The 258,661-nt window shown below is 47.6% G+C and overlaps 2 protein-coding genes across 5 annotated transcripts; one reads left to right on the forward strand and one right to left on the reverse strand.

Annotated features, from left to right (window-relative positions):
* Window positions 1-2,369: 2,369 nt before the first annotated feature.
* DERL1 (derlin 1) lies at window positions 2,370-68,912 on the forward strand. 2 transcript variants are annotated; one of them, XM_079901874.1, is made up of 8 exons: window positions 2,370-2,774; window positions 12,484-12,595; window positions 15,989-16,053; window positions 17,123-17,149; window positions 17,693-17,788; window positions 20,106-20,158; window positions 21,645-21,755; window positions 68,531-68,912. In XM_079901874.1, exons 1-8 carry the CDS (start codon window positions 2,622-2,624, stop codon window positions 68,772-68,774), a joined length of 861 nt encoding a protein of 286 aa, XP_079758000.1. In that variant the 5' UTR covers window positions 2,370-2,621; the 3' UTR covers window positions 68,775-68,912. The 2 variants fall into 2 exon arrangements, with proteins under 2 accessions (XP_079758000.1, XP_079758001.1); XM_079901875.1 differs by lacking the exon at window positions 68,531-68,912 and adding an exon at window positions 25,173-35,200 and having other exon boundaries at window positions 2,377-2,774.
* On the reverse strand, window positions 64,503-236,870 carry ZHX2 (zinc fingers and homeoboxes 2). 3 transcript variants are annotated; one of them, XM_079901871.1, is made up of 5 exons: window positions 236,466-236,870; window positions 185,151-185,287; window positions 162,443-162,513; window positions 77,949-80,694; window positions 64,503-66,007 (listed from the first exon to the last, which is right to left on the reverse strand). In XM_079901871.1, the coding sequence occupies exon 4, from the start codon at window positions 80,467-80,469 to the stop codon at window positions 77,953-77,955; it is 2,517 nt and encodes an 838-aa protein (XP_079757997.1). In that variant the 5' UTR covers window positions 80,470-80,694; window positions 162,443-162,513; window positions 185,151-185,287; window positions 236,466-236,870; the 3' UTR covers window positions 64,503-66,007; window positions 77,949-77,952. The 3 variants fall into 3 exon arrangements, with proteins under 3 accessions (XP_079757997.1, XP_079757999.1, XP_079757998.1); XM_079901873.1 differs by lacking the exon at window positions 185,151-185,287; XM_079901872.1 differs by lacking the exon at window positions 162,443-162,513.
* Window positions 236,871-258,661: the final 21,791 nt, after the last annotated feature.

Genomic DNA, 258,661 nt, shown 5'->3' on the forward strand with positions numbered 1-258,661 from the left:
GTGTGCAGGCTTCTCATTGCGGTGGCTTCTCTTGTTGTGGAGCACAGGCTCTAGGCACGTGGGCTTCAGTAGTTGTGGCTCATGGGCTTCAGTAGTTGTGGCTCGTGGGCTTCAGTAGTTGTGGCTCGTGGGCCCTAGAGCGCAGGCTCAGTAGTTGTGGCACATGGGCTTAGTTGTTCCACGGCATGTGGGATCTTCTGGGACCAGGGCTCGAACCCGTGTCTCCTGCATTATTGGCAGGTGGATTCTTAACCATTGCGCCACCAGGGAAGCCCCACACTTATCTTAATTTTGAGATTTCTAAGGAAAGAGGACCCTGGGTCTGCTTTTCAGCTCAGGCTTAGACCTGATGTTAACACTTTTACAGACAGCTCTGCTCTGTTTTGAGCCTATCAAAACACTGCTTCATTTAAATTATACCACAACTCAACCCTTCCTTATAATCCAATAATGACCCTATTCTCTTTAGTTTGGTGAGATGTTTCAGTTTCCTCTGGAGTGCAGTCTCCCTCCTAGCAAGTTAAGAAATCTAACCTTCTGGACTATAGGTGTGTTCCTAGTGGTCTCTACTGGATGGCCTCATCAGTCTTAAACTGTAGGTCCTTATATGATCAGGCCAATCAAGATGACTGTTCTCTTGTCTCTGTACATCCCCTGCTGGACCAGTACGTACGTACTTCACCTACACCCTACTCACATGACTGACCTTCCTACCCCATGACCCAGCTAGTGACTGTTCTAATCTTTAGATCAGAACATTTCCCCCAGGATAGTTTATCAAAGGGGCGGTGAGGGGCATGCTCTTCCAATAGTTTCCCTGGTAACCGATAACCCAACCTGAAGTCAATTCCCCCTATAACTGGTAACCTCTCTCTCCCCCAGGTAGCAAAGACCGCTGCCACATCCTGCCCACTGTCTGCCACACATGGTGAGGTGTCGCTCCAGGACCTTGCTTCAGATGTGTAAGCTCCCCCTATCCATTAAACCTTTGATGTCTCTGTGGCTGACTCTGGGCTCTTTCTTTGGTCTTGAAGCTGGGCAAGTGCAGGGCTTGCAGGCCTGCAGGGTGCAGCCCAACAGTCCTATATCTAAAGACAACAGGAAAAGTTCTACTCTGTATCCTTTGATAGATTCTTTTAAAAACAAGAGGGATTTTCGTCTACTTGTAATTTAGGTCGTACCCAGCAAACTAGATTAAGAGTCATGATCATTTCTGCTTTCAGTTCCTCCAAATTGCAAGCCAGTTGGAGTTGTTGACTGAAGAAAAATCACGTAACCTAAAAGTTGTGAGCTAAATTTTATTCGAGGAATTTACTGAGGACTATAGCCCAGGACATAGCCTCTCAGATAGCTCTGAGGAACTGCTCCAAAGAGGTAAGGGAGAAGCCAAGATATATAGGAGTTTTTGCTGAAACAAACAAAAAAACCATGTAGTCAAATGTCAAAAGATTACTGCTAATTGCAAAAATCAGACATCTCAAGGTAAAGATTTTAGTGCTTTTCTTTGTATGGGAAGGTGCAATAATCTGGCTCATTGAAATTATTCCTTAGATATGCACCTTAACTATTTAGGGCCAGTATCCTGTTTTTCTCCACCCTGAATTCTCCTCAGGGCACACCATCTGGGTGGCTGCAGTGGCTAAGGGCCTGATGGCAGGCAACATTCCCTGTTTACTGGAATAGAAGTCAACATTCTTTGTTTACTGAAATGGCAGGCAACATTTTGTGTGTGCAGAGTGGCTGTTTTCTCTGTGTGGAAAACTCTCCAGATGTGTGTGTGTGTGTGTGTGTGTGTGTGTGTGTGTATGTGTGTGTGCTCAGCTCAAAAATCACCTCCTCCAGCTTCTCCCTGACCTTTCTCATCGAAAGCGGCCATCTCTCCCCACACTTCTGCACTCCCACTCCCTCACTCTATCCCCACTATCCTAACTTATCTTCCTTATTTTTCTTACCACTCTCTTGAAATTATCTTATTCAATTATTTGTTCATTACCTCCCTACCTTTGTATGGAAGCTCCAGGAGAGAAGGTACCACAACAGCTCTGATAGCTGCAGCACCTCCAGAGTCTAAAACCCTATCTCGCACTTACTAAGCCCTCAATAAACATTTGTGGAAAGGATGGACAATTGAGGGGCTACATTGTACTTTATTTTCCTCCTTCCCCTTTAAACACCCTCCAAGTGGAGCCACCTGGGCTATAAATCCGGCAGGAACTGGGTAGAGGGCGTTCAGCCTTGCTATTGGCTGGAGTATCTGTCGTTGCTCCTGGCAACCACTGTTCCCCACCAGTCGTGAGGTCGGCCCCTCCTGGACCCGTCCCTCGCCCTCCCGCCTTCGAACCACCGAGCTTCTGCCCAGTGGTAAAAACGGTGCTCGCCCTTTAAGCGGCGGGACTTCTGGTTAACGTCGTCGTCGGCCGCCGGAAGGGGAAGTTTCCCTGCCGAATTCTCCCTCGCTCGTCCGAATTCGGTGGCGCCACGTCTGACGGTCTCCGCGTTCTGCAACGGGGCTGGGGCGGCTTCCGCCTCGACACTTCCCACTCGCCCAGCGGGCCGTGTCGTGAGGGGGCCGGGACAGGAGTCGGGCGGCTTTGCACATCCCGGCCACCGAAGAGGCGAAGATGTCGGACATCGGGGACTGGTTCAGGAGCATCCCGGCCATCACGCGCTATTGGTTCGCCGCCACCGTCGCGGTGCCCTTAGTCGGCAAACTCGGTCTCATCAGCCCGGCCTATTTCTTCCTCTGGCCCGAAGCCTTCCTCTATCGCTTCCAGGTACTGACTGGCGACTGGGGAAGTGGAGACTACAGGCCCCAGGTGGCCCCGCAGCGGCGGAGCGTAGACCGGCTGGTTACGGACGCGCGGTGCCTGGTGGGACTTGTAGTGCGGTGGCTCCAGCGGTTTAGGGCGAGGTCCTGTGGCCAGGGGGTAGGGTGGAGGCCAAGGGGTTTGAGCGTGGGCCTGGGTAGCTGGAGACGTGGAGGGAGACCACACGGTTTGGCCCGGTGGGAAAGGATTGATTTTGTCCTTCATTAAAATTGTGTTCCTCGCCCTCTGTACTCAGAGAAGGCGGCAGTGGGAAGGTAAGTCTGATAGTTGTCAATCTATTGGACGCCAGTGAGTAGCAACCTGGGGCCACCTGGAGCAGCTGCCCTCTGACCTCCCTCTGCCACCCAAGTGGATGGCATGTGGACGTCGCCTTGCTCAACTACCAGCTGAGTTCTTTTTATGTTAATGGAGTTTCTTCCCAGTAGGAGTGATTTGAAGCCCGAGGTGCAAAGAGGGAGTTTATTTGTGTGCATCCCAGATCCTGATCTAGTATCTGGCAGGTAGTAGTTGTATTTATGAAGGAGTGAGTAAAGAGTAAATTGCTCCTGAAATGGAAGTCTTTATTTTTTGAAGCATGAAGGAAACAGCCCAGAGTAACATTCCTGGCAAGAGAATATTAGTTTTCTGGAAGTTATCTTTATTCACTGGATTCTGTGATTTAAATCTTTAATCAGTGGCAGGTCGGATACTAAGATCTGACATTAATTTCGACACGTTGTTTGGACTGTGGGTAACACACTCTTGTCTTCTCTCTCCTCACTGGCTGTTTCTTAGTTTTCTTTGCTGGTTCCCCATCTTCCTGATCCTTAAATATTGTGATGTACCCCAGGACCTCTTTTCCATATTCTCCCTAGCTGTGGGTGATCTCATGTAGCTTCATGGCTTTATATAATTTCTACAAACTGAAGATTCTCAAATACAAATATACATATTTTCAGTCCAGATCTATCTCACTTCCAGACTTGTATACTTGAAATTACCACTTAGATGACTAATAGACATCTCAGACGTAATGTGTCCAAAACAATACCCTTTTCCCTAGAAGTAAATAGCAATTCCATTATTACAGGAGCTCACCCTAAAAGTCATGGACTCATCCTTGACTTCTTATCTCACATCCCACAGTCTGTTAGCAAATTCTGTTTATTTTAGACAGATGTCCAGAATGCAATCCCTTTTCATTCTCTACTGCAAGCCATTATCATAGCAGCCTTGTTCCTTTCAATCTTTTCTCTAGACAGCTAGAGTGACCCTTTTAAAACATAAATCACATCCTGGCAGCCTCTGCCCAGAACCTTTTAATGTCTTCTCAACTGGATGAGTAAAGCTCAAGTCCTTTCAGTGGCCTGCAAGGCCCCTACTGCCTCTCTGACCTCATCTCCTACCGCTTTCCACCTTGTATATTAGGCTCCACAGTGGAATCCTTTCTGTTTCTTCAGCACCTAACTCCATCCCTGCTCAGGCCCTTAGCACATGTTATTTCTCTGCTTGAGGACGATAACTGTGGTTTATCTCATTACCTCCTTCAAGTCTGCCCAAATGCCACCTTATTGGCAAGGCCTTATTTGATTGCCCTATGTAAAATAGTACCTCTCCTTCACTCTGTCTCCCTTATCCTTAATTTTTCTTGGTTACATATCACCCCTTGATGTTTGTTAGCCTGCTTCCCTTCAGAGAATAAAGCTCCGTGAGAGCCACTTGTCTGTTTACCACTGTCTTTGTTACCTAGATTAGTGTTTGGCATATAGCAGGTGCTTATATATGGGTTGAATGCGTGGAAATAATTGGGTACTTGCCAGTGCTGGGCACTAGGGGTACAATAGTGAATAGTACAGAAAAAGTCCCAGCTCACATGAAGAAAATAAGAGAGGGGTGTGTGACGGAGAGTGACTTTGATGAAGTGTTCCAGAAAGGCCTCAGAGAAGGTATTTGAACTGAAATCTGAATGACGAGGAGCCAGCTTTGGGAAGATCTGGCTCTGGGGACAATCTTCCAAGAAGAAGGAGTAATAAGGGAAAGGCTTAGAAGCAGGAATTAGAAACAGAAAGAAGACTGGATAGTTAGTACAGAGTCAGCTGTAGGGACGAGGATTGGTAGTTGAGGACAGAGAGATAGCCAGGGGTGAGTGCAATAAAGTGAAAGAGGAAAGGTAGGCTGGGGCTAGACTGTGTAGGGCTTTGTGGTTTGAACTTTAATTTGAAGGCACTAGAAAGGCTTCAGAGCCTTTTGAACAAAGGACTGAAAAATTGCCTTGGCTACTCTGTGGGATGGACTTGGTATGTGAATGGGGGAAAGGGTGGGCTAGGTAACAGGATCAGAGAGGTGAGTCAAGTTAGAGGGCAAGAGAGATGGTGGTTTGGACCAGAGTGGCTGTGAAGATAGAAGTGGATAGATTTGGGAGTTGGAGTGGACTACATTGCAGCTTAATGGATGTGAAGGGGCAGGACTTGAAGATGTCACTGTTTTCACAGGAGCAATGGAGTGCCTGGTGCAGCTCTTTTCTGAGATTGGGAATGTTTAGGGAGGCTTAGGTTTGGGGGTGGAGGAAGGTATCAATAAAGAGTTATATTTTGACCATATTAAGTCCAGAGAGGCTTTTTAGGCATCCAGGTGGAGAAGTTAAGGAGGCAGTTGAGTATTAGAATATGATCTGGGTGTGCAGCCAGAATGGCAGACTCTTTTCTATTTGCTTTGGTAAAATATTTGTTGCAGTGAATGTTGTGCACTTTGTGCCCTGTGGCATGTTAGGTAATGCGGCGCCTGAGGAGCAGTGGTCATAAATGATTGTAAATCATCAATGGTCGTCAATGAGAAGGACCTGGTCAAAACTGGCTCTTTGGCCCTACTTGCAAAATCTTGCTTGTTTCTGTAGTCAGCTTAGTAAAAGTAAGTCTTTCTAATAGCCTACATGTGTATAATATTAAAAGTGGTGAACTGATTAGAAAGGTCATCTTTCATGTCACACCTTCCATAATGTTCCCATCTTCCTTGCATTGCTTCTTGTGGGCTTGTTATCCTGAAACGGGGGAGAAGCTGCTGGTAGAAGGCAGGGCTTGTTTTCCTGAAACGGGGGAGAAGCTGCTGGTAGAAGGCAGGACAGTGTGCTCACTGCCCGGGTGTGGAGAGACCAGTATCTATACTTTCTTTCTGCTACTCTGACTCCTACTCTTTCTGGACAGGTTTAGCTTTCAGAAGCTGGAAGAACTCATTTGCAAATGAAGCAGTTAAAGGAAAAACTGCATCTGAGAGGCTGATGGGTGAGGACACACAGCCTGTGGTGTGCTTTCTGCTAGAGGCTCCTCTTTTCCTTAAAAGCTGCATCTTTGGACAACTTGGAAGTGATCAATTTAGAATTGTGGATTCATGCTGGAAGTGACAAAAGTTACTTTTCCTCCTTATCTGTGGGTTTCCTCTGAGTAGCTTGTTGGTTTGGAACTCTAAAGTTTAAAATGTTATTTCCTTAGTTTGGGTAAGTGGAAAGGCGTAGGTGTATGTTAAGACTCACTCCACTATTGCCTAAAGTTCCTCATCTCTTACATTTAAGACTCATTGATCAGATAGTACACAGTGATGAAATGCCTCCATATTGGTCCCTGATTAACGAGAAGAGAGGCTGCACTTTGCTGCTGCCCTCGTGGTTTCTGAGATTATGTCTCCCAGGGCTGCCCACACGGGAGATTTCGTTTCTTTGGACAAAATAACATCACTGCCTTACATCTGTGTTGGGCTTCTCCATGTGATACCTCACTTAACCCCCATAAACGTCCCGAGGTCCGCGTTACCCCAGTTGATAGACAGCTGCAGTTTCAGTTTCTATTTTGGTGAGTTCAAGATAGTTCTAAGCGCTCTTGTTTCACTCTTTTGCATCCTGTCTACCCAAACACATAGTTAAGTGTTTAACGAAACATTCTTGAGGGTGATTTCTTTCAAACCAGTCGTAGCAAATTATTGTTCCTTTTCTATTAGAGTAGAAAGACTGTGGGATTTCAGGTAGTTGAGTCGTGGTCTCCAGGCCTGGCTTAGCCCCCTTGCAAGCTGTAAGCCCTCAGGCAAGCTGTTTATCCTTTCTGAGCCTCAGTTTCCCCACCTAAAAGTGGGGAGAATTTAATACCATATTAACTCTGTTCTAAGAGTTAACTGTGTTGTAACTCCATTGGTTATAAGATGCTCCTTTAATTTAATACAATTTTTTGGAAGGGGAGGAGAGTACAGATTACATTAAATGAATATATTGACGGTAAGGCACGTCCGAATTTCAGGAACACGAAAATGAGTATCTTCAAATTGAGGAGAAATGTTACCCACTTCGTGCCTCTATTATATAAAAACATAAAGAATGTAAGGTGCCCAGTAAATAATCTGGTAGATAATCTATTAAAAAAATAGTGCCTATTTTTACTTATTAGTCAATAATAATTCCTGCCATTGCTGCCTTCTCTCCTTGGGCAGTAATATTCTAATTTTAATTTGTAATTGAAATTAAAACGTAACTGCTGGATTATTATCCTTCTTTTTGTCCCACTAAAGGCGTCCTGACTGGAAATGGGAAGATATGTACTCTCAATTTCTCTGATTTGTTTCCGGGAACAAAAAGAAATAGCACCAACCGAGTCTGTGACCAGGCCTGGTGCTGATATTTATTTGCCAAGCTTTTGCTCATGTTCTCACATTTAGCCTGATGACAGCAGCCCTAGCAGGCTCATCTGAGTGTGTTGGGAAAGAGAGTCATATAGCCCCGTAACTGGAAGGGGAATGAACTTGGTCTGTGGGCTGAGCATAGAAGTAGCCTCAGGGTTTGGATTTAGAACTTTATGGCAAGTGTTCTGGTATGTACAGCTTTAAAATCTTTCCTTTGCAATCCTGTCCACATAAGACAGTTCTGCTGTGGTCTGTAGCTAAGGGTGAGCTCATAGCTTCATTTCTAAACTTTTTGTTGAGTTGCAGTATTCAAGCAGGAAAGTGTATGTATTATATATTTATAGCTTGTTGAATTTTCAAAAATTGAACATCAGTATATAACCAGCCACCAGATCAAGACACAGCCAGCATCCCCCAAAACCTCCCTGCTGCTCCCTTCTGGTCACTACCCACTGCAAGGGTAACTACTGTCTTGACTTTTAATACCATAGATGGTTTTTGCCAGTTTTCTTACTGTTCTATAAATGAAATTATACAATATGTATTTTTTTGTGTCTAGCCTCTTTTCAACAGTTTGAGAGTCACCCACATTGTTGCATGTGGTTATAGATTGCTCATCCTTATATTGTTCCCTTGTGTGAACAGACCACCATTTATTTACCCTTTCTGCTGGTAACGGGCTTTTTGGGTAGTTCTAGTTTTGGCTAGAATGAGTAGTGCTGCTGTGAACATTCTGGAACACGTCTTGGTGAACATAGGTATGCATACGTACCTAGGAGTAGAATTGATGGCTCCTAATAGCTGGTTTAACGTCCTCAGTTGAGACTGAGTGCCTTTCATTTGATTTTCTTGCCTGTCTAGTGTCCCCCCAGCCCCACCCCCGGCTCCTCTCCCCCACACCGCCACCTCCTGCCAAAAAAAAAAAAAAAAGAGAGAGAAAAGCCAGAGTTTGCTAACATCAGCGTTTGGCACATGGGTTCTCTTCATTCTTACTTGCTTGATGACCCAGGCAGACTTTCTTTAACTCCAAATCAACCAGTCTGTATTGTTGCAGAAAAATCTTTGTTTTTGATAGTTAAAAAAACCTGCCCTAGACTCTGGGTGGCGTTTGTAATGATTTCAGTAGCACATTGTTTGGGAGATTTTTGTTGAAGGATGGTTGAACTAAACACTCAACAGAAGTTGTCGGACTAGCAGCTGACGACGAGCAGTGTCTGATGTTTCTTTGAAGGCCTCTACGCCGGGGAGCACGTGGGCTTCTTGCTCTTGCTCAGTGAGGAACTCTGGGAGGGTTACCTCAACTCTAATGAGGGCCCAGCTTTCCTCGTGAAAAGGTGGGTGATTATGCTTCCGGCCTTGGGATTGCTGTGGGGTTAAAGTGAGATGCTTGCCTGCAAGTCCCAGGCTCTTTGCACTGCCCCTGGCTGCTTCTTACGGGTCAGTGCAGGCTTTCTAGGCTCGAAAGTTGCCTTCACCACTCCCAGCCCTGAAAATAAAGCCATTTCCTTATCGTAACTATCTACATATCAGAGGAGAGGAGGGGATTTAGTTGGTTACCTACAAGGGGGATTTCAGAAATATATTACACTGTGTCCCTCTGAAGAGATGAGCTATCTCCTGGTGTTTTCAGATTATAATTTTAAAGTGATGTAAAAATAATACTAAGTCCCTTAGATCAGTGAGAGCAAGTGTACCTCAAGGGTAAGCATAATGAACTGGGAAAAGAAGTGTGCGGTATTTTGACAGACACTGATTTCCAAAGCACAGGTGCACACAGTGGCTAAAAATAACATCATGGCATCAAGCGTTAGTGAAAAATGTAGTCAGAAAACCCCTGAGGTTTCTTTTCCAAAATCAGGCCTGGAGTAACTGAGAGGAATCCGGGGGGAGTTTAAAATGTGAATTTGTAAAAACCAGGTCAGCACGTGTCTCCTAAAAGATTGTAATAATTGTATGCCCACACAAATTTTTTTTACAAAGCACCTTCTTAATCTGCTTTCTTAATTCCAACCTTTTACAAAATCTGTGAGATGAGGAAGGCGGGAGTCAAAGGACAGATGTTACTGGGTAGATGAAGATGCAAACTCACAGGTCCAGACTCTTCCAAGGCCCCGAGCCAAGGCCACAGCTTGCTTGCTTCTGGTCTTTTACCCCCAATGCTTTTTCTTAAAGCGGGGAGAGTGAATTTGTGAGCTTACGCTCTGTTCATTTCAGGATTATACAAGTAGTATAGTGGTACCAGAAGTTTTTACTGATTTTAATTATATCTCATAGTAATGATGTCACTTGTGAGAGGCATTGTAGAAATAGGGGCTTATTAGTACTATAAACTCTGGAGTCAGGCTGTCTGGGACAAAATTCTAGCTCAGCCACTTACTGGCTATTATTTGGCCTTTTCTCATTCTGCTTCCTCATCTATACAATCTACCCCCTGAGTTAGGACATGTAAATGAGCATAATAGTACACTATTTTTTTTTTTTTAAACCATTAACCAAAATGGAGCAAGTATTAGTATACCACTCCTCTTTTACAAATGGAAATTGAGACTCAGGACTGCTGACTTGTAAGCCCCTACTGAAGTCTCTGTCTTCTCAAATCCTTTCCGGTGCTCTTTCCATCAGACTCAACTGTTTCTGAGATAAAATTGTGAATAAACCAAAATGAATTTTAACCTATTTTGTTTTACTGGTTTAGTTCAAGGTTGTTGGAAGTGACTTTTGGGATATGTGAAGTGCATTCTCCTCCACAGGGAGTTAAGCTCTGAGGGTTACAGTTCTGTACTTGGAGAACCTGACTTGTCAGCTGTGCCTGGCCAGCCCCACAGCTAATGCCCTCCATTCTAGCCACACCCAAATCGTGAGCAATACCCATTCATTATTGTGCTCTTGCAGTTCTTTGGGACTTTGTACTCATTTTTCCAAGACCACAAGTTCCCCTTCCTGTCCCTACTCTGCTTCTTTGGACAGACTCCCCATTATCGAGACCTCCTTGATGTAGGGACCGTATCTTTCACACTCATGCGATAAGACACAGCTCTCAAGACAAAAGCCAGCATTATGTTGGCATTTCCAAGTCTGGGAAGGCCATCTTCTTCAACCTCTATAACTTAACATGATTCTGGAGGTGTTAGCCAGTAAATTAGGCAAGAAGAAGATACAAAATTTTATTTACAGATAGAGTTGTATACTTGGAAAGTGCAAGAGGCTGAGTTTTCAAATATCATAAACAATTAGATAATTCAGCTTTGGTGGTTGAGTATAAAAAAGATAGAAATCGAAAGCTCAATAGGAAGGTATGAAAGACTTTCTGGCTGGAAACTGTCTTTATCACAGTGAAATAAGAAAGGTGTTGGTTCTCGTTCATTTAGAAAAGTAATATGGAGACTAGCCAAGAAGATTGTGACATATGTGGAAGAAAAACAGGAGGGGGATTATTTAATTTTATAACTTTGCCAGGTAAGAAAATACATTATAAAACTAGAAATCAAAATAGCTTGGTATTGGTATTGGCATTCGATTCCAAGCAGAATAGTCTAGAAGTAGACTTTCCTATAAAAGGGAATCAATATATGATGAAAGTAGTTTTTCAAATCATTGGAGAGAAGATGGGTCACTCTGTAAATAGTATTGGGAAAACTAGTGACCGTCTAGAAAAATAAGTTGACTCTCTTTCTCACTTCTTACATAAACCACAGTACAACTGGGAGCACTGTTGTATTCTTGGAGGGGAGAAGTACTTGTAAACGTGATACATGATGGATACATTTGCCTATATAAAAATTAAACTTTTACATTTCATTTTATATGGCAAAAATACCACAAAAGCATAAGACTAATGACAGACCAGAAAATAATTGCAACAATGAGAAAGGGCAATTTCCATAATGTGTAAAGAAATGCAAATTGAGTAGAAAAATGAAGAAAGAAAATGCTAAAGCTTTAGAAACATGATTGGTGACTGAAATACACTAAATGTTGAAGCTGTGGAGAGAAGACAGACATTAATCTCCATTTTAGGAGGAAGTATAAATTGGTTAAACATTTTTGTAGGCAGTTGGCAATATCTGCTGAAATTAAATGCAAATGTTTGATCTAGCAGGTTGACTCACAGGAATTTATCCTATATGTACATGAGTAAAGAGGATATTCATTGTAGCATTGTAATAGTTTCAGTGAAGTTTGGACATCCACACAGAAGGACTATTATGAAGCCTATAAAAATATTTTTTCAAGGGAGTGAAACAAGGTATAGAACAGTGTAAGGTAAGTTAGGGTGAAAAGGGAGGAATAATAGTAATAGAAATGATTGTTTCTCGAAAGAAGTACAGTAAATGGATCTGTTCTCGCTGGAAAAGGAGCTGGGAGACTGAGGGTCAGGAGGGAGGCTTACTTCTCACTGTAGACCTTCTGTAGTTTTTTGGGGGGAAGGGAATATTTTTAAGTTATGTATTCATATTGCCTAAATAGCACATTGATTTGAATGGAAAGTTCCTGTTTTACTTCTATCTTTTGAATATGACATTATTTTGACAAGGTTTGTCATCCCAGTGTATTCTTTTCCTAAATAGAGATAATTACTATACTGTTGGAAATTATCTTTATAAATCTTTTTTCTTTTTCTTTTTTTTTCCCACTGTAGCTGATTTACAATGTTTCAGGTGTTACAGCAAAGTGATTCAGTTATACTGTAATTCGTTTTTGATAGGCATAACTATAAGCCTGATCCCAGTAAAGATTAACCATATATGTCTTTAGTATTGATTTTTTTCAACTTGTTTAGAAATATTTCTTGTTTATTTTATGATGCCATCTCATTCCATTGACTTGCACATTGAAGTCATTGTAGCTAATATGAACTTTTCTTCAGTTTTCTTGAATTATATTGGTGATGTCCATTTGGTAGCTCTCATCACTGAGGAGAATGCTTTTCAAGGGTTAATTTTGTTTAGTTAAAAGAAAAAAAAAAAACCACCCAGCTTAGAGAAACTAACAGCCGTGTTTATTTTGATCTGGACAGATTTGGAGGCCGATTACTGCCACCTTTTATTTCCCTGTGGGTCCAGGAACTGGATTTCTTTATTTGGTCAATTTGTATTTCTTATATCAGTACTCTACACGACTCGAAACAGGTATGTTATCTGTGGTTGTTTTAAGTATTGTTTCTGTCTAATTTACTAATCCATGTATTTACTTACTGGAGGAATTTTGAGGGCAGATGGCGTATATAAAGAAACGACATAATGCTGTAAATGCGCAGTAAGTAGTGACTGTGCCAGGAGTCTACAGGCGCTTAGAGTATTCGTGTTTTAATCCTCACAGCGTCATCATGAGATGTAAGCAGCAGTGTCACCACTTTATAGGTGACAAAAATACAAGAGCAGAGGTTTACACATCTTGTCCATCTCCTGTGTGTGCCTCTTACTTCATGTGACGTCTCCCTCATTTGTCACACAGCAGTCCCTGTTTTTTAAAGCACAGTTGGGCTGAAGTGTATATATCTCCTAAATTGGGGTTGAAAAACACTACTTTATGCAAGTAAAAGCCTAGACTTGGTCTCTGTAATTGAAACATGCAAGTTTAAAAAAAAATTTTTTTTAATAAATAAATTTATTTATTTAGTTTTGTTTGCGTTGGGTCTTTGTTGCTGCGCGTGGGCTTTCTCTAGTTGCGGTGAGTGGGGGCTACTCTTTGTTGAGGTGTGTGGGCTTCTCATTGTGGCGGCTTCTCTTGTTGCGGAGCATGGGCTCTAGGTGCGCGGGCCTCAGTAGTTGTGGCACACAGGCTCAGTAGTTGTGTCTCGTGGGCTCTAGAGCACAGGCTCAGTGGTTGTGGTGCACAGGCTTAGTTGCTCTGTGGCATGTGGGGTCTTCCTGGACGAGGGATCGAACCTGTGTCCCCTGCATTAGCAGGCGGATTCTTAACCACTGCGCCACCAGGGGAGTCCCTCTTTTTTTTTTTTTTTAATTATTATTCATTGTGTTAGAGCATTTATACTCAATATGAAGCACTCAAGTTTTAAAAAATATATAGCCAGGATTTTAATAGCATGGTAGTTTTTCAGATATGACTACCTATATGGATAAGCTATAAAACTCTTTTCTTAAAACTTTCTTACTGAATTGTTATTTATTTTCTACAATACCTTATATGCTTTTCTGAGTTACTTATACTGAGAAGCAATAACTCGATAGACTGCTGTGTCAAAATATAATTTGGCAAAGCCTAAATGATTTTGAAAATGTGGTCTGACTTCAGAGACTAGAAACCTGATGGCTGTTAGCTCAGGTTAGAAAATTCTGAGCTACCCTTAAATCTAAGTCAGTGCTCATATGCTTGAGAATTGTGAATCAGTCTCACAACTGCAGGGATATAGAAGGTTGGACATTCGGTGTCAAATATCATTTTTCCTTAAATTGGCATTTGCTGTTAGGTGCTTTTTAAGAAGAGGGAAATCACCGTGTTAATACAAAGTTTTGGGTAATAGACTGTTACTTCTGGAAGGGACCTAGCCCATTCCCTCAGTTTTATAAAGGAAGAACAGGAGATTCAAGCAAGTGAAGTGACTTGGCTGAGGTGAAACTGACAACCAGGACTCTGACCGCCATATCAGGGATTGGATCCTTAAATCTACCAGAATATATGATATTCATTCTCCCTTGCCAACTTGCTTAGCATTCTACCCCTCTGATATGATTTCATTGAGGTTTAAACTGTGGGAGGAATTTTCTTTTTATATCAATAGTAAACTCTAGATTAAATACGGATGATCCGTGACCACTTGTTAAAAATTGTATTATGGGGCATTTTCAAACATATACAAAAGTAGAGAGAAAGGTTAATGAACCTCTATTTTTTTTTCCTTTTCATTTAGAGAAAACTCACCTAACATAAAGTTCCTCATTTTAACCATTTTAAAGTGTACAACCCAGTGGTCTTTAGTATCTTCACAAAGTTGTGCAGCCATCACCACTAATTCCAGACATTTTCATCACCCCCCAAAAAATCCAAGCCAGCAGTCTCCATCCCTCCCCCTCCTCCCAGCCTCTGGCAACCACTCATCTACTTTGTGTATGGATGTGCCCATTTCGGACATTTTATGTGTCCTTCTGTGACTGGCTTCTTTCACTTAGCATAATATTTTGGAGGTTCATCATGTTGTAGCATGTGTCAGTATGAGCCCCTTTTAATCATCACTCATCTTTAACAGTTATCCCATAGCCATTCTTTTTTTTTTTTTTTTTTGCGGTACACGTGCCTCACTGTTGTGGCCTCTCCCGTTGCGGAGCACAGGCTCCGGACGTGCAGGCTCGGCGGCCATGGTTCACGGGCCCAGCCGCTCCGCGGCATGTGGGATCTTCCTGGACCGGGGCATGAACCCGCGTCCCCTGCCTCGGCAGGCGGACTCTCAACCACTGCGCCACCAGGGAAGCCCAGGATTATTTTTTTTAAATGGACTATATATATCATGTAATTGTGATGGGGTGTGTGGGGGGGAGGTAACCGTTCGAGATAGAGGGAACTTACAGTCATTTGTTCTTTTCTCCGCCCCTCTCCTAGTCTTGCAGCTGGAGGCATGAGGCTCATCCTTAGAAGGGAGAGCTGGGCCCATGTTGATTGTTCTGCCCAGTAATAAGACAAAGCCCAGTATGTGGCGTAGCAGAAAGAACACTAGACTAGTAGTTCGACTTCACTCTGCTTCTAAAAGCCATGTGACTTTGGTCATGTAACTGTACTTCCTCATCTGCCAAAAGAGGGTGTAGGTCTTTCCTTTGTCCCTCACAGATATGGTAGGAAGAGTCAGGGCCATGGAAAGGTGTGGCTGCCCCCTACTCCCCCACCATTGTTTTCCTTTGCTAGAATGTGAGGTCCTGGAAGACGGAGACCGAATCCTCTTGGTGAGCCCAGTGCCGGACTGTGCGGTAGTGCGCGTGCGTGTGTGTGTGCACGTGCGTGTGTGTGTGCACGTGCGTGTGTGTGTGCGCGTACGTGTGCGCGTGTCTCCAGTCATAACAACAGTAAGTGCTTCCCAGCCTAGTTGTGTGGAGGAGCCACAGTGGTAGGCAGAACGGACATGGTTCCTCCCCTGACGGAGCTTATGGTCTAGTGGAGGGAGAAGGGATTAACCAGGTAATCACGAATAGGTCTCCGTCTCATGATGAGAGCCAAGAAGGAAAGGCCAGCAGGCTGTGAGGGGCTTCAGCGGATGGGGTCTCAGTAGCTGTGGACCTGACTGTCCTCCCTTTGGGTTTCTTTTGGCTCGTGCTAGTTGAGCAGAGCATTTTACGGACTGGAATTCAGTTAGGGGAACACAGATTATTAGCCTTGACACCCGGGCAACTTTACTTTAGGGCTTAATTGTGGACACGGTTTTATATATTAAAATTTTCTTTTACTTCCGAGGAGTGGTTTTAAAATATTCTCATTTTGTGTTTTCTCTACAATTTTTTGAAGTATTTCTCAACATAGAAGTCTCTTTGTTCCGAAATTCTGAACCATGACATTTGGCTTATTTTTGTTTCCAGGAGCTTTTGATGGGAGGCCAGCAGACTATTTATTCATGCTCCTCTTCAACTGGATTTGCATCGTGGTATCCTTCCGTCTGTCATTTTGGGCCAGAAATAACCAGGTTTTTTTTCAGGTTTGGGGAAATGGGCAGTAATCTGCATAATATTTTAAATGATAGTATTTGCATCTTTGTTTACTATAGTTAATAGTTAAGAATCATGAAAGTTCTTGTCAAAAGCAGTAGTAAATCACATAGCCGTGGAGTGATGCATTCCCCTACCATTGCCTTTGCGGGGTTTTTCCACATTTGGTTGAGTTTTATTACTGTTCCCTCTTCTTGTTCCCAGTTCTCTGTGTTCTGGTGTGTGGCAGCTTGTTGACTGCAGCTCAGAGAGATTCCGTGCCATGAGATAGCTTTTGAAAGCTGTGGTCCTTATCAGAAAATTAATTTACAACCAGCATCCTTTCTGACTTTAGTGCTGTCTTTGTCTCGAGGTCCTAAATGGTAATTTGGTCCCTCTGTAAGTGCCTGGCTCTGGGAAAGGACACAGCATGCCTCTCTGCTTGGTGTGTGTCAACCACAGCTGTCAGCAGCCTTCCGGCCGCAGACCTTTACAGATAGTGAGAGCAGCAGAAGGGGCTTGGTGGCTCAAGTCCTGTGCACAGTTGGTGAGCTCAGAATGGCTTTGGGGTTTAGTGTCCATTGAAACCTGGCCAAGAGCCAGAAAACTGTGGCACTCTGGATGCCCTTTCCCTCCTTTAAGGGAAGATAAAAAGATTGTTTTGGACTTCACCTGTGCTGTGGAGCCCTGAATGTGAACAGACGCATTAGTTGTTTCAGAGGCATGTTTCACATGCCCCTCCATCTCCTAATTGAAGGAGAGCTACTGAAATACAGTGGCAGGGCACGGAGGACACAGGCAACCAAACTGAGTCATGTGCCAAAGCAGTTAATTTCTACTATTTCCTCGTCATCGGATAGTTTAATAGCGTGTTCACAGTGAAGATTATTAGATACCTTTGTGTTCCGGGGTGTTTTAAGCAACCTGAACTATAGAAAAGTGTTTTCCTTCAGAAAACTGGAATGAAATGAACTTTTATTAGGTGTAGAATGCTTTATTTGTGTCTGATCTTTAACTTTACAAACCCAGATTACTGGCTTAGCGATGGATATGCAGGTAAGTGTCCCTTGAAACTATTTGGCCTTTCATGTGTTTCAGACTTACTGTTAATGACCTTTGACAGAAGTTTAAATTGCATTAACTGCGTGGTTAATTATATGGTATTTTGAAGCTCTTATATGAGTTACCTAAATCATTACTGTCCTTGCTCATTTCTGGCTTCTGCATTAATGTATGAACATTGAGAACGATGGTTTATCCAGTGTTTTCTGTGCATGTGTGTGGATATGTATTTTTAAAAAATGGAGAATACATGGTAAGTAAAGCTTTATTGCATACTTTTTCCAAGTAACAGAGCTTGACCCTGATATTTCTGAATCCATCCCAAATAATATAATTGTGTTGTATTTTATTAGAGGATTTTAAAGCATGCATTGCATGATTAAGTAATTCTGATGAGTTGAATTTCCTTCTGCTTTTTGAATAACCATGGGAGAATTTATTTGGAGGGGAGAGGTTAAAAAGCAAAAAAAGGTAGGTTTACGCTAAGCCTCTGTTTTAAGTGCCTCTGGGGCCTTTACGTGTTCCTTTCTTTTGCAGTTGCTGATGATTCCTCTGATCATGTCAGTACTTTATGTCTGGGCCCAGCTGAACAGAGACATGATTGTATCATTTTGGTTTGGAACACGATTTAAGGTACTCTAACCTAGCTGGGAAAATTTCCTTTTCATTTGTCTTTGCAGAAATCCCTCTCTTCAGCCCAGAGATGTACTTTCTGACACGTGCAGAAGAGGTCACTACAGAGCAGTAAACCGTAGGCAAGCCCCTTCTCCTCTCCTCAGTCCCCCTGGGTTTCTTTAGCCAACCCTGAGGCCTTTGCTGACTATTACTTCTCACTCCCTCTGGAGCTCAGGCCCTTTAGGCATGTGTCCTGAGTGATCTCATGTATGTGTGTGTGGTAGGGGGAGGGGAGGAAGGACACTCATGTGGAACCCTCTCTTTTTTTTTTTCTGTACGCGGGCCTCTCCCTGTTGTGGCCTCTCCCAGTGCGGAGCACAGGCTCCGGACGCGCAGGCCCAGCGGCCATGGCTCACGGGCCCAGCCGCTCCGCGGCATGTGGGATCTTCCTGGACCGGGGCACGAACCCATGTCCCCTGCATCGGCAGGCGGACTCTCAAGCACTGCGCCACCAGGGAAGCCCGGAACCCTCTCTTTCAGTCTGTTCTTATCATTGCCTGTTATGTATTTTACACTTAAGCTGAAACAGATTGGTCTCCCCCACCCCCAAACACTTCCCTTTGTGCCTTCTCTCACAGCTTTCCACCTGTAACATCTTTTTTATTTTCTTTCTCATGTAAATCCTGCCCATTCTTAATTTGAGTGGGGGACTAAACATATTTCCTGCCTCTCCTCCCTGGAATTGGTCTTGCCTTTGGGCTTCTGCTGTGTTCTTATAGTAGTCACCGCATTCTGCCTTCAAGCTATTGATGTGTAACCCTTTCTTTACCAGTTTGCGATGTTTTTTTGCAACGCCCTTAGCTCTTAGTATGATGTCTTGAAACTGGTAAGGGGTGTTGACCTCAAGTAAATAGGCTGCCAGATACTTCTGCAGCAAAGATGGGTTTACTTGGGATCAGTGGAGAACTGCATTTCGGGGTCTGCAACCATGGTGAGCCACGAGCAAGTCCCTACATGCAAAGGGAAGGAGAGCGCTTTTCTATAAAGAGGAAAAGGAAGTCAAGAGGTGTGGTAAACAAAGCTTTTCATTGGCTGAGTCCTTGCAGGGAAAGAAGTCTGTCTTCTTCCTCTTGGGCTCTGCTGTTGAAACAGGGCGTGAGAGCTCCCCCTTCTGGTCTCCCAACCCTACTTAATGGAGGGTTCTGTTTGCTAATTTTTTTTTTTTACAGGGGCTCAAATGTTGAATTCATCTGGACAGCTGTCTTACTTGGGAGAGTGTTAGTTCAAGAGATCAATGTGTAATGTGATAAAGATTCAAAGTAATTTTGTGAAATATGTAAAAGGAGAACCTAAAAAGATGGCGTGTTTTATAGCTGATTGGTAACAATTTGCTGGCAGGAGTCTTAATGTGACTCTATTATGGACCATGTTTTTATTAGCATCCATACGACACTCATCTGCTTTCTTTTTTTTTTAGTATTTATTTATTTATTTGCTTGCACCAGGTCTTAGTTGCAGCAGGTGGGCTCCTTAGTTGCGGCATGTGGGCTTCTTAGTTGTGGCATGCATGTGGGATCTAGTTCCCCGACCAGAGATCAAACCTGGGCCCCTTGCATTGGGAGCACGGAGTCTTAACCGCTGTGCCACCAGGGAAGTCCCAGACACTCATCTTCTTTCTAAAGCTATTTGTTATAATTCAGCAGGGTATGTATTGGATCTGAAAACTATGGGCAAAGTACTCTGTCTCCAATTGCTAATATCTGAATAAGTATGATGCTAGGGACCTCTCTGGTGGCGCAGTGGTTGGGAGTCTGCCTGCCAGTGCAGGGGCATGGGTTTGAACCCTGGTCCAGGAAGATCCCACATGCTGCGGAGCAACTAAGCCCGTGTGCCACAACTACTGAGCCTGCGCTCTAGAGCCTGCGAGCCAGAACTACTGAGCCTGCATGCCACAACTACTGAAGCCCATGTGCCTAGAGCCCATGCTCTGTAGCAAAAGAAGCCACGACAATGAGAAGCCCTCACACCGCTGCGAAGAGTGGCCTCCGCTTGCCGCAACTGGACAAAGTACAAAGACCCAACGCAGCCATAAATAAATAAATAAATAAATAAGAAGGCTTGAAACAGTAGGAATGATGCTAGATTGTTAAAAGGAACTTTTGCAGTGACTTGCCAAAGGATTTATTTATTTATTTTTTAAACATGTTTATTGGAGTATAATTGCTTTACAGTGGTGTGTTATAAAAGCCCTTCTCAATAGAACCTTCCCCATTTCAGCCCCCTAGCAGCTGTATCCTCTGTAGGTGTATTCATGTTTGTGTGTATTCTTTCCTAGGCCTGTTATTTACCTTGGGTTATCCTTGGATTCAACTATATCATCGGAGGCTCGTAAGTGATATTAGATTTATTTAATTGCAAACTAACCCTTGGAAGACTTCCATTATTCTTTATCTTCCTTCTCTAATCTTTATAACACTTCAAAGAATCTCAACGTTGATACCTTGGTACCTTATACTTTTGAAATAATTTCATTTGGATGTAATTGATTAAAATTGCAGGGCTTTAAGCATATTTAGCACTGAATGGTTTTTTATTATTGTTGTTGTTTGTTGTTATAGTATGCTTCCATATATGTGTTTTTGAATAAATATTTATTTCTGGATTCACTGTCCAGATTGAGCAAATACAGACCTAATTTTATCCAAGCCAACTCTGTGTGTAAAATTCCTGTTTTTTTAATTCTTAAGGCATTTCCAGAATGCCTTGGAAACTGCTCACCAGTCACAGAAATGCACAGATTCTCAGATGGGAAGTTTTGTCAGTGGTTTAATAGTATAGAAGTTTGGGCCAAACAGGGTCAAATTTCTAGTCTGGAATTAGACCTGAGACTTAGGAAAATCTTGAATGCATCCAGTCAGAATTTTGGAAGGAGGATTTCAAGATGCAGTTATTCTAAGAACTCCTGTTTCTTACACCACAAAATATTTTTAACATTTTTAAATGGATTTTGCTAGTGCTAGTTCTTAATGCGATGACCTCTTTGCTCTATATGGTCCTAACTTCTGCTGCATATCCACAGGGAGAAGGGAATGAATCGAGTAAACAGATTCTGTTTAGAGTAGAGCAAGTCTGGGGCTTGGTAAAACTGCCCTGCCGCCCAGAAGGGCAGAATCTGGGAGCAGTTGTAGACGGTGATTTGTCCCTAAGAGGAATCATGTTGCAGGCGGAGGCGGAGAAGGATATGTAACAGTAAGAATTGATCTGTAAAACCTTGAAGTGGCCTGTGTGTCAGCCATGGGAAGATTGAAGAAGGGCAGTGTTTATTTTAGGATTACAAGGTGAAGGTCAGCTTTCCAGAGTGATCTCTGTGATGTCTTACAGTCAGGGACCCAAGAGGTGAGGGAGACGTGATCCATGGTTCCGGGAACGAGGGAGTGGACGTTTTTCATCCCTCCTTTCCTTACTCCCATGCTTCTCTCTTGCCAGCCTTCAGTTTTACCCACGTTTTGCAAATATGGTATTCGTGACTGAAAGCGTTCAAAAGCTTGCTTTGCGGCTTGCCCCAACTCCTGAGGCAGGAAGTAGCAAAAACAACATGTTGAGGATGGGCAGGGGCTTGAAAGAGATGTCAGAGGGGCAGCTGGCCTTGAAGAGCACAGGCCCCATTGGTCCAGCAGGACGGATTTGCTTCTCATTCAGAATGCGTGTGCCTCTCAGACTTTATAAAAGGGCTGACTGTCGAGCTGTCACAGACTCCCAGCGACCAGAAGCAGGCTGCCACGAAGGATCTCTTCCCTCTGCTATTAGCTAAAACTTGCTGTGTCTCACTTCACTGCTTGAATGTCTTTAAACTCATTTGGCTCTCTGTTTGCAGGGTCATCAATGAGCTAATTGGAAATCTTGTTGGACATCTTTATTTCTTCCTCATGTTCAGATACCCAATGGACTTGGGAGGAAGGAATTTTCTATCCACGCCTCAGTTTTTGTAAGTGTTTCTTCCCCCTCTCGTTTGATAATCATCTTATTGTCCGTGTTTGTCAGCATCCTGATAAAAACTCTGTGAGGGGTGAGGTTTCCCTCTCAGTCTGATGGAGCAATGTGAGCCAATCAGGGACTTGCCCAGGTCACTCCAAGCCAAGGCCTGGTCTTCTCCTGGAGCCCTCGTAGCCAGGGGCCGCTGAGCCTAGATTCAGGCGTCCCGGGGAGCCGTGGGCCCTGCAGAGCAGGCGGCACGCCTGTGTGCATCCGGTGTGTGCAGCAGGGGGCCAGGGTGACAGGGTTATCAGTTTTACCTAAGATTTTGCCTGAGGAAGGGGTAAGAGGGTAAGTAGTCTCATTGGTTAGCAGTTTAAAACATCTTTATATTCAATATTATAGACCAGAATGTTTAAAGGACTTTTCAGCGTTAAAATGAGAGATGGGCGGCTTGTATAGTCCCGCCCCCTGGGAGGATGTGCGTGTTCTTTCTCTGTTTGCAGAGTTTACTAAAGTGAGGAGGCCAGGGGCACAGCTTTGGTTTCGAGACAGACTTGGGTTGGAATCCCATTCCCGTCGTCTGCCAGTTCATATATTGTGAAAGTGACTTAGTAAATCCCCCGAGCTCTAGTTTGCGAGTCTGTGTGTTGGGGGGAGGCCCTGTCTCACGGGTCTGCAGGAGGTGGGCTTTACCGTTAGCAGCACAGTAGCGGATGCTCAGCAAATACAAGCTCTCAGCCTTGCTCCTGAAGTTGGGGCGGGGGGCGGGATTCTGATGAGCCCCCAGAGATGCTGACACACTTAAGCGTTCAAGTAGTGTGACCATTCTGTCAGTGAAGCAAAAGGCTGTCGAAGACGGGACAAGTGAAATCACCATCTGGGTGTCACAGCCGGCCTGACAATCACGCTTAATCTCCAGTCGGGCGTATGCAATAATAGCACTTAGAAGCTTAAAAAAAAAAAAAAAAAGCAAAAAACCCTTTTCACATCTTGCTCGTTTTAATGTTTTCCAGTTTGTCATTCTTCCAGGGGGTCAATGAGGGCAGTAAACTTGAGTAGGCACCCCTTCCCTCTACTTTTATAGGTTAGAGGAAGGTTTTTTATGGTGAAATACAGTATACAAACAGAGAAGTACACTATTGTTGTATTTTTTTTTTTTTTGCGGTATGTGGGCCTCTCACTGTTGTGGCCTCTCCCGTTGCGGAGCACAGGCTCTGGACGCGCAGGCTCAACGGCCATGGCTCACGGGCCCAGCCGCTTCGCGGCATGTGGGATCTTCCCGGACTGGGGCACGAACCCGTGTCCCCTGCATCAGCAGGCGGACTCTCAACCACTGCGCCACCAGGGAAGCCCTGTTTTGTTTTGTTCTGTTTTTTTCGTTAAGAGCATAAGAAGAAACTTGTTTCTCGTGTGAGCCTTGAGTTGCCTTCAGGCTAAAAAAAAACCAAATGACCAGTCTGCTTTCTAATTATCAAAGGACGCAGTAACAGCAGGTTTGGATTTTTGATCTAGGTTTATCAAGTCAGATGGCAGATGCATCATTAAAAAAAAAAATTTGTTGCTTTGCGGGGCAGCCAAGAACTATTTTACTTTAAACAGCCATATTCTGACTTAATGGCTTGGAGAGATTTCTCAATTGTGGGCAACAACGTGTATGGGATTCTAGTGGCAAAATCGACATCCCACTGGAGCCTGCCTTCCACTTGAGCTTTCCCTGTTGGTGGAAGCCCTTCTGTTAAATTTTGCATAAAGATCAGATGACAAAATGTAGCTCCTTGCAAAAGCAGTAACTGCTTTGAAATTACCATAAATCTTTGTTGATTATGTATAATTGGGTATCTTTTTATACTAATTACTTGCATTTAATTTCACTATCTGTTTAAGCAGTGGCGATGGCTTCCATATTGTCTCAGAGTAAGAAGCAAAGCAAGACAGCCTTGGTGTTGCCTTTTTTAAGTCTTCCAATTTATTACATACTTTGGAGGAATGTTATTGTGCCAGAACGTCATGAATGTTGGGAAACCAGTGCTTGGAAATACATGTTGATGTAATGATAAAACTGTATTTGTTTAAAAGGGAGGATGCGAGTTATAGAATTCTAAGTCGTATCACTATTTTGCATTCCACTTAGAAAAGTAGACAGATCCTCTTCTGTGCACAGTTATTTTTCTGTTTACAAGGGGTTTAATTGTCTTTGGGGAGGGAGCGTGCAACTAACTGGGTTGATGTAAACACATGAGGACTCCGGTCACTAACTGTTGTCACCTGAATCTCATGCTGTGTGTCCTGCGGAAGTGTGAGGTGTAGGAAGTGGTGTGGGGCACGAGCTCCAGAGTCAGGCTGCCTGGGTTTGAATCCTGTCTGTCACTTTAGAAGAGCTTTGCTCAATTCTGCCTCAGTTTTCCCATCTATAAAATGGGGTAATAGTAGGGCCAACCTCATAGGGCAGTCGTGAAGATGAGAGGCACTTATAAACATGCAGCACCTGGTGTAAAGGAGATGCTTTATGATAAGGTTGAACTCTGCAGGCTTCCTGATGTGGGCAAGTCACCCCTCGTGGTTTGCTCTTGGTGCCATGAGGGGTTTAAAAAGAGGTATCAGATCACGGTCTCTGCCTTCAAGACAGAAATTGAATCATCAGGATCTGATTAGTGGAATAGGTTAAAATACATTCTCAGTTTACTAATAGTCAAGGAAGGGAAGTAGTTAGAAAAACTATTGTGAACATAGAGTCCTGGGTTTACATTTTCTTAGCGGTTCTGGGACTTAATTTGTAAGGTGAGAAATCAGCTAACCTTTTCGGGCCTCAGCTTTCCCACCATCTATGAGAGAAAGATTGCAGTTGGAGGGCAAACTATGAATCAACTTTAAAACACACCCAAATTCCAGGACAGAAAGCTGTCTTCCCTGCTGTCCCTTGATGGACGCCCAAGAACCCAGCAGCATCGTGGTGATGCCGGGCGGTGCTCAAACACGCTGGCTGCAGATTTGTCCTTTGGAACTGAATTTATTTTGTATCCTTTGAGCCAGTTAGAGCCATAGTTACATAAACTAAAATGCTATATAGATGGTTCTTTCTGGTTGTTGGGCTCGTGGGTGTAATATTTTTGTTTCCATACTGTTCCTGCACGAATTGCTTTTATAATCAGGGAAAAAAAAAGTTAGAGTGTGAAGTTAGTGCGAAAGCTTAGTAAATTAAAAAGAAAACATAAAAAGTGAGTGACTTCTGTGGTCAGGGCATTGAGCTACGTGCTGAAAAGGCAAAGTGCAATAAGACATTGTCCTCAGCCTCTCCGTGGCCACAGACGAACGTAATTCAATGTGACAGATGCCGTGGGAACCCCAGGAAGGGAGATGGGATGGACAACTGCGTGGAGAAGTGACTGTGCTTTTCTCTCCTTTTGTTTCTTTCCCCCCCCTGCTCTAGGTACCGCTGGCTGCCCAGCAGGAGAGGAGGGGTGTCAGGGTTTGGTGTGCCCCCCGCTAGCATGAGGCGAGCCGCCGACCAGAACGGCGGAGGCGGGAGACACAACTGGGGACAGGGCTTTAGGCTCGGGGACCAGTGACGGAGTGGCCTCTGGCCTGCCCACCAGCCTCCACTCAGATGACGTTTCCTCCCAGTGCCGGGTGACCTTTACCACCGAGTTCTAGCTAACGCTGTTGGACCTGACCCACACTGAATGTAGTCTTTCAGTACAAGACAACAGTTTTTTAAATCCTGAAGAAAAAATACATGTTCCTCGAGTTTCGTGATTCTCATTCAAGTCCTTACTGCTAAGAAGAACAAATATCAACTGGGCAGATTTCGGAACTGACCTTAGTTTTTGGTGTCTTCTCTTCCTTTTCCATCTGAATCATGGGTTTCGGCAGGTCCCACTCTGCTGGCACCAAGCTGGGTATCCGGTGTTGGGTCACCAGACCCCTGTCCCGGGGGCTCTTAGCTCTTTCTCGCACGCGCGCCTGCCTCCTCCTTCCCCAGCCTCACACTCCCAGCTAGAGGAGATTGCCCATGAATTGGTCCTGCCTCTGACAAGTTCGCTTTATTTGTTGGTTTTTGCCAAGGCTTGGCCACAGAGGCCTTGTTCCCAGCGTTTTACGGTGGCAGAACCGTAACCGTAGTGCAGAAGGCGGACAGCAGATGAAGAGCTTCCTCAGCTTTTGGGATAGTCGTGGCCTGATATCAGTTGCCACCGTTTGCCACCTCTTCAGCTGTTCTGATAAAAAAGCACTGCTGAGTCAGTGAGGACCACAGATCGGTATTAATGAGGCCTGAAGGTCCTTGCTAGGCATTTTTTTATCCTAAGTGATCAAAACCCTAGTGGAGTTGCATCTTACACAGGGGCTGTGTTTAACCGTGGGCATAGTCCCAGTGCATCTCGTGTAGGGCATACTGGCTCTGTGTGTACCCAGAGTAGTGGATTTGTATTGTGCTAGAAAGTTCCAAAGCACATTGGCCACAGGGAGAAGCTCTCTGAGAGGTGCCTGGGCGTTGATTGATTTGACTTCCTTCTCCTTCTGGGTGTATGTTTATTGAGTAGAGTGGAGGGAGAACCTTAAACCCTCTTTAAGTTGTCTTTTTTTTTAAACCGAGCCCCCATTCCCCACCCCCATGGCCATATGCTTCAGTTACTTGTGAGGAGGGTGCAGCTCCTCTGTATGTAGATCTTATTTAGAAGCTGTTGTAAGCACATCTAAGTGAATCACGTGATTTTGGGTGTAATGGCTTTAGAATCATCTGTGTTTGAGGAGCTTTTTTATTTCGAGTCATGAAGGTACATCAGACCATCTTCACCCACAGCTCCTTTTTTTACAGGTGGGCTTTTTCCATCAGAGCTAGGCTTGTCACCGGATAGCTTTTTGAAGGCTGCGACGTTTCACACAGGTTCTTATTTTATATTTTTATTCTGAAAGCAAACTGCTAGGAGCAGTGCTGAGTGGCTGCCATACTTTGAGTCAACTAGAGAAGGCTTTGAACATTTTGACCAGCGGTTCTGTGCAGGAGACACTGTGTGCTAAGAGTATGACTCTTCGCCCCGCTCTGAAGCAGTGACATGTGTTATTCTAGGAAGTGGGGATTTGAAATCCGCTCCTCGTTTTTCATGAAGTTTGCTCGAGTGTACCTCTTCATATTTAATTTATATGGTAAAATAGGCGGCGGGGAGAATCTGAACCCTAACTGTCATATGTTTGCTGTTGACCTGTGGCCAGAATAAAATTTACTCGTAAAATTTTAGAAACCCTTCTTCCTGTTACGTCATGCTTGCACTCACTGTGCAGGAGTGGAGACTCATTGTATGTGTAAGAAGATTCTCACGGTAAGTGAGCTAGTCTCCTACACGCTGTCACAGCAGCTCAACTGCCTGAGAGCAGTAGTCTTTCTGAAGGTTACAAGTATTCCTTAGAATTCTTCAGTTCAAGGCAAAATGTTCATTAAATTCTTCCTCTTAAACACATTTAAGAAGCTGATAATTTTTATTAATTTTGTCTGGATTACCTATCTTTGGGGAATAACTTTAGCTAAGCAAGCTGTTTGAGATTTGATTTGGCAAGGCAAGACATGACAGCAGATTCTCTTTGTGAAAGAAAATAAATCCTAATTTTGTATAGAGAAATTCCCGTTTTGTAACTAATCCTTTTTATTGGTAAGAATTGTAAATTAAAATGCACAGCTTCATGGTTGTGTGTCTTAAGTTCCTCTATCCCTACTCTGCTGCCTCTTTTGGATACGACGTAATTTATGTAGCTAGTCATCTCTTGGTGGGCATTGAGGAGTGTCCAGTGTGTGTTGCTATTATAGCCGCACAGCAAACTTTTTTTTTTTTTAATTTTTTTTTGGCTGCGTTGGGTCTTTGTTGCTGCGCGCAGGCTTTCTCTAGTTGCGGTGAGCGGGACTTCTCTTGTTGTGGAGCACAAGCTCTAGGTGCGTGGGCTTCAGTAGTTGCAGCATGCGGGCTCAATAGTTGTGGCTCACGGGCTGTAGAGCGCAGGCTCAGTAGTTGTGGCGCATGGGCTTAGACGCTCCGTGGCATGTGGGATCTTCCCTGACCAGGGCTCGAACCCATGTCCCCTGCATTGGCAGGCGGATTCTTAACCACTGCGCCACCAGGGAAGTCCCAGCAAACATTTTTGTACCTCCTTCTGTTCACGTGTTGGAAAATACCTGTAGGATTAATTCTTGGAAGCAGGATTTTTAGGTTTTCATTATAAGGAAGCAGGATGCTTCAGAACATTGGGTTAGGGGTTATATCTGATTGTAGTATGCTGTATAGCATTTTTGTCACCTCCACCCATGGGTCTGAGTCTTGGAACTGGACAGAATTAGTTTAATCCCCTTTCTGTATTTTCTTTCTAAGGATCCATGGACTGTGAAAGGCAGGTGCAGTGACACTCCTGAACCATCCAAGTCTAGCCCCGGCCTTAGGCAGGCTCTCTTCCTTCATCGCAAGTTGGGTGATGGGAAGGAACAGGGCTGTGCACCCCTATTCTGGTGCTGGAGAAACACCGAGAAAATAGGAACAGTCCTGCTTGTTTTGGAGGATAGCACATTGCCAGTATCACTGTGTTCTAAGCTACCTTTTGAAGAACACGGATGTAATAGGTGATGCTGCAGCTGCCAACAGCTGCATCTGTTGCCAACTCTTTCTGAGGTCCCGGCCCCTTTGAAATTTTCAACATTCACTTAACAAACCTTAACCTTTGGAAAAATTCACCCCTGTCTGCTTGGACTTCTCACCGTTAGTATCTTGAAAGGCTGGGCTGAGAGAATATGTGTCTCCTGGCAGTTTGCTTGCTTTCCAGAGTGGCTCTGGTGATTCTAATTGGAATTGAGGGGAATATCATGTCATGTAATTCCTTCCATGTACGGTTTATGCCCAGAACGCTTCCCCGTGCTCCTCCTATTTTCCCACCACTGTTCCTTAGGGTAGAATCCCATTTTCTACAGCACACCTGGGTATTGTTTTTTTTTTTTAAATTAATCTCTCCCCTTTCTTTTTTCTTTTTACGTATTTGTTGATTTATTTTGGCTGCACCAGGCCTTCGTTGCAGCACATGTAGGATCTTCGTTGTGGTGTGCAGGATTTTTAGTTGCAGCATGCGAACTCTTAGTTGCGGCATGTAAACTCTTTAGTTGTGGCATGCATGTGGGATCTAGTTCCCCGACCAGGGATGGCCCGGGCCCCCTGCATTGGGAGCACAGAGTCTTACCCACTGGACCACCAGGGAAGTCCCCTCATCTGGGTATTGAGCGTTAATGTGACAGGTACTTCACAAATAATTTAAGCCTCCAATCTCTGGTTTCCAATCTGGCTACACGTGCGAATCACTTGGGGCTTTTGAAAAATGCAGATTTCTTGTTTCGTTTTCATCCTGCATCTTTTTCAAGTTCCCAGTGATTCTGATATTCAGCTGGGTTTGGGAATCAATGTTTAAACCCGCTTGTGAAGTAAGTAGTATTATCCCCATTTCCCAAATAAGGAAACTTGAGAGATTAAGTCATTTAAGAGCAAGCAGCTAGAAGTTACCAAAGATAAGATATGAACTCAACTCTAAGTTAAGACCTCTGCTGCTGCAGTTGAGGAAGCCAACGTTGAGAATCTGGCATTAAGTGACGAAAAAGATTCTTTTCTTGCCAGGCTGAAGGCAGGCCAACATGTTGGGAAACATTAGTTGAAGGTATAAATTGCTATCATCCCTGGGGGGGAATTGCCTTGTAGCCTGGGAAGAAAAAAACATATATTAATATGATATTAATAAATAATATAATATAGTGTAATACAGTGTCTGCTGAGTGGTGCCTGGGCAGATGCAAATAGAACCTAATCTCTGTCTTCACAGCGTGTTCTCTACGAAGGCACACAGCTTGGCCGGTAGTAGGTACTCACGTATTTGTTGAATAGGTGAGCACAAATTATAATACAACTTGATAAGCTGCTAGAGTAGAAATAAGTAAAAAGTTGTATTGGATAGAGGGATTAGGTCTTGAAAAATCGATGGGAAATTCCAGGCTGAGAAGGAGAACGAATGAGCAGTGGGAACCATTGAAAGATTTTCACATTTGTTCCTTAAAAAGTGACTGGCTGAAGCATTGGGAGGCGGGGAGAGGGCTGAGAGGGGCAGCTGAAGATCAGGTGGCTGAGCTTTGAGTTTGTTGCTGCGGCGCAGACACAAGGCCGTGGGTCGGTATGAGGTTGGCCTGAACCAAGGCCGTGGGACTGGGGGCTGGGGGCTGGATTGGAGAGACCTCTGTGAGGGAGCTGCTGGGAGTTAGTGAGGAAAAGGGGGGCTTGGGAGCCCAGGACATCAGGACTCAGCATACGTTTCCCATAGAAACGAGTTTGGTTAAAAAATGCTGTACGTGGTGCAGCACACTATAGATAATTGGGTGCCAATGGACCAGCCTGGAAACCTAGCCACTATTTCTAAGTGTATTTCTGTGGAAAAGTAAAGTTTTATTATTATGAGCCCTAAATCCATGAATGGGAAAATAAACTTTTCGAACGTGACCTCTTCCTGAGTTGGGGACAGCTGTCCAGAAGGCCCCAAGTGAAAGAGAAACAGTTCTCTTGATTCCTGTCGTCCACCCTGTCCCCCTCCTTCAGCTCTCCCCGTCTTTTACATCATTTCATCAAGGAGAGGCCTATCTAGGGTTGTAGGCGAGGTAGAATGTCTCCCCAGAGGGTCCACTGGCACCCTGCTCTCTGATGAGACTCATCCGTCTATAATCATTTTTTTAATGTCTCTCTCCTGTGGTCTGTTAGCATCTTGGGGGCAGTGACTGCACCTGATTCAAGGCTGTGTTCCCAGTCCGTAGCACGGTGCCTGCCGCAGACAGGTGCTTCTGTGTTCGAGGCGCTGAACTAAAATTTGGACCGGGTAAGAGGTTGCGTAGGAATTTGGCCTATTTAGGGAGAGAGCGAATGGCCTGGCCTCCTAGGAGCCTTAATGGGTTGGGGGGTGTGGGGAGGTTGTCGTACAGGGGAATCAAGCCTCCTGAAAGAGGATGTTGGAAGAGGTTGGAGATACTGGGAAGAATGGATTCAAAGTTGAGAAACTTTTTAAAACGGCAGTTAATAGCTTTTGTTTGCAGTTGTGTAATTGCCTGCTAATGGGTGTGGATACTTGGGGTGATTTGGGCAAAAGGAGACTCAGTGTAGACCGAAGGCAGGCAGAAACATTTGGGAAGATTAATGGAAGGTATAAATTTAGCTTTCTGTCCCTTGAGGACTTCTGTGGCCTGTACAAATGCGTATGCATTTAGCGAGAAGGAGAAACCCCTGCCATGGCGTCTGGGCCAGAGAGACCCCCAGGGAGTGCGGGATTGAATTCAGGTGCAAGCCTGCAGGATCACTTAGGAAGTGTTTACTAAGCGCGATGTGTCATTTGAAGCCTCAGCCTGACCCAGATGAACTTGATCCCTCTCTCCTCAGTCAGTGTGTTGGCCTTTTCCTGAGGCCTGGCACTGATAGAGCGAGTATCCTTGTTAACGATGGGCAATCACTGTTAGCTTAAGGGAGACTTTGGGTTTTGATGGAAACTGTCCTGATACAGAAGTTGTAAACCTGGTGCTTAGGATATAAGATGCGTCTGTCCCCATAACCAGGCCCTTGTCCCCTGGAGGTTGCCCCCTTGCGGGGGGAGGAGGGACTGGGACTTTTCATGATCCTTTCCATCAGTTAGGGTTCTTTGATTTCAGGTACCCAAAAAGGACTCTGGTTAACTTAAGCAAAAGGGAATTTATTGGAAGGGTATAGACTTATCTCAGAGATTCCAAGGATCTGCTGAGAAGCCTGACACGGAGAGTGTATCAGGGATCCAGGGATCGGGAACCGATCTTACCTAAAATCAGCTCCACCCTTTATTCTGTGCTTGCATCTCTCCCTTTACGATTGAAGTCCTGGGTCTTAGTGACCTCACTTTGGCCTTAAGTCTCCCTGTTAAGAGGGGAGAGGTAATTTTCCAAAAGCAAAGCAAAGCGCTGTTGCATCATAAGGGGGAAGAGGGTGCCGGATGCCTGAAAAGCCCTGGCTGGCCCACTGGTGCGTGTAAACCACACGTGTGGCCTCCTGGAGGAGCGTCTGGCTTTCCCTCAGGAAGAAGGCGGGTGCCCTGGATGACAACAGTATTCAAAATGCTTTCTATTCACTAGATCATTTAAACCTTACAATTACTCATTTTGAAAGTTATTATTTAAACCATTGCACAGATGAAGAAATGGGGTCCTAAGAAGTTAAATTATCTGTCCAGGGTATGATGGAGCCAGGATTCAGATCCACCCAATTCTGCTTGAATGTAAGTTCTTGCTTGTTTGTTGATATCATACTGAGCTAACAAAGATAAATATAAAATTCATAAAATTTAAATGGAAAGGAGTTTGTGTTTTTTCACACTAAATGCAATATGAAGCCATTAAAGGACTTCAAATCAAAAAGTAAATTACATAAATTACTAATATCAGTCAAAATGGAACCTAGGATGAATTAGGTATTCTATTTTATAGAAAATAATGTTATTTTATTAATATGTGTAATGTAGCTAAATGACCGGAAAGGAATAGGTAAGAGGCATGATGAAAACAAATAGACATTTCTAAATTAACTACCCCCCAAAATTCCCTAATCAGTCTCTAGATAAAGTATCTTTTCCCGGCTTCTTCCTGTCCAATCTTGTGATTCTGTAATACCTCCTGTAAATTATTGTTCTTAACTCAACAGTGATTGCCCAATTCTATATAAAGAGGAAAACACTTGCCGTTCATATTATCCATATTATTGCTTCAGTATCTCCTCCCATCTCCTGTCTCCAGCTCGTCTACAGAGCATAAGCAGTGTAGATTTTGCTGAAGATTTTTGGGGGGATAGGCATGGAACATCTAGGGAAAGTGACTCCCCACATTCTTGAGAGCAGGGACTGTGTCGGTCTGTTCACCACCACATCCCCAGTACCTAGCGCAAAGATTGGCATGCATAGCTTCTTTTCTTTTTTTAAAATTTATTTATTTACTGATTTATTTTTGGCTGCATTGGGTCTTCGTTGCTGCATGCGGGTTTTCTCTACTTGCGGCGAGCGGGGGCTACCCTTCGTTGTGGTGTGCAGGCTTCTCATTGCGGTGGCTTCTCTTGTTGTGGAGCACGGGCTCTAGGCACTCGGGCTCAGTAGTTGCGGCTTGGGGGCTCTAGAGCACAGGCTCAGTAGTTGTGGCGCATGGGCTTAGTTGCTCCGCGGCATGTGGGATCTTCCCGGACCAGGGCTCGAACCCGTGTCCCCTGCACTGGCAGGCAGATTCTTAACCACTGCGCCACCAGGGAAGCCCCAGGCTTCTTGACATAAATATTCGTTGAAGGAGTGAATCCATTTCATAACCTAAATTCCCTTCAGCTATCAACTGGCTCCCTGCCTTTCTCTTCATCCTCTCCTCATGTGGCTTTTCCAGTCCCCTCTAATTCCTTGGTCAGTTTAGCTCTGCCTCCAAAACGCTTTACTCAGCAAAATAAAAGCCTTGCAGTTAATCAGACCTACTCACCTCAGAAAGGCTTACCAAAGTTATTCAGTAGATAAAAAGTAAGACTCTTGGTCAGTGAAGCAGGGGAATTCTGCTGCTAAAAATTTAAGATCATTTCATTACGTACAAACTCCCCAAGTTCTGATACGCACCCTGTAGTGCATTGAATGGTGGCCCCCAAAAGATATGTCCATAGACTAATTTCCAGACCCTGTGAATGTGACCTTATTTGGAAAAAGGGTCTTTGCAGATGTAATTAAGGGTCTTGATGAGGCGATCATCCTGGATTATCTGGATGAACCCTGAATCCCATGGCAAGTGTCCAATAAGAGACACACAGGGGATATTTAACAGACAAAGAAGAGAAGACACAGACACACAGAGGAGAAGGTGATGTGAAGACAGGCAGAGATGGGCGTGATGTGGCCAAAAGCCAAGGAACACCTGAAGCTCCCAGAAGCTGGAAGAGGCAAGGCACAGAATCCTTACAGATTTTGGAGTGAGTGTGGTCCCGCTGACACCTTGATTTTGGATTTCTGGCCTCCTGAACTGTGAGAAAATAAAGCTCTGTTGTTTTACACTATCAAGTTTGTGGTGATTCGTTACAGCAGCCCTCGGAAATGCATACACCTCCTATAAAGTGCTGTAGTGAACTGCCAACTGTCTTCTCTGAATTTCTTAAATGCAGTGTGCCTCTTTCTGCCTTTCACACCTGGAACGCTCTCAGAATCCCTGACCTAGCAAGGTGTCTTGGAAATCATATTTCATCCCTTCAGGTGAACCAGTCAAGCACTGTCTAAGGCAGAAAGTTTGACCACGAGTGTCCCACCAGCTAAGGTCACCTGAATGCATCTCTTTGCTTCCTGAGAAAGCTTTAACTAATTTAGAAGCTGACCACGAGGCTTCTCTCGGCATCCCAGTGTCTGTCTACTTTTGTCATAGGCAAAAATCATTGGCAAAACATTGCAAAAATGCAATTTTGGATTTCTTATATAAGCTCGAAGATCCGTTAGGCTAGGGGTTCCTGAAAAGATTATCTAAATCACAGATTTTTCCAGTGATTTTTAAGCATGGAACTCTGCCTTAATGAAATCCAAATCTTATATGTAAAAGACAAAGGTGAAGCGGATCTAAATTGGGAAGGAAGAGAAGGGTCACAGCTAGTGCTGGCTCAAACCCACCCCCTATCTCAGTCCCTTTTCGCTCCTGCTAAAAAAAAAAAAAAAAAAATCCCTTCAAATATCCCTGACTTCTGTTGTTAAAAAATGATTTGTCTAAATTGGTCTCATTTGTGTACCATGGCTACAGAGAACAGGTCCTTTCCTAGTCTTTGTTGGTTTTTTAGGGACCAGTAAATCTCTCTCCCCTTTTCCTTCTCAGTTTGGAATGACCAAGAGGTAATTACAGTTATTAGATAGAGATAAAAATGTTAGCTTCATTATTGAGAAAAGCTAGGTTGGAAGACATGGTAAGGGGGTGTAGTCATGTGGACATCCTAAAACAGAACCTCAGAATTTGAGAGTCCCTGGTCCCTGGCACAGCATGGCAGGGACAGGACAGCCTACTGCTGACCACAGGGAAGAACAGAGGCCTGATTGGCTTCACACAGGCTGAGGTCAGTTCCTACATCTGCTCACCAATCACATAATTCTTTCCCTTGGGAGAAAAATTAAAGAGTTTCTTGTTTACTTTTCCTTCCTGGGAAATTCCCTCTCCTCTAGGGAAATGTGAGGAGGGAGGAATAAGTATTTCTCCTTGAGCATGTTCACTTGCATCCCCATTGACAAGACAAGAGAAGTTTCCACTTGGAAACCCAGGACCCAAATGGCATCTTTTAGGAAGACGAATTGTGTATTAGAGTCAGGCTAACGGCTGTAACCAACAATCCCCAAGTCTCCATCGCATATCACGACAGAGGCATATTTCCCGTTCACATCACAGCCCACTGCGGGTAGGCAGGTGCGATGGCAGGAATGAGGAGGGGTGTCTGCTCCATGCGCTTATTCAGGGACTCAGTCTCCTTTTGTTTAGTGCCATGACTATCAGTACCCCCGGGCCCTCCTGGGACCTCAGAGCCCTCCACTAAATTCTTTGCAGTGGTGAACAGATTGAGAAACAGAACAAGTGGAGGATCGTGTAGGAGATTTAGGGGCCAGGCTGGAAGTAGGATTCTTCATTTCTGCCCACATTCCATTGGTCAGCACTCAGTCACGTGGTCCCAACTAACCCCAAGGGAAGCTCAGAAACATCAATCTTCCTGGTGGCATAGAAGGTACATCAAAGAGGTTGAGAGAACACAAAGCATTGCCTCAGCACAGTATCACATAAACACAACCCAACCACCAAAGCAATTTCACAGTGATTCCAATCTTGGAGAAGTCCAAAGAACAGACGCGCTACAATGCTACTGCTTCTCAAAACTATTTTATTGTATTTGGTACATTTAGAAAATCGCACACAGCCTAAGCATAGGGCTTGATGAGTTTTTACAAACTGAGCATACCTGTATAACCACCACCTGGATGAGAATGACACCACCAGCCCCCAAGAAGCCGCCTAGAGTTCCCTGTCAGTCAACAAGACCTCCAGGTGAGCCACTGTCCTGACTTGTAACCACGAAGATTACTTTTTGCCTGGTTCCGAATATTCTATAAATGGAATCATGAATTCTTTTGTGTCTGGCCTCTTTTATTTACCGTTACGCTTGCGGGAGCCATTCACCTTGTTGTGTCTAATTGTCCCACTTTCCTTCTTGTTGCTGTAGAGTATTCTGTATAAACACACCATGATTGATTTATTCATGCTACTGTTGATGGGCATTTGGGTAATTTTAGGATAAAGCGAGCTGTGCAGCTGTGAACATTCTAGTGCACATCTTTTGGTGAACGCAGGGACACGTTATCTGCTGCGTAGGCACCTCCTATACCTCGTTCCTAGAAGTGAGACTCCTTGGATCACAGAGTACGTGCAAGTTCAGCTCAGGTAGAAACGACCAGTTTCGCAAAGCGATTGTACCCCCTCTCTACCGTGGTGTGAGGTACGAGGGTGCCAATGTCTTTCTTTCCCCAGAGTTTCTTAAAATCCTCACTCTGCTTTGTTTCATTTTGACCCCTACACCTGTAGTAGAACCCCTGACTCCCCACCTCCCAGAAAACTGCTTCCCAAACCGGAATCTTTGAATCTCAACTTTTCTCCACCCACCCCGCTTTCACTTTCTTGTTTCTAGTTTGGTGCCTCTCGGCCATCATTCTCCGATTCTATACCCCCCAGACGTGGGAATAGGCCTGGCTCAAAGGAAGCAAAGCGGTGGTGGGACGGGGCTGGGGGAGGAACTGAAAATCTAAAGATAAAATTTCCTTTAGAGATGGAGGGGGTGTGTGTGTGGGGGAGCTGGCAACACTCACACATTAATAATTTTTGTATCTGTCACACAGAGAAAGAGAATTAAAGAAAACCCTTCGAAATCATTGAGATGAACAGTCTGCAGGAGTGTGGGCTCTTATTAACATTCACATCCACATGGTGTGTGATGGGCGGGGAGAGTCGGGTGCTAAAGTGAGGAAGTGAACTCCCCTAGATCCCCCCGCCCCAGCCCAGCCCCTTAGGGTAGAGCCGTGGCAGGGTGAGGCAGGGGGCTGGGGGGAGTAGGGCCTGCTGAAGAGGGTGTTGAGCAAAGGCCACTGGAACCTAAGAGCAGCCCTGTGCTGGGAAAGGTCACCGGTTGCGGCTCGAGCTTCTCGGTGGCCTTGATTCATGTCCAAGTCGGGCGGGTGGGCATCGAGGCAGCTGAGCATCCCCTGCTCTCTGGAGAAATGCGTAATCATTCATCAGCATCACCGGGCTCCACTCAGACTAAGTGGCCTCTTGTGATTAGGAATGGGCCCTTGAAAAAGAAAAACGCAGCCTTTTAGCATGTTAAGTGTGTGCATTTGACAATGGCTTTCTTGATAGCGGTGGGGGGTTCGGAGGGGAATCCAAATGCAGGGCCCTGAGTGTCTGTGTTTGTGTGTGTGTGTGTGTGTGTGTGTGTGTGTGTGTACCGGGAGTGCAGGCCTGGCTTCGGGGCCTGAGGAACAAAGCCCATTGGAGGAGTTGTGGGCCTGGCCTTCGTGGTAGGAGATGAGATGGTCCACCCGGCAGGTTGAATTCTGATGGGGCGCCTTTCTCTGGGTAAGAGCTGGAACTTCCAGGAATGGTGAGGGCAGCTGGGGACTGGCTTCTCTGACTTCTGAGTCACGTGGTCGGTCCTGACACCTGGAAGGCCCGAGTTAGAAGGAAATAATCCAACTCCCACCTTGGAAGCCTGTTAAATCAGGTAGGACGTGTAATCATTTAACTCTGCTCAGAAATGTTCATTTAGCTCTGCTCAGAAATGTTAGTTCTCCTTCCCTTCCCAGCCATGAACTCATGTAATCCTCATGGTTACCCTCTGAGGGTAGTACTGTCCTCGTGCTGCAAATGAAGACGCTGGGGCTCAGAGGGAGCCAGAGACCACCGCCCCTTCCCAGTTAGAGGCAGGATCCAACCCCCACCTTCTGTGTATTCAGTGTAGACTGGGGAGTCCAGCCGACCTGGGTACCACTGACACTGCCCTTTACCAGCCCTAGAACCTCGAGCCAGTTATTAAACCTCCTTGAACCTCAGTTTCCTCAGCTTTCTGAAGGATGAGAATCAGGTTCGTGTGAGAATTCAGTGAGCGAATGTTCGGGGAGCATTTGGTGTGGAGACTGTCCACAGCAAACATTAGTTTCCCTGCCTTCAGATCAATCATCAATTTGACCCTCACAACAGCCCGATGAGGTTGATGCTGTTATAGATGTGGAAACTGAGGCTCAGAGAGGTGCTGACCATCACTCTGTCGTGTCCTGCAGTGATGCAGCAGCTGTGGCACTTAGGACTGGCCTGCCACCAAGGGGGTGTTAATTACAGGGGAGACTGTGGGCCCAGGCAGTCACCTTAAATTCCACCTTTGGAAATGATTCTACTTGCTTTAAAGCCAGTTTGGGGAAACGTTTTTTCCAAAAAAAATTACCCTTTATTTTTCCTATAAAAATCTGAGTTGGCCCCAGTTCTGCCTTCCCTCGTATGACTGTCTACACTGCAATGCACATGAAGGTCAGGTGTGAAGAATGCTGAGAACAGCATTATTTATAATAAGCCTCAACTAGAAACCACCCAGTGTCCTCTGGCAATAGAATGGGTCAATTGTGCTCTATGCCTACAATGGAATACTCTACAGCTAGGAACACGAACAAAGCACTGCCATAGGAGCAACGTGGGCCAATCTCAGAAACATGGCGTGAAAGAAGGCAGGTGCAAAAGGTTATACAAAATGATTCCACTCATACAAGACTCAAGAACATGCAAAACGAATCCATGGTCTTAGAAATCGGTACATTTAGAGAGGAGGCAAGTTATTGGGAGGGGCCCTTGCAGGTGCACCTGGGTGTACTGGTAATATACTTATTGATACGGGTGATGGTTCACTTTATAAAAATGTATTGAGCTGTACACTCATGATTGATATACTTTTTGTCAGGACATTATACCTTAGCTTTCATGCTTGTTTAAAAAGATTATCGGGTAACCGGAAGAACCACTGGGAAGGCTGGAGAAACAGGCTTGAGGCTGAGCTCCTGGCAATGACATTCATAACTCTGCTGTAGAATTGATGTGATAAGGAAACTGTCCCCGCTGGGCACCTGCTGTAGCAGTTGCACCACCCCAGCCCCTTCCACACTAGGAACTCGGTCTGACTGTAGTGGGAACGCTGCCCCACTGCCAACGCCCCTCGTCCAGAGCATGGGCGCTGCGTCTCCCTCACTTCCCCCTTGCTTCTGTCCTGTTCGCTCCCGCTGGCTGTACTTGATTTCTGGAGGGGGTGCTTGCTTCCAGCCGCAGGGGAGGCTGGCAAAGTGAGATCGTAACTTCCATGTTGAGGTAGAAGCGGGGAACGCTGCAGAGGTATGGAGACCGCCGAGAGGCGTGGGACGGCCACAAAGCAAGCCAATGTCTACTGTGCTCAAGGCCAGAGCCAGGGCCTTTTGGGAACAGCACCTTAGTCTTGGATGACCCTAGTGATGTACAGGTTTTGTCTGTTGGTGTTCAGCTTGATACCTGCCCTTTGGTACTTTTTCCTGTACTACTATGTCTGAGGGACTGTATTTTCCAGACTCCCTTGCTAGCTGGGTTTCAGTTAATTACTGCAATGAAAGGCACCTGTGTGAGATCAGAAGTTAGACGTTCGTTTTTCCTCTGGCAGCAGCTTTGCAGTGCCTGGGCTCCTGGGCTCTGGGTAACACCACTTTCCTCCATGTGTGTCTTCAGCCCTCCCACACTTGTTATGAATTCTCTGTAGTCACCCCAGCCCTGTGTTCCCGATGGACATGGACCTGTACCCACAGACACCTGAAGAACCGTGAGGCTGGGGGAGAATCAAGCCTTTCCCACCACCCCAAGGGCCCCCCCGTGGAGTCGTGGAGCGGTTAACGTGCCACTGGAGGGGCCTGAGCAGTGTCTGCTCGTCTGGATCTTAGGCTGGTGGGCTCCGCCCGGGGATGCCAGAGCCCAGGACGTGTGACGGGAGAACAAAGGTGCTGGGGACCAGTGCTGATCCGGAGTCAGGTGGACCCGGGAGCCGGTCCTCTCGTCGCCACCTCCCAGTGTCCCTCTCAGGCAGCTCCTGTAGCTGCTCTGGGCCTCAGGTTCCCCACCTATAAAGTGGGTAGACTAATACCTACCCCGAGGGTGGTGGGGAAGCCATGTAGAAAAGTGCACGTGAAAGCCCTTTGCAAGCTGAAAGAAGGGAGTGGCTTTTCATGCGGAGGGAGTGCCCTTAGGCCTCAGAGAAGGACTCTTCAGCTGAGGAGCGACCGGGACCTTCTCGTCCTCCTGATGGGAGTCAGTGGCTCCCGTGAGAGGGTGAACGTGCACATGTCTGTTTGATCCGGCACGTGCATAGGCCTGGCGCTGTGCTGGACTGGGGTCACTAAGGTGGAAGAGACTTGTCTCCACCCTGAAGGAGCCCTACTGGGAGACACACGCAACCCGGCGGATCACAAGCCAGCGTGAGAGATGCATTGAAGGGGTGAGTAGAGGATATGATGGGAGCTCGAAGCAGAGGTAGCTCCCCTGGACCTGGGGGTGGAATCACAGGAATATTCTAGAAGGAGGGCTGAGCTGAGACCTGAAGGAGGAGGGGTTAACCAGCTATAGGAGCACGGCTGGTTGGAGCGGGGAGTCTCAGGTAGAGGGGCAGCGTGTGCAAAGTTCTGAAGGTAAGAAAAGTGGAGGGTTGGGGAGCTGGAGGCCAGTGGAGGCGGAGGTTGAGAACTGGGGGATGATGGGGCTGGAGGGTGAGGCCTATCACATCCTGCTAAGTAAGGGGTTTGGTTTTACTGGGCACATTCTCTGCCCCAGGAGAGACCCAGCTAGCCGTGGGCCCAGCTCCAGGCTGATTTGTCAGCTCCAAGTGCCAAGAGTGGGCACGTCACCTGTTCTGAAATCTTAGGCACGTAAGGCGCCGGGGCAAACGCTCTCTCTACTTTGTCCGGTGTTACCCTGAGCCGCCTCCGGGCCCCGTGGACTCTGGCTGCGGCTCTCCGCAGGAGGAAAGCTGCAGGAGTGGAAGCAGTCCCTCCCAGGACCCGCTCCACCCTCTGTTCACCTCTTGTCCCTGATCTTGATAAAATCTGAGGTCCTCTGTCTTCTCGGTTCGTCAAGCCAAGCAGGAAGGAGCATTGTGATTTCCCACCGGCCCTCCAGACAGGTGATCCTCATGTAGAGGAGACCAGATGGGCTCACACTGGTGTTTTCTAGGTTGTCTTCCCATCGGAGAGTTAAAAACCCCATCAGCTCTGCGAAGGGGAGGCAGATGGAAGCTAAGTAGGAGAGAAAGCGAGAAGCGGGAAAAGCTTGTTATCAGCGTGTTTCTGCCTAACCCTGTCTCCTCCCACCTACGTCTTCCTGTGCCTTATTCTTCTTTGTCTCCAAACTCAGCGTAGGTGGCACCTCCTCCAGGAAGCCCACCATGCCTCTGTTTGAGTTGATGCCCCTCCTCTGTTTTTCCAGCTGTCTCTGGAGGTGTCCAGCTGTGGTTGCTGTTGACTGGTCTGCCTCACCCATTAGACTGAGCTCCCTCAGTGCAACAGAAGTGAAATGAACACCTCCTTTGTGCTGGGCTCTGCCAGGTCCTGGGTGGTCAGGGATGAACTCAAACTCCAGGACTGGACAAGGTCCTGCAGTGGCCTGTGATCTAGTGGCACAGACTAGTGGGGTTCATTTAGGGCAGGGGCCAGCATTTATTCAGCTTTGTTTCCCCAGCAAGTGCAGTGCTTGACACACAGTAAGCACGCAGTAAGTGAATATTGAATGAATGGTTTTGGTATTGTGGAGGTATTTATGAAAGTTCTAAGAAAAGAAATTACAAGAGCACTCTGGAAAGGAACTCATCAGTGAAGCCTTTGCCTAGAGCACTTCTCCTAGCTGCCCTTCCCCAGCCATCTCCCTGCGTTCTTTCCTAACAGCGGGCTCAGGTCCTTGGGCATTTGCTTGCATATTGCCCATAGGCACAGGTGCTGTGGGATGTGGCGTGGAACTGCAGCTGCCTAGGAGGAAAATGAGCAGGTGGCTGGCAGTAGCTGGACCATCACTAGTCTAGGGGACCGGGAAGGCTGAGACCAGAGAGTTGGGGTCCAGGACTGCAAAGCTTAATGGAAGAAATGTTATATTCCCACCAATGGACAGTGGCCAGATGACAGCCACTTACATTATCCGTCATCATAACCAGCATTGCTGGCTGTGACAAAGCACTATCATTTATATCAGTACAGTATAATCTTGTATAATAACCACTAGATTTGTATGGTGGGTATCACCGTCACTTTAGACTGAACAGAAGGTGGCCCAGAGAAGTTAGGGATTTGTTTAAGTCAATACAGCTTCTAAGTGGCAAAATTGGGAGTAGAACCCGGGCCTGTTGACCCCAAGTTTTTTTTCCTACTACACTATGCAACTATTATTATAACCTCTCTGTTAGTATGGCATTATTTTAGGAGATTATCAGGGTAGGTATTATTATTTTAAAAAATGTATTTATTTGGTTGCACCAGGTCGCAGTTGCAGCAGGTGGGCTCCATAGTTGTGGCATGTGAACTCTTAGTTGCGGCATGCGTGCGGGATCTAGTTCCTTGACCAGGGATCGAACCCTGGCCTCCTGCTTTGGGAGCACAGAGTCCTATCCACTGTGCCACCAGGGAAATCCCCAGGGTAGGTATTGTTTTCCTAAAGCCACAAGGAATATAAATATCTTTTAAATTATTTATCCACCCATTCATCCACCAGCTACTCATCCATCTACCCAGCCACCCAACCATCATCACCTACCCATCCATTTGTCTATTCATCCATCTCTCCACCCAACATCCAACCATCCATCCGCCCAAACATCTATCTATCTATCTATCTACTCATCTGCCTACCCATACACTCACTCACCTATAAATTCATATATTCATAATTCATCCATTCATCAATTTATCCATTTACCATTCCATTAATCAATAAATATGTATTAAGCACATACTAGGTATTAGGCACTAGGGTACTGAGCTGCAAAGATGCCTGGGTTTTGACTATTGTCCTTGAGGGACTCTGATGGTGGAGACAGGGTGATACATGCTATAACAGAGGTATATATAAAGGGCCATGGGAAATCAAAGGAAGGGTCATGTCCCTTCCATGGCAGGACAAAGAAACACAGGCTTATGTCTGCAGGTGACAACTCTAAAAATACTTGGTGTGATGTAAACTCATGCCAGTGATCATGTTCTGGGACTGAGGAATGCTTTTGTCATCAATATCAACAACAGAAAGATGTAAAAGTGTGTGGGGTGTGTGTGTGTGTGTGTGTGTGTGTGTGTGTGTGTGTACATGTGTTGGGAGCGGGAGAAAAAAGAAATAGGCAGATAACTACTTTAAGGACAAGAATATTGTCTAATGTATTTTGGTATCCCCAGCATATAGTATGGTGCTGAGTATATAGTAGGTGCTCATTAAATATTGAGAAACTTGCTAGAATCTGCAGTGTGGGAATGAAATGAATGGATCAGTAATGAATCAACGACCAATCACTACCACCTCAGCTTCATTTCTTACCAAGCTTCGGTTTGAATTTGGACTGTTTTGAATTTGAATTTGGAGGAAGATTCGTCCTTCATTATCCTTGAGAACTGAAGAATGTTTGTACTTCTTACTTTCTTGAGCCTATAAAAGAGGAGGTTCCTCTGATTTCTCATAGTTTACAGGGGACAATGGACCTTTTATGGCTCAGAGGCTTTAGGAATAAGTGCATTGATGGCTCTACCAAAGACAACTTTGGTGCATGGCTGTAATAATAATGCTTATAATAAAGGACAGAAAAAGCTGGTTCTGGAGTATAATATTTCGGTTCTGGTCCTGGATGTGTAACTAATTAGAAGATGACCTTAGGCAGATGACTTATGTTGGACTGCTCTCTCCGCATCTCTGAAATAAGGAGGCCTGGGCTAGATGAACTCCACCACCTTGCATCTTGGTGTCTCTGAATCGATGGCTTGTTTACCTGGATTCCTGGCCAGAATCCACTTGAGTCCATTTGAGCGTTCGCCTTTCTCAGTCTGGACCACCTCTGGGTCTGCATCACCCAGAGTCCCTTGTCACTGGCTTCTGGTTGGGCTTGACCCTGGGAAGCAGTGGCAGGAGATTGGAGGGCTCGGGGGAGAGAGGGAACCTGGCATTCCTTCTTCATTTTTCTTTTCCTCTCTCTTTGGTGTTGTGTCACCAGCAGTAGCTGCAACTAGGACTCCAGCTAGTGTCCCCTTCTCCACGGTACTAACAATCACTGGCTTCTGGTAACACTCTTCTTCCGAGGTTTTTTCAGCCCTGCAGGTGGTAATGGCTTCCCACTGTGGCTAGATTCTGGGTGCCTTGCTTGTTCCCTTAGGCCTGCCCACACCTGTCTAAACAGTCCCTGCCATGCAATCTCTTCGGTTGAACCACCTGTGGTGGGTAATGTTTCCTCTTGGGCTTTTGACCATCCAACACTGCACCAGTGTTTCATGTTTGTTATCTAATCAGTCCTCACAAACCTCCACGATGCAGCCATTATCTTCCCATTTTACACCCAAGAAAACCAAGGCTCAGAGAAATTCAGTGACTTGCCCCAAAAGACAGGATTTGGAAGGCCCGGCTTCCAGGTCTGTGTTCCCCCTCCCGCCTGTACTCATCCTCATCTCCTCCCCTGTTTCCAGGCAGAGTGGCTTCTCAACCTTTCCCTTCTTCTTATTTTTCCATTCTGGCATCTTGGGACAGGATATTAGTCTATCTAGGCTCTAACTTTTGTGTCTAAAAAATGTCAGTGTGGGGCTTCCCTGGTGGCGCAGTCGTTGAGAGTCCGCCTGCCGATGCAGGGGACACGGGTTCGTGCCCCGGTCCGGGAAGATCCCACATGCCGCGGAGCGGCTGGGCCCGTGAGCCATGGCTGCTGAGCCTGCGCGTCTGGAGCCTGTGCTCTGCAACGGGAGAGGCCGCAGCAGTGAGAGGCCCGCGTACCGCAAAAAACAAACAAAAAACAACAAAAAAAGTCAGTGTGCCCACCTGGAGTCTTAACTCATATGTGTTGGCAATAATTGGTGAGAGCTGTTAGTGGAAGCCCCGTTTTCATGCTCAGTCCAGAGTCAGCTCAGGCAAGCAAGAGAGGCAGCTTCCTAGGGAGGGGCGTTCTGCTGTGGGGATGACGCATGGATGAAGGAAAACAACGGGCAATCTAGCACGCCTCTTTCCAGCTCCGGCCTTGAACCCTTCAGGTCTGGCTTTGGTCTTGGAAACCAAAAGTCTCTCCCCCATCTATCCTAAGGAAACAATCAGACACAGGAGAAGAAGGATGAACAAAGACTGCAGTAGCAAAAAAGTTGGAAACGGCCTGCCTGCCCATCAGCAGGGCGTTGGGTTAAATAAATCATGGTCTGACACTGGAAATGACTCATTTCAAAATCCACTGAAACTGATCTGCATGTGTTGACATGGAAACAATGTCCAGAGCAAGTTGTGAAAGGAAAGGAGTTGGGTTACAAAAGAGCGCACATGGTGCAATGCCATTTTTATAAAAAATCATCTTGATCTGTTTTGCTCTATCTCCATATCCAACCAGGCCATCCTACAACCTCCAAACTTTAGGCCCATTGACTCCTCAGTGATTCCAAACACACCTGTAAGGCTCATTTCTCCATTTCTACTGGAGAACTATTCTTCCTTCACGATGGTTCCAGTGTATCTCCCCATTCCTTCCTCCCGTGCTCTTTCCTGGAGCACTTGGCTCACCTCTGTGACAGCGCCCATTGCATTGGGATGAAGTTACTCACCTGGCCTCCTGTCTTCCGCACTAGTGAGGACATGGATTCAGTTTGGGGGCTCAGAGCTCGGCCCCTGGTATGCGCTGTATGTGTTTTTTTAAATTTTAATTTCATATTGGGGTATAGTTTTTTTTGCGGTACGCAGGCCTCTCACTGTTATGGCCTCTCCCGTTGCGGAGCACAGGCTCCGGACGCGCAGGCCCAACGGCCATGGCTCATGGGCCCAGCCGCTCCGCGGCATGTGGGATCTTCCCGGACCGGGGCACGAACCCGTGTCCCTTGCATCGGCAGGCGGACTCTCAACCACTGTGCCACCAGGGAAGCCCGGTAATGTTTATATTACAAAAAAACACATGATTTTGAGTCCATTCTGATACTAGCAAATAAACAAATGCTAGGGGGAGAAGGGAAAGCTCTTCTTCTCAGTAGAATGCCAACTAATAAACATAGAAGGAATGATAGAGCTACAAAAATCACCATTTTGCAACCATCAAAGTACTCATTGATTCAAGCGAGAATCAACAGTGGATGCCAAAACCATTGGGTGAAACATTGGAGAACAGGGTGTTTACACAGTCTCAAAGTGTCTGCCACCGATTACAGACTATTTACAGAGGCAAAAATGGCCCCTTTACAGTGGGGACACCTGGCAGACACCACCTTCACCAAATTATCAACATCTGCGTCGCCAGTGAGAGGACAAACTGACATCTGGTACCTCCCGATGCATGGCACTGAGAAGGCCACACCATCTTATGTAGTATTCCTGCTAGAATCCTGTAGTATTCAAGAATCAAATCATGAGGACACACTCAGACACATGCAGCAACACAGTGAGCTTTACTCTTTAAGGGTGTCAGTGCCTTTTTTTTTTTTTTAAAGGAATTCCTTTATTTATTTATTTATGGGTGTGTTGGGTCCTCATTTCTGTGCGAGGGCCTTCTCTAGTTGCGGCAAGCGGGGGCCACTCTTCATCGCGGTGCGTGGGCCTCTCACTATAGCGGCCTCTCTTGTTGTGGAGCACGGGCTCCAGATGCGCGGGCTCAGTAGTTGTGGCTCATGGGCCTAGCTACTCCGCGGCATGTGGGATCTTCCCAGACCAGGGCTCGAACCCGTGTCCCCTGCATCGGCAGGCAGATTCTCAACCACTGTGCCACCAGGGAAGCCCCGATGTCAGTGTCTTTAAATGTAGAAGACAAAGGCTGAGAAATGGTTCCAAATAGAAAGAGAGCAAAGAAGCATGACAAGTAACTGCAAAACGTGATTCAGGATTGGATCCTGGAAACAAAAGTTGGTGTAAAGGGAAGTATTAGGCAATCGGTAAAATTAGAATGTGGATTGTATGTAAGATAGTAGGATTGTAGTAATGATACTTTCCTGAAGTTGGTAATGGCACTGTGGTTATGTTAGAAAACTGCTTTATTGGAATTTTGTGTGATGAAAAATTTTGAATGTACAGAAAACTGGAGAGAATAGTATAATACACATCTGTGTATTCATTATCTTAGAGATGAGTAAGATAAGATCCTTGCCTCAGGGATCTCAGGGCCTAATGAAGGAGGAACAGCCACAGGACTAGATAATTATAAAACAGTGTGTGAGCTCTGCCAGAGACAGGCGCTGCGTATTCCACAAGTCTGCAACCTTCTGTCAAATAACAGAAGAAGAAAAAAAGAAAAATTGGTTCAAGGAGGCAGTTGGAAAAAACAACTAAAGAAAGTTTTACAGGTCATGACGTGGATGTCAAATTCCCTTAAACTCCTGGTCCTTCATTCTTATGAGTCAACAGGGGTTGATAGTTAAAATCATTTGATACCCCAGTCGTTCAGTCTGTTTTTCTCTTCAAAGCTCCTTCAAAGACAGCACCCAATCCATGCGTCCCGTTCCAGCCAGCCTTCCATGACCACAGACATGAAAGCCAGGCTCCCAGCAAGGAGGATGGTCTGCATCCGTGGCCTGGGATAGGATGGAAGAGTCCTCAGGGACTGTGACCCTCGGGGCGTGTATCCCACGTACCAGCCCATTTTGAATGTGTGTGTGCCCACGGGCTGCTTCCAGTGTTGTAATGGGTCCTGAGCCACGAAGAGCACTTGACGAAGGGCTGCAGGCTTGTGGGTAAAAGCATGGGCTTCCCTCTCAGAGAAACCTGGGTTCAAATCCTAGCTCTGACACTTACTAGTTTCTGTGGCCTTGGGCAGATTTCTGAATCCTACCGTGACGAAATCCTTCTGAAGTCTAAACTTTACTCTGATGTGGAAAAGTAAGCAATTTCTCCATGCAGGGGATCAACGTTTTCATGTGCCATGGAAGTCCTTCCTCCTAGGAGCCCTAGTCGTTCTTACACAACATGCTGATGATCTGCCACACCAGGGAGTTGGAAGCAGCATGTAAAACTTCTGGGACATATATATGTGTTAGCGTATGGTATTTATTTTTCTCTTTCTGACTTACTCTGTATGACAGACTCTAGGTCCATCCACCTCACTACAAATAACTCAATTTCATTTCTTTTTATGGCTGAGTAATATTCCATTGCATATATGTGCCACATCTTCTTTATCCATTCATCTGTTGATGGACGCTTAGGTTGCTTCCATGTCCTGCCTATTGTAAATAGAGCTGCAATGAACATTGTGGTACATGACTCTTTTTTTTTTTTTTTTTGCGGTACTCGGGCCTCTCACTGCTTTGGCCTCTCCCGTTGTGGAGCACAGACTCCGGACACGCAGGCTCAGCGGCCATGGCTCACGGGCCTAGCCGCTCCGCGGCATGTGGAAACTTCCCGGACTGGGGCACGAACCCGCGTCCCCTACATCGGCAGGCGGACTCTCAACCACTGCGCCACCAGGGAAGCCCCATGACTCTTTTTGATAGGAATCTAAAAAAAAAAAAAAAAAAAAAAAAAAAAGGTTCTGAAGAACCTAGGGGCAGGACAGGAATAAAGACACAGACGTAGAGAATGGACTTGAGGACACAGGGAGGGGGAAGGGTAAGCTGTGACAAAGCGAGAGAGTGGCATGGACATATATACACTACCAAATGTAAAATAGATAGCTAGTGGGAAGCAGCCGCATAGCACAGGGAGATCAGCTTGGGGCTTTGTGGACCACCTAGAGGGGTGGGATAGGGAGTGTGGGAGGGAGGGAGATGCAAGAGGGAAGAGATATGGGGACATAAGTATATGTATAACTGATTCACTTTGTTATAAAGCAGAAACTAACACACCATTGTAAAGCAATTATACTCCAATAAAGATGTTAAAAAAAAACCAAAACCAAAAACCAAAAAAAAAAAAAAAACTTCTGGGACACCCACGGATTTAAAAATCCCTTATAGAGAACTTCATCCTGCTAAGACCAACCCAATTCCCAGCCTGATTCCCACGTTGGCACCTGGGAGGCTTTTTCACCTCTGCAGGGTAGAGACAGCATCCGGGCAGAGAGCTGGGGCAGCTGTCTTTCCAGGGCAGCTGGTCAAATGACCCCAAACAAAGGTTCTCTGTTTCTCTAACAAAGGCCATTGTGAGTGTATTATGGTTGAGCAGAGATGCAAAGAAATATTCCTGGACAGCCAGCCTACTTTTCAGTTTTCCCTGCTGCTAATTTGCTGCTCTTTAATTAAATGCTGTTTATGGGCACACAAGCTCCTTTAAAGTTCCCTCAGGGCGGTGCTGACAAACCTTGCTCAAAAGCTTTAGAGCTGTTGCCCTAAAGCTTTCGTTAGCTCACTGCTGGCCAAGTGAGCTGGAGTTTGGAGACTTTCGTTTGATTTTTTTTTTTTTTTTGCGGTACGCGGGCCTCTCACTGCTGTGGCCTCTCCCGTTGCAGAGCACAGGCTCCGGACGCGCAGGCTCAGCGGCCATGGCTCACGGGCCCAGCCGCTCCGCGGCACGTGGGATCTTCCCGGACCGGGGCACGAACCCGTGTCCCCTGCGTCGGCAGGCGCCACCAGGGAAGCCCCTGGAGACTTTTAAGAGGAGGTTGGCTCAGATCCCTGTGATCGTAGCATCTCACAGTTGGAATGAATACTTGATGGTTGTCTGCTTTAAACCCCCTCATTTTTCAAACGAGGAAACTGAGGCTTAAAGAGCGGAAATCACTTGTCCAGGGTCGTATAAGCCATTAGTAGTAAAGCAGGGGCTAGAATTCAGGGCCCCTGAATTCTGGGGTGGCCTTGCCATGGATACTCCCTGTCATTGTGGAAAGTCACTTGTCCTCTGCTGCTTAACCGTGTTTCTATTTCTGGTCTCACGAGAATTCCTACCAGACAGAGAACAGTAAGAACAGATGTGAAGATGAGCATGGTCCTTGCATATGGGTAATGAGGCTTATCCTCTTAGTAGCGGGATATGTTTTCAGTTGGTTTTCCAGTTTCATTTCACATTTACTGAAACGACTCCTCATGTAACCCTATTGAAGCTGTGACCCACATGGTCCAGTCCTAGAATTAGTTATGGAAGAATAATCCAAATAAACCAAAACATGATGAAAAGGGAACTTAATTTTTTTTTTTTTTTTTTTTTGCGGTACGCGGGCCTCTCACTGTTGTGGCCTCTCCCGTTGCGGAGCACAGGCTCCGGACGCGCAGGCTCAGCGGCCATGGCTCACCGGCCCAGCCGCTCCACGACATGTGGGATCTTCCTGGACCGGGGTGTGAACCCGTCTCCCCTGCATCGGCAGGCGGACTCTCAACCACTGTGCCACCAGGGAAGCCAGAACTTAATATTTTTAAGAACTTAATATTTTTCTCATCTTTCTCAAAGGACATTCAGCAGGCTTCCAGGTATACCCCATGGCATGTTCTTTGGACCCTTGCCCAGTTTTTTTATATCCCACACTCTGTTTGAAGCTGTTCCCTCCCTAGAACTTTGAAGAACTTTTTCCTTCTCCACCAGCTCCAGTGGCTTCTACTTACTGAACTTCCTCTTTTTTTCTCTTTTCATTCTTTATTACATAGATTGATCTGGCCTGTTTCCTTAAGTCCTTTTGCTTCTGCTTCAAGCCCTCTGCTGCTGTCTTTCTTTGCTGACTCCAGACTCTGCACCAAAAACGTCTAGGAATTGGTCTCTCAGGTGATGGGGGAAGAAGAAGAATTAGGCTGTTAGTTAGGGTTCTCTTGGGCAGGTTGGGTAAAGGGAAGAAGTTTGTGAACATTAATCTATTTTATCCCATCCTGGGTATTTTCCCACAAATGATTATTGTTTTCAAATATCTTACTACCATCCCGAGTCTAATTAAACTTCTGACATTGCCAGTGAAGATTTATTCATACAACACACTATATAATGCATGCTTGCCTCGTCTTGAGCCTGTGTTAGCAAAAAAGTTAAAGAAAACCCAGGTCAAATCATTATGCTGTACACCTTAAATGTGTACAGTGCTGTGTGTCAATTATATCTCAATAAAACTGGAAGGAAAAAAAGAAGTAAAAAAAAAGAAGATAACGTGGATTTTATCCGCAAGGAGGCCACAGGCTTATGTGGTAGACAAACACAGAGACAATTATAATACTGTGTGTCTAGAATTATAATAGAGACATACAGAAGGGGTTTTAGGAGCACAGAGGAAGAAGCACCTGACTTGGCTGGAAGGGGTCAGGAGAGGATTCTTGGAGCACATGATATTATTCATCTGGGCCAGGCAAGAGAGAAGGTGGAGGGTGTGGGACACAGTAGTTGAGGATGGGCTTCAATAGTGTGTGTGTGTGTGTGTGTGAACAGGGGTCGGGAGAGAGGAGATGGGGGATACAGTAGGTTGGAGGTTGGGAGGTACAGGCAGGATGCCAAGAGGAGCTTGGGCTTAATCTGTAGGCAGTGGGAGCCACCGACAGTCAGACGAGAGGCATGATGGGACTTACACTGTAGAAAAGATTACTCTGGCTGCAGCCTGGAACACAGATGGGGCTGGTGGGGAGAGACTGGGGCAGGGAGGCAAGTTAGGAGGCTGTGCAGGGAAATGGGGGCGAGGGACTGAATGATGACAGTAGTTCTGGGGCTGGTGGAGGGGTGATTCGGAGAGAGATTTGGGAGCTAGAGGTGAGAGAACTTGGTGTTTGGTTAAAACCCAGGGTTGTAAAAAATGCCCCCCCTTGTTTCTGGCTTGGGCAGTTGCATTGCTGCTGCCACTCACTCTTCCCCAAGATAGGAAAGATCGGAACAGGTTCTGGGGGAAAAGATAACAATTTTGTAGTAATTTGAGTGTTCCTTAAATCAGCTTTCCCTGTAACTCAAGACTTAACTTTATTCGGTTTCTAGTTTCTATTGTCACATACTCTCTCTCTCTCTCTCTATATATATACATATAAAATTATATGTTAAAAATAAAAATATATAATCATATATATTTATGTTATATAAATATATATAAAAATATAAAATATATGAAAATGAAAATATAAATATATTCTTATGTATATGTAAAATTGAGATACCATACAATTCACCCATTCAATGCGTACAATTCAATGGCTTTTTGTATATTCACAGAGTTGTGTAACCATCACCACAATATCAATCTTGTAACATTTTCATTACCCCACAAAGAAATCTCACATCTCTTAGCCCCCAATCCTCTGTCTAGCCCCCTACCCACTTTCTGTCTCTATAGATCTGCCTATTCTGAACATTTCATATAAATGGAATCATAGCCAGTATATTTTCAAACTATATTCTAATCTGCTCTTGCATTTTTTAACATCTTTAATGGAGTATAATTGCTTTACAATGGTGTGTTAGTTTCTGCTTTATAACAGAGTGAATCAGGTATACATATACATATATCCCCATATCCCCTCCCTCTTGTGTCTCCCTCCCACCCTCCCTATCCCACCCCTCTAGGTGGTCACAAAGCACCGAGCTGACCTCCCTGTGCTATGCGGCTGCTTCACACTAGCTATCTACCTTACGTTTGGTAGTGTATATATGTCCATGCCACTCTCTCACTTCATCCCAGTTTACCCTTCCCACTCCCCGTGTCCTCAAGTCCATTCTCTATCTCTGTGTCTTTATTCCTGCCGTGCCCCTAGGTTCTTCAGAACCTTTTTTTTTTAGATTCCATATATATGTGTTAGCGTATGGTATTTGTTTTTCTCTTTCTGACTTACTTCACTCTGTATGACAGACTCTAGGTCCATCCACCTCACTACAAATAACTCAATTTTGTTTCTTTTTACGGCTGAGTAATATTCCATTGTATATATGTGTCACATCTTCTTTATCCATTCATCTGTCGATGGACACTTAGGTTGCTTCCATGTCCTGGCTATTGTAAATAGTGCTGTAATGAACATTGTGGTACATGACTCTTTTTGAATTATGGTTTTCTTAGGGTATATGCCCAGTAGTGGGATTGCTGGGTCATATGGTAGTTCTATTTTTAGTTTTTTAAGGAACCTCCATACTGTTCTCCATAGTGGCTGTATCAATTTACATTCCCACAAACTGTGCAAAACGGTTTCCTTTTCTCCACACCCTCTCCAGCATTTATTGTTTGTAGATTTTTTGATGATGGCCATTCTGACTGGTGTGTGGTGATATCTCATTGTAGTTTTGACTTGCATTTCTCTAATGATTAGTGACGTTGAGCATCCTTTCGTGTGTTTGTTGGCAATCTGTTTATCTTCTTTGGAGAAGTGTCTATTTAGGTCTTCTGCCCATTTTTTGATTGGGTTGTTTGTTTTTTTGATATTGAGCTGCATGAGCTGCTTGTAAGTTTTGGAGATTAATCCTTTGTCAGTTGCTTCATTTGCAAATATTTTCTCCCATTTTGAGGGTTGTCTTTTCGTCTTATTTATGGTTTCCTTTGCTGTGCAAAAGCTTTGACGTTTCATTAGGTCCCATTTGTTTATTTTTGTTTTTATTTCCATTTCTCTAGGAGGTGGGTCAAAAAGGATCTCGCTGTGATTTATGTCATAGAATGTTCTGCCTATGTTTTCCTCTAAGAGTTTGATAGTGTCTGGCCTCACATTTAGATCTTTAATCCATTTTGAGTTTATTTTTGTGTATGGTGTTAGGAAGTGTTCTAATTTCATTCTTTTACATGTAGCTGTCCAGTTTTCCCAGCACTACTTATTGAAGAGGCTGTCTTTTCTCCATTGTATATTCTTGCCTCCTTTATCAAATATAAGGTGACCATATGTGCATGGGTTTATCTCTGGGCTTTCTATCCTGTTTCAATGATCTATATATCTGTTTTTGTGCCAGTACCATACTATCTTGATTACTGTAGCTTTGTAGTATAGCCTGAAGTCAGGGAGCCTGATTCCTCCAACTTCGTTTTTCTTTCTCAAGATTGCTTTGGCTATTTGGGTCTTTTTTTTTTTTTTTTTTTTTGCGGTATGCGGGCCTCTCACTGCCGCAGCCTCTCCCGCCGCGGAGCACAGCCTCCGGACGCGCAGGCCCAGTGGCCACGGCTCACGAGCCCAGCTGCTCCGTGGCATGTGGGATCTTCCCGGACCGGGGCACGAACCCGTGTCCCCCGCATCGGCAGGCGGACTCTCAACCACTGCGCCACCAGGGAAGCCCTGGGTCTTTTTTGTTTCCATACAAATTGTGAAAATTTTTGTTGTTGTTCTGTGAAAAATGCCATTGGTAGTTTGAAAGGGATTGCCTTGAATCTGTAGATTGCTTTGGGTAGTAGAGTCATTTTCACAATGTTGATTCTTCCAATTCAAGAACATGGTATATCTTTCCATCTGTTTGTATCATTTTTAATTTCTTTCATTAGTGTCCTTTAGTTTTCTGCATACAAATCTTTTATCTCTTTAGGTAGGTTTATTCCTAGGTATTTTATTCTTTTTGTTGCAGTGGTAAATGGGCATGTTTCCTTAATGTCTCTTTCAGATTTTTCATCATTAGTGTATAGGAATGTAAGAGATTTCTGTGCATTAAGTTTGTATCCTGATACTTTACCAAATTCATTGATTAGCTCTAGTAGTTTTGTGATAGCATTTTTAGGATTCTCTATGTATAGTATCATGTCATCTGCAAACAGTGACAGCTTTACTTCTTCTTTTCTAATTTGGATTACTTTTATTTCTTTTTCTTCTCAGATTGCTGTGGCTAAAACTTCCAAAACTATGTTGAATAATAGTGGTAAGAGTGGACAACCTACCCTTGTTCCTGATCTTAGAGGAAATGCTTTCAGTTTTTCACCATTGAGGATGATGTTGGCTGTGGGTTTGTCATATATGGCCTTTATTATGTTGAGCTAAGTTCCCTCTATGCCTACTTTCTGGAGAGTTTTTATCATAAATCGGTGTTGAATTCTGTTGAAAGCTTTTTCTGCATCTATTGAGATAATCATATGGTTTTTCTCCTTCAATTTGTTAATATGGTTTATCACATTGATTGATTTGAGTATACTGAAGAATCCTTGCATTCCTGGGATAAACCCCACTTGATTATGGTGTATGATACTTTTAGTGTGCTGTTTGCTAGTATTGTGTTGAGGATTTTTGCATCTATGTTCATCAGTGATACTGGCCTGTAATTTTCTTTCTTTGTGACATCTTTGTCTGGTTTTGGTATTAGGGTGATGGTGGCCTCGTAGAATGAGTTTGGGAGTATTCCTCCCTCTGCTATATTCTGGAAGAATTTGAGAAGGATAGGTGTTAGCTCTTCTCTAAATGTTTGATAGAATTCGCCTGTGAACACATCTGGTCCTGGGTCCTGGGCTTTTGTTTGTTGTAAGATTTTTTTTTTTTTTTTGCAGTATGCGGGCCTCTCACTGTTGTGGCCTCTCACGTTGCGGAGCACAGGCTCCAGACGCGCAGGCCCAGCGACCATGGCCCACGGGCCCAGCCACTCCGAGGCATGTGGGATCTTCCCGGACCGGGGCACAAACCCGTGTCCCTTGCATCGGCAGGCGGACTCTCAACCACTGCACCACCAGGGAAGCCCCAGTCTCAGTTTCAGTGCTTGCGATTGGTCTGTTTATATTTTCTATTTCTTCCTGGTTTAATCTCAGAAGGTTGTGCTTTTCTAAGAATTTGTCCATTTTTTCCAGGTTGCCCATTTTATTGGCATAGAGTTGCTTGTAGTAATCTCTCATGATCCTTTGTATTTCTGCAGTGTCAGTTGTTACTTCTCCTTTTTCATTTCTAATTCTATTGATCTGAGTCTTCTCCCTTTTTTCCTTGATAAGTCTGGCTAACGGTTTATCAATTTTGTTTATTTTCTCAAAGAGCCAGCTTTTAGTTTTATTGATCTTTGCTATCATTTCCTTCAATTCTTTTTCATTTATTTCTGATCTGATCTTTATGATTTCTTTCCTTCTGCTAACTTTGGGGTTTTTTTGTTCTTCTTTCCCTAATTGCTATAGGTGTAAGGTTAGGTTTTTTATTTGAGATATTTCTTGTTTCTTGAGGTAGGATTGTATTGCTATAAACTTCCCTCTTAGAACTGCTTTTGCCGCATCCCATAGGTTTTGGGTCGTCGTGTTTTCATTGTCATTTGTTTCTAGGTATTTTTTGATTTCCTCTTTGATTCCTTCAGTGAGCACTTGGTTATTTAGCAGTGTATTGTTTAGCCTCCATGTGTTTGTATTTTTTACAGCATAGTGTTGTGGTCAGAAAAGATACTTGATACGATTTCAATTTACTTAAATTTACCAAGGCTTGATTTGTGACCAAGATATGATCTATCCTGCAGAATGTTCCATGAGCACTTGAGAAGAAAGTGTATTCTGTTGTTTTTGGATGGAATGTCCTATAAATATCAATTAAGTCCACCTTGTTTAATGTGTCATTTAAAGCTTGTGTTTCCTTATTTATTTTCATTTTGGATGGTCTTTCCATTGGTGAAAGTGGGGTGTTAAAGTCCCCTACTATGACTTTGTTACTTTCGATTTCCCCTTTTATGGCTGTTATCATTTGCCTTATGTATGTTGGGTGCATAAATATGTACAATTGTTATATCTTCTTCTTGGATTGATCCCTTGATCATTATGTAGTGTCCTTCTTTGTCTCTTGTAATAGTCTTTATTTATTTTATTTTATTTTTTTTTGCAGTATGCAGGCCTCTCACTGTTGTGGCCTCTCCCGTTGCGGAGCATAGGCTTCGGACGTGCAGGCTCAGCAGCCATGGCTCACGGGCCCAGCCGCTCTGCGGCATGTGGGATGTTCCTGGACCGGGGCATGAACCCGTGTCCCCTGCATCGGCAGGCGGACTCTCAACTGCTGCACCACCAGGGAGGCCCTATTTTAAAGTCTATATTGTCTGATATGAGAATTGCTAGTCCAGCTTTCTTTTGTTTTCCACTTGCATGGAATATCTTTTTCCATCCCCTCACTTTCAATCTGTATGTGTCCCTAGGTCTGAGGTGGGCCTCTTGTAGACAGCATATATACGGGTCTTGTTTTTGTATCCATTCAGCCAGTCTATGTCTTTTGGTTGGAGCATTTAATCCATTTACATTTAAGGTAGTTATCGATATGTATATTCCTATTACCATTTTTTAAATTGTTTTGGGTTTGTTTTTGTAGGTCTTTTCCTTCTCTTGTGTTTCCTGCCTAGAGAAGTTCCTTTAGCATTTGTTATAAAGCTGGTTTGGTGGTGCCGAATTCTCTTAGCTTTTGCTTTTCTGTAAAGGTTTTAATTTCTCTGTCGAATCTGAATGAGATCCTTGCTGGGTAATCTTGGTTGTAGGTTTTCCCCTTTCATCACTTTAAATATGTTGTGCCACTCCCTTCTGGCTTGCAGAGTTTCTGCTGAAAGATCAGCTGTTAACCTTATGGGGATTCCCTTGTATGTTATTTGTTGTTTTTCCCTTGCTGCTTTTATTATCTTTTCTTTGTATTTAATTTTTGATAGTTTGATTAATATGTGTCTTGGTGTGTTTCTCCTTGGATTTATCCTGTATGGGACTCTCTGCACTTCCTGGACTTGACTGACTATTTCCTTTCCCAAATTAGGGAAGTTTTCAACTATAATCTCTTCAAATATTTTCTCAGTCCCTTTCTTTATCTCTTCTTCTTCTGGGACCCCTATAATTCGAATGTTGGTGCGTTTAATGTTGTCCCAGAGGTCTCTGAGACTGTCCTCAATTCTTTTCATTCTTTTTTCTTTATTCTACTCTGTGGTAGTTATTTCTACTATTTTATCTTTCAGGTCACTTATCTGTTCTTCTGCCTCAGTTATTCTGGTATTGATTCCTTCTAGAGAATTTTTAATTTCCTTTATTGTGTTGTTCATCATTGTTTGTTTGCTCTTTAGTTCTTCTAGGTCCTTGTTAAACATTTCTTTTATTTTCTCCATTCTATTCCCAAGATTTTGGATCATCTTTACTATCATTACTCTGCATTCTTTTTCAGGTAGACTGCCTATTTCCTCTTCATTTGTTTTCATCTGGTGGGTTTTTTTACCTTTCTCCTTCATCTGCTGTGTATTTCTCTGTCTTCTCATTTTGCTTAACCTACTGTGTTTGGGGTCTCCTCTTTGCAGGCTGCATGTTCATAGTTTCCATTGTTTTTGGTGTCTGACACCAGTGGCTAAGGTTGATTCAGTGGGTTGTGTATGCTTCCTGGTGGATGGGACTGGTACCTGTGTTCTGGTGGATGAGGCTGGATCTTGTCTTTCTGGTGGGCAGGACCACATCCGGTGGTGTGTTTTGGGGTGTCTGTGACCTTATTATGATTTTAGGCAGCCTCTCTCTTAATGGGTGGGTTTGTGTTCCTGTCTTGCTAGTTGTTTGGCATAGGGTATCCAGCACTGTAGCTTGCTGGTCATTGCGTGGAGCTGGGTCTTAGTGTTGAGATGAAGATCTCTGGGAGAGCTTTCACCATTTGATATTACATGGAGCTGGGAGATCTCTGGTGGACCAATGTCCTGAACTTGGCTCTCCCATATCAGAGGCACAGGCCTGACACCTGGCCAGAGCACCAAGACCCTGTCAGCCACATGGCATTAATTGCAGAGAGGTTGACTCCACCTGAAGATATGAAGAGTAAATTCCCTTGAGACAGATGGGCTTTGGAGGGCTCTGGAGGGGGGAGCAGCAGTTCTTCTGTCAAAGTTTCATGACTGTAAGTGCAGAGTCAGGGAACTGTGAGTGAGCTGGTCTTGCTCCAGAGGCTGCTGGCTCACCAGGGTGGTGTGAGACACCAGTCGGCCTGCAGCTTCAATGGCTCCTGTGGCTCCTGCAGGATCCTTACCGGGCCAAGTGCTTAGTTAGCCCTGTGCCAAAGGACACCATGTTCTCCTGGAAGATATTCTTATCATGAAAGGTGAGGCCCCATCAGAGCAGGAGGAGCTGCAGACCAGGCTTCAGTAGGAAATCGCTGCGCAGGAACCGAGGGGACCAGCATGCCCTCAGGCCCGTCTGCAACCTCAGGTTGGGGAGCAGTACACATGAAAGCTGGAGCAGTCCATCTAGCCTGAAATTCCTGCTTGGGTGCAGCCTTTCAGCAGCAGCCTACTCTTCCTTTTCAATCTCTTCTTGCCCTTGCATTTTTACTTGTTATCAGTTCAGCAGACATGTGCTGGGCAGTAGGGTAAGAGTATGGGTTTTAGTCATAACTCATTCATTTTTTTAAAAAAAATTATTTTATTTTTGGCTGCATTGGGTCTTCGTTGCTGCGTGTGGGCTTTCTCTAGTTGCGGCGAATGGGGGCTACTCTTCGTTGCGGTGCGCGGGCTTCTCATTGTGGCAGCTTCTCTTGTTGTGGAGTATGGGCTCTAGGCGCGCTGGCTTCAGTAGTTGTGGCACATGGTCTCAGTAGTTGTGGTGCATGGGCTTAGTTGCTCCACGACATGTGGGATCTTCCTGGACCAGGGATTGAACCCTTGTCCCCTGCATTGGCAGATGGATTCTTAACCACTGTGCCACCAGGGAAGTCTGAATGAAGTAATGCAACTCAAACTAATTTTTAAGCAAAAGGAGGATCTGTTGACACATAAGTGGGGGAAGATGGGATGTATCTAACTTTAAGGTTGACTGGATCTAAATACTAAAATGATGTCATTTCTCTCTCTCTCTCTACTTGCTTCTGTCTTTTTTTCTATCTCTTTCTCTCTCTCTCCCCTCCCCCTGCTTCAATTTCTTTAAACCTCAGGAAAGACTCTGATTGGCCCAGCTTGGGTCATGTGTGTACCCCTTGGGCACTCACTGAGGTCAGAGATAGTGCTACGATTGGTTAGGCCTGAATCACATGACGACCCATGGACAGAAGGATCCTGTCCTGTGCTGGTGCCACACCAATATCTTAGAGTTGACACAGGGAAAGAGCAGGTCTGTAGAGGACTCTCCCAGTGGGAAGGGGTGTGAGTGTTGCTGAAAGAGATGGGGAAGGAACACTGCACAGATGTTCAGTACATTTCCTGGCCAGGAGGAGCATAACACAAAGAGGAGACTGAACAACTAACCCATACGTGGTTAGATCTAGAACTACATCCCATTGATGCAGGAGTTCAGTGCAGCAGGGCTTCCAGAGAGCCAGTTGGGATATGTGTGTCTTCCTTAAATCCAGCCTCTCTGTCACCCAAGATGTACCTTTATTTGGTCTGGTGAACCTTCAACTGGGACTGGAAGAAATGGGGAAGGGGCACATTCTGAGAGGAGAAACTGTGTGGACCCAGGGAGTGCTCACCAATCAGCAAGCAGACCAGAGTGGGCAGAGGAAGAGACTGGGTAAGGAGTTGGGAGATCCTTTGGAGAGACGGACCTGATCCCAAGGTTTGTGACCCAAACTCAGCCATGGGAAGCAAGTCCAAGGTAAAAGACTTCGAATGTATTTTGTTTCACTTTACATCAGTTTTATACAACATTTTACTCATCTTGGTAAATCCCAAACACTTTTTGATTTCCCATCATACAAGCAAATAGCATAATTCTTTGGCAGTTATTCAGGGTCTTTCCAAGTGGACAATCACTTCTGTTTTTTTATGACTGGGTTTGAATCAGTGTGACTTGGTTGCTTTTCAAAGTTGGTTGTTGAAAACTGATGGTTTCTCCTTTTGTTACACGTTATAGCCTCCTCGTTGGATTTCTACTATGTAACACCCTGACATTGTATATATACACTCTCACTTCTGCATCTTGTGCCTTCCTCTGATTTATCCAATTGGCCAACTCCTACTCATCCTTCAAAATATAGATCAAGGGGCTTCCCTGGTGGTGCAGTGGTTGGGAGTCCGCCTGCCGATGCAGCGGACACGGGTTCGTGCCCCGGTCCGGGAAGATCCCACATGCCGTGGAGCGGCTGGGCCCGTGGGCCATGGCTGCTGAGCCTGCATGTCTGGAGCCTGTGCTCTGCAACGGGAGAGGCCACAACAGTGAGAGTCCCGCGTACTGCAAAAAAACCCAAAAAAACAAATATATATATATATATATATATATATATATATATATATATATATATATATATATATATCAAGTTTCCTTGAGGAGGGAGGCTATACATAACTTATCTCTCACCTGGCAATTGGCACAGGTATAAATGAACTCACGCATGAGTGAGAGGATTCATATCTATCCAGTCTAAGGATGGCACAAAAGTTTTGTGTCACTTACGAGCACATTTGAATGCAAGTATCAGACAAATGCAATGAGTGGTGGATTAAACGAATAGATATTTTTCTCACATATCAAGACGTTTGAAAACTTTCAGCTGTGGCACTGGTTCAGGGGCTCAAAGAAGCTATTAAGGATGTAGTCTCAAGATCAGCAGTGCACACAAGGTAAGAACAAGGGAGGAAGAAGACAGGCACCAGCTATGCAAGAGCCTTCTGTGTGCATCTCATTAGCCGCTCCTGGCTGCAAGGGAAATTGAGTTTCTGACCTGGGACTGGGGTATGTCAGTGCCTGGGCAATATCTTGGTTCTATTAGTGAGGAAGAATGAGGGAATGGATACTAGCTAGGCAACCAGGGGCACCCACCCAATGTGTCATCTCATGTTCCAAGGTTAATAGATTCAAGGTGAGGCTCTGTGTTCAGTTTTGTGAAGGCCGTCCAAGCCCAGAGCCAAAGGCGCTTCAGTTGATTATTAATGTTTGCCATGAGTGGGGCATATAGCATCCTTGGTGTGTATTTGTCATGTTTGGTCCAGCCCATAGATTGATGTGTGCGCTGGACCATCTGTTCCCTCCCCCCCACCCTTCCCCCACCTGCTCTGTGTGCTGAGAGGCAGACTCTGATGGACTGGACCAACAGATCCCCTTACACTCTGACTTCTGGTTGGGTTTGGCCATTGGGAGGAAGTGGCAGGAGGGCAGAGGATAGGAGGAGAATGATGTCAGGGTATTTGTTCCCCAGATTCTCCCCCTGCCGGGTCACCATGGTTTATTGAAGGCATGTATCCTTTACAGGTTCCAGTAACTGCTCCATCCCTTACCCCTTCAGGCCAAGATCTCTACATCCTCCCTTGTTGGCTTCCCCAAGCCCTGCCCACACCGTGTGGACATCCATTTAATGCACTTCCCTTAAATTTCCCAGTTTAAGTGTTCTGTCTCTTTTTCTCAAGGATCCAGACTGAGGCAGTCTGTAATGCTTTGGGGGCTGGTTCTGGGAGAGGGTATGCGAGTTACTGATGGAGACCTTTGTCATCTCCCTTCCTCAAAGTCCAGGGCAAAGCGCCTCCTACACTCTACAGGATACCCGACTTGCAACATGTCATGGGATGTACTTGGATGTCTTTTTTACTCATTCTTATTGATCAAGCGCCCAGGGGTAACTATGGTGCCTCTACTGTGGTTTGTAAGTACATCCAGCTGTTAGGCGCTCCAGATGGGAGCTTTCAGGAGTCAGTAGGAGGGAACTGACGTCTCTCCCGGTTCTCTCCAGCTTGTATCGTGGCAGGCCAGTGAGAGCTGTCATTTCCGCATGCTGTTGGCTAGAAGTAGCTGTGCACCAGGTGGTCTGGAAGGACAAGGGCACCCGCACCTGGGGTACCATGTGATCTCCGTCCTGTTGCTGCCTCTGCCTTCCTGCTCCCCAAGGCCTTGGAGTCTACACTCTGAAAACAGGCTCTGTGGTGTATCACATCTCGCCCTCAGCCCTCAGTGTGCTGGAAGAGGCTGGCGAGGAGCCCTTCAAAGCCTTCAGAGCAGAGTTTCTTAAACTTGAATGAACCGTTGAGTCACCTGGGGATGGTGTGAAATTGCAGATTATGATTCAGCAGGTCTGGGGTAGGGGCTGGAGATTCTGCATTTCTAACAAGCACCCTGGTGATGCTGCCACTTCTGGTCCAGGGAACACACTTGAGTAGCAAGGACTTAGAGATGGACATCCAGTATAGTAGCCACCAGCTATATGGGGCTGTTTACACTTACTGTCTTTGCTTTGTTTTTTATCTCATAATCTCATCAAACCATCCGAATGCTGAGTTTCTAGCAACAGAAACCCAATTCAAAAGGTTTTTAGCTTAAGTCAAAAAGAGAAATCTGTTGGTCTTTATGAAACTGGAAAGATAGGGAGCTGGCCTCAGGAATGGCAGGGTCCAGGGACTCAAATGATGTCACCACTGTCATCACCACCACCATCATCACTGCCACCATCATCTTTCTTCTTCCGTTGCTCCTCTGCCTGTTTTCTTGAGTTTTCGGCCTCATTCTTGCTACCTGCAGACTGGCTTCCTCTCTCGGGCAGGAGGTTTGGATGCTGGTGGCTCCAGGCTAAGATTGTCATCTCAATGGAAAAAGGGAGCTCTCTCCCAGCATCTGAGTGCGCCTGCATCACACTGCACCCAGCTCGGTGAACAGGGGGCTGGAGCGCCAGGCTTGTCCTGTGGGAGGGGAGCGGGTCACCGTGATGGGCAGCCCCTCAGAATCAGATGAACAGAAGGGGAGACAAGTGAACCCTAAAGGAAGAGATGTAGTGCAAAGAGGTACGGGGCAGACAAAACCAGCAGGTGTTCACGCCACTCCACGGCTCTCTTCCACCTCACCTGTCCGTGTATTCCCCTTAAGAACCCGTCTCCTAGTTTCTGCCACCCTTTGATCATTCCCAGGGGGGGAGATGTAGCTTGTCATATTTTGCTGGGTGCTTAAAAGAGCACAGCTGTTTTCCCTGTGTATTTTCATTGCAACCAATTAGCAAAGCTTTCTCTTTGGTGCAGAAATTAAAAATAAAAAGACAAAAGTTCTGGCAAGGTTTTCCCTTTGGTTTCTTCAGGCATTTAATAGCATCTCCTGCTGCCTTGCTGGAAGAATTTACTTAAATTGCTTGAGAGTGGCAAGCGGAACGGCAAGGGTGGTAACTAGCAGGAGGGGAAGGCAGCTGCCTGCCAGGGAGAAGCTGGAGGGGGCTGGGATGGGCTGACGTTCATTGATGGTCTGGAAGGACAGGACAGCATGAGGAGATGAGGTCTGCGGATGGTCCACGGCTCGGCGCGCAGACAGGAAAGGCAGCGTAGGCAGGAAGCGGGAGATGAGCCAGCTACAGCCACTTGGCACTTTTGTTTTTGTAATAAGAAAAGCGCAGGTTGGATTTTTGGGTTTTTTTGCAGCGGGGGAGGTGGATGGGGAGAGTTTGGAGGCTGAGGGGTGGATAAACTGCCCAACAGTCTGTAAGTCCCTGTGAAAATGAAACATCTAGACCAGAGATTCCCAATGTTGGGACCCCGAGCTGGCAGTACCAGCCTCACCTGGGAGCAGTGGACGTTCTCTGGTCCACCCAGACCTACTCAGTTAGAAACTCTAACCAGCCTTCCAGGTGATTCTGCTACCTGCTCAAGCTCGAAAGGCACTGGTCTAAACGAGGGTCGCCTTGAACAACGAGGGGCTTTTTAAACCTCACCGGGTCAGAGACACAGAAGCCGGCCTTCTCGGAGAAGTGGCAGTGTCCCAGTCACCAGCAACCCGGGACAGAAGCGACTTGCCTGAGGTCCCCCGAGAGCAAGCGGGGGCCTGCAGGCAGGTCTCATTCCCACGCCTGTGCTCTTCTCTGCAGCATTTTATGAGTCTGTGTGAAGACCCCGGAGGAGCGTGGGCCTATCACTCACTTCTTTTCTATGTCACAGAGATGTGATGAAGGTTCCCACGTCGACACTTACCCCGTTTTTACAGTCCCACCGGCGCTGTCAGGCCTCACCAGGACGGAAGATGGGAAGTGTGGTCATAACGGATTTGAAACAGATGCGTGAGTTGGAAGCCTCAGGCTGTGCCCCGGGAGCCAGACAGCAATGAAGAGCCAGGAGCAGAGGAAAAGGTTATAAAAATGTGTGGTCTTCGCTTTATTGAGTCACAACAAATGAGCAACAAGTTAGAAAAATTGTTTTTTTTTTCCAAACTCCCTAACCTTTGATTTGTGCAGTGTACTCAAATGAGGGGCAGTGTGGGCAGGGGAAGGGACTGCAAAAACAGCTCATACTGCTACGTTACACCAGATACGTCTCCTGGTGTTTCTTCTTGAGAAGTTAGGACTAACTGAGGGAAAAAAAAGTGCACTCAGGAAACTAAAATTGGCCCAAAACAAACACACAAACAAACAAAAAAAGCAATTCGTGGTGAAGCTTCAAGCTGAACTCTTGTCCAATACCACACTGAGAAGAGGCAGCTAGGAACGGAGACGAAAACCAAAGCTGTTCATCTTTGTACCATCTAGACACGAAGATCTCTTTCTCTTTTAATTTCACAAAAGTAATGATGATGCTAGTGCATCCGGGAGAGCCCTTTCTGCTGGTCACTAAAAAGGGGCTCAGAGGGTAGCTGTCCGCCACCCAGTTCTCCGGGTGCTGGCGTGGCCCAAGGTCTGAGCCCAGGCCATCAAAAAAACCAGACCGGCCTGGTGGCAGTTCAGAAGGCCTTGTGTGTGGTTAAACAGGGACCCCCAGAGGAGGCTGGGGAAGAAATAGAAATGGATTTGATTTGGAAGATCTGTCATCTGTAAAACCCTCTCCAAGTTAAGACAGATGCCTGAATCCCAGCCCTTTCCCCTGAAGAAATCTCCCAAATTTCAAACTACCTTGAAAAATGAACTCTCCCTACCTAAAATCCAGCAGATATAATGGCACTAATGCTAACATCCCCCCTCCCCCAAATTAATAAAATAAAAAAAAAAAGAAAGGAAAAAAGAGAAAAGCACGTGTGATCAGCCCTCCCTCCTGGAAAAATACCTTACAATGGTAGTGCTGGAAAAGGAAGTTGCCCTTGGTTAAAAAGGTAACAAAATTTTCCCACATTGTACAAATCGGTTCCAGTATAGCAAGAGGCGGGGGCCTGGGCACAGGAACCAACTATTTACAAGGACCCATGGAAAACGCAGTGGTAGGACTTTGGCACTATGAACAATTCCCACCAGGCCTCAGGGAGGTGTGTACGAGTGAAGGCGTTGCACTTGGAGTCTCTGGCCAGGGTGGCCCACAGCCAGGGACAGAAGTTCTCTTCTCTCTTTGAAGACAGAGTGTCCCCTTCATCAGCACAGCAGTTCTGGTGGACTTCCCTAGAAGGACAACACAAAACCAGAGATGTCAGGGAGGTGACCATCATTCCTTGGGTGCAAGGCATTGGGGGTGGCCTCTCCTTGGCTCTCCTGTGGAGACACTTCCAAAGCCATCCTGGGGCCTGGAGGAGAGACAAACACCCTGTCTTAAAGAAACAAGTGTGTTTCCTGACCACAGTCTAACATTATGGGAAGTGCCTTCAGAATAAGGCCTTTGAAAACAGGATGACTTTCTGGGCAAGTGAAGGAGGTGATTCATTTCATCATTACAAGACCCTTTTCTTATTCCTGGAGAGGCAGCCAGTCACAATGGTTCCTAAAAGGCCCCAGAATCAGACACACCTGGATTTGGGTCGGGAGTTCTCTCTGTACTGGCGATGGGGCCATACACACGTCAAAATCTCTCTAGGGCTTAGTTTTTGCTTCTGTAAAACAGGGATGATAGCAGCATCCACAAAGTAGTTGTGATAAGAAGTTGATATATGCACCAGCATATAAAATAGTGCCAGGCGGGTGGTAAATATTACACGTGCTTTTGTTGTATTTGTTAGATGGAACCCTTTCCAAATAGGATATAAAATAATCATAATAAGATGAGAAATTTTAAGTGTATTTTTTAATTTAATGTTTCTATCAACCCTCAGGTGTAGATAAAATTGTTATTCCCATTTTACAGGTGAGGAAACTGAGCACAGAGAAGCTAAAAACCTTGCCCAAGATCACACAGCTAGAAAATGGCAGAGCCAAAATTCCAACCCAGGCAATTTCCAGAGCCTGTGCCCTTAAACAGTGTTTACTGAGTCAGTATGGAGACGTGTTTAATTCTTATGTACTTTGAAGTAATGAAAATAGTCCAAGGACCTTCTTATGGGTTAAATTGTGCCCTCGCAACCCCCAAAGATATGTTGAAGTCCTACCCCTTAGTACCTCAGAACGTAACCATATTTGGGAATTCCTTCACAGAGGCGATCAATGTTAAAATGAGGTCATTAGGGTGGGACCTAATCCCATAGGGCTGGTGTCCTTATAAAAAGGGGAAATTTGGACACGGAGACAGACACAGGGAGAACATCATGGGGAGACGGAGGCAGAAATTGGGGTGTTGCATCTATAAGGCAAGGATTGCCAGCAACCCGCCAGAAGCTAGCAGAGAAGCAAGGAACACACGTTCCCACGCAGCCCTCAGAAGGAAGCAACCCTGCCAGCACCAGACTTCCAGTCTCCAGACTGGAAGTGGGAGAATAAATTCCTGTCGGTTAAGCCACCCCGTTTGTGGTACTTGATGGCAGCCTCAGGAAACTAAGGCCGACCTCCATTTCCTCTGTGGGTTCCTGGGATCCAAGGATCCTGAGCTCGAATCCAAGGGGAGGGCTCCGGGCTGTAAAGGACGTAGTCAGGATTCCATGACAGGCTGGAAGGTGGTCAAATCTGTAGCTTCCTGAAGACACTGGCTTTTTCTTTGCCTCCCTCCTGGTAAGGCTGCGTTACTGCTCAGTCACTTCTCTAAGTAGCCGAGAAGGCCCTGAGAAGTTCTGGTCTTTTTCTTGTGCAGAGGACCAAGAACAAGAATACCAGACTTCTTAGCTGAAGGCAGCAGCAGATTATCTATATTGTTCGTCATTCTTAACGTCTGGGTGTCAAATGTACCCACATTCCCTAAATGCTCCCGACAATAAGACTGAATATTGGAGTTAAGGAAACAGCTTGCAAAAGAAACGTCTGTGGATGAAACCAGATTCCAGGGTGTCCTTGGGATCTGGTACCATCCAAAAGTGATCCAGCAAATGTCACCGGATCGTAAGAGCTACAGGGATCCTTATAGGTGATGCTGCCAACATCACTCATTTCACGAGGAAAGAAAAAAGGAAGCTCGGGGGAGGAAAAGCGATTGCCCCGGGTCACATGACTGCTCAGCGGCAGAGTCAAAAGCAATAACGATCATGGTTGTGACAACAGTGAGAGCAGCTTAAATATATCTCATGCTTATTATGTGCCAGGCCCAAGGCGAAGTGCAGATGTGGCTCATCTCATTTGGTAACCTGGTAACTCGGGAGGTAGGCCCATCTGCAGTGAAGAGATGGGGGTTTAGCGAGATTAAATGGTGTCAGGCAAGTAGTAAGTGGTGGAACCTGGTTTCTACTGCGGTCAATCCAACTTTCACTGCTTCTCGCCACACCTGACCCTCCTTGCCCTACGTTCACAGCTGCTCGCTGCAGGGAGTCACGTGGCACAGGAGCGCGCAGGTCTGCTTCAAAGACAGGCTGGCGGTCCCGGGCAGCTGAAGAGGACTACGTGCCTTACCACTGATCCCATGCAGAGCCACACGCACCCAGGATGTGCACATGGACCACAGCCGGCCTCCCGCTGTGCTCTCTGAACAGGATTTCCCGCAGCAAACTGGGTCTTTCACCGTCTTCGGAAAGGAGGCTGCCTGTGGGTGGATGTCCATGCGAACAGTTCTTAAGACTCCAGGAAAACAAGGCCAAAGGTGGGTAAAGAGCGATTTTTCCTTCTCCCAACCAGGCTGAGGAACGTCAGTTCAGCACAGGACTGTGGTCTCCGCCGTGGAGCAGGGAGGAAACAGCCATGGAGTCAGAGAAAGCTGGATCCAGGGTCAGCCACTTCGGAGCTGTGTGCCGAGGCCAGTTACCTAACCTCCCTGAGCCTCACTTCCACAATTCATCACCAGCCGGCTGCTGGGAGGGCAACAGGCAAGGTGTGCAAAGCATACATGTGCTCTAGAAATATTGCTTCCTTTTTTCCTTGAGGAAAGCCAGGTGCAAAATTACAGCCTTAGGGGTAAGTCAGCTCACCTGTGTGTGTGAGAATTTACACATTTCCTCTCTCTCCTCTCTCTCATGTACAGAAAACTGAACCCTGTCTCTTTAAGTGATTGGCAAAAATTTGCTTTTTATTTTTATTTATTGATTTCTTTTGTTTTCTGAATTTGAAGATGACTAGTTAATGAGATCAGTCAGGCTGCTTGAATTATCTTGCCTATTAATATTACACTCTTATAACGCATATCAAGTATAAATTATTAGAAGAAAAAGAAGTTGATTTTATCACGGTGATTTTTCTATAACAAATAATTTTTAAACAATCCGATTATTGATGAATTATAAAATATCTTAGCAACTATGCTGTCAGTTTATTTGAAAGTAATAAAAATATGTAAAAATTTGCTTTTTAGATAAACCTCAATATTAAGGTGGTTCTCCATCTGACAGTTTTTTAAAAATTGAAGTATAGTCGATTTACAGTATTGTGTTTCAGGTGTACAGCAAAGTGATTCAGTTATATATATATATATATATATAAATATTTTTTCAGATTATTTTCCATTATAGGTTATTACAAGATATTCAGTATAGTTCCCTGTGCTGTATAGTAAATCCTTCCTGCTTTTCTATTTCCTATTTAGTAGTGTGTATCTGTTAATCCCATACTCCTAATTTATCCCTCTGCCCTCTCTTTCCCCTTTGGTAACCATAAGTTAGTTTTCTCTGTCTGTGAGTCTGTTTCTGTTTTGTATATAGATTCATTTGTATCATTTTTAAGATTCCACATATAAGTGATATCATGTAATATTTGTCTTTCTCTGATTCATTAAGTATAATATTCTCTAGGTCCATCCGTGTTGTTGCAAATGGCAATATTTCATTCTTTTTTATGGCTGAGTAGCATTCTATTACATATATATATATATATATATATATATATGTGTTACATTTTCTTAAGCCAATAGTCTGTTGATGGGCACTTGGGTTGTTACCATGTCTTGGCTATTGTAAATAGCGCTGCTATGAACATTGGGGTGCATGTATCTTTTAGAATTTAGAGTATTCATCTTTTCCAGAGTGGGATTGCTGGAGCGTATAGTAGCTCTATTTTTAGATTTTTAAGGAATGTCTGTACTGTTTTCCATAGTATTTACATACAAATTTATATTGCCACCAACAGTGTAGGAGGGTTCCTTTTTCTCCACACCCGCTCCAGCATTTATTATTTGTAGACTTTTTGACGATGGCCATTCTGACAGGTGTGAGGTGATACCTCATTGTGCTTCTGATTTGCATTTTTCTAATAATTAGCGATGTTGAGCATCTTTTCATGTGCCTGTTGGCCATCTGCATGTCTTCTCTGGAGAAATGTCTATTTAGGTCTTCTGCCCATTTTTTTATTGGGTTGTTTGTTTTCTTGATACTGAGTTGTATGAGCTGTTTGTATGTTTTGGATATTAACTCCTTGTTGGTTGCATCATTTGCAAATATTTTTTCCCACTCAGGTTGTCTTTTGTTGATGGTTTCCTTTGCTGTGCAAGAGCTTTTAAGTTTGATTAAGTCCCATTTATTTATTTTTGCTTTTATTTCTATTGCCTTGGGAGACTGATCTAAGAAAATATTGCTACGATTTTTGTCCAAGAATGTTTTGCCTATATTCTCTTTTAGGAGTTTTATGGTGTCATGTCTTACATTTAGATCTTTAAACCATTTTGAGTTTATTTTTGTGTATGGTGAGAACGTGTGTTCTAACTTCATTGATTTACATGAGGCTGTCCAGCTTTCCCAGCACCACTTGCTGAAGAGACTCTTTTTTCTCCATTGCATATTCTTGCGTCCTTTGTTGAAGATTAATTGACCATAGGTGTGTGGGTTTATTTCTGTGCTCTTCTGTGCCACTGATCTATATGTCTGTTTCTGTGCCAATACCATCATGTTTTGATTACTATAGCTTTGTAGATGGTCTTATCTGGGAGGGTTATGCCTCCAGCTTTGTTTTTGTCCCCTCAGGATTGCTTTGGCAATTCTGGGTCTTTTGTGGTTCCGTGTAAATTTTAGGATTATTTGTTCTAGTTCTGTGAAAAACGTCATGAGTATTTTGATAGGGATTGCATTAAATCTGTGGATTGCTTTGGGTAGTGTGGCCATTTTAACAATATTCTTCCAATCTAGGAGCATGGGATATCTTTCCATTTCTTTGAATCATCTTCAATTTCTTTCATGACAATGTGTTTTTCCCTGTCTTATGGGGATGAACATGTATAATCCTCCAGCCATATGCATTAATAATGAAAAATAAATGCCGAACAAGGCCATTAAAAAAACAAAACAAAAAACCCCACAGAAAACATATTGCAAAGCCAAAGGGTGACCTGGAGAGGGGGAGACAAAGCCACTTCTTTTTGGCTTTTTCAGTGATTCCAGATGTCTGTGGATGGCTCTGGGCCCCAGTAGCACCCTTGGAACTGCTGGACTTCAATTCTCCTCTGACCTCTCCCAGGCTACGTAGCGGTGGGCAGGACTTGGGCTGTGGGAGCTGGTGGCACTCTCAAAGTGAGGCTGGGAAGATGCAGGACACCAAGGGCACACAGCCTGGCCCCATTGCCTTCCCCTTGGGCAGCAGGTCCCAGCTGCAGGTCGCTTCTACAGAAGACCCTGCTCCCAGACACCCTCAGTTCACCTTTTTAAACGTATGTCCACAGAGTTCACTGCTGACCCCCGCCCTGCACTGAGTCTGGCTTACTGAGGAAACTCAAATGTTCATTAGTGAATGAAAAACAAGAAGAGAGCACAGTGCTGTTAGAGGCGGCTGGTTACACAAGACTGATGAAACAGTTCACATTTCAGGTGGTTTTTTTTGTTTGTTTTAAAGAGTATTACAGTGATTTTGACTGTGTGGCCTCTTGCTAAGCCCCTGGGCTTCTACCTGGAATCCTACCACTTGGTCAGGGACATTCCGCATGGTAGAGAACCAACTGCCCGATGGGTCACTTAATCCCAGAGCACTAGTTCTTAGCTTTGGGGGAAACTGCAAAGTCACTGGGCCCCTTTTCTTATGGCCACTGTTCGAACGTTTCCACCAAGTGGATGTCCTGCCTCTCCCTGAACACTGTCCAGGACAGCTCCCACAGCTGTCCCTTTCTATCTTGGTGACACCTTGGAATGTTAAAAAGTACTACCTAATTCTTCAGCAAAATCTGTTTCCCTATTACTTTACCTTTGGGGAAGCATGAAACAATTAGAATTCTTTTCCCATGTGCTAGCTTTCTGTTCCTATTTCTCTTTCCTTTTCCCTGTAGGGATTTCCCTTAGGCCCTGTGGACTTGAGAGAGAATAACACCGCAGTCCATGAGATAGAAAAGCAAGCACTGTGATTGTAATTTATTCAGTCTTATCTCAGTCATATTTCTGAGTCCAACTTTCTTTTATTGGGAAGGGGCATGGTCTAATTTGAATTAGAACTGAGAAAGGAAAGCATGGTGACACGGAGAAAGAATAGGTAATTTCTCAGCGGATGAGGAGAACTTCACACTATCCTACATCATGTCAACTCTGCACATCCGGCACTTCCTTGAAGTGTGAACTCAGACAAGTCATAGCCACGATAGTCACCTTTTAGGTTCCCTGATGCACCAAGTTCCCTCCTGTCTCAGGGTCTTTGGGGATGTGGTTTCTTCTGCCTGGACTGTTTCTCTGCCCAGCCAACTCCTACTTAGCCTTTTGCATTTCAATTCATCCACTGCTTGTTTAGAGAAACCTTGCCCAACCCCCTAAATCAGGTCAAATTGCCCTAATCTATATTCTCACAGTTCCATGCGCCTTTCTTTCAAAAAATCTTGTCACCTGGCAAAATTTCTTTTTTTTAAAGAAGATTTTATTAATTAATTTATTTAATTAGGAAATTTAGGAGTTTATTAATTAATTAATTTTTGCTGTGTTGGGTCTTTGTTTCTGTGCGGGGGCTTTCTCTAGTTGTGGCAAGTGGGGGCCACTCTTCATCGCGGTGCGTGGGCCTGTCACTATCGCGGCCTCTCTTGTTGCAGAGCACAGGCTCCAGACGTGCAGGCTCAGTAGTTGTGGCTCACGGGCCTAGTTGCTCCGCGGCGTGTGGGATCTTCCCGGACCAGGGCTCGAACCCGTGTCCCCTGCATTGGCAGGCAGATTCTCAACAACTGCGCCACCAGGGAAGCCCAACATTTCCTTTTTGTTTGATGGAAGATTATTTGGTCAAAGACTATGGGCTCCATGAGGGCAGGGACAGGCTGGGCACTGCTGCCTTCCAGAGCCTGGCATATTGCAGGCTTTCCACAAATACTGATGGATGAATGAGCCAAGGCACTTACTATGAGCATCTCTGGACTAGCTGCTCCTACTCCTTGGGGCTAGCATCCTTCCTCTGAAAAATGAGGGGCTTCGATTTCATTACGTTCCTAAGTCACTACAAGCTGCCTAAAGCACAATGGAAATTCCTAGTGTGAGAAACTCCAGAATTAGGTAAAAGGAAGTCATAGCAGTTAACCCTCCATGAGGTACCAGGGCAGCGAGGCTAAGGTACAGTCCCTGAGAAGTATCACCCAGTAAATAGCTAGTGATCGATTCTCCAACAGACCTTTCCCTCAAGCTGCCCACACACAGGGAAAGCAGTTTGTCCCCAGTTCCTCTCCCCTGATGGCTGTCATCTGATGGGACTAGTGAGTGATAGAAAAAAAAAAAACGAGGAGAAGCAAAGGACTGAGGTACCATATCCTGGATAACTGGAAGCCAACTATCTTTGTTAATTCTCAGGTTGGTTCGATAAACTGCTGTTAAGCATCTGTTCTGAATCAGGCACTGAGGGATTCAGAGATTAATGGCCTATGATGCCTGCCTTTAAGGGTCTGACTGGGGAGACAGGGAAATAGTTAATTACGACATTTTCATTTATCCATCCATCCATTTACATATCTGTATTTGGACGGCTAATCTGAACAGATGATGGGGGTATACCTATCCTAGATCTTAAATTGTAGCCAGGATCCAATGTTGGCAGCCTTGAATATTTCAAGCAAGCTGAACTATGGAAAATATTTTTTTTCTGACATTTCACAGATTTCCCTCTTCCCCAAAGCCATCCCTAATTCTCAGGAGATGGAAACTGTCAGAAATCAGGAGGCAGCAAAGTAGTGAATAGTTGTGTATTAGTTCCCACTCCACATAGAATTAAGAAATGACCATGTCCTATTGGTCCAGCCTGGGCGGTGATGGCGGTGCCACTGTTGGCAAGGCGGTGTGCCACGGTGGTTGGGTCAGGCAGTGACCTGACAGATGAGAGGGGGCCTCCAGGCTCCACCAGCCGCTAGCTGAGGAACCTAGGGCAAGCATCTCTGAGCCTCCTTTTGGCCCTCTGTAAAATGGGGAACGAGCCGTACCTCTCTCAGAAGGTTGTCATGAAGTGTAAATGACTTAATAGATGTGCTGGGAAGAATGCTGAACACATGGCATATACAAATAAATGGAAATGCTTCGTGGTAGCAGAGCCGGGCAATTTCGTTTGGCCAACCATCAAGGCATATGTCTGACATTCTCTGGCTCAAGTATTCTGACTCATTTTTAGGAAAGGAGGAGTTTATTTTTTGGCCTCTTACCAGGACAGATCTCTCAGTGGATGGCTCGATAATTGTTTGGACCCAGAGACTGAATCAAGATGCCCCAGTTCAAGGCTTGGGAAGGATTCCTTATCTTTGTGTCTAATCTCACGGCCAGGGTGAGCCTGGACATTCAAATACTGTCCTGAGCCTTGCCAAGCTTCAGCCAGAGGAATTGGTCGGGGTGGGCACGCTTCGCTCCCACAGAGGAAATCCCATCCTAGAATCAGCGCCCGGCTGCTTACCCAAGTTTTTTCTCACTCTCTCTCTCTCTCATATGTGCATCACATAACACCTTTCATGAAATCAAAACCATGCATCATTCCCAGGATTATTATATGTGTGGCAACTGCACTCAACTGCAGGTTCCTAAATAAATATGTGTTTAAATAAAGACATCACTGAATATTTATGAATTTCAAGAGAACCATGTGTTTGGTTCATAAAAGCTGTGAAGTATTTGGAGAGGTTTTTTTCCCCTCGAGGTTGGAAGCTTCCTTGAAGGGGTGCCTCTGTCGGGACTTGGGAGAACTTTTGGCTGCCGCCACCGGCACAGAGACGGCGGCCCCTTTCTCAATTCAGTGGCACCTGAAAAGCATCAGGAGGCCCATTAGGGATATCGGATGTCACAGGTGTTGAGTGGATCTTAGCATGTTGTTTAGGAATGTCTTCTAGCACACACTTGTGGCGTTCGCCATAAATAAACATAAAAGAGCGGTTCCCGGGTGTTCCTGGTTTTTGGGGGGACTTGACTAGTTCCTGCATCTCTGAATTATTTGATGTTAATTCAAAAGTCAACTCTAAAAACCCTAGGTATCTGCCGCCACAGGAGCGGGTCAGGGGTGGGAGGTGCTATCAATCAGAAATGGGGAATTTCTGTCAGAAATAAAGAGGCAGAAACGGCAGTAGGAAGAACGAAGGCTCCGGAGTGAAACCGAGGTGCTGGCTGGGAGAATGTGGATAAGTTCCTTGGTTTCTGAGTCTCAGTTTCTGGTTTTATAAAAATATAGAGAAGCTTACCTCTCAGGGCCGCTAGGAGAATTGAATGAGACCATCTGTGGCCACAGCGCCCAGCTCAGCCTCTGAACTCAGGAGGCCTGGCATCTTCCCTCCCCCCCTCCCTCCCTCCCTCCCCAAAGCTTCTCTTTATGGTTTCAGCATTTCTTCCCCCTTCTCCTTCTCTTGGGCCTCAGGTGGGGGTCAAGCACAGTGGCAACCAACTCAGATGGGCGCCGTCAACTGTTGGTGTTGGTATAGTTTGGGAGAGAAAAGCTGGGGACAGGTGGCCTTGGGGGCCTCTGGGGGGCTGCCATCCCTAGATACCTCCCACTCAGCAATGTGCGTCCAGAGCTAACTCTGGACACAGGAACAATTAGCATCCTTATGTCCAAATTGAGCAAACACAACTGGTTCAGAATAACTTTTGCCTGCTGTGGAAAGCCATCAGGTTTTCTTTTGGTTTGCCTCTTCTCAACTTTCTGGCTATGCCAAACCTCTTTTGGTTCCTCAGCTGCACCATTCCTTTTCTTGTCTCTGGACCCTTGCTTGGCTCTTCCTTCCACTTGAAACACTCTTTTCCTTGTCTGTGCACTTGGCTAGCTCCTGAGTCAGCTGTCCCCTCCTCCAGGAAGCCTTCCCTGACTTCCAGCCTGGGTGCCCCTCCTGCGTGCATGTCTCCATCATGCCACGGAGCACCCTGGCGAATAAAGGAAGAGCAATTTCCCTTCTTGTTGGTCTGACTGAGCTCTAGGTGAAGGAGGACTCTATCTTCTTCATCCTGTCCTCTCTAGTGCCTAGCACATTCGCCCACATACAGTAGGCGCTCAGGACTTATTTGTTGAATTGAATTGAACCCAACTGTCTACTGTGTGGTAGGTGGAAAAAGCAATCACGTAGACTTATGTTTATGCATCAGAACAATCTGGGATGGAAGATGGGGCAAACTAGGAGCTTTCAGGCAGAATCTGATTGGACAAAAAAAAAAAAATTGCTCCTTCATTTCAATAAGGGGGATATGGGCTGGTTTGGTAGGGTCCTTTTTTAAAATTGAATTTGTTACAAATTGCTTCTGTTTTATGTTTTGGTTTTTTGGCCAGTGAGGCATGTGGGATCTCAGCTCGCCGACCAGGGATCGAACCCGTACCCCCTGCATTGGAAGGCAAAGTCTTAACCACTGGACTGCCAGGGTAGTCCCTGGTAGATTCTTATAAGAAGCAAGAAAATGGCTAGAGGGAGGTTGAAACCGTTGTAGCCGGGTGGAGGCGGGTGGTTGGTGCGATGCGTAATGCCCTTTAACCCCTCCTATCACTAGCTCACCTTCCTCACCCGCAACCCGTTACCACTTCCTCCTGCAAAGTTGGAGGAGAAAGACTTGATGGCATTCTGTGATTGGCTGCTCATTAAATTGCTCTTTTAATAGCTGATGGAACCGGCTAAAATAAGGTTTCTAGAGGACTTTATTTATTTGCCAGGTGCCTCGTTTTATTACTGAATAAATGAATTAATGAGGGACATGGCTGGCCAAAGTTGTCCGAGTTCATAAATAAAAAGGTATGGTAGTTTCCAGGGCTCCCTTGGGGACCTTATCAATCATTCTAGAGGTTTTTACCTTTCACTATGTTTAAAGATGACATGGTGGTGGCGCGGGGCTTCCATTGCCTTTTAAGTGACCTCTGGAGAAGCCAAGCCGGGCAGATTGTAAATTGTAAATCGTGCATCTCCCTCCTGGTTCTAAGCTGCCCTTGGAATACTTCGGCTTTGGCCAAGGTAGACCTTTCCCTCCTGTATCCCTCTCTCTGCCATCCCCCCCACCCCGCCCCCTTTTCTAAACATACCATCAAGAAAGCTGCCATGCTTCAGGCCCTGACTTGCACAGACCTCTGGTGAAGCATAAACACCAAGGGCTTGGGTGGCACGTCCCGTTTTGCGGATGACATGGCCATTAGTGACCATGGTAACCTCCCAGGCTTTTGTGGCTCCACAGACCTAATTTACACCAGTCTCCTCCAGATTTGAAGGGGCTCTGGGGACCCCATCAGCACAGCAACAAGCGGGGTTACTTAATGAGACATACGTGGGCGCACCTTCCTTTAGCCGCGGCGAGGTAAATACCAGGTACTTTCAAAACCTTTCAGGTTAAAGGAAACAATCCCAAATTTTTATTCAGTAAACGTAGACACTTATTCTTTAAAAAATCCAAAAAGAAAAGAAAAAGACATATCCTTTCATGTTTGTCTCTTACACCAGTGAACACAAAACAGGCCTTGTGTTGTGTTATCTTGTTACTAGACTTTAGAACGGATGGAGCCCCCAAAGGCCACAGGCAGTGATGCTGTCACCTATCAGCTCTACCTTGCAAATAAAAACATAAAATCTAGCAACACCTATTCTTCTTCCTTTGTCTTAAAAGAGCTTGAAAGAAGAACCCATGATCTGTGTCCATATCTCTGTACCCAACACCTGTATCGACTCTGCCAATAGAAAGAAAGAAACCCAGCCTCCTGCCCTGGCTCCCGGGGGGACAGGTGGCGTTACCTGTCTAGGCCTGGCTGGCCTCAGCAGGGACGCTGTCGGAGTCCGAGTCGGCCAGTTCCGCCGCACCTTCTGCTGCCGTCTGACTCCAGCTGTCCGACCTGTCTGAGACGGCGTCCTCCTCTCCGACCGTCACCTCCACCCAATCCACGATGCCTGATTCCTCATTCTCGTCGCTGCCCTGGCCGTCCCGACTGTTGCCCTCTGATCTGTCCGAGGTGGCCTCCGAGGGCTTTGCCAGCAAACCGTCTCTTGCTTGCTCGCCGCCTGCTTTCATCCTGGGGCCCAGCTTCTCCAAGTCCTCTTTGCAGAGCTTTTTGGGGTCCTTGTGATACTGCGGACCGCCCTCGCTCCCGTTCTTCGAGCTCTCGGCGATGACGGCTTTTGCTGCCCTCCTCGACGGGGCGTCGTAGCCATGATCATCCGCCACGTGCCGCTGCTGGTACCGCTCCAGCCACTTTAAGGTTCCAGTTTTTAGCAAGCATCTGTTCTCCTTGAACCAACGCACGATTTCAGTTCGGACCAGGCCGGTCTTTGCCGCCAGCTGGTCATACTCCTGGGGGGTTGGCCACTGGGTTCTTGCAAACGTGCTCCTCAGGAGATGAACCTGTTCTTGATTTTTTGTAATTGCTGGTGAAGGGCTGGGCAAAGAACCGGGCACCTGGGCGCTGGAGAACTGGTCGAGTCGAGACAGAGCACCATTGGGGGCCACCGAGTCTGGGCCTTTCTTGCTGGACCCCATGGAATCCAGGACGGCCTGTTCCATGCTGTCCCGAAGCTTCCGCCTCTCCAAGAACCAGGAGTCGATCTCTCTCCTGCTCAGCTTGGTCTCCACTCTTAGCCTGTCCAGTTCTGCTTGGGTCGGGAAAGAGCTTTTCAGAAAGCTGTCTTCCAGGATTTTCACCTGACCTTGGCTTTTCTCTTTGAACTTCTGCGGGGCAAAGTCTGGGTATGCGTGGTGAGTGCGGCCGTGTCGGGAAGCTGCGATGGCCAGCTGGTCTTTGGCAAGGGATTCGCTGGTGATGTGGACGATGCCCCTTTGACACCGATACCGGTGGTCGCTGAACCACTTCTTGATCTCGCTCCTGGCGAGGCCGGTCACCTCGATGAGCCGGTAGACCTCAGCATCGTCGGGGAACTGGCTCTGGAGGAAGCTCGCCTTGAGGTGTGCGATCTGCTCCTTCGTCTTCTTGCGGTCGCTGGCCGGGGTCAGCGAAGGGTTGGCCACCTTGGGCGGAGGCTCTGGCACTTGAGCGATGTGCGGGCGCTTGGGCTCGGGGGCAGCTTGGGGAGTCGCCAGAGGTCTCTTCTGGCCGTGGTTGGTCACTCCGGCCACGGTGAGCGTGATGGGGGAGCAAGAGACGGTCGTCGGCCCGCTGGTCACCTGAGTCAGCACGAGGCTGGTCTGGCCGAGGATCTGGCACGGAAGCGCTGTCTGGAGGATGGGCTGTGACATCTTGGTGGGGGCCAACTGGGCGGGCAGCACAGTGATCGTTGGGGGCACCGACTGGATGGTGCCATTAAACATCTTCTTCCGGGCCTCTTCCACCTCCTCCGGGGACCAGCTGATGCCATGCTTTAAGCGCTGGGTGGCAAACCAGATTCTGATGTGCTCTTCCGGGTGTTTGGAAGCAGCTGTGAGCCAGGACAGCTCAGCCTGCGTTGGGTAAGGGAACTTGTTGAAGGAGTTGATCATGGTGGCGTTGGTGTCCAGGGCAGAGTTGTATTTGGTAGTGTTCAGCGGCACGGGGACCTTGGGGACAAGGTTGATATTTGGTGGGAGCTGGACAGAAGGCATAACGTGTCCTAAGGTGTCCTGGAGGAGCTCCACGCCCCCGAGTCTTGAGAGGATCTCGGCCGCGTCTGTCACCAGGCGGGTGGTCCCTTCCACGTGGTTCTCGGGGGCGGCCTCCTCTGGCTTCTTGGGCACCTTCTTGGCATCGGCTTTCGGTTTCCCTGGCTTCATGATGGGGGTTTTACTCACCGAGATCCCGGGGTCACTGTCCGCGCTCCCGGGGCCGCTGGTGGTGAGGGACACGGTGTGGTTCGTGGCGTCGATGGACTGCTCCAGGACGGTCTGATTGTTGCGCTTGATGAGCTTCAGCTTGAAGTTGGTCTCCCCGGGGTGGAACTTGGAGTTGTGGTCAGACAAGGAGTCGTACTTTTTGGTTGTGAAGTTACATTCGGCACACACGTAGAGCGGGTTGAGAATCACGTTGGGGTGCTGCGTGTCAACGTGCTCCGTGAACTCGTTCAGGTTTTGCGTGGAGTAGGGGCAGTATTTGCATTCATAACCACCTTGGAGTTTTTTGGATTGATTTTCCCCTGTAGACTTCACCTCTATCACTTCATTTTCTTTGGAAGAGTTTTCAGGTTCTGCTGCCCAAGCGTCCTTGGCCATTTCGGGCTGTGGCGTGCCGATTCCTTTCTCTTTGGCCCTGTCTCCTTCCTCGGGCACGTCTTGTTCTACTACTTGTGATGTCCGAACCATGCACGGGGTTGTGGATTTTCGTTTGCTCGCCATGCTGTCTGTCTGTGTGCAATGGCTTATTGGGGGGACGGGGGCGGGTAGGGAAGGGGCAGTGAAAGTTTTGGAACTACTAAGATAAAAGGCTTTTGGCTTTATGCCCCGCTCCAATGGCTTTGGCTTCACTTGAACGCTGAAGTCTGGTGCTTGAGTTTCCAGAATGATTTCAGTGCAGAAGATTATAACTGTTCCAATGGCTAAACACAAGAGGCAGCATCATACCTGTGGGACAAGAACAAAGAGAGTGTCAGTGTTTCCTCACAGGGCAAAAGGAACTAGCATTTCTTTCTAAGTTGCTCCCATGACTCAGCCCAACTGGCACCCAAAGCAAATACCCAGGTGCGCACAGATGGTGTGAGAGTGGGTACTCCTAAACGTGAAAGATCACATTTTTCTTCTCTTCCATTCTCTGGGAAGGGCAGTGGGGACGGGCCCAGAGCAAGCAAATGAGGATGCAGGTCACTCATTCATGTTTAGAGACCAAGGGATACAGAAAAGCAACAAGGGCACTGAGATCTTATGAAGTGGTGGGTAGGGTGCTGGAGGGCACCTTGCAGTGAGTGTTGGCTGGGTTCGCAAGCCGCTTTTATGGACGGTACATCAGAAGCAAGATGCTTGCCTGGGGCTGGCGAGTGGAATTTATATAGGAGTTAGAAGATGGATATGAATGTTTCGTTTATTAACATAAAGGTAAAATCACTATAGAAAATCCAGAAAAGGCATCAAAGTATAAAAAAGAAAAACATCGCCCCAAATATCGTAGTTCCTTCATTTCACTTGAACATTTCCCATTTTCACAAACTTTGAGCAAAAGCATGATTAAGAAATGGCTGCATGACATTACATTGTAGGGATATACCATACATGATGTAATTAGCCATTGGACTTTTGTTGGACATTTATTCCTAATTTTTGGCTCTTCTGACAACATTGTAGTCAATACCCTTAGTCCTTATTTCTGAAGTGAAAGCACTGGGTCAAAGGAGGTCAACATTTTACATTCTCTTGACTCATATGGCCAAGTTTTTGCATCATTTGGCCTTTTCGCAGGCAGTGAATGAATGCCCGACTCACCACTTAGCTTACATGAAATATTACCATGAAAAAGCCTGGCCAATTAGATACGGGAAAACTGCTTTAATATGCTTTGGTGCTTCTCTTGATTGCTAATAAGGGTGAACAGTTTTCAAAGATTCACTTGCCATTTGTATTCTTTTGTGAATTGTGGATTTATGCCATTTTAAAAAAACATACTTTATTATTATTTTTTAAAATCAATTAATTAATTAATTAATTAATTATTTTGGCTGTGCCGGGTCTTAGTTGTGGCACGTGGGATCTTTAGTTGTGGCATGCGGACTTCTTAGTTGCAGCATGCATGCGGGATCTAGTTCCCTGACCAGGGATCGAACCCAGGGCCCCTGCATTGGGAGCGCAGGGTCTTACCCACTGGATCACCAGGAAAGTCCCTATGTCATTTTTATATTGTGATGCCCAGTGGTTTTATTATTAATTTATGAGTTCTCTCTATATTAAAAACATTAGTACCTTTCTATATTTGTTGCAAAAATTTTCCAGTCTGTCATTTACCTTTTAGTTTTGCATATGGTATTTTTTCATGTTTTACAGGGAGAAATTTTTCATTTTTAAACGGCAAATTTATCAGTCTTTTCCTCTTGTGGTTTCTTTCATTGTGATTTTACATTTAGAAGGTGATTCCCTGCTTTGATAGCTGAGACCTATTATTCTATGTTTTCTTAGAGTGTTTTGGCTTTATTTTATTTTATTTTTTTTGCGTTATGCAGGCCTCTCACTGTTGTGGCCTCTCCCATTGCGGAGCACAGGCTCCGGATGCGCAGGCTCAGCGGCCATGGCTCATGGGCCCAGCTGCTCCGCGGCATGTGGGATCTTCCCAGACCGGGGCACGAACCCGTGTCCCCTGCATCGGCAGGCGGACTCTCAACCACTGCGCCACCAGGGAAGCGCTTGGCTTTATTTTTTACATATAACTTGTCTGGACTTGAACCGAACTGATCTTGGGGTAAGCTGTGAGATACAATTCTAACCATTTTTCTTGAAAGTTATCAATTATCTCAATAACATGTATAGTGTTATTTATTTCTCACTAATTTGTGAAGCCACCTTGGCCGTACATTAAATTTTTCTGTATACTAGGGTGTTTCTGGATTATCTGTTCTCTACCTCTTCTCTAGCTCTTGAGCCTTACAACTTATGCTTCACTTAAATTTTTTTTTGTAGATTAGAGCATGTTTTAACATCTGGTAGAGTGAGTTTCTCTTTATCATTCTTCTTTTGCCAAATAAGTCTGGGTTATTCTGATCACCTATTAATGTAAATCAGTTCTCATGAATCAGAATCATCTGCAAAATAAAATTCTGTTAGAATGTTGATTGGAATTGCATTAAACAAATATTAATTTAGGAGTACAGGAACAATTTGCTTATTATAGGGTAGGTTATGTTAACAGAACCCCCACAGGGGAAGTGATGGGCTGGACCACGCTGAGTATCTAAATGCACGGGCTTCCATAGAGGATGGCCTTTCATTGTGTGTTTGGAAACAGGGGTAGCCGACATGACATCTGGGGGAAAGGGGATGGAGGGGATAGCATATCCTCTCCCGTCCCTCCCACTGGCCTGGGTTTGAGTTCCACTGAAGAGAGGGCTCAAGGAAGAATTAATGGACTTATTTTCAAGAGCAACCCTCTGGGACTTGGGGCCCCACTTATCTGCTTAGGGGGTCAGGTGACAAACCTGTGCAGGACTCGGGGGAGGGGCATCCCTCCCCTGTGAACCCAGAAACGGCCACTCTGAGGCATTTTCATGATGGGCAATTTCTTTCTTTCTTTCTTTTTTTAAACACCTTTATTGGAGTATAATTGCTTTACAATTGTGTGTTAGTTTCTGCCTTATAACAAAGTGATGCTGGGCAATTTCATCAGCAGTGGGTGAGGGTCCCTCAGGGCACTGGTGAGGACAGGAGATGGGCACAGCAGAGCAGAGGGGAGCTGTGTCTTTTTGCTGACAACACCCAAATTGACATGTTTAGCTGAACATCAGACTCTTGATTTTCCCCCTCAAACATGGGTCCTGCCCACCCCCCCACCATGTCTACAGCTCTTCATCTCCATCTCTATGGCACACTCAGGCCAAAATCCTCTTTACCTCACCCCCAAATTAGTCCATCAGCGATCCTGTTGACTCTGTCTTCAAAATAAACCCAGTATCGGACCACTTCCATCTCCCGTCTGGAAGCCTCCACAGGCCTCCTGCTTACTTCCTCTCTAGAGCAGCACAGGGATTTTCTTTCTGCTTCTTGATGGGCTTTATTTATGGTTTGAAATTCATTTTGGTACTGAAAAGCAATTAAATGTTATTTTTAATCTCTAAAGGTTTTTTAAAAATTGAAGTATAGTTGGTGTATAATATTATATAAATTACAGGTATACAATGTAGTGATTCACAGTTTTTAAAAGTTATACTCCAGGGGGCTTCCCTGGTGGTGCAGTGGTTGAGAGTCCGCCTGCCGATGCAGGGGACACGGGTTCGTGCCCCGGTCCGGGAAGATCCCACATGCCGTGGAGCGGCTGGGCCCGTGAGCCATGGCCACTGAGCCTGCGCGTCCGGAGCCTGTGCTCCGGAACGGGAGAGGCCACAACAGTGAGAGGCCTGTGTACCGCACACACACACACACAAAACTTGTAAAAAAAAAAGTTATACTCCATTTATAGTACTACAAAATATTTGCTGTATTCCTCATGGCGTACAATATATCTTTGTAGCTTATTTTATGACTAACAGTTTGTACCTCTTAATCCTCTCCTCCTATCTTGCCCCTCCCCTTTCCCTCTCCCCACTGGTAACCACTGGTTTGTTCTCTGTATCTGTGAGTCTGCTTCTTTTTCGTTATACTCACTAGTTTGTTGTACTTTTTAGATTCTACATATAAGTGATTTGTGTTTGTCTTTCTCTGTCTGGCTTACTTCACTGAGCATAATACCCTCCAAATCCATCCATGGTGTTGCAAATGGTAAAATTTCATTCTTTTTAAGGCTGAGTAGTATTCCATTGTGTGTGTGTGTGTGTGTGTATCACATCTTCTTTATCCATTTATCTGTTGATGGACACATAGGTTGCTTCCATATCTTGGCTATTGTAAATAATGCTGCTATGAACACTGGGGTGCATATATCTTTTCAAATTAGTACTTTTTTTTTTTTTTTTACAAAATATACCCAGGAGTGGAATTGCTGGGTCCTATGGTAGTTCTATTTTTAGTTTTTGAGAAACATGCATACTATTCTCCACAGTGGCTGCACCAATTTACATTCCCACCAACAGTGCATGAGGGCTCCCTCTTCTTCATATCCCTGCCAACATTTGTTATTTGTATTCTTTTTGATGATAGTCATGCAGAGGGAGATTTTGAGGTAGGAATCAGTTCAGGACACTGTTCTGCATGAAGCCCTCTCTTGGGTCCCATCAGAGTGAGCTCCAACCCCGGCCCCTTCTGGTCCCTGCTCCCCTCCCCACTTGCCCCTATCACTCTGGCTGCTGGAACAGGTGTATCCCTTCCATCACAGGGCCTTTGCCAGGAAGTCCACCCCTAGAGCTCCTCGGTTTTCACGGCTCCATGTGAAAGTCACCCTTCCACAGAGAGGCCTTTCCTGACCACCATTCCGTGTAAAATACTGCCTCTCCCAGTTCCCCAGTCACTCTCTCCCTGCTTTGCTTTCTTCATAGCACCATATATATATATATAGTCATTGAGATATAATTGATTTACAATGTTGTGTTAGTTTCAGGTGTACAGCAAAATTGTTCAGTTATACAGATATATATATATATATATAGTTTTTCCGTAAGATCTTACAGAAAAACCCAAACAAACTTTTTGGCCAACCCAATATATATATATATATATATATATATATTCCTTTTCAGATTCTTTTCTATTATAGGTTATTATAAGATATTGAGTATAGTTCCCTGCATAGCACTTTTTAATATTCAAAATTCACTTATATATTTTTGTGGTTAAAGGAAGAGGCAGGAGAGAGTACCTACCCATTTTCTCCTAACACAGCCGCCACTGGCCACATGTGCCTCTTTACATTTATATTAATTAAAATTAAATAAAATCTAAGATCCGTTTTCAGTTGCGCCAGGCACATTCCGAGCGCTCAGCAGCTGCACGTGGCTGGCGGCTACTGTATTAAGCAATGCGGGCCGTCGCTCTCACTGAGGGATGTTCTACCGGACGGCGCTGTTCTAGAATATAAGCTCCACAAAGGCAGGAACTCTTCACTGTGATTTCCCCGGAACCTAGAGCGGTATTTGGTCCACCGTATGCTTTCCATAAAGACTGGCTGAACGTTAAATTAACTGCAGAGTGGCTACCCTGAGGGAACTGCTGCTGATGCGGACCAGTGATGTACGGGAACATCTCTCGTGGACGCTCAGTGATGTGGGTGCGTGCATGTGTATTGCACGTGTGTGTGCGCTTACACGAACATGCCTGCACTTGCACGTATGTGCACATGTTGCACGTGTTGTGTGTGCACGTGTGAATGTGTGTGAGTGTGCACGAGGGCTTCTATGAGCGGAGGAACTCGGTAAGGGAAAGGAGGTCCTACAGTTCTGTAGGGGTTACCGCTGACGTAGCAGAATGTGGCCAAATCTGTGCCGCCTTTCCAAGAGGCCTGGGCCTTTGGATTATGATTTTTAAAAGAGAGGGAGCAGAAGACGACTTTTCTTTTGCAGAACAAAGAAATTGGGCAGGAATAGGTGCAGGGGAGAGCAGAGACTTTTTCACAGAAACTCCTTTATCTAGAATTATTTAAATCTGTTGACAAGTGAGGCCAAGAAATGAGCCAAATTTGTGGTGAAATATCCTAAAAGCTTTTTGATGTTCTACGAACTGTGGTTCAGAATAGACGGTATCTTCTAAAACGTATTTGGCAACCAGGGGTGAAAACCACAGCAGATTAAAAAGAAGGGAAGATGAAGGAAGGAAAGAGAGGGGTGGGGAGGGCTCAGAAAACAGTGAGCCTTTGAAGAATTCCTCTCCCAAGGTCCCCCCAGTGAAGCTGCAAGAACCACTGCCCTTGGAAGAATAATCCGAGCACAACAAGGGGGTGAGTGTCTGCAGAGCAGTGGAGACTTGGCGTCTGTCTTTCTGAAAGTCTGTGAGCCACCAGTGAGGGGACCAGCGCCACGAGGCCTGCTACTCGCTGGCGTGAAGGCTGCATATTTCTGGCCAAGTCTTCAGGTTCAGGTGTACACTTGCCCAAGTTAGCAAAAATAAAAAACAAATGAATGCATGAATAAAATGCACGTTAAAACTCTGACACAGTCCCTTCCGTGGCGGGTGGTGAGTATCCCAGCAGACCGGCTCCATGTCGCGGGCCTCGCCCTGGGCCAGTTTCCCGGCGGGTCTGAACTGCGTGCAGGCACGTTCTGTACCGACCTGAAAACACTCCACTTCAAAGCAGCACCGAGTGGTCCCCAGGCTGCTCCAGCCACTGTGCTGAGGGCCCAGCGGTAGGTGGGGAGCCTCAGAGGCAATCCCTGCCCTTGGGGGGAGTGGCCCGAGCAGATTAGAACTAAACACCATTGTGTTTAAGATCCTGGTGCCCAGAAGGAGGGGAGAGGTGAGAAGTTTCCTTCCTCTATGGCTCTTCTCCATCACGCCTCTTTCTGTCTTGAATCCCACCCCTCACAGCACAACTAAGAGCATCACACGTACATGTTACACGGAGAAGGAACCCAAACACCAAGTACAGACTCTTGCCTCCTTTGCCTGTTTTTGCGATTGATTGGATTTTTTTTTAATATAAATTTATTTATTTATTTTTGGCTGCATTGGGTCTTCGTTGTTTTGTGCAGGCTTTCTCTAGTTGTGGCAAGAGGGGGCTACTCTTCGTTGCGGTGCGTGGGCTTCTCATCGCGGTGGCTTCTCTTGTTGCGGAGCACGGGCTCTAGGCGCATGGGCTTCGGTAGTTGTGGCTCGTGGGCTGTAGAGCACAGGCTCAGTAGTTGTGGCGTACGGGCTCAGTAGTTGTGGCTTATGGGCTCCAGAGCGCAGGCTCAGTAGTTGTGGCGCACGGGCTTAGTTGCTCCGCGGCATGTGGGATCTTCCTGGACCAGGGCTTGAACCCGTGTCCCCTGCATTGGCAGGTGGATTCTTAACCACTGCACCACCAGGGAAGCCCCGATTGACTGGATTTTCCTTTTATCCGCTATGGTATTTATTATGTGCCACAAAGAAACCCCAACTAGTGAGAAATGACACCACCTTGGAATAGATAGTATATAAGGAAAGTGGCTAGCCTGTATAGACAATTATCAACAACTCATTCCTGGATGTCTGTGCAGGGCTCTCCCGTCACCACTTGGTGCTTCTTCAGTCATCATTCTTCCTGTTGTGAGTGGAATGCAATTCGATTAGAACCCTATTTACTGAATATGGGTTTGGGCCAGAACCCTGTGGATACGGGGCATACAAAGATGAAGAAATCATGGTTCTTGTCCTCAAGGAGTTCACAGCTGGTGTATTAGTCAGCTCGGGCCGCCATTACAAAGTGCACAGACTGGGCGGCTTAAACCTCAAAAATTTTTTTCTCACGGTTCTGGAGGCTAGAAGTCCGGGACCAAGATGTCTGCAGGGTTCGTTTCTTCTGAAGCCTCCCCGCTTGGCTGCAGATGGACCCCTTCTCACCGTGTCCTCACATGGTCTCCCTTCCGTGCGTGCCTATCTCTAATCTCCTCTTCTTACGAGGATACCCGTCAGACTGGACTAGGGCCCACGCTGAGGACTTCATTTAAGGTGACTTAATCCCCTCTTTAAAAACCTTATCTCCAAATATAGCCACATTCTGAGGGTTGGGATTCCAACGTATGAATTTGGGTGGGGACACAATTTAGCCCTTCACAGCTGGGCGGGGCAGGGCCATCTGAATACCCCTCGATGGCACACGGTGATCCCCACGTGCAGCCCTCAAATCCTGTCCGAGAGCCTACGAGTGCCAGACACACTTGTAGGTCCTGAGGATGCAGGAGTGAGCAGACAGGAACCTCTGCTCTTGTGGAGCTCACATTCACACGAATAAACAAGCAGAAGCCGACACTGATAAGCACAAAGGAGAAGAGTCAAGCAGAGAAGAGGATGGGGTGGGAAGTGAGGTGACCTATGATTATTTTATCTTATTGAAGTGTAGTTGATTTACGATGTTGTGTTACTTTCTACTGTACAGCAAAGTGATTCAGTTATGTGTGTGTGTGTGTATATATATATATATATATATATATATATTCTTTTCCATTAAGGTTTATCACAGGATATTGAATATAGTTCCCTGTGCTATGCAGTATGACCTTGTTGTTTATCCATTCTATATATAATAGTTTGCATCTGCTAACTCCAAACTCCCAATCCATCCCTCCCCCATGCCCCCTCCCCCTTGGCGACCATAAGTCTGTTCTCTACATCTGTGAGTCTGTTTCTGTTTCCTAGATAAGTTCATTTGTGTCATATTTTAAATTCCACATATAAGCGATGTCATATGGCATTTGCCTTTCTGACTTATTTCACTTAGTATGATAATCTCTAGGTCCATCCATGTAGCTGATAATGGCATTGTTTCATTCTTTTTCATGGCTGAGTAGTATTCCGTTGTATATATGTACCACATCTTCTCTATCCATTCATCTGTCAGTGGACATTTAGGTTGCTTCCATGTCTTGACTATTGTGAATAATGCTGCAATGAATATTGGGGTGCATGTATCTTTTCAAATTATGGTTTTCTCCAGATATATGCCCAGGAGTGGGATTGCAGGATCATATGGCAACTCGACTTTTAGTTTTTTGAGGAACCTCCATACTGTTTTCCATAGTGGTTGCACCAACTTATATTCTCACCAACAGCGTAGGAGGGTTCCCTTTTCTCCACACCCTTTCCAGACTTCGTTATTTGTAGACATTTTGATGATGACCATTCTGACTGATGTGAGGTGGTACCTCATTGTAGTTTTGATTTGCATTTCTCTAATAATTAGTGATGTTAAGTATCTTTTCATGTGCCTGTTGGCCATCTGTACGTCTTTTTTAGAGAAATGTCTATTTAGGTCTTCTGCCCTGCCCATTTTTCTTTTTTTTTTAAATTTAATTTAATTTTTTAAATTATTTTTTTAAACATCTTTATTGGAGTTTAATTGCTGTACAATGGTGTGTTAGTTTCTGCTTTATAACAAAGTTATCAGCCATACATATACATATATCCTCATATTTCTGCCCATTTTTCAATTGGGTTGTCTGTCTTCTCAATATTGAATTGTATGAGCTGTTTGTATATTTTGGAAATTAAGCCCTTGTTGGTTGCATCATTTGCAAATATTTTCTCTCAGTCTTTAGGTTGTCTTTTTGTTTTGTTTATGGTTTCCTTTGCTGTGCAAAAGCTTATAAGTTTGATGAGGTCCCACTTGTTTATTTTTCTTTTTATTTCTATTGCCTTGGGAGACTGACCTAAGAAAACATTGGTAAGATTTATGTCAGGGCTTCCCTGGTGGCGCAGTGGTTGAGAGTCCGCCTGCCAATGCAGGGGACACGGGTTTGTGCACCGGTCCGGGAAGATCCCACATGCCGCAGAGCGGCTGGGCCTGTGGGCCATGGCCGCTGAGCCTGCGTGTCTAGAGCCTGTTGCTCCGCAACGGGAGAGGCCACAACAGTGAGAGGCCCACGTACCGCAAAAAAAAAAAAAAAAAAAAAAAAAAGATTTATGCCAGAAAATGTCTTGCCTATGTTCTCTTCTCAGAGTTTTATGTTGTCATGTCTTTCTAAAAAAAAACTTTTATATTTATTTATTTATTTGGCTGATCCAAGTCTTAGTTGCAGCATGTGGGATCTTTACTACCATGTGTGGGATCTTTGTCGTGGCACACAGGATCTTTTTCAGTTGCGGCACATGGGATCTTTGTTGTGGCATGTTGGATCTTTTAGTTGTGGCATGCTGGATCTTCACTGCAGCATGCGGACTCTAAGTTGAGGCATGCGGGCTCTTACTTGTGGCATATGAACTCTTAGTTGCGGCATGTGGGATCTGGTTCCTTGACCAGGGATTGAACCCGGGCCTCCTGCATTGGGAGCATGGAGTCTTAACCACTGGACCACCAGGGAAGTCCCTGTCATATCTTATATTTAAGTCTTTAAGCCATTTTGAGTTTATTTTTGTGTATGGTATGAGGGTGTGTTCTAACTTCATTGATTTATATGAGGCTGTCCAAATTTCCCAACACCGCTTGCTGAAGAGATGGCTTTTTCTTCGTTCTATATTCTTGCCTCCTTTGTCAAAGATTAATTGAACATAGGTATGTGGGCTTACTTCTGGGCTTTCTATTCTGTTCCATTGATCCCTATGTCTGTTTTAGTGCCAATACCATGCTGTTTTGATTACTGTAGCTTTGTAGTATAGTATGAAGTCTGGGAGAGTTATGCCTCCTGCTTTGTTCTTTCTCCTCAGGATTGCTTTGGCAATTCTGGGTCTTTTGTGGTTCCATATGAATTTTAGGATTATTTGTTCTAGTGCTGTGCAAAATGCCACAGGTAAGTTGATAGGGAGCCTATTAAATCTGTAGATTGCTTTGGGTGTGTGGGGCGGCCTGTGATCTTAAGCAGAGAGGTCAGGGACTCCTTCTGTGAGAAAGCCTCACTGGAGCATTCAGACATTGCAGACACAAGGAGGAGAAAGAGTTTATGAAACACAGAGGAGGCTGAACTTAATTGTGTAGGACAGGCGGGAAAAGGATGCTAAAGGCTTCACAGGGGAGGTAACTTTCTTCTTAAAAGAAAACGGTCTTGACTATGATTAATTGAAATTTTCCCTACTTTGTTGATGAACCCTCATAACCACCCTGCAAAGCAGTGGTCATTAGCCTCAATTGATGGAAGAGAGAACCCAGGCCAGGGAGGATAATTGCCTTGCCCAAGGTCACATGACTAGTTCATGGCAGAGGTGGGATTTAAACAAAGTCCACTCAAGCTGCAGCCGTTCTCTCTGCACACTGCACAGCCTCCCTGGGTAAACAGGGCTCCAAAGGCGGAGTTGGATCCTGCCGAGAGAATGAGAGTGATTCCAAGTAGAGGAACAGAGTACTGCCAGGCAGAGGACACAGCAACAGCAAGGAAATGTCAGAGGAATGACAAGGACTGAGGCTAAAGGGCAGGCGTGAGGGCAGCCCAGAAGTGCCTGACAAGTCAGGTTGGGCTAGACTGTGAAGGGCCATGCTAAGGAGGTAGGATTTCATTCTGCTGGTGAAGGAGTTGCAAGGCCTTTTAGGCAGGATCATGGAAGCAGCAGGGTCTGGGAGATAAGTTTGGGGGGGTGGGGATGGCAGGAAAAGAAGGCACAGTAATGAAGGTAATCCCCAAGCCAAACAGATGAATAATCATCTTTAACCTCAAGTTCAATAGTCAGGGCCCAGGCTGCTAAGAGACATCCCTCTCTCCAGTCTTTAGGTTTGCTTTTGTATTTGGAACTATCTCCCATTCAGTTTGGACTTCCTTCTCCACCAAGGAGTGGCTGGATAATTTGGGTTTAAATGTGGCAAAACGGATTCTCCCTTAATCATTTTCCCGGTAACAATGATGGCGAACATTCACTGAAAGCTTAGTATGTGCCGAGTGCTAAGTGTTTCATTTCTCAAAAACCCTATGTAGACACTGAAGCTCAGAGAGGTTAAGGAGCGTGGCCATGGTCACACAGCCTGGAGCAGTAGAGTTGGGATACAGATCTTTAAGTGTAGGCAAATCACCTGGTGATCTTGTTAAAATACAGACTTGGATTCAGTAAGTCTGGGGTGGGACTGACATTCTGCATTTCTAACAAACTCCTAGGTAAGGATGACACTGCATGGGTGGAAGGCTCTCCGGGTGAGCACTTTCCCGCTGTCATCCCCTTGGTCTCCCTCCTCCCCACTCTGCTCATTTCCAGACACAGGGCACTAGCATTTCCTGACCTTCCCTGGGAGTGACCTGTGGCCCTCAGGGGGAGGAAGAATGGGTCAAACTGTCAAATCAGCCCCTGGAAACTCTTTGCAAGGTGGCTTCCACATAGCCTGGCTGTCAGATGAGGGAAATGTCCACGCCTTGACCTCCCTAGGGAGGCTCTGGGGGAGGTGAAGAGTCAGACTGCAGAGGCCCCCTGTGGCCGGGGTCTCTAGCCCGAGGGGGGTCAGAGGTTGGAGTTAGTGGAGGAGCCTGGGGCCCTCGGGGGAGGGTGGGTGGGCACACGTGCCACTCTCAAGGAATCACACCTTCAGGCTCCGGCGGGACGCCACTTCTGATTTCAGAGCTTTTCACTGGGGCTGTCAGAGGAAATAACGGGACTGTCTCTGAACTTTCAAAGGAAGCATCTTGTCAAGACATCAAAGCCCAGAAGGATGCTTTTAGCTTTGCTGGGTCTTCTGACAGAGCTGTTAACAGATTCTGCCACAGTTCATCAAGGGTAGATCTTTTGTGTGTGTGTGTGTGTGTGTGTGTGTGTGATTGTTCTTTTATGTTTTAAAGTCACAACATTGTCCTCACTGCACTGCACCCCAGAAGAAGGAATTCTGATGGGCAGGTATGTTGTGATGGTGATGGTTGCGGGGAGATAGGTGGAGAAGGGAATGGGATGCAGGGATCCTGGGTTTTGCTCTAAGCTCCCAGCTCTCTCCTCATCTGTCTCCATCCTTGTCTCCATTTATCCCAGCTGTGAAATGGGAGAGGCTTTTGAAGTGTCACTGGTGACCCTCAGTTAATTCCTGAGCTTTACTGATTTCTCCCAAGCTTACCTGAAATCTAAACTTGAATTTTGGGGGTGGGCCTATAGGGTGGCCCCCAAACCATCAGATGCCGCCTGGGGTGCTTTGTAAAAATGCCCATTCCTGAGCCCCAGTCCAGACTTATTAATCCCAAGCATCCAGGAGCAGGCCAGGAATCTGCATTTTTAGCAAGCAGCCACCATGACTGATGGGCAGCCAGGTTCAGTGGCCTCGGCCAGAAGCCATCAGTTGGCCTCTCCTGATTCAGAAGTGGTTGGGCTCAGGCCAACCCTGCGCCGTGAAGATGGGAAATATTCCTCGCTGTGTTCTGTGCTGGACCAGGGTAAATTAGCGTGCTCCCCGGGGAATGACAGTTCGGAGGATGATGCAGAAATGGGGGAAGAATTGTACCAAGGAACGATGCTGGAAGAGAAAAGAACACAGAATACAGGGCACTCGATAATGGAGTGTGAGACATCTTTAGAAACAACAGGGTACATAGCAGCAGAGTCGGTGGCTGGGGAGGTGAGCTTTAAGAAGCTGTTTCCCATTATCTCTGTTTGTGCTTAACTTTTTTTTTTTTTTTTTTTGCGATACGCGGGCCTCTTACTGCTGTGGCCTCTCCCATTGCGGAGCATAGGCTCCGGATGCGCAGGCTCAGCGGCCATGGCTCACGGGCCCAGCCGCTCCGCGGCATGTGGGATCTTCCCGGACCGGGGCACGAACCCGTGTCCCCTGCATCGGCAGGCAGACTCTCAACCACTGCGCCACTAGGGAAGCCCTGTGCTTAACTTTTATTGCTCAGTTTCGCAGACTTTTTTTTTTGTTTGTTTTTGAAGTAAAGAAGGGTTTGCTGATCTGGTCAAATGTAGGCAGGATAATATAGTCACAAGATGCCATTTACATGCATAATCTTTATCATTCCCACAACACCCACAGACGGTGATGCTCTCCATTTCACAGATAAGGAAACCGAGGCTCAGCGAGGTTAGCTGGCTTGCTGAGGAGGGTGGAGCCCCGACCATCCTTGGCTCTACGCCCACTGCTGGGTCCCGGTAACACACAGTTGCTAATTGTTAACAATTCCATTTCCTGACACTGGGTCTATAAATTAGGTTTCTCACAAATTCTGAGTGGCTCTTCCCCACTGGGAGTGTTCAAAAGAGTAAGCTTTTAATTGAATTGTAATGTCTTTTTCAACTTGCTACTCCGAGATGCTCTCTTATTAGGTGGAAGAAAGCTTGCGTGGTCTCTTCCAGCCAAAAATTTTCAGTGGATGAAATGAAATTCATGAAATGAAATGGTGACATTAGCGTCATCATGCATTTAGGTGACACAGAGCTCTGAGAGGAGGCTGGTGTCCTGCTAGCAGTGGGTAGGAGTGGTGACTTGAGGTGGGGTAGGAAGTACGCAGGGACAAAGAAAGCCGGCCGCGCCTGAGAAGGCAGGTCCATCTTGGGCCCACGTGAGCCTGGGGCCCAGGATTTACTTTTACTCAAAGCAATGAATTCCAATGGCTGTCCTGCTCCCCCTTAGTTCCCACCACTAGTGCCCACGTGGTGGGTGGAAGGGGCCACAGGCTGGAACCAGGCCTCCTGGTTTGAATCCTGGCTCTGCCACTAACAGCAGTCCGCCCTTCTCTGGCCACAGCTGGGATGCCCACTGCCCAGGTCCCGAACCCACATGCGGCCTGGAGAACACCAACCGCAGCACACTCGTTCACCACTGCCAGCCTCAGTCCTTGCGTCTGTGAAATGGGTGGATCTCCACCTGCAGGGTTGGACTGAATGAGACGCTTTAAAGCTGGCACGATCTGGTTCCCTAAAAGGGTGACTTTAATGAGTGAGCTGGTATTAGTGATGAGGGACTTGACAAAGTGAGGTTCAGAGGTACCGTTCTGCCCCTCGTCCTTCTCAGGCCCCCCTGGGAGCATCCTGACCTTTTCCCCCACAGCCCCTCAGCTGCCAGTCCCCGTGCCAGGTGCTGTGTGTTTACACGCGCTCATCTCACCTGAGTCATGCTGCTCCGACATACTCATCTTCTGTTCATACCCACAGAAATTTCTATGGCAACTGTGCCAATATCTTTAATTCTCCCAACTTTCCCTCTCTGTTTTAGTAGAAGATTTTGCTTTCTATCTTGCTGAGAAGATCAAGGTCACTTTCTTCCCCATCTCCACACTCGTCTCTTTTCTCTCAACGTCGGAGGAGGTAGCGGGTCTCCCTGTTATAAGTTAACCCATCCACCTGGCCTCGAGGCCTGCCCTCTGCTCCCCAGGGACCCTAGCCCAGCACTCATCGGCTCCCTCAACTCTTATCTCCCTTCACTGGATCCCCTTCCCTCTGGGTCATGAGCACCTCGGTTTGCCATTTCCCTAAAAAAGTAGACAAAAGCAAAACAAACATGAAAAGCAACATCAAAGTTCCCAAAGCTGCTCAATTCCACCATCGTCTACACGTTATTATGCAACTCTTGCTTCCTAGGGCAGAGGCTCCCGAGTGAAAGAGACTGGCCTTCTGGGTCTGGCGCCACCACTCACTGGCGTGTGAACCTGGACAAGTTACACCCGTCCTCCGAAGCCTCAGCCTTTCCATCAGTAATCTGGGGATGAAAATGGTACCCATGGGGTGCTGGGGTGCTCGAAGGGGTGCTGAGAGTATCCAGTGAGCTCTCTGCGCACAGCGTTTGCCTCCGGGCCCCAAATACAATAAGCTCTGAGCCTGCAACGCAGGGACGGTACCTGCTGTTAAGATCATGTAACCATCAAACATCTCAAAGGAAGTTCGAGATGACTGCTGTCCGCCCCTCCTGTTACTGCCCCCTTCATCCCTCACCTCTGCGCATTCTGTCCTCCTTGCTCTGTCGACGCTTTTCTCTTAAACTGCCAAATATATCCCGCATCACTGCCTCTGTGGGGCAAACTGCCTTCCTTAAATCGCCTCCCCTTGGCTCTCCTGGGTGGTGCCCCTTGTTCTCTTCCTGGCAGCTCCTACTTTGCTTCCTCATCCATTTTCTGCTGTCACCTCCATGCTCTGGGCCTCTTCTCATCCCTCTCCTCTCCATTGTCCTTGGTGATCTCACCCATCCCAAAGTGCTAAACTCACCCTTGCAGACAGACGTCTACCAAACGAGCCTTTCTAGCCTCGGCTCCTCTTTGCAGAGCCCCAGACCTTCCTTTCCCACCTCTAGCTGACAGCGAGGACAGGCTACATGGACTTGTAACTGGACAAACGCTGGAGCAGCTGCTCTCCACTGAAACACGATGTTTTGAACAAGACAAAGATGATTCATGAAGACCAAGGAAAATAATACATGAATTCAAAACAAAAAAAAATGCACAATCCACTCCCACGCAGTTGAACAGGCTCTGCTCCGTCACCCCCACCTGGAAGGTGGCTCTAAAGAGGAAATTTGGTCTTGGAGCCTCTTCCGACCGTGGCTTCTGTGCGTCTCTGACCCTCACCGGGAGCCTCAACTTGAACACGTGTAGAACCAAGCTCCCCACCCGTCTCCCAAACCCGATCTTTCCGTAACACTCCTCATTCCCAACGGAAGCATCTCGGTCTTCTTAGTCATTCGGGCTGGAAACCCAGATTCCTCTTGCTCTCCACTCCCTCCCCACCCCACAGTTAATTATGTCCCAGGCCCTCCCAACTCTGCTTCCACAATGGCATCCTTCATTCCTCCGCTCCAGGCAGGGTCCCCCCTCCTGGTTTCTCCCAGCAGCTGCAATGACTCCCTACAGCCTGGCCTGGCCTCTGGGCTTCACCTTCCTCCTCTGGCCAGGGCAGTCCACTTCTTTCTAGAGAAAGACCCCCACCCACTCTTAGCCCCTGTGGATCCTCCCGCAGTGGGCGTGTGATTTGGTCCTGACCACTCAGTACATCATGTCCCCCCACAAGAGTGAGTGATTTAAGGAGTGGCCTGACGACCCGAGTGGGGCGGTCGGAACCAGCTGAGTTGAGAGGTGCAGAGTCCCCATCACATCCCTCTGCATGCCGCCACGCCTGAATCTGACGCACGCGTGGGCCTTCCCTTCCGGCAGTCTGCGTACGCCAGTCTGATGGGCTTTCTGGCACCTATGACTGAAAACGTCCTGACAGACGCGGATTCAGGCCAACCTCCTCGCTGCCACCATTTCTTTCTAAGACGGCAATCCTCAGTCTTTCCCTGATGGTAGACGTGCTAGGTGACATGCCCGTTTGCAACGTTCTCTCACTCTTGTCATGTTGGGTATCATTCCACACCATTCTCTTTCCCTTAAGAAAGAATCTCAGGATGTTAGCGGGAGTGCCATTCATATAGGGCGAACCTGGAGTCCTTGCTAATCAATAAAAGTACATCCTAAACAAACGTCAGTGCTCTGTTTTCAGAAACAGATCTCTTGCCACTGCCTATGTCACAACTAATGCCATGATTAAACGTCATGTCTCTAAACGTGAATCTGACCATGTCATCCTCATCTTCAAAACCTCATTAGGAGTATTGGGAACTGGCTGTGAGCGGTGCTTTCTGCCACCCAATTTCACCTCAGTGCTCCATGCCTGTCCTACAGCAGTCCTGGTGTTTTAAAAGGGAAATACAGCAGAAGACCTATTCTTTGGAAGCAGAAGCATGGACCTTGGAAAAGAGAACACGGCTCAGATGTTCATTCATTCATTCACTCATTCATACATACATTCATTCCTTCATTCCTTCTTGAGTGCCTGCTCTATGCCAGACACTGCTCTGATACTCAGGAAATAAGACATAAGATTCCTGCTTTCAAGGTGCCCACGATCTAGGAGGGGGAGACAGAAAATTGAAAACAAGGAACTTGTAGATAGTGGTTAAGTATTTACTCTGCAAAGAGTTCTTAAAAATGATGTGACGGGGGCTTCCCTGGTGGCGCAGTGGTTAAGAATCCTCCTGCCGATGCAGGGGACATGGGTTCGAGCACTGGTCCAGGAAGATCCCACATGCCGCAGAGCAACTAAGCCTGTGCGCCACAACTACTGAGCCTGCGCTCTAAAGCCCGCGAGCCACAACTACTGAGCCCACGAGCCACAACTACTGAAGCCCGCGCACCTAGAGCCCATGCTCCACAACGAGAAGCCACCGCAATGAGAAGTCCACACACCACAATGAAGAGTAGCCCCCACTCGCCACAACTAGAGAAAGCCCACATGCAGCAATGAAGACCCAACGCAGCCAAAAATAAATAAATAAAATAAATACATTTAAAAAGAAAATAGAAAAAAAAATGATGTGACGGTGACTTAAAGACCTACTTTCATTTTTTTTTTTTTTTTTTTGCCGTGCCACCTGCCTTGTGGGATTTTAGTTCCCCAACCAGGGATCGAACCCCAGCCCTTGACAATGAGAGCTTGGAGTCCTAATCACTGGCCCACCAGGGATTCCCCAAGACCTACTTTCAAGGAGGTAATCAGGAAAGCCTCTTTGAGGAGAGGACATCTAAGCTGAGCTCTTCATATCAAGAAACAGTAAACTTGACACAGTAACGAGTATCAATGAAAACAGAGGCAGAGACTCCCTGACTACCTATGACATTTGAAGTTCACTGCAAAGTAATTTTCAAATTATTCAGTTATTATTTAAAAATTATATTCCCTCTCAAAATACTTTTTTGGGAAAGGTCTTAAAAAGCTGCATTGAAAAGTACAACTTTTCACTTGCTAACATGAAAACAAAATTCTTCGATGGTTTCATAATGGGAAAAAGTTCTTTTCCCTACTTGGGACCGTTGAGGGATAGATGAGCATGAGATGAGTTGAGAGCTCCAAACATCTCCAAAAAACGGGAGGGAAAAGTCTAGACCTGTGAGTCTAGATCCAATAGTAAGAGAAATTTTAATCACAAGGAATACTTTGTATAAAGTGGATTAAAAAACAAAACCATAGCATACGGCTTTGTTTTCTATTAATAGATTGTTATTGGAGTATAATTGCTTCACACTGTGTTAGTTTCTGTTGCACAACAAAGTGAATCAGCCATATGCATACACATGTCCCCTCCCACGCTCCCTATCCCACCCCTCTAGGTCATCACAAAGCACCGAGCCGATCTCCCTGTGCTATGCTGCTGCTTCCCACAAACTATCTATTTTACATTTGGTAGTGTATATATGTCAATGCTACTCTCACTTCGCCCCAGCTTCCCCTTCCCACCCTGTGTCCTCAAGTCCATTCTCTATGTCTACATCTTTACTTCTGGCCTGCAACTAGGTCCATCAGTACCATTTTTTTAGATTCTATACATATGCGTTAGCATACGGTACTTGTTTTTCTCTTTCTGACTTAACTTCACTCTGTATGACGGACACTAGGTCCATCCACCTCACTACAAATAACTCAATTTCATTTCTTTTTATGGCTGAGTAATATTCCATTGTATATATGTGCCACATCTTCTTTATCCATTCATCTGTCGATGGACATTTAGGTTCCTTCCGTGTCCTGGCTATTGTAAATAGTGCTGCAATGAACATTGTGGTACATGGCTCGTTTTGAATTATGGTTTTCTCAGGATATATGCCCAATAGTGGGATTGCTGGCTCATATGGTAGTTCCATTTTTAGTTTAAGGAACTTCCATACTGTTCTCCACAGTGGTTGTATCAATTTACATTCCCACCAACTGTGCAGGAGGGTTCCCTTGTCACCACACCCTTTCCATCATTTATTTATTTATATTATTATTTTAAAATATTTATTTATTTTTGGCTGCATTGGGTCTTCGTTGCTGCACGTGGGCTTTCTTTAGTTGTGGCAAGCAGGGGCTACTCTTCGTTGAGGTGTGTGGGCTTCTCATCGCAGTGGCTTCTCTTGTTGTGGAGCACGGGCTCTAGGCGCGCAGGCTTCAGTAGTTGTGGCACGCAGGCTCAGTAGTTGTGCCTTGTGGGCTCTAGAGTGCAGGCTCAGTAGTTGTGGCACACGGGCTTAGTTGCTCCGTGGCATGTGGGATCTTCCCGGACCAGGGCTCGAACCTGTGTCGTCTGCATAGGCAGGCAGATTCTCAACCACTGCGCCACCAGGGAAGCCCTCCAGCATTTATTGTTCCTAGATTTTTTGATGCTGGCCATTCTGACTGGTGTGAGCTGATACCTCATTGTAGTTTTGATTTGCATTTCTCTAATAATTAGTGACGTTGAGCATCTTTTCATGTGCCTCTTGGCCATCTGTATGTCTTCTTTGGTGAAATGTCTATTTAGGCCTTCCATCCAGTTTTTAACTGGATTGTTTGTTTTTTGATATTGCGTTCCATGAGCTGTTTGTATACTTTGGAGATTAATCCTTTGTCTGTTGTTTCATTTGCAAATATTTTCTCCCATTCTGAGGGTTTCCTTTTTTTTTGTTTGTTTATGGTTTTTTGTCTTGTTTATGGTTTCCTTTGCTGTGCAAAATATTTAAGTTTAATTAAGTCCCAATTGTTTATTTTTGTTTTTATTTCCGTTACTCTAGGAGGTGGGTCAAAAAAGATCTTGCTGTGGTTTATGTCAAAGAGTGTTTTTCCTATGTTTTCCTCTAAGAGCATACGGTTTTTTGAAGTCAAAATGAAGCAGTATCTTGATGGCTTATAAATAAAGACTTTGCACCCAAATGCCATTCTCTGCCTTTAACGAGAGAAGCCAAAGGAGAAAAACCAGAATCAAGAAGGTTCACAGGGCATCAGAGCTGGGAGGCTCGTAGAGGTGACCTAGGCCTGCCTGTTAGGTAAGGCCCACCTTGAGGTTTGGGAAGGGACAGGATATAAGTATGGCGAGAGGACCCAGTATCTCATGGCCTATCTGCCCAGGCAGGTGGGTGAAGTTTCTCCCAGAGGCGGTTGTGTTGGGGTGATGGGTTCTGCTGGGTGGCTGTCTGTCCTCAATGTCATCCTGGGATCAAGGTGTTTTGAGCTGAACTGGTCCTTAAGAAGCCAGTTAAGCAGAGTGGGTATGTCTCCTAGCTTTGGAATTAGAACAGACTTGGGTGTGAATCGAGGCTCCATCCAACAATTACCACTGTGATGAATGATAAAGCAGAAATTAGTGTTGTAGAAAGAGTACGACAAAGGCAAGTTTAACTTGATCCCATGGAGGACTGTAGATCCCAGCCAGGACAACCGGGAAATAGTCTCTGTGTGCGTCTGCCTGGGTTTCATATCGCAAATCTATCACATTGTAGCATCTTTACACCCTCTCTTTCTCTGAGCAATAATCTTGTGAAAAAAAAAAAGCAACAAGATTAAGACATATTTTGAAGCAAAGTGGCTTCATTATTTTTGCAGTTAGTTCCTGTTGCTATCATCTTCTTCAAGGCAAAGCATCCTTTTTCTGGGTAGAAAGAATCATAACAGCCACCACCACATACAGGCCCACACACCCACAAACACAGAAAGCCGGGGCTGGGGGAGGAGTGATGTGTTTCTGAAAGCAGGAAAAAAAAATCTCCCTGAGACAGAAAGAAAAAGGAATCAATTCTGGTTTTACGTGTCACATAAATAAATAAGGTGCTCTCAAATGTTTAAGACGGGCCCACTCTGATTTACAATCCATCATATTCTGCTATCAAAACATTTAGAGAGGCTGAGAGACTGCAGGGATTTATCATATCGACAATTCCCTGTGTAACCTTTTCCTTTTGCTCCTGCGGGTGATGTGCACACACTTCATCTTCTCGGAGCTGGGAGAGAAGTGAGATTTTTCTGTTCCCCAGGCATGGATCAGGGCGAGACAGGGCTTTTCAGCAGATGCTTAGATTCTGTCAGATCCCCTTCTCCATTCTAGCCCCCACCCCTCCCTCCAGCCCTCCAGCCCCTCCTTTGCATCCCCAAACCCACAGCTTTCTCTTGAACCCCTTTCATCTCTACCTCGAAGAGACTTCCCTTCATCTCAAAGCCTGGGATAAAGGCTGAAGGTTTACTCGTATTCTCTGATAGAATGTCCTCCACAAAGCCATTCATCCAAGCCAGTTAAATCCCAGACAAAAGTCTCACAGATTTAAGCCACATCCAGGGGTTGTATTTCTGCATCTCTTTGCATGGGGCCCAGGGTACCGCAGGCTGAATCATGGGCCTCAAAGATAACCAGGTCCTAACCCCTAGGTCCTGTGGATGTAACCTTATATGGCAAAAGGAACTTTGATGATGTGATTAAATTAAGGATAGTGAGATGGAGAGATTATCCTAGATTATCCGAGGGGACCCTAAATATAACCACACGTGTCCTGATAGAGGGAAGCAGAGGGAAATTTGACTACAGATGAGGAGAGGGCGATGTGAGGATGGACGCAGAGATTGGAGTGATGCACTGTGAAGATGGGAGAAGGCACCACAGGCCAAGGAATGCAGGCAGCCACTGGGAACTGAAAAGGGCAAGGAGCCGGCGGAAGAATCTAGCCCTGCCAGCACCTTGACTTGAGTCTTGTGGATCTGACTGTTGATTCTTGACCTCTACAGCTTTCAGAGAACAAATCTGCGCTGTTTTGAGCCAACACCTTTGTGGTCATTTGTTACAGCAGCCATAGGACACCCTACGGTGGGCCAGCTGAGTGAGGATTGCAGCCTGTGACTCTCCTGTCACTCCACACGTCCTCTTTGGTGAGCTGCTTCCTGCTCCTAGGCAGAAGCTGGAGGCCCCAGTTCCACCAGCCCTGGAGAAGTAGGCTGCTGTCTCTTGGGATCGAGTAACGAGCTGGAGACCACAGCCCTGTTGGACTCGGATCCACAAGGCCAGGATCTGCTGCCTTCAGTTTCCACAAAATTGCCACAGTTACAGGATGATTCCCTCTGCTCCAGATTCTAAGATGATATTCTTTAGGGAAACACACGTGAGCGTGCACAGATTCACACCAGCACGGCCTGTTTGCTCTCCCTGCAAATCAGGTTCCAGATTCACCTTCCTCCCTCACCTTCCATGGCCACCACCCTGGCCTAGGTCGCCATCACCTCTCATCTGGGCCCCTGTGATCGCCTCCTGCCTGGTCTCCCAGCTTCCCATTCATGCCCCACCCTCCCCAACTCACTAATCCTCCAGAAAGGTCCTTTAAAGTCATAAGTCACATCTGCTTCCATATCCTGACGCTCAGACTACACCCCCGGTGATTACACGAGAAGCTTGGGGTGGGGACCAAGCTTCGGTGTGTTTCAAAGCTCCCAGGTGATGCTGATGCAACCGCTCGAAGGGAGTGACGACGCGATGCACATTTGACCTACGCCCTCAGCTGTACCCCCGTGTTCAGAACACCTTTCTCTTGGAGGTGGCGTTCGTTACCTTGCGTGTGTCAAAGCCGAACTGTCTTTAAGGTGCCCTGATCCCTATCTTCCTTCTCACTTCCCAGGGCTGTGGGGAGGGTCACAGGAGATGACGGGCACACAGGGGCCTACCTGCCTTCTCCCCTCCCCCTCCCCTCTTCCTCTCTGTCTCCTTTCTTTCCCCCTTCCCTTGCCCATCCCCCTCCCTCGTCCTTCCTTCTCGCTGTTAAAGGTCATGTAAGGGATGTGGTAGGTCACTCCGTGGTGGCACCTTCCTCTCTGGGCCCAAAGCACAAACTTCAAACCCTCCCATGCAGCCAGCAGTGCACAGCTCCTGCAGAAATACTGTTGGCTCCCGGGGGTGCAGACACAGAGCCCCCTGCACAGCTGCACCCTAACACAACTAAACAGCTTCGGCCAGGCAGGGTGGAAGCTAGTATTCTTGGACAACTATGGGCCACAGACCACAAACTTGAATCCAGGCTTGTCCAGCCCCACTTATTTCACAAATGAGGAAACGGAGGCTTAGAGAGGTATCAGTGCCCTGGAACGGTACATGGACCAGGGGGTTTTGGACAAGTGGCCTCTGGTGGCCATGGGCAAGGCCTGCCCCACCTGGACCTGGAACAGCTCTCAGACCAGGGAGGGCTCCCATGATAACACCGAGGACCAGCCTTGGGTTGAAAGGGAGAGGATTCTGGTTGGCTTTGCCGACACGATGTCTTGGTTGAATAGACCAAGGACTGGCTGGGGGGTGGAGGTAGGAGTGGGTGTGCCGGCCACCCACTCCCATTCCCTCTCCAGCCCTCAAGTCTGGTCGTGTCCTGAGTTTCCCCACTCCCAACACGTTGGGGACTCACAAGGAAAATGGGAAGGCAGGGTCTCTTTTGGGATCACCTTCACCATGGGGGCAAAATTCTTACCAAATCAGTCTCGTGTGAAAGGGCCCGAGAAAAGAATGATTTTTTTTTTTCTTTACAATTTAAGCTTGAGAAGGAACCTGTAGGGGTTCCCTACTCTTCCAGCACCCCCCTTTCACATTTTCTGAGCAATTTTGCAAACTGCTGCTCTTTGGTAGAAAATTACTCGTCTGCGTGTTCCTCTTTGCCAACAGCCCTCCCCATCTCCACATCAATAATAATAACAGTAACGATGCTGACGGCAGTGAGCGCCCCTCAGGTCTGGAACGTGCGTTACAGTTCACAGAACGTTTTTACGTACATCGTCATATAGGAGCTCTTAATCCTCAGGAGGCAGAGCAGGAAATATTATAGCCTCTATTTTCCCATAAGGCCCCTGAGGCTGAGAGGAGGTTTCCTTCCTTCTGATGTTTCCTTCCTTCTGATGTCTCAGAACCTTCTTTACACCAGCTCTCTACTGTCACCTTCCTGCTGTACAAATAGGAGGTACAGCACTGAGCTGGCCTGCTGAATTGATGTCCGAACCCAAGCCTGATCCTTCGCTTGCCTTTGTGGTTTCTTTTTTTGGTGGGATACAATATTAATTAATTATAACCAACCACGTGGCCTCCATAGCTTCCTATATAGTTAGGTCTTTATTGGCAATTGATGTACTCTATAGATCAGTGTGAAAAAGACTGTGAGTTATGGATATATAAGGATAGGAAACAAAATAATACTTAGTGGATTTTTTTTTCAGACATGAGGGGCTTGTCTTTGTGATTTTTGTCCTTTTCCAGAGGCATTTCCAGCCGACGGTCATAAGGCTCCAACATGCTATGACCCTGGGTATGGGAGCTTGGTCACAATATTAAAAAAATATACGCTGATGAATATCAAGGAGCAAAACCCTATACACAAATGAGAAATGGGGTTACTTCTTGGCTGACTGAATGGGTCAGAATGGTCACTGAGCATTGGTTGATGAAATATCAGCAGGCCCACAAGGGAAGAAATAAAAAGATTAGTACGTCAGTGTCATGAGTGGTATTAGAAAGAAACACGTTATAATATCATCTTGTTCGACGGAGCATTTCAGAGGGAAAAGGATATCTCCTTTTTCTCATTTGTATCATGGGGATACTAACTGCAAGTATTCCTCAGAAGGTTGTTGTGAGAATCAAACAATATGACCCATTGAAGAAAAGCACAGTACAACTTGGTATATGGAAAGTATTCAATGTAAATATTCTAACCAATCAGAGAATAAAAACAGTAATAGCAACAACAATAACAATAGGACGTCCTATTCTCTTTTCTGCAAACCCAACTTGTTCCAAAGCCAAGATGGTCACCTGGCTTCCACAGTTTTCTGCCTGCAGGGGCACCAGACTCTCTGCCACCTGGGCTGGTGACACAAAGTCATCTCGGCTACTCCCTCTGGTGCCATTATTCCTTTGTGTGCCCAGGGCGTGCTACCTTAGCTCACGAGTGTCTCTCCTTCCATCTGAATCCGAGCTCTATCATTTGCTTGTAATATTGTACATGTTTCCACACCAGTCCAAACCATCATCACACCTTGTCCGGACTGCCGAAATGGAATGGCTTTCCTTCTGTCCACGGTCTCCACTGTTCCAATCTGCCTTGTGCCTGCTACCAGGCACATCTCCCCCAGTCTCTGACTTTCCTCCATCTCTTACGTCAGTAACGACCAGTCATGGCTCCCGCTCTCCACTGAATCCCATTCCAACTTGTCTGATGAGCTTTCAGTCTCTCAAGACATGATTCCAAGGCTCTTACCAAAACTCACACACTTTTCTCCCTGAAACCTCTGCCCCCAGCAGGCTCTTTGCATCTCCCCCCATCCCCCCGCCAAATATATTTTGATGACTTATCAGCCAGGCCTCTAGTCTAGGCATTTCGGAGTGAGCCAACAGCCCAGTTTCCCCTGATAAGCCAATATTCTCAAAAGCAAAGCTGCCTGGCTTTGAACAACCCATTAGCCTGAAGTTCCTTTGTTCACTTAACAGATACTTGAATACCCACTATGTGCCAGGTTCTGTCCTGGGGGCTGGAGATAGGGGAGGCGGGTGAGCGAAGCTTAGAGCTGTTCATGTAGAGTATAATCTAGCAGAGGTGACAGAAAGTTACAGAAGCAGTGATAATGCAAGAGTGCCCTATATAAATAGGTGGCATGAGGTGTTAGGAGAGAGGTGTGGGGAGTTGGGAGAGGTACACAGGAGCCTCACTGGACTTTATCCCGAGGGTGACGGAAAGCTAGTGAACGGGGAGGAGGGAGAAGATGTGTGATGTGTGGTGTCGACTGACGTGCGTTTCAGAAAGCACCAAGCTTAATCCCTCCATGCCTGGCGCTTCCACAGCTTGCCTCCAGCCCTCCTTCTGGATCCCTATGCGTCTGATTCCTAACACAATGTAATCGGCCAATGCATTGAGTTTACACGATTCATCTATTTGTTCACTATGTCACTATGTCCCAGGTGCTGCATTAGGTTGTGACGCTACAAAGGCGGACAAAAATAAGAAGCCCTGTGGTAGGCTGAGTAATGGCCCTCCCAAAGATGTCCAGGTCCCAATCCCTGGAACTTGTGACTGTTACCTCATATGTAAAAAAGAACACTGAAGATGTGATTAAGTTAGGCCTGGCCTCATATATCCAGACAAAACTACAATTCGAAATGATACGTGCAGTTCATAGCAGCATTTTTTACAATAGCCAAGACATGGAAACAACCTAAATGTCCATTCACAGATGAATGGATAAAGAAGATGTGATATATGTATATATACAATGGAATACTACTCAGCCTTAAAAAAGAATGAAATTAATGCCATTTGCAACTACATGGATGGACGTAGAGATTATCATACTAAGAGAAGTCAGAAAGAGAAAGACAAATACCATACGATATCATATATATGTGGAATCTAAAATATGACACAAAAGAACTTCTCTACGAAACAGAAACAGATTCACGGACATAGAGGACAGACTCGTGGTTGCCGAGGAGAAGAAGAGGTGGGGGAGGGATGGATTGGGAGTTTGGGATTAATAGATGCAAACTATTATATAGTGAATGGATAAACAATAACAACAACAACAAAAGTTAAGGCCCATCCTGGATTATCTGGGTGGGCCCTAAATGCCATCCTAAGTGTCTTTATAAGACGGAGATAGAGAGAGATAGGAGACACAGCCTTTAATTAAAAAATCACACAAATGAATAGCTAATGACAAACTGACAGCAGCTGGACAGCCTGACTTTGTAAGGGAAGACGCTTCTTCAGGGAAGGGGCTCTCCACCCTGTCTCTGCGCTGGCGTCAGCAGAGGGGCTCTTAAGTACCCTGACCCTCAGGCCACACCAGCTGAGCCAGACTCCCTGGGGGTGGCCGCAGCAAATTACGTTCCCATCGGCAGAGCACGAGGGTTCCCTTTTCTCCACATCTTTGCCGACACTTGTCATCCCTTGTCTTTTTGATAATGGCCATCCTGACAGGTGTGAGGTGGCATCTCCTGGTGGTTTTGATTTGCATTTCCCTGATGTTTAGTGATGTTGAACACCTTTTATATGCCTACTGGCCACCTGTATGTCTTCTTTGGAAAAAGGTCTATTCAGGTCCTCTGCCCATTTTTTTTTTTTTTTTTTTTTTTTGCGTTACGCGGGCCTCTCACTGTTGTGGCCTCTCCCGTTGCGGAGCACAGGCTCCGGACGCGCAGGCTCAGCGGCCATGGCTCATGGGCCCAACCGCTCCGCGGCATGTGGAATTCTCCCGGACCGGGGCACGAACCCGTGTCCCCTGCGTTGGCAGGCGGACTCTCAACCACTGCACCACCAGGGAAGCCCCCTCTACCCATTTTTTAATCAGGTTTTTTTCTTTTAATGGTCAATTGTATGAGTTCTTTGTATTTTAGATATTAATCCCTTATCAGATATATCATCTGCAAATATCTTCTCCCATTCAGTAGTTTCCTTTTTGTTTGGTTGACAGTTTCCTTCACTGTGCAAAAGCTTTTTTCTTTTTTAAACATCTTTATTGGAGTATAATTGCTTTACAATGTGTTAGTTTCTGCCGTATAACAAAGTGAATCAGCTATGCATATACATATATCCCCATATCCCCTCCCTCTTCTGTCTCCCTCCCACCCTCCCTATCCCACCCCTCTAGGTGGTCACAAAGCACCGAGCTGATCTCCCTGTGCTATGCGGCTGCTTCCCACTAGCTATCTGTTTTACATTTGGTAGTGTATATACATCCATGCCACTCTCTCACTTTGCCCCAGCTTACCCTTCCCCCTCCCCGTGTCCTCAAGTCCATTCTCTACGTCTGCGTCTTTACTCCTGTCCTGCCCCTAGGTTAATCAGAACCATTTTTTTTTAGATTCCATATATATGTGTTAGCATACGGTATTTGTTTTTCTCTTTCTGACTTACTTCATTCTGTATGCCAGACTCTAGGTCCATCCACCTCATTATAAATAACTCAATTTCATTTCTTTTTATGGCTGAGTAATATTCCATTGTGTATACGTGCCACATCTTCTTTATCCATTTGTCTGTTGATGGCCACTTAGGTTGCTTCCGTGTCCTGGCTATTGTAAATAGAGCTGCAATGAATATTGTGGTGCATGTCTCTTTTTGAATTATGGTTTTCTTAGGGTATATGCCCAGTAGTGGGATTGCTGGGTCATATGGTAGTTCTATTTTTAGTTTTTTAAGGAACCTCCATACTGTACTCCATAGTGGCTGTATCGATTTACATTCTCACCAACAGTGCAAGAGGGTTCCCTTTTCTCCACACCCTCTCCAGCATTTATTGTTTGTAGATTTTTTGATGATGGCCATCTGACCGGTGTGAGGTGATACCTCATTGTGGTTTTGATTTGCATTTCTCTAATGATTAATGATATTGAGCATTCTTTCATGTGTTTCTTGGCCATCTGCATGTCTTCTTTGGAGAAATGTCTATTTAGGTGTTCCGCCCATTTTTGGGTTGGGTTGTTTGTTTTCTTGACATTGAGCTGCATGAGCTGCTTGTATATTTTGGAGATTAATCCTTTGTCATTTGCTTTGTTTGCAAATATTTTCCATTCTGAGGGTTGTCTTTTCGTCTTGTTTATGGTTTCCTTTGCTGTGCAAAAGCTTTTAAGTTTCATTAGGTCCCATTTGTTTATTTTTGTTTTTATTTCCATTTCTCTAGGAGGTGGGTCAAAAAGGATCTTGCTGTAATTTATGTCATAGAATGTTCTGCCTATGTTTTCCCAAGAGTTTTATAGTGTCTGGCCTTACGTTTAGTTCTTGAATCCATTTTGAGTTTATTTTTGTGTGTGGTGTTAGGAAGTGTCCTAATTTCATTCTTTTACATGTGGCTGTCCAGTTTTCCCAACACTACTTATTGAAGAGGCTGTCTTGTGCAAAAGCTTTTTAGGTTAATGTAGTCCCACATATTTATTTTTGCTTTTGTTTCCCTTGCCTGAGGAGACAGACCCAAAAATCTTTTGCTGAGATTGATGTCAAAGAACATGCTGCCTATGTTTTCTTCTAGAAAATTTATGGTTTCAGTCTTACATTTAGGTCTTTAATCCATGTTGAGTTTATTTTTGTATATGGTGTGAGAAAGTAGTCCAGTTTGATTCTTTTGCATGTAGCTGTCCAGTTTTCCCAACACCATTTACTGAAGAGGCTGTCTTTTCCCCAGTGTATATTTTTGCCTCCTTTATTGTAGATTAATTGACCATATAAGGGTGGGCTTATTTCTGGGCTCTCTTTATTGATCTATGTGTCTGTTTTTGTGCCAGTACCATACTCTTTTGATTACTGTAGCTTTGTAAGCATAGTTTGAAATCAGGGAGCATTGTACCTCCAGCTTTGTTCTTCTTTCTCAATATTGCATTGGCTATTCAGGGTCTTCTGTGTTTCCATATAAATTTTAGGATTATTTGGTCTAATTCTGTCCCCTGTATTTTTCTTAATAGCAGGATGTCACTGACTCAATTTCAAAGGAGGACAAGAGGCCTGTTAATGCTGCTGTATTGTTAGCAGCATAAGTAACTGCAGCAATAACTAACAGAGACCCTCAACTACCTCACTGCTTAGGATCAGGACCCACAGGATATAGGGCATTTTAGATCTTCTGCTCTCTCTGTCTGGGCCACTTGCTGTTCATTGATTATTTGACTGGTTCTTGCATTCAGTCATGCATGCATTTATTCATTTAATAAAATATGTGTTGCAAGCCTAATATATGCCAGTACTGTTCTAGGCACGGGGAATACTGTCACCTGGAGCTTATCCTTTGATGGCCTAGGTTATGACCCTAGAGACAGAGAGAGACACTGGAAATGAGATGGCATGAGGTCAGGCTTTGGCCCCAGTCTATCTCTGCTCATCACCTGTTCTGGGTTGATTTTAATCTCCCCCGCCCCCCCAAATATATGTTGAAGTCCTAACCCCAAGTACCTCAGACTGTGAGTGTACTTGGAAACAGGGTCTTTATAGAAGTAATCAAGCAAAGATGAAGTCATTAGGGTGGGCCCCTCTTCAGTATGACTGGTGTTTTTTATAAAAAGGAGAAGTTTGGATGCAGAGACAGACTTGCACAGAGGGAAGTCAATGTGAAGAGACACAGGGAGAAGATGGCCATCGACAAGCTAAGTAGCGCCTGAGGTCACCAGAAGCTAGGAGATAGGTCTGGAACGGACCCTTCCCTAGTGCCTTAGGGGGAGCGTGACTTCTGGTTTCCATCACTGGGAGACAATAAGTTTCTGTTGTTTTAAGCCACCCTGTTTGTGGTACTTTGTTAATGGCAGCCGTAGGAAACTAGTACGCCACCCAAAGCAGGGATCTTTTCTTTCCAGGCAACCAGGGCCTGGAGACCAGGTGGTGAATGCTGACCTGGCTGCTTTGGCTAAATTTGAAAACCTGGACCCACCTTTCACTAGGAAAGAGCACAGTGACTTGGACGGGAAATGCCTCACTTTCAGCAAAACTGGTGTGTGAACACTTGGCATTTACACTTGAGAGAAATTGAGGGGTTGTTGTGTTGTCAACAGGAATCTGCCAGAGAGCATACCCAGGGGGCATTCACAGGTAGGGGTCACTCGAAAATTCTGGTTTGCACACAACCCTTTGAGCGGCCAGCTGCCCTGAAAGGCATGCTCTCTGGGCTCCATCTTCACCTGTGACCAGTGACGTTGGTCTTGCCTTTTGGTTCTGCTCTCAGGTGCCACCATCAGCTTCTGAGATTTTCCTTGTGGGGCAAGCAGACAGGTAGGTGTGGTGATTTTGTGGCAGATACTGTGGCAGATTAAAGATGGCCACACATTCTTTGACATTTCTCCTATTGAGAGGTGGGGTTCATGTCCCTGTCCCTGCCCCCTTGAACTGAGGCTGCTCTGTGGCTGCTTTGCCCAACAGAATGTGGTAGAAGTGACACTATGACAGTCCTGAACCAAGACCTTTAAGAGGACATGCAGTTTCTGCTTCCTTCCTCTTGGAGCTCTGGGCCACCATGTAGGAAGTCTGACTACCCTGAGGCTGCCATGCTGCGAGGAAACCCAAGCTACCCACGTGGAGAGAGAGATGCTCAGCCAGTCCCCACTGTTCCAGCCCCAACATTTCAAGTCATCTCAGCCAGACAGCATGGAGTAGAGATGAGTCATAACTGCTACACTGTCTGAACTTCTCACTCACAGAATTGTGAGATACAACAGATTTCTGTTTGAGAAACTCCTAAGTTTTGGTGTGGTTTCTAGGCAGCAGTAGTTAACCAGAATAGAGGCAGACCCAAGATATCAACCAAGAGTGTGAGAAGATGCTCTGCATCTGGACTTTGAGACCAGCAAGTAATTTTCAGAATGAATGAATGACACCGAGGAAGGCCTTAGAGGTTGAGGCGGGCTCCACACCTGATGGGTCACCTGGCTGGCTCCATCATTAGGATGATAGACACAAGCTCACCTGCCCACTCTGCAGCCCCCATCAGCCCCCGGGGCAGATAGAAAATGTGACTAGAAGACAAGAGAATCTCTTTCTATTACACAACATTGCTACTAATAGCTCTGCGCTGGCCACTGTGCTAGGAGCTTCATGTGTTATTGCTATACTTCACAAAATCTTGAAAGTAGGTGTTTTACTAATATGGAAACTGCAGTTCAGATGCCTATGAAGAGCTCAGAAGAACATGCTCTAGGACCAGAGCTAGTCCACGGCAGGGCTAGTGTTCAAACCCAGGCTCCAAGGCTTGGCTTTTGGAAGGAACCCAAGGGAGTCCAAATTGGGGTGACCTGACACAGGAAAGGTAGGGGGAGGGGAGAGGGAACAGGAGGAAGGCCTTCAAAACAAACACAACAGAGTCCAGTTATTCAGAGGTACCCCTTGAAACGACTGCCACATCATCCGTTTGGCCAACACAGAAGGTTCCTGCCACCAACCTAGAAATCTCAAGTCGCCTCTCAGAGTTCTGAGGGAGCAATGACTGTGAAAAAGCTCTGCAAAGAGTCTTCTGTAGGACTGAGAGTCTGACGCTGTATAAGCCCTAACATCTGCTGATTTGGTAAGTGGATATATTTAGTGGTGGAACAGTTTTTCTCCCAGTTTCATAACACTTAAAAAAAAAAAACCTGCTTGTCCTATTTTTTTTTTCTTTTCTCCTTTTCTTTCTTTCTTCTTTTTTTTTTTTTTTCATGAACTCGCGAGGGATGTTGCCATTCTTTCCATAGCAACACACTAGGATACTGACTCTGCTTTGCTGGGAGAAGTCTAAGCCGGCCCCGGGAGGAGCAGAAGAAAATGCCGGGCTGGGGTGGGGAATAAATTGCTAAAACTCCAGTATCCGAAATGAAGGCAGAAAAAGCCTTGAGGTGTTTTGGTCCCAAGAGCTGCAGGTGTCATTCCAGCTTCCGCTCCTGTCGGGTACTGAGGCGGTGCCTGCACGTACGGGGCAGGTCCTGAAGCCCTAGCGTATTTGTTCCCAAAGGATCGTGATTCTGACAGTTGTATCGTTCTCTCCAAAGTGCTACCTTTCTTCAGTGCTTTCTGGATCCTTCTGATGATGGTAGGGAGGCAGCTTCAACTAGGTGACAACCTGTCTTCAACACTTTTTGATAACATCAACTTGTCTCTCCTTTTTAAAGGAAGGTAGACCTGGACATTTGGGGAGGGAATGGGAAAACCAGCCCAAGTCGAGGGCACGTAGTCCCCACTTTCACACACACCATCTCCTTTCATTCCCACGATGGCCCCGTGGAGGGAACATTCTTATCTCCATTTCCTTGAGGAAACTGGATCTGAAGCCGAGAATCTGAAGCTGTCACGCCTAAAGAAGGGCTCTGCAGGTACAGAGCTGGATGCAAACGTTGCTGTCATGTGTTGCCATTTGGTATTGTCCGCTGTGTCTGCATGGAGCTCGGCCACCTTGGCCTGAAGGCGGAAAAGCCAGCACCTCCTATCAAGGGTGATAAGGGTTAGCAGACCCACTCTGCCCTTGTTCTTTCCAACATGACATTCTACCTCTCATTTCTATTCTCCAAGAGGCTGCTGCGGTGAGTGGAAGAGCACGTAGGAGGACGAGTGCCTGGGAGTCATTAAAAAATAATACTTTTGAAGAATATATTACGATGTAGGAACATACTCATAATATGTTAACTAAAAAATGAAGCTACATAATGTAGTGTATGATGCCATTTACCTGAAAATTAGAGAAAAAGCAGTGGTTTCCAGGGGCTGGGGTGGGGGCTGACTCCAAGGGGCACGAGAGAATTTGGGGGGTGATAGAAATGTTCTATGTCTTGATTATCGTGATGATTACTCAACCACATGGGTTTATCAGAACTCATAGAATTGTTCACTAAAAAGTGAATCTAATTGTATGCAAATTATACCTTGATTTTATTTTTGGGTTTTTTTTTGTCCATATACTATGGCTTGTGGGGTCTCAGTTCCCCGACCAGGGATTGAACCCACTCCCTCAGCTAAGAAAGCGTGGAGTCCTAACCGCTGGACCGCTGGGGAATTCCCTTATGCCTTGATTTTAAGAAAGACCAAAAAAAGGGCTTCCCTGGTGGCGCAGTGGTTAAGAATCCGCCTGCCAATGCAGGGGACATGGGTTCGAGCCCTGGTCCGGAAAGATCCCACACGCCGCGGAACAACTAAGCCCGTGTGCCACAACTACTGAGCCTGAGCTCTAGAACCCATGAGCCACAACTACTGAAGCCCGCACGCCTACAGTCCATGCTCCGCAACAAGAGAAGCCACCGCAGTGAGAAGCCCTCACACTGCAACGAAGAGTAGCCCCCGCTCGCCGCAACTAGAGAAAGCCCACACACAGCAACAAAGACCCAACACAGCCAAAAATAAATAAATAAAATAAATACATAAAAAAAATTTGCAGCTACATATTAGTATATACAAGAGAACTCCAATTTTGTGTCAACACACACAAACATTTGTAAAAACGTGCAGATGATGTTAACACTGGCTATCTATGGGCTGAGGAATTATTCATGATTTTTATTTTCTGCTTTATATTTTTTCAACAATTTCTATAATATCCTAGACTGTTACCTTTAGAATCAGAAGAGTGGTTTTCTTTTGTTTTAGGAGAGAAAACACGGCTGAAACAGTTTTGGAGTCAAGCTCCATTTCTTAGAAGCTGTCTGACTTCAAGCAAGCAGGGCCATAACCTCTGAGCCCAGTCTTCTCATCTGTAAAATGGGATAACACCATTCACCTCTGAGGGTTGTCACTATGATTAAATGAGATAACAGTTGTAGAAGTACTTTATAAATTGGAAGATGCAGCTCGACTAGTAATCACTGCCATCCTCTCATCTTCGAGAACTTCTTTGATTTCCTAATCCAGTGGTTTTCAAGCATGATGTCATTACACATTTATCCTAGTAAGAGCTTGAAGCTAGCACATGACTTATTTAAAAAAAAAAAAGGAGTACCTAGTACGTAGTGAGTACTTAATAAATACATGTGGAATGAATAAATGGCATGCTGTCCTCCATGTTGTACCAGAAAAAACAGTGAACCATGCCCTCGTTCATACACTGCAGTGGAGCACATCTTCAGAACCGTTGATCGTATACTGTGTACTGATCATGAATCCAGCACATTGCTACATCTCATGGCACTTTTAGGACATTTAAGAGGTATACCCCAAGAAGCTAACCATCTAAGTAGAAGCAAAGGAGTAATAGATGATAAGGAGAAGAGCTTGGCGAAGGGGCGATTAGCACACAGGGCCGTGGTGGTGGGGAGGAGATTTTTCCTGGCCAGGTGGGACCACAGCTGAGCCTTGAAGTTTCAGCAGGAAAGAATGGATGTTACAAAACGAGGTGGAAAGATGTTCCAGATGGGAGAACAGTCTGGGCCAGGGGTTGACTATGATCTACCTCTTGCTCTTGTAAATAAAGCTTTACGGGGACACAGACAGCCAGGCCCATGTTTGCTTTTACTCTTCCACGGAGGAGTTGAGTAGTTGCAACAGAGACCCTCTGGTCTGCACAGCCTAGAGTATTTACTATCTGCCCCTTGACAGAAAAGGTTGGCTGACCTCTGGTCTGGGCCAAGACACAGAGGCCTGAACAAACCATGGAGTCTGCTGAGGACCAGGTGAGAAGGGAGCTGGGTGTAACAGAGGAAGTGGGGTGGGAGGCAAGGAAAAGATGGGACAGGTAAGGTGCCGAGGGTAGTGGGGGTAGTGAGGAGGTAAATGCCTGGACTGAAGTTCTTGTTTCCACGGAAGCAAAACAGCACTGCTGAATTTGCCGGGGAAGAAGAGGTTCTGGGGACCTGGACCAGCCGACAGCTGGTCTTGGAGGGGCCTGGTGGTGATGACCCTACAGCTAGGACCACAAGAGAGAGTGGCCTGCAGGTTCTGCCATCCTGCACGGGGGCTGGGAGAGGCGCCTCTGTCGGAACAGTGAGGCTGAGGGGGATGTGAAGGCGGGGCCCTCCCTACTGGCACCCACCCACACCCCAGGTGGCTTCGGCTCTTTCACAAACTCTGATGCCATCCTCTGAGCCTGGGGGTGTTGGAGAGGGAAGAGCCTGCTTCTATAAGAACAGCGAGGGCTGTCAGGGGATAAAAGGCATTGGTCAGACTCCAGCTTTGTTCTTTCCTCTCTCGTTCATTCATTTTAAATGCCTTGAATGAAATTACTCCCTCAGTCTCCAGTTCAGCTCCCCTGTTCTTGAGTTAACTCCCATCCTCCTATCTCTCCATGAAAACTGCACTCAGAGTAAATGATTTCTTAAGGGCTACACCCAGGCATCATGCTAGGTTCTACTTTTGTCCTCAGGGCCTGTCGCAGGGCCTGGTATGCGTGGCTAGCTAATAAAAATGTTGGCTGAACCACTGAAACGACAAAGGTGGGCAGGACACAGTTTCTGTTTTGGGAACTGTGTCACTCCTGTGTCTCAGTTGCCTCATTTGTAAAATGGGGATGATAAGGGCATTTACGTCATATGATTGTGAGGATTAAATTTGTTTAACAAGAGTCACTTAGAACAGTGCCTGAGTCAAGGCCAGAGCTCAGTAGAATACCACAAAGCTACAGTAATCAAAACAGTTTGGTACTGGCACGAAAACAGACACATAGATCAATGGAACAGAATAGAGAGCCCAGAAATAAACCCACGCACCTATGGTCAAATAATCTACAACAAAGGAGGAAAGAATATAGAATGGAGAAAAGACAGTCTCTTCAATAAGTGGTGCTGGGAAAACTGGACAGCTACATGTAAAAGAATGAGATTAGAACATTTTCCAACACCACCTACAAAAATAAACTCAAAATAGATTTAAGACCTAAATGTAAGACTGAAAACCTTAAAACCCCTAGAAGAAAATATAGGTGGAACACTCTTTGGTGTAAATCGTAGCAATATTTTTTTGGATCTGTCTCCTAAAGCAAAGGAAACAAAAGCAAAAATAAACAAATGGGACTAATTAAACTTAAAAGCTTTTGCACAGCAAAGGAAACCATCGGCAAAACGAAAAGACAGCCTAGCCTACTGAATAGGAGAGAATATTTGCAAATGATATGGCCAATAAGGGGTTAATATCCAAAACATAATATATAAACAACTCATACAACTCAACACCCAAAAAGCCCAACAACCAGATTAAAAAATGAGCAGAAGGCCTGAATAGACATTTTTCCAAGGAAGACATACAGATGGCCAACGGGCACATGAAAAGATGCTCCACATCGTTAATCATCAGAGAAATGCAAATTAAAACTACAGTGAGGGGCTTCCCTGGTGGCCCAGTGGTTGAGAGTCCGCCTGCAGATGCAGGGGACACGGGTTCGTGCCCTGGTCCGGGAAGATCCCACATGCTGCAGAGCGGCTGGGCCCGTGAGCCATGGCTGCTGAGCCTGCGCGTCTGGAGCCTGTGCTCCACAACGGGAGATGCCGCAACAGTGAGAGGCCCGCATACCGCAAAAAAAAAAAACAAAGAAAAAAACAACTACAGTGAGATACCACCTCACACCTGTCAGAATGGCTGTTATCACCAAAAAGAACACAAATAACAAATGTTGGCGAGGATGTGGAGAAAAGGGAACTCTCACATGCTGATGGTGGGAACATAAATCGGTGCAGCCACTGTGGAAAGGAGTATGGAGGTTTCTCAAAAAAAATTAAAAATAGGGGTTTAAGAGGTACAAATAAGCTACAAGTATATATTGTACAACATGGGGAACATAGCCAATATTTTATAATAACTATAAATGGAGTATAAACTTTAAAAATTGTGAATCACTATATTGTACACCTGTAACATAATTTTTTTTAAAGATTTTTTTTTGATGTGGACCGTTTTTAAAGTCTTTTATTGAACTTGTTACAACATTGCTTCTGTTTTATGTTTTGGTTTTTTGGCCGTGAGGCATTTGGGATCTTAGCTCCCTGACCAGGGATTGAACATGCACCCCCTGCATTGGAAGGCGAAGTTTTAACCACTAGACTGCCAGGGAAGTCCCTAATTTATATAGTATTGTACAGCAACTATACTTCAGTTAAGAAAACCAGAACTACTGCATTACCTAGCAGTTCCACTCCTGGGTATACATCTGAAAAAAAAAAAAAAAAAAAAAGAAACCGAAACACAATTTGAAAAGATACATGCACCCCAATGTTCATAGCAGCACTATTTACAATAGCCAAGATATGGAAGCAACTTAAGTGTCCATCAACAGATGAGTGGATAAAGAAGATGTGGTATATATACACAATGGAATACTACACAGCCATAAAAAATGAAAGTTTGCCATTTGCAACAGCATGGATGGACTTGGAAGATACTATGCTTGGGGAAATAAGTCAGACAGAGAAAGACAAATACTGTATGATATCACTTATATGTGGAGTCTAAAAAATACAACAAATTAGTAAATATAACAAAACGGAAGCAGACTCACAGATACAGAGAACAAACTAGTGGCTACCAGTGGGGAGAGGGAAGGGGGGAGAACAAGATGGAAGCAAAGGATTAAGAGTTACAAACTATTATGTATAAAATAAATAAGCTATAAGGATATATAATACAAAACAAGGAATATAGCCAAGATTTAAAAATTGTGAATCACTATGTTTTACACCTGAAACTCATATAACATTATACATCAACTATAACTCAATTAAAAAAAAGAGAGGTTAGTAGATGTTAACCATTTTTTGGTTATGTTTTATTATTACAACCCGAAAGGGCCCAGACAAGAGGAGCAAAATCCTGAGGGTTATGAAAGGTTAAAAAAAAAAAAGGTGGAATCATTTCCATTGGAATCATTTCCAAGGGTTTCCGGGGATCCAGAAAGGCTTCAGAGTAGAGGCGTGGTCTACAGTGCCTTGAGAATGGAGTGTTTGGGAAGAATCCTAATGGCTTTACTAGATAGACACTGAACTGTAATTGATTACTGATGTCTGCTCTGGGCAAGGAAAAGTATAATGGTGGTGTGTGTGCCTCCTTGGCTTATATTGTTTGTTTTAGGATTCAGACATGTTAGGGCACATTTTGAATTCTGGCAGTACAGACCCACCAATAATTTTTTGAATTCTAAGGCCTAAGAGTTGTCTGGGAGGTAATGTATCCTTAGGGAAGGCAGGAACACTGCCTGAGTCATCAGAAGGAAATGCAATTGCGACTGCAGCCTGGTGCCTGATCTTCATCAGATCATCCTTTGGCCCAGACCCCAAGGATCCATGCCTAACTCTGAGAGGAGGGGACAAGTCAAAACTGACAGAGCTGTTGAGAGGAAAACTCTGCGCGAAGCAGCGCTGCCAGGGCCCCGTGACGGAATGTAACACCTGGGGTGGGGGATAGATTCTCCTTGTCACAGCAGAGTCCACCATGGGGGTGGGGACACTGTGGGGACACTGACACTGTCAGACGCCGGGGAGTCTCACAAGGGCAAGAACTGGAGGCCCAACTCTGGCAGAAACAGGAGACGCATTCATGGTGGCTCCTTAAAGACTCTCTACCACGTCCCCTGAGGACCCCCAGGAATAGTTAGGGGGCTGGAGATGGTCAGGGCCTGGAGCCCCACCGCAATGGGAGGGGACAAAGCCTCATGCATAGTGACCTATATGTGAGCCCAAGGCTGGGAGCCCTGAGAAACACAGGTCACTGGGTTAGACTGCCCCGAGGGGATGAGTGCTCGGAGTGCCCAGAGGAGGGAGGTGCTCATTGCCTGGGGCGAGGGCAGAGGTGCTGGAAAGCTTCACAGAGACCAGGGTGGAGCCAGGTGAAGGTGTGGGTGGGGACCTGGAAGAGGAAGGGCATCCTGGACCAGGGAAGATGCATGAGCCAAAGTTCAGAGGCACGAAAGGAAGGCTGGGGCCGGGAATGGTGCGGGTTTGAGTGGATGGGGGTCAGGAGACGAGCCCTGGGAGGGGACGCTGGAGGGGCTGGAAGTGGGGAAGGCAGATCAGGGGTGTGAACATGAACAGCAAGACTCTGCCTTGGTCTTTGTTGCATTTCCTGTTCCTAAGGACAGCAGCTAGCCCAGAGGGAAAGCTCCATGAGAAAGACTTAAATGAGAGGATGGATGGATGGAAGGAAGAAATCAGGATTGGGGGGAGGGTAGAAGCTCCTCTTCGTTTTATTGAGAGCAAAATGGGAAGGAAACCCTGGTTGGACTGTTAAAGGAAAGGAAACCTGACAAGCAAGATTATGAGCAAATACAGCAAAGAAGAAGGGTGTGTGCGCAGGTGCGTACGTAAAGCAAAAGCGTAAGAGACAGGTTGTGTTCTCAGCCCCGAGCCTCAAAAAAGTACCTGTAGGTTTAAAAGAAAAGAAAAAGAAAGGCAACGGAGCCCCTCTGCACTGGATTGAAGTGAAGAGCACAAAGCAAAGGGATGATTAGAGCCTTCCCAGGATGCAATGCAACTTCCTTCAGGCGCCAAGGGGGAAGGACCCCTCTTAACCTGGTCCCCGGTGCTCCCTTCTCAGCCTCCGCGGCTCAAAGGGACGCGGCAGGAGGATGCGCAGGCCAGGTAACCCTGCCCAGCGGGGCCGCGGCCGCGCATGAGCCTCCTCTCCTTGTTCTCGCCTCGTTGTCTGTCTTTGGAGCCTTGCTGAGAAGGAGGAAAACGGGGCCAAAGCTGAGATGAAAGCGCCTGTAATCTCATAAAAGAGCCAGGCGGAGGCTCTGAAAGGCACAGAGGAGCCAGCACCTGCCATTTGCACTTCAAGGCAGGCAGTTTGAAACCCACCAAGGCAAGAGGCCTGACTGTCCTTCCCCACCAGAACCCGGACTTGGGCACGCTATGGCCCTGGGTACCAGAGCGTGCTGGTTGGTCAGCTGAATATCCCATGGGCTGCAGGAGGTAGAGGAGGAGAGGCAGGTAAACCACCAAAGCCCCCGGCTTGAAAGCTGCATTTAGGAGAGCTGGAGACTTCAAAATCCATCACCTCCTTTCCTTGCCGGACACAGTATTTATCACTTTCGTCGGCCCTCAGGCCACTGTACAGTGGGGAGAAGGACCTGCTATCACAAACGAACCCTCTCCCAAGGCCATCACAAATGAGGCTCCGTCAGAACGGAGAGAAGAATGAGTCTACTTTAGGTGGCACACGAACGGAGCCTTTTCTGCTTCTCTTTGCTCTCCCGAGAAATTCTGCAACCCTGCTAGAACCCGAGGCCTGCACAGGGTCTCGTTAACCACCCATAACTGGAAGAGGGAATGTCTTCTCAGAGCACAAAGCCAAGGAAGCAAAGGCAGAAAGAATGGATGATTTTCCAAATGAAATCGCCACATGATCAGTACAGGACTCGTGACAAATTTCTCGCAAAGTCATCTTCTATTTTCCATGAGCAATCTAGAAGGAGGACTTGGGGAAGCCTACGAGACTGAAGAGAACACGTTGTCCTTTCCAGCTGTGAATCGCCGTGATGGTGGGAGAGGCCACGGGAGGCAAGGTGAGGTGGGAAGAAGGCTGAGTTCGGGGGCATGCACCCTCACAGCGTGACTCAACTGTGTTCAGGGTGCTGGGCTCTTGGTTATCCGTTGCAACTCTGGGAAGGCATCCACGTGGAGAGAGCCTCTGAAGGGGAGTTAGAAGACCTGAATGCTCCGCCTGGTCCCATTCCTAACAGGTGTCATTTCACTACCTGGGGATTTAACGGGGTGAGCTCTCGAATTCAGCTCCAGCCCTCCAGGGTTCTGAGATGCCAACGGCTGTTCCAAGAAAGGTGAAGAAGCAGCATCCCGGAGAGTCAGCAGGAAGTAGGGGGAGAGGGTGCCCGGAAGATGCGCAGTCATGGCTGCAAGGAACCGGTTGTGACAGACCCAGCCCAGAGTTAGGTTTAGGGAAAGCAAAGAAGAAAGCAAGATGCTCCCCCTTGGGAATAACGTTAAAATATCTGCTGCAGGAATCATCATGAAGACAGAGATATGCCTCCCCAAAGCAGCTTCTCTGGGAATAACTGAATTGCAGACTCTGAACATCAGAAAAATCCAAGAGAGATGAAAAACCTTGGGTAACAGCACAATAGGGAGAAAAACACTTCTCCAGGAGCTGCCTGAAGTGTCTGAATTGACCTGTATTAGGGAGTAGAGGTCTGCCACTGCAAGAAAGGAAATTGGTTGCAAGTTTTAATTAGCTGGGGTTTTGATAAGAGGTGGATCTTGGAAGCGGTAAAATGCCAAGTGATGGGCCTGAAAGGGCAGGTGAACCAGAGACAGGGTGGGCACTTTGCTCCGGCAGCAGCATATAATGAGCTTGAAAGTAGGCCAGGGCTGAACCGGGGCCCGCAGGCGTGGCTGAGAAATAACCAGTGGGGCCCTTGTGCCTGTCAGTCGTAGACAAATGCCATCTGCTCCAGCTGCTGCCCACTCTGCCCCATTCTCTCTCCACTTTACCACTGGTGGTTACGGCGACCTGGCTGGTGGGACCAAAGTGCCTTGAGTGCCCTTCTGTTCCTCTGGCTTAGCAGATGCTGCCATCTTGGCCAGGGCAGCCTGGCAGAGAGCCGGCTGCCAGGATCAGACAGCAGGGTGAGAGCAGGCACTCTCCAGTGCTCCTTGCTGGCTTGCCTCCTTCCTTCCACAGCCTTCCCTGAGCACCTCCAAGGCATCAAGGACTGTGTTAAGTGCTTTGACTGTGACAACAAGCAATCTTTTCTCCCTGGGTTCAAGGAGGTGGCAGATAAGAGGACAGGCAGAGATGCAACAGTAGCTAAGTTCTGTGAATGGGAAACAGAAAGGACCATAGAGGATAGAGTGGGGGGTGTGGGGTGGAGATTAGGAAAGGCTTGCCCCGGGAGCCAGGTGAGCTCACTAAGGCCATAGTTACAGAGGATGGATTCACCCATGGACTTGGTGGCGCTTGGTGGGCTCTATGCACCTATCCTTCCTTCCTATCAATCGTTCATAGTGTCAGAACCTTTCTTTTGTCGTAAGAGTGAACCAGGTAAGGAGGTGACTGGCTCAGGAAAGAGCCACGTGTGACTTTAAGCACGTGCTCTGTGGTCCGTGAGCAAGTGCAAGCCGGAAGGGCCACCACGTTCAGGTTCCACTGCAGATGCTGCCCCGACTTCTCAGTTAGTCCCCTCAATCCCCTGAGCTCAGGCTTGCTCAGGACACAGCACCTCAGCCTTTGCTCTCTGCCTGTTCCCATCATGAGGGGCAGGATGAGAACAACACAACTGCTGGAGAACTTCCTCAGCCGCCTGATTCCTGGGAGTCTAACACCTGCTGATAGGTCTTCCGGGCTCAGCTAAGGCCGTGGTACCTGAGGATGAATTCTTTCCCTCAAAACACACCTAGCTCCAAGGCAGACAGGCTCCTAAAGGCATGATCTTTGTGTGTGTGTGCAGGGCGGGGGCACGGAGGCTACCGGGGAACATAGTAGTCAGGCTTTGGGGATGGGCAGAACTGGGTTCCAATCTAGGTTTCTGCTGTGCAGACATTCGTACGTGAATGTTCACAGCAGCACTATTCATAACCATCAACGGTGGAAATGTCCATCAACCGATGCCTGATAAGCAAAATACAGTCTATCCCTACGACGGGGTCTTACTTGGCAAAAGAAGGCATGAAGGGGTGACACAGGCTACAAGTTCAGGCCCTGAAAACATGATTCTAAGTGAAATAAACCAGTCACAAAAGACCACATACTGTATGACTCCATTTGTATGAAATGTCCAGGATGGGCAAATCTATAGCGATGGAAAGCAGACTCGTAGCTGTCAAGAGCCTAGGGGGCTGAAGGCCTGGGGGAGGGGGGGAATTGGGAAGCGACTGCAAATGGGCATGGGGTTTCTTTGTGGGGTGATGGAAGATGCTGGACAATTGTGTTGAGGGTTGCACAACTCTGGACTATAATAAAACCTGCTGGATGGTACCCTTCAGTGGGTGAATGACGTGGTATGTGAATTTTATCTCAGTAAGGCTGGTATATTTACATTGCTTCTTGGCTCCCACTAGACTAAGGTTGACGAGGGCAAAGACCCCTTTCTTTCACCGTCTTCTGAGGACCTGGCACATGGTTGATGTTTTCATATTTGCTAATGAATGAACACGTGGCCTTGGGCAAGCCCCTTAGGTTCTTTAAGCCTCAGTTGCCGCATCTGCCAAGCGGAGATAAGAATGTCTCTTGCGGGCTTCCCTGGTGGCGCCGTGGTTAAGAATCTGCCTGCCAACGCAGGGGACGCGGGTTCGAGCCCTGGTCCGGGAAGATCCCACATGCTGCAGAGCAACTAAGCCCGTGTGCCACAACTACTGAGCCTGCGCTCTAGAGCCCCTGAGCCACAACTACAAAGCCCTTGTGCCACAACTACTAGCCCGCGTGCCACAACTACTGAGCCCGCGTGCCTAGAGCCCGTGCTCCGCAACAAGAGAAGCCACCGCGATGAGAAGCCCGCACACTGCAATGAAGAGTAGCCCCCGCTCGCTGCAACTAGAGAAAGCTCACGTGCAGCAACGGAGACCTAACACAGCCAATAAGTAAAAAAAAAAAAAAAAAAAAAGATTGCCTCCTGCAAAGGGCTGCTGATTAGGAGACGGGGCACTAGAGGCCGTTGGCAGGTCTGGGTCCCTGGATGTGTGGTTCAGCGCCACTGACTCGGCTCCATAGGGGGGTCCCTCCCACTGGGAATGCTATTTCTTAGCCACCCACCTCCCTCCCGTCACTCATCCGTTCTTAGAGCCCAGTGTCCACGGCCACGCTGTCACACAGAGCGGCCCGCATGAAGCCGGGTGTCAGGTCGTTAGAGGCTGCCCCGTGCGAGCACCCCGGCCAGCAGGGGGCTGGTGAACACATCAGACTGTATTTGCTGTCTGTCTGGAGAGGCCTCTGACAGCCTCTCCCAGACTGTGTCTGTCGCTGCCGGTCAGGGCGGACGCCAGCTAGCGGCGCACGCTGCTGAAAAGGCACAGTATTTTCCAAACAGCTGCGTGAGGGTCAAGGCTACGAGTGCGAGAAGCCACGCCGCCATCCTTACGAATCCGTTTTGCAGAAAACATGAAAAGGAACTTCCAGGCCCCCAGATGCCTGGAACTCTGCGTCCCACTCCCACTCTTGTTCACACCGGGGCCCCAAGAGCCCGGCCAGGGGTCCGGGTGCGCAGTGCCCCCCAAGCATCTGTCCTTTCCAGGCCTCCGAGCCCTCGGGGGAGCCATTCTCTTCTCCAGGAAGGCGACTCCCTGCCACCCTCCAGCCTCCCCAGACTTCACCGGTAACCCCTCCCTCTTTCGGGAACCAGCTGGAAAGTACCTTCTGCAGAGAAGCCCACCTGATCCTTTTAAGATGAGGTTAGGCCTCCATCACATGGGCTCGGAGCTCCATTTTTCCTTCCGTCTGCAATGTTACATTGATGATCATGTGTCTAAGGTCTGTCCCCCAACCAGCCCGTGTGCTCCCGGAGGGTGGGATCTGTTTGGATTACCGCAGTGTCCCCAGGGCTTAGCGCACAGGAGACGCTCGCTAAGTACTTGTTCAGTGAAACAGTCCCACTGACATTCTCCTTTCTCTCCACTTCTTCCAGCTCTGCTGGGCGGCGGCCTGTTCCTGCCCTGGCCCCTGTACCCCACGAAGCCAGAGGAGGAGAGGGTTGGAGGAAACACTTGGGTCTCTTCACAGAGAAGCCCCTTGTGTGGCAAGAGCGTGGGGAGGGGAGGAGAGGAAGCGGGAGGGGTGCGGGGTGAAGCCTGGAGGTGGGGGGACGATGCAAGGGACGGGGGGGGGCTGAGGAGACTGCGAGGCTGGCCTGCGGGCCCCTCCCACTCTATCCACCCGCACCCCACCCACGCTGCCCACCCCTCGTCTGGGCAAAGCCCCTTCATCCTCTGGGGAAGGTGACACTCTAAAGCTGGTAGAGAGCTGACCGAGCAGCCCTACAGGTGACCGCAAGGGCCTCACCCACTGGTTTGGTTTTTGGACATTTTGAGCCAGCCTCACAGTAAGAAATACATTCCACATGGCAGTCGTGTGTGTGTGTGTGTGTGTGTGTGTGTGTGTGTGTGTGTGTGTGTGTGTGTGTGTGTAGACTTGCATATAAAAATGAAGCGGACAAATACGGGAGGAAGGGATTAGAGCTACAAACTATTAGGTACAAAATAAGCGACAAGGATACACTGTACAAGAATATAGCGAATATTTTATAAGAACTATAAATGGAGTATAACCTTGAAAAACTGTGAATCACTATACTGTGCACCTGTAACTTGTATAATTCAAACAAAAAAACAAACCCCACAAAGTGAACAAAATACTACTCACCCTGACATGTTGGGTGTATTCTAATACCTTCTACTGTTTTCTATTCAATTTCAAAAACACTGGCGCTCATGACTTACTAACAGGGACCTGCAGCCAGGACTGGTTAGGTGTGGGAAACAGATACTTCTTGCAGTTTTAGGTCAAATGAAAGGGAAGACGGTGATAACGAGAGTGTTCCATGTGGACAAGGCTTTAAAGTTTATATAACACTCCTCTCTCATTTGTGTTCACAACAGCCCTGCAGCATCAAGGGGATAAGACAGCCATCCAATTTCACCCACGTAGAACCTGCGCCATCTGTGAAAGGCGTTATAAGGTTGCAGGGCAAGTATGGAGAGAGGTCTTCTGCCTTTTACCATCTGTCCTCCCATCATGCTATGTTACCCAGGGAGAACCCCTTAACTGTCTGGAGATCACGTATATTTGAGAAAGGCAGCAACAGGCATTAGAATTAGTTTCGTTTGGATTAGAAAAAAAAACTACCCCACACTTCGGTGGTGCTTGTCACGTGCCTTTCACCGGGATCTATGCTGGGGATGGTGGTGTAAAGGCACTAACACAGGTACCTCTTCTGAGTACTTAAGATCCAGGCACTTTATATAGCTTTGATTTCATTTAATCCTCACAACACCATTATGAGGTGGGTGTCATTCCGAGAAAACATCCTCTGACCTGACTTGGCGGCTCTGGGCACCCAAACAAAGAGGCCGGGGCAGGACCGACTTCCTGCTAGTTGGGTGTTGGCCACGTAGCCGCACGTGTTGCATTTTTCCAACACTCCTGGGAGGTTTCCCATTTTGAGGAAACTGAGGCTGAGAAGGGTTTAAGCAAGTTGATGATAGACCCCTGGGATGGGGGAAGCCTTCATGCTCTGTCCCCTTTAGTTAAAACCATTTTAATTTTTTTTAATTTCACAAGCAGTGTCTGATTTTTCTGAAAATCTAAACAATACAGGAGTATTCAGAGGAAAATGCTCCCCCACCTCTGCTTCTCTATTTCCACTCCCCAGAAGTAACTGCTTTTAACAGTTTGATGTCTATCCTTTTCCCATGCACAAACACACCCAGACGTGGACATTATGTTTCACAAAAGGGATTGCACCAGACACGTTATTCAGCAACTTGTGTTATTCACTCACTCCGTATCACCAGTTGTCAGTCCCCATCCACACGTAAAGAGTATTCCTTATGCCCCTGGCCGGATTTCATTGCCTGAAGGTAGCATAAACCACTCCCCTACTGCTAGACTCTCCAGTTGTCTTCAATTGCTCATGAATTCTGTACCAAACATAATTGTAAATGTAACAGATTCCTGAGCTGTAAGCTCTCAATAAACATTAGCTAAATTTTTAGCTTCCTTATCTAGCTTTATTTAACCGATGGCTTCCATTCAATTCCTATTGCAACTGCTCATTTCAAAGAGTTGGAGCTAACTATGCCTCAGTCTCCCGACCGTTATGGAAACTGGTTACATTCATGGCCCACGGGTGACAGCTACCTAAGCCACTATTGAAACTGGGTTTCGACAGGTAAGTTTTGAACTGATATTACTTTTCCAAATTTTCAGACTCATTCCCTAACTGCAGCTGAGCTTTTGCAGGAAACTACACAGTGGTATAAAGTAATGAAGGTTGTGGTTTAGGTTTTGAAGAGAAGCTGTAGAACTCCAGCCTAATATAGAGAAGGGAGGAAGCTACACAGCCTAACATTTCTGCTGTACCTCAAAGCATGTCATTACACTAGTTCAAACAACAAGAAGTTGAGCCTGTCCCTGCAGAGTGTGTCCCCTCATAGGTCCCCAGGCCGCTTCTCTGCCCTGGGCAGAAACTGAGTCACCCCTCTCTTCCATTTCATAGTATCCTTGAGATTCAGACTGTGTTCCTTTTTCAGAACTCTCAGACTCTGCTTTGCTTTTCCTTGTCCTTTTCCTTCAAGATGGGCAGCAAAGCAGAAGAGAGTCTTGTGTTCTTTCTTCCTTCCTGATATTCCAAGATCCCTTCTTGTATCATTTCCTTTCTACCTAAAGAACTTCCATGAGCTGTTCTTTTAGGGCAGGTGTGCTGGCAATTCGTAGTTTTCCTTCTGAGAATGTCTTGATTTCCCTTTCATCCCTGAAGGATATTTTTTGCTGGATCTAGGATTCTCGGTTGACAGTTCTTTTAAAAATGCTGTGCCTCTTCCTTTTGGCCTCCGTGGCTTCTGATGAGAAATCCACTCTCATTCATGTTGTTTTGTAAATGAAAGGTCATTTCTCACTCAACAATTTCAAGAGTTTGTCTTTAGTTTTCAGACGTTTGAGTATGATGTGTCTTGGTGTGGATGGCGTTAGATTTATAATATTTGGGATTTGCTCAGCTTCTTGAATCTGTAGGCTTATGTCTTTTGCCAAATTTGGGAAGGTTGAAGCCATATTTACTTGAGTAGTTTTTCAGCTCCACTGTCTTTCTCCTCTCTGTCCAGGACTCTGATGACATGACTATTACGACGACTGTTACAGTCCTATAGCTCCCTGAGGTTCTGTTCATTCTCCCCACCGCCCCCCCACGCCAGTCTGTTTTGTCTTTGTTGTTCAGACTGGGTAATTTATATTGTCCTATTTTCAAGTTCACTGATTCTTTCGTCTGTCCCTTCCATTCTGTTATTGAGCTCATCCAGTGAGTTTTAAATTTCAGTAATTGTATTTTTCAGCCCTAAAATTTCCATGTAGTTTTTTTTGACTTCTATTTCTTTGTTGAAACTTTCTATTTTTTTTCATTTGTGTCTTATTCCTACTTGTTTTTTTTTTTTTGCGGTACGCGGGCCTCTCACTGTTGTGGCCTCTCCCGTTGCAGAGCACAGGCTTCGGACACGCAGGCTCAGCGGCCATGGCTCATGGGCCCAGCCGCTCCGCGGCATGTGGGATCTTCCCAGACTGGGGCACGAACCCGCGTCCCCTGCATCAGCAGGCGGACTCTCAACCACTGCGCCACCAGGGAAGCCCCCTACTTGCTTTTTGAAGCACTTTTATGATGGCTGCTTTAAAATCTTCATTGGAGAATTGCAACATCTGTGTCATCTTGGTGTTGGCATCTATTTTCTTTTTTCATTTAGTTTGAGATCTCCTTGGTTCTTAGTATGAGCGATTTTGTTCAAAAATGGAAATGTGGACGTTTGGGTATTATGCTATAAGGGTTTGCATCTCTCACGAAATCTTCTGTTTTAGCTGGATTAGGGGAAGGGAGTACCACCTCATTAATGCCAAGTGGAAGTCTAGGCTCTCCGCTTGGTCTTCATTGACATGTGAGGAGGGAGTTTCCTCATTACCGAGCAGGGATGGGAGCTCCAGCTCTCCACAAGGTTTCCACTGAGGTCCCCAGCTGGGAAGGGCAAAGAGTGTCTCCTTACTGCTCCCAGGTGGCCTTCACTGACATCAAGGAGGTGGGTGTGGCCAGGTTACCTTCGTACCTGGCCTTCTCTGACACCACCCTGGGCAGCTGGGGTGCCTTGTTATAACCTGCTAGGGTGGAAGTTGAGGCTCCCCTTTTGGCCTTTGCTTGTGAGATGGAGGCTGAGCCACAGTTTTTTCTGTGGTGTTTGGATCAAGACTGTGATTATTCTCTAGAAGTGTTCAGCTTCCTAGGCTGCCCTTTCCCAAAAAAAGCAGGCTTTTTTTGTTTGTTTGTTTTTGGATCTGTGCCCATTGGCATTTCTGAGTTGATGGCTTCTTCAGCTCCTAGTCTTGGATATATGAGGCAAAACAAACAAAGAAAAAACAAACAAACCAAAAGAAAACCCCAGGGAACCCACCACCATGTCATTCCTTGGGTTATGAGGCCCCTAGATAATCTGTTTCTTCTTTCCACCTCCCAGAGTCTTCTTACATTTGTTTTGCACATAATATCCAGAGTTTTCAGTTGTATTTAGCAGAAGGAATAGAGAGAAGTGTGTCTACTCCACCTTCCCAGAGGTAGCGGTCCATCGACAAACATTAGCGATTTCCATTCCCCTCTCTTCCCAGGCCCATTGAAACATTATATTTACCACTCGTATCCTTGGACATTTCTATCCACCCAACGTACAACACCAGCTTTATCTTTTTAGCTTCCGTGAAGATGATGATGAAGATAAGGAGGAGAGGGAGGAAAGCTCACATAAGGACACACCAGAGCAACATGGTATTTCCCTTTCCAAAGTCTTTTCTACATCTCTACTGTCTACAGACCAGACTCCAAACTCATCAGCCTGCCAAAGGACACTGTACAGTTCTGGTCTCTGTCTTCGTTCTTGCCCAGAGTCCCCTTCACTTGTGTGCGGGAGCTTATCTTCTGCCTGGTGTGTCTGCCCTTGTCACTCCATGCTTGCACACAGGACCCATTTCTCAATGCCCGTTTTCTTCCATAAGACCTTCCAGCTGAAACCGAAGCCCATCCCAGGACTTGGCACTTATATTAGACATTAATAATTACTGAAGGTGTACCACTTACTTCATTATTTGGACTTTAAATTCATGAAAGGGCTGGGTTATGCTTGATCCTTCTTTATCTCTTGGCCTACCATAAGCATCTGATAAATACTTTTTTTGGAAACAGTGACTAAAGGCCCTTGCTTGTCAGTGTGAATCTGATGGCAGAATTCTGAGAATTAAATAAAAACCCAGCATCAAGCAGATAAGATTAGCTCTGGGCGAAGTTATCTTAAATGCAGATAAGACAGAAGCTGGAGAGTAAGAAGAATTTGGAGTGTCTGGACTAATAATTGAAGTTATTAATGCATCTAAATAAAGAATAAGTTTAGAAGAGAGCTAGGAGAAGCAGTCACCCAACTAGGAGGAATGTCCTGGCCTGAGGAAAGCCCAGGGGGGCTGGAGGCAGGGCAGCCCTATTGTGGTGGTAGGTGCCCAGGTGGAGGCCGTGCATATGTGAATTCCAGAACCACCTCCCCTGAGTGGATTCTGTGCGTACTCAGGTGGCCTTGGGAAGCCAGCTTCCCATCTTCACTTCCCTACAGAGTTGGGGAAGTGACCCAATGATGCAATTGTCTGGGCCCTTGGCAGTCTTATTTTTCGCTTATTGGTCTTTGGTGTCTTATGAGTTTGGTTGGCAAAAAAAAAAAAAAAAAATCCATTTATAATATCAATAATTCAAATAATAAAAAATGACAACCGAAAGATTATTCAGTGCCTATTATGTGCCAGACTGGGATGGACAGTTCATGGAGCATCTTGTTTCATCGGTACCATCGTCCTGTGAGGCAAGTCCTGTGACTGTCCCATCTCATGGATGGAGAACTTGAGGCTCAAAGAGATTACTCTACTTGCTCAAGCTCAGAAGAGTCAGAGCTGGGATTTCAGCCCAAGTCTCCTGACTCCAAGGTCCACCCTTCACCACTGGGCTTTCTAACGTTGCCTTTTCTATGTGCCAGGCACTGTTCTAAGAGCCTTACATATATGAACTCCTATAACCCCCCAAAGAACCCCTTGAGGTAGGGACGATTTCTACCCCCAATTTACAGCTGAGGAAACAGAGGCACAGAGAGGTCAGGTAACTTGCCCAAAGTCACACAGCTAGTGTGAGTAGAGCAGGATTTGAAACCAGGTAACGTGGCAAAGGACCATTATGTCATGCTGCCTCTTTCTGAGGCACTTGCCTGACTCCTTCTAATAGACCTAAGCCCCTTGAGGGAAAGAACTCCATCTTAGTCGTTTTCGTATCCTTACCAGCTACTGTAGTGCTGGCACCAAGTACGCCTATAATACACGTTGGGTCGTTTGAATTCCATTGGAAGGGCAGCCCTCTGGCCACCTGCCCTGTTCCAGCTACATTCTGATTTCATGAAGCCCCTTGAATTTGCAGCTGAACTAAAGTAGGTTTTTGCCAGGCTGCAGGCTTCTCATTTTGTTTCACGCACAGATTACAAATGCAAGGCCCACAGAGCTACGAATAATTGCTACTGGAGCATATTTTTCCCATTTGGGGACCTGAGTTTTCAAGTAACTCAGTCCTAGAAGCAAGAGGCTAGCAAATGCCTTTTTAGCACCATCTTCTGAGTCCAGTTGTGACTCGAAAGGTTTATCGAAGCGGAATAAAGGTACCAATTTAGCCGAGTGGTTCTCAACGGTGGATGATTTCATCCCCCTAGAGGACATGTGGCAACATCTGGAGATGTTTTTGGTTGTCACAACAGTGGGGACATGGGGGGTGCTACTGGTATCTCGTGGGTAGAGGCCAGGGATACTGCTACACATCCTGCAATGCAAGGACAATGCATCACAACAAAGAATTAGCCAGCCTCCAATGCCAGCAGTGCTGAGGCTGAGAAATCCTGATTAGCCAAGCAGCCCCCAAATCTGCATGTACAAGTGGTTTTAAAGAGGAAGCATCGCTCGAAGATTAAATTAGGTTTTATGAGACTTTTTTCCCAGAGAGCAGGCATCAATCACTGGCGGAAAAAATAGAAGTGAGCCTTCTATGCCAAAGCTAAACCATCTTTGTCTGGGCGCACATTCCAAGGCAGTGCTTCGAGAAGTAAGGTCCTAAGGATCTACCCCAAAGCCACTTGGGAAGCTTATTAAAATGCAAATTCCACGGCCTCCCTCAAACCCACTGCATTAGGCTCTCTTGGTGAGAGTACGAGGGATCTATGTTTTTAGGACACCCCAAAAGTCGTTTGGCTGCACACTGACAGTTTTCTTCCACTCTTCCAGAAGTAGGGGAGATAAATTGGGGGGTGGGGGAGGAGTGCGGTAGACCGACCATATGCATGGTGGTTTTTAAAAAGTTAACTAAAAATGCTCACATTCTAGTGCGGTTCCTCTAACTTCAGTCATCTGTACCACACTGTCATGAGTTATGCCCTGGACGAATACCACCCCTTCTCTTCTCTTCTTAATAATTAAAAAAAATTATTTTGGTTATCTTTTTTCCTAATATTCCTGAGAATACATACATAACCATGAAAATGATCGAGATCTGTCCGTACCACTTAAAATCGGCATGCAGTACGTGTAGGAAGCAGTGCCTTATGGCAAAGCAATTACAGTCCGCCAGGAGAATGCTAATAACAGCGCCTGCAAGCTCTGGAAGGCAGACGTGCACGGCTCTTCATTTGGAACCTCAGAGCCTCCTTTTCAGGGATGGATGACAATCCCCTATGCTTCCTGGAAGAGGAAGAACAGAGTGGGCAACGGCCCATGCTCCTGACCGTGACATTGTGGCCTCATCCACAGCTGCCGGTTCCCATTTATGAGCCTTTGAAAACAACTATCTCAAACCCAGCACTGGGACAACATGAAGGACCAACACATTCTGAGCCTCAGAAATTGGAACCCACATGTGTGATGAGCAGAAGTCACACTCCAACCATACACTCGTTTTCACAATCATCCTCCTGTTCCCAGAGGGCACCCCACTTTTAGTGGGGAGCAGAGGGAAAAGCCTGATACACAGAAAGCTACAAAACGATTCACGTCTCTACTAAGAATCAGAACAAATATTCGCCATCTGGTTTTCCATTTACATCTTTTTCCAAAATGCCTAAACTTGACATAATGTTAGTTTTAACTGGGCTCTGCACCCGGCCCACTGCCAATGCTGGGAACACAGCAGCAGTGGCAGGGAATTACGAGTGCGCCTGTACTCGCTAACACCACTTTATTTTTGTCTTTCCCTCCAATTTGCCTTAAGCTGCCTGCATAATTTCCACCTCAGGTGAAACCTCTCTGTCTTCGTTCTTTCCTACTTGAAATACATTGATTTTCCACGTAAGTCAGGAGATGGGGAAGTGGGATGGGAGGTGTGACTGTGGAATTGGGTTAAGAGGAGGGTAAGACATCACATTCTAAACTCAGGTAAGACGGATGCAGAAGAAAAAAGAGGAAAAAAAAAGAAAAATGAAAAGAAACATGTGGGAGCATTTCTCTTTGGGGACTCAAAGAGGGGGGTTCCTGAGGGAGGCCATAAATGTGACACCCTTTTGCTCCAGCCTCACGGGGCTCGTTATTTAAGCAGCTTCTCTTTTTGTGCCGTTGTAAACCATGCCTGCTTGGCTTTAACCGGAAAGACAAGGCAGGGTATGAACATCGATCGTTAATAAGCAGGTTCCAGGCGTTGAGGACAAATCCTACTCCTGGCGAGCAGGCGTGCAGAAGAAAGACAGTTACCACGATGTTCATTGCAGCTCTACTTACAATAGCCCAGAGATGGAAGCAACCTAAGTGTCCATCATCGGATGAATGCATAAAGAAGATGTGGCACATATATACAATGGAATATTACTCAGCCATAAAAAGAAACGAAATTGAGCTATTTGTAATGAGGTGGATGGACCTAGAGTCTGTCATACAGAGTGAAGTAAGTCAGAAAGAGAAAGACAAATACCGTATGCTGACACATATAGATGGAATTTAAGAAAAAAAAATGTCATGAAGAACCTAGGGGTAAGATAGGAATAAAGACACAGACCTACTAGAGAATGGACTTGAGGATACGGGAAGGGGGAAGGGTAAGCTGTGACAAAGCGAGAGAGACGTATGGACATATATACACTACCAAACGTAAGGTAGATAGCTAGTGGGAAGCAGCTGCATAGCACAGGGAGATCAGCTCGGTGCTTTGTGACCACCTAGAGGGGTGGGATAGGGAGGGTGGGAGGGAGACACAAGAGGGAGGAGATATGGGGATATATGTATATGTATAGCTAATTCACTTTGTTATAAAGCAGAAACTAACACACCATTGTAAAGCAATTATACTCCAATAAAGATGTAAAAAAAAAAATGTTTGTCAGGGAGAGGAAGTGCTCTCAGTGCTGTGGGAGAGAGGTAAGAGGCAGGTGAGAGGGTCTGTGTAGGAGATAGAGACCGTAGCTCTGGGAGGGAGAGAAAAAAATCCAAGCTGCGCCCAGCCCTCCAGCCCTTTGGGAACTTGGAATTCTGTGACGACTTGGATGAGAAGCTGCACTCACAGGGCCCCGTTTGGTGCTTGGGACCCAGTAGGGATTCGGTACAAGTTTGCTGAGTGGATGGATGTTGCGCGGCTGTTGACTGAACCTCTCACCCCTCACCCTGGACATCCAGGACGTCTGTAAAATTGTGGGAAGATCCAGAGGGTGAGTATTGGACAAGTCTGTGCAACACCACCGCTCGACTGGAAGAACAAGGCTGGGAGCACGTCCCCCTGAGCTGGGGCGGGAGTCCAAAGGGGGGTGGGTGGGAAGAGCAGCCTCAGGACCAGCCTGCCTGGGCACGCATCCCGGCCGCCCTCTGGGGATTCACCTCCACGAGTGATGTGGCTCCTCTGGGCCTCAGTTTCCTGATCTGTGAAACGATTATGATAATGGTGTCCGTCTCAAGGGTTCTAGTGCAGCTTTAAGGAGTTAATACAGAAAAGTGTGTAGAACAGTGCCTGGCACACAGAGAGTGCTAAAGAAGTACTAGCTGCTCTCATTTTTCTGTGGGTGGGAAAGATTGGGTTAACTTGGTCCTTTTTGGACTAGAAGCAAAAACCATCCTATAGTGTGAAGCTTGTGGATGCATGAGGGTAGGGAGGGAAGAAAATCCAGAAGCATGTTGATCGGGCTCAGTTCTGCCTTTGACACTGGGAATTCACGCCTAAAAACTTCACTCTTTTAAACAGAGTTGACTATGTATCTGTTCATCAGTTCTTAGATCCTTTTCTGAAAGTGAAGAGCGCAAACATCACCACTATCATGACGAACAGCTACATTTCCATTGATACCACCTCCACTGCCATCACCCACTGTCCCTGAGGCTTTTTCTACTGTTTTCTCATCCCCTATGTTTAATTGTTTTGGTCGTTTACCAGAAGGAAAAGAGCTTTGGGAGAAAAAAAGACCTGGCTCGATCACTTCATAGCTGTGTAACCTTGGGCGAGTCATTCCACCTCTCTTGAGTTTCAGTTTCCTCATCTGTGAAATGGGTTTCTGATAACAACTGGTGATGACTATACGAAGCGCCTGGGAAAAGCTTGTCACACGCATGGAGATGCTGAATGGGTGGTGGCTCGTTTTTGCAGTGTGGACAAATCAGTGTGTACGCTTTGCTGATATCCCTTTGATGGTCCTGAAACACACTGTTCACTTGAAGAGGCTGGACGGCCATGACTTCTCCTCGTGAATTTAGGTTTCCAGGTTGAGCAATACAACCTGAGGCCTCAAATAAGCCCAAATGTGGCCTTGCAGTGATCTGGACCCACAGCTGGCAAAAGGAACCAAGCTGTCCTCTGCACACCAGATGGGACTTGTCCCTGCCTCCAGACTGGTGATCTCCTGGCCCACACTTCCAGCTATTCGGTTAAACAGAGTTGACCCAGGTTTGAGAGAGGGGGTTTCACCACTGACCAGCTTGAAGGAAAAACAAAGTCTCAGTTCTTTGTCAGGAAAACATGAAAATCACTCCATGTGTGAGGCTGTATCCTGGGATGAGAACCTGTTCTTTAGTTTTCTTGTTCCTTTAACAATCTACTTCAGTCAATGGAAACGAAATTGCTCCATTAAATTTCTAAACACATTAAAGGAAAAAAACACACAGACAAAACAAAAACCTCCCAGGCTGAAGGATATAAATCCCAAACCGAATAGTGAGACACGATGTTTTCCAGAAGCAATTAGACTTGATTTTGAGACCAAGAAATGTAATAATCAGTGACATCTCAGAATCTCAGGGTTTTGCTGTGCTTTTGAAGGAAAGAACAAAGCTTTGGTGCTGGGAAGCACGGAGGCATGGCGGTTACTGTCGGGACAAGATCACTGAATTCTCGTAACAACCCTCTGAGGTAGGTACTATCATTATCCCCATTTCACAGGTGACAACACTGAGGCACAGTGATTTCAGTAACTTGCTGAAGGTGATATAACTAGGAAGTGGAGAGCTGGGATTTTAACCACAGTCGTAACCACTAGGCGGTACTGCCCCTCATGACCCAGAAGAAACTCCAGTGCCCAGTACCAGAAGGAGCCCAGGCTCCCAAAACTGTTGAGGGCTTTGGAATAACTCACAGTGCCAAGGAATAAGTCGTGCTAGCTCAGGACATCAGTTTTTGAAGCATGTTCCCACATCCTGGCTGTTTGGAAATCCATCCAACCTTGTTAATTTCATCCCCATTTCACAGTCATGGAAACAGGCTCGAGGGGTTAAACAACTTCTCTGAGGTCACACCCATTATCTCCTAACTCCCAGGCACCGTCCTCTCCTTGATGATGTGTAATCAAGTCTAAATGGACATATATACACTACCAAGTGTGAAACAGGTAGCAGGTGGGAAGCAGCCGCATAGCACAGGGAGATCAGCTCCGTGCTTTGTGACCACCTAGAGGGGTGGGATAGGGAGGGTGGGAGGGAGACGCAAGAGGGGGGAGATATGGGGATGTATATACATGTATGGCTGATTCATATCGTTATACAGCAGAAACTAACACACCACTGTAAAGCAATTATACTCCGATAAAGATGTTAAAAAAAAAACAACAAAAAAAACCCCCAAACAAAACCAGGGGAGGCGGGAGGGAAGCTTCAGACAATGGCAAAGCTCTCTCCATATGTAGCACTGTGCTCAGACCCGGGGAAGCAGCTGCTTACAGCAGAGGAGGGACTGGCTTCAGAGCCAGCCAAGTGGCTCTGTGACCTTGGCCAAGTGACTTAATGTCTCTGAGTCTTGGTGTCTCAGTCTGTAAAATGGCATAACAGCCGCGACTAGAACGTAAGTTCCTTGTCAGTAGGGAACTTGCCTGTTCACGGCTGGATCCCCAGCTGCGTAATATTCGACCATAGTAGATGCCCAATAAACGCTTTTTTTTTTTTTTAGCATGAATAGATAAATGAACCAAATCCCCCCACTTCACAGAGTTTCTGTAGGGATTCAATGAGACACTGCAGGCATAGTGCATAAAACGGAGAACAGGTGCTCAAAACATGTCAATCACCTCCATCACTGTGTCACAGGCATTCATATTCATTATCTTTTTGTGTCCTCCAAAGAATCCCATGAAATAGGTCTGGCTATGCCCATTTGATGTGGGAGGAAACCAGAGAAGAGGGTAGGGAGTGAAAGAATTCTCAGAGAAGAGCTCATCCCTTTTAATAAAAATTGCACCTTTAAGAAAAAGGGTCATAGCAAAGAGCTGTAGAAAAAGGTTCTAGAGTCAGTCCAGGGGGAAGAGAAGGGCTGTGGGAACTGGGCTTTGGATCCAGACTGGTGAGCGTTTCTGCCTCCCTCCTGAGTCCTCCTCTGTGGGGGCATCCCAGGACCTGGCATGAGGGACCGCCCCCCCACCCCCGCATTTGCCATCGGTCCCTCCTGTCTGCAGAGAGCTCTGGCCGAGACACTGAGTGCCCAGCTGTGCTCTTACCGATGATAATAGTAATCCTAATGAATTGCAGCCTGATGACTCACTGATTGCAGGAGAGAAAAAATTAAGAGTGAGCTGATTGAAACTCTTAATAAAGCTTATTCTTTGGGGAGGGTCTGGCTTGGCAGGTGGGAGGAGTGAGGATCTCCCTGGGATCTGAGGGGAGATTTTTAAAGATGGTTCTGATGGTTAAACTGCAGAATACTCTCTCTTGGCCAGAGCATTTTTTCACACAATATCAAAACTGCTTGGTTCCTAGGCTGTGGGCACCTAAAGGGCACCCACCTCGTTCCCCGGTCGCTTGACATCTAGCATCCTGAACACAGCAGGTGTGAAAATATCTGGTCCATATCCAAGACGTAAGGAGTCTAGGTACTAGTGAGATGAACAACGAAGCAAGGGAAAGAAGCAGAAAAAAAGTCCTACAGGGTGAGGACACACAGATTTGTTTATGAATTCCAACTGTAAAAGGGCTTATCGAAATTGATTGCTAAAACTTGAGCCATGCAAAGCCAATTATGCTGGAAATAATCCCGGCGGCCACACCCTCTTCCTGTGCTGTGCGCAGCATCTCCTGCGGCGCTTCTCAAGAGAAGCCGGCTCCCCTGCAGGAGCACCACCCTCAAGGTGTCCCTTCCTCAGAAAGCGCATTTCTCCACCTGATTTAATTGCAAATGCCCTCACCAGTGCTCACACCTCCCCTACAATGTGATTACTAGTGGCTCTTGAATCTGCCCCCACCTGTGTGCCCCCTTTAAAGAGAGGGGGAGGGCAACAGGGAGACACATGTCAACATGAATTGTCATTTAATAGAGCTCCTTGGTGATGACCCTGGGGAGAGGGATGGGGGAAATCAATGCCAGTGACTGAAAAACAATATGCGAATTAAGAGGCCATCCTGAAGTCCTCTGGAATGGACAGAAAAATGCCTCTCTGAACTTTCCGTCGTGGTCCATCAAGACTGTCACTTACTCAAAGCAGTGCTATTCAAGCATCTCTTGAGGACACACTCTGCGTCAGGCACTGTACCAGACACAGAGGGGACTGGAAATGACCAGGACAAAATCCAGGTCCTCACGTGGTTTTCTCTGTGAGTGACTAGAGGATGGGGGTCAAGATAACTAAGACGGATAAAATAAAAAGGTGACAAAGCAGAATTGAAAGTGGCTTAAGAGAGAGGTATGCCACCTTGCCTCCCATGCATGACATCACCTTATAAGGGATGGGGAAATGCTAGGCAGGGCAGCTGGGTCTTCGATTCATGGTTCAGTTCAGAGTAACCTGATCGGGAATCCTCAGGAAACTGATGGCACAGGACAAGTCATTCTAGCACCTTCTAAAGGAGGCAAGTGGCTGTTTCTGGACTCTGAATGCAGCAGGTACTCTCTTCGGGGCTAGAGGCGGCTTTTGGGGATCATGGGTTGCTCAGCTCCATTTAAGGATGGGACGGCTGCTGTCTGGTCCTCATATTCCCTTTTGAACAGGGGCCGCCTCTGGAGAAGGGGGCGGGGCTCCTGCAGCTGGCTTGGAACTGCCATGCAACCTTGGGTGAGAGAAGCAATCCAGGACCACCCAGGACGGGAGGCCAGCTTCAGATGCAGCTCTCAGGCTGGCCAGGGCCAGAGGGAAACACTGGTCAGCCTGCGTCACTGCTGCACACTAACCCGTGATGAGCCCTAGTGGGCAAGCGGGGCAGAGGGTGGCAACACCCACAGGAAGAGCCCCGGACGCAGGGCAGAGGGGAGTGGATAGGGGACGCTGGGAAAACCTGCCTGAGCCCAGGCCACCAGCTCAAGGACGTGGCTCCTTGCCCTCTCCCTCCATCCCCTTCTGCCACTTTTTTTCTCTCTTTCTCCTTCATTTGTGTATTTTCTTTCTTTTTTAAAAAATTAAGATAACATTGGTTTATAACATTATATAGGTTTCAGGTGTACAACATTATATTTCCACTTCTGTACGTACTACAGTGTGCTCACCACCAAAACTTTAGTTTCCATCCATCACCCTACAGCTGATCCCCTTTACCGACTTCGCCCTCTCTGCTTCCCCTTGCAGACCAACAAAAACACACACAGAGCTACAGAGAACAGAGGAGCTGTTACCAGAGGGGAAGGGGTATTTTCATTTTTGATGCATTTTTTTCTTCCTCTTTCTTTCTATCCACTCACACTCACCAATCACCCCCATCTTGCTCTCTTCTTATACACACACACACATACACACGGGTGTGCACAATGGCAGAGTGCAATGTCAGGTTCATGGCCCTAGCAGCCAATTAGATCTGATTCACATCTCGCCTCTGACGCTCTGTGACCCAGCACACGTGACTGAACCTCTGAGTCTCCACTTCCTTGTCTTATAAAATGAAGATGATAATAGGACTTCTTCCTCGTGCGGTGGTGGGGACTAAATCTGTAAGGCTCAATGTTGTACCTACTTGGACCAGAGTAAACCCTGTTTAATGAGTGCTGTCCTTCCTTCCCGGGTCTTTTGTTAAAGCCTGGCCTGCAATGATGACAGTAACAAATATTTATGATGTGTCTGCCACTTTGGAAGCACTCAATAAGTGCTAGCTATTAGAATATAATAGTTTTGCTAATTCCGTTATATCATATAGCTTAACTTAAAAAATTAATATTTAGGGCAGTTTTAGGTTTATAGAAAAAAATGTGCAGAAAGTAGAGTTCCCACATCCCCCCTTACCTCTCTTCCCCTAGTTTCTCCTGCTATTAGCATCTTGCACTGATGTGGCACGTGTCACAACTGAACCAATATCGATACAACCAAACTGATCATTAACCGAAGGCCACAGTTTACGTTAGGGCTCAGGCCTTGTGCTGTTCCCTTAATGGGTTTTGACAAATCTATGGTGACCCGTATCCACCGTCACAGTCTCATACAGAAGAGTGTCACGGCCATAAAAACCCCGTGCTCCACCCGTTCAACCCTCCCGCCAGGCTAACCCTGGCGACCCCTGACCTGTTTATTGTCCCTGTAGCTGTGCCTTTGCCAGAATGTGACAGAGCTGGCATCACACAGTACGGGACCACTTTGGACTGGCTCCTTTCGCTTACTAAGATGTATTTACGTTTCCTTCATGTCTTTGCTTGGCCCGAGAGCTCATTTCTTTGCGGCTGAAATAACACCCCGCCGTGTGGATGTGGTTTGTGCTAAGATGTATTTACGTTTCCTTCATGTCTTTGCTTGGCCCGAGAGCTCATTTCTTTGCGGCTGAAATAACACCCCGCCCTGTGGATGTGGACTGCCTGTCCGTCCCCTACTGAAGGGCATCTTGGTTGTTCCCAGTTCTTGGCACATGTTGCTTAACTATTAATGGCATTTTTGTACACTTTAATGAAAAGAAACATGTTTCCCAAATTGGTAGCCTTTCAGAAATGCTGATCTAAATATATGTGTACTCAGCTCACCATCAATGCCTCTCAAATACATAGAGCAAGAAACTCCTTTATCAGGTGTAGACACCAGTAGAGCCCCACAGGCCATGCGGCCAATGCTCTGGACCACAGGATTTTGCAACAGGCCTGAAAAGGGTTAACCATTTCCCCCAATGTTGGAGGTTTATATTTAAAATGAGGGTTTCTCCCATAATTTGAAAAGATACATGCACCCCACTGTGCATTGCACTATTTACAACAGCCAAGACGTGGAAGCAACCTGAATGTCCATCGACAGATGAATGGATAAAGAAGATGTACATATATACAAGGGAATACTACTCAGCCATAAAAAAGAATGAAATAATGCCACTTGCAGCAACACGGATGGACCCTGAGATTACCATACCGTGTGACGTAAGTCAGATAGAGAAAGACAAATATCATAGGATATCGCTTATATGTGGAATCTAAAAAAAAAATGATACAAATTAACTTATATACAAAATAGTAATAGGCTCACAGACATAGAAAACAAACTTATGGTTACCAAAGGGGAAAGGAGAGAGGGATAAATTAGGAATTTGGGCTTAACATAAACGTGCTACTATATATAAAATAGATAATAATCAAGGACCTACTGTATAGCACAGGGAACTATACTCAATATTTTGTTATAACCTACAAGAGGAAAGAATCTGAAAAAGAATATACACATATATATGCATACTGAATCACTTTGCTGTACACCTAAAACTAACACAACATTGTAAATCAACTATTCTTCAATAAGATACAATGAGAAAAAAAATTACTTTTTTGTATGCCAACTGGAAAAAACATCAGGGTTTCTCAGCCTCGGCAGAGTTGACATTTTGGGCCAGCTAACTCTCTGTTGAGGGAGCTGTCCTGTGTGCTGTAGGGAGTTGAGCAGCACGCTAAAGTCCGTCACCAACTAGATGCCAGTAGCAACCCCCCTCCAGTTGAGATAACTGAAAATGTCTGTAGACATTGCCCACGTCCCCTGGGGGGCAAAGCTGCCCCTGACTTCTCCCACTGCTGTGAACCACTGTTTTTTAAATTAATTAATTTATTTATTTAATTTTTGGCTGCAATGGGTCTTCATTGCTGTGCGCGGGCTTTCTCTAGTTGCGGCGAGCGGGGGTTACTCTTCGTTGCGGTGCGCGGGCTTCTCATTGCAGTGGCTTCTCTTGTTGCGGAGCACGGGCTCTAGGCGTGTGGGCTTCAGGAGTTGTGGCACGTGGGCTCAGTAGTTGTGGCACGCAGGCTCAGTAGTTGTGGCGCACGGGTGTAGTTGCTCCGTGCCATGTGGGATCTTCCCGGACCAGGGCTCAAACCTGTGTCCCCTGCATTGGCAGGCGGATACTTAACCACTGTGCCACCAGGGAAGTCCCCCACTGTTTTAAATATTTTGTTATTGTCAGGGCTGTTATGATGAAAACTTTCAATGCCACTCCAAACCTCCAATGTGAAACTGTACCTCCTAAGAGGGGGCCTTTCCTTTACTAAGCAGTAAGGAGATGCCTCAGCCTCCTAACGTCTCTCGTATCTCACTCTCGTTGGGTGTGTTTACGTACATCACAGCCAAATGCTGTCACTATGCGGACTGTCCTCTGGATGTTTCCTCTAGAAATGACAAATTCAACGTCTCGATGATATGAAGCTTTCGCTGACTTGCCAAGTACCACACTGCTAACGGATGAGGCCTGTCTCCTGACTGCAATCCGGTGACTTTTCCGTGAGCCAGAAAGATCTCGCCAACAGAGTCACAACAGGAAACAAACCACTCTTCTGCTCACCCCAGTTTATGCATCGGCAACTCCTGTCGGCTCTTCCTCCAAAATATACCCAAATATGACCCCTTCCCATCACTTTTCTACCCTGGTCCAAGCTGCCATCGCCTCTCGCCCGCTCTCCTGCTTTGGCATTCGTTCTCCAACAATCCAGATTCTACGCTGCTTTAGGGCAATGCTGGAAAATCGCAATCAGATCACATCACTCCCGTCTCCAGCGGCTTCCCATTTTCGTTATGAGCTTTTCAGTACTGTTACTGCTCTGTCTATGGTCCTTGCCTCCGCTGCTGAAGGGGTGTCTTTAAGTGGAAATAGGAAGAACCAGAAGCTGGACATGTAAGGATCAGAAAATCTCAGGGTTACACAGTAAACCCTGTACACCTGAAACTAACACAATATTGTAAATCAACCATACTTTGGTTAAAAAAAAAAGAAAGAAAGAAAAGCACAGGTACCGGGCGCAGCGTTAATGCCTCCCTTGATCTGCTGGATTGGCGTGCACCCTGGTTTCCACTACTTGCCTCTGATTCCACGAGTTTTCTCAGTCCCCCTCCCCCGCCAGCTCCCATGAGGGCCAGGCTTCAGCATGGCCAACATCACACCTCAATATGGGAGCTGCTGTGGCTTCGTTCAGGTCCCACCTGGCCAGTCCCAAGGACTGGACCAGGGTGGCAGAAGCGGGCTTCAGGAAGTGGCAGACACCACAGTTGTCCCTGTGGACTTGGGAGGGAAGAGAGAAATTCTAGGGGGGCCCAAGATCCAGTTTTGTGTATTTCATTACTTCACAACTTGGGGCAGGTCACTATCCTTCAGAAAAAGGAAGAAAGAATGTTTAAATAAATTAAAGAAGAAGATTCTAGAGGGTGGAGGCAAAGGACCTTAGTCACAGCGGTTGCAAAAAAAAAAAAGTGCAAAGCTCATCTGTTGGCTTTGGAATTAAAAAGAGGGGTGGGGCTTCCCTGGTGGCGCAGTGGTTGAGAGTCCGCCTGCCGATGCAGGGGACACGGGTTCGTGCCCCGGTCCGGGAAGATCCCACATGCTGCGGAGCGGCTGGGCCCGTGAGCCATGGCCACTGAGCCTGTGCGTCCGGAGCCTGTGCTCCACAACGGGAGAGGCCACAACAGTGAGAGGCCTGTGTACCGCGAAAGAAAAAAAAAAAGAAGAATTATGCAAGGAAAGTTACTGTTTCCACTCACTCCTTTCAGGGAACAATAACCACACACAATAAGCTGCAGTGCAATGCTTGTCTATGTCTGAAACGTGGCCAAAGAAAGGAAAGATTAATCACACAGGGAAGGCTGATATCTCATGGGCAGATTAAGACAACAAGGTAGCAATTTTGAGTCTGATTAGAAACTGCTAAAATCAGAACTTCCAGTTAGGGACTTCACTTTCAACAGCCTTCTGGTTTGAGGGGGATATGGGAGCAGGGAGGGTGATTGATTTAATTAAACCTAGTGCTTAATTAAGTGTTCTTAGATATAAACTATCTCCTTTTTGCATGGTTAACGCAAACCTGGGTTCACAGCGCCATTCAATTTGCTGGCTGGAAGGTTTAAGGAGCTGGCGAGGTTTCCATTAGATGTATGAATACAGGGACTTTTCTAATGGTAAGTTATGGAGTGGTAGAAGGGGTGACTTGGGGATGGAACAGAAGCCCCTTCTCAGGAACTGTGGAAGAGCAGAAAGGGTCCTGATCTTGGGGTCAGGGAAACTGGCTTCTACTGTCCACATGGCCTCTCACTAGCAGGATGACCTTGGGCAAGTCACCTATCCCCACGGATTCCCAGATGTGTTCATCACACAAGATGCCTTTTGTGACTCCACTCCCACGCCCCCTAAGGATTTTGTCTCCAAACTACATTTACCAAACTGCACTTCATTTCCAGTTGTGATTAATCAACATGCACGTAGTAATGGCGATACGTAATATTCATCGCAGGCTTCCCATTTATTCCAGGTACCCTTGTTCTAAGCACATGGCATGGATTAACTATTTAATTCTCAGAACAACTCTAAGAGGTAAACACTATTATCCCCATTTTACAGAGGAGAAAACGGAGGCACAGAGAAGGAAAGTAACTTCCCTACGGTCACACAGACAGTAAATGGCGGAACGGAAATCTGTACCCAAGATTCTCACTGAGCACAGAGAAACAGTATTAGTCAGTGTCAACCTTGACCTCTTTTGCCAAAATGTAACGGCTCCAGCCTTAGTTTTCTTATCTGTAGAACACAGACACTCATCCCTGCTCTAACCTCCCTCCAGGAGGCTCTGCTGCCAAGGTGCTTAGAAAGCTTTATATTGTAGATACGAGAGGTGTTAGGATAAGGGTGGGGGGGCCTGAGTGCCCAGCGTGGATCCTTTTAGCGACCTCACGTGCCACGTGCTGGCAAATGAACTGGCAGTGATATTGCATCTGAATCAGAGGAATTTGGTCACGCAAGGTATTTGGTGTTTATCAGCCATGAGTTAGATGATGCCACAGCTTCTGAATCACTGGGTTCAGGGTTTTTTTTTTTCTGTTGTTTCTTGGGGCGTGAACTCAGGGCTTCTCTAAGATAACGTTTCTATTGTTTGAATGGACCAGATGCTTGGGGCAGCCCCTGTTTTAGACACTTTTTAGGGTGGTGGCAGGGTTTTCCCTTTGATTTGACTGTAGTACGTTTTCCCCTGTGCACTGCTCAATCTCAAGGTTCCAGAGGGACAATAACAGCATCCTTGCTGAACTTTTTCATGGGAAGCAGAGGTGCCCAGGCCCCTGAGACACAGAGCCTACTTCCAAGTCTCAGCTCCATCGTGGGGCGACTTTTGGCAGGTCACTCGGTGTCACTGAGCCCCAGCATCCCATCTGGAAAGATGGGATAATAACAGTACTACTTCTCAGTGTGGTTTTCAGGGTTAAATGAGAGCACGAGGAAAATTTCTGATCGTAGGGCAGCACTCAAGGATCTTAGTTAATGGGGATATATGTATATGTATAGCTGATTCACTTTGTTATAAAGCAGAAACTAACACACCATTGTAAAGCAATTATACGCCAATAAAGATATTAAAAAAAAAGAATCTTAGTTAATTTTAAACTCATGTACTTCTCATAAAAACCCTATCAGGGAGGTAAAATTCTCTCCAGAGTCCCGGAGGCGGTAAGTGACACGTCCAAGGCCACATATCTGCAAGAGGCAGAATCAGGATTTGAACACAGTCCCCAGGGCTGAGTTGCAGATTGGTGGGGGTGGAGACAGAGAGAGGGTTGGCTGTACACCTGGCTTTGCCACACTTAGGCTCTCTGGACCTCAGTGTCCTCACCTGTGAAATGGGAATCATGCTAGTCATTAGTGTTATGGGAAGTATCAAGGGCAAAATAAATTCAAGGTATTGGGCTACCATGAAAAAAATGTGGAATTAAGAAAAAATCCTTAGACAAGACCTTTCTTTCATTTGACCTACATTTCTAGGCAGACTGCCATTAGGGCAAACCTTGGGTACAAAGTTCTGCAGGGAAGCACATGGCTAACCCTGAGTTCTCAGGGCTGTGTGGGAAAGCAGCTTAGGACCAGAAGGCATCCAAACCCAGTCTCCATTCCTCAGCCATGTTCTGCACGTCTCTGCAGACACCTTGAATCAGGCAGCAGGTGTGATGTTGAAGACACAGATGCTGACTTCAATGCCATGCATTGAGGACCCACTTTGAGGTCAAGTTCATCTTGTGGCTTCTGTGCCGGAAGAAATTATATGACTATTCCAATCTGTCGTTGAGGATTCCTCCTCCTAGATGGCTTGATGGTTCCATCAGGTGGATTCTGGGAAATGTGGGATTGATTGTGATAACGGTCCTGATTCTGTATCCCGCCTAGTATCCATGCTCTTTGACATAGAAACTCGTAGGGCCTTCCCACGGCCACGCTGGCTATGACTTGCTTTGGCTCACTGGATGTTTGTTAGCAGATGGGATGCAAGCCATGGCTTGGAAAAGCACTGGCACCTTTCTGCCTATACTGTCGCCCATCTACCACGAGAACATGCCTGGGCAAGACCTGGAGAGTGACAGCGTGTGGAGTTTTGTCAAGTCACCCTTGTCATCCCAGCTGAAGTCATCTTAGGGCAGCCAGCATCCTGCCAACCCCAGAGGTAAGGGTAAGCCCAATCAAGACCAGCAGAGCCGCTTAACTGATCCTTGCCTGACCTCAGGTTCATGAGCGAACCCAACACAGACAGGCTGAACCCTGCAGATTGTAAGCTAAATAAATACTTCCTGTTGTTCACCAGTGAGCTTGGTGGTTCTTTGTTATGAAGTGCTATTGTTGCAATAAATAGCTGATACACACACACATATATATATTAAAAAATGTAGTACACTATGGCTTTGATTATAATTTGCTATGCAACCTAAACTATCATTTTTCTTTCTTTGTTTTTAGAGGTACTAGCACAAAATGTTTTCATTTTCCATATACATACACACTTGATACAGACATTACTCCAATTAAATCCTGATACGAGGAAATGGAGAACTCTAAAAGCTGTGCTCTCCCTCTTATGTCTCATGCTTTCTTTTCCAATCCATTTATTTTATTTTTTTAAAAAAATTTAATTTTTTTTTTTTATACAGCAGGTCCTTATTAGTCATCAACTTTATACACATCAGTGTACACATGTCAATCCCAATCGCCCAATTCATCACACCACCACCACCACCATCCCCTGCCGCTTTCCCCCCTTGGTGTCCATATGTTTGTTCTCTACATTTGTGTCTCTATTTCTGCCCTGCAAACCAGTTCATCTCTACCAGTTTTCTAGGTTCCACATATATGCGTTAACATATGATATTTGTTTTTCTCTTTCTGACTTACTTCACTCTATATGACAGTCTCTAGATCCATCCACGTCTCTACAAATGACCCAATTTCGTTCCTTTTTATGGCTGAGTAATATTCCATTGTATATATGTACCACATCTTCTTTATCCATTCGTCTGTCGATGGGCATGTAGGTTGCTTCCATGTCCTGGCTATTGTAAATAGAGCTGCAATGAACATTGTGGTACATGACTCTTTTTGAATTATGGTTTTCTTAGGGTATATGCCCAGTAGTGGGATTGCTGGGTCTTATGGTAATTCTATTTTTAGTTTTTTAAGGAACCTCCATACTGTTCTCCATAGTGGCTGTATCAGTTTACATTCCCACCAACAGTGCAAGAGGGTTCCCTTTTCTCCACACCCTCTCCAGCATTTATTGTTTGTAGATTTTCTGATGATGCCCATTCTAACCGGTGTGAGGTGATACCTCACTGTAGTTTTGATTTGCATTTCTCTAATAATTAGTGATGTTGAGCAGCTTTTCATGTGCTCCTTGCCATCTGTATGTCTTCTTTGGAAAAGTGTCTATTTAGGTCTTCTGCCCATTTTTGGATTGGGTTGTTTGTTTTTTTAATGTTGAGCTGCATGAGCTGTTTATATATTTTGGAGATTAATTCTTTGTCCATTGATTCATTTGCAAATATTTTCTCCCATTCTGAGGGCTGCCTTTTCATCTGGTTTATAGTTTCCTTTGCTGTGCAAAAGCTTTGAAGTTTCATTAGGTCCCATTTGTTTATTTTTGTTTTTATTTCCATTACTCTAGGAGGTGGGTCAAAAAAGATCTTGCTGTGATTTATGTCAAAGAGTGCTCTTCCTATGTTTTCCTCTGAGAGTTTTATAGTGTCTGGTCTTACATTTAGGTCTCTAATCCATTTTGAGTTTACTTTTGTGTATGGTGTTAGGGAGTGTTCTAATTTCATTCTTTTACATGTAGCTGTCCAGTTTTCCCAGCACCACTTATTGAAGAGACTGTCTTTTCTCCATTGCATATCCTCGCCTCCTTTGTCATAGGTTAGTTGACCATAGGTACGTGGGTTTATCTCTGGGCTTTCTATCTTGTTCCATTGATCTACGTTTCTGTTTTTGTGCCAGTACCATACTGTCTTGCCAATCCATTTATTTTAAATAAAAATTAAATGTATTTTTAAATTCAACAGGTCATATTTAAGATGAGCTCCTACTCCATGCGAAGAATGTGCCTTTTAAGTAGTCAACCATGCTGTGGTTTTCCTCCAAATGTTCCCATTCTCTGGCCATGAAGACCCATGAGCCTTCAGGGCATCCATGGCCACTTGCCCCAGTCAGCTGTCCCCAGAGCCCTCCAGGGAGGCACCTGTGGTCCCAGCACCACCTGTGTGCTTCTCGTGGTGGTGGCAGATGCAGACGAACTGGATTCAAATCCCCTCTTACTAGCCTCACAACTAGTTCCCCAACCCCTCTGGGCCCATCTCCTCATCTGCAAGGTGAGGACACTAATAATGAGAGTCTCTGTCTCACAGGACTGCCTGTGAAGATTAAATGAGATAGTGTACCTCCATCACTGCCTAGTGCCTGAGGGATAGTAAGCCCTTCAGAGACAATTGTATGCATGGTACCATGGGAACCTGAAATCCCAGCGAGCAGCTTTTTAATACTTACCATGTGCCCACTGTTTTGCATATTTTAAGAACGATTTTAGTGCTTTTTATACGTTTATTTCATTTTTCTTAAAACCTCACAACAACAGTTAGGTTTTCATATAGGTAGTGTTATCTCCAATTTATGGATGAGAAAACTGAGGCACAGAGAGGTTAAGTAATTTACCCAAGGGCACACAGCTAAAAGATCACCATGATAGCACTCTCCCCAGTTTATTATAGTTATTTATCCATCTTTCCCCATGGGGATCTGCAATGGGTAATTAATTTGTGCCTCCCTTGTGCTCAGCATATAGCTGGCCCATCACAGTGGTAGAGGTTGCTACAGAATGTTCTCGTCTTTCCTCTCTCAGCATTGACCCTTTTGAGGGCAGAGGACTGGGTCCTCCGATCGATCCCTGCACCTGCCTGTTACTGAATCGATCGGGTGGGACCAGATGGCGCCTTGACGAGGAAACGAGCTCTTTCTCACCCCAGCGCACACACGTTCTGGGCACTTCGCACACTGTCCCACAGCCCAGCTCGATTCAAGACTCAGGAAGCAAACAAGGCTTGCAGCAGCCTCAGGCGTGCGGCAGTGAAATTAGTAGATCTGGGTACAAAGGAGCATTTAATAATGCTATCAGGCTACCCCGACCACGCGGAACCGTTGTTAACATTCTGCATGAAAGAAGTGACAACCCTTGGGACTTCCCTGGTGGGTCAGTGGTTAGGGATCCGCCTGCCAATGCAGGGGACACGGGTTCAAGCCCTGGTCCGGGAAGATCCCACATGCCGCGGAGCTACTAAGCCCATGGGCCACAACTTCTGAGCCCTCCTGCCACAACTACTGAAGCCTATGCACCTAGAGCCCGTGCTCCGCAACGAAAGAAGCCACTGCAATGTGAAGCCCACGCACCGCAAGGAAGAGTAGCCACTGCTCGCCAGAACTAGAGAAAGCCCGTGTGCAGCAACGAAGACCCAACGCAGCCAAAAATAAAATAAAAATAAATAAATAAATAAATACATAAATAAATAAAAGGAAGCGACAACCCTCAATTGCTGCGGGTAACGGAGGCCTGGCATCACGCTGGCTCCCAGCCCGCAGAACGCTCGCATTTTCTGGCAACGGATGGCACATGGGGATCAGGGGGAACTGATGGCTTTGTGCAAAAATGTCCTCTAAGTGCTTTGTAGTGTGGTTGCTCTTCTGATTGCCTGTCAGGAGTGTAATTTTCATTAAATATTAAGGAGCTGTTTGTTAAAATAGTGTCGTCATGGTAACCGGGTGGGGGAGGGGTGCTGAAATAGTCTGGTGCTGCCCGAATTGCAGCATGTTAATCAAATGCTCGGTGCTATTTAATGAGCTTCTCTGGGCACCTCCCCGTGACAGTGGATTTGGAAGACCCAAAGGCTTGGGGTTTACCCCAGTTGTCACTGTCAAAGACGTGGGTGCTTGTGAGTTCCTGGGGCTGCGCTGTGTTTGCTTGATGGATAGATGGGTGGGTGACGGACAGATGGATGGATGATGGATGGATGCTGTAAACAAAACTTGAGACGTTCGAGTCTGAGCTGTCTCTCACAGCTCTTCCAGTTTTCAGTTTCTCTTTTGCAGTGGAAAGGAATTTTGCCAGAGAGCTGGGAGAAAGAGGTGAGGAGAGTAAATGGAGGAGGGCTTTGCCTGAAAGGAGAGCTGATGGCAACGACAGGGAAGCAGCGTGGAAGAGTGTAGACCCGGACCGCCTGGGTTCAAGTCCCCACTCTGTCTCCTTCCCCTGTGTCACTGCGACTCGGCGACCTGCTCCCCCAAGCAGCTTCTGTTGCCCCAGACATCACAGGCGTTCATAGTGTGCGTCCCTCAGAGGGCTGGTGCGGGGATTCAAGGAGATGAGGCTCTTAACCCAGGGCTGGCCCAGAGTAAATGCCCAATAAACCCTGAGCACCTCCTCTGCTATTGCTATGGGCACTGCTGCTGCAGAGGCGGGTTATGAAAACGCCCCTCCCCTCCGAGGGAAGGCCTCACCATGCTTTCAAGGTCTAAAGGTCTAATGGGGCCCTGACCAGCCAGTGCAGGACCCAGACCCAGGTCTGCTTTACTCTTACTACCCATGTTCTTTCTGTGGTCAGCAAACTTTTCCTGGAAAGGGACAGATAGTAAATATTTTAGGCCTGGTGGGTCACATGCAGTCTCTGTCACATACTGTCGTTGTTGTTGGTTTTTTTTAAACAATCCTTTAAAATTATAAAGCCATTCTTAGCTCCCAGGCTACTCAGAGATAGGCCTGGTTGGCCGGTCCCTGCCATGCTGCCTTATGAGGAAATAGAGGAAAAAACGAAAGCAAAGTAAAGGGAGATGTAGACATGGGTATTTCTTTTTTCCCCCACTAAAAGTAGGTTGAAGCTACATAGAAAAGAAAAATTGGGGTCCAAGAATTTGTCTGACTTTAAAAATCAAAATAAAACCAGCCACAGTGATTCACGACAGCCTTGTAATGCTCATGTCATTGTCCAGGAAAGGGGGGCAGACGGAAGTGGGTGACCTGGCCAAGGTCACATCACTAGTAAGGGACAGAGCTGGGACATAAACCCAGGGGGTCTGGCACCAGACAACCTCCCCACCACCCCATCTTCCTTGACTATTGTAGGAAAGAATCTCTATTTTCTGTTATTCTGAGACTCCCGACATCCTCCATCAGCTGACCTCCTGGTTAAGAGCCAGACTTTGGGGTCTAGCAGGTCTGCAGTCCAGCCTCAACTCTACTGTTACTGCATCTATGACCTTGGAAGTGATTAACTTTTCGGTGCCTCAGTTTCCTCAACGGTAAGATGGAGAGATCTGCTATACCTCCCTCTGGGTGGTTATGGGGATGAAATGAGTTAAAGGCACGTAAAGGACTTAGCAAATGGCTTTGCACACGGTCAGTGTTGGATCAAGGTTAGAATTGATGATTATAACAATCACTGTGGCAGGCAGAATAATGGCCCCCAAAGATGCCCTTACCCTGAACCGCAGAACCTGTGAATATGTCATCTTAAATGGCAAAGAGGACTTATGGTAGCAGATGGAATTAAGACTGCAAATCAGATGACCTTAAAATAGATAATCCTGGATTATCTGGGTAGGCATGATGTAATCACAAGAGCTAAGTTAGAGATGGAAGGGAGAGGCAGAAGAGCCGCCATCAGAGTGATACGGCCCGAGAAGAACTCAACTGGCCACTGCTGGCCTTGCAGGTAGAAGGGCCCATGAGCTAAGGAATTCGGAAAGCTTCTGGAAGCTGGAAATTCAATGAAACAGATTTTCCCTTTGAGCCTCCAGATAGTAATGCAACTTGTTGGCATCTTGATTTTAGCTCAGTGAGATGCATTGCAGATTTCTGACCTCCAGAACTGTAAGATGATAAATGTGTGTGGTTCAAGGCACTAAGGCACGTGTTACAGCAGCAACAGGAATAGGAAACTAATATACTGTTTGTCCTACACACGAGAGGACTCTCCAGGGTTGGGAGAGCCACCGGAAGCGAGCGTGGCATCCCACACAGTCTGGAGGAGGAGGCCTTCTCTGCACGCTCCTCAGCCAGCAACCCTTAGCTTAGGGATGGACAGGAGGCCTGACCCTCTCAATTCCAGGGCAATTTTTAGGGTGACGACAGAAGCAACACCCTCTTTCTGAGGGGGCTGCAGAGAGAAGGGGCTGGGTCAGTGGGGGACACATGCCTTGGTAAAGCCTGCGTAGGAGAAAGTTGAGGCAGGAGATGGAGAAAAACCACACCCACCAGCACTGTTTAGATCCAGCTGGGCTCGAAGCCAGACCAGCTCAGACTTTTCAATTACACGAGCTGCTTTTTTGTTTTACACTTACGTCAATATGAATTAGATCTTTATTTTGTACCTAAAAGTCTGACTAATACAATCCAGTATCCACTTAGGTACAGTTCCCTACTAGTTTCAGGTGTTATCCTTTCCTTGGCCCATACACTTTGGGCTCTGGAGTAACGTGGAGTGGGCTTTAGGAGTGGGTACTTAGGTCAAATTTTTATTTTTTAAAATTTAAAACATTGGATTTATTTATTTATTTATCTGCCCCCACTGCGAGGCATGCGGGGTCTTGATTCCCCGACCAGGGATCGAACCGGTGCCCCCTGCAGTGGAAGCTCGGAGTCTTAACCACTGGACCGCGAGGGAAGCCCCCTAGGGCAAATCGTTGGATGGACGTCGGTAGGGGAGAGTGGGCTGCCATCTCTCACTTCTCCTGCTTAGCTCAGAGATGTCAAGTCTACTGCTGCTGGCGGAAGAGGGAGTGAAGAGCCCCTCATGGGCTACTGAACGGGAATGTGGCTTGAACTTGCACCTGGGTCTGTGGGAGAACCAACGGCCTACGGCGGAGTCTTCATGTCTAGTCCATTAGGGCTGAGGGATTTCCACATTTATGGCACAGGGGACGGTTGTGACTTGCTTTCCTGGTTAGGCTGTTTCTCCTGGTCTTGCCTCTTGCATGTTGATGGTGTCCCAGGGTTCTGTCCTCTGGCTCTGAGCTGTCCCCGAGAGAGCGCAATGCCCCCATGGCCTCCCCTATCTCCTTCATCCGCTGTCCGTCCATCCTTATTCTGTCCCAGTAGGCCTGAGGGATGTGACACACGTCCTTGGGTGACGGTGACGCCTGCCCTCCCTCCTTGAATTTTCATAGGGCAGCAAAGGTGAGGTGGGGTTATGTCACAGTCGGGGAAGTTGATACGATTCGAAAAGAGCCCAGGTCATGCTCGCCTTTTCCTCCCCCAAGCATACACTGGCCAGGTTGACAGATAATCACTGACCTATATAAGGATGACTCTGCTGAATTAATCCATCCCGACCTGAGCTGGCTTCTGTGTTCCAGGCCCGTGCTGGACATTCCCACTAGGACGATGATACAAACACTAATCCTAGAATTACTATCAGCACTAATACTAACGTAATTCCGGGTCACATGTATTGAGCACTCCCTCTGTGCCAGGCACAGTGCTTAACACTTTACACGTACTGACCGGAATGACCCTCTCGGGCAGCTAATAGCTGCATAATCCCCATTATACAGATGAAGAAACTGAGACTTAGGAACGTTAAAGGACCCCCAGGATTTCAATTCAAGCCATGTGGACTCCTGAGACCACTTGTTCAACCACTGCTCTGTATTGTCTCCCAGGCCCCGGGCATCCCACCGGTGTGCCCAGTGCCACGTCCCCAGTACCTTCTGCGACATATGCTACTTTTTCCCTACCTGTGCACTACCTGGTTAACGGGATCACTCTCTTAGATTCCCAAGCCGGGAGACTGGGGCTCGCTCTTGACCCCTCTTTCCTCACTTTTCATGTTCAAGTCCAGTCAATGCTTTCTCTGAACCCGTACTCCTCAGCGACCCCCACTCTCACCCCTGCTGTGACTGCCTCAGTTTAGGAGGCCACACCCTGTCTCCAGGGTCATCTCTCTGCAGCTGCCCCCTTACTGCTGCCTTGTCTTTGATCTCTCTTATCTGCAGCCTACCCGCTGCACTGTGACCATGTCAAGCTTCTAAACCCAAGGCTGCGTCGCTTGGTTTGAGAGAGTGGCACGGACATATAGACACTACCAAACGTAAAAGAGATAGCTAGTGGGAAGCAGCCGCATAGCACAGGGAGATCAGCTCGGTGCTTTGTGACCACCTAGAGGGGTGGGATAGGGAGGGTGGGAGGGAGGGAGACGCAAGAGGGAAGAGATATGGGAACACATGTATATGTATAGCTGATTCACTTTGTTATAAAGCAGAAACTAACACACTATTGTAAAGCAATTGTACTCCAATAAAGATGAAAAAAAACCCAAAAACCAAAAAACTTCTGAAAGTTGCTTATTGCTTCCTGCAAACAGTCCAGTCCTGAGCATGGCATTCGGGAACTCAGCCGAGCGGTTTCACTCAGCCAAGCTTGCCCATCTCAACTGCCACATGCTCCCCAGCCAGGCTCTCTCTGCTCCAGCCACAGCAGGCTTCCCGACACCCTCCGCACGTCTTCCTCTCCCTTGGCACCTCTGCCCAGGCTGCCCCTTCCTCCCCTTCTGCAGAAATCCTTCCCTTCCCTCAGGGTCTAGCTGAAAGCCTCCCTGAACCCACAGGTCGAATGAGGGACTTCATTTCTGTGGGTAGGAAACTGACTGTCTTGGTGTCAATCGGGCGATCATGTGACACACTGACTTCTGCATTGCTTTACCTACAGATCTTGTTTTACTAACACCTCTACTCAGTGCCAGGCGCTGCTCTAAGCATGTTTCATAAGCTCAGTAGTCGTCATAACTACCCTATCCAGTGGCGCATTTTGAAGATGAGGAAACTGAGGCACAGAGACGTTAAATAACTTGGTCGAGATCACAGGGCTAGCAAAGGTACGGCTGGGATTCTAACGGAGCCAGTCTGGCACCAGAGTGCATGGATTTAAGTGCTCTGTCATGCCGCCTCATGCTGGGTGGTGTAGACAGTACCCTCTGTGGGAGCCCAGAGAAGAGACAAGGGCCTTGGGGAACTGTGGCACCTGCTGAGTTTGGAGTGATGTGACGCCCCTGCCTGCCCAGGTCTCCAGAGGCCAGCTCCCCAGGCGCGCCTATGCCTTCTAACCCCAAGGCTTCCCCCTGGTCCACGGTCCCCTCAGCTCCATCTTCAGGAGCTAGGAGTCTGAGGCCAGACAAGGATGAAGCGAGGGACCAGGACAGGGTCCCGGCACCAGGATGTGGAGCCTCAGTGGGAAGGATGGGAGGGCAGGATGGGCCCCGTTCCGCTTTCCCCTGCCGGTGGGACAGCAGGGTGACCACTGGCCACGCCTTCTCTGGCAGGGCTCCTGCTTAGGCAGGGGAGCCGTTCTGCTCTAGGCCTTGGAGAGAGGACAGAAGAGAAGCATGAGGTTATCTGACCCAGCTCACCAGGCCAGGGGCTGGAGAAGACTGGGGACAGATGCTCAAGGTGGCCAGAATAACGGGCGTGCACTTGCCTGGTGCCCCCTGAGAAGCCAGCTCTGGGCCAACAACCCAGGAGTCCCAATGAGCCACCTGGGCTTGCAGGCCCTCCCCCCGCCCTCGGCTTCTGTGACCAGAGGCTCTGCTCTTCCCACTGCGTGTGAGTTCCAATCCCCCCTTCATATCGATTTAACTGCTCTTGATGTTTATTTAAGTATAAATCGAATCCTTCTCTTGAAGAGTCTCAGAAACTAAGGCTGAAAGAGGAGTTCCAGTTCAAACGTCTTCCCCCTTTTGAACAGGTAAAGCCCATCCTTTAGACACGCTCCCACTCAAATTCAGCTGGTGCCAACTTGGCGTTCAACCACCTTGGCTGTCCGCACTCTCCCTGCAGTGGGAGTGAATTCGGGTGTTGACACTTGCTGAGCTGAAGGGAAGACGTGGTCTAGTCACTGTGGGGTTCAGTCCCCTCCAGAGACATCCCCTACCAAGACACTCGTGCGCATGCATGTTGGGACCCTTGGGGCATCAGCTACTCCCTGCAGAAGACCGAGAGTAGAGTAACTCAAGTTGAAGGTTTAAGTGGACCTTTCCTATTGGAGAATCATCGACAATGGAAAATGAGCCTCTGAAAAACGAACAGGAGTCATTTGAAAGTACGGTACTATTAAAACAATCTGTAGCTTCATTTTTCTCGTATTATAAGAAGAAAGCCCTTCTTTCAGGGTGATTATGGATGGGAAGTGACAGAAGGGGAGAAGAAACAGCATCTTTTGACCATATTTTGTGAACAAGATCTTCTGCTAGGTCTCTTCCACGTTTTATCTCATTTGCTCTCCTGCAGAGCCCTGTGAGGTATATTATATCCCCATTTTACAGATCGGGAAACTCAGGGGAAACCTAGTTCTGAATTACTTTGTCTCATCTTCTGCATATAATTCTGGAAACACAGCTTATTCCCAGCTAGTGCGGTGAAGTCTCTCTAATTCAGAGCCCTTGGCAATTTGAAATAGAAGCAAAGCTGCCCACGGAATGATTTGCTACTTCAGAAAACGTCCTGCTTTTGTGAGAGTTTCGTTGGTATCCATCCTAAGCTCATAAACAGAGCAAGTGCCCTAGAAGTACAGGTCAGGTGCGTTCAGTCATACGGTCAGACATGCAAGCACAGACCACTGAGGCCCCTGCCTCCCCTCCCCACCTGTCAGCTAGCTGGGCTGAGCTGACTCCGTGTACTGAAGGATAATAGAGCTCACCTGCATGCAGAAGACACCCTCAGATTAAGACTTTTCACTCACTTGGCTTGGTACCAAAGTGGTCCAGATTAATGAGGTTTTGCTGTGCTTTGCCTCTCTGATGTAAAACAAGGCTGCTAGGTAGAAGCACGAAGTGTGAGAGCAGGCGGGGCCTTGGAAATTGCTTTGTCTCAGATGCCAAAAGGTAGCACATGTGCTAAGTCCTCCTTATTGCTCCCCAGCAGACATCACTAATCCATTACAGCACACTCTTTCCTGGGTATACCTCAGAATCCTTCTCCACACAGTGCCCCTGGCAGCCATGACCAATTGATCAGAATGAGCGGGAGATGAAATCTATTTGCCAGCCCTGACCTAGCCCCGTCGCCTCATGGGAACAGAGGTGGAACAGAAGCTGAGAGATGCCAAATGGCTGACGGAGCCAGGAATTGGGACCTCTTCTCTCTGACCGCTTTGCCTTGGAAGCTGTTCCCTGCCTCATCCCTGTCCCCTTCCCACTAAAGGTAGAACCGAAGTTGGGGTCGCTTGGCAGATGTTAGGGGGTACACAGGGAGAAGGAGACTGATATGAGTGACAGTTTTTAGGATCCCCATAGGCATAGGGGCTGTGCCTACGCCATGAACAGTTTTGGCTTAAACAACCATCGTATTACATTCCAGCTAGGATCACAGGGCGACGGGCAGGAGAGGCAAAAGGTACGCCCCCGAGTAAGCCTGTTCCATGGTCCCAGGTCTACCACTGATGCAAGAAATGTGACCCTGACAAGTGCTTCATGCAAACGCCATTTCATTTGAAAGATGCTACAAATGCTGGGTGGTGAACGGTGCCTTTTGCGAAGTGAAGCATCGTTTTGAGAATCTGTCTTGAGACAGCCAGGCCTCACTGGAGAAGGGATTGGGAACCGACATTGACTGTGAGACTCCAGAGTGGGCTACCCAAGCTCAAGTCTTAAACGATTTTCCATCTGTACCGACAGACCCTCCTACCTGTGCTTTTCACTTCTGCGAGGGAAGGACGCCCGCATTGTTTTCTCATTTATTGGGAGAAAGAGAGGTCCTGAGAAGTCAAACCACTCACCATGAGGCCCCCAGCTAGTAATAAAGGGCTGAGCTGCCCCTGCCTTTGAACCAGTGCTGGGACCACCAGAGGGAGAGCAGGAAAAATGGAGCTGCCCTTGACCGCCTTCTTGCAGCATCTCGGCTGTAGAGTGAGCTCAGGGGGAGTGATCACTTTCCTCATCCCCTCCCTGCAGCTAAGCCAGGGCTTCTGACTCCCCGTCCAGTGCTCTGTCCTCCCACGTATGTTGCTATTTCCCGTCCCAACACTGAACCTTAATCTGGGGTCATGCCCCACATCTAGAATGAGAACAAGGGCTAATGTTTATTGAGCACTTACGATGTGCTGGCACAGGACCAAGCGGCTTTGCATGAATCAGTTCATGGACTCCTCACAGCCCCCTTATGCAGTAGGTACTATCATGACGCCCATTTTGCAGATGGGGAGACTGAGGCATAGAGAGGTGGGCGACTTGCCTGAGGCCCCACAGCTAGCGGAAGAGGCAGGATTTGAACCCTGCCGTCTGACTCCAGGGGCCCTGCTCTTAACCACAGACGTGGCCTCCCGAGCTGCCACCTCTTCACTTTCCCTTTTAGTCATTCGACAATCACTTCTTGAGCACCTACTATATGCCAGGTCCTTTGAATCAAGGACACAGCCTCCATCCTCAAAGCCCAGCTCATGCTTGAACACTTGCCAAGGAAGCATCGAGTCACAGCTGAAGCTCCTGTTCAGCCCCCTCCCCTTCCTCTCCCACCCGTCCGCCCACCGCATAGCACGCAGGACTCAGCTGAACGTACAGCCTCTGCACAATGACTGTCAAACTCGATTCTCGTCCAGGCTTCAGTTTCTTAAAGAAAAACCCCATCTCTGGCCTCCCACAGCGCCTTGCCCTCGATACACATTTTGTGCTGCAGTTGACCCAGGCCCGGGGGAAGAAGACCCAGTTACAAAGCACAAAGGAAGCCCCCGTGCTCATTATTCAGACCTTCAGACCCTCTCCCTTGCAATGGGTGTCTCCCCTGGGCAATTTCGCCACCGGCATCTGCGGTATGACTCCTCTCACGTTCACTGGGCCAGGTTTTGGTCACTGGAGAATGTGGTCCTACCAAAGGAGCCCAGCGCCCTTGGGGAAGCCATGCTCACCGTCCTCCCACAGTCTGGGGGTTCGGGGAGTCCTGCCGCGGCATCCCCCCCACCCCAACCCTGTGCCTTCCCTTCTGGTCTGTGTGGTCGGGATCCCGGGTAAGTCTCTTGAAAGCGCGACTCACTGGCAACTCTTTTGGTGGTCCTAGTATGGGGGAGAGCTCCCTCGAGCCTCTGGTCAGAGCCCCTGCCATGCTTGGAGAGTTGCCCACCCCTTCACATAGATCAGGTGTTTGGGGTCACAAGTGTGATGTGTGGACGTCTGGCATAAGCTCAGGTACAGCTGGCCAATGGACAACAGGTCTGAGGATAGACCGTCTCATCCAGTAGCTTCTAAACTGTTTGAAGGCAGCACCCTGCCCCATAAAACAGGCAGCGCCGAGAGTGTGTGTGTGAGCTCACAAGTTCCCCTCATTCACTCTCCCTAAACTCTCTCCCTCATCCTCATGCCCCTCCGGGATTCTTAGTCATCACAGAACAGTCTGTAAAACACTACCCTGGGGCTTCCCTGGTGGCGCAGTGGTTGGGAGTCCGCCTGCCGATGCAGGGGACACGGGTTCGTGCCCCGGTCTGGGAAGATCCCACGTGCCGCGGAGCAGCTGGGCCCGTGAGCCACGGCCGCGGAGCCTGTGCTCCGCAATGGGAGAGGCCACAGCAGTGAGAGGCCCGGGTACCGCAAAAACAAACAAACAAACAAGAAAACACTACCCTGTCAAAACCCCTCCCCACTTCAACATTTCCCATCCATGCTTCTCCAACCTGTGCTTGAATTCTGCCAGCGACAGGGAACTCACTACCTCTAACGGACGTCGATTTTACCGTTGCCAACCTCTTGTTAGGAATTTCTCCTTAGGCTGAGTCGATAGCTGCCCTCTTGCCAGTGACAGCCGTTCAAAGGTGCAAAGGTGGCGTTCTCGCCTCCTTTTACTCGTGTCTCCTCAGGGCTATGGTTTACAAACTGGTGTGAGCCTGGTAGTTCCCTCTCTAGTCCAAGCATATGTCCCTAACCCTGGTTACCGGGTTAGAGAACAATTCCCAGCATGAACCCTCCGGATGGGGAGCCTGAGTTGTTGTCATCTGAGCAAAGAGAGGTCGGCACAGCCACCTGCGTTCTCCCTTTGCTTCTGGGGAGGGACGGGCAGGGACCCAGTGGATTCCAAGGGATTCGCACCTGGATTCTCTGCACTGTGCACTGTTTCCAGCTGCATCTGGAGGGAAACCGTTTCAGGGGTGCAAGAGCTCAGCCGCCCCTGCCCCTTCCATTCATCTCCCTTCCCTTCCTGAAATCCAGCTGAGGCCCCGACCTCCGCCAAACACACGGGTCACTCACCAGTCCCATATTGCTTACATCCTGGGAATCTTTTTACACTTTGACTCTGAGAGCAGACGGGGCGTCAAGACCTACAAAGAAGAGATACTCAGTATTAAAGGCAGAACAAAGCAAAGGGGGGTTCAACTTTCATTTCGGCACTAGGATCCTGGGATGGAGATGCGGAGGAGAAAGAAACAGGAGATGGCCAGGACCGGGGTGCTCGCTGCACTGCCCTCAAGGATCTCAGGGCTTTGGGACGATGCTGAGAAGAAGAAAAAAAAAAAAGAGACCCTTACTCTGGATGAGTCAGCAGCTTTTTGAGAAGCAGGCCTTTTAGGAGAGCGAAACTAAAAGCCAAATCTGCTGGGTGGGGCTGGGGAGGCGTCTCTTGAACCCCACTCCGAGTTTCCTTGAGTCTTTGGTGTCCGTTCCTAGCAGCAGCGGGGGTTCACGGCTCCACGTTGGTGAGGGTGGAGGGGAAAAGCTCTGTACGCAAGGCCTCAAGTCGGAAAGATACCGCAGTCCTGAAAACAAAAGCCCCCAACGTGGATTTCCATCCTGGGAGACTCCCGCCAGGCGAGCCCTGGGCGCTTTGAAAATTCGTCAGGAGAGCTGTAGCCGGAGGAACGCGCGTGCGCCCGGCTCGGAGGATGCGTTCCCCGCATGGCAAGTCGAGGCCTGAGCTCTAGGGGTTTCTGCAGCCCGGCAGAGGCCCACCTGCAACGCACACGTGAGCGTGGAAAGCCTGCTGATGAGCGGCTGCTGGGGCCACGCTTCTCCTCGCTCCCCACGCCCTGCCCACCTTTAAAGCCAAACTTGTTTTTTCTTGTGGCCCTCAGAATTCTGAGGGGAGCAGAGGTGTCTCTATTCATCTATCGCTGTTCTCAAAGGAGCACCCTTTGGGGGGAAAAGTCTTCATGGCAAGTTTCTATCCACTGAGTACATACTACATGGCAGGCGCTTCATACCCCGGATCCACGGTCAAAACTGAAATCGCATCACCTGGGAGCTTGCCGGAAGGGGCGGTTCTCGAGCCCCACTCAGCCCTACAGAATCAGAACCTGCTTTTCAACAAGCTCCTCAGGTGATTCCTGGGCACATTAAAGTCTGCAAAGTGTGCATTTCTAATCCTCTTAATCAGAGAAGGAAGGAAGGAAGTCAGGAAGTTGTAGCCCATTCCCAAGGTGAAGAAATAGGTTCAAGAAACCACAGCTTGGCTATTATGATTTTAGAGCTGCTGCGTGGTAGAGCTCATTAAACCCGTGTTCATGTGATTCCGGAATCGGTATTCCTTTCCTCTGCACGATTTTGGGGAAGCAAGATGAGAGGCTGATGGGACAGGCGGGCCTGGCTTGGTGGGAGGGGCCTGGCTTGGTGGGAGGGGCCTGGCGAAGAGCAGTGGGCCAGGGGTCGGCTGATGACCTCAGGCCTGGAGACAGAGGCTGCCCGGTGAGCACTCAGAGAGAGGCATCAGATACTGTGGACGCAGGGGCTCCACAGAGGCCGTCGGATGCCAGCAAAATTTCCCGAAGCTCATTCAAGCTTCTGCACTGAATCCCAGTGATTAATTTATTTTGTTTGATTCCAGTTTAGCTGCATTTGCCCTCTGCCCTTAGAACTAGCCATCCAGCAGAAGAAGGTACCCTAGGAGGCAAGCTAAGACGAGTGTCCCAGCACTGATTTGCAGGAAGGACAATACTCTCTAAAGCCCCTTATAGTTTAGAAAGAACTTTTCATGCACCAGCTAATCTGCTCTTTCAAAGAACTTGGGGAGTGTCACTAGTGCTACTCTGCAGTTGAGGAAACTGAGGCACAGAGAGGTTAAGTGATTTTCCTGAGGTCACACAGCTTTCAGGCAGGTTGGGGTTGAGGTCCTCTAAGTCCATGTCCAGAAGTGTGAGCTCAGCTGCGTCTGATGGGGAAAGCGATCACATCACAGGTTTATGATGCCCTTGCTTAGTGTCACCCACTCCATATGTCTTGCTTTACCTTCTGCTCACTGAATGGGTTTACTGAATAGACTCATGAACCAAGAGGAAAACAGTCTACAACCCACACAGGGTGTGTGACTGGTACCTTACTTGATGTAAACTGGCCAGTGGGCATTCTTGGTTTATCAGTTAGTCATGTATACCATTATGTAATGTTTGATCTGCTGCACTTACTTCCATGAGGAAGATTAGTGTGTATAAGGTATAGAGGGGTTGATAAAACCTGGAGTTTACACTGGTTCACAGGCAAATGTTCCCAGCACATTCATATTTTGCACCACCAAGTGCGGGCGGCTGGATGCAAGGTGCACACAGCTGAGTAGAACAAGCCGCGGGGGACTCCGCCCTCCCAGCTCCTCCTCTGGCTCCAGTGGTCACGTGCTCTGTCTTAGCCACTCCTGTTGCTCGGTTCTTCCTGGTCTTTGTGCAAAGGCCATGGGCTAGAGAAGCCATCTGTCCCCGCTACACGCTGGCAGAGCCTGAAACTGCTCTTCCACGGGGAACTCCTGCTAAAGATGATCTGACCCCTTCTGTCTCTAAACCCATCAGCCTCCAGCCTTCTCTAGCCCCTTCCATCAAGTTTTCCCCCTTTTAAAAATAATATATTGTCCTATAAGTTACTCAGGTCCTAAAGTTATTGCTATATTTGTTTTCATCCAAATTTTTTTATATAAATTTATTTGTTTTATTTATTTTATTTTTGGCTGCGTTGGGTCTTCGTTGCTGCGCGCGGGCTTTCTCCAGTTGCGGCGAGCGGGGGCTGCTCTTCGTTGCAGTGTGCGGGCTTCTCATGGCGGTGGCTTCTCTTGTTGTGGAGCATGGGCTCTAGGCGCGTGGGCTTCAGTAGTTGCAGCACGCGGGCTCAGTAGTTGTGGTGTGCGGGCGCTAGAGCGCAGGCTCAGTAATTGTGGTGCACGGGCTTAGCTGCTCCACGGCATGTGGGATCTTCCCGGACTAGGGACCGAACCCGTGTCCGCTGCATTGGCAGGCGGATTCTCAACCACTGCGCCACCAGGGAAGCTCCTTATCCAAAATGTATCATGCCCTTTGAACTCTGCTTGGTATCACCCCTTGGATTGTGCTTCATTACAGAGTCACAGGAATCGTGAATGCTCTGCTACAGCCCAACTGTCCCCAAAACGCTGTGATTTTTGAATTTTTCAGAGTACAGGGTTTTAAAGGCACGCATATATCATTTTAGAGCAGAAATGCCTGCATAATGGAAGTTATATTACAGGTACTAATATCTATATATAACCAATATATAATATATAGTTATTAAATATTGAACATGTTACTATTATTAAATGTTGAATATTTTAAATAGCTGATGAACAACCATTTATTGACTATCCACATATACCTGATTCTGTGCTAAGCACCAGATAGCCATAAATAAATAAATACATAAATACATAAATACATAAATACATACGTAAATAAGACCCAATCCCTACCCTTAGGAAACTCACGGTATAAAAAAGGAGAAAGATACGTAATACACTGAACGTGAGGAAGGACAATGTACATAGAGGTGGGACAGGTGGGAGCAGGTAATGAGCGCCCCATTTGTCTCAGGAAAAAAGCCACACTCCTTATCGCAGGGTCTTGGAGCCTGTGAGGTCTGCCCCCTGCTCGCTGCTCCCCGCTCCCTTTGCCCCACTGTGCTCTGGGCTCACGGATGCCTAAGCCTCTTGAACCCACTATGCCCCCTGCAGCCATATGGCTATGCTATCTTAGACCCTCTCTCTTCAATGCTCTGTTCTCCCTCTTCCCCAAATTAACCCCGAGTTACCCTGTAGGACCCAGGGTGGTAACACATACAAAACACTGAGAATCATGTAATCAGGCATGAAAGCTACTATTATTATTGATAATCCTTATTATCATCCTCCGCTGACTAGGTGCTTCTTCTTGAGCACAGAGGCGTGGAGTGGGGCTTGGCTGGGGCCACACCGTGAATCCTTCTCAGAGCTGGGGAGTCTCAATGAATCTGTTACATCTTCCCCTTTTATCCTGGAACTCAGCTCTGCAGCACCACCCACTAGACACTGGATCCTTCCTAACCAGCATGGGGGGAAGAGCATAGGTCTTGGAGACGGGACGTCTGAGTCTGGTCCTGGTTCTTTGACACGCTTGTGCTGTGCCCTGACGCCAAGCACCTCTCTCCCAGGGACCTTGGTTTTCTTAGCGGCCAAGTGGGGCTCTAAACAGAACCTGCCTCCTTGGGTTGCACGGGGGATCCAACGCCACGGTGCCGACCGCAGCTCCTGCACGTGGAAATGGCAGCTTTCATCGCGAGCAGTATAAATGAAGTAAAGGGCTTTGCACTGTCCTTCAAGCCCTTAATGGGCACACATTTCCAGTCTTCCTGGCTCAGAACTCCTTTCCCCAGAAAATGGTCACATGGCGCGAAATCCCAATGAGGAAAAATCTGCCTGTAGGATTTTCCCTACAGGTCCCTCCTATTCCCTTTTGGCCTAGTTTAAACCTACCAGATGGCAAGACAACTGCAGGGGGAAAAAGAGGAACGGTGATTTAACGGTCTGTAGAAGAAGAAAAACACCCTTCCCCAGGGTCACCCCCTCTCACGTAGTTTATTCCAGTCCATTTTTTCACTCGGCAAACGTTTAGCAGATGAGTGAGAAATTCTAGTAAACAGGTCATAATGTCCCGAGGTGATGGCCTCATATGGAGGAGAGGGTGAGGAACCCATGGAGGACACTGCTGGGGAGTGACTGACTCAGGCCAGGGCCAGTGCAGACTGGATACAAGAGAGGAAGGTCAACTTCAAAGAAGGTGGAAAACTACAGGCCACTTCTGTGCAGTCATCATTCTGCCAGCCAGAAGCGCAGCCTTAAGTTGCCTGTCTTTGCTCCAGAAAATGTTTCACTTTGGACACCAACAACAGCCTTTAATTCATAAGAGCGAGCAGCGAGTGACGAGTACAAAGGCCACCGCTCCCCGAGTGCTTGCTCTGCGCCAGACGCTGAGCTGGGCCCTCCACATGGCTTGTCTGTCCTTCCCGCAGCAAGTCTGACGAGCATGTATCCTTATACCCCTTTTACAGACAACAGACCTGAACCTTAGAGTGATTAAATACATTGCCGCCTGTCATAAGCGTAAAATGTCCAGCACTGAGGTTTGAGCTCAGGCCTGATTGAGTGTAGTCTTTCCATTCCCGCTCCCACCCCCGCCCCGCTGCCTCTTAAACTTTGGCTCCGTGACTTGAGCTGCTGACAAACTGGGCCACCTCTCCCATCACCCCCAACCTGGTCTTCCACTGAGACGCCCCCAGGAGCACGGAGGAAGCTGAGTTCATAACCTCCCCGACGTGTGAGGGTGCAGAACGGCACCTTGAACATTCACCAGGACACTGAATTCTACTCTAGAATTGATCTGTATTTGCTCCCAAATATTTCCCCCTGAAAACTGTCAAGCACAATCAGCACTCCACGAAGATATGCCCAGCACCGGGCAGGGCAGTGTCTGATTTGCTCACTGCGGTCTCTTCATTCCTCCGATAACTGTGGGGCACTGACTACGGGCCAGTGCTGGGGACATAAGGTGAGCCCTGCCCTTGCAGTTGGGTTGGATAAGAGACTCCAGTGGCGTGACGGTGCTACCTGAAGCACATGCAATGGTGGCGAGATCGCCAGGAGAGGCACGTGAGGATATGGCAGATGGGGGGGGGGGGGGGGCGGCACGCCGGGGCGGGGCGGGGAGCTGGACCTGAAAGGCAGGCAGCAGCAAACCTGGCCAAGAGGGGAAGGAAGAATCGAGAAAGCCAGAGAGAGCGTGTATGGGGCCGAGGGGGAGGAGGCATACTGGTCACCAAGCAATGGAAGCTGGCTGGGGTGGCCACAGCCAAGCAGGGCAGAGAAAGGGCCAGCGCCAGCTCTTCCAGGGACTTGCTGGCCTTTAAGAAGCTGGGTCTTTATCCCTGTGAGTGACGGGAAGTCACCAAAAGAGTTGGATTCTCAGTGTCCGCAGTTCTCCACACGTGGTGGCCCTCAGTAGTATTTGTTGAACGGAGGGTGGAATCTTATTTACCCCCGGCCCCATCAGGTCCTCCAGCAATCTGAGAAGCACCGCCTGGGACTCTGCCATCTCTACAAAGGGCAACCACGGGACAATCTGATTTGTGTAGGGAAGAATGCTCCCCGGGCACCTGGCCTGAGCCTCCTTCTGTCAGGCCTCGGGGAACCGTGGCTCCGGCGTGGCTGCTGGCAGATGTGCGGGGATGAATATACCTTTGATTACAGCTCATGTTTCCGAGGGAAAGACACAGCTCCCTGGAGATTGGGAGTCTATGAAAATGAACCCTTGCAAAAGAGATGTAAGTGAGCTGGAAATACAAGTCCTCTGGGCGGGTGGTGGTTTCTTTCTTTAAAGTAAACAACAGCAGAGAGGACCAGCCTGGACCAGAAGCAGGTTTTTTGTAATCCCGAACGGGCGGGACTCAAAGGCAAGTGGCAGGAGGTGGTTAAAGGGACTGCTCTGCGAGAAAGTGGTACCTGCTTAGGATATGCGGATGTGATCTCCGAGAATGGGTGTCTTTGCTCCCCTCCTTGGTGGGGAAACTCAGCCCCCGAGGACATTAATTTAACCCAAATTTCTTTACCCTGGGGAGAGTCACAGACCCAGTTTAGAAGATGATTTCTACCACTTAAGAGCTTTGTGTCCACAGACAAATTATTTTCTCTTCTCTGAGCCTTAGTTTTGTCATCCACAAAATGGGAGAAGAGGGGGCTTAGATAATATTATGAAAGTAGGCTGATGTTTGAACCCAAGCGTGTCTGAATACAATCATTCCATTTTTCCCCACACTTCCTCTTGAACTTGGGACGTGTACCCGACCCCAGCCCCGAATATCTGGCACATAATAGGTTCTTAATAAATGCTGGTTATGCCTCCCTTCTTTCCCATATTTCTTTCCCCACTATGTTGAGTATAAATCAGGGAATCCAGGAGGTGCTTTATAAAGTGCTTTATAAACCCACGTACATTGGGTCCTCCTATGTGCAAAGCAGCAGCTGAGAATACAGAAGGAAAAGGCAGCTAGCTGTGTTTTCTCTCCTCGACTCTTGTTTCGAACCCTTTATTAAATACCTTAAGTATTACTCGCCTTCAGGGTCAAAATACAGTTTCCGGAGATTTCCACTTTGCACTCATAAAGGATTCTCGCTGAAGTCTCTTTCTTCTTAAAATTTTTAAATGTGTGTGTGAGAGAGCATAAATGTACTGACTCATAGCTGGAAAAACTCTCTCTCGCTAACACATTCCAAATTTGTCGAGTCACATGAATTGAGTAAGAGCACTTAATGTGGCTGTTAGCCCCGAGCTGGCGAGCAGTTACGCCAGAGACGGCTCTTCTCTCCCTTCCCTGCCCCCTGATCCGAGCCAGCGTAGCCGGGGAGGCTCTGCGGATGGCAGTGAATACCCAGTGCAGGTTCTGTGAATGCGAGGACTGGAAAGGATCTGGCACCTACCTAAAGCCAAGCTCGAATTCTGTAAGGCGGTGTAATATTTTTTCAAAAAATCAAATAAAAATTTGCATATTGGATTGCCAGACAACTTCACTTATTAAATCAAGTCTATGCTGGGCACGACGTCAAGCGCTCGACAAACATGACTCACTGAGTCTTCACAGCCACCCTGTGAGGTAGGGGGTTATGACTTATCCTTATTTTATCAGTGAGGAAACTGAGGCACAAGTGTCAGTAATTTGTCCAAGGTCCCCACCGTGTGTAGATGGTGGAGCTAAGATTCCACCCAGTGCAGCTCTAGAACAGACGCTCTTACACATCTGACCATTCATTCTGAAAGGAAAGAATCCTTTCACATAGAAGAAAGAAAACTCCATTTATTCCGCAAATATCTACCCAACACTTAGAATACAAACACCGCAACAGATGTCACAGAGGAGGCTGGTGACAGGCATGGGCAAAATGGAGGCAATTTGAGTTTGGAATTGTGTAGAGGAGCTATGATGTATGCACAAATAACTACAATACAAGTAAGTAAAAATGGCACCAGCAAGATTATAAAGTGGGATGCATGGGGAAGGCTTGCTTAGGTGATGGCTCTGGCTGGGGTGATCTGGAAGGCTTCCTGGTGGAGGTGTCATTTGAGTTGGATCGAAGGATGTGGAGCATTCAGACAGAAGCTGGCTGGAGGAGGTCCTGCTCACTTATCCCGGTGAGTACAGACAGATGGCTGATGGCCCTGGGAGTTCTCATCTTGGTTCTGACTTGGGACCCACCCACCCCAGGAAAGGCTGAATCTCCATGTCTGGCAGGTGAGGGGCACAGGCAGAGGGGAAGGAGGGAAAGAGGCGTCCAGGAAGGAGAAGATCGGGGAGAGAAGGCAGGACACTGGAGCAAGGCGGGGAGGAGTGCAGCTCTGGCCAAAGCTAGAGCTCCAGTCCCACCTCCAAATGGGTGGGCTCAGATCAGGTCTCTTGCTCTTGGGCCTCAGTTTCTCCCATCTACAGGGAGGAACATGAAGGAACTGCCTGAATAGTCCAGCTGGGTGGAACCTTGGAGAGCTCCCAATTTATCCCATCCATTTGTAGATGAGAGAACCAAGGGCTGGAGAAGCTGGGCTTGTGCAAGTCCTTGGATTTGAATCCAAGTTTGTGGGATGAGGATGCAGGGGTCCCATCTCCCAGTCTAGCTGCGCTTCCCACATCCACACCTCAAGGGGCATGCCGACCGGTGTCAGAAGTCCAGGAAACTCCAGGCACATTGTGGAAGGGGAGACGTGCCTCAGCTGGTCCACGGGCACCAGGCTCAGACCTCAGCTAGTCCTCTGGCCCCCAGTGGCCCCAGAAAGCTCGGCCATGGTCCCGAGAGTGCAGCCCTGGCCCAGCCCCCCAGCACGGTCTCCTCTCTCTGCCCTGGCTGGCACCTATCCTCAGAGTGCCCCTGCCCCACACTGAGGAAGTTTCCAGGAAACCATGACCAGTTCTCCGCGGCCATGTCTCTCCCTGACAAGACGTACATCTGGTTGTGACTCACAGTGCTGGATTTCTGCCCGGGGCCCTGCCTCTTGAGTGGGGAAACCCGCCCACCCGCCGTGACAGTGAGGGCTGCTGCCCTTATCAGATCACGCTGAGGTCATCCACGTGGTGCCTTGGGCTCCCGGCCTGGCATTGCTCTCAGAATCGGCTCAGGCCTGGGCAGTCTCCCAGGGTCCCTCAGACACCAGGCTCTTCGACCAAACTCCCCTCTCCCCCGGGATGCTCGTTTCTCACCCCCCCCCCCAAACGCCACATCCTCTTCCTCTGCTGCTGTCCATTTCCCAGCACTCCAGCCCTCAAGGCGCTGCTCCCCTCTGAAAGCCGGGTTCGTCTAGGCCCTGCTCCCTGGAGGGCTGGGCAGAGGTCCTGTGTCCCCCCAGGGTGGTGGCCTCTGAGGGTGGGACCACGTGCAATAGGACCACAGCTATCAGAATGAACACCGCGGGCACTGAGCGTGCCCACCTTCAGGCCTTCGTGATTGCTACTCCCCCGCCTGGAATACTCTGCCCCAAGTCTTTGAATGGCCCTCAGCTTCTTGTCAAAGTCACCTCCCCAGCGAGGCCTTTCCTCCCCTGCTGCTTTTTCCTTCCTTACGGCCCATGTCCCATTCTCAAATGACGGACATGTTTGCTACCTGATCACATAATTCCTTGTTTATTATCCGGCTCTTCAAGGAAGAATGAGAACAAGGGATCTGCTCTGTCCTACTCACCACCGGCTCCCCAGCACCCAGCAGAGAGCCTGGCGTGGAGGATGTGCTCAGTAACTGTCTCTCCAGGGCGGTCATGAATGCTGCTGGGCGTGGTGGACGTGCCTGGATCTTGCTTAACCCTCATACAAACCCTGGGTGGTTGGTGTGAGGAGCGCAAGGCTCAGAGAAGTTGGGTAGGTTGTCTAAGGTCACCTGGTCAGTAAGCGGTAGAGCTAAGTATCAAACTTGAATTTGCCTGATATAAAGCTCATGCTTTTGACCACTGGACTCTGCTGTTTGCCTTCAATGTTTTCAAAATCCCCATAGTGAGGACACAGGAAAGACTTGTGGATTGAGTGATCTGGAATGCCATGTATTATGGCCTGAATGTTCGTCCTCCACTCCCCAGCTTTGTATGTTGGAGCCTTAACCCCCAGTGTGACTGTATTTGGAGGTGGGACCTCTAAGGGAGGTTAAATGAGGTCATAACAATGGGGCCCTGACCCCATATAATTAGTGTCCTTGTAAGAAGAGACAGCAGAGAGCTTGTTCTCTCCGAGTGCACACACCAAGGAAAGGCCATGTGAGGACACAGCAAGAACGTGGCCATTTGCAAGTGAGGAAGAGAGTCATCACCAGAAACAGAATTGGCTGGAACCTTGACCTTGGACTTCCAGCCTCCAGAAACTGTAAGAAAACAAATTTCTGCTGTTTAAGCCACCCAATCTATGGTATTTTGTTATGGCAGCTTGAGCAGACTAATTAATACACCATGTTTTACGGAAGCCAAATTGCCAGGTCTAGGAAGGTAAATTCTTCCTTCTTTCCTCCCCTCCTTCCCTCCCTCCCTCATTTAAGTAGTGACAATGGAGAGAAGCACACGAATCCCGAGGAGCTCCCAAGAGTCTCAGGCTGGTGGCCCATGGTTCACACACCAGCCACAAAGTTGTTTTGTTGGGCTGGCGTGTGTTTAAAAAAACCCACAAGGAAGCAGAATGCTCTTAGGCGGGGCACACATCGTCCGGTGCTTCCACAAGCCACACCGCTCCCCGCTGTCCTTTGTCCCTCTATCTGAGGGCTATGTTAGGTGCTAGTGACACCGGGTGAGCTGTGCCGCAATGGGGTGTGGTTCAGGGTGCCCTGGGGCAGAGTGACGCTGGGCAGGGAGAAGGGCATGGGAGATGGTGGGTCAGAGGAGGCTGCATAGAGAAGGTGGCTTTGGCCTGGTGCGTGGAGGATGGATGGGAAATCACCAGCCAGAAGGGGAAGGAGTGTGCCTTCCAAGGAGGGCAGCAGAGAGGCGCGGTCCAGAGCAAGGGCATGGCCTGAGCAGGGAGCAGCTGGTAGTTGAGTGTGGCTGAGAGTGAAGGTGGAGGGGCTAGGACGTGGGCGGGAGGGTAGGTGCCGTGGGCACAGGGAGGCCCTGCACACCACGACAAGGAGTTTGGACATTGTCCTGTCCAGGAGTCATGACCAGCAGTCCCGGTAGGCTTCAACCAGGGAGGGGTCACCGGACAATCTGTGTCAACGTGTGCAGAACCTGGGTTTACCACCTCCTCGTTGTGTGACTATATGCACGTGTCGCCCTGGGGCTGTGTGGTCTCAGGCACCTCATCTGTGAAATGGGAGTCATAATGCTATATATCTCAAAGGGGTATTGTGGGGATTAGAAGGACGTAAAACGTGAAAAGCCCCTAGCACAGTTCCTGGCACATCAAAGGTACTCAGTAAAAGATGGCCACCGTTCTGACAGGAATTTATTACTAATCTAGCGGTGACAACAGTGTAGGAGGTGGCTGGGAGCAATCGAAGACTCTGTTTGCTAAGATTATTACAGTAAAGTAAGAAAAACCCTGAGGAAGGACCCAGGAAATACTCATAGGAGACAGGAGGAGATAAATGCAACTTTAAGATCAGCCTTCTCCACCTCTATTTCCTCGTCTGTAAAATGGGACTCTCCCTGCCTGTCCACACAGGGTCTCTACGTGAATCAAGTGAGAACAGAGATGTGAGAGTGCTTTTAAAGTTAATCAACACCAGAGGACCATATGGGTTTCATAGATATATTTTTTATCACACAGAGAGGAAAGATGTCTGGGGGTAGATGAGCACCTGTGGGCTCTTATTTCTGCAAACAATCAAGGCAAGAAAAGTAGCAAATGACAGGACAGCAAGACACAAGAGAGAACCTGATGGAAACGAAGCCTGGATCGTGGACCTTCCTGTGATAGCCTTAATCCCGCTGCATCCCAGTCACCTATACTTCTTGCACTCATACCAATGACTCAAAAGTACTACCAAGTTCTCAGCCTTACAAGCATAGTTTTTTCAAGCTGAAAATATGATTGAATGCATTCCCCACAATTTACAGATGAAGCTGAGAGTCACAAAAGAGAGCTGGTTAAAACCCATCCTCAGGAGACATACGGCCCGCGTTCCCATCCCGGCTCTGCCGATCATGAGCTGTATGATTTTGGTCAAGTTATTCAACATCTCTGTGTTTCTGTGACTAGGATTACTGGAGTTAATAAGAGGACTTGTTCCCATGATTGGTTGGGGAGCTAAATGAGTTAATATGCATAAAGCACTTGGAATGTCTCTAACACCTGGTAAGACTCAGGGAATAAGGGGTACTATTACTATTTAAGGGCACAGGTTATCTCGGTAGAGCTGAGAGTACATCTTTGCATGGTCCCACACTGAAATATTTGATTCTTATCAACACACCATGTTTACTGAAGGCGGAAAATGGACTGACCTGTTTTTGGAATAAAGGGCACATTCACGCAGCCTGCATGCCCCATTTCCAGAACATTCCGGGCCACTGAAGTCTGATAGTAACTGAATAGAGCAATAGTGCCTCATGGACACCCTTCTTACCCCCTCACGTTGTACCATCAGGGGAGGCAGCAGAAAGAGCTCTCACAATTTAAAGAATTAAACAGGAAGGAGACCCAGAGCAAATTGGGAGCAATCAGCTTAGACGTGCTGGGCTCGGCTATTGTCGTCCTGGTACATTCATGTCGTGCGTTTCCGTTTCCAAAGGTCTGTCACCACAGTCTCTCGTTTCTGTCTCGTGACAGATGGTGATTCGGAAAGTGGGTTCTGGCAGGCGACGAGCTGGTTCAGATCCTGCTGCTGCCTTTCCCTCGTCGGGTAGCCCAGGACATTCATTTACTGTCTCTGTGCCCCGGACAAAATAAGGGGGTGACAACACTGACATCACTGGTTGTTGGGAGACCAGGAGGATGTGCGCAGAGTCAGAGCCCGGCTCGTAATCATCCCCTTGTCCAGAAAGCGCTTCTCATGTGCTTAACACGTGCTTGGGGCTGAGGACCCAGCAGCCATCGAAACACAGTTTCTCCCGTCACAGACTCGAGTGTGACGGGGAGAGCACGCAATGCCACAAGCGCATAAACATCCGGCGCCAGGTAGCAAGCTGTGCTTTGGAAAAGACAGGTCGAGAGGATGGAGATCTGTGGGGATGCCGGCTGAGCTATGACCCTGCGGTGGGCAGGGAAGGCCTCCGTGACAGCGTGTCTTTTAAGCACAGACTGAATGAAATGAGGCAGAAAACCACAAAGATAGCTGGGAAAAGAGTGTTCTAGGCTTAGAAAGTAGCAAGCACAAATGCAAGTGTGTGTGTGTGTGGGGGGGGTGTTTTGTTCAAGGCTGGTGGCAGAGAGGAAGGTGATCACGTGGGCCTGGGGGTTACCATAAGGCCTTTGGCTTCTGCTCTGAGTGAGACGGGGGAACCATTGGAGGGTTTGGAGCAGGCGAGTGACAATCTGACCTGTGTTTTGAGGAGAGGAGACGGTCGGGGGTGTGTGCATGAAGTGAGGGAGGGGCGGCAGCTGAGGGACGAGCTGAGAGGACAGCCACCGGTGACTGCAGTGACCTACGTGAGAGACGATGGGGCTTGAACCGGGGGACGGGGGTGGAGGTGGCAGGAAGCAGCACCACGGTGCTGAATATAAGACTCCAGAGGTGCCCCTCACAGCCACCAAAATGGGAAGGGCGTCCCCTGGAGGGGTGCAACGTGGTGATACTGAAAGATGGTGGTCATACTGGGGATATATTTTGAAGGCAGAATAGACAGGACTTATAGATGGAATGAGGTGTGAGAGAGAAAGAGGAAACCAGGATTATTTAAAGGATGGAGTACACAGAGGTAACTATTTACTGAGAGGTTGAAGAATGAGTCAAGAGTTAGTTTTAGACGTGTTCAGTTTGGGAAGCCTCTTCACAAGTGTTAGGGATGATGGTGATGGTGATGGTGATGGTGATGGTGGTGGTGATGATGGTGACAGCAGTGATGGTGGTGGTGATGGTAATGGTGGTGATGATGGTGATGGTGGTGATGATGGTGATGGTGACAGTTGTGACAGTGGTGGTGGTGGTAATGGTGGCGATGATGATGGTGATGGTGGTGATAATGGTAATGGTGATGATGGTGATGGTGGTGATGGGGGTGGTGATGATGGTGATGGTGGTGATGGTGATGGTGGCAGTTGTGACAGTGGTGGTGATGGTAATGGTGGTGATGGTGATGGTGGTGATGGTGGTGATGGTGATGGCGGTGATGGTGGTGGCGATGGTGATGGTGGTGATGATGATGGTGATTATGAAATGATGGCTTGCTGAGGATTATGACAAAAGCAAACACTGAGTGTTTGCTGTGTGATAGGCACGGCTCAAAGGACTTTAGACGTATAAACTTGTGTAGTCTCCATAACGGGATCTCCATTATCATCCTCATTTAATAAACCAGTGTAGTGGGTTGAATTGTGCCCCCTCCCCCACAAATGATATGTCTATGTCCTAGTCCCCAGAATCTGCGAATGTGACCTTATTTGAAAAGAGTTTTCCTAGGTGTAACTAAGTAAAGGATCTCAAGATGAGATCACCCTGGCTTATCCAAATGGGCCCTGGATTCAATGGCAAGTGTCCTAATAAGAAACACCAGGAGAAGAAATCCACAGACAGAAGAGAAGGTGATGTGAAGGCAGAGGTGGGGTTGGGAGTGACGCAGCCACAAGGAATACCAACAACTTCTAGAAGCTGGAAGAAGCAAGGAAGGGTTTTCTCCTAGCCTTTGGAGAGAGCCGCGTCCTGCTCACTCTTGATTTTTGCACTTCTGGCCTCCAGCACTGTGAGAGATCAAATTTTTGTTGTTTTAAGTCATCACGTTTGTGGTCCTCTGTTATAGCAATCACAGGAAACCAACAAGGAAAACCAGGCACAGAGATATTAACGTAACTTGCTCAAAGTCACACAGCAAGCAAGTAGCCCAGCTGGCAACGTTTGCCTCCAGAGCGGCTCACTCGGTAGGTGAGTATTGTTCACCCTGTGTCTCCAAGGAGGAAATGGAGGTCAGAGCCTCAAGGCCACACCGAGGAACACAGCTGGTGAAAGGCAGTACCAGGCTCCCCTGAGTCTCTAGCAGGGAGGCCGGATGCCTTTCCCACTCTCGATCCCCACCTCTCCACTTTGAAAAATCCAGAAAGGCTCTTGTCCAGACCCTCTAATGCTTCTTGGCAGCCACCCCGTGCATCCAGGGCTTTGCCGGGAATCCCGTCCAATCTGGTGATTCCAGTTTACAGCTGCTGGGTCCATGTACAAGTGACCCCAGAGACACCCTGGCAGGCTGGCGGCCTCAGTCAACAGATTTCAGTGGCACCAGGATTCACAGCAGTCACTCAGGAACGGCATATGATCTGGATTTCAAAACTGCCTCCTCTTTCTGTGATACTGACACTGAAAACCTCTCGGCTACCTCCCTACCAGGGACACGAGGACTGAGAAGGGAGGGCTGCTGGGGCAGGGCACACCGGCTGCCCCTGAACCTCTGCCAGCAGCTAAAAATCAGTCTCTGAAGAAACAGTGATTGTCCATTTCCTCTCCCACTGATGCCCAGGAAAATATTTTACCGGACAAAACCCAAATATTGGGAATCCAGGGAAAACATCCTCCCTCCCTTTCCGCTCCCCCCGCCCCCGCGCCTCCTGCCTTGTCAAAGCTTCATCATTTTAAGAGAGATAGACAGTGGGACCTGCAACAAACAGGGCCTGTGAAGAGGGCCCAGGCCTCTTCCCACACAGAACCGCGTCCTTAGAGCACCTAATGAGAGGAGGGTAGTTAGTTTCGGGGTTGGGGTGGGAATCGGGGGCAGGGGGAGGTGTTCTATTTATGAAGAATACAATCATTACGTTCAGGTCGCTGGAGGGAGCCAGCGGGCTGGAACAAATTTGGGGGCTGGGGGAAAGGGAGGCAAGTGGCAAAGGCATGAGTGCAATGGCTGTTGCATAGCACAGGGAGATCAGCTCGGTGCTCTGTGACCACCTAGAGGGGTGGGATAGGGAGGGTGGGAGGGAGGGAGACGCAAGAGGGAGGAGATATGGGAACATAAGTATATGTATAACTGATTCACTTTGTTATAAAGCAGAAACTAGCACACCATTGTAAAGCAATTATACTCCAATAAAGATGTAAAAAAAACCAAAACCAAAAAAACAAAAAAACCACAGGGCTGTCTCCCCCGGGGCTGGCTGGCCTCTGGGGGCCCAGGGGGCTCAGCGGGCCCCTGCTCTCTCCCCTGAGGCACGCACGTACACAAGCACAACAACACACGTGTTCTTCCGATCAAACGCACGCTCGCTCGTTCATTCCTCTTTGAGGACACATTTTAAACAGAGTCACAGAACTGACCCTGCCCAAAGCGAACCACTGTCTCAGCGAGGTCCCCGTGGCAAAGCCTGCACGTGCATCTCCACGATGCCCAAGACACGTGTGGAAGCCCTCCTCCGGAGCTGTCTTCAGAGTCAGGTTACAAGGCAACGCGTAAAACTGGGCGCATTATCGTTTAATCGCCCCTGATTCAGACCACCCTTCCCCGACAACTGTATTTCTAAAGGGCGTCAGTCCTGGTTCCACAGATGTGAGCCGTGAAGCCACCCTCAAAGGGCAGAGATTTGCCAACACCGAGGAGAACAGTGCGGTGTTGGGGGACGTTCTTGAATGTTCTTGGGGGTCTCGGAGGTTCCGAGCCAGGGCGCCACCTTGGGAATAAGGGGTAAACTTCCCAAAGGGGCGACCTGGGTGAACGCACCACCCCTTTGCATAGGTGGGCGCTGGGCATGATTATTTTTATTGTTTTCTAAAAGTCAGTTGTATAATGTCATGGCACCTGCTCTGGGCGTGGCCCTGGCCAGGCACATGGCAGCTGGAGAGTCACAAGGTACAGGGCAAGGCCTCTGTCTCCCTCTACCCAATGCGGGAGCCAAGACTCACACCTGCGGAGTCACCTGCGATGGCAGGGGTGGGGCCCGGGATGGCTGGAGAAGGGCGCCGTGAGGGCGGGGGTCAGGGAAGGAGGAGGTGGAGGCGGGGTCTGAACCCCACTTCAAAGAATGTGGCCGGGCTTCCCTGGTGGCGCAGTGGTTGAGAGTCCGCCTGCCGATGCAGGCGACGCGGGTTCGTGCCCCGGTCTGGGAAGATCCCACATGCCGCGGAGCGGCTGGGCCCGTGAGCCATGGCCGCTGAGCCTGCGCGTCTGGAGCCTGTGCTCCGCAACGGGAGAGGCCACAACAGTGAGAGGCCCGCGTGATGAGCGGCAGGGGGCACCGGGACAGGAGGCAGGGAGGGGACAGGCTCCGAGCGGTCCTGGATGGTGTGTTCAACCTACCTCACAGGGGATGGGGACTTGCAAGGGAGAGAAGGGGGAGATGGGGGAGGAGAATTTCAAAGGGATCCAGGCCCGGCAGCAGCCTTCCCGGCTCACTTTGGATCCCTTCTGAGCGTGGCATCCAGAAATACCGCGCATCCTACGCAGCTCGGAGTTGATTCCACTGCTGAGAGTGTACGACGCAGTTTCACTGTGCCTCAGTTTCTCTGTCTAGAAACTAACCATACAAACAACAATAGCTACTGTTCACCGGCCAGCCCCATTCCAAGGACCTCAACTCTTAATCTAGCCATGCCATAGTTACGTCACTTTTACACGCTCTTGGCTACTGTAGGCCTCCGGCTCTCAGAGCTTAACATGCTGTTTATCTCACCTCAGAGATTGTGGAAGGCTAAAATCAAATAATGCATATAAAAGAGGTCTTTTAATTAAATGACACTCCACCAAAGCTCATTATTATTGTCGATGTTATTAGCATTTTACTAGGCTTCGTCTACCTCAGGGTAAAGGTTATTTAAGGCCTGAGTACAACATTAAAAAAAAAAAGCATCACTTTCAAACATTAGCAGAGGAAAGATCCCGTGGAGACTGGCAAAAGAAAAAGTTACCCAAAGCCTGAAACACGAGAAGGCAGGACATGGGGGTTTTTGTTTGTTTCTTGTACGGGCCACAACGTTCTCAGAAGAGGTCATTAATGGCTTTCTGGTTCCTTGGCGGCTGAAAGAACACAGCACCTTTCCATCGGCGGCATTTTTCACAGACCGGCTGCCCGGGGGTGGACCTGAGTGCACCCAGCTCACATAAAGCATTTATTCAATGCCCAGGAGCAAGTGAATACGACCTGCTCTCTGCCATCAGAAGGCCCAGTGTTTGGAACAAGATACCCTCCTTCCAAAAACAAATGCAAGTAGAGCCCCTGATTCGCCCCTCCCCCCCCACCTCTGAAACCTGTTCCTCCGCAGACGTCCCCACCGTCCACCGCCCATCGACCCACTGGGAAGCTGGAAGCCATCCTTGGTTCTCCCTTTTCATCAACATCCACGGCCAACCCACCCTAAGGCCATCTTGTGACCTCCACTCTCTGACCCACCTTCTGTTTATCTCCGTGAGCGCTGTTATCATTTCTTGCCTGAACGTCCAAAGCCACCTCCCAAGTGGCCTCCTTGGTTCCACTTTTGCTCTCTCCCTTCTCTACCAAGAGATCTTCTAAAAATGTACATAATATTGCAGTACTTTCCTGCTTAAGCACACTGAACTGAGAGCAATCCAAATTTCTTTACCAAATCCTACAAGGCCCAGTGGGATGCGGTTCCTGACTGTCTTTCCCACTCAGCATCAGCGTGAAACTGTCTTCTCTCCCCCGAGGAATGGGCAGAATCATACTTACCTTCCAGGACGGTTGTGAGGCCACTAGGAGTGGGGAATACCTAAAACTGCTCTGTAAACCAGAAAATGCTGTACAGTGTAACCTCTATTCCATTATAATTGGGCTTTTGTGTTTTGACTCTTGTTTTCATGGTTTCCAGTTCATTAATATCTTTCATTGTTTGCAATTTTATATCCTTTTCAGATATAAGGATATTTATATGCACAAGGTAGTACTGAAAACTACCATGCCAGCATCTTGGTATTCCAAAGATAACAGCCCAGCTACGGTGTGCTTAAAACCTCGACAATATTTGTTCTTCCCAGGGCAGAAAATCAAAGTTTTAACTATGCAGTCAGATTGCCAGAGGCCTAGAGAGAGATCTCATTTAAATGATGAACCAGTTCATTCTCTCACGAAAATGATGCAAGAATGTGATCTTCAACATCTCTCCAACATTTTCAGTAGCAGCAGATAATGTTTATTAAGCCCCTACTTTGTACCAGTCCCTGTATTAAACACTTTTAATGCTTTACCTTTGTTAATCCTGACAGCAACATTAAGAGGTGTTATAATTGTCCAGACGAGGAAGGTGAAGCTCAGAGAGGTTAAGTAACTTACCTAAGGGCACACCGCTAATGAGAAATGTCCAATCCTCTATTTTAATAGCCCATGTTCTTTTGTTCTACCCTATGTGTGTTGCAGGCGGGAGAACCAGGAATGTGTCTATCTGTGAAAGGGGAAGAGGGATAATTGGGAGATGGGGGTTTAGGCAAGTACAAGGCCACCAAGCCCTATGGATGCAAGGGATTTGGGGCAGTAGACTCTCCTTAACTTCAAGCTTCACTCCTCCGAGACTTTCGTTCTATCTTGCAAAGTTAGACGATGCCCAACAGGTTTCCCCGTAATCAGTGAAAAAGAGTATAAGTCTCTCCTGTAAAGGGTAGTCACTGCCTTTTTGTTATTTACACCAAGAAATGTGTGTGTGCATGCATGTGTCTGTGTGTGTCTGAGAGACAGACAGAGAGGCAGAGAAGGCGCTCTGGCCAGAGAGATTCCCAGAGAAGTTTTCCTGTCACTGCACTCACTGTTTGCCAAACAACCACCCACATGGAAATAGCAACAGGACCACCAGGGCAATACCCTCCTTCTACTGTCAGTTCTCTAGTGCCCCAGAACTCGCTGTGCAACTTCATGCAAGTTACCTCCTCCCTCTGGGCCTCAGGTTTCTCATCAGTAAAGTGAAACATCTAGATTCCTAGAATTTCATCCAGCCTTCAGACTGGAGGGATGCTCTCAGATCCATGATCTGTTTTTTTTTTTTCTTTTGCAGTACGCGGGCCTTTCACTCCTGTGGCCTCTCCCGTTGCGGAGCACAGGCTCAGCGGCCACGGCTCACGGGCCCAGCCGCTCCGCGGCACGTGGGATCTTCCCGGACCGGGGCACGAACCCGTGTCCCCTGCATCGGCAGGCGGACTCTCAACCACTGCGCCACCAGGGAAGCCCCCATGATCTCTTTTGCTATCACCACCTCCCTGAGGAGATGGGTAAGTCAGACTGGCCATGGGCGGCTGGGGGAAGGTGCCATGGTTGAGTGAAAGATCCTGGACCAGAGCTATTGACTTTTGACGCCAATTCCAATGTCAGTAGACTCCACCAAGCTGCCTTCAAGGGCGTGGACAGAGCTTGTGCAGGACCTATGCGTGTCTGTCCTCTTAAAACAGAAAGGATAGCACGCCGAAGCCACTGTGTGGGGGGCTCTGGCCACGCCAATGGATCAGTGTTTGAGGGCAGTTCCTTCGTTTATTCCCTCCTCCCTTCCTTCCTCCCTCCCTCCCTCCCTCCCTCTCTCCCTTCCTTCCTTTTCTTTGCAGAGGGAAGAGAACAGGTAGAAGTAGGAGATGCCGCCCAAAAGGTATGGATGGCTTGAAAAACTTGAGATCCCTGCCAGACATAAAAATAACTGAAAACAAAACAAAACAACACACACACAAGCATGATCTGTGCTGTATGTGTGTGTGTGTGTGTGTCTGTGTTGGCGAATGGTAAGATTAAAGAGCTAAGTGTGGAAAAAGCCCTCATGGCCACTTGTATTTCCTAGTTACTCTGTGTTTTATATGTTTGCACAAAGCAATGAGTTTCCTATTAAACAACAGGCCAATTTTCACATGTTAGAGGGAAAGAAGCTCCCCCACTAAGACGCACCAGCTGGGAGAGTTGAACTCACGACTCAACCTTCTCCACATCTATCTGTTCCCTGGGATCCGGCACCAACAGTGCTACTATTCCAGGGCGCTTATGGGCAAACAGAACACTGGCCAGGCCAGAACCCACGCAGAACCCCAGTAGGCTGGGATCCAGCAGCAGACCACTGTTTTCACCCCAGGAGCTCAGCCTTCAAGAGCTGCAATGGTCCCCGCTTACACGAGGGGTCCCTTCAAAGTGGGTGAAACGAGACGCGCAGCAAGCAGGCTGTCCCGCGGGTGTGAACCAAGGGCCACCGCCGGCAGGGGACAATTTGTGGGGAACTAATGAAAGCCTCCTCCAACCCCAAATCCCACCCCCAACCTGGGTGGTGACCCCTCTCTGACCCTGGCTGGAAACTCTCCCGACACTCCAGGCAGAGACAAAGACAGGCCTCGTGGGGTAAAGAAAATAGCCCAAGCTTCCCTCTAGAAAGTCCTCGTGGTATTTGTAGCAAGTGCAATCTCAGACGATCACTTAATCTCATCCTTTGTTTTTGAATCTGCAAACCCTATATAATGGACCGTAGACATCTAGCACAGGGCCTGGCATGTAGCGTGTATCATACTAAATGGTAGCTGTTATTATAATATCTCAATAATTTCGAAGGTCTCTGTTAAAAGTTCATGTGCTGACAGGACTGCTCCGCCCCGGCCGTCGCCCACGAGTAAAGATGCCTTTGCTGGCTGGCTCGGGAAATGGGCTAGGGCAGTGGTTCTCCAGGTGTGGTTCCCTGCATCACCTGGGAATTCGTTTGAAGTGCGCATTTGTGGACCCCCCTCTGAACTACTGAATCAGAAATTCTGGGGGTGGTGCCCAGTCATTTCGCACCCCCGCCCCGTGACTCTGACGCCTGCCAAAGCTGGAGAACTATTGAGCTCAGCAATGACTGCCAAGTCTGGCTGATGAGCAGAATTTCCTGGGAGTGTTTAGAGGAGAAAGGCAGGTCCCTGGGCCCATCTCCCAGGGACTCAGAGTCATCAGGTTTTGGGAAGCTGCCTGGGAGTCAGCATTTTAACAGGCTCCTCAGGGGAGTCCACTGAGCTAGAGGTTGGGTTTGTTGGGGAGAGGGGAGCACAGAGGCTGGGAGAGACCCAGGGATGGGGGTTCCTGGGAAGGGACTGGGAGGGCAGGCCTGGCAGAGCTGGGGGTGCTGAGATGTAAGACACACTGAAGACCAAAGTTTTCATAGTTCTATAGATTATGAGATGGAATCTCCTACCATCTTCTCATTTTCCATCCAGGGAAACTGAGCTCCAAAGAGAAGTGACTATTCTAAGTCCATGCAGCTCATGCTTGGAAGAGCTGGGACTGGAGCCAGGGGTCTCCCTTCCAGAGCCAGCGCCCTTTCCACCGAGTCCCACAAGCTCATGCTCACGTGTTCCCTCCCTCTCAGCATCTCTCTCTGCGCTGAGCACTGAATTCACGCGCTTTCCCTCAGTGTTGACCGTGAGGGTGAGATCTAGGGAGGAGTTGGAGTCAGACCTCAGACCTGAGTGCAAATCTAGCCTCAGTCACTGAGCAGCTGAGCCATCAAGTCACCCTCTCAAGGCCTCAGTTGCCATATCTGTAAAATGGGGATAAAATCTGACGTCACAAAGCTGCCGAGCAGGTCAGCAGCCGATGACTCAGGCGAAGGTGTTTCCAAGCTGTCCATCACCCCCACAAGCACAGGGGCTAGAGAAGGAGCAGGGCTCACTATGACCTCTTGCCTAGAAGCACTTACCATCTAGCCGAGGCAGAAGAAACACACTCAAGGCAACTGGAGAACGAGGAAGCGCTCAGCTCCACGCCGAGTGCAGGGTCACGCTTCAGTGCCTCTGCTCGGGCGCCGCTCTGCCTGGAACACCGGCCCCCAACACCCTGTGGGTACAAGAATCCCCGGTCATTAGGCTCACAGTCTGGGCCTGACTTTCCCCACCCGGGAAGGCAGGAAGTAAAGCTCATTCGGCTCTGTGGCCCCAGAGTGTCTACGTCTCAAAGGTGCGCTCAGGAAGTGGCTGATGCAGGTAGGGAGGCTTCTGGTCAGAGGGGCCTTAGAGACCTGGAAGGGCCTTTTCAGGGGGGCCCGTGCCTCAGAGAATTCCTGTAATGCCCCACTGGGGCAAGCATAGTGGGGACAAGGGCTTCAAACCAGCCAGAAGCCATCAGCCGACTCCTGGCCCTCCTACAGGCCCCCAGCGTGTCTATCATCCACCCCAGGGACCAAGGCTCTCAGGTGGGGTTGGCGGTTCCTTCACAGTCAGGAGGGGAGGAAAGTGAAACAGGAAGCATCAGCTCCACGCGAAGCGGCACCGAGATCTACAGAATAAGGGAAGACACTAAGCAAGGGGCAGGCGCACAGGAAACAGCGATCCAAACTAGGGCTCCCGAGGATCTGGTCATTTGTTTCTCCTGTTTCTCCCTCTTCTGGTCTGGAGGATCCAAGGAGGTGTCCAGAGGGAACAGGGCACTGCAGAGTGAAGAGCTCTAGAGACGGGAAATTTCTCCCACTGCCCCTAGGAGCAGTGTGGCCTTGATCATACCACGTCAGTTCTCAGGGCCTTTAAAATGGGTACCAGGTGAATAAGGACCTGATGGATCGTTTTCCCCTGGAGGATAAAGCAAAGAACACAGCTAGCAGGGTGAATGCCCCTGGTCAAGCCAAGCAAAACAGGTTCAAAGCTGGCTCTGGGTCATGGCTGTGGTCTTTCCATGGAAAACTGATAATAACAATGATGGTGTTGACGGTGACAACTCATCTTTACTGAGTGTGTCCTGGGCACCAGGAGCCGGGCAAGCACTTTTCATTCATTACGCTGTTCAATCCTCGCAATGACCCTTACGGCAGATACTATCGTTATTCCCATTTTACAGTTGGGAAAACTGATACTCAGAGAAGTTACACCTGGGATCGTGGTCTGGTGGGTGGGGGAGGCAGGATTTGAACCCAGGCTGTTGGATTCCAGAGCCCACCTACTTTCCTACTGGAATCTTCTGAACCTGCGAGTCAGTATTCCACAGCTGGGAAATATGGGAGGATCTAGAAAGGCAATTACAATAATCATGTTCTAGACCCAGGACTAAGTCTGGAAAGAAAGATCACATTTGGAGCAAAAATTCAAAGTCTGCTGAATTATTCGCAGTACAGGAAACACAACTCAGGGACTTGGTTTAAATAGGCAGATCGGGTGTCCTGGAGGCAGCCCAGGCCTTCAGGGTAGACACCCTGGATTCTCGGCCACTGCCCCCATGCACCAGCCTGCTTAGCTGGGGTCAGGCAGCTGCTCTCCAGTCCATTTCCTCATCCATCAGGCATGCCAGGATATTCCTGCCTTCACCACCTCGCAGGTGGGCCCAGGTTAGCTGAGTCCCAGCAATGTCCACCTTCTCTCACCCCCAATTTTAAAAGATTTTGTCTCTCATACAGTAATTAGTTTCTCCATTAACAAAATAGCGAAGCATTTGTGTAAGTGCCGAAGTTTCTGATCAAAACAAAGTAACCGGGCTTCCCTGGTGGTGCAGTGGTTGAGAGTCCGCCTGCCGATGCAGGGGACGTGGGTTTGTGCCCCGGTCCAGGAGGATCCCACATGTCGCGGAGTGGCTGGGCCCGTGAGCCATGGCCGCTGAACCTGAGCGTCCGGAGCCTGTGCTCCGCAACGGGAGAGGCCACAACAGTGAGAGGCCCGTGTACCGCAAAAAAAAAAACAAACCAAAAGATCCCCAAAGTAACCATTGTCACCCACTTCCAGCCCAGAGCGAAAACAAAACCCCCAAATCCCCTACCACACCACAATATTTTTAGGCAGCCAGTGGCACTGTATCCTGGGTACTGTACAACGTCCACTGGTTCCTGGAATACTGACTCCCATTATGTGGACTTTTAGGAAAACACTGGCCTAAACAATTTCTGAGGTCTCCTCCAGCACCAAGTTCAACAAGTCTACAAAATCGATGCTGTCTCTTCGTGTGCTTGGCTAATTGTGAATGTCTAGTCACCGTTCTTCTTTTGTTTGCTCAGTCCTAGAAATGCAAAACCAGGGAGGACCCTTGGAGTCTAAAGGAGGTCATCTAAGGATACCCGTTGCGCAGGCCTCTGCCACTTCACACCGAGGGTGGAAAACACAGCCCGAGAGGCTGTAGCAGCTGAAACTATAAACAAGTTCAAGAAGTGTTTAGATGGACTCACGGAGGAGGGGACGACAGGTGAGGGGAATTAGGAGCATCGGGTCTCGTCCTTATACCCCTGCAGCTTTCCGTTTCCTGCTAGCAATACAGTGTCTGGTGGGCAGAACACTGACGGTTCCACTGACAGCATAGCTGATGTTCTCATGCAAGGAGGTTAAAAGAGGAAGGAAAACAAACAAAGAAAAAAAGAAACGAGTGTATATGATAGTTTCCTGCTTTGACATCTAACTTCTACGATCAGAAAAAAAAGAAAAATTTCCATTGTCGGAAATTTAGAAATAGAAGAGGAAACATAATCTCTGATTCCACGTCTAAGGATTAACTGCATTAACATTTTGCTATGTTTCCATCTGTGTGCCTGTTTTTTTTTTTTGGTACGCGGGCCTCTCACTGTTGTGGCCTCTCCCGTTGCGGAGCACAGGCTCCAGACGCGCAGGCTCAGCGGCCATGGCTCACGGGCCCAGCCGCTCCGCAGCATGTGGGATCTTCCCAGACCGGGGCACGAACCTGTGTCCCCTGCATCGGCAGGCGGACTCTCAACCACTGCGCCACCAGGGAAGCCCTGTGTGTCTGTTTTTTAAAAAATAAAAACTCTATGTACAACATGTATCCTGCATTTTTCATTTAACATTGAAAAGAATCACATTACTTAATAGACATACTGTTGACTTAAGGATTTCTACTACTTATTTACTTAAGAATGAATTTATTTAATCGTTGAATTATTTTATCATTCACCTCTTGTTGGACATTGTTTTTCTTTTCCTAATTTTCTACCGTATAAATAATGCTGGGATAGACATGCCTACTGACTTCTCTTTGGAGAAATAACAGCAAATCTCAAAATCTTGGAGTGCACCATTTAATAAGTTTCTCTTACACAGACGAAGGGCAGGTGAGGGACAGGCTGGCGAGGACTTCCCCAGGGAGCCCTGAGTCTTGCTACAATACCATTTTGAAGGCTCAGTGCTTCTGGTACTCCCCCATCCCGCCGTTTCCCCTCCTTCTCCACAGCTATTTATTCATGCTGAAGACTCTTGCCTTGGTCCCTGCAAAACAGAGCGCTTAGAGAGCTAAAGAGACCCGCAGAGAGCTGAAGAGACTCGCAGCCACAATAAGGACCTACAGGATAGCACAGGGAACTCTCCTCAATACTCTGTAATGGCCTATATGGGAAAAGAACCTAAAAAAGAGTGGATATATGTATATGAAGAACAGATTCACTTTGCTGTACACCTGAAACTAACACAACATTGTAAATCAATTATACCCCAATGAAAATTAAAAAATAAAATTAAATTAAAATAAAATTATATATACTAAAAAAAAAAAAGACATTCGCAGCCACTGGGCCGCAGCTTCCCAGGACGTGGCCCTTATTAGAAATGCAAATCCTCAGCTAACAAACCCCAAACACCCAGCTCACCAGCCCCCCTCGCCGCCTGCCCGGTCGGGTGGCCCCTGTCTTCCATTTTACCTGAATGGGCTGAAAGGGAGTTGGCTGGGCTGTGGATGAGTCATCTGAGAAGGAAAGGGTCTGCCTGAAATGGAATCGTCTCCTCGGGGTTTCAATTTTACCCAATAAGAGGAAGTCAGTTCCTTTCTTCCCAGCCTTAACTCTACTAAAAGCCATTAAGCACTGCCAGGGACAGGAGACATTTATCTGTTGGTGAGTGTGAATGCTGCGTTCTGTACCTCCAGCTGGGATGGAAATTAAGCTGTTTACTTGGTGGCCGCCCCAAGGGACCGAAAGGAAGCTCTAACGTGATGGTACTTCTGAAATGCATTTTTAAAATCTCAGAGTCTCGGCCTCCGTTCCTGCCTGTAAAATCAGCAGGAATTTGCAAAGTTCATTTAGCTGAATTACACCCTGACCAGCACTGACCACCAAATGCAAATGGGGTGACCAGCAGGTGACCTCACCGAACCGGTTCTTGTTTTGGAAAGGGTGGTGGGCATCTGAAGGCTGTTGCGGTTGCAGTCAGGCTAGCTTTTACGATAACCAAGATCAAAGGGAGGTTTGGTACTGGTTTCCCAGGTGCGCTTCCTCTGCGCGTTCAGTCACATTCAAAACTTCACATGATAGAGTCCCTTTATGTAGGGCAGGCCACCCCCACAATATGTCTCAGTGACGTATTGATTACTTTGAATGAAAGTTACTTGAGAAACAGCCGGTGGCAAGAAATGACACTTAAAAAACCCATTCTGATCCCCAACTTTCCCCCTGAAAGTGGGGCATAAATCTCCCATGTGAAGGTACCCTCCCTATATCAGGAGGATAGAAAACATCCTTCTCACCAGAGTTAGGAAAGTCAAGGCTAAGAAAGCTATAGAAACAAACTTTGTTACTTCTTCATTAGTCCGCTACCCCAAGCACAGCCCTTTTGTTTTGCTCTATCTTCACAAAGAACTGTTTCTTCTTTGTCAAAAAGTGATATATAAACAGCGTGCTTTGGTCACTTGAGGGAGGGCATCCCGCTTCTACAGAACCTCCATGCTTATGAATAAAATTGGCTTTTTCTCCTGTTAATTGGTCATGTGTCAATTTAATGATTAGACCAGACAAAAGAACTCAAGCGAGGTAGGGGGAAATTTCCCCTTTTCCGTCCCCCTCGACGTGGCATGAGCAGGTTCTCCCTGTCTAGAACGACAAGCTCACTTCCTCATCAACAGAATTCCCTTCACAATTGGTCCATGCCATTCCTTCTGCCAGTCTGGGGGCCATTGCTACTTCAAAATGCCACTCCAAACTTACCTTTTACATGCAGAAAACCTGTCAGGCTGAATTCCATCTGAGGTCATTTATTTTGTATCCTTTTGGCACTCTTAACACTCAGAGCCCTCAACATGACTTTGCTTGTACATTTGGTCTCACCCCTAAGCTCCTTAGCACTGGAAGGTGGAGCCAGTCTTTTATGTTTGGTCCCTGCTATACTGAATGTTTGTGTCCCCCACCAAAATCTATATGTTAAATCCTAATGCCCAAGGGTGATGGTATTAGGAGGTTGGGGCCTTAGAGAGGTAATTAGGTCATAAGGATGGGGTCCTCATGAATGGGATTAGTGCCTTTACAAAAGAGACCCCAGAGAGCTCCCTTGCCCCTTCCTCCATGTGAGGACACAGCGAGAAGACAGCCATCTACAAACCAGGAAGTGGGCCCTCACCAGATACTGAATCTGACAGCCCCTTGATTTTGGACTTTAAGCCCACAGAACTGTGAGAAATAAGTTTCTGTTGTTTATGAGCCATATACCCAAAACACCATAGACTCAGTCCATGGCATTTTGTTATAGCAGCCCAAAGGGACTAAGGGTCCCAACAGTGCTTAAGTAGAGAGACTCTTGCCCTGCTCCTAGAATAAGGTGGGAGAGTTTTCATATTGTTCTTATTCTTATTTTCTAATTTATATGAATGTATATGTGCGCATATCCTTCTAAAGGGAATATAAACATGTTAAATAAATTCTGAAAAGTACAGTTCCAACCACTCTAACCACTGTTGTAAGTTCTTAAAGTTCTTTAGTGAGAGTAAAAGGTAACGGGCCTCGCTTACATGCGAATTCTGCAGTCAAACAAATGATTTTGGATTTGCAGATTTGGAGTTAAAGGTGTATCATAAGATGCCCTTGGTAGTGTAGTGGTGATTAAGAGGATGCACTCTGTCTGCGTTGAATTCTGGCTCAGCCACTCAACAGCTGTGTGACTTTGGGCAAGTTACTTAACGTCTCTGACTTTGGGCATACCCAGATTCTTTAAAAAATGTCCTTCTACTACACATACCCTTTATATATTCCTCGTTTTACCTAATGTCCCATGCAAGTATCTACCCTTATTATTACACAGTTCTCATAACCAACATTAAAATAGTCGTGCAATATTCTAGTCAATCACTGGGGCAGAGTTAAGTAAATGTTTTCTAACTTTTTGCTGAAATTCAGTATTTCAATGACTGTTTAAAAGAAGATCAATACCCTCAATCTGTGGGATCAGTGAATTAGTATCTGCCATCTCCTGGATACTCTGTGTAAAACAGAAGCCAGCCCACAAGACCCTGGTAGACCCCAAACCCACTGTACTTTATGTTCCCAATGAGAACAACCTGGCACTAGTCATCCAAGAGCCCATTCACATATACAATCCATCATCCTCAGGGAGGGGTGGGGAAAATATCAGATGAAATAGACCATGCAGCGCTTCGGGGCAGCACCGCCCTGCCCCCCACCCCATCCCATAGTCCATCTCGGCCCACGTGCACTGGGGCTGCCTCCGTGCATCCACTCCCATCCGTACCCCGCACAGTCATCTCACGACAGCACGGGCGGCTCTCCGTCAAACAGGTGTGTTGTGGGAGGGCGTCTCCTGAGGTTCCGCGGTCAGACACTGGGAGCAACACTTCAGTCATGGCTTTCCCCGTAGTCCCAGGTTTTGGTTTTTCTTTCGATCAGTCCTCTCATTCTTTTTCCACACAACGACCCAGGCTGAGCTGGTTTGAGGACACACCCTCCCTTACGGCAGTCGCTCCTGAGGGATGTGTGTAGGAGGAGGACACACACACACACTCACGCACGCACACACACTCTACAGGAATTTTTGCTTCATTCCTCCTGAGCCCAGGTCTGTGTTTCTGCCCTGAGGTCAGAGCTGCCCTCCCCACAGACATCAGCGCCCACTTCACAGAAGTCCCTTTGTTCCACGCACACTGCACCTCACTCTTGACCGGAACCTTCTACCTGCGCCCCCAGGGCTCTCCTCTGTTCCAGCTCTTTTCTCCCTCATCTTGTCTCTGTTCTTAATACTTTCCAGGGGCTGTTGGCCCCATCCTACCATTTCCTGATCACTTGCTTATGGATTCTCTCCTTTTTTTCCCTAAAGATTCTGATTCTGAAGTCTGATCTGGGGCACCCTGGGCCTCAGTTTTCTCATCAGTAAAACAGGGTTATGTTAGTACTGACCTGCTCCCCAGAGGTGTGTGAGGATTAAAGGAGATAATACAGGTACAGCACTGGGCACAGCGCTTGGCTCCAAGAAAGCACGCAAATGTTAGCAATTATTACCTTTATCATTATCATCATTAATTAGAATAATGAATAACAACCCTCGGTTTTTCTAAAAAGCCGGAGGTTCTCCCATAGCTTGTCATTCCTACATTCCTCCATCTCAGACTTCCTAACCTCCCCCTAGGAATCCTACTCAACCCCACACCCTGATCTCCTGATTGGTTTTCTTTTCTCTGGACTTGAAAAAAATAACAAATCTGGATTAAGAGTCAGGAGATCTGAATTCTACTGTCATGAAAGAGTGAAAAGGGCTTGTGACCCTGGGCAAGTAATAGTCTTTCTGGGTTCCATCTCCTTCACCTGAAAAATGAGGAGATTGGACCAGAATAGCATTTTCCCAAGCATGTTCTGGAAGCTTCCATCACACTCGTGCTCCCCCCGCCCCCCGCCCTGAGCCCCTCTGGCCACAGCAGTGCCATAAGTGACCAACCTAGCACCCAGCTCCACCTCACTTAGCTCATCGTCAGAGCTGGGATACTGTCTACACTGCCTGGTGCCTCAGTAGATGATTACAGGGCTGATCCAGTCCCTTTCATTAAAAAAGAGGTTTGAAATTGGTGTAAATCTCAGCTCTGTAAGGGAGGAAAATGAACTGTCAGCTCTGCTGAAAAACTAGGACAAGGTTCTCTTTAGCAAGTCTCCAGGTACTGTTCAGGCAATCACTGGGTATCACGAACCTTAAAATATACCCCTGCCTGGTACAATGTCTCCTGATTAAGCTGCCTGCCAGGCCTGGGGTATTTCAGGCGGGAATGGTGTATTTTAAAACCACACAATTACTAGTAGTTTGGAAGAACCTTTTGAAACACCATGCCAATCATTTAATTCATTTTCCAAGTCCTTTTTAAATGCAAAATATGCTAATACGTTGTTGGAGTATCCAGCAGAGAAACCTGCTAGAGACTGGGGCCTCTCTTGCTTGGAGGTTAAGCGGAGGGCTGGTGGGAATGGGGCGCAGCGAGAAGAATGGCCCATTTTCCCGCCGATGCCACTGGCTCAAGTGTTTCTTTGTGTTCCCTTCAGCTGCGAAAAGGTGCGATCACCCTCACAGGCACAGATTTGGGGCATAATGGGCTTCTTTTCTGCCCAAAGCCCAAGTCCTGCCCCTGGTAAGTAAGACATGTCCTTGAGTTGTCTGCTAGCTCCTCCTGGTGAAGAGGGGACAATGAAGGAGGGAATAAAGAAGGGGTGAGACAAATTGATGGCTTGAAGGAATAAATTACTTTAGGCCCGGAGGGGCTGCTGCAGCCTTTGAAAAAATGATATAAACCAGCAAGTCTCCATTTCTCTTACCTATACGAGGGAGGAGGATAAATTACAGACCAGGGGTCTCTCTTAGAGGATTCAGGTGGGTCAGCCTCTTTACCAAATATTACACCCATTTTGCCAAAATCCGCGGGCTTCTCTGTACCTACTTCGTAACTGATTCCATAATCTCATTCAAAGTTGCTGTTTATTTAATAAGTACACGTTACTGGTCCTACTCTGTATACCCAGCGCTGTGCTGGTCTTGGTGGGACAGGGGCAGCACACAGGAGTACAACACGGGGATCTAGCCCTTTATAGCTATCTTTAATTGAGCCTCTGCTATCTTCCAGGGACAATAAATGCCTGGACTGCAGAGGGAAAAACACACATCCACGCCCGAAGGAAGCGAGGCAGGCGTGGCAGCATCCCCACCTGTCCGGGTGGGAAAGCCGGAATGCAACCTACCGAGGCTCTGGCCCAGGCCTTGCAAACAGGTGGCTGACGCTGGATTTGGCCCTTAGATATGTTTTCTTTGACTTTATACACTGCTTTAAACATTTTGGGAATACCTCCTAAAAATCAAGATTTCCAACATAAAAAATGAATAAGGGGCTCCCTGGCCTCACTGAATCCATACCCCTGCATGGGAACAGTCAATGGGAGTTCAGTGGCCAGTATCCGCTTTAGACTGGGCGTGGATGCTCTAACTTGCCCACGTCGCCGCCACTTCTGTGACTTACCCCTAGCTAGCCTCCCTCATTCTCTTCACCTGCCTGACCTCTGTATGCATTTGGGTTTGCAAGCCTGACTCAGGACAGGCCCCTTACTTGCAAATGAGCAATCTGAGGCCCAGAGAGGTTAAGACAGAGAGAAGCACAGGTCTCTGCTGGACACCTGGGTCTGTGCTATTTTTACTATGTCATCACGGGCAACCTAGGGGTACATGGTGCATGAAATAAACGAGGACCGTCATAACTACTCGATGGACAGAGGAACAAATGAATGAACGGATGGACCAGCCCAAGCCATAGATGCAGGCGTGCAGGGGCCACGGTGGGTAGGGGGCTGGAGGAGGCTTTATGAAGCGGATAGAAAGAGAACAGCCCTGAAAGAGCTCAGGAAAGGAGTAAAGAGTTCCCAGCTGACTTGAGGACCTGGAACCCCATTTATTTAGTTTAGTTTTTGTGACTTTTAAAATGTGTTTTTATTGTAAAATAGGACATAGAAATAGAAAAGCATTCCCACCAACAGTGCAAGAGGATTCCCTTTTCTCCACACCCTCTCCAGCCACTATGGAGAACAGTATGGAGGTTCCTCTAAAAACTAAAAACAGAACTACTGTATGACCCAGCAGTCCCACTACTGGGCATATACCCTGAGAAAACCATAACTCAAAAAGAGTCATGCACCACAATGTTCATTGCAGCTCTATTTACAATAGCCAGGACATAGAAGCAACCTAAGTGTCCATCGACAGATGAATGAATGGATAAAGAAGATGTGACACATGTATACAATGGAATATTACTCAGTCATAAAAAGAAATGAAATTGAGTTATTTGTAGTGAGGTGGATGGACCTAGAGACTGTCATACAGAGTGAAGTAAGTCAGAAAGAAAAAGATAAATACCGTATGCTAACACATATATATGGAGTCTAAAAAAACAAAAATGGTTCTGAAGAACCTAGGGGCAGGACAGGAATAAAGACACAGATGTAGAGAATGGACTTGAGGACACGGGGAGGGGGAAGGGTAAGCTGGGACGAAGTGAGAGAGTGGCATGGACATAGATACACTACCAAATGTAAAATAGATAGCTAGTGGGAAGCAGCCGCATAGCACAGGGAGATCAGCTCGGTGCTTTATGACCACCTAGAGGGGTGGGATAGGGAGGGAGGGAGATGCAAGAGGGAAGAGATATGGGGATATATGTATATGTATAACTGATTCACTTTGTTATAAAGCAGAAACTAACATACCATTGTAAAGCAATTATACTCCAGTAAAGATGTTAAAAAAAAAAAAGAAATAGAAAAGCATATAACACACAAACATACAAATTATTTTCAACTATTTATGATTTTTTTTTGGTCTTGTTTTCTTTCTAAAAGCCATCAAAGCTACTTCAAAATCAGGGTTTTCTGTGCTTTTCAATCTGTACTCCCTGCAGAGTAAGAAACTACCCTACCCCTTCCAGCCTGATATGGTGTAGCAGAAACATCAGGGGGCAAGCAGCTGGGAGACCCGGGGTTCAATCCCAACTTAGATGCATGGGGAAGGTGGTTTACCCTCTGACCTCAGATGGGGAGACAGGACCAGATCTCTCTGAGGTGCCAATGTTCCAGTGCTGTAGGATTCTGTAAGGCCAGGAACGCTGGGGAGAACAGAAGGAAACTGCTAGGATGTCCAGGAAAGGAAAGTCAGTGATCCAGTCTCTTACTGGCTCAGGCCAGAAGCAAAACTGTCATCATGGCTGCATTAGAACCTGAAACCAGTCACCAGAATCTGTCCTAGATCCCTCCAGGTAATAAGATGTTGGTGAAAAGGGAATTTAGAGGTCACGGGCTCCAGGCCAGCTGAGTACAAGTAGTTTGGATGAGGGATGTGACTTGCCCAGGGTCTGATCCTGAGTATTAAATTGCATCCCAAAGGCTTTTCCTTCAGCCTTTATTCCAAGCATGGGCTCTTGCAAGGGCCAGAGGCCTGGGGACGTGAGTAGGAAGGCTTCTTGGGCCAGGCCTCTCCTTCATGAACGGGCATACACTTAAACTTTTGACAGTCCCTGCAAGACACATATGTGGCTATCTGAATTTGGGACTACAACACACATATGTGGCTGTCTGACTTTGGGCCTACGACACAGGTAGAATACCCTGAATTAATGTATTTTAAATGTAAACCTGCAGGAAGCTTACAAGACGATTCTATAGCATTGTATTTTGGATGTCAAAAGAGTTAACCTGCTAGTTTAATTATTTTACAGATCTTCAATTTCTATAATCAGTTTTAATATTTTTTTTCATATTTTAACATGCCAGGAGTCTAAAAAATGTGGATGTGGCCCGAGTCTCTCTCGATCTCGGTGAGGACTGACCCCAGGGCAGAACTTGAACACCAGAACCTGCGGGAGGCCCCTTCAGTCGTTGAATGGAAATGGGGATGGGGAGAGTGCAGTAAAACGAATATGGAACACTTCGGTCGCAGCCAAGGCAACCTGCACTCCCCATGTGCTTTCTAAGTGCCAGGAATGTCCAACAGCCGGCACAGAGATGGCCAGGCCCTGCCCGTGAGGCAGTCATGGCCTAGCCAGCCAGCCAGACACTGAATGAGCTATAAAGTGACGTGACAAGTACTGCAACTGAGAGACGCAGAAAGTGCTGGGGCACGTGTGGGGAGAACGTACATTCGCCTGAGGGTGGGCCAACAAGCAGATGAGGCGTTGGGAGGTGTGGCGCACGGAACAACGCCCCCTCCAAATAGGCCACGCCCTAACCCCCAGTACCTGTGAATATGTCCCCTTACATGCCAAAGGGTCTTTGCAGATGTGATTAAGGTTGTTGCCAAGGGGAGATTATGCTGGCCTATCCGGATGGGCCCAGTGTAATCACAAAGGTCCTGAGAAGTGAAAGAGGGAGGCAGGAGGGTCAAAGTCAGAGCGAAGCAGCTCGAGAAAGACTCAGTCGGCACTGCTGGCTTGGAAGATGGAGGAAGGGGCTGTGAGGCAAGGAATACAGGCAGCTCTAGAATCTGGAAAGGACAAGGAAATGAATTCTCCCTTAGGGCCTCCAGAAGACAGAGTCCTGCCAACGCTGTGCTTTTAGCCCAGTGAGACCCATTTCAGACTTCTCACCTCCAGAACTGTCAGAGAACACGTGCGTTGCCTTAAGCCACCATGTTTGTGGTAGTTTGTCACAGTAGCCCCGGGAAACTAAGGCAGGAGTATAACCCAAATAAGAGACAGGAGTCTTGGTGGACCAGTCCTGAATTGGCCAACTGCCCTCTGAGAGCCTCTATTTCTCCCTCCAAAAAACAGGGGCTCTGGGTAGATGGCCTCTGTCATCCCTTCCCTTTCTGACACTTGGTGTCTTGATCTGGTAGAGCATCCGCTGTACCAGATGGCTGGCGACTGGTGGTGAGAGTTGACAGAAAACAGCATGTCCCAGAGTGTGTTTGGTGGAATTTAAGTTCTATGGGCTGTGGATGAGGGTTAGTCAGAAAAGAGGGTTATTCACGCAGCAAATCATTACCGAGCACTTCCCAGGCACTGTTCTAGGCACAGGGGAGTCAGTGGTGAACCAGGACAGACAAGGTCCCTGCCCTCGTAGAATTCAGAGCAGAGGAGTGAGCGAACTAGTGAAGAAGCCCATTTCCACTGGTCAGCAGACTACGGAGGAAATGAAACCTGGTGACGAGACAGAGTGGGACGGGGAGGCCTGCCACTCTCGGCAGGGTGGTCAGGGCTGGCCTCCCAGGGTCAAATGTGACTTGGTCCTACGTGACGTGAGATGAGCTGGGCATTTAAAGAAAAGGGGAGGGCTTCCCTGGTGGCACAGTTGTTGAGAGTCCGCCTGCCGATGCAGGGGACACGGGTTCGTGCCCCAATCCGGGAAGATCCCACATGCCGCGGAGTGGCTGGGCCCGTGAGCCATGGCCGCTGAGCCTGCGCGTCCGGAGCCTGTGCTCCGCAAGGGGAGAGGCCACAACAGTGAGAGGCCCGCGTACCGCAAAAATAAATAAATAAATAAATAAAGGGGAAAGAAGGATGAAAAAATACTGAGCTAAATAGAGCTAAACAGAATTATGTATGAAGGAGTCCTGAGCGTTTGAACATATTGATTGGTCCATGTGTTCATTTGACACATTCTCTTATTGAACCAGGCAGTGTTCTGGGCACGAGGGATACAGTCCTGAACAAGACAGCCAAGCAAGAACGGGGGGAGCAGCATTAGTGCAGGGGAGACGGACAACACAGAGGTAAACAGACAAGTGTAAAATGAGGATGTGAAAGCAGGAACAGAGCAGGTAAGGGGGTGGAGGTCTGGGAAGACCTCTCGGAGGTGATGCTACCTGAGCAGAGTCCTAACACACAGGAGGAATCAGTGTGCAGCATTTCCCAAACTAACACGACAACGGAACCTTTTGTCACAGAGCGTCTCGCAGGACGACTGCTCCTCAGACGGGCCTTGAGAAAAGCCTGAAGCGTCAAGCTGGCGTCTGCACGTGCTCGCAGGACCGCAGTGGGCACGTCAGGATGGAGGCTGTGAATCTCATGAACGCAAAGGAAGACATCTCACGTAGAAGTGCCCCCTCCGAAGGCATATCAGAAAACGGGAGTGACTGGGAGGTCTCCTCCGATGGACTTGCGGATTTAGAAATCCCCGCACTCTCTCCTGGGCGGCCCCAGATTCCGCCTTGGTGCTGCTGGAGAGTAGCTGAGAGCCCAAGATTAGATGAGATGGGCTCTGCAGGCATGCGCAGGTGCTACTTTTCGCATGTCCCAGAAAATGGAAGAGAAGAACAGGAATCCTTTTCCTGGGATGTTGCGTTGTAAAGAACACGTATTTTTTGGGTTTTTTTTTATTGGAGTATATAAAATAGATAACTTGTATTTGTTTTTAAAGTGTATCTGGGTGACGATGATCAATGTTCCCATTTCCGGGGATTTTTACCCAAGTCCTCCTTCAGTCTTGATAAAGGAATACATTCTACACCCCAGGACCAGAAACAAGAACCGGGGGCCCAACCAGGGCACATCCTATCCTCATGGGAAGTCCACGCCCAGAGAGAGAGACTAACATCCTCTGCAAGAAGTCCCAGGGAGTTGCCCTGAGAACGAACGCCGCCGTCCCTGCGATGTCCTCTCCTGTCTGGAACAGGCCGTCTGGACTTTCTCACAGCTCAGATCAGCTGAGGCACATTATGTATTCAAATCCTGCGGCAGGAAGCCTCCCAGCAACGGCCATCCCGCCCGGGCTCTGTTCCTGATAAGCTGGGCTCCAGGGCTGCCAGGGGGCCGCTATGAGAGGCCACAGACGCGGCCTGACCTGGCAGGTGGTGACGCCACTCATTTTCCACATTCCCTCCGCAAAGAGGTCAACGCAGAGACATATGGGAGCAGCCTTTGCACGAGAGCTGACATCTCTTTCGAGCCCCTGCTTCCCGGGAGCAATAGGAGGGGCATAGGACCAAGCACACGTGTGGTTCCTCTGCTTGGAAGCTCTCCTTGGCCCTCGTCACCTTTCTACTCATCATCTTTCCATCTCAGCTCAGTGTCACTTCCTCTGGGAAGCTGTACGGATTGGATCAGACCCACCATTTTGGGTTCTCACGGCACATCCTGCCTCTATTATGAGCATCTGAGACGGCTTCAGGCCCCAGGTCTGGCACTGACTGCGCCTTGAACAAATCCCATCATCTCCCGGGAACTCAGTTACTGAAGGAAGGGGGTTGATAAGATGCTCTCTGTGGTCCCTCCCAGTCCCAGCACCCTGGGATTTCCCTTCCCAAAAGAAGAGCCCTGAGCACAGCATGTACCCAGTCAGAGGTCTTGGCCTTGGGCCATGACCTTGGGAAAATCCCCTTCCCTCTCTTCCATTTACCCAGCATTAAAATGACAGAGCCAGTTGCCATGCTGGTTTGCAAACTTTTTAAGGCATGAAATCCTTTAAAAGAAAATGCAATCTGATACCTAAAACAGGTAAACGTGGAGCCACTTTGCTTGAAATAGGCACGAGGGTCTGGGAGGCCCTTTTTGTTTTGGCCTCTGAGGCACCTCCCCCAACAGCGCTCCTAAAGCGCCGCTGAAAACCGCCGCTCCCTTAGATGCTCCTTCCAAATCCAACCCGGAGTCAAGTTCCGATGTCCACCCACGCACACCTCACCTCTGCTCGGTGCCTGCCTTCTGTGGGGTCTGGAGACCTTCTTTTGAGATGCGTCCAAAAGATACAGAAGTTTGCCTGCTCCTCTTTTCTTGTTTTTGTTTTTTACATGCTTAATTTCGAACATCACTCCATAGAGCACAAGAAGTGAGAATTATAAAGGTAGGAGAGGAGAAACCCATCACTTAACCCATTTCCAAATCACTGCTATGGACGCAAAAGCCACAAGTGCTGAGATGAAGGACACAAGTGACTGTGGCCAGCTCTGCCTGTTTACAGAGGAATCACCAACACCCATGGAGGGGTTGCCAGCCCCCAACGCCCTCCCGGGCACGTGTGTCCCACCAAGACGCCCAGCAGAGCTCCTGCCGTTCCTACCACGGAGTTTCTACCATGGATGGAGGGGCAGCCAATCAGGAGACCTGGCCGCTGGTCCCCAGGAGCACCTTGCAGAGCCAAAGACACAGACAAGGACCCTGCAGAAGCGGCCCGCCTTTCCTCCAGAACTCAGAATTTGCTGAGACACCTCCCCGCCATCACTATTCCCCAGGTGTGAGCGACTGGTTGGCTTTCTAAGCCTGGGCCGCACACTCCTTTACTTCTTTATTTCCTAATGCCTTCTAAATTCATCACCCTCCCTGTGTTGAGCAAAACGTGCTGAGGTTTGTAGAGAAGGAGTGCCCTTGCTTCCTCGGTGTCCGAGAGACACAAAAACCCACTGAGAAATCCCCTGGGGGAAGGCTCAAGGGATGGGCCTTTGTGGGCACCTGGCCGTAGGTTTATTTATTTATTTATTTATTTTGCGGTACGCGGGCCTCTCACTGCTGTGGCCTCTCCTGTTGCGGAGCACAGGCTCCGGACGCGCAGGCTCAGCGGCCATGGCTCACGGGCCCAGCCGCTCCGCAGCATGTGGGATCCTCCCGGACCGGGGCACGAACCCGTGTCCCCTGCATCGGCAGGCGGACTCTCAACCACTGCGCCACCAGGGAAGCCCTGGCCGTGGGTTTTGATTTGGAGGCCAGGACAGCTGACCTTTCAGAACCAGAGAGAAACCTTTTATATTTTGAGGCAGCTGATTTTCATTATTATTTTTTAGAGGCTCTAAAGCTTCTCTAAAACCATCTCCTGGACGTAGAACTTCTCTTTGTTTTCCCCTAATGCTTACTTGGCTTATGAAAATGCATTAAATCAGTAGTCATTCTGCTGCTCCCAAATGTGTCCCACTCCAGCCCCATCGTCTGGCTGGTGATGATTCTCTTTATCAATCCCAAGACAGCAGCTGAACCTCCTGCGCGATCTGGCATCTCCCCGTCCTCCCCACTCCCCGCCCCCCTGTCCTGCTCGGTCCTCTTGAATTTAAACTGTCAGCCCTGCAGTGACAGACATCGCGAGTTGGAAGGGGAGGGAGACAGTGCTATTTATAATCCAGCGGAGTTCACCCTCAGAACACGGCCATTTTTTTCCAGGCCACCTGCCAGAACCCACATTCTCCAGGCTCCATATATGGGCCTCCCCACAGGCCCCTGTGGCCACAGCCTCACCTCTGAGGGGACCAAGGCAGCCAGGCGACTCAGGAAGGTAAGGCCGGATCTGCTTCTCCAGGGCCTGTGACACCCTGCTGCGGGGTGAGCTGAGACGGTGGGGTGTGGGGGGTAAAGAGCCAGGAACCCTGGGGTACCAGCCTGACCAAGCTTGGAGGGCAGCCGGCTTTCCCCCCAAGGCTTGAATAAGAATGGGGAGGAAGAAACGTATTCTTGCTATAAAACATTAGATCACCCCATAGTTTTGCCAAGTGGTTTTCAATTGTTTCCACTGCGATGTGACTGAGGTCCGTGGCGGCCTTGCCAGCCCCCAAGGGCTCCGAAAGCTGGATTTATGGACGCCCCTGGATAGGCAGATGGGAGGGGAAGGCTGGGGAGGGTGCGCAGGCCAAGGCAAGGGAGCGGGGCTTTGCCAAGCAGATCTTTTCTGCAGGCTGTCGGCTTTGATTAGCATATATAAAGGACACAGAAAGAGAAAGGCGTCTGGCTTCTCCTGGGCATTTGGACACAAACACCCAACTACCTTCTGGAAGCCAAGCGTGGAGGCAAACAGGAAGGGCCTGACCGGTTGAGCTGTCGCTCTGGGCTCTTCTCTGTCCTTTCTGTGCCGATGTCCGTGGGACCAGGCTGGGGCCACAAACGGGTCGGGTTGGGGTGCCTACGGACCAGAAGTCCTGGAAACCCTCCTCCAAGTTCCTGTAAGCAGTTTGACTTCGATGTCTTGGAAAACATCCCCAAACCTCCCCCAGAACTGTCTGCAGGGGGCACAGCTGTGACAAATCAAGCTCAGGTCCTTCCTCTAAACAACCTTCTGTGGTCCTCTGGCTATCTCTTCCGTAGGATGGAGAGTATCTGGTTTTATGATGAATGGTTATTATTAATATTAATGATAACAGTTTGGCTTTATTGAGTGCTTACTCAATGCCAGGCATTTAACACGTAGCTTCTCATTTAATCCTCATAGGGGTGATACTTTGTCCGTGACGAAACTGGGGAGCAGAGAGGTTAAGCCGTGTGTCTACCCCCGAGTCTATCCGGCTCCTGACCCCCAGTCTCTCTGCTGTACGTACTGGTTCCTATCACTCTTGCCTGCCGCCTTCTTTGTTACATTTTTATCCTTGCGGGTGGAGGCCATGCCTTAAACTCCTTGTCTCTTCTCTTCTTCCTTGAGCATCCAGAACACAGTAGACCTGCAGAAAATCTTCACTCACGTGGCAGTCCTTCGGCTGAGGCACCCTTTACTTGCCAGCTCTTTTCAGCCTGGGATGGATTCCTGATTCTCTTTTGACTCCGTGGCCTCCGAAACCAGCCCCGAGGGGCCACGATCCTGTATCTGTGGCGGTCCCAGGCATCCCTACCGTTCCTCCTTCGCCTGTGACCAATATGGGACTAGCACTTCAGCAGAGGAAAAGCAGCAGCAGGAGTTGATCAATTCCTAAGCAACGAAGATCCTGTTTTCATGCAAACGTCCTCGGCATTAAAACAAAAACAAATTCTTCCCAGGGTGCGTCCTGGATGCCAAGTCTTCTTGCAAGACACATTCTGAAGCAAGGTTTTGCGCCTGTGCTAGAGACCGAGGGGGGCTGGGAGGAGAGCTGCGTGCCAAGTGTCGTCTTGATATGCTCTCATTTTAAACTCACAGCCACCCCACGAGCTAGCCCCAGTCGGATCTCGGCTTGACAGATAAGGAAACAGGCAGAGAGAAATGAGGGAACGGGTCCAGTGTCTATCAGCTGGCGATGGCAGCCAGGGCACATGACCAGATCTGATTGAAGCTGTATTGTTTTGGACACAGACACAGGTATCCACTGCGACTGTATTCACCTTACAAAGACGAGGGGATGACCATGAATGTTTCAGATGACTACAGACAAAATCTTTTTTCCCCTTAGTGTACTTTTCCCATCACTTAAATAAAAAGTGTGCTTTTCCCCTCAAATAAAAAGGAAGAAGGATGCCGCCTGGGTACCACTCCTCTTCTTACAATAAACTAGTCCTGGATGTGAATCTGGATGAAATGTTAGAACTGACTAAATGCTGTTGAGTCTGTGATGCCTACAAAGTGCTCAGGAGTGTCCCTGACGACTTGGCTCTGGCCACGGTCTCGGTTTCCTTGCCTCTGAGGCCAACAGCAGATAAAGAGAGGGTGACTATGAATGAGGTCACAAAGCAATGCAGGGCCTATCTATAGGTGGAACGGCAACAAGTGCCCTTGAGTTCTGAAGAGGTGGGGATCATAGAGGGCTTCCTGGAGGAGGGGTTTATTCCAACTCAGGAATAAATCCCTCCTAAAGGAGCTGAGTTCCCACCAACACTGGCACTACTGGAACACTGCCAGGGTCACTGGGCTTGCCCAACAGTTACAGGCAGTGGCCACAGGGCATCTAGCCTCCAGCTGGCTCCAGCAGCTTTGTCCCTTAGGATCCCATGAGTTCAAAGGCAACACACATTGATAGATTAGGGACAGCCCACGCGAGTCACTTTTGGCAAATGACCCATTAATACCAGGATTGCGGCCCTTTAGTGCTGCATGATCACTGGGTGCCACCCACTTCCTGCTGATGTCTTGCCCAAGGCTCATGGTCCAGCCAAGTCTCCAGCTCAAAACTCTTTCCTCCTGCCGCTGAAGCCCTCTGCTGAGCCCCCTTTTCTCACACTGAGGAGGCGATCACTGGCTTCTGCATGTGTCCAGAAGCAGCCAGTGAGCCCGGGATTGGGAGATACAGACAGCAGCTTTCTCAGGGTAACCTGAAAGCGAATCCAGGGCAGGGAGGAGCTTCTTTTCGGAGCATGTCTCTTCCTAGCACTACCGCAGCAACTGGGACTGAGCAGGCGAAGGTCTGGTCCTGGGAACAGTGAGTAGGCGAGTCTGGCTGGAGAAAAGGGCCCATAAAGAGGCTTTGTGGAAGTTAAAAGTGACAAGAACCAGTTGAGTGGAAAGAGCGTGGACTTTGTGTACAAAAGACCTGGGCTGGCATCCAACACTGTCGCTGTGTCAGGGGTTGAGAGTGCTCCCCAGTATACATGTTCTCCTTTTCCTCCCAGGCAGCAGCTAGACTACTCCCAGCATTCCTTGCAGTGACAGGTGGTCATGTGACAGCTTTCCGAAATTTGAGTGGAATTTGAGTGGAAGTGATGAGGGCCAACTCCAGGCATGGCCCCTAAAAACCTCCCACTTGCGGTTCACTTTTCTCCATCTCCCAACTGAATAGACAGAGCCCCCAGGACTAGAGGGAGACAGCCACAAGAGGGAAGGAGCCTGGGTCCCTGAATCACTGTGTGGAACACTGCCTGCAGACATACACACCAAACTGTGGTGTGAGCAGGAAACAGACTCCTAAACTGTTAAGCTATTAAAATTTGGGGGTTGTTACAGCTGTTAGTTCAACCTGACTAATATAATATAGGCTTTTACTTGCCATGTGACTTTGGATGAGTTTCTTAACCTCCTTAAGCTTAGATTTCCTCACCTGTAAAATGAGAATTAAAAAAAAAAAAACAACCTTCCGGAGAATGACCAGGCTAGCACTTGTAAAGTTTCCACAGCAAAGGCTGCATCGTAAATTTGGGAGCCCTAGGCACTTTTGCATTTGTGGGTCCCTTCCCGCATTAAAAAAAACTCAAACCCCATAAAAAATTAGGTTTTAATATTATGTTGGTATAAAGACAAATATATTCCAGGTTGGATTAATCGTTATGTTTATTATTGTTTAGGATTTTAATATTTGATTTTAAAGTCATTATTACTATATTCATTTTTCTTCTAATTTTAAGAGAAATTAAAATGAAACGTTTTCTGGGGCCCTAAAAGTATTGTGGGCCCCAGGCACTGTGTTTACTGTACCTAATGAAGAAATCGATCCTTCTTACTACAGAGCCTGGTCCCGGATGCACACAGTAAGTGATAACTACTATGGGTATTTAAAAAATAATAATAGGAAGACGGACACATGAACGGCCACAGATGGTTATGAAACCCCTTTCACACCCCTCATGTCCTCCAGTGCTCACATCCATTGTATGAGATGGTTTCATCTATATTTTCCAATGAAGAAAAGCGAGGCTCAGGGAGGTCAGGTGCTATGCTCAAGAGGGGTAAGAACGTCTACCACTCAGCGCTTTCTGCCTGCTGCCTTATGCCAAGCACAAGGCTAGACACCTGTCTTACTTGATCACTTTTAATTTTCACAACCTGTCACGAGATGGGGCTTCTTTCTTATCCCCATTTTACAACTGAATAAAAGAAATCAATATTGAGGACAAGTGGCTGAGTTGAGAACTGAAACCACTTCTGGTGCCAAATGTAATGCTTGTTCTATCAGCCCACCTTTCCATCTCTCGAGAGCTACGTCCTGAGCATTGATAAGTGGCCATGTCTGAGGAGGGTGTCAGCCACCCCAGTACCTCCTTTCACGGAGCAGAGAAGGACCTGCTCAGGGCTGACATCCAAACACATCGTGCTAAGGTTACACTTGAGCTTTCTCATTCTCTACCTAAATGTACTCCTTTGAAGGTCTAATTATAGTGACTTTTATTTTCTTGTAAATAATCAGGTCTGTCATAACTGATTTCACTGATCCAAGGCTCCACGTTGGCAGTCTTGGAGGCCTGAGCCAATGCGTCAATTAGGCCAAGTAGGCTGTAAGCAAAAGTTGCACGAAATGGCAGAGAGAAAAAAAAATTAGTCGCAGGCATATAGATGGTGGGGACCAATATGTGCTTTTCCACAACAGTTATATCAACACAAACTCCTAAATGTGGCTCATGGTGTCAATCTCTCGGCAACCGAAGCTAGTAAAACTGGCACAGCCAGCCAGATGCCAGAGAATGAAAACAATCTTTTCAGTGGAGACTCAGTCCTAGAAACTGGTTTTTCTAATATCTTTCGAGTCTAAGGTGACGCCCCCAGGAATCTGCCATGGCTCTTTGTGCTCGTTTTCAGGAAGAAAGACAGGACGCAGGGCTCCCTCCCGTGAAGGGCTCCCATAGTCTTAAGGGCTACGTTTTGAGTGTGGCCGTTCAGCCAGCACTGAGTCATAGATCAAACGTCGTCTCCGGACTTGGGTACGAGTCTCTTTCCACCTGCCTTATCAGTACTGTGACGAAGCAAATCATTTCACCTTCCCCAATTCATCTCGGCCTCCTTAGCTATGAAATGGTGACAGCCTACAACCCTCGTGAGGCTGAATGATATAATGACTGTGTGTGAAAGCCTGTTGGATAAGTGCTAGTCATCACCATCACGATCAACAGATCAGCACATACTGAGTTCCGTTTTCAATCCGTGGGGATGGTTTCTTTCTCTCCTCAAATAACTCTACATAGAGACAGTCATGCTTCAAGTCATCGAAGGATGGGAGCCACGATCTACTTGGGACTTCTTTCGTGGGGAGGTGTTTGAAAGTCATCTTGCTAATTAAGCTCGGAAAGTCCCTGTGTCTGATGGGAAACTTCGAGAAAGGAGTGTCATCCAGGTAAGAACGTGGGGAAATGGAAGGCAGCGCTCATCTACTCCCCAGCCTGCTCACAGGACACTGACATATGCTTTTGGTGACCCCAGTTCTGCGGCTGGTGTAACCTCCTGTGGGTCTGGCTAATCTGTGTGAGCAGCGGGGTTAAGAGCACAGACTCTGAAGTCAGGCTGCCTGAGCTTTGAGCCCAGCTCAACTCTTCACTCCCGGTGGGACCTTGGGCAAGTGATCTCATCGTTCTGCGCTTCCGTTTCCTCACCTATAAAATGAAGATAACGACAGTACCTAGCGCTGAGGGTGGTGGTAAGGAATAAGGAGGCGAACACCTGTCAACAGATTGTAACAGGCCAGGTACCCAGGAAGCAATCAGTGCCCGTGAATGGTTATATTACAGTCAGTGACCTTCTTTCCCTCATTCGGCATTTATTAACATGTGTGTTTAAGTTAGCCATCTTCGGATTTCCACCTCAAGCCCCTTACTAAGACGGGAATTCTGAGTGCAATCTAAATTGTACTCAGATTCTGATTCAATCAGAATGTTGAATCACTATGTTATACACCTGAAATACAATATTGTAAATCAGCTATACTTCAATGAAAAGAAAGAAGGAAATTCTGTAGTCCCCATAGAAAATCTAAGAACTCCATGATCTAGAACTGAATCTTCAAGAGAGGCCCAGAGCCACCTCCTTCAAAGGAATTCCTTTCTGGGGCAGAGATGTGGGAGAAGGAGTTCCAGGCTGAGAATCAAGGGACCCAAGTCCTAGTAAATGTCATTTTCCCCCTCTGTGGCCTTGGGCAAGTCACTCCCCCTCTCTTGAGTGTAAGTTTTCTTTCTTTTTTTTTTTTTGTGGTATGCGGGTCTCGTACTGCTGTGGCCTCTCCCGTTGCAGAGCCCAGGCTCCGGACGCGTAGGCTCAGCGGCCATGGCTCATGGGCCCAGCCGCTCTGCGGCATGTGGGATCTTCCCAGACCGGGGCACGAACCTGTGTCCCCTGCATCAGCAGGCGGACTCGCAACCACTGCGCCACCAGGGAAGCCCTTGAGTGTAAGTCTTCTCAGTTGTAAAATAAAGAGGGCTATTGGCTACGACTCTCAGTTTTTCTTCTGTAAAAAGGGATAATAGAAGAACTATCATACATGTGCTATGACGTGCGACCCAAACAAAGCATCACATACTAAAATGGGTGAGGGCCTGACCATGGCCCACAGGCTCTAGGCCATCTGGCTCCTGTCACTCATGGCCCATCTCTCTCCCTCTCACCCATTCTGCTGCACACATTGGTCTCCTTGTTTTGCTTTCGTCCCTCAGCACTACTGCCTTAGGGTCTTTGCCCCAGCTTTGTCCCTCTGCCTAGGGTGCTCTTTCCCCACATAGCCCTATGGCTCACTCTCCTACTTCCTTCAAGTCTTGAATTATTATTTTTTCCATAGCAACTATCCCTTTCGAGCATAGTACATGGTTTCCTTACCTGTTACGATTATGGCTTACTCTCGGTCTCACCCCAGACTGGGAATGTAAGGAATCTGTTTGGTTCCTCAAGAGCTGGGAAGACCACCTGGTACATAATAGGTGATCAATAAATATCTGAGGATTCACTGAGTGAATGAATGGAGAGCACTTTGTACACCAAGAAGGGGCTTATTTCCGGCAGCCTTCCTAAGTGTGAAGGGGGCATTCTCACTCCTCACCTTCTTTCCCTTAATTACCTAGACACCTGGACCTGTTTCCACCCCCCACCCCCAGCATGGAAGTGGAGTAAAGCACCTGTTGGCAGGTAACTGTCACTGGTCTATTTCTCGACTTGGTGAAGTTAATCTGTAAACATCAGAGATGCAGTCTCTCTGCCTGTTCTGTCTCTCCCTGATCAGAGGGCAGCAATGGCCTGAGTGTGCATCTTTGCAGACTCGCAGTTTCACTGATGGACACTTTATGGTGTGGGGTGCAGGGCAGGGAGCATTAGAAAGACCTTCTAGTCAGTGACCTAGCTAAGTCATGCCCTCTAGTCTGGTTCTGTAAGGACCAGAGGGGATATATATTTTGATCACACCTGTCTGACTCTGTCTCTCTCGATTGGTCTTGAACCTGGCTAGGTAACAGGGTTGTGTCATTTACTGACCCCTAAAACTCCAACACCAAACATTCCGGATTTTAGCAAGTGAAGCCTTACATTCCCTGGTTCCAGATTGTCTCCAGTTCTTGCCATTCTCCTCTGATGTATTAATTTGTGGATGTCCCACTTTACATACAACACTGCAAACTGGGCACAGTCCCGCAATGAGCTTTGTGACCCAGGGGAGAGGGGCTGTTACCAGCTCGCCCATTCCAGACACCATTCTGCTATCAATGCTGTGGAAAGATATCTCTATATCTCTCCTCCCACCACTGGACTCTCCTAGACCTGCAGTCCTTGGACACTTTCCCACCCAGGATCTGTGATGCCTCAGGGCTCCACCCCCAGCTCCCATGGGATGTGACGCTGTTCTGTAAATTGCTAGATTAGGCTCCTTCTTCTTGTCCCCTGAGATCCTCTAGGATACTGTCTCTATCACCCGAGAAGTTCACTATCGCTCCCAGATTCATGCTATCCCTGACCACAGCGAAATGACAGTGACCGCTGCCTGAACGCTTGCAAGGGCTCAGGAATGGGGCCCAGCGCCCTCCCTACCTCGTCCTGTTTAATCCTCAAAACAAGCCAACGAGGCAGTCGTTACTATCTCCCATTTTACAGATGAGGAAACTGAGGCTTTTCGAGGTGAAGGGTCTTTATGTGTCATTGTAGCTTGTAAGCAGTAGTGTGAATTCCAAAGCCTAGACTGGATGGCTTCTAGGGCTAGCATTTAGGTCTCCATTTAAGCCACAGAAAAACATGTGGACAGAATGGGGGTGACCCAGAGACCCCAGGCCCACCCCCAGGAACCTAAGTCCAGACGATTTCACTCAGGTCCGTCGGCATCCTTTGGGGTGGCCATTTAACCTGCAAACTAATCCAAAAGGATCTTCCAACATTTCTCCATCATGTTCCCAAGGAGCTCACGAGTGGTGTTCTCAAACACCTTAATGACAACCAGGGATGCCTGATTTGTGGGTTTTTTCCTCGCCTACTGGCTGAAAAGCCATGAAAAAACCTTAAGTTCATCTGGCCCCACCTGATCTGGGCGAATCCACGCTGGATTCCAATGAGCACCATTGTGCCCTCTCTAAGCCCTGGCAAAACAGCCTTGGAAACAGCCCAGGAACCAAGAGATTTAAGGCAGTTAAGATCATCACTAGCTGAGTCCAGGTACAAGGTTAGACCTGGAGTAAGGCATTGCTTACCCACCAGCAAGTCAATGGCAGGGAGGTGAGCATGGCATCGGACAAGGAAGCAAAACAATTCATTTGGCAAGAAGAGGTCTGTCTCAGGGCTCCCGGTTCCCCTTTCCCACTGTAATTCTGGAGCTCTGGGCTGCACTCGGCTGAAACAGCAACCCCTGCTGACTCCTCTCCTGAAGCGTCCAGGCAATAGTGACAGCAAGTCGTCAGGGTACACAGACATTAACAGCCTGCATTTATTAAGCTCTTACTATTTGCCAAGCATCGTGCACAGTGCTGATTTACATGATCCCTTAAAATGCTTTAATATATATATATATATATATATATATATATTTTTTTTTTTTTTTTTTTGCGGTACGTGGGCCTCTCCCTGCTGTGGCCTCTCCCGTTGCGGAGCACAGGCTCTGGACGCGCAGGCCCAGTGGCCATGGCTCACAGGCCCAGCCGCTCCGCGGCATGTGGGATCTTCCCGGACCGGGGCAAGAACCCACGTCCCCTGCATTGGCAGGCGGACTTTCAACCACTGCGCCACCAGGGAAGCCCAACTTTAAAAATATTTTTAGCAAAGAAATACATGCTTATGGTCAAGAAATCAAATACTACAGAGGTTTATAATGAAAATCACCAGCTTATAATACAAACTAGCCATCCCCCCCAAAAAAACACTCCCCAAAGGCAACTCTTTGTTTTCTAGTTCTTTTGGTGATGACTTCTCTAAGTATAGGATTTCTCTTAACCTTCAAAAAGACTGGATGATGTAGATAGAATTATTACCTCTCTTTACAGATGATGAAAGGGTGGCAGAGTGTAGCCTCAGGTCACACAGCTGGAAAGTGATGGAGTCAGGATTCAAACGCACATCTGTCTTACTCCAGGGCCTGCTCGTAAACTTTAGGCTCTGTGGCTGACAGATCTGGAGCCTAGTAAAGGATGTGGCTCAGGTCACTTAGGCCCAGGATGGCTCCTGAGGTCACCTGTTGCCTAAAATCACTCGCAGAGGCTATAACTAAATGACATCATGGGATTACACAGAGGTGAGCTTTCTCTTCTCCTGGGAGGTCTGTTTCCAATTCTTCTTTCTGGTCTCTTTGCGTTTCTCCTCCTGCAGCCACTTCAGGCATCTCTGCCCTTTCTGTTATGATACATCAGCCAACGTGACCTCAGAGGGCGAGTCTCTGGGACCCTTATATTCCTCGCTAGGAACTTCACATCTTCCTGTCTCTCATCCTAGAAGATGGTACTTAGAGCGTTTCTCACCATCTCCACTGGGATGCTGCAAGAAAGACCAGTCCCTTCCAGATTCAGGTTTTATGAAGAAATGGTTCTCCTTTGTTTTGTGCATTTTGCAGTGCAAAATGTGATAACATGGACAGTCCTTGTTGATAACTACTGGTTAGGAGCACCAACCCAGACTAGTCAGGTTTCAATCTTAGTAAGGGCACTCGCTCACTAGCTTTGGTAACCTGGCAAGTTATTCCCTTCTCTGTAACTGATTATTCAACTGTAAAACCAGAAGGCGTGTGGTGAGAATTACGGATTATGAACGATAATGACGGGGCTAACAGATGAGAGCTTTGAACTCTGCTGATCAGAACCAGGGCTCCAGACATGTTATTGTTATTTATCAGTACTGTTTTCATTGTTGCCTAGCCCCTTGCAGTTTACCTGAGGTGTCCATATATGTCGTATGTGGTCCTCATATCCAAGAGGAGTCAGGGCAGAAATGACCGTGTCTCTTAGGCGTATTTAAAGGTATAACTATTAGTCCCATTTTACAGATGAGCAAGTAAATGGAAAACAAGGTGAGTGACCTGCCCAAGGGGACAGGATGGTTCAGAGTCAGAAGCAGTCATGAAGACCCATTTGAACTCTCTTGCTAGCAAGGCTGGGTGCTTTGGACAAATCACTGTCCCTCTCTAAGCCTCGTTTGAACAATAAGACGGCTGAAGCCAGGCCTCAGTTCCACCACTCTCTAACAGAGAGGCGATTAGCACTGCAGTTGAAAGAAGGTCTCCCGAGTCAGACTCTGGACTTGAATTAGGGGTCTTCCACTTACCACCTGATGACCTTGGGCAAATTACTTAGTCTCCCTGGGCCTCAGTTCCCTCATCTGCAAAATGGGGCTACTAACAGAACCCACCCTAGAAGATAGTTATGGGAACTGAATGAGTAAACTCGTGTAACATCTCAAGACAAGACCTGGCCCATGAAAGCACATAGTGAATGTCAGCTGTTATTCCTGAGCCTTAGGTGGCCATCCCGGCCTCCTGTACCCTGTCAGCCTTATGCCCTGTGTATCGGCACCACAACCTCCCTCCTGACCATGTGGAGCCCACTGCGCAGGGCCTCACCTGTGGTTTCCAGGTTGGGTGGTCTCAGGCAGAAGTGTGAAATTCTCAACTTAAATTCAAAGGCCACCACCAAGTGCTTAACGTTTCAACCTGAATGGAAAAACCTACTTTTCTATTTCTGCCTATAACACTGATGGTAGTGTTTTGCTTTCCTTCTCATATAGTCTGAAAATCCTGAAAAAATGTCAAAAAGAATTCACTGAGTCAAGCATGTGATAGTATTTAAACTCTTAGCAGTGAACTATTTCCTATATTACCAGAAGCATAAAGGGATGATATTTTCAATTACATGACTCAATAAATATGCTCTTCAGGGCCTGATTGATGTTGCTATCATTTGTAGTTAACAGGACAGTGGTTCGTTCATTCCACTGGAAAATATCTGAGCCCACCCTGGAGCCAGGCATGGCCCCATGCTTTGATGATCCAATGACAATAATAGTAGGAGCAGTAGCAACCGCACTCCTACTTACCAATCGCCTATTGTGCTGGATCGCCTCCCTTTGCTCTGCAGATCCACTCTCCACCCTTCTCCACTCTGCTCTGTGACTCCCATGGACTGTTTCAGTGGGGGTCCTCACCCTCTACACCTAGGTGAGTTCTACCAGTGAGAGGGACCAGCGTGAGATCAGAGGGTCAAAGGAGAGTGAGGTCCCACCACCACTGTGGGACCCAGAAAAAAAAAAAAGAATCTGTGCCTCAGCTTTCCCGTCTGCCAAATGGGTCAAATAGTAATACTTACCCCATAAATATGGCTTAAATGAATTAATGGGTTTAGAACAGTGCTGGCCATAGTCGGCACACAGTAAACGTTAGTTCTTACTCCTTATTATCTTATGGGACAGCTACTCTGCTCCAGCTACCCCTCTCTTGAGTTCCAGTGGCCTCTTGCCCCTTCAGTTATAGGGGAGACAAAGCCTTCAGCTGTTGCTAACCCGGGGCTTCCGCAGGTCTTGTTGGCTCTGTTTAACCCTGCCCACCCCACTGTCAGTAGTCCATTCATTAGCTCCCCTTACCTCCTCATTACCTGCTGGGACCCTAACTCAGACACCTGTACATACTGTGTTCTAGGTAGTTTTCATGAACTTTCTCTAATGCTTTGCAACGCCCCTGTGAAAGATGCATTATTGTGCCCATTTCTAAAGATAGGAAAACTGAGGTTTAAAGTCCACCCAAGCCCCACAGTTAGGAAGTAGTTAAGCTGAGTTTCAGCTTCAGGCGTAGTGTTCATACCCAGGCCCGGCTTTAATGCCCAGTGAAAATGACACAGGCATCCCCGACATCCCCCAAGCTTACAGACAAGAGGTGAGGACAGTCTTGCAGAGATGACGACACTGATAGGAATAAGAACAGTGAACCTGACAAAAAACCAAGGGCATCCGGGATTGGAGTGTTAGTCAGAGACGGCTTCCCAGAGGAGGTGATATTAACCTGACTCATAAAGAGGGGGAGTTACTCTGGAGGGAGAGGTACTGGAAGGTGTAAAGGTCCAGAGGGAGGAGAGTCAGAGAGAAGGAGCTTCTTCAGGAGCTGCAAGAGTTCAAAAATCCTGGAGCAGAGAGCTCGAGGGGGAGGTAATGACGGGAGAGGGCTTTGGGCCCTGATGATGAAGAAGCATGGATGCTGAGCTGAGGGGCTGGGACTCAGACGTTTCAGTGCTGATGCTTGGACAGGAGGTGCTCTGCTCATCTGTCCACGATGGCCAGCTCGGTCAGGACAGAATGTCTTTCTATTTCAAACCTATCATGGAGCTCTGCATACAATTGGTGGCTCAGTGAATGAGACTGCAAAGTAACAGAGCGAACTCGAGTGGAGAGCTGTTCCTCTGACTCTGAGCAGACGCTGCCCATGCCCCGCCCACATCCCCCTGCCCTTCCCGCTCCAGTGCATGGTGGCCTGGCTTCCAACTGCCGACACCTGGGTTTTCTCGCTTGGGGGCTCTCCCTGGTTTCAGGCCCACTTTGCTTCCTGGGCGGCAGGCTGGAAGCACAGGAGAATCCGGGCCCTCAGGGAGCAGCCCACAGCCGCGGCTGATGGAAGCTGGTGAGAAAGTACCATACCTGTCTCAGCCAACAGGTGGCCGGAGGTCCCCGTGGGATTAAGTCTCAGCTGCCCACTGTGATAACTTCCTTGAAAATGCTCCATGTCTTGCTACCTTCTCATCCCCGTCTCACTTCCTGGCTCACCCACCAGTTTCCTTCACTTCTCAGATAAACAACGTGCGCCTGGATCTTTGTCTTGGGGTCTGCTTCTGGGGAACCCAGACTAAGACAGTCTGACTCTTGGTTTCACAGAATGAAAGAGCACAGAATAAAGGGTCTTCAGGGGTACGCTTTCAGGGGCAGAAAACACAGACTCAATGGCTGGGTAACGGCAGAAGTGGGATTGATTTTACGTGCCGGTTGTGTGCACAAGCAAATCCAGGATCCTGTGTTCTAGCCTCAGCTCTGGATGCAGCATCGTATGCTGGAAAGAATGTGGGCTTTTGAGAGAGGCAGACCTGGGTTTGAGTCCAGGCTGGGCCACACATAGGCAGGTGACCCCTATGGGAAGTTATGTAACACCTCAGTTTGCTCAGCTGGGAAATGGGGGCCACACCTACTGTGCATGGTTGATGATGTTCAAGTGTGAAAATGTAAGTAAAACACTTCATGGAGAGAAACTAGGTGCTTTTCTAGTGTCTTTTAAGGAACTGCTTATTCTATGCGCTAATTGCTGTCCACAGACCTCCAGTCCAGCAATGATCTCATGATACGGGCAACCCTGTGTCTTTGCATATTTGTGCCTCCCAGGGGACTGGAGGCGCCTAAAAGATGGGGGTCACGTTTTACTCAACTTTGCATCCCCTGCATTTAGCACCTCACCTGGCACAGAGCAAGCACTTCATGAATGTTTGTTGAATGAACGATAAAAATGAAAGAATCCCTACCAAAACCATCCACCGCTGACGATGGGTTTTCTGAGCATTTGTTCATTCGTGCAATCTCAGTTCTGAGTCCCCACTATGCACCAGACGCCCTTCTAACAACATAACTGTGGCCACGGAGCCATGTTCCTCCCTCAGGCGGCACCTCACCCTCCGGTAGGGAGAGAGCAGTGATCCTCAAGCCAGGCTGCCCAGCAGACGAAACTGGGAAGCTTTTTTTTTTTTTTTTTTTTTTTGCGGTACGCGGGCGTCTCACTGTTGTGGCCTCTCCCGCTGCGGAGCACAGGCTCCGGACGCGCAGGCTCAGCGGCCATGGCTCACGGGCCCAGCCACTCGGCGGCATGTGGGATCTTCCCAGACCGGGGCACGAACCCGTGTCCCCTGCATCGGCAGACGGACTCTCAACCACTGCGCCACCAGGGAAGCCCTGGGAAGCTTTTAAAATGAGCATGTCCCTAGACTCCAGAGATTCTAATTGAATTATTTGGGGGTAGGACTGGGCAGTGGGATTTTTAAAAAACTTCTCAGGTGAATATACTGTGCTGCTGGGCTGTGCACCAGACAGATCAAGTGAAGAAAAAGTAAGATCCTTTCAGAGAGTGAAGAAGGCCGAGATGAAGATAAAACAGAGGATGTGACTTAGCCAGTGGCTCTCAGTAGGGGGGGGGGGGAAGGATGGGACAATTCTGCCCCCATGGAGACATCTGGCAATATCTGGAGATGTTTTTGGAGGGAACTGGAGGGAAGGCGCTACCGGCATCTGGCGGGTCGAGGCCAGGGATGCTTCTGGGCACCCTGTGATGCACGGAACAGCCCTGCACAACAAAGACTCAGCCATCCCCAAGTGTCAGCAGTGGTGAGATCGAGAAATCCTGGTCTGGAGGGACGGGGAGCAGGGACCGCTCCAGGGAAGGCCTCCCCGTGGAGGTGACAGGAGGGCCGAGACCGAGCTCCAGCGCAAGTCCCTGGAGGAAGTGACGCGGAGCGCTGAGTGTGAGGTGGGCCCAGAGCCACCGTTACAGCTTCACACAGAAAGACACCAGATGGTTAAACCGCCAAGTCTGGCTCACGCCACCTACTAACCTAAGCGCGCTCCCACCTCTGCTCCGGGTGCCATTTGGGGGTTGCTTGCTGGGCGGGGAGGGGGAAGGGAGAGGGAAATCCGGTGGCTGTGCTTGGCTGCTTTCACTTTTAAGTGCCCACAGCCCTGAGTCCCCACCCCCTTCTTCCCAGGCTCAGAACCGGAAAGGGGGAAGGAGAGGGCGTTCATTCGGGCTGACCACTCAGAGTCCCGCCACCACCTGCAGGCTCACTTTGTCCTCTTCTCCTAAAGCATCTCCCGCTGCCACCCCCTGGTCCCCAAAAGCTCTAACTGGAGGGGAAGGGAGATTGCTTTGGAGACATGCTGCCAGCCTCCTGCAGCCCTGGAAGAAGTGATTTCCCAAGAGAAACAAGGATCCCCAGAGCCGTAAATAAACATGGCATTCCAGCGGCCGAGGGCTGGGAGGGCAGCCCGGCCAGCTCTGCCCCCCTCACCCTCACCGAGACGGCCCATTAACTTTTCCAGCAGGCGATGGGCCCCGAGAACCTGCCAGACCCCGTCCACCCGCCACGAGCCGCCCTTCTCTTTCCCTTTCTCGCTTCTTCCCTGTAAATCAGCCCCAGGCCCATTGCCTTGGGAGCTGCACACAGCAGCCTGCTTGCTCAACACCACGTGGGCTTTCCAAGGAAACGTCATACCAGTTCCGTGGGCAATTTCGCTGGAGAGACGAGTTCTTTTGTACAAGGCTTCCAGAAAGATCTGAGTCAACAGGCTCCTCTGAGGCAGCTGGGTGTCAGCAGGCCTCTGACAAGCAGCCCAACCTGCAGAAGTCCTGCCAGCCTGGAGCGGACAGAGCGAACCCATCCAACAGACCACTGGGAGGAAAAGTCACTCCAAGCCCATGAGGCCACGTCCACTTTACAAGCGGGGACACTGAAGCCAGAGAGGGGGCGAAGGACGCCCTCCAAGTCAGCAGGCAGTGGGTGGATGAGCTGGGAGACCCCAGGCCTCCTGACCCCCGCCTGTGTATAGAATTTCTTTCAGGACACATACTTATTCCAGAAGAGTGGAAAAGTTCCACGTCGACTCATTCAAACAGAAAGACAGAGATTGCCCAGAACTGGCAGCCATCTTCCTCCAAACGCGCATCTGGGGTCAGGAGGGCGCTACTGAGCACCTCTGCTTCCCTAGTCTACAGAGTTCTCATCTGAGCTGAAAACATTCCCCTGTGCTCCCAGAGTCCCCAGATGGAAGCCCCATGTCAAAATCCTGCTCATGAGGAAAGCTGTCAGACCCAACTTACGAAACTCCATCTCACAGGAAAGGGCATTATGGGAACTTTGCAGGAATACATTTAATTAAGTAATTATTTTACTAAAAATGATAATTTGCCCACTATGCCCTGAGAGTTTTATTCCAGATAGCCAGAATGAAGTAGCTAATTTGCAATAAATACACCCTCTCTGCAAACCCAGGAGCAGGAATTTTTCTGTGTGTTGTTATTTTCAACAAACACCACACAAACGTATAGTCTTTTCATTCGTTGAAAGCCTTGGTTTACAGGGTTGGAGGTCTATAGCACGGAACTTACAAAACAGACCATTAGACTTAACATATTTTTTTTTTTTTTTTTTGCGGTACGCGGGCCTCTCACTGTTGTGGCCTCTCCCGTTGTGGAGCACAGGCTCCGGACGTGCAGGCCCAGCGGCCGTGGCTCACGGGCCCAGCCGCTCCACGGCATGTGGGATCTTCCTGGACCGGGGCCCGAACCCGCGTCCCCTGCATCGGCAGGCGGACTCTCAACCACTGCGCCACCAGGAAAGCCCTTAACGTATGCTTTCTGCGTTAAAGTTGGATACAAATACCTTTGCATTGGCAAACAAAAGACTCACAAATATTAAACTTTCCAGCTGTGCTGTTTTAGCTCTGTTTGTGTGTGTGTGTGCACCTGTCTACACATGATATAACTTCCAGTTGTAGGTTTTTGTTTTGTTTTTATAAGTCTTTCAGGCAAACCTCCCACATGGTTTTGAAAGGAGGAAACAAAACAAAACAAAACACGTTCTTTGTTCTTTAGCTCCTGGATTTTAATAGGATTTTCATTCCCCCTCCCCCTTGGGAAAAGACTCTGCTCTTAAGTGACCACTAGCTATTCTCATGACTAACGCAAGCATTCACTGTTAACCTGCATTTAGGGTTACCGAGAGCATGTGGTGCAAAGATGTTTCATCCGTTGCCAGAACAAATGACCGAGTGCCAAATCTCCAACAGCTTGCCTCCTGGATGAGGGTCACTGTGGGTCCATTGGTGCTGCGTGCCTCAGGAATTCCACAAATATTTACTGAGCACAAGGGGTGGCCACAACAGCCCGGGGGGCTCACTGTGCTGTCTCCCTCCCACTGTTTTTGCAGAAGCCAAGGGTTGCAGGCCCAGCACCGGCTTCATCCATGGGCGTCTAGCAGAGCAGAAAAGCTGGCGGCCACCATGACCCTGGTAACCGGTACCATGTGAACCCAGGACAGGGGAAGAGGGCAGCATGGGATGGGGCTGGGATGAAAGGGACCTAATGGTGACTAGTGTCGTCTGTCGTCAAGGTCACCTGAACTGCAAGATAGACAGACTCTAGCTGTACCAGACCAGCTAGGAAAAACCAAAAGCATTTTCTTTTTCTCTAAAGTAAATTCAATTGCTGTTATTCGTGCAAAGCAAAGGCAGAGGGCTGGTGGCATGCAGGTGGATGGGACTCTTCCAGAAGCTTGGAAAGAAGAAGCTGACTACACCTCAGGGTCCAGCGGGGTCATTGAGACTGAGAGTTTCTCATAATCAGAAAGACTGGGCACTGGCCTGCTCCCTCCTCGATGACCAGCACCACCACAACCAAGGCCTCTACTTCGTGGAGATAATCAAGTCACACCAGTATATTCTGGGCACCAAACCAGCTACAATATGTGAAGTTCACCAAAATGATATTTAATAGACTTCTTTGGATTTATATCTCTTCCACCTGTACCCCCCATCCCCCAGTATGAAATGATTAGCTTGGTCAGAGAACTCGGCATGAAATTCTAATACTGCAAATCAAACAAGAAAATAGTGAAGCCCAAGCGAAAAGCACAGGGCTCTAGCCCGGCTCCCATTGCTAGTACTTGACATCGTGTGTGTCCTTTACCTTCTGTGATGGAGGGAAGGCTGGCTGCAGCCTTCACCACCTCCCCATTCCCCCCCAAAACCTAGGAGTTGGGTGGGGAGAAGAACCTGTCAGCTCTCCTGCCCTGGGCGCTCTGGGGGGTGGAAAGGCATATGGGCAAGGTGTTAAGAGCTTAGAGAGGCGAAACACTGTATCCTTTTTTTTCTTTGGCTGCACTGCAGGTCATGCAGGGTTTTAGTTCCCCGACCAGGGATAGAACCTGGGATAGGACCTGTGCATGCTGCAGTGGAAGCGCGGGGCCCTAACCACTAGACCCACCAGGGAATTCCCAAAACACTGCATCCTTAACATTCCCGAATGTAAGTGTAGAGAGAGGCGCACTTTTTGCACCACTGATGCAGTTTGTTGTCCTGGAGCCAGCTTAGATATTGAAACCTTTTATAGTAGCAGAGGGGCCTTGGGCCTTTCACGCCCCAGGGAGAGCCTGGGTTTCCTCTCCTATAAAACCTCAGAGGGTTGGACTAGGTGATCTTGGAGGTTGACAATAATATTGGTTGGCTGACTGTTCAAGACAGGAACTATGCAAAGGTGATAACCAACAAACGCTTGGCTGGTTAATTATGGGATACGTTGGTTGAAGAGGCTCCTTATTTTCCGAGTAGAGCTCAGGGGCCACGTGCAATGTTTTCAGAGTTAAGATTCAAACACAGGACCATTCCTGGGCAGGGTGCTGGGATCAAGGTTCTTAAGTTACTTTGCAAGGTCATTTAAAAAATGTAGAAAGTTCCATAGAGAAAGAAACATATCTAGACTGAAGCAGCATCTTGTTCACCACTGTAGCATTTAGCAGGGTGCCTGTAGTAGGAGGTGGAACACTTCTTGTATGAATCAACAAAGTGTCCAACACTCAGAACACTTCTGACACTCCCCCCACCCCCGGAACGTATAGGCATAGCTGAATCCACAAAAACCTTTCAACTACTTACCTTAATGGCACTAGTATTTAATCCCTGGCCTTTTCTGCATCCCCTACCTACTCCCAACCTCACAAATCAAGTGTTGGGTTTAGAATCAGCTAGACCTGCCAGGGAAGCCGAGCTCTGCCCCTTCCTAGCTGTGTTCCTTCACCTCGCTGAGCCTCAGTTTCCTCATTTATTACATGCAAATAATCAGGCCTCTCTCAGGAGGAAAGGAACGGTCAGGCCGTCCGAGGGCAGGTGGGTGGAATATATAAATGAATCCACTAGTGCTGAGACTCCACCTGGCACAGTGCACACTTGCTTGTGGTCAATGCCAGCCATTAGAGTTACTCCTGTGCTCAGCGTCATTGGTGCTTGGCAGTGATTAGGGCCTCATAAAATTTTAATTTCCTTTATGGCTGCTCGAGGCAGGACCAGACTGGAATGGTACTCTACAAAATGTAAGAAAGGTAAAAATGCTGCAAAAAATTAACTTGCACATTTGATGGTCTTTCGGATCCTCAGGACCCCTTCCCCACATACCACTGGGCAGGACAACTGGACACTGTCCTTAGAGCAAAAAGTGACGCTGGACTAAGTGGCAGGAAGTTTTATTCAGATCTGGGCTTTGCCACTGGTCCTCTTCACTCCCTGAGACTCAGCGAGGCCGAGAAGCAGCACAGTCCGTCAGCCCAGGATGTGGCTGGATACACAGACATGTCCTACTCGACAGACATCCACGTGCTCCACCACGTTTTTCCAGGCTCCTTGCCATTAGGCTGGGTCATGTGAGCAGAAGTGACATGTTTAAAGAGTGTGTATGTGACCCTTTGATTTTGTTTTCCTCTTTAGCAGCCTGAAAGCCGATTCTTTGAAATGACGTGGCTAAAAAGTTTAGCCTGGGGACTTCCCTGGTGGAGCAGTGGATAAGACTCCGCGATCCCAGTGCAGGGGGCCCGGGTTCTATCCCTGGTCAGGGAACTAGATCCCGTATGCATGCCACAACTAAGAGTTCACATGCCACAACTAAGGAGCCCGCAAGACACAACTAAGACCCGGTGCAACCCAATAAATAAATAAATATTTAAAAAAAATTTAGCCTGCCTTATCCTTCAGTGAATTTCATGAAAGTAAAAAATAATCCTTGCTTGGTTAAGCCACTAGGATATCAGGGTTTACTTGTCACTGCATCATAGCTTAGCCTAAGCTGACTACTCCTACATCTTATTCAGTGCCTGTTCCAGAGGGTTTATGCATGTTTGTCACAGAATAGCCAGTTATTCTCTATTCCACACACACACACACACACACACACACGATTGTAATCTCATAGTCAATTGGCCATCTCTCTTGTGACAAGTGTTTTTTTTCTTTCCGCCCCAGAGGAAAAGTATTTGGCGCCAAAACTGTAAGAGGACAAGTATCTTGAGAATAAGAAGGTGTATTAGTGCCAGGAAGCACCTTCTAAGGGAAAGAGAAAAGATGCCTTTGTTACTCATTCTAGCCATGCAACCTTTTACATCAAAATAGTAAACTCTGTATCCCACTCGCTAAAGCACTTAACACAGAGTTTTAATAACCTTTAACTTACATGCCAGCTCTGCAATGTGGCAAGTACTGGGCTCTGATGTCACTTGGGCCTGCCTTTAAATCCAGTTAATTTCATAAAGCCTCAATTTCCTCATATGTAGAATGGGTATAAAAATTTCTACCAACTGGGGTTGTTGGGGGAATGAAGTAAAATAAGACAAGGTAGAGAATACAGTATGCTTGGTTCAATGGTTGGCATGCATCAGGCACTCAATCAACGTGTGTCCTTCTTTCCTATCACCTTTAGAGTTTGGTCTCAAGTTCAGACTTGGCCAAAAATAAAAAAATAAAAAATTTACCATTAGAATTGGTAGAAAGATTCTGCAATGCCACCTGTGATATTGCTCTGGGTGCCACACAGGAAGGTGGACCCAGTGTTCCCGGAAGGAAACAGAGGCTACAGCCAAGTCAGAGGGAGGAAGTAGACCCAGGATGCACACAGAGGCCAGATGTCCAGACAAGGTAGTGGGGCTGAGCCAGGGAGGCAGGCAGATCAGCAGAATCTGGCCCAGAGGCCCCAACCCTGGGACAAAGGCAGCCTGGGACGGAAGCCTCCTTGCTGGCTTCCTGTGACGAAATGGTCCAGTGACTGTCCTTCCAGGCACTGGCAAGGACCAGCCACCAGGGGCAGCAGCGGGCAGCAGCTCCTATTTAACTACCTCGTGCTGACCCAGAACACAGGCTCCCAAACAGGCTCTGGTGAAAGAATCATTTACTCATTTGTAGAACCATCCAGTCACTCGAGAGAGATGCTCATTTGGAACCTACTCAGTGGACCAGCCCTGGGAGGGTGCTGGGAACACGAAGACAAAGAGGACAGTCTCCCTTGGAGCGCAGGGGTGGTCCACAGCTTTTCACAGAGACAGATGTGCAAACAGATCAAAATCCGTGTGCTAAGATTTCTAAGTGGTTATTTCCATGGCATACTAGCCTCTCGGAGGGGAGAGCAAGTATCCCTCTAGCAGGAATGAGTAGATTTTGCTAAGTTTGGAGGATGAGTCTTCCGGGGAGAAGGACCTACGTGTGGAAAAGGAAAGAAAAGGGAGAGAGGATGGCACATGTGGGGTTTAGGGGTCAGCCTTGAATGGCTGAAGTGTGGGACACATGGCAGAGCAGAGGAAGAGGTTATGGCAAAATACGTCTGGTAGGTAGAGGTCGGCTCTCAAAGAGCTGCCATGCCAGGCTCAGGAATCTGGACTTGATTCTGTGGGTTAGAAGTTACTAAGCAGCAGTCCTTGGAATGGACAGGAAAGCTCACTTAAAATTTTTTGATTTTGGGTGCTTTAGACTGGATATATGCTTTCTCCTTTGACCCACTCCCCACCACTCCCTAATGTCCTACACTTGACCCCTTTACTTGTTTCTGCTACATGCAAGGCCCCTAAAAGCATTTGGGTTTATGACTCCTGGGCATGATCAGATTTCGTATTTTAGAACCACACGTCAGTGGCGTGGGGGCAGGGAGAGAATGGTGACAGATGCCACGACATATATTCCTTCCGATAACTTCCACCATCCCCCTCTTATTGAAAAAAACAGATGCAAAAAAATCAACTCTGGAAGAGTTCCTGTTCACTTCTGGGTAGTGAGGCCCATCATGACTCCCTCTTCCTATTTCAACACACACAGATTCTCTTTTATTCGATTCTGTTTATCAATTAAACAATGATTTATTGAGCCACCACTCAGCCAGAGCTAGGGGTTCAGGTGGCAGGGGCTGAGGGGGGGTGTGTGTGGGTTAAAGTGTATAGCCCTCATGTCCCGCAAGTCTGAGGTCTTGTCATGGTGTCAGAACACACCTGAGGCCACCGGGGAGGCACACGGTGACCCTGCAGCACGGACTGCCCGTGCTCAGTGTGCCAGCAGGTGTGTGGCAAGCACGGTGCGTGCGCAGGGCTGGGGAGGGCACCAGCCGGGAGGTCTGAATGCCTTCGGTCCTGTGGTGCTGCCGGCAAGCCGCCTTCCCCTGAGGCAAGACCGCTGAGCTTCAGTTATTAAGAGAGGTGGGTCCGCTTTAAGCCACGTGCAGAATCTACGTGGCCTCTGACCAAGCCGAGCACCATTTCTATCATTTTTGTAACTGAAACGTCTTCTGTACCCAGACATCTTGAAATTGATTCCCCAAATCTCCTCCCAGGATCAGTCAGTGCGCCCCTCTCCAACCCTGAGAGACCAGCAGGCTGAGGTGTTTACAGCCCAGGCTGCCGACAGGGCCCCTTCACCCAGCTGGGGAAAACCAGGGGACTGTCAACTCAGCACAAAGGACCCAAGGCCATTCCTTCCCTGGCTCACCTTGACCCCCACCAGTATTATCCACTAGGTCTTTTCTCAGTCTGGGAGCACAGGAATTGCACTCTGGCTTTGGAGGTAACAGAGCCAGACCTGGAGTGTCTACAGCCCGACCGGGGACACCCGTGAGTTGAAGGAGAGCTAGTGTTGGGCTCTGTGGACGGACCCACCATTCCCAGGACAGGCTTAGCAGGTCTGAGGAGGGCGCAGATGGCCAGTTTCCTTCATCTCTGGCCACTGCTTGGTCACTGGGTGACGGCTCTTCTGTGGGGTGGGGATGAGGCTCCCAGTCACAGATCCAAAGCATCAGGACATCCCTCAAACTCCCGTGCCTCAGAGGCAGCCTCCTGACACACAGGTCCGAGACTAGTGCCAGTCAGCACTTCTGAGGCACTGCCTGGGTGTCGGGCGCTGTGCTAAGTTCCTCACAGGTATTCAGGTTCCCCTGAAATCTGCACAGCAGCCCTGCGAGCAGGGATTCTGCCTCTGCAGGTCCAGCTAGGCTCGCTGTGTGTGGTTGCAAATGCACAAATTCTCCAGCCAGACTGAGGGCCCCTCCGGGGAAGGGGTGGTGTCTTGATTTTCTGTCCCCACCCTCGCTCCCATCCCCCCAACACGGAGCACAGTGCCCTACACACAAGGAGCAGGGTGGCTGCAGGGCCAGGGCAAGGGTGAGGTAAGGGGCAAACTAGGCACCCAGGATGTGAAATTTGAGGAGGCGTTTTTACTCTCTCTCAGGTGCCAAGCCTGCACTTGCTGACCTTGAGAGCAAACACTGTCTTAGGTTTCACACACTGGGTGCCTCACTTGCTAACCGGTCCTGGACCCGGGTAGGGAGCTGGTCAAACTGGTGTGTGTGTGTGTGAAGCCTGCTCCTCTGCTCTCTAACCCTGTGATTGACCTTCCCCCTTCAGTGCCTCAGTTTCCTCACCTGGAAAATGGACCTTATGACAATGCCAAGGGTTGGCGAAGATATGGAGGAATCAGAATCCCCATACGCTGCTGGCGGGATGTAAAATGGAAACAGCCAGGAGAACAGTTTGGAAGTTTCTCAAAAAGTTAAACACAAAACCCAGCAATTCCACTCCTAGAAATCTCCCTAAGAGATGAAAACACACGTCCACACAGAGACTGCACACGAATGTTCACAGCAGCATTATTACAATGGCTAAGACGTAGAAACAACCCAATTGCCCATCAGCAGGTCAATGGATAAACAAAACAGCCCATGACACCACTGTGGTATGATATGAATTGTGTCCTGCCCAAATTCTTTTGTTGAAGCCCTAACCCCAGAATGTGACTGTATCTGGAGTCAAGGCCTTTAAGGAGGTGATTAAGCGAAAACGAAGCTGTTAGGGTGGACCCTAGTCCAATCCGACGGGTATCCTTACAAGAAGAGGAAACTGAACACAAAAAGAGACACCAGGGAGGCACGTACACAGAGAAAAGACCATGTGAGGACACAGTAAGAGGGTGGCCTTCTCCAAGTCAAGGAGAGAGAACTCAACAGCAATCAAACCTGCAGACATGTTGAATCTGGACTTCCAGCCTCCAGAACTGTGAGATGTCTGTTCTTTAAGCCCCCCAGTCTGTGGTATTTGGCGCCGGCAGCCCCAGCACACTAATACATGTGGTCTAGCCATACGATGGAATATTACTTAGCCATGAAACAATGAAGTACTGACGCACGCTATAACATGGATGAACATCAAAAACATGCCAAGTGAAAGGAGCACATGAAAGACCCCGCGTTATACAATCCCTTCCATAGGAAACATCAGTAAAGGCGAATATATAAAGACAGAAAGTCTAATCCGTTGTCGCCGAGGGCTGTGGGAGAGAGGGTGGGAGATGGGGATGGACAGTGACTGTCAACGGGCACAGGACCTCTTTCTGGGGTGATGGAAATGTTCTGAAATTAGACTGTGGTGATGAATGCATACCTCTGTAAATACACAGAAAGTTAACTGTACACTTTAAATGGGTGCATTTGAAGGTATGTAAGTTGCTTCTCAAGCTATTTTTTTAAATTGTGACTAATGCTAATATCTATGCTACAGAGATGCACAGGGCCTGGCACTTGGGACTTCTTATTATACTCAAATAAGTATCTGTTGCTCAACTGAAAGTTGCCTAAAGTGCCTCATAGTTCCTTTAGTTTTATGGAGACCTTTGGGAAACTAAACTGGGCTGCCACCTGTGATTCTGTGTCCCTAAGTGACCTGTCCCGGCCCACACAGGACTCCCCAATCAGCGACTTCTAGCTGAGGCATGCCTGCCTGATGTGGCTAAAGCTGATCCGGTCTGGGATTGCACAGACCTGTGCTGGAGTTCCGGCTCTGCCCTTCCCACTATCTGCTTGGCAGGATTGCCACACAAATGACCTGGGCTATGGTGTTGAGGGTGTGTGGGGCCTACACACAGTTGACATTCAATACCTTGGGAAAACCCCCCACGCGTAAGAAGGCCCTTTGTCAGGCCCTGAATGCACACCCATCCTTGTGTCATCCTCAGTGCCGGCTGGTGACTCCGCCCTCTGCGCTAATCAGTGGGGGAGGGGCCCCAGCCCTCTCGCTGGAGCTGCAGGTGCAGAGGGTGGGAGAGGCTGCATGCGGCCCTGCCTTAGGAGCATCAGGTGTGGTGTAGGATTGCCTGACTTGCAGAGACCTTGGACAAAGGGCTTCCCCACTCTGTGCTTCTTCATCTGTGAAATTGGGATAACAGAGTCCTCATAGCTCCTAGAAGCGCTGTGAGCTAACCCACAAAAGGCACTCAGCTTTGCGCCTGTGATGTCAGAAAGCTAAGCGCCAAATGACCGTGAACTTCCTGAGAGCAGGGACGTTCTTTTCTTCCTCTGGTAGGTGCTCAGTGAGTGTGTGCTGATTGGACAGAAAAACAGAAGGGGGGAGGGAAGGTACTGTGATGGGGCTGGCTGGTCAGGGGAGTCCGAAGGAGACAGAGGGCCTTGAGTTAGATTGTACAGAAGAGGGAAAGCCATACACTGCCATAGGATCCTGTAACCTGAGGCCAATTCCCTTATTGCTCCGAGCCTCAGTTCCCCTAAGCTTGATGAGGCGATCCCTCAACTTTCTTCCTGCTAGAACACTCCTTGAGCCTATTAATGCACCATTAATAATCAATTAATAATTATTATAATTAATAATAATTGATAATAATGCTATTATTCTCATCCCCCCATCGTCCCCCTCCGGGGATGCCAGAGGACATTAGACTTTCTACCTGGAGACCCATAAATCCCATTTCTAAAAGTGCCGGAGTCAGGCCACGTCCCATTTCAGTGTCGACTCCTGCCCTCTGTCTTCGGAGGGTCTACCATTAACCCACCAGTGATCCAGACCGTTTCTACTCTTCGGCTCCGTGGGCCCAGGAACCTTTGCTCTTGGAAACAATGTGAAGTCTTCCAGCTCTCCTGAGCTGTGTGGCTCTGGTAGAAATTCACTGCCTGCTCAGAATCAATTAAATTCCAGGCCGTTCTACAGGATAACGCGATCTTGGCACTCCGTTAGGGCAGGTTAGGTGAGGCCCTGTTCCTCTCCGCTCCTGCCTGGAGCCACCAGCATCCCTTCCCCTCGATTTCTTGGCCGGCGGGGGGGGGGGGGGGGGGGGGGGGGGGCAGTCTCTTCTTCCAGCTTCTAGCTGTGAGTCCATATCTCCCCTCCTCCAGCCTCTGTCATTCTGGCCTTTCCTTACCCCCTCTGGGCCACCACCCACCCTAAACACCTTGGCCGTGACATCCAGCTCTGACCAGGCTAGGTACAAGTCCCTTAAAGGTGCTGTTTCCAAAAAGACAAGAGTGCAATGCAAAGCAAAATAGTTTCTAAAAGTCCTCCTGCACAGGCCAGGGAGGTTCCGTGGGGGCTCCGGGTACACACAGGGGCTAAGGGAGCCTGAGATGGCTTTTTCGTTCGAGCAGTTCGGCCCAGTCTCATATTTTGAAAACAGCGGGAAAAGTAATGCCAGCTGAAAGGAGTTTTCTGTGTGCTATTTAACTAAATGGCCCTGCAGCTGGAGAGAAGCACGGGCAGACGTGTAATGATTCAAGGGCTCCCAGTTAACAATGATCCTCTTTTATCGTATAAAGACAGCGACGCAGCCATTCTCCTCCCTCCCAATGCCGGCTCTCTCTACCTGCTTCCCCCACTGGCTGGCATGGCTGTTCAGCGTCCGGAAAGTAGCACCCGGCTTCTCCTCCCACCGTCTCCAACTCTGCAGCTTTCAGCCCACTGGGATTCCTTTTCTCGCTGGAGCCAGGGAGGAGAGGGTGGAGAGGGTGCCGTGCTCCCTAGAGAATGTTCTGGTAGAGACACTGATAGAGGCTGTCTTGGGGGTGGGGTGTGGGGGCTAAGGATAACAGGCACAGATCTGTTTTGACTAAAGGCACGAACACATGCACGCAAGCCTGTGTGCACTCACCCCTACACTCCTTTAGCAGAAAAGCTGTCAGACTGTCCAGAAGCTCATTCTAAAAGTGTCCCTTCTCCCGCCATTATTCTTCCAGGCTGGGGTGGAGCTGGCCTCCAGAACACTTCAGAAAGACCTGGCGATGACCAAGGGCGTCGGCTTTAGAATCAGACTGATGTGAGTTCGAATCTTGGCGACCTTCTCTCTGTGACCTTGAGCAAGCATCTGGGCGCTCTGAGCTGTGGCCTCCTGTCTTTAACAAGGGGCCCCGCCACGGCTCTCAATGTGTTCCTCAGGGTCACACTGAAGGACGCAGTGGAGAGGGAGCATTCAGCAGGGCGCCTGGCACAAGGTAGGTGCCCAGTTGTTGGAGGTTGTTGCTGCCCCGAGGATGGCGGCACTGTGTTTGTGGTGTGTCTGGGTGTGCAGGGAGATCTGTATTCATTCCACCTCATCAGCCAGAGTGGACAAGGCTGGGGTCTGTGGCAGGGCGGAGATGGCGGTCGAGGGGGGACACAAATGTCAGCCCTGCTGAGGAGTGTTTTCCTTGAGGCTTTCTGCGACACTGATTTAAACCGTCACGTTGGCCCAGCCCATGCGTGCGCGCATGCGGCCTCCTCCGTGTAGATTCTGGTCCTTCCTTGGTTTTCTGCAGATGTTTTGGAGCCCAGAAGCTGCAGCTGCAGGCATCCAACCAGCCCAGAAGATCTCATTCATCTTTTTCTCTCTACCCTTCCTGACAGCAGGCTCCTTCTTTCTCCCACAGAGTCTGTTCTGGGCCCCCGACAGGGAGGATTCCCTCCCAGAGAAAGAGCTAATTCAGTTCGGCCACCCTCCAATGCCCCAGAGACACAGGAATCCACTCCCTGCCTGGGGCTTGACGGCAAATGGTTCGCAGGATTGGGCTGGTTTCCCCCTACCTGGTGAACCCAGAGTGGCTTTAAACCCAGGACAGTAAACCCAGCACACGCTTCCCATTTTTCCATCCCAAGCAAGCCTGTGCACCCCTAAAATATACTCTGAACCTCTTAGAACCGAAGTCAGTGAATGCCTGGGTCACACTCCTTAAGATCGATCCCCCATGAATCAAGAGCACAAGCGTTTCATTCACTGCAGGTTTTATGTGGTAAATACTGTTGCAGTGAAACATTGTGTAATACGATTTAATCTCTACTAAGTGTTTCTAGCACTAGGGGACCGGAGCTGGGCAGAAAGAGGAAGAAAGTGTGCAGAACTGTGGCTCTTAACACGTAAATTGTTCACCAGGGGGTAAGGAGAGGTGTCAGCAAGAAAACCGACTCTGGTCTTTTTTTTGACTCCATTTTAAAGTTTGGGTGGAACGTGATGGACCGTTGCCAAGACTGTTTATCTCCTTGGGGGCTTGTTACATGTGCATATGTGTCACACACACACACACACACACACACACACACACACACACACACACACCATTGCCAATCAATCCCTCTTAAGTGCATGACTTCAAGCACAGGAAGAGGAAACAGATTGGGGGTGGATGCTCTTAAAATGCCAACCTGTTCGATGTAGGGTAGGGGCGAGGAATCCAGAGGACTTTCTTTTTTTCAACTACAAATGAAACTACCTTGTCAATGCCAAAAACAATGCCCACTTTATTGTCTACCACAGGGTATGTGAGCAGCTAAGCATCCTTTCAGAACTGCGCTGTCTGGATTTGACCATGACACAGCACATTACAGTACCTGAAGACTGCACCAGGGTCCCCCTGTGATATTCAGGAAGAGATTTCCATGTCAGTAGTTGCTCAGACTTGCCACAAATGAGCATATATGTGTATGGAGGAGGGGGGGTAGGGAGGAGAATTGCAATGAGATGGGGACAGTTGGGGTCTCGAAATCTACGATAAGAATCCATGCATGTTAATTACCTCAAGGAGAGAAGAAAGTCACATCCTAGAGGTGGCGGCAGTGATTATGATGGCAGAGGAGATGATGGTGATAACAGGTAACGTTCACTGCGAATAATCCGCGTGTTAGGCGCTGTGCTAAGCTCTTTTATAAATCTCTTCTTAAGCTTCACAACAACCCAGAAGGCAGCTGCTGGAAGAATCTCCATTTTAGAGATGAGGAAACTGAGGTTTAAAGAGGTATGTAATAGCCTCAAATCATAAAGCTATTACTTGAGCAGAGAATCAGGGGTGTTGGTCCTTGCTGGAGGAATCCAGCGTGGGGAACCTGACCGGAGGCCCTCTGATAGCATCCCCTCCTTTAAAAGCAAAACTGAAGGGTCAGGACCAAAATTATTCTGCTGATGAGTGGTGGAGTTGCAGGTGGGGCCTGGGGAGTCCGAGGGTCAGGAAAAAAGCAAGCGTCACGTCTGGGGAGTAAACTGGTACCCTTCCCAGTGTATCCAGTTCCACTCACTGAGTTACTGCACAAGGAGAGCTAGTTACTTCCTGGTGACATCCGACTGACATCAGGTTAATTTTGGATTCCTATTGGCAGGACCTAAAAGAAAATCTCTCTCACTTTCTTAGTGTGCTGTCTTCTTTTTGCCCCAAGGCAGAACTGGTCCCCTGGTCTGAAACTTTCCAGAACTCATTTTAGTTCAAATAAGAACCAAGCTGATTCATCTCCGTAAGGCACACGGCTGTCAGTCTTACCTTCCAAACATCTGACGCTCCCTCCTCAGAAGCCTGCCATGGCTCCCCAGTACCTACAGATTAACAGCCAACCTCCTCTACGTCCATCCCCAAGTGTGGCGTCATCTCTTTGCACAACCTTCCCTGCATCCCCCTCTCCATCTCCCCAGAATACACACAGCTCTCAGGACGCGGTTTTAACTTCATCAGGAGTAACCTCCTCTTCTCATCTGAGGCCACTAACGCCTTATCTGCCAACTCAACAACCGTTTCTCCATTCACCCCTTCTGCCTTACATGCTGAACCCCAGTTTGCTCGTGGCAGTGATGTGCCTAACTAAAAACACGGCATTGCCCCGTCCTGGTAGGGTTGGGTGGCCATGTGGCACAGTTCTGGTTGAGCTAAGGGCAGAAGTTCCTGAGAGGGGTGTCCCTCTCCAAATGTAACAGGAAAGCCACACTAGGTAAATGCTCTTCGTGCCTCACTCATCCTACTTCCCCTTTCCTGGTGTGCAGGTGTGAGGCCTGGAGATGCAGTGGCCACCTTCCTACCACGAGGTGACAGACCTGGGGCCAAAGGCCTATACTCTACGGGTGGCAGAGTAGAAAGACAGAGCCTGGGTCCCCAGTGGTACAGCTGAGGCATGGTCCCACCCACTTTCTTGTTGTCTGACACAAATAAGCCCCCATCTGGTTAAGTCACCGGTGGGCAGGATTTCTGTTGCTAACAGGTGAGTTCAATGATACCCAACACACGGCCAGACATTGTTCTTCCTCAGTCATGGGTCAGTTCTGATGCTACCCCCTCTGGGAAATCCTCCATGGGTCCCTCAGAACACAAGAACTGCACCCTTCATTGTACTTCCACACTAGTTACTTTTCTCAATTCTAGTACCTATTTAATCCTGCTTTATTTGGCCTGCTGGCTGCTCAAATTCCTAGCGGGTAAGGGGTCTTGGTCTCACTGACGTCTCCATAGTGTCTGGAGCAGTGCTTTGCATCGAGGTTAGATAGCACCTCTAGAACGTCTGGAGCAGCACCTCTAGAACGTCTGGAGCAGTGCATTGTCTGCAAACGTGGAGTGTGCGTGTTCTGGGGTCTGGCATCTGCTCGCTAGCTGTTTGGTCTTGGGCAAGTTAGAGGACCTCTCCGTGCCCGTTTCCTCATCTATAAAAAGGAGAGGATGACAGTACTTTACCCCGCAGGGTTGTCACGAAGACAAAATAGTTTAATCCTAAGCACTTAGAATGGTCTCTGGCATATAAAATTGCTTCATGACTCTAGGCTTTTATTAGTGTGATGAATATTACAGTTGCGGAATGAACAAATAAATCAACACACAGCTGCTAAATGAATGAATTAAGAGATGAAAACTAGGAAAATTCCTGAGTTCGGACCACTGGGCCATGGTCACTGTTCCCTCTTTTCTGCCTTCGCTTTTCATTCTAACTACAACTTCCCATATCTGGGGAGCTGCTATACTGGAGTGTTGTAAGGCTTGGCTTCAAACATGGGATTTGATTTTTGCCATGCGGCTTTGGGTCAGTTTGTTTCACCTCTCTGAGCTTAAGTTTCTTCCCCACTAAGCTTGGGATAATAATAGTATTTATCTCATAGGGTTACGGTGAGAATTAAATGATAAAGCATGTAAAATACACAGCATTATGCCCGGCATACTGAAACAGTGTCAGCCATTGTCATCAAACACCGTCATTATTGTTTTTGTCAAATGCATGGCATCCCACTGAATCAATGGTCCTGGTGTGGATGGGACGCTTGGGGTGGGGTCACCTTTTGGCATGTCAAGGTACACTGCATTTACATTGGGAGAATACTTTTCTTGAGTGCCAACGAACATTTGTGGCATTTTGATTTTTTCCCTTTAAATGGGGATTAGCTAATATATCCGATTTACCCCAGAACGTTGGCCTCCAAATTTTCCCCTTAAAAGCTGTTAACTTCAAGTGGATCCTTAGTTGACACCAAACCTGGCCGCAAGGTACGCGTGCACATGAGAACAATCGCAAAGCAGTGTTTAAACGGCAATGATATTCCCACAGATCGCGGATCCAGTCATTGTCGGTGATGCATTTCAATCTTACTTGTAGATTTCCCGCCTTTGGCCTTAAAAGAAGATGTGTATACAGCTTGATATAACTTTCCCTTTAAACTGAAACCGTTATGTTAGCCCCATTCAAGCACTTGGCGGCTCCATTAATCTATTTTTACCATTAAACGTGCCATTTTACAAGATATTTATTCCACTTGGTTGTCATCCAAATGCTTTTTGACATCACTGCCCCGGGACTCAAGTTCTTTAACTGCCCTCATAAATAGAAAATCCCCTTTTGACGGAAATCTTGAAGAGCTCTCTGAACCTCACTCTCTCACTTCAACAGGCATTAATTTCTGCTCTACATAAAGGAGAGTGTGTGTGTGAGTGTGTGTGTGTGTGTGTATGTGTGTGTTTTAAGAGGGTAACTGTGGGAGGTCTGAGCGACCCAAGGGATGAAGGGGAGGGATGCCCGCTCCCCAAATCCTGCCCAGCTGGGCCTGCCTCAGACTTGGGGAGCTGCTAACTTAGAGGCAGAAGGCGATCATCAGGGAGCAGGTAGGACAGAACTCTAGGGCCCGAAGAGACTTGGAGATCCCTGGGGCCCAAGCTGGGCAGCGACACTTTCAAAGGGGAGGGGTCCAGGGAAAGTCATTATTTCCTCACCTTCCTCCTCCCTCACCTCCCAGACAAACAAAAGGCCATCGCGGCAATAGCTGAAGGCAGAGACCCCACTGGCTTTGAAGCCGATCCATCAGGTGGAAGCCTGAGCAAATCACAACTTGGCTTCCCCGGCAAGTTTTCTCCGCAGCCTAACACACCACCCTCCTCCTCCCGGTCGTGCGCCGCCGCCTCCCGAGCTCCGCACAGCGACGAGGCCGAGGGGACGGTGCTGTGATGCTCACTGGTTTCCAACTTTCCGCTCCTTTTCCAGCCTCCTGCAAAGCGGCTGGGAAAGGGGCAAGTTTGCAAAGGCGAAGATACCAAGTCCTGGGGACGCCACAAAGGAGCCGCAACACCAACAAAGATGAACCTCTCGTGGGGCAGACGAAAAGCGCCAGCTGCCGTTCCGGGGGGCGATCGTGGGCTTGGGCGGGCTGCGGGCGCGGGCCCGCGGGCGGCGGGCAGCCGGGCCCGGGGGTCCCCAGGGTCCCCCGCCGCCCCTCCCCACGCGGGTTTCCCGGCACCTGAGCGGGGCGTGGGGACAGCGACGCACTCCGGCCCGGCCCCCGGCAGGTAGCTCGGGCGGCCGCCCGCCCGCGCCGCGCGCCTGCTGCCTGCAGCCACCAGGAGCGCGGAGAGGAGAGGCAGCCTCAACCCACGGCGTCATGCTTCCTGCCACCACATTACGGCGAATCGTCACCGGGAGAGGGGAGAAGAGGGGAGAGCGGGGGAGGGAGGGGAGCACACACACGCAGCCCCCCGCCTGCCAAACCCCGCGGAGCCGGGGCCACGTCCCGGTGGAGTCCCCGCGGGACCGGCCCCGTTCGCACAAAGCGCCGCAGTTTGGCCAAGAAGGGAGGGAGCCGGCCACGAAATAAATAAATAAAAACAGAGTCGGGTCTACGTAACGCCCTGTCGAAAGCGGACGCCATATTTTTTTGTGGCTTATGTCGACATAGGGAAACGTAGACATGTTTTTCCTCCTCCTCCTCCTTCTCGGTCTGCCTCCCATTGATCCAAACTTGTAATCAAAACTCTTTAAAAAAAATCTCCCCCACCTCTGGATCCTCTGATCTCCTCCTACCCGCAAAAAGAGCCTGCACCCTCCCTCCCGCCCCCCCCCCTTCCAATCGCAAACCCGGCCAAGTCCCATTAACAACACATTTTCGGGAGCCGCGGCGGCGGCTGCGGCAGCGGTGGGAAAGTTGGGCTGGAGTGGCCGGTGCCCGGCGTGCGGGGCTTGGGGCCGGCGGCGCCGGGCGGGGGGTGCTCCGCGCCGGGGCGAAGTTTCTTACCTGCGCCGGGGCTGGGAACGCGGAGACCCGGGCTGGGAACGCGGAGACGCTGCACGGGCGTTCCAAAATGGAACTCTGCTGGCTCCCCCCACCTACTCCCCACTCCCCACCGGGCGCCCGGCTCGGGCTCCGTGGGAAAGAGGGGGAAAGCCAGCCTGCCAGACAGACAGACAGAAGAAGCCCCCGTTCGGAGAACAGTGGCCAAAATTTTTAGAAAGAAAGAAAAAAAAAAAAAAAAGAAGGGAAAAAAAAAGGGGAAAAAAATGTCTCGATCAGTGGGGAATCTACGCCAAAACCCACATGATCTGTAACGTCAGCATGCGTATTTGCATACGATACCACCACCCGAGCTGCCACCCGGGCTCGGGTTCCGCAGAAAGTTACAAAGTGAAATTCAGCCCCCTCCGGAGACGCCGGCGAAATGTCATTTTCAGGCGGGAGCCGGGGGGGAAGCTAGCCCGAAAGACGCTGGTTACTAGCCAAGGTTGGGGGGAGGGCAGTAAATTAACTTAAAAGTCTGAGCCCAGTAACGGACTCGGTGGAATTTCTGCGAGGGGCGGAGGGGGAGGCGCGAGCGAGATCATTGAATATTAAGCAGGACCCGGCGCGGCGGCCGCGGCCGAACCCTCCCGCTGCAATACCCATTTTCTTTATGAAAAGTTCAAGGTGTCACTGATGAGCTCAACAAACTGTTGATCTTGACCACGTGGAGTGGCGGACGGAGGGACCGCGGGGCTCGGCTGCTCGCCCTGAACCGGCGGCACCCGGGATCCCGCGTTCCTGCCGCAGCCCAAGGGGCAGCGCGAGGGTGGGGCTGCCGCGCGCCCCCGGCTCTGCCTGCTTTCTCCCGCCTTCGGACTCAAAGAAATAATAACTTAAAAAAAAATTTTTTTTTAAGTGAGACACATTTAACTCCTGGAATAGTAATGAGAGGGCTTGGGGTAGGGAGGGTAAGAAAGAGCCCCTCACTTATATAACGAGTCGAAATTAGATGACTTTTGCTGGAGAGATTCTGAGATTTCCGCTTGCGCCAGGTCTGAGGTTGGTTCAACATCCTCAAACTTTTCCCCTAAGAGCCAATAAACAAACAGACGCCCCGGGAGCTGACTTCAACTCTTGTCGGGCCAGCTTTCGCAGGGATTCTCAGACTTCGAGAAATGCACACCCCTGCGGCGCTCGCAGGGAAGTCCCTCGGAAGCGAGGCGGGTCTCTTTTGGAATTGGAACTCCGGCGTTCCTGGCGGGAGGGCATCCCTAACCGCCGCCGCCCCCCGGATCCCCTCCGGCGCCTGAGAGCAAAGGCGAGTCAGGATCTCGCCGCTCTTCGCCTGCGGCCTCTGCAACCGTGAGCTTGCGTTTGGGGCGCGGCGTTCCTGCAACAGCGCTCAGCTGCGGAGCTCTAAGGGATCTGGGATTCAGGGGACGCTTTGGAATCTCACGGAGAGCAACCTGTCTGCGCCGCCCGCTCCTGCCCGGATGGACCAGTTTCTCCTCCGTCGGCATCTCGGCGCGTTAGCATCTCCCAGGTGTGAGCTGAGCGTGAGCGCGCACGAGCCAAGCGGGGACAAGGGGATACTGTCTGGGGTCCACTTTTGACGTCCGAGCGCGGCGAGGAGACAACGGGAACCTGGGGCTGGGAGGCTCAGCGGAGTCCCCGCCTGCCCTGAAGATGAGCAGGGGCGGAGTGTCGGGGCTTCCCGGCCGGCCTTTGCTCCGGGGAATTAGAACGAACTCTAGCGGCGGCTTGCGACTCGGCTCTGGGCGCGAGGGCAGCAACAGGTGGCCGTGTACGGCGGAGTGGCTGGAGGCGAGGACAGGGACTGGGGTGAAAACGGCTGGCTCTGGGGCTGACTGCGAGGCCAACGCACCTGGAGACCTTTCGGCCTTTTCCTAGGATGAGGGGGAGAAAGTAGCTACAAAGTTTTTCTAGGGTCCCTCCTAGGGCTCCAATTTCTCTAACAGAACCCCTTCTTTGCGTCCCCAGAAATTTCTGCAATAAAAATAGCTCATATGCAAAACTGTCTTACTGGCTTGCACCTGTTTGTTCCGTTACTGCTGATGTAGGGTTTGTTTGTTTGTTAGTTAACGGTGCATAAAACTAGGTCCTGGCCTTGGAGGGGGTCTCTCGGGAGGTGCTCTCCTACCTGAGAGGCGAGCTGCCCTGGCCGGCCCTTAAAGGATTCCGTTAAGAACTTCCTGTATGACTAGGATCCAGTTAGCGCCGCATCTTTCTCAAACTCATTTGATACCTACCGTCTAAAATCCTCATCTACTTGCCATCAGTAGCGGAATTTAGGGATGCCGATTTTTTGTTCTTCCCTCAAGGGTGTGTCTGAAGAGTGAAAGAAAAAAACCCCTCCCCCCCGCAACTCTAATTATATCGCTTACTCTTGACTCTTGCAGGTCATCCCACCGTTTCCCCACCTTCCCTTGAAAGTAACTACGGTTCTTACTTTGTTTCCATGGAAATTACTGAAACCTTAAGGAAGCTATTCCCGTTTTGAGGCGGCACCTCCTTTTGCTGGTCAACCACTCGGGAGGGGGTTCTATAAGCCACCTTTCCTCCGCCTCCACCTCGGTACCGCCTTCTTCTGGCTGGGCCAGCGAGTAATAGGATGGAAGGGTCAGGGTTGAGCCAAGCAGGGTAAACCCTCGGGACTGCCCACTGAGTTCTCATGTCTTCAGGGCACTTGGATCTCAAGTGGGGGGCCTTTGATGACTTCAGTGTCTTTAAATTGTTCATAGTTTAGCATGGGCTGAACCTTCACTATATAAACAAACAGGAGGGGATAAAACAAGGGTGACTTTTGCATCAAGGGCTATGATTTCAGTTTGCTTTATGTATAGTGGAGTAGACGGACCCTTATCTTAATCCTTTTTTTTTTTTTTTTTACTGAAGTATAGTTGACTTACAACATTGTATTAGTCTCAAGTGTACAGTACTTAATCTTTACAATAACCCTAACAGGCAACGATTCTCCAAGTGTTTTGTCTTAGGTCCCTTTAGACTCCTAAAATTATTGAGGACCCCGAGTAGCTTTTGTTTACATGAGTTACATGCATCTTGATATTTACCATGTTAGAAATTGAACTGAAAAAGAAAATGGAAGCACAGGAATTTACAAACACACTTTCCGTTAGTCATGGGAGCAATGATACTATGACATGTCACGTAGCCTCTGGAAAGCTACTGTATACTTGAGAAAAAATAAAAATGACAAGGACACGTAATATTTTAGCCCTATCACCAAAGTAAATTTTACCTTGAAGAGCCCTGGAAGGGTCTTGGGGGTCTCCAGGATCCCTGGATAATATTTTGAGAAACACTGTTATGGTAAGTTATTGTTATGTGCGATTTACAGGTGAGGAAGCCAAGCTTCTTAGAAATGTAGTAAGTCGCCCAGGGCAATGCAGGGAGCAAGGATTTAAACTGGGTTCTTCAGAGGCCAGAGCCAGATTTCTTAATGATTGTACAATTCTGCCTTTTATGAACAACCCAAGCTCCACCCTCAACCTAGAACAGCCTCTAGGGCTTCCCAAGACTACTTTTTATTAATAGCAATTACCTTTTGAGCCTTTATTATGTGCCAGCCCTTCTTCCCCATTATCTCGTCAACTGCTTACAACCACCTTCCCCGCAGGTATTGTTTCTCCCATTTTACAGATGACAAAACTGCAGTTCAGAGAGGTTAAGAAGCTTCTTCAGAGTTGCTCAGCCAATAAGGAGAAGAATCTGGATTCAAATCTTTGTCTGGTGGCTTCAAAACCAAGGAAAGACAGGAGTCTATCACAGTGATTTATAGAGGCCTAGCGAGGAGGAAACGACTTCTGTTCGTGATTTGGTGAGCACGAGGCCTGGCTAAAAGTCTTGAAAATTTAGAAATGTCAGGAGGAGAAGCAATAAAAAGCAGCATTGCCCTGATGGGGCCCCTAATCTAATGACGACAAATCCACACTGGCGTGTAAACTCAAAAGAGACGTAGGGGAGCAGCAAAGATTTGGAATTGAGATGGGAATTGTGGGGTCATCCCACCCAGCTATCTGATCCCTGCATGCACATGCTAGATAAGTATTTTTCTAAATGAATGAAAAAAGAAAACACAAAACACAGAGAAGCAAGCTAGAAAAAGAAAGCGTCAGCAGTCCAACCAGGTACTGCTTATAGTTTTGGTAAGGATCTTTCCACAAGTTACATTTATTTACTTTTTCCGCTATAAGACTCTTAAGAGAAATGAAAACTATTACATATCAATTTACCAACTGTAGCATGGAATGGCCACTACCGACATGTCTTACAACAAAGCGAGACAGAGGATGACCTTTCAGAACGTTCAGATTGCTTTACTCAATACCTGCAAGTGAAAGGAAGTGTGCTAGACAGAGGCTGTCTCCTTCCATGTCTGCATCCCCACCTCGCCCCCCGCCATGGCTTGAGAATAAAACGTCACATGCCCCGAGATCAATCCCATGGCACCGGTAGCATCGGAGCTGGGACTTGATGTTTGCAAGTTTACAGCAGGAGCTTGGCTTGGCAGTGACTTGATTCTGCTTGGAGGGTAGAGCTAAACATTTACCAAATGGGGAAAACTCAGAACTTATTATTGGTTTGATGTTACAGTCTGGTTTAGTCCTTGTATCATCTCTGTAAGGAAAGCAGAACTGGTACTATTGTTCCCATTTTACAGAGAAGGTTACCGAGGCTTATAAAGGTTACAGTCATTAGTTCAAGTTCACAAACTAAATTCTGAACCACTGTATAAATCTGTCTTGTAACTGCAAGACCAATGCTATTTCTGTGCCCCTTCTTCTTCATTTGCTGTTTTACCGAAAGGGGTCTAAACGTGCCTCCTATCAGAGGTTGTCTCTCCTTTCTTGCAGAACCTTGGAAGAGAATTATCACTCAACAAGGTCTTTTTATCATATGCCATTTTATATGTACTTATGCATTTATTTGGTTGTCTCCCCACTAGAATGTAAAGTTCCTGCAGCCAGGTACTTTGTCTCATTCACTGCTGCTGTATCCCTATGTTTAAACCAACATGGCGTATCACAGGTGCACCACAAATGATTGCTGAATGAATGAAGTGCACTTCTCGTCAGGGCTTCTCCAGGTCTAGGGAGTCAATGCTTTTTAAGAGTATACACATCTTCTGTTTACCTCAAATGACCTTAGCTAGGAACATCAGTTCCCGGGGTCAAGTCTTCAATTTCTATGATGCATAGGGTTTGTGTCTGGTGAGACACTGTGGGTGGTTAGTCCTCATATGAATTCCAAGCATGAGAAACGTTAGCAATGGAAAACGTTACGTCAAATGTTTTGAACCATCCAAGATTACTTCCTTATGATAAATTCCTTGATAACTAATCACTGGGTTGAAATATACACATAATTCTAGAGTGGAAACCCTTTGCAGTGAGTGAAAGCTTCAGGAGGCATGGTACGTGGTCTCGCAAGATGGGTGCAGTCAATCCTTTCCCTCACTGTATGAAAGAGACTTCGCCATTAAGAGGTGGCATTTATCTCCCCTCCCCTTGAATCTGAACTAGTCCTGTGATTGCTTTGTTGCTATGAAAGGGATATTCTGAGACATGTGTGCCCAGGCCTTAAGAGACTGGCATTTCCTGACTCCTTCCTCTTGGAATTCTGCTGCCATGTTGTGAGAAGCCCAAGCTTCTTGGGGAGGCCACATGGAGGAAGATCAAGATGCTACAGACAACAGCCCCAGCTGATTTCTGGCTGACTCCCAGTCAGACTTTAGTCGTGTGAGTGAGCCATCTTGGGTGCTCCAAACTAATTCACCTCTCAGTTGACTGCAGCCCCAGCTGAGATCACATAGAGCAGAAGAGCCACTCAGTTTAACCCGGTCAACCCCCAGAATCATGAGTGATGATAATCAAATAATAGTTGTTCAACACCACCAAGTTTTAGGGTAACTTATTACACAGCAATAAGTGACTGAAGTGGGAGGTATTTTCCTTGTGTTTTCATTTGCACATATATCTGAATATTCCAGATGAGCTTCCCACGGATCTCTGTGGGATGTAGCATTCTGAGATCACAGAGAAAGCCAGACAAGGGGTGGAGGGACGGGTCCATGATGCCTGGGCTGGCCACTCCTCTGAGTCAAATGCTTTTCCTGATATCAGTTGTTTTTCACAAAACAGCTGAAGTTAGCCTAAGGACACCACACCCCCCGCACGCACACACATGCACAGGTCCCAGATCCGAAGCAGATGAATACTCTTATGTAATATTTACCAAGCACAGATACTCAGTAGGTGCTAGAGTTAAGTTCCTGTTTGGTGTTGCCAAAAACCGAGGTTTCCATTCTTCAGAGATATGCACCGTGATGGGAACTCCAAATGCCTACCATGCACAAGGCCACCTAGAAGATGCTTCTTACACTTGGTTTCACTTAATCTTCACAACCTTCTGAGTAGGTGTATCATTTCCTTAATTTGTGGCGGAAAACTAAGACCCGTAGAGGAGTCGAACTTGAACCCACGTTTGACTGACTGCAAATACTGCCTGCTTCTTATTACACGTTTGTGTCCCAAATGAACTCATTTGCAAACCACCTTCCCAATTTCTGCCCCAGAGGCATAGGTACCACCTGTAATATATTTATTTAACATTTCAATTTACACTGATTTACATTCAAAACTTAAATGTATGTCCTTAATAATAATCATGATAATCTTTTTATCACAATGGAAAAAGAAAAACCAATACTGATTGTAACAAATGAAAAGTAGCAGTAAAAATAATCCACAGAAAGAAACAGTGCTATTAAGCTAGCTAGATACTTTCATTTTCAGAAGGTGGAGCCAGAGGGTAAAGATGTTAGAAAGGTGTTGACGACAGGCTAACACCAAACTGATAACTTTTTCTTGAGCTAATTAAAAGGATAGAAGGAGAATTGCAAAGGAATGACTTGCTTTCCGAGTCAGGGTTATTTAATGCTGCGTCCATGCATCGTTTAAAACCTGTCCTCTAAGATTTAGCATCAGTGGATAACTTGTCATTCTCTCAATTTGCTGTGGTCTTTTCTATCTTTGTAAATGGTGCACCCGCTACTTGGAATGCCTTCCCTCCTCCGTGCTTCAAGACTCGGATCAAATGTCACCCGCTTTGGGAAGCTTTCCTGCACTCTTCCCGAAAGAGTTAATGCCTCCTCGGAATTCCTACAGAATATTGCACTTTCTTTGAATTAGCAATTACTGCCCTGTAGTTGAATCACTTCTTCGTATTTGCTACATTCACTTGACTGTAATCCCTTGAGGATAGGTATTTTACCAGTCATCTCTGTGTCCTCCTCGCTTGCCTACCATGGAATATGGGCTAGTAGAATTCTATGATGGCCCTCAAGATTCCCAGCCTCTTGCTTATTCCAAGGTACTGCTGTGAAAGAATTTTGCAAACATAATTATAGTCTCAAGTCAGTTGGCCTTAAAATCGGGAAATTATGCAGATTTCTGGATAGGCTTGATCTAATCTTATGAGCTCTGTAGAAGCAGATTTTGTTGAGGACGTCAGAGACATTCACAGTGTGAGAAAGATTTTCCACAAGGATGATTCTCTGCTGCTGAGGTGGAGAGGCCATGTGGAAAGGAACTAAGAGCCACCTCTAGAAGTTGAGATCAGTCCCTGGCTGACAGTTAAGACAATGGGGACCTCAGTCCTGCAACCACGAGGAAGTGAATTCTGCTGATAACCACTGAGCTTGGAAGGCCCGGTATACAGTTTATCTTGGTATATGTTCTGTGGACACTTGAAAAGAATGTGTATTCCTCTGTTATTGTGCAGAGTGTTCTATAAATGTCTATTAGATCTGTGACCCAGACCCACTCACACCCGCAAAGGCCATGTGAGGAGACCAGACTTCCACCCTGTGTGGCTGTAATGAGGTACCACACACACCCACTGGGGTCATGTCAGAGAAGGCCAAGAGGGTAGCCAGGACTCTCATCACCACTGGTCTCAGTGGAGATGATGTAGGAGCCCGGACCTCCACCTTCACCCAACAATAATGAGGTGTCTCTCTTCTCCCTGTAGGGTGGTGTCAGTGGAGACCACATGGGAAACCGAAATACCAACCCCTGCCCAACAGTGATGGGGAGTCCCCCTCTCAGGTGCCAACAGAGGTCAAGTGGGAAACCTGGACTTCTAACCCCATCTGACAGAAACAAGACAGAGCTGCTCTCCTTTCCTATGCCAGAGTGATATCAGTGAAAGCCAGCTAAAACATAAGGTTTAAATACGACCCAGAGTCTCACAATATCACATGAATATGTCCATGTTTCAGTCTAAAATCTTATGCCATACCAAGAACCAGGAAGATCTCCAACTGAATGAAACAAGACAATCAAGAAGCACCAATGTCATGGGGCTTCCCTGGTGGCATAGTGGTTGAGAGTCCGCCTGCCGATGCAGGAGACATGGGTTCGTGCCCCGGTCCGGGAAGATCCCACAGGCTGTAGAGCGGCTGGGCCCGTGAGCCATGGCCGCTGAGCCTGAGCGTCCGGAGCCTGTGCTCCGCAAGGGGAGAGGCCACAACAGTGAGAGGCCCGCGTACCACAAAAAAAAAAAAAAAAAAAAAAAGAAAAGACAACCCAGGGAAATCACTATTGTGCCGTTCCTCAGATCCAGAGGTTCCTAACTGGTCTGCCTTCTTCTCTCCACCCTTCAGAGTCTTTGTATGTTTGTAAGTGGTTTTGTTTGCAATGTCCAGGGATTTTAGTTGTACTTTGCAGGAGGAATAGGGAAAAGTACGTCTACTCCGTCTTCCCAGAAGAAGAATTACTAAGTGATGGGATTTTAAAGCCATTTTCATAGGATTGTCCTAACACTTTAGGTCTCTATGATGGTGAATATACTGTTATTGCCTTATAAAGGATGCTCAGCCGCTCTTATGAAGGGAATTGGGTGCTGTGGGGACATCCCGACTGGAAGACTTGCCTTCAGTGTCCCTGGATCTTTAAAGGGTCTTGATTCATTCCCTTTTAGAGAAATAAAGGAAGCATTTGCTTCTGCCCTCATTGACACAGGGCTTCTGAGCTTATCTTGCGAGCTTGAATCCCACTTCTTTCATGAAAGTCTGAAGCTTTCTGTGTGGTAGATGTGAAAGAGCACTGAAGGAGAGATCAGGAGAAGCCTACTGCTGTGTGTCCATGGGCATTTCATGTCCACTTTCTGAGCCTCAGTGTCTCCATCTCAAACTCAGGAAAGGTGGGGATGGACCAAATCAGGGTTTCCAAACTTCAACCATTTATCCAGCACCAGTTTGAGTTTGTCCTGTAGGACCACCTGCTTCTTTATATATGGAGTGCTTTCCTCCACACTGACGCACTTTGAAGAGGAAACTTCACATTGCCTTGGGACCTGTGCCCCTCAGCAGGAGGGAAGCCACGCTGGCTTGGCACACCTGGGACCAGTGTTTACTTGCAGAGTCCTCTGAGGTCTCGATCCCAGCCTGAAGGAGATGGTCACTGGGGCTTGTAAATTCGATGTGCTACCTCTACCCTAACCCAGATTCTGATAAAACGTATCCTCATGGCAGCAGTCCAGTTATGCAGACCCTCCAAGCACAGTTGCCATGAGCTCTGGGGAGTGTGTTGGTAAGTGTACCCTCCCCAGACTGCAGAGGGGAAACCTGCTTTGTTTCATTTGAAAATTTCCAACCACGTCTCCCCTCTCTGCCTCCACTTCTAAGGCACTTAATTAAAAACACCTCTTTTATTCCCAGACATTTTGGAGCAGGCAATTAACATCGTGGCACTCCCTGTCTGGGAGCCCCCTTCTGCTCCCTCCATGACAGAAACTTGTTTGCCAGCATAGTCATCCTTTAAATGAAAGTGAATTAAAAATCATCTCTTCTGGAGCACTTGTGAGGAGAACTTCATGACACCTCTTATAATAATTGGAGAGCCCCAGGGGATTCAGCACAACTGGGATTAGCTACCCAGGGCTAGAATCCAGCCAGCCTCTCTCAGACCCCCTCCTGGGATGTGATGCTGGGAGGTGCCTGGGTGGGTGACCGCCCTCTGGGCAGCCCAGACGTCCCACCAACAGCTAGATGGCTCCCTAGAGGGCTGGGAAGGCACATCCCAGCGGGGGCCGAGTATAAGACTGGTTTCCCCTTCCAACTTTTCCACTGCCTAAAACGCTCCATTACATTGTTTTGAAACGTCCTAACATTATGAAGACAGCATCCCTGCCTTTTCTGTTCATTTTGCCACATCTTCAAACACTTAGAATTCTACCTGGCTCTGGAAGAATGACTCTCAATGAATATTGGTTAAATGAATAAATTCTGTAGTTGTATTCATTGGACTCTAAATTCTATTAGGCAGGGACCATTTCTGTCTTATTGCATCTCCAAGGCTTAATACAGTACTGGGCACGTGGTATGTGATCGATAACTATCTACTGACCTGAGGTGCTCCTGAGACATGCCTCATTCATTCCTTCCTGGAGTTGCTGTGGCCTCACAGTTTGGGGCAGGAGTCCAGAGTCAGGCGGTCCTGAGTGTGGATACCGACTCAGACGTTTTCTCCCTGAGGATCTGTGGCAAGAGCTTCAACACTCTGACCCTCTGTTTCCCTTGTAAGTAACACAGAGATAATAACCCCCACCCAGTTTCTTCAACCCACAGGTCGTTGAGAAGATTAAATTGAAGGCACATGGCGTTAACAATTGGCAGTTATAATTGTCGTTGCTGTTGACCGGAGGTCTAGCTTCTGTTTCTCAGGCAGATAGGCACGACAGCACCACTTGGTTGGGTCTTAAGTGGAAGAACTGTGCTGGTGATACGGCAGGGAGAGCTGGGCTGTGTATCTGGTGGTGGCCTCCTGTCCACAGCCCACATGCATGATCTGGGTGCTTTGAGAATTACCTGCAGCTTGTGAAAAAGCTCACTGGAAATCCTAATCCATCCTTGATGAGATTGCATTAAGCATGCGTGCGTGTGTGTGCGTGCGTGTGTGCGTGTGTGTGTGTGTGTGTGTGTGTTGTGGTGGGATGGCATTGCAGGCTGATGAACGAGGACTGATAGCCACACATGACTTCAAGAAAACAATGACTTGATCATAATATAATAAATGCTGTCTTGTAGACAACATATTATACTCCCTGGGAGTTGTGAGGGGAAATAACAGAAGGGCCCTACATGTGGTTCCTAAGTGACCCTCAGTCTTCACCTCCCTGAGGGCTGGAACAGAGAATAGTGAAGTACAGAGGTTAAGTACAGGAGCATACTGGGTGCAAGTAAGGACCCAGATCTCCTGGAATGGAATCCTGACTCCTCCACGCACGAGTTCTACTGTCTTGGGCAAGTTACCCTTCTCTGTCTCTTTGTCCCCATCTGTAAAATGGAGATAATGGTGGTAGCTACCATGTAACGTTGACCGTGAGGATTAAATGAAGCAATTCGTATAAAGAGCTGACAGCAACACCTGGGGCATCGTAGATGCGTGGGCATCGTAGCTGTCTACCTATTACCTACCATAACTGGATAATCTGTAATTATCCAACTGCTTTACCTTTTTCACAGGCGTTATTCTCCAGCCGACTTTTTGGTCCCTTCTCTAATCCATCATGTTCTCCTATCTCGAGTTTGTTTGGGTACAGATGTGGACCCAGCACCCGCCTGGTCCTGCCATGATAGTGTAAGGGGAGGATGACCTCAGCCCCAGAAGTACTTCCTGATGACGGCTGCCTTCTATTTATACGCCCCAGCACTGGGCTTGCTCGGAGATGCCAGCATCATACATCTGCGACGCCACCAGCTTGTCAGTCACCCGGACCCTGAAATCATCTTCTGCAGTTATCATAAAGCGTCCCAGAATTATAGAATGCTGGAGCTGATGTCAGAACCACAAAAGCCTCTTAAATCTTATAGCTAGAAGTAGTCATGACCATGGCCAATGTGGGAAAGATTGGCAAGGCCCAACATTTGTAAGCCCTTCCTAGTTTTCAAACACACTTCTCCAGAACCCCTCCCCCAGCTGTCTGCTTCTCTCCTGTTCTCTATTACCTCTTGCTCAGACTCTATAAGAGCCTCCTAACCGGTTTTCCTCCTTGTATCTTTGAGCTTCTCTGATCCAATTTCTAGAGCAGGGGTTGGGAAAATTTTTCTGTAAAGGGCCAGATAATAAATATCCTAGGCTTTGCAGGCCGTAGGTCTCTGTTTCAGCTACTAAATTATGCTGTTGGCGCATAGCAATAGCCATAGATGATACGTAAAGGAATGGGGTTGGCTGTGTCTTGATAAAACTTTATTTATAGGTGCTAAAATGTAAATTTCATAAAATTTTCATGTGTCATGAATTATTATTACTATTCTTTTGTTAAACTAATTTGAAGATTTAAAACCATTCTCAGGGACTTCCCTGGTAGCGCAGTGGTTAAGAATCTGCCTGCCAATGCCGGGGACACGGGTTCAAGCCCTGGTCTGGGAAGATTCCACATGCCGCGGAGCAACTAATTCCGTGTGCCACAACTACTGAGCCCGTGTGCCACAACTACTGAAGCCCACGCACCTAGAGCCCGTGCTCCACAACAAGAGAAGCCACCGCAATGAGAAGCCCGCTCACCGCAATGAAGAGTAGCCCCACTCGCTGCAACTAGAGAAAGTCCGCGCGCAGCAACGAAGACCCAACTCAGCTATCAATCAATCAATCAATGAATAAAAACATTCATAGCTTGTGGACAGCACAAAAATAGGAGGTAGGCTGGGCTTTGGTCCAGGGGCCATCGTTTGCCCACCCTGGCTCTAGAATGGCTTTTCAGAAATGCACTGCAACTACTATTATGGCCGCTGCTGCCGTGAAGCCATCTGCTGAGTGGTGAGAGGCACCAGGCACTGAGCTAAGAGCTCCTCCTGGGATGCACTTAAACCTCACACACTGTACCAGAGGCGCTCCTTGCCTCCTTACTGAGAAGCATAGGGTTGCCCCAGGGTACACGCCAGGAAGTGGGATAGCCAGGATTTGAAGCGGGTTGCCTGAGCCGGCTCTCTTATCCGCTGCGCTGCACTGCCGCTGCCTCGGGATGAACCGCCAATGTCTTCCCACTGCCCCTGGAAGGTACCCCATGGTCCATCCCCCTGCCCCTGAAGGCTTGGGCTGCTTTCATCCCCTATGCCTCCAGCTCTGCCCCCAGCTCTCTGCTCCCTAGCCAGTTTGTCTTTTGGTTCCTTGACTCTCCAAGTTTATTTCTGGCTCAGGATTCTCACCTGTACTGCTTCTCCCTCCTCGCTTGGCCAAGCAAATGCCTGTGGGTCTGAGCTTGTGTCACTGTCTCAGAAAGGCCTCCTATATCTCCTGCAACATTCCCTCTCACAGAGCTCTGTCCTGCTGCAGTATTTCTGGCAACAGGCGACTGCGTAGCCACATGTTGATTTCATGCCCATCTTCCCCCTTGCCTGTAATCCCATGATGCAGGATGGGAGAGCATAGCTCCTGAACACACCTTGTTAATACATGGTTTTGAGCCCAGACTCCAGGGCCTGGCCCAGAGTAAGTGCTCAACAAATATCTGGAGAATGAAGAATCAAATACATTTTGCCTCTTTGTCTTCTCAACATCCCTGGGGAGTAGTTATCGCTCTCTCCACCATCCCCCTTATAATTGAGAAAACCTGGATTCAGAAACAACCAGTAGCTTTCCCAAGGTGTCAGAAACAATAATCAAATTCAAGGTCTCTGCTGCCATGTCCAGGGACTTCTTTTTAATGGACCATGAACATTCCCTTATGATTATTCATATATGTGTGCATATTTATATAGATAGATTTATTTTGGTATAGCTGCCCACATTCAGATGATACATAATGCGATAGAGCAAAAAATTCCCTGTTGCACTTCTGTCTCCCAACCACCTAGGTCCTTTCTGAAAGCAACGAGTGGTACCTGTTTCTTCTAGAGGTCATCCATGCATATCTGAGGAAACACCTGTACTTATTCTTCTCCCTCCGCATATCTGACGTCAGTGGTGACGTGACATCCATGCTGTTCTTTTTTTTGTGCTTAGCAATATGTCATAAGACCCGTATCTGACACGTTCCTACACATCTCTTCTGTGTTCCTGCAGATAGAGCTTACTTTAAATGTTTTTTATGGCTGGGGAGTATTTCCTCATCTGCATGTTCCACAATTGATTTAACCATTCCCCAGTGATAGACATTTGGGTTGCTTCCAAGTTTTTGCCATTAAAAACACTGAGTAACTTTGTAAATATGTCCATTCACACATGTGCAAGCGTATCTGAAGGATAAAATTCTAGAAGTGGAACTGCTGGGTAACAGGTATGCTGCGATGAAAAAGAAAAGTCTGTCTTTTCAGAAAGCATGTTTTAGAAAGCATGACACATCATTTCTGAGATTCATAGGGACCATGACAAGTGGCCCATGGTACTGCCAGGTCAATATCTGGAGGGGAGCTGGTGGTGGAGAGCTCCCTTTCTAGGGGGACTTGAGAATCAGTCAAGTGCATTCTTCCTCCAACATTTACCCTCCATTCTGGCTGTTTAAAACTATCACTCCTGTGGACTGTCTTTGAAAGGCAGGCAGCATCATATGTCATATGGTAGAATTAGCCTGGGCTTCAAGATCGAACATACCTCAAATCAGGTACCAGCTCTGAAATTATAAGCTGTGTGACCCAGAAAAGGTACTTTCACCTTTCTGAGCCTCAGTATCCTCACCTGTAAAATGGGGCTAATAATTGCATCCAACTCACAGGGTGGTTGTGAGGATTAAATAAACTAATCTGATACATGTAAGCTATTATTATTGTTATTAACTTTGGGGTCACAAAACCCTAAGTGGCTGGACACGGAAGGATAAAAGTAATGGGTCTGGGAGGGGGAAGGAGATGGGGCAGGGCGATTGTGGTCCTAGCAGACTAGGTAGTGGTCAGCTTAAGGCCACGTGGTGCCAGGGCCAGGGGTGAGAAAGTGACGCAATAACTCCACAGATAACCTTTGTCTGTTTCCCAGCTTAGCTAGAGCCATCTTGGTTAATGGTTAAGTGAGTGGCGCTTGCAATGTGGTGAACGTGCAAGGCCTTCCTGCGTACTTGGGACTAGGTGTAGCCAATTAAAAATATCCTCTGCAGAACAGACTTGTGGTTGCCAAGGGTGGGGGAGGGAAGGATTGGGAGTTTGGGATTAGCAGATGCAAACTAGTATATACAGGATGGATAAACTACAAGGTCCTATGTATAGCACAGGGAGCTATATTCAATATCTTGTGATAAACCATAATGGAAAAGAATATAAAAAGAATATATATATATGTACAACTGAATCACTTTGCTGTACAGCAGAAATCAACACAACATTGTATGTCAACTATACTTCAATAAAATTAAAAAAAGTATATCCTCTCCAAGTGAAGGCTCTGAAGGTTGCGTGTGCTGGAAGAGCTGTGTGGAGTGTGATCAGGGGCTGACTCACCTGTATGAAAACCTCTTTGACGCCTACTGGCAACCCCATCTTTGCCACTGTCACTCCCGCTGCTGCCAGCACCGCCCTTCTCCATGGTAACCACTGTTTATCAAGTGCCAGGTACTGTGCTGAGAAATAGATACACACTTTTCTCAACACCACCTTGAGGGAGCTATTATTCCCATTTCACAGATGAGGCAACTGAGGCTCAGGGAAACTTGCCTAAGATAATGCAGTGAGTAAGTGGTGGAGCTGGAATTTGAACTTAGGTCTCTGTGTAACTCCAAGTCTCTATCTTTACCCACTGCACTATAACGCATATTACCGTCACCACTGAGAATACCACCATCTCCATCATCACCAGCATCACTATCACCACCAGCAGCACCATTATTATTATCATTGTCATCTTTATCATCCATTTCCAAGCCAGTTTCCCATATATCATCTCATTTAATCATCTCAACATGTGATAATATCATGAGTTCGTTATCTCCAATCAGCAGATGTGTTAAACGAGTTACCACCTGCAAGTGTTTCGAGCAGTAACTGGCTCATTCCTAGCTCCCAATGAGTCTTTGTTTATTATGATTAAACTCTATTATTACCACCACCATCATCATCGTGGTCGTGATCATCATCTCGGCACCAGATCAGTCGCCCTGCAAAGTCACTGGGTCCCTAACCTGGCCTGGGTCAAAGCTCCTCCCAATGTCTCCTAGTTGCCCTCCTGTAATGTGATCACATGGCATCTGCCTCCCAGGCTGTAGGCAAGGTGCTCAGGGGTGAGGTCCAATGACACTGCACCCCTGGGACTCAGGTTTGGGCTGTGCAGCCTGACACTGCCCCCGCCTCTCCCGCCATCTGCTTAAGAAGCCTGTGCACAGGGCCCTCAGAGGAGGCTACGAAGATAGAACACCGCCGGGTCCATCTCCCCGCTGCCATCTGGGCAGGCTTCACATTCGCAGCTGGTTCCCTTCTGGGTTGTTGCTGTACCTGGGATGCCCCCATCCTTCTTCCTGGAGCTCACGGCTTCCCCCACCTGGGGCTTCTCTCCTGTCACTAGCCTCTTTCTCCAAGCCCATTCTTTCTCCTTTGTGTCATCTTTGCTCACCAGTCCCCCTGCTCTTCTTGGACTATTATTATTATTATTTACAAATGAGAGCTGGGCTTGTATTTCAGTGATGCTTTTGCTTCACTTGTTCCAAGTCCAGGTCTTGCTGAACTTTCTAGGCACCTGGTTTGAAAAGCTGACCAGTTTTTGGACTTGAGAGTGTCAAGGCCATAACTTTCCAAATATCACACAGCTGCAGAGGAGGTGGGGTCAGGGGATGCCAGGGCAAGGCCCAGGTCTGGCTGGGACTTAAATCCCTGCATGAACAGGGGACCCCCTTCCAGGGATGACCCCAGGCCTGGAATTCATGGGTTGCTACCTGGTTGTTCAGATAAGTTATATGCCTCACCCGCCAAAGCCAGTAACTCTTCTGATGTAGAGCCATGTGGAGGTAGCCCTGAGACCTTATCTCTGGGTTCCCCAAACCCCTGAGCTCACAGTCCCCAGAGAACACGTTGTAAAGATACATGCACAATAGGCAGACGTTCAAAGCAACATGTAAGTGTGTGTGTGAGAGGGGACAGGTGCTCGTTGCCTGGCTCTATGCTCTTGTGCATGGACAAGTGTGTGAGCCACACCCAAGGGACCACACGTATGGAATATTTTGAGTAGGCACAAGCTTTAGAGCTGCGCAGCTCCGGGGTCTAGTTCTGCTCCTCTCTACCTCCCCACTCCCTGCAGCTATTGTCCATGTGGGAGACAGAATAAGGGCAGTAGAAAGTATGAGCTCAGGAGTTAGTTCAAATCCTGTCTGTCCTGATTATTATCGATGGAACCATAGACAAATGGTTTGATGCCTCGGGGCCTCAGTTTCTTCACCTGTAAAATGGGGATGATAATCACACCGATCTGTATGGCTGTTGTGAGGCTGCAGTGAGATAAATGCATCTCGAGTACTTATCCCAGGGCCTTCAAATAAACTTGATGAAGTTGTAGCTGATAGTTTCTAAGCATATTTTATTAGGCCACGATTGTTCTTAGTTCCTCTCTTTCCTCTGTAACCATGTCTGAGGATAAAGGCTGCGAGACCTCAGAGCCGCTTACCATCACCACGCCAGTCTCCTGGGCTGACCCCGAGGTGTCTCAATTTGCCCATTTGAGTCACGTGGACAAAAGACAAAATCCTTGGCGCTGCTCGTGGAGCTTAACTGTGACGATGTCAGCCATGTCTCAGCTGCTTTTCTCCCCTTCTTGGCTTCAGAATATCTGATCTAATGACTTGCCTGGAATCCTCAGATTTCGCTGTGAGAGTGAATTTTGCAGGCTCTCTCCAGCACAGCCCTTGCTGGAGATGTTTCCGGCCAGGAAAATTCTTTCTTCTCTAATGCGGGGCAGATGCCATTTACCTAAAGGATGTGGTGAGAGAGACACTGTTGTTGGGTTTCCCGGATTCTGCTCTGTATGCAAAGTTGCTGGGGACATCTGGCCATCCCACGAGGGTCTCAGTTTAATGTGCGGCCCTGATATACCTGCAATCCACGGGTGTCTGCACAGAGCCTGTGGGCACTCTGAGGAAGGAGCTTAGCACACAACTGCTGGCGTGGATGGAGGGTTCTTTCTCACCCAGATCTCCAAGGAAAAAGGGAGGGGTGGACCAAACTGAGGGGTTCCCTACTTCGCCTGGCACTAGGGGTGGATGGAGCACATGGCCAACTCCTATGCCGTTCTCCAAGGGGGGTACTTCCGGTTCACCCACCAAAGCAAGGAGATTGTGACTGGTGGCAGTTGGCTCTACCTAGCTCAGGTGACCCTGTAACTCTCACTCTCCCTGCCTCGCTCACCCCAGGAGAGGCAGTGTAGCATGGGGGTGATGACACGGGTTTGGAGTCTAAGTGACTTGGGCTTGAATCCTGGCCCTACCCCTTATTATCTGTGTGACATTGGGCAAGTTACTTACCCTCTCTGAGTCTCAGTTTTCTCATTTGCAAAGTGGGGATAATAATATCCACTTTGTAAGTTTGTGTGAAGATTGAAGTGAAATGACCTGTGAATGGTGTAGAGTCAGAACATTCAGTAAGTGGAAATGGTTTTTAAAATGCACCTCATGGAGTCCTTTTAAGTTGTGACACTAACAAGAAAATCAACTGAGTGGTTGAAAAGGACAAAAATTGTGATATGGAATCAATTAGGCACAGCGGTTTACCAACCCGTGTATGTACACGTATATCTACATGTGATATAGATCTGAGGTTAACTATCAATTCTCTGCTTTCCTGACCATCGATGAAGTTCAAATCCAGGGGACCCCAAAGTAAATGCCGTTGTCCTGGTTCTCCCTTCTGATCCCCTTTGCTGTCTCTGAGCTGTTCTGTCTCATCCGCTGATCCATTTCCACACATTACACCTGTCTCTGCTGATTCACGCTGGAACACTTTCTTGTACCAGAGCTAATGAAAGAGCTACTGAGAATTCTTCATCTCCTCTTCCTCAACCCCTCGTCTGCAGCAGCCATTTACGTTCCCATGAGCAAATGTACAGACCCGAGCAAATCCTGCCTGCATGGATCTCAGTTCTGCAAAGTCCCTGCTCCAGCGCTCGGTGGATGCTGCTAGACCACTTAAAAAAAACCCAACCCTTTCATTTTGAAATAATTATAGACTCACAGGAAGTGGCGATGGTAATACTGAGAGGACCCTTCTCCTCTTCACTCAGTTTTCCCCAGTGATTACATCTTACCTACAGTGACCAGGAAATTGACACTGAAATTGACATTGTGTGTCAATGTACCATGTGTGTGTATCGTTCTTGTCCCTTATCACATGAACAGATTTGTGTAAACACCACCACAATCAAGATGTAAAACTCTTCCATCACACAATGGTCTCCCCCTTGCTTCCGCTTTATAATCACACCCACTCCCTGTTCCCCACCATCCCTAAACCTCAGCAACCACATGTAAGCCGTCTTCCAGACTGGCATACTTTGGGGAGTGAAAGGGGATGCCGTCAATTATTATGCTGGGTCAGCAGGTGTACGCCGGGATGTTTGGTCCCCTAATTAAATGTATTATTTCTTTTAAAAAAAATAAGTTTGTTTTATTATTTATTTTTGGCTGTGTTGGGTCTTCGTTGCTGCTCATGGGCTCTCTCCAGCTGCGGCGAGTGGGGGCCACTCCTCGCCGCGGTGCGTGGGCCTCTCACCACGGTGGCATCCCCTGTTGCGGAGCAAGGGCTCCAGGCGTGCGGGCTTCAGCAATTGTAGCACGCGGGCTCAGCAGCTGTGCCTCATGGGCTCCAGAGCGCAGGCTCAGCAGCCGTGGTGCATGGGCCCAGCTGCTCCACGGCATGTGGGATCCTCCTGGACCAGGGCTTGAACCCGCAACCCCTGCATTGGCAGGTGGGCCCTCAACCACTGCGCCACCAGGGAAGCCCAAATGTATTATTTCTGTGTGTGTGTGTGCGTGTGTGTCTGCGCGCGTGTAAGTTTGGGGGTGGGGTAGGGAGTGAAGCTCTTCATGCAGCTCTTTAGCCGTCTTACGGCGAAGTACCCTCCAAGAGCTGCCTGAGAGATCTCCCCTTTGGCCCATGGGAGTATCCTGCTCTGCAGTGTCTGTGGCAGCATCTAATCGTTCTATACCCATGCCCACTGCAGGATAGAGCGGCTTTTGTTCCCTGTAGAGCTACCAGGAGGATGGATTTAAGGACATTTTTTTGGTTTGTTTTGTCCTTGTTTTGCATCTACTCCAAACTACAGCACTCTGCCCTCTGCTCCCCCAGAAGTTGCCCAAGTCACCACTGACTCTTCCTTGCCACACCCTGCCCTGGAGAGGTCGGAGTTTCCCGGATCCTGGCCCAGGTTCTCCTCTCACCCTGCGCACTCTTGCTGGGTTATCTCACCTCCCCCCAGGCCTTTAATAATCACTTAGCATGATGACATCATGTTGGTTGATTTCTCAGGTTCTTATTGCCCATGATGATGTGGCCCCGCGTGGCAGGGCTTCGTATACCCACGCTCACTGTGGCTTTTCTTCCAGCCCCTGCACATTTTGGAATGTAGTTCAAAGTTGTTTTTCTTTGCACTTTTCCCCCTTAGCTGGTCTCTCCTGCTTTAACTCAAGTCAAGTATGGATCTAATGTACAGTTTATATATATGAGAAGGTTGGTGCACCATAGTTATGTTGAATAATCCTACCAAACTGCTTTAAGTTCTTAGTGTGATCAGAAGAGACTTACTCATTGATTTGCTTTTTGCATTTTAAATTGATGTGATCCCCAGCAGGTGCTTTGTGCTTTTTTTCCCCCTAGAGATGGTGTTCCCTATCACTTTCAAGGTACTGATTCCACTTGTCCTTTCCCAGACTATGTTTCTTCTCAATTTCCCTTCTTGCCTTATCATTTTTATTTTTTATCAGCTAGCGTTCTGGTGTTGTTTTCCAAAAGGGGAGCACGAGACAGCTGGTGACACAATAAATATGCCAGTGTGGGTCCTGTGCGTCCCCGATCCTTCTAACCTTTGATGTTTTGTGCAGATGCCACGTTCTTCAGGAAACCCTGTCTCGTTTCCCAATCAGAAATTCTTTTAGTTCTTCCAGCATTCTCAAGTCCTGATTTCATCCTGCTTTGAGTTACATGCTCCACTATTAGACCGTCAACTCCTTGAGAATGGAGATCATGCTTTTTTTCATCCTGGAATCACCTCAGGTAATAGAATAATGTCTTGCATAGGGAAGATGCTTAGGAAAGGCTTGTAAAAGCTCTGTGATCTTAGGAAAATCACTTTCCCTCTCTGACCATTCTTGATTTCCTTACTTGTAAAATGAGAAAGTGCACAGGGTTGGACAAGATGATCTGTAAGATTCCTTCTAGCTCAAGAATACCTTGAAGAAAACAGTTATCTCCCTTGCTAGCTCTGCTGCTTCTGGAGTTGTCAACTGGAATCCGTCTATGTCCCTTGTAGCGTAACCACAGAGAGCTGTGTAGCAACTTTCTGTGGTACCCACAGTCTCTTGGACTTTAATACCACTTACCTTGTCAAAGATAAGATTAAATACCACCACCCCAGACAAGCAACCAAGCACAAAAGACTAGAAGGAGAAAGACAAATTTCTTATGATGTCACTTATATGTGGAATCTAAAAAATGGTACAAATGAACTTATTTACAAAACAGAAACAGACTCACAGACATAGAAAACAAACTCATGGTTACCGAAGGGGAAAGGGGGGTTAAATTAGGAGTTTGGGGTTAACAAAGTACAATATATAAAATAGATCTACTGTATAGCACAGGGAACTGTATTCAATATCTTGTAATAACCTATAATGGAAAAGAATCTGAAAAAGAATACATCTGTGTATATATTTATATACATATGTGTAACTGAATAACTCTGCTGTATACCTGAAACACTGTCATCAACTATACTTCAAAAAAAAAAAAGACTAGAGGGAAAATACACTCACAGGAAAGGGGGGTTAAATTAGGAGTTTGGGGTTAACAAAGTACAATATATAAAATAGATCTACTGTATAGCACAGGGAACTGTATTCAATATCTTGTAATAACCTATAATGGAAAAGAATCTGAAAAAGAATACATCTGTGTATATATTTATATACATATGTGTAACTGAATAACTCTGCTGTATACCTGAAACACTGTCATCAACTATACTTCAAAAAAAAAAAAGACTAGAGGG

Source organism: Stenella coeruleoalba, assembly GCF_951394435.1.
Source record: "Stenella coeruleoalba genome assembly, chromosome: 17".
NCBI classification, from domain to species: Eukaryota; Metazoa; Chordata; class Mammalia; order Artiodactyla; family Delphinidae; genus Stenella; species Stenella coeruleoalba.

Bases quoted from the DNA above. Each gene is read 5' to 3' on its own strand.
- DERL1 (XM_079901874.1), top strand. From the start codon at position 2,622: ATGTCGGACATCGGGGACTGGTTCAGGAGCATCCCGGCCATCACGCGC. The intron at 20,159-21,644 runs GTAAGTGATATT...CTCTGTTTGCAG, and splicing joins AACTATATCATCGGAGGCTC to GGTCATCAATGAGCTAATTG. The intron at 21,756-68,530 runs GTAAGTGTTTCT...TCTCCCAACCAG, and splicing joins CTATCCACGCCTCAGTTTTT to GCTGAGGAACGTCAGTTCAG.
- ZHX2 (XM_079901873.1), bottom strand. From the start codon at position 80,469: ATGGCGAGCAAACGAAAATCCACAACCCCGTGCATGGTTCGGACATCA.